The following is a 288,358-nucleotide window of genomic DNA, read 5'->3' as shown; positions in this document are numbered from 1 at the left end:
TTGCGATTGACTGAATCAACGTAATAGGTGGAGATAACCACAGGTGTCAACAAGGGAGGATGTCTAAGTGGGGACTAATTCTATCAATATTCATATAATTTCTGAATATATGCATTTGCTGACAACTTTTGATTCTCAATACAACCTCATAACTACAGAGACTGGCATCACGAATATTCAGAAGGCAGGGACCACTGTACCTTCATTTCTTTTTTTTTAAATTCAAGTTTGTTTTTTTTTTTGAGGAAGATTAGCCCTGAGCTAACTACTGCCAGTCCTCCTCTTTTTGCTGAGGAAGACTGGCCCTGAGCTAACATCCGTGCCCATCTTCCTCCACTTTATATGTGGGACGCCTACCACAGCATGGCATGCCAAGCAGTGCCACGTCCGCACCCAGGATCCAAACTGGCAAACCCCAGGCCACGCAAGTAGAACATGAGCACTTAACCGCTGCACCACCGGGCTGGCCCCTGTACCTTCATTTCTTAATTCATCCACTTTGGGCAATATCTATTGACATTCCCGCTATGAAAGGTGGGAAATTACTGCATCTAAATTGCATGCTCCACCCCCACTTCCTGCACCCCTTGATCGTTGTATAATCTGAGTTCTTCGAGGTTTGCCTTTATACTTAAACTTCTATTTCCTGATCCAGAAACATTAACCTGCATCTGTCGACTCTGCCCCTGAGAACCACTGTCTTAATCCACCGGCAGAGCTTGCCCAGCAGATCAACGAGCACAGACATGGTGAGAAGTCCTGCCCACGTGCTGTGCGGGGCGGCCCTGCCGCGCCTGGGGAAGGGCAGCCTGAGCGCCAAGGCAGTTGGAGTTGGACTTGATTCAGTCTTGGTCTCTGGATCTGATCTAGTCTCAGTTCCATGGGGAAACTCTGCCAAAAACATACATGCGTGTGCAGCAGACAAAAACATCTTTGATGTAACAATCTATTAAAAAATAGGAGATAATGTTGATAATTTTCAAACCGATGTATCTATCCTATAACGTGAATTAAACCTAAAATCTGAAAGGACAGTAACCTCCAGGGTAGCAGCTCCCGAGGCTGGTAACACACCCCATCGCCTGAGAGCCTCATTTCCCGGCCCCACTTCAGGCCTCTGGGAGGGGCTAGGGAGTGGGTCTTCTGTCAGGACCCCCATGTTTCTGATCTTTCTGGAGCCACTGCAGCCCAAGGCCTCGGAAGGGCAGTTGGGGACACCTTCTCTAGAGGTGGTCAGCATCCTGGCTAAGCCGCTGGTGTGGGAGGTGGGAGGAGAGAGGAGGAGAAAGGAGGGAACCCATGTTCAGTGTGCGCCTCTCCCGCACCTAGTGCTGGGCGAGGGTCTCTGCCACGTTGTCCCCTTTACACCAACACCACCACCACGAAGGTTAGCATTCCCTTTTCACAGATAATAAAACTGAAGCTCAAAGAGGTCAGCCAAGTTATCTAGGTCACTTAGCTTATAAGTGGTAAAACCAAGATTTGAACGCATGTAAGTTGATAAGGCAAGACCATTTCTGGGGACAGAAGTGGAGAAGAGTGTGTTATGGGCTGAATTGTGTCCGCTCAAATTTCATGTATTGAAGCCCTAACCCCCAGTTCCTCAGAATGTGACTGTACTTGGAGATGGGACATTTACAAGGGTAATTAAGGTTAAATAAGGTCATAACGGTGGGCTCTAATCCAATAGGACTGGTGTCCTTACAAGAAGAGGGAGAGACGCCGGGTATGCACGGTACGGAGGAAAGACCGTGTGAGGACACAAGAGAAGACAGCCACCTACAAGCCAAGAGCGGCCTCAGGAGAAACCAACCCTGCCCACACTCTGATCTTGGACTTCCAGCTTCCAGAGCTGGGAGACAATAAATTTCTGTTGTTTAAACCTGTGGCAGCCCAAGTAGACTAATACAGAGGGAAAACGGAAAAGGAAAGGGGGAAGAAGAGAAGGGAAGGGACAAAAAAAGAACGAGGAGAAGAAAGAGGAAGGAGAAAGCGTTCACTCTTGATTTCAGCCGGGTTTTGGGGGAGGAGCTTGCGTATCACGATTCAGTGGGAGGAGCAGAGCGGTGACCAGGACTTTAGGGAGACCCCCTCGTAACCGCTGACAGGGAGCCTCCAGAATGAGCCCTGCAGACACAAGCTCTACACACATTCTCGTCCCTCCAGAGCTTCCGCTGACCCCCAGCAAGGGACGGCCTTGCTTTACAGCCTCCTGCACTCTTGTCGCGGCACGATGCCCCCAAAGGGAGGCATCAAAAGGAAAGTATACTAAATCCCCACTAAACAGTCAGATTCCATTTTTGAAATGGGTTTCCAAATTCATCATGGAGGACTGGCTCAGATCTGCGTGTTTCTCCTAACCTTGGAGTCCTGCTCTTTTCCTGTCCTCATTGCTTCTAGCTCTGACTTCAAAGCCCGGGGAGATTTAAAGACGCGAATTGACGACAAGCTCCTTTCTCTCCGTCAAACGCGGATTGCACCCAGCAGCAGCAGCAGCCCTCCCACAGCGTGTGTTGATTGCTTGCTGTTCACCGTTATCGGCACATCAGCTGGGGAGGGGTCTGCGCTGGGGGCCGCGGCACCTGCCAAGGGGTGTTCACAGCAGATGCTTAGATCTCTCTTTAATGTCGTCTAATCATTAGAGGGAGCAGAGCCTGAAAGGGATTCTGTCCAAGGATGCGAAGAGCTGAGCACCTCACCCCCGTGGCTGGGAAAGCAATGTCTTCAAAGATGGGATAAATTCGCAACCACAGAGAAGGGCTGTCAGTGCTGGGGAAGGGAAGACTTTTTTGTTTTAATTTGCATTAGAGATTCTGAGATAAGAGATGGGACAGATTTAATTTAATTTTTTACTTATAAACAACAGAAATTTATTTCTCACCGTTCTAAGCCTGGAAGTCCAAGATCAGGGTGCCGGCATGGTCAGGGTCTGGGGAGAACTCTCTTCTGGGTTGCAGACTGCCAACTTCTCGCTGTGTCCTCACATGGTGGAAGGGGTCTCTTTTTTATCTTTTACCTTTTATCTTTTATAAGGGCACTATACCAATCACGAGGGCTCCACCCTCATGACCTTATCGCCTCCCAAAGGCCCACCTCCTTATACCATCACACTGGGAGGTTAGGATTCCAACATATGAATTTTGGAGGGACACGAATATTTAGACTGCAGCACAAGGTGACCAGGGAAGGCTCCTCTGAGGTGTCTCAGCTGAGATCTTCAGTGAAGCAGGACTTTTGTGGTGGCAGGTCTCAGAAACCAATTCAGACTAACGAGGTCACACACACACACACACACACACACACAATGTATTGGCTCGTCTAAGGAGGAAGTCTAGGAGTGGCTGACTTCAGGCCTGGCTGAACTGGGGGCACGGTCATTTATTGTGTTCTTAGTTTGTGTTTGGCTTTCACTGTGTTTTTCCCCTCTGAGAACTGACAAATAAAAATGGCAAGCAATAGGATATATTGGAGAATATGAGGAAGCCATTTGGTGTAAACCTAATTCGTCCTGACCTTGTCTTTCCAAAAGGGCCTGACTGAGGCCGTTGAGCACACATCGTATATCTGCTTTAGATAGTCCCTATGGCAAGAACAAAGGCCCTTGAGATAAAGGTGCAACTTCCCTCCCACTCCCAACGTTGGCATTTCTTTAAGGATTAGGCATCTTTCCTTAGGCTAGGAACTGATTGCTGCGCTCACCCGTGACCACCCAGCCCGAGACAATAGACTTGCCTCCTGCTACGCCCACCGAGATAGCAGACCCACCAAGTGCTGTGCCGACAGGGCAATCTTGTGACTATTGTGGGAGGGACATTTCAATCATATGTGAAACATCTGTTGGGGGTATATAACCACTCTATATACCTCACTTCTTTGGTGCCCTTTCTTCCTTTGGGAAGAAAGGCCCTGGGCCGTGGTCCTCAGATTTTAGCTCAGAATAAACTCTCCCAAATTTTCATTTATAGATTGGTTATGGATTATTTTCGTCAACAGAACCAAGAAGGCAGCCACACCTTTCTTGCTCCCTGGCTTCGGAGAAGGGGCATGGTGTTGGGAAAGCAGCAGGAGTTGCCTGAACACCATTCACCTTTTGCTTCCCTGAAACGTGGCGTTCTTGAGAGGGTGTCTGGGTGTGAGAGGCTCCCAAGCAAACCCTGAGACGAGGGCATCAGTGCACATAGTTATTTGGGAGGCGACTTCAGGAGGCACTGTGGGACTGTGGGGATGAGAAGGGAGGAAATTGGCAGGTTATCAGTGTGGGCAAACAGGGCTCATGCCTGTTGGGAAACTCCCAGAGACGGTATAGACAACACCTCTGAGATATCCCAAACATGAGGCAAAACGTCTGGGCCATTCATCCACCAAATCCCGTCCATCATCGGTTGAGGGCTGCTCTGGAGGAGCATTAACAGCCCAGTACCTCAGGCTGCCCTGTGCTCAGGCCAAGGGGCTGCAGTGACAGAGGAAGGCGGAGTCCACGTGCACTTGCAGTTGGAAGTGGGTTTCCGCTGGGCTTGGGAATGATGAAGACTAGGGGCACTTGGATGGGACACCACAATCTCTGCCACAGGAGTTATGCTAAGGGAAGAGACAGAGATGAGTACCTCCGAGGACCACGAGAGAGAAGGAGAGAGTTCCGAGGAGTGAAAGGGTCATAGAGATCTAGCAGGTTTCACACATGGGAAGGTCAGGACCTAAGGCTATGGGCTCCAGAGAGGTGACAGGACTGAACTGGCCTTCCTGCATTTTTCTTCCACACTTGGGGCCCAGGAACCATGCCTGGTCTAGCCTCCTTAGGTGCACTTCACAACTGCCAATCAGAACAGATGCCCAACCAGTCGTAACGGACATTCAACCAATCAGAATAGATGCCTGACAAGTTAGAACTCACACTCAATGGGTTGTACCAGTAGAATAGCTCTAGCTGTAAGCAAACCCAGACCTAAACACAGGCTTGAGATCAGTGAGCCCTGACTGCCGGCTCCCAGCCTCCACTCTCTGCATCCTTTTTGCTCCTTCCCATCCTATCTCTGTCAGCAACCTGATACCTTCACGTAGCCCAGGGCTCTTTGCTTCAGAATTCTCGCTCAGGAAAGGCTCATTTATAGTCATTTATACATAGTATGAATTTAAGACACTAAAGCATCTAACAGTGAACTTCACCTTGATTGTGGAAGAAAAGACAGAATCTCCATGAAAGACTCGTCCACAACAGGGGGACTTTGCTCTGATATAACCCCGTAGCGGCAGCCCACACGGGTAGGCTGTAAAGCAGGCCAATCTTCCTTTAGTGTTCTTAGGGAGATTGCTGCTTGCCTGTCATCCCATAAGCCGTTGGTCCTTATGTCCCTCACCCGTCAAAGTCTGATGAGCAACTTGGTTATCGACTCATCTCTTCCTTGGTTCCCCCTCAACCCACACACACATAACAGTCTCACCAGAAACCAGCTCTATGTTTTATCACTCCACTGGTAGGTGAGGAACCTGAGGCCTATTCTAAGGAGAAAGTTCCACTTTTACAAGACTGTGTCAGCCGGGTTCCAATAACGCCATGCGTGTGCTCTCCACTGTCTCAGATTGGGGCTGGGAGCTAGGGAGGAAGAGGAAGAACTCCTGTCTAGTCTTCCACAGGAGCATCTCTTGCGTTGACCCCTCCTTTCACTTCCCACAGCCACAGCTTGCCTGAGATTGCTTCTGGTCTAAATCAGTCCAAGAAACCCGTTGGCAAGTTTCTTCACCCAACTTTCCAGCCACCACCCATCACTCTGTCCCGGATTTGGCTGCAGAGTTTTCTTCTGAAAGCATGGCCTGAAGTAAGTCATTCTTTCTGGCAGACCCTCCAGTGGGTTCCTGCTGTCATTCATAAGTTCCGAGTGATTGAACCTGGCCTCAAGGTCAGCGAGGATTTGTGCCAAGTAGCTTTCCTACACTCTTCTCCCGGTTTCCCAGAGTCCATGGAACAAGTCGCCCTAACCTCAGTGGATAAAACAACCCTTTAACTTGCCCATGGATTCTGTGGGTCAGGAACCAGAAAGAGCACACATGGACAGCTTACCTCTGCTCCACCATGTCTGGAGCCTCACCTGGGAAGACTCAGAGGCTGGGATGACCCAGCATCAGGAGGCTGGAGTCATCTGGATGCCCAGGCCTGGCCTCGGAGGAGGACAGGACTGCCGGCCAGAGCGCCTATGTGCGGCTGCTCCATGCGGGGCGGCTTCTTCAGGCTACGGCAGGCTCAGAGCGGGTGGGACTTCTTATGTGGGGGCTCAAGGCTCTATGCGTGTGTTCCCACTCACCGGCCGGGATCGGCTACTCCTTCTATGGCCTAGCCTCAAAGTCTGGCATTGTCACTTACAGTGCATTCTAGTGGTGACATACAGGGCACTGGCCACAGGATTCAAAGGGAGGGGAGAAGGGCAGGGGCATGGAGATGTTGTCAGGGTCATCTTTGGAAAATACAATCTGCCCTATACCTCAAAGCAAATGAAACCACTGGCCATTAGCCAACCACGACCTCACTCTCCTGTCCCTTGTCCGTTGTCTCCACCTGTCTCAATCTGGCCCGTCTTTCAAGGCCCACCACAGATGCTGCCTCCTTCATGAAGCCAGCGCCCCAGACAAAAGTAAGCTCTTCCCCCTTGGCCATTCCCCACACTGTAGCTGTTTTTCTTGGGTGCCTACCCTCTCCCATCTTGTGTCTTAGGTGTCCGGGCCTCCTGTGCCATCTTGGTCATTGGGGCTCATGGCCCACACCTCCCCACGGCCTCGTATCTGGGAATTGGCCTGGCCCACAGTAGATTCAAACCCCATAAGTTTTCCATGAGCACACCATGAAAGGCCAGTGTAATGGGAGCAATGTGTTCTGAGGATGTGTCTGCTGGCAGAATGTGTCTCTGGAAAGTTTATCAGCCTTTGAATGCAGCCCCAGCCCTGGCTCAGCACCAGCTGGCAAGCTCTGGAGAACAAGCTGGACAAGCTGGACATTGTCACTTAAACTATCCAGGCCCATATTCCCGCCCATGGCTCCTGAAATATGCTGCTCCGAAACAGGGTTCCCCAACAGTCTAGGCCAGACCAATATTGCCTCTGGGGCTGCACCGGGCAGGCTGGCACACAGAGCTCCTGGCTGCACAAATTCTGGGGTCCTGTGGTATCTCAGATCAATCTGAGACAACTTTTCCATCTGGGCAGTGGCACTCATGTGCCCACTTGTGGCTGCTCCTTCTTCTTTTTTTTCTAGCCTTATTGAGGTATAATTGACAAATAAAAGTGTAAGGTATTTAAAGCATACATCCCAATGATTTGATGTATGTCTACACTGTGAAAGAATTCCTTCCATCTGGTTAATTTGCTCCACCTTCTTGACTGAGGTCCGCAAACTACAGCCAGGAGCCCATAGCCCGTTTTGGTGAGTAAAGTGGTTCTGGAGCATAGGCACGCCCATTCGAGGCATTTTGTCTATGGCTGCTTCCACAATCTAGTGGCAGAGTTGAGGATTGCAATAGAGATATATGTATGGCCTGCAAAGCCTAAATTATTTACTCCCTGGTCCTTTACATAAAAGGTTTGCCAACGCCCGTTCTAGACACTTATAGATGACCTCATGTCCCCCAGTCTAGAGCCGGCAGCAGGCAGGAAAAGTCCCAGTTGACATGTCCCACCTCCCATTCCATTCAACTTAAGACACAGCCCGGGAGTTCAAGCATGTGGGGAAAAGGCTCAAGAAAGCCCAGAGGAGAGAGTCCTACAAAACGGATCTAAGGCATACCAAGAAGGGGCCACCCCGCCTCTGCTTCTCCTGTCAACACCACAGAGTCGGGCAAGTCCCTCTCTCCAGCGTCAGTGAAGAGCTGGGATTGGAATTGTATTAAAGGGAGACCCAGAGAAACAGAAAAATGGGAACTGCCCCCAGACTCAGAGCCCACAACGCCCCTCAGCCAGGTGAGGCGCAGCAGTGGACTGGCTGCGAAAGCTGGGTCCCCGGCATAAGATTCAGGTCTGCCATACAAGGTCCTGGTTCTCTGGGGTCCTTTCTCATCTCACATCACAGCTGGCACCTTTGTCGCAGGGCCCTTCAGGTGAGACAAGTAGGTGGGAACCCTTCTTGTTCACCATGGTGACCCCCCGCCATGACTCTTTACAAAGGGCCCCTCTGTTCTCACCTGTCTGCAGGACAGAGATGAAGATGCTACTCTGAGCCCAGAGAACCTGCAAGCGCTGTCCTTCTCAGGTGACCGACGTGGAACCTTTTTCCTAGGAAGGAAGCTTGCAGGATTCCAGTCTACAAGGCTTTCAAGATGATGAGTTCCAAGAGTGACTGTCACTTGCCAGCTTTGTAACCTCAAGCAAAAATCTCCTGATCTTTGTTTTTCTTTCCTGGAAATAGGATAATAATACCAACTTCATAGGGTTAAACGATATACACGAGGCCCTCACTAGAGTGACTGGCACAGAGGAAGAACGAGGGCTTTGAACCAACGGGAACAGTGACACACACGTGGCCAGGAAGCTTCCTTCTCTCACAGGACCCCTTGGGGATAGGGTTGTTTGCTCCCTTTTATCTGATTTCACCCAATTTGCGCTTATTTATCCCCATAAAAATTTCTTTCCCTTTTTATTCCATTCTCAAGGCAATAAAGAACAAGAGATACACTTGTAAATTAAATTTATACTTAGTTAATTATATTAAAGTGAAATGTGAAATTTGGAGGCCAATCCTGCATTCCTGCTTCCTTTCTTTCTAACCTCAGACCAAAATTAGCTCCCATATAAGGAACCAAATTTAGTTATACCCAATAATCATATGTATGTGCACCTGATTTGCATAAGGAAGTAACTAAACAAAATTTTAAAAATACTGGGACTGAGCGCCCAAAGACCAGGGCTCAAGTCTCTGCTTTGCCACAAATACTTGACCTCTATGGGCCTCAGTTGCCTCATCTGCAACATAAGGATTTTGGACTAGACTCTATTACGTCTGGCTATATTACGGGATATACAATTTGAGAAAAGGACCTAAAGGTGAGTCAAAGCTGGCAGGCTCCTGGAAATTAGGAAGCACTTTGCAATTTGCTTTCTTCTTATGTCAGTCCTCCTCATTGCTGCTCTCTCCCCTCATCGTGTAAGCTCCCCTACAAATTCACCCCGAGTCATCCTTCCAAAGACAAGAAAGGTTTTACGCAGTTGAGAAATCCCTGCTTATCTGAACTCTCCATTCTGTTGGTGTTGGGTATCTTCAGCACACACGCTCAGGACTGGGACTTTCAGAAGTGATCAATCATCTGCCATGGAGCCCAATTTTCACATGTCTGATAAGTACACGTATGTGCCCTTGGTTTGCATAAGAAAGCAGCAAAATAAAAAGGAGTTATTCTAACAGCATTCCAAAAGTCATCTATAGCCACTTCCAGACACCACTGGACTAGGTGGAGTCAGTCCTCAGTCCGCAGCCTCAAGTCCTTGGTCTGGGGGTCCGAGAACGCTGGTCCTTCTGTGGAGCAACATCGTCTCTCGGGGAGCAGGTCAGGGTGGCATGAGAGAGCTCGGCGTGGTAGGGGGCGGCCTCAGGAGCTGGGCCAGGGCCTCTGCTGCTTTCCCCGCTGCGGCGGGCAGCTCCTCTCTCCAGCCGCCAGCGACAACCCAACAGGGAATCTGAATCCAGACCCAGGACCCAAGGCACCCACCCACTCTAGTTACTGTCCCCGACTTTGCAGAAGTCTTCCAGCCAAGGAGGCCAAGCCTAACCTGCAGCAAGCCCCTCCTCTCAGGCCTCTCTGGAGCCCTGCTCCCCCTCTGGTCTGCCTTCCACACTGCTCATCAGTGATCTCTGGTTTTCATAAATGATCTGGTCACCCCGTTTAAAAATATTTGTTGGTAGCTTGAAATTCGCTCTATGGCACTATGACATTCAAAGACTCAGCCTGCCCTTCCCAGCATCATTTCCACGCCATCGATGCCTTGTCCTCCAGAAACACACACACGCACCACACAAAGTCACAAACACACCCTCTTACACACACACATACTCCAGAGTCACCCTTTGCTGAATAAACCCTCTGTGTGTTTGCACAACAGTGTTCTGTGACTTTGGAATTTGGGATATCGTCAGGCAATGGTGGCCCCTCTTCTTGTCCCATCTCCCCTATGATATGTTTGTCTTGCTGGGTTGTAAATTATCTATTTCTGTATCTTTTTCCATCCAGACAGAAAGCTCCTAAAGCATAAGGGCTGAGTCTGGAGCATAACAATTCTCCCATTTTTTTGGTTTGTTTTTTGTTTTGTTTTGTTTTGTTTGAGGAAGATTAGCTCTGAGCTAACTGCTGCCAATCCTCCTCTTTTCGCCAAGGAAGACCGGCCCTGAGCCAACACCCATGCCCATCCTCCTCCACTTTACATGTGGGACGCCCACCACAGCATGGCTTTGCCAAGTGGTGCCATGTCCGCACCCAGGATCCAAACCGGCGAACCCCGGGCCGCCGAAGCAGAACGTGCGCACCCAACCGCTGCACCACCAGGTGGGCCCCGGTTCTCCCATTTTTGCTGGGCTCTTACCTCAGATTGCGATCTGAAGCACAGATACCTGTTCAAGTATTACGACCACTACTGACATCACTCATCCTGCTCCTCTTTTGAGCACCCACCATGACATCTGCGCTGTCTGATGTAGATCTGATCCTGCTGATGTGTTCCAGACTCTCCACAGCCTTACTTCGCACATCTGTGTTAGTGAGCAGCTTCTCCCCATTCATTTTCACCCACGTGGTGGACAGAGGAGACAAGAATCTCCCCGTACACTCCAGGAACAGATGTATTCCCAGCCTGCATGGACCACATAGCCCAGGCCTACAAATGTATCCTCTGAATTGTTTCTTCTCTCTTCTGACCCCAGAAGTTATTGTCAGCCATCCAGAACACACTCATTAGACAAATTCCTCCAATGGGATCTTTTTTACCTTGTGTTCTCTCTCTCTTTCTCTCTTTTATTTTATAGATTTTACTTTTGGAACAGTTTTAGTTTCACAGCAAAATTGAGATGAAGGCACAGAGATTTCCATAGACCTCCTGCCCCCCAATACACACAGCCCAGCCCCCCGTTATCAACATCCCGCACCAGAGTGGTGCATTGACACATCATTACCACCCACAGTCCACAGTTTACATTAGGGTTCACTCTTGGTGTTGTACATTCTACGGGTTGGACAAACACGCGATGATGAGTATCCACCGTTACAGTGTCATACAGAGTAATTTCACTACCCTATGTTCCGCCTGTTCAGCTCTCCCTCCCTCTAACCCCTGGCAACCACTGATTTTTTACTGTCTCCATATTCTGCCTTTTCTAGAATTTCAGATTGGCTTCTTTCACTGATTAATATGCATTTAAGTTTCCTCCATGACTTTTCAGGGCTTGACAGCTCATTTATTTTTAGTGCTGAATAATATTCCCTTGTCTGGATGTACCACAGTTTATTACTGCATTCACCTCCTAAAGGACATCCTGGTTGCTTCCCAGTTTTGGCAATTATGAATAAAGCTGCTGTAAGTATCTGTGTGCAGGTTTTTGTGTGGACATAAGGCTTCAACTTCTTTGAGTAAATACCAAGAAGTGCGATTGCTGGATCTTACAGTAAGAGTATGTCTAGTTTTGTAAGAAACTGTCTTCCAAAGTGGCTGTACCATTTTGCATTGCCACCAACAATGAATGAGAACTCCTGTTGCTCAACGTCCTCGCCAGCGTTTGTCGCTGTTAGTGTTCCGGGTTTGGGCCATTCTAATAGGTGTGTGGTGGAATCTCACTACTGTGTTCATTTGCATTTCCCTGATGGCTAATAATGTTGAACATCCTTTCATATGCTTCTTTGCCATCTCTGTATCTTCTTTAGTGGGGTGTCTGTTAAGATCCTTGATCCACTTTTTAAATGGATTGTTTGTTTTCTTATTATTGGGTTTTAAGAGTTCTCTTTATATTTTAGATAATAGCCCTTTATCAGACATGTCTTTTGCAAATATTTTCTCCCCGTCTACTGTTTCTCCTTTTATTCCCTTGGCTGTGTGCTTTGCAGAGCAGAAGTGTTTAATTTTAATGAAGTCCACTTTATCACTTCTTTCTTCATGGATCATGCCTTTGCTGTTGTATTTAAACAGTCATTGCCAAATCCAAAGTCATCTAGTTTTCCTCCTCTGCTATCTTCTAAGAGCTGTAGTCTTACATTTTACATTTAGGTCTGTGATCCATTTTAAGTTAATTTTTGTGAAGGTTGTAATGTCTATGTCTAGACTCATTTTTCTGTATGTGGACGTCCACTTTTTCCAGCACCATTTGTTAAAAAGACCCTTTTCTCCATTGTATTGCCTTTACTCCTATGTCAATACATTTTGCTCCTTTAACTATATTTATGTAGGTCTATTTCTGAGCTCTTCATTCTGTTCCTTTGATCTCTTTGTCTAGTCTTTTGCCAATGCTACACTGTCTTAATTACTATCGCTTAATAGTAATTCTTGAAGTTGGGTAGCATCAATCCAACAATTTTGTTCTTCTTCAATATTGTGTTGGCTATTCTGGGTCTTTTGTTTCTCTATATAAACTTCAGAATCAGTTTGCTGATATCCATGAAATAACTTGCTAGGATTTTGATTGGAATTGCATTGAATCTGTAGATCGAGTTGGGAAGAACCGACATCTTACCAATGTTGAATCTTCCTATCCATGAACGTGAAATTTCTCTCCATTTATTTAGTTCTTTTATTTCTCTCACCAGAGTTTTGTAGTCTTCCTCACATACAGAGACATATTTGTTAGATTTATATCTAAATGTTTCATTTTTTCTGAGTGCTACTGTAAATGATATTGTGTTTTAATTTCAAATTCCATTTGTTCCTTGCTGGCCTACAGGAAATCAATTGACTTTTTTATATTAGCCTTGTATCCTGCAACCTTGCTGTAATCACTTATTAGTTCCAGGATTTTTTTGTTGATTCTTTCAGATTTTCTACATAGATGGTCACGTTATCCGCAAAGTTTTATTTCTTCCTTCCCAATTTGTATACTTTTTATTTCCTTTATCTCATCTTATAAGCTAGGACTTCCAGAATGATGTTGAAAAGCAGTGGTGGGAGGGAACATCTTCATGTTTCTCACCATTAAGTATGATGTTAGCTGTAGGGTTTTTATGGATATTCTTTTTTTTTAATTTATTTTTTTATTGAGTTAATGATAGGTTACAATCCTGTGAAATTTCAGCTGTACATTAATGTTTGCCAGTCATGTTGTAGGTGCACCTCTTCACCCTCTGTGCCCACCCCCCACCCCACCTTTCCCCTGGTGTCCACTAAACTGTTCTTAGTCCACATTTTTAAATTCCTCATATGAGTGGAGTCATACACAGATTATCATTCTCTAGCTGGCTTATTTCACTTAACATAATTCCCTCAAGGTCCATCCATGTTATTACAAATGGAATGATTTTGTTCTGTTTTGCAGCTGAGTAGTATTCCATTGTATATATGTACCACATCTTCTTTATCCACTCGTCTGTTGATGAGCACTTAGGTTGCTTCCATGTCTTGGCTATTGTAAATAATGCTGCAATGAACATTGGGGTACATAGGACTTTTGGGATTGCTGACTTCAAGCTCTTTGGATAGATACCCAGTAGTGGGATGGCTGGATCATATGATAGTTCTATTTTTAATTTTTTGAGGAATCTCCATACTGTTTTCCATAGTGGCTGCACCAGTTTGCATTCCCACCAGCAGTGTATGAGGGTTCCTTTTTCTCCACAACCTCTCCAACATTTGTTACTATTAGTTTTAGATATTTTTGTCATTCTAATGGGTGTAAGGTCATATCTTAGTGTAGTTTTGATTTGCATTTCCCTGATGATCAGCAATGATGAGCATCTTTTCATGTGCCTATTGGCCATCCATATATCTTCTGTGGGGAAATGTCTGTTCATGTCTCCAGCCCATTTTTTATTGGGTTCTTTGATTCTTTTGTTGTTGAGTTGTGAGAGTTCTTTATATATTATGGATATTAAGCCTTTGTCAGATATATGAGTTGCAAATATTTTTTCCCAGTTAGTGGGTTGTTTTTTTGTTTCAATCCTATTTTCATTTGCCTTGAAGAAGCTCTTTAGTCTGATGAAGTCCCATTTGTTTATTCTTTCTATTGTTTCCCTTCTCTGAGAAGGCATAGTGTCCAAAAAGATCCTTTTAATACTGATGTCAAGAATGTACTGCCTACGTTTTCTTCTAGAAGCCTTATGGTTTCAGGTCTCACCTTTAGATCTTTGATCCATTTTGAGTTTATTTTGGTGAATGGTGAAAAAGAATGGTCAATTTTCATTCTTTAACATGTGGCTTTCCAGTTTTCCCAGCACCATTTGTTGAAAAGACTTTCTTTTCTCCATTGTATGCCCTCAGCTCCTTTGTTGAAGATAAGCTGTCCATAGATGTGTGGTTTTATTTCTGGGCTTTCAATTCTGTTCCATTGATCTGTGCACCTGTTTTTGTACCAGTACCATGCTGTTTGATTACTGTAGCTTTGTAGTATGTTTTGAAGTCAAGGATTGTGATGCCTCCCGTTTTGTTCTTTTTTCTCAGGATTGCTTTAGAAATTCGGGGTCTTTTGTTGCCCCATGTGAATTTTAGGATTCTTTGTTCTAATTCTGTAAAGAATGTCATTGGGATTCTGGTTGGGATGGTGTTGAATCTGTAGATTGCTTTAGGTAGAACTGACATTTTAACTATGTTTATTCTTCCAATCCATGTACATGGAATGTCTTTCCATCTCCTTATGTCGTCATCCAATTCTCTCAGAAAGGCCTTGTAATTTTCATTATATAGGTCCTTCACTTCCTTAGTTAAATTTACCCCAAGGTATTTTATTCTTTTTGTTGTGATTGTGAATGGTATTGTGTTCTTGAGTTCTTTTTCTGTTAGTTCGTTATTAGAGTATAGAAATGCTACTGATTTATGCAAATTGATTTTGTACCCTGCAACTTTGCTGTAGTTGTTGATTACTTCTAAGAGTTTTCCAATGGATTCTTTGGGGTTTTCTATATATAAGATCATGTCGTCTGCAAACAGCGAGAGTTTCACTTCTTCCATCCCTATTTGGATTCCTTTTATTCCTTTTTCTTGCCTGATTGCTCTGGCCAGGACCTCCAGTACTATGTTAATAAGAGTGGTGATAGAGGGCATCCTTGTCTCGTTCCTGTTTTCAAGGGGATGGCATTCAGTTTTTGCCCACTGAGTATGATGTTGGCTATGGGTTTGTCACATATGGCCTTTATTATGTTGAGGTAGTTTCCTTCTATGCCCATTTTGTTCAGAGTTTTTATCATAAATGGCTGTTGGATCTTCTCAAATGCCTTCTCTGCATCTATTGAGATGATCACGTGGTTTTTATTCCTCAGTTTGTTGATGTGGTGTATCACGTTGATTGATTTGAGGATGTTGAACCATCCCTGTGTCCCTGGTATGAATCCCACCTGATCATGATGTATTATCCTTTTGATGAATTGCTGAATTCTGGTTGCCAAAATTTTGTTTAGAATTTTTGCGTCTATGTTCATCAGTGATATTGGCCTGTAGTTCTCTTTTCTCGTGGTGTCCTTGTCAGGTTTTGGTATCAGTGTGATGTTGGCCTCATAGAATGTGTTAGGAAGTGTTCCATCTTCCCTAATTTTTTGGAATAGCTTGAAAAGGATAGGTATTAAATCCTCTCTGAAAGTTTGGTAGAATTCCCCAGGAAAGCCATCTGGTCCTGGGGTTTTATTCTTTGGGATGTTTTTGATTGCTGTTTCAATCTCTTTCCTTGTGATTGGTCTGTTCAAATTGTCTGCCTCTTCTTGAGTGAGCTTTGGGAGATTGTAGGAGTCCAAGAATTTATCCATTTCCTCTAGGTTATCCATTCTGTTGGCATATGGTTTTTCGTAGTATTATAATCCGTTGTATTTCTGCAGAGTCTGTTGTTATTTCTCCTCTTTCATTTCTGATTTTGTTTATTTGAGCTTTCTCCCTTTTTTTCTTTGTAAATCTGGCTAGGGGTTTGTCCATTTTATTTATCTTCTCAAAGAACCAGCTCTTTGTTTCATTGGTCTTTTCTACTGCCTTTTTCGTTTCAATAGTATTTATTTCTGCTCTGATTTTTATTATTTCTCTCCTTCTGCTGACTTTGGGCTTTATTTGTTCTTTTTTCTCTAGTTCAGTTAGGTGTGGTTTAAGATTGCTTATTTGGGATTTTTCTTGTTTGTTAAGATGTGCCTGTATTGCGATGAATTTTCCTCTTAATACAGCTTTTGCTGTATCTCATATGAGTTGGTATGGCATGCTATCATTTTCATTTGTTTCCAGGTATTTTTTTATTTCTTCTTTAATTTCTTCAATGATCCATTGCTTGTTCAGTAGTGTGTTGTTTAGTCTCCACATCTTTGTGCCTTTCTCAGCTTTTTTCTTGTAATTAATTTCTAGCCTTATAGCATTATGATCGGAGAAGATGCTTGTTATTATTTCAATTTTTTTAAATTTGTAGAGGCTTGCCTTGTTTCCCAACATATGGTCTATCCTTGAGAATGTTCCATGTGCACTTGAGAAGAATGTGTATTCAGCTCTTTTAGGGTGAAGTGATCTATATATGTCTATTAAGTGCAATTGTTTTAGTTTTTCATTTAGCTCCACTATTTCCTTGTTGATTTTCTGTCTGGATGATCTGTCCATTGATGTGAGTGGGGTGTTGAGGTCCCCTACTATTATTGTGTTGTTTTTAACATCTTCCTTTAGGTCTGCTAATAGTTGCTTTATGAATCTTGGTGCTCCTGTGTTGGGTGCATAGATATTTATAAGTGTTATTTCTTCTTTATGAAGTGTCCCTTTGATCATTATATGTTGTCCCTCTGTGTCTCTCTTTACCTGTCTTATTTTGAAACCCACTTTGTCTGGTATAAGAATTGCAACACTTGCCTTTTTTTCTTGCTATTAGCTTGAAGTATTGTCCTCCACCCCTTCACCCTGATCCTGTGTTTGTCCTTGGGGCTGAGGTGTGTTTCTTGGAGGCAACAAATTGTTGGATCTTGTTCTTTAATCCATTTTGCCACTCTGTGTCTTTTTATTGGAGAGTTCAATCCATTTACATTGAGAGTGATGATTGATGCATGTGGACTTAATGCTGTCAATCTGTCACTCATTATCTTGTTTTCCTGCGGTTCTTTTCCTGTGTGCTTTAGCCTACCCATTTAATACTGCAACTTCTTATGCTGGGTTTCTTAGATTTTTCCTTATTTATGATTTGTGACTCTGTTCTGTATTTTATTTTAGTGTCTACCCTGAAGTTTGTATTTAGAATCTCGTGTATAACATAGTCTTTATAGATATTCTTTATCAAATTGAAGAAGTTCCTCCCCATTCCTAGTTTACTGAGAGTTTTTATCATGACTAGGTGTTGGATTTTGTCAAATGCTTTTATACCTCTATTGATATGATCATGTAATTTTTCTTCTGTAGTCAATTGTCATGATGGATTAATTGACTTTCAAATGTTGAACCAGCCTTGCATACCTGCAATAAATCTCACTTGGTCATGATGTACAATTCTTTTTATATATTGTTAAATTCAATTTGCTAATATTTTTTGAGGATTTTTGCATCTCTCTTAATGAGAAATATTGGTCCATAGTTTTCTTTTCTAGCAATGTCTCTGTCTGGTTTTAGTATTAGAGTAATGCTTGCCTCATAGAATGAGTTGGGGAGTATGCCTTCTAATTCTATCTTTTGAAAGAGATTGTAGAGAACTGGTATAATTTCTTCCTTATATATCCAGTAGAATTCAAAGTAAACTCATCTGGGCCTGGGGCTTTCTGTTTTGTAAGGATATTAATATATTTAGACCTATTCATGTTGTCTATTTCTTTTTGTGTGAATTTTGGCAAATCATGTCTTTGAAGGAATTGGTCCGTTTCATCTAGTTATCAAATTTGTGGCCATAGAGTTCATAATGTTCCTTTGTTAGCCTTTTAATGTCCATGGGATCTGTAGTGATGTCCTCTCTTTCATTTCTGATACTAGTAATTTGTGTTCTCTCTCTTTTGTTCATACTTAGCCTGGCTGGAGGCTTATTGATTATATTGAGCTTTTCAAAGAACCAGCTTTTGGTTTCATTGATTTTATCTTTTGATTTCCTGTTTTCAATTTCATTGATTACTTCTCTAATTTTCATTATTTCTTTTCTTCTGCTTACTTTGGATTTAATTTGCTTTTCTTTTTCTAGTTTCCTAAGGTAAAAACTTAGATTATCGATTTTTTATCTTTATTCCTGTCTAATATACGCATTCAATGCTATAAATTTCCATCTATGCACTGTTTTTACTATATCCCACAAATATTGATGTTATTTTTTCGTTTTCATTTAGTTTAAAATATTTTAAAATTTCTCTTGAGATTTCTTCTTTGTCTCAGAGGTTATTTAGAAACATATTGTTAAATCTCCAAGTATTTTTGGGATTTTCTGGCTATCTTGCTCTTATTGATTTCTAGTTTCATTCCATCAGGTCTCAGAGCAGATACTGTATGATTTCTATTCTTCTAAATCTGTTAAAGTATGTTTTATGGCCCAATGGGCTATTTTGCCAAATGTTCCATAGGAGCTTGAGAAGAATGTGTATTCTGCTATTGTTAAATGAAGTAATCCATAGATGTCAATTACATCCAGTTGACTGACTGTGTTGTTGAGTTCAACTATGTTTTTTTCTGATTTTCTGCGTGCTGGACCTCTCCTTTTCTGAGAAAGGTGTGTTGAAGTCTCCAACTATAAAAGTGAGTTCATCTATTTCTCCTTTCGTTTCTATCAGTTTTTGCCTCACATAGTTTCACTCTCTGTTATTAGGCATATACACATTAAGGATTCTTATGTCTTATTGGAGAATTGAGTCTTTTATCATTATTATCATTTACTATTATTCTTATTATTATTATATTACTATTATATATATATATAATAATTACTATTATTATTATTATTATTTATCATTACTAACCCTCTTTATCCCCAATAACTTTCCTTGCTCTGAAGTCTGCTGTGTCTGAATTTAATATTGCTACTTCTGCTTTCTTTCGATTGGTGTTAGCATGGTATATCTTTCTCCATCCCTTTATTTCTAATCTATATGTGTCTTTATATTTCAAGTGAGTTTATTGGGGCTGGCCCCAGTGGCGCAGCTGTTAAGTTCGCATGTTCCGCTTCTCAGTGGCCCGGGGTTCACCGGTTCAAATCCCTGGTGTGGACATGGCACCGCTTGGCACACCATGCTGTGGTAGGCATCCTACATGTAAAGTAGAAGAAGATGGGCACAGATGTTAGCTCAGGGCCAGGCTTCCTCAGCAAAAAAGAGGAGGACTGGCAATAGTTAGCTCAGGGCTAATCTTCCTCCAAAAAATAAATAAATAAATAAATAAATAAAGTGAGTTTATTATAGACAACATAGAGTTGAGTCTTGTTTTTTGATCCATCTGACAATCTCTATCCTTTAATTGATGCATTTAGACCACTGACATTCAAAGTGATTATTGATATAGTTGGATTAACATCTACCATATTTGTTACTGTTTTCTATTTGTTGCCCTTGTTCTTTGTTCCTATTGTTGTCTTCCACTTGTTTTCTGCCTTTTGTGGCTTTAATTGAGGCTTTTATATGATCCCATTTTCTCTTCTTTCTTAACATATCAGCTGTACTTTTTTTTTTTTTTTTTTTACTTTTTTTAGTGGTTGATTCAGATACCCATGAATCAAGTTCCTGACATTCAGAAGTGCCTGTCAACTCAACCTCATCTTGACAGCTATACTCTGCCTCCAGGACTCAGCTGAATTTCTCTAGAGAAAAGGCTCAGTCTTCTTTCTTTTGTACTCACCTGTTGGAACCATAAAACCCTGGCCTGCAGACAAAACCTTTTCTTGAGCAGATGTAGCATTCTGGATAACTGAGAATTGGGACAGAACTTTTTATTACAAATTTTGAGTCTTTCTCCCATACAAAGACTTGCACAGGGATTGTCATAGCAGCATTTTTCATAAAAAACCAAAATTGGAAACAATTAAAATGTGCAACAACTGGTAAATGGGTGAAAAAATATGGTATGACAATACAATGGAATATTATTCAGCAATGAAAGGAAATAGACTACTAATACATGATGAGACGTGGATGGACCTCAAGAACATTTTGCTAGGTGAAAAAAGCCACACACAAGACACTGCATATTGTATGACTCCATTTATTTGAAATGTCCAGAAAAAGGCAAATCTACAAAGTAGATTAATGGTTGCCTGGGGTACAGGGAGAGAAGAATGGGGATTAACAATAAATGTGCATGAGAGTTCTTACTAGGGTGATGGAAATGTTATAAAAGTGATTTATGGTGATGGTTATACAACTTGGTAAATTTACTTAAAGAAATCATTGAATTGTACACCTGAAATGGATGAGTTATATGATATGTAAAATATGCCTCAATGAAGTATTTTTTAATACCAAAACTCACAAGCCTGCATTTGAAAGTCTTTTTTGCCTGACTGCCTCCCAGCCTCAGTAAGTTGGTGGAGTGAACCATCCCGCAGTTTCATGTGATTGTTGCTGAAAGTTTTACACAAAAGATGCAGAAGCTTCAAATACGAAGCTGACATCCGGAATCCCAGAAGACCCACCCGGAAAGCTGTTTTTATTAACAAATCTCCAGCTTTTATCCACCTGCAAGGTGTTCATATTTCCATAGATTGGGTTCTAATTGATCAGGATTTTTATATTTTCTCCTCTCTTCTTCCAGAATCTCTTCCCTGGGCAAGAGAGACAGTCAGCAGCATTTGAGGCAACCTCAGACAGGCATCCTGTTTCTTCCTGCTCTCCTCATCACCTAGTGCGCAGTGGGAGCTCCGTATTTGTGAAGCTGAGTAGAGAGGCAGGGCACTTGTATTTCATTTGGGAAACATTTGTGGCCCACTGCCTGAGCACCTCCATGAGGAGCAGCTGGCAAAACACAGCACCAGTGAGTCAAATTTGTGTTTGCAGAGGGAAACAAATAATTAAAACAGATCAAAGACTTGATGTGATAATTAGAAACATGCTCATCGCTGTTCAGTCGCTGCTATGGCTCTCCACTCTCAAAGATGTAGAAAAAGCCACACTTTTCAAACCATCCTCACTCCCCACCCCCACCCCCTGGGTTTACTTTGATTTTTCTCTGAGGGATTTGATATTTCTGCTTGCCATATTTGCAAGCAAAGTTTGGGTCCCCTTCTTTCTCAGCCTGTTGGCCTCTTATACATCCTTTAAAACAACCTTAAATGCCACAACCCCTGGAAAGCTGGTCCTGGTCCCTCAGGACTCAGGCTGCCAGCTGTTAGAGCACTACCTTCTGCTTTGTTCTGTAGCCATAGGTGAGGCTGCCAGCTCCATCAACAGAGCAAACGCTCCCTGAGGGCAAAGCCTGTGTCACTCACCTCCGTGGCCTGTACCACCCACGGTGTCCCTGTGCCCAATGTGCGCACAGGAAGGCTCGTTCAGACACACACCGCTGACTCGACACTACCCCTTCCACTCTTCAAAGGGCCATCAACACACACACACTGCCTTGCACTTCCAGCCACCCCTCGCCTCTAGATTCACAGAGAAAAGAAACGTTCAGAGCTAATGTTCCCTCCACCTCTAAATTGTTCATCCAACGCCAGTTCTCACCTGCTCCTTTCCTGTCTAGAAAAGGAGACACCCTTCCTCCGCTTCGAAGCTAAGCCTTCTTTTCCACCCTTTTCCGTGTCCTTATTTGATCAAATATTTGACATCTCTCCTGATGTTTCACCCTCTCCCTCCTTTACTTCTTACCTCAACCTCCCAGCAAACTGCAGACAACGCCACCCTCAATCTGTCTCTCACATGCATACACACATGCACACACGGCATGCAGAGCTCGTAATAAGGGAAAGGAGCCAGGGAGGGAGGCTGAGACGGGAAATCAAAGAGGCTGGGGTCGATCCAGGAGAGAGGATGGTCATGAGTACCGTTACATATTGGCTTCCTCAGGTTTCTGTCCTTGGCTTTCTCTCCAGGCTATCTCACTTCTCCTCTAAGGTTCGGTTAGGAACTACGCTACCCCCACAGGCAGCTCCTCTCTTTGTCTTCCCCTGAATGTTCCACAGGAGTGTAAAAGCTTGCCCTTCCCTTCCCCCACCTTTTCCGTTGGATCCACCCTTCTGTGTGCACCTCACTTAACAGCATCGCATTGTGGCCCACATCCAGGTGCTCAGGAGTCCTCACATCCATTCGGTCACCAAGGCTTAGTTTCCAAGTCTCCAATTGATTCTTGAATCCTTCCCACAGCCACTGCTTAATCCGCTCTTCAAGTCCCTGCAGTGCATTATTAGCCCAATCCTGATCTCTCCAACTCCAGTCTCACCTTCAGGTGACATTTGATCATGGCACCTGCTTATAAGCCATCTCTGGCTCCTCGTTACTCAGAGATTAGTGTCCAAAATCCTTGGCATGGCATCCGAGACTTTCTAAGATCACCACCTGAGCCTTCCTTCATTTAGCCACACAAAATTATTTGCCCTTGTTGCCTCCACCATGCCCACTCCAGCTCTGTGCCTCTGAACATGCTTTTTCCCCTTCTCACCTTTCAAGATCCAGCCCAAAACCATCCTCACCAGCTCCCTTCCCTTTGTGCTCACAACACAGTCATGAATCCAGCACTTCCCACACTGCCTGTGTTGTCAGTCTGTGTTTGCTTGTCTGGGTCTCCATCCAAACTATAAGCAGGGACTCTTCTTGCTCATCTTCACATTGCAGTGCCTAGCACAATGCCTGGCACATAGTAGGCATTTTAATAGGTTTTAGTATTATTCAGGTATGGTAAAGCCAACTGATCAGGAGATGACTGACATTGGAAAGATAGTTTATTACTCACTGTTGCCAAGAGGAGAGGGCACACCACGTCATGGGGGCCACATGGAGAAGCACCAGGGTCAGTCAGGAGGCAGAGGGAGTGAGGGGAACTGTGGACAAGAGCGTTTATTGTGCTTTCCACGGAAAGGGAAGGGTGGGCAGGGCAGCAGTTTTGGGATTGTCTCATTTGAGCAATTCCAGAGGGCTCTGGGATATGGGGGCTGCTCCTAGTTGTCCAGCACCTGGCCTGAGGTGATAGGGCAGGTGAGTAGTGGCCCCAAGCGTGAGAATCCAATAAGGAAGGTAGTTGGGGGTGTAGACTCTGGATTATTTGGTTTGTATTTGAAAAGTGCACCCCCAGGAAAAGGACTCCTCCTGAGCGAGAGGTAACGAGGGAGGCAGGAGGCCAAGGCAAAGTGACTCAGGCCTATTATGAGGCTTTCCAGAACAAGGTGTGTCCAACATATGCACATGGGGCACATGTTAAAGCATCAAGTTTACAGAAACTGGCAACATGTTTAATACCACAGATGCTTAAAAGAAGTAGAAAGAATGACCAAATGGATAGATGGGTGGATGGTTGGGCAGGTGAATGGATGGGTGGGTCAATGGATGGGTGGCTGGCTGGCTGGCTGGGTGGGTAACTGGGTGGATGGGTGGCTGGCTCACATGCTAGTAGTGTCAGGTAGTCTAGAGAGATCACTGAAGCTTTTCAGTTTTCCATCTTTCAGTTTTTAGCATATTTCAAATATGGGAGAATTAGGATTTGTCCATAAAACAACTCTCAGAAAAACTTGAGAAATAATAACAGTTTTATTTCATAGCCTGGCTATGGTACATATATTTTACAGACACAATTTATTCACCATTTTTTCCTTCTATTTATGGTTAAATGTAAAACTCATATTATAGATCTAAGAGGGAGGGGAGTGTGGAACCTATGTTCACCATCTCAGTAAATGCAATGAAAACGGCAATATTCCAGTTTTGAAGAGCTCATTGTACTGAGTGAGCCCCAGACTGGGAGAGGGATGTTCAAGATCAGTGGTGAAGAAGATTTGAGGAAGCTGAGCCTCAGAGTGGTTCACGGGCTTCAGAAACAGCTAAACTGAGACTGACACGCTGGGACCCAGGGCCTGATGCCTAACTCTCTCTCTCTCTCTCTTTTTCTCTCTCTCTATTCCTCTTTCTTCAGCTGCAAATACCAAATTTTTGCTCCCAATTAGCAAATTACTGATGATTTCAAACCTAATGCAAAGATGTTTCAAAAGGAAGCCACACTCTGGAACCAGCAGAAATCCAACCCTCAGATGCATTCCAGAAATATCTCTGCCGTGCATCCCCACTTTAATCTGTTTATGTGATTGTAAGGGGACTTGAGCTGTTTAGATTGGCATCACCAGTCTCATTAAAAACACCCTGCCAGCTTAGACAATCCAACTTAATAAAAATCCAAATAAATACAAAAGGAAAAAAGATTGCATTTATAAGAGGGGAGATGGCAAACCATGGCCATTACTGAAACCTCACTTTCATTTCAAAACCTCACTTTTTGGTCTGCCATCGGAGGGCATTTGAGATGCTCAGAAGGCGAATGTGAAGCTGAGATTTCCACTGCTCTAAAAAGAAGGCCACAGGGGCTCATGTAGTGTGGCCTTTAGTTGAGAGCTAATCAAAAGTGGGGAAATAAAACACATTATTGCAGTCAGTACAAGAGAGACGATATTCGGTTAAGCAGGCCAGAAGCTTATTGCCTATTTCCCAGGCCCCAGTTCATTAAGCTTCGCTGCTGAAAACCGTGGCGGTTCCAAGTTCTGAACGAAGTGGACTCTCCTAACAAGACATTCGGGTAACTTCAGACTAAAGGTTTGTTTAGTTTTTTCCCACAGGCAGCAGAAACAGGGAGCACAGGGAGCAGATACCGGGCAGTCAGCTCGCCCAGCCCCTCATTGCAGGACACACACAACCCTGCACAAATGACAAGGCCTTGTCAGGGGCCTGAGATGACTCGTGCTGCCACCATCACCACTGCCTCCCGCCCCGAACGTCAAAGTCACATCTTGCACAACTTAATGAGTTCATGGCTCGTCCCCCCTGTGCTGGGTTAGTCGTGGCAATAACGCTGTGCTGGCTCTGGAAGTTGCCGCCCTACCTTGGTGGCCATGCTGCTCCTCTGTGTCCTGCCACTGCCCCTGTACCAGGGCCCCTGGGTATCTCATCACTGAATAAATTTGCTAACTTGCAGGAAAACTTTCAATTTTTAAAAAATCCTATCCCCTGCCCCTACCCCTCTGCTTTCTGTAGAATCTTGCAAACAAAAACAAAGGTTTCCTTTGAAATTCTTCAAGAGATGAAGCAAATTTGGCTCACCAAGGATGACACCCACCCTTACCCCTCAGCCAGCAGAGCAGACCGGGTGGCTCCCTCTCTGGGCCTGGGATCCAGGGAGGGCCCGAGTCCTCACTCCCCCTCCCCTTCTGGGATGCATGACTCCCTGGGGTCTTGGAGTAAGAGTCTCTCTTTCCTCATCTGGCCTTCCATACGCGGCTGGTCACTGAGGCAACGCGGCCACTGCTATGGCCTGACTTTGCTGTGAACTCCTCTCCCAACCCCCAAACCCCCACCTCCGATAAGGCCTGTAACCTGTGACCTCCCAGAACTTTTTCTTTCTTGATTTCCTTTAAGAATTTTGAATTCAAGCCCCAGCACCTGTTAAAAACATAGTCGCAGCTGATTGTGATGCAGAAGCCCAGATATTATCACTACGTCTTATACAGCAGTTGCTATACCGAAATAATACTTTGCAGATACGGGGTTACTTTGACTATGCACTAGACATTAGCTGATATTATGAAATCGTTAATTTTCTCTTGTGTGATAATAGTACTGTGGTTGTTAGGAAAATTTAAAGACGAATTCATATATATAGAGAGAAATCATGTATAGAAAACTGTAAATAACTGAATCTAGATGGAGGGTATGTGGGTATTCATTGTACTATTATTTCAACTTTATCAAAGTTTGAACATTTTCATAACAAAAAGCTGAAATAAGGAAACAACCAAATGCTATTATTATAATAATAAAATATTTATTATAACTACAATTTATAAGAAGAAGAAAAAAATAAAATCTTTATTACATAGAGATTTCCCATGTCAAGATATGCCGGTCATTCAGAAATTGAAGAGAAGAGGACCCCCAAGAGTGACAAAGTGTCCTCCGGAGTGACAGTCGGAGACAGGCCCCTGCTCTGTGGGGTTGGTATCCTTTGCACGGACTTCAGGGGGGATGGTTCAGGAATGTTCCTCAAAAGCACTTCCCCAGGTATCCCACTGCTTAGAGCTGACCCTCAGCAACTGAGCCCACCAGGGGCCAAGGCGAATGTTTCAGAGTGTTCCAGGCGGCACAGCTTCGAAAAGAGAAAGCGGCTGACAGCCAACCCTGCCTCACCCGGGCTGATGGAGCCACAAGGTGGAACACTGCTCAGCCCTCACAGTCGGGGAACTAGATCGATAAATGCTAACCAGAGAGCTGTCCTCAGTTGAAAAAGACAAGTTAGATACAAACAGGCAGATAAGCACAGACAGGGAGAAATTTTAGGTGGGTTTTTTTTTTTTTTTTTTTTTTGGTGTTCAGACTTTGTTTTCCTAAAAACTTTTAATAATCATTTATTACTTTTGTAATTAGAAAAGAGGGCCATTTCCATTTGAGAACCAAAAGCACACACGCCTTGTCACCCAGAGTCAATCAGGGGGGCACACCCTGTGCACCACGGCCCTGCCTGTCCCCGTGCAAGGATGGACCACTCTGGACAGTTCCCTGGGCCCCGGCCGCTGGGGGAATACGTCCACCAGGACCCTCCCAGGGAGTAAGGAGTTAACGGTGTGCACGGCTCTCGGGCTTCTCGGAAAGAGGAGCACACGGCTTTATTATTTCCCGTTCTCTGCAGGCATGCCAGGCTGCATTTCATAGTTTGATTGAAATTGTGCCATCCAGTCTGTCTCTCCACAAACAAATGGAATATTCTGAGCTCCCAGCATTTGGAGGCGCACAGCTTGCATCTTTTTATGAAGAAAAATAAACACTGTGTATGGTAACAACTGAATCATGATGGATAAAACATGCCTGCAATCCAGAACCATTGCGCAGCCCCGGCCATAGACTCCAGACAGGTGAGGACCAGCTCGACAGTGATGGGGAACAGGCTACCAGGCGAGAGACAGGCGGGGGCTGTGTGCGGACATGCCATTGGGAAGGACACCCTTATCTGGTCACGTACTCACTGTTCCTGAAGAACAAAAGGCCCATGTTGTTTATTCCAATGGCGACAGTGGGCTCCAATTCCCTCTACGCTTCCAGTCACGACTCTGATCATTGAGGCTCACCCTTCCTCTGGACACTCTCCAGCTGCTCTGGGGCCTAGAAAGACTCACACATGATATCCCTCCCATCTCCCAGGACAACTGAGCAGTGGTTCTCAAAGTGCAGTCCCTGACTGGCAGCCTCTGCATCCGGGGGCTCCTGAGAAATGCAAGGGCTTAGCACCCCCGCCCCGGACCCATGGAGGAGGAGAGACCAAGGGCAAAGAGCGCAGGCCAAGGGAGTCTGCACCCGCTTACACACTGTCCAGATGATTCACCCAGTGAGTTCTCTTTACACCTCTGGCCAGAACTGTGTCATATGGACACTACTCACTGCACGGGAGACTGGAAAATGCAGCATCTTCACTAGGCCCATTGAGTTGGGACACACACACATCAAGTACACCAGGGATCTGCCGGTGCAAAGGAAGGCTGCAGGGTGGTGGACTGGGAGCGGCTGCTGCAGTCATTTTGCGTCTCTTCTTCATCCTTCCTCTCTCAATCCTCTATGGCAAAAGAACTGAGGAGCATCACGCACCTTCTGCACAGCGGCAGACTGGGGGGTTCTGGAGGTGTCGGCTTTCCTGCAGGTTGACTCCAGTTCGCGCTGATCACGGCAACGTAAGAGCAGGAGAAGGAACCCCTGTCTGTACTCTCTCTTCTCTTGTCCCAGGATAACACTCCCTTCCTCGGCAGCTCAGTATCGATGTTAGAAAGATGTCTCTCCCCTTATACTGTCACCCTTTCCCTCACAAGAGCACTCTCTGCATTTGGGGAATACCCAGGTCTCCAGCATTCTCTCTGTGCCAAGAGCGTGGCCGTGGGGCACCTCACTTCACCCTCTCTAATCCCACTGTGGCTGGTCTTTTGTCCACTCAAGGCTCTTAACCCGCATTTGAAAAGCCTCGTAAAGAATGTCTGGACAAATCCCTGTGTTCCAGTCAACTGTTGCTGCATAACGAACACAACCTCGGAACTTAGCATAAAACTGTAACTTCTTAGCTCCCGCAGTCTGCTGGGTTTGCTGGATGCAGCCAGAGGTTCTCACGGAGCCTCGCTCACCGCTGCAGTCAGCTGTTGCGGGGGCTGCACCATATGAAGGCTCGACGAACCTTGACGTGCAAGGTGCTCCCTCCCAGAGCAGATGTGTGGTGCTGGCTGCCAGCTGAAAGCTCGACTGGGGCTGGAGACAGGGTGTCCAGACAGGGCTTCTCTGTGTGGCTTAGGCTTTTCCCAGCACAGCAGCTGGGTTACCGGGAGGACCGTCCCAAGAGCAAGCATTCCAAGAGGCCACCCAGAAGCTCTAAGGCTCTTTAGGACCCGCTCAAAACTCCCAGCCACACTGCATTGGTCAAGTGAGTTCCTAAGGCCAGCCCAGATTCAGGAGGAATGGAATCAAATGCCACCTCTCAATGGGAAGAGTAGCAAAGAATTTGTAGTCACCTTTAATCTACCACGCTCTGTTTTATCAATGAGGGAACTGAGGCCCAGGGGGGCCCCTCACACTGTTAAGGGCAGACTCTAAACTGACACCCAACCCCACCCACCCCCAGCCCAGCCATCTCTACCATTTCTGATAAAGGGGACACAGTAGCTTTTTGCTGGGAAACATAAACATTATCCTAGTTATAGAAAAAAACCTCTTTTAGATAGAAATTTTAGCCTTTGTTCTAGGGAATATTCATCGAATGTAGACTTCTTCATGAAGCTTCACAAAATCCTTCCCTATTTCAAATATGGTAGAAAGATGTGGTTGTCCTTTTTCAGGAAGAACATTCCCTTGTAATAAATAAATGCAGCATCTTCAATCCAGCAAGCACAGCCACGTCGGAGAGAAGGCCCCATGTGGCCCGGCCCCTGCTGACTCTCCAGCTTTCTCATTTATTCTTTCCACATTCCGCACGGACTATAACGAGTAGCTGTAGCTTCTCCACTACCCTGTGCCTGTCTCTCCCCAGCCTTTTGCATGTTCTGTTCCTGCTGCTCAGAATTCTCTGCTCTGGCTTCAGAGTCTAAAGTATATCCTGTAGGTCCCAGCTTAGACATAACTTCTTCCAGAAAGACCAGCCTAACCACACAAGTTCAGGTGAGATGCCCATCCTCTGAGCATCCTTTGCCCACGTCTCCCAGCGTCCACCCCAGGCTGCTTGGTTCATCAGTGTTCATCCTCAGGTCTCCACACCAATGACCCAAGACTAAGGCTTGACCAGCAGGTGAAGCAAGCAGGTTCAACGAACAGCCGCAGTGAGCAGGAGCCTCATGTTTACATGAAGAGGGCACCCTTGGTCCGGTGGTGTAGGGGTTAAGTTTGTGCTCTGCTTCAGCAACCTGGGTTTCGCAGGTGTGGACCTACATTACTGCTCATCAGCCATGCTGTGGCAGCGACCCACACACAAAATAGAGAAAGACTGGCACAGATGATAGCTCAAGGACAATCTTCGTCACCAAAAAAAATAAAAGAAGTGGGCACCCTTCTCGTGAGGATAACTCAACCAAACTGTCCCCAGCACCATGATCCCCAGATGGGCCTTTCTGTTAGTTTGTTTGTTTTGCTGAGGAAGACTGGCCCTGAGCTAACATCTGTGCCCATCTTCCTCTATTTTGGATGTGGGAGGCCTCCACAGCACGGCTGACAATTGGTGTAGGTCTACACCCGGGATCCAAATCCGTGAACCCAGGCCGCTGAAGCAGAGTGCATGGAACTTTAACCACTCAGCCACTGGGCCAGCCCACCTGATGGGCCATTTTTGAGACTCTTTCTTCATAAAAAGAAGTCATTGGGCTGTAGTTGCTCAACGAGCAGTGAGCAGAAGTGGGAGGAGGCTGGGTCAATTCTAGATTTTTCATGATAGTAGAGAAATTATCCTCCCAAAGTTGGTCCAACCACCTCCCCCCCCCCCAAGAGGAACGGGAAGGCTGCTTCCCGTGCTCTGACAGCAGGGCCCTGTCTCCTACCTGGTGCCTGCCCCCCTCGCTTCTGCCTGGGGGTTTCCTAGGAAAACATTGTGTCCCCCAAGCAAGAATCAACTGTCTCCAGTCTCCCTGTTATGAGCAAACAAGAAACCCAGGCAACGAGGCAAAAGTGAAATAAGATGCAAAAGAGCACAGTTCTCACCAAGAGGCCGAGGGACTGCAGAGCAGCCCACACACCTGAGCACCGGAGCAGGCCTACCAGCCCGGAGTCCTGGCCGGGAGAGGCCAACCCACCGCTCTCAGACCATCCACGACCCCAGAGAAGACCCAACCCCCGAGTCCCCAAGCCCCGCACGGACTACATCAGGGTCTCGCCCATCTACAGATGAGACCACCGTTCCCTGCGGAGAGGGGACCTCTCCCACAGGCACAGAACGAGTGGCGGCTCTGTTCCTGCTCCTCCTGCTCCACACCTTCCTATGACAGCATCTCTTCTGGGCGCTCTTCCCCATGAGAAGGTGGGAGGCCGGGGTAGGTAGGGGAGATCTTTGCAACACCTGTTCCCCAGTAAACAGTAGAAGAAAATAAAACACGGGGAAGGAAAAGCAAAGTCAAAGGAAAGGAGAGACAGACGACTTGTTTAACCCCATACATGCCATTCACCGCAACAGCTGTTTCCATTCATTATCTTATCAATACACACAACCATCTTCTGAGGTGGGTATGACCCTATATTACAAATGAGATGATTTAAAGTCAGAGAGGGTCAGTAGTTTGTCCAAATCACACAGCAGAGACAGGAAATCCTAATAGGGTCACCATTTTTTTGTTTTCTCCTCTCCATTCTCAGAAGACCCCTCTTCCCCTGCCACCAGCTCACCCACGCCCACTCAGGCTCCTGGCTTGCAGGAGTGTTCATGTCGGTTTGACAAAACACAGGAGACAAACTCACTCCAGGCACAGATCAAGCTGCAAAGCTTTTTGGAATGAGGAGCTAAAACTCACCTTTTTCAAATGATTCAATTCTGAGAGAAACAAATAAAAAACAGAATTCTTTGGCTGTGGTCTGTTGAAATATCTGGACCCCTTTCCCAGCATGTGACATCATTTTCCTTCCAGACTTCAATGTTAAAAATAGCCTGGCAAACCCTTTGAACCATTGTCTCCTTAAACACAATATGGATTGTGTGTGTGTTTACCACTCTGAACAAACGCTTGTGACACGAGGCCTGCTGCCAGGCTGTTCCAGTGGCCTGACGGATGCCAAGGGGGGTCCACAGACTACCCGAACGCACATTAAACAGATACGCCGCACACACACACGTACCCAGGCTGCTCCTATGTGGTGTGCTCATTCAAAACCAGCTGCTAACACTCTTCTAAGCAACTGTGAGGTGACGGAATTGACCCAAACTCCGCACGAGGCCCCATTTTCTCTGCATTCAGAGCCCTGATCAGGCCGAATTTTAAGAATCTGCCATCTTAAAATGTCTAACTGCTTTTCTGTCTAGAACATTTGTTCAAGGAAGATCCACTTGGACGACCTTCCTGGCTCTTGAAGCCGAGGCCGTGGGCCCCCTCTGCCTGGGGCCTCGACAAGGCCCTCGCCTGCAGACCCACTTTCCCTGCGGAGCAGGTGTGAGAACCTTTGTTACGGAGCCAGAACACCTCCTGGGAGCACAGGGATGGGGAAGTGACCTGAGTCTTTCAGGGTCACCATGTCAGAGCCACCCAGTGGGACTGGAACATTCTGGCCGCGGTCAGCCGGCCGGACAGGAATAAGAGCCCCAGAGGAAAACAGGCGTTTGGCTGGTAAGCTCAGCTGAACACTAGGACCAGCTGGCCAGGTGGCCCTTCCCAGCCAGGGGCCCTGACACAAAGCTGGCAGAACCTTCTGCCGAGTGTGTAAGCGGCTTCCCTAGGAGCACTGCGGAGGGCTGCCGGGGACCTGAGCGAAGGGCTCATCACAGCGCTGGGCAAAGGGACAGCAAACCTTGAAGGACAGTTTTTACGGCAAGATGATGCAGCGCAATAACAGGCAAAAGACCAGATTCCCCAGATCTCTTTGTTTCCGCGGGGTGGGGACGAAAGGACTGACGTTTGGAAACGGGACTGAACAAACCCCAGGTGGCAGAGATGCTCCGAGAAAGGTCCTGGACATTCTGTAGGGTGGGCGAGTGGGTCACTGCGGCTCACTGTGCATGTTAGGGAACAGGAGCGTGTCTGGTCTGTGCCCAAGCTGATGAAGCAGGTCGTTCAGAGTGCTCCCCGCGCCTCACACTCACGCCAACGTGGAGACAGCAAGCCAGGGGTGGCCCTGTGCCTGGACTTATGCCCACTCCCAAGTCAGAGCGCTGTGCCTGCTTCTGGGGAAAGGGATGTGAAGCACAGAAATGAGCCCACTGAGGGTTGCCGGGTGAAATACGGGATGTCCAGTTACATTCGAGTTTCAGATTAACAACAAATCAGTTCTTAGTGCAAGAATATCCCAAATATATCTGAAATTCACGTTTAACTGGGCGCCCTACCTTTCTGTTTGCTAACTCTGGGACCCCAGCCTCACGGCGAACCCTGCCAAGGGCCTCCTGTAGCAGAGGAATAGAGCTCTCCTCCTTCTCTGAGCTGGAGGGAGGGCTTGCGCCAGCAAGGACCAGGGTGGGAATGGGAGTGATTTTTTTATTTAGTCAAGAAGAGAGGAGGATATCAAAGAATTGAGGCCTTAGGGAAATAAGTTTGAAGACCAAAGAGGCCCACAGAAGCTGTGGACTTGAACTCCCACCATTCTTTGTGCCCTGCTAAGCCCAGGGCTGCTTAATGATCTCACCCGTTACACTTTTTATCCCTTTTCTCCCCAAACTCAAATCAACAGTAGCCAGGGTAAGTCCCATGTCTGGGCTCTACGGTCCCCTGCTGGCTGCCCCTGGCAAGGGTCCACACCCAGCCCTTCCCACCTGCAAACATCCCCGTCCACCCCATCTCCACAGCAGAGATGACCAAACAGGTGGAGTGGCCGGCCCTCCGCCAGAGCAGAAGCAGAGTGAGTGACCTGTAGGTCCCCAAGGCTTCAGCACATGCACCCTGTGGGTAGCTGTCACTGCTGCACCTCCCCTTGGAGTCCGTGGGCCTGACCCAATGCACCAGCTAGTTCAACTGGTTTTGAGCATCACCATGCCCACAACCAGCAGGAAGTAGTGACCACAGCAGAGCCTGCCTGAGTCGCTGCTAAGGCAACAGGAGAGCCCAGCCTGGGAGTCCAGCCCCACAGCGACCTACTCCAGGCCCCAATGGCCCCAGGGCCATTCACAGCTGCAGACCACCACCAGCCTGCTCTCTCCTCCTGAGCCACCCACACCTACCCCCTCTCCCAAGGGCCCCAGGAGGGGAAGAGAAGCCCAAAGTTTAAGTGACTTTAAGGAACATCTATCTGCTCCCACTTCCCATCTCTACCTGCATCCCTGCAGGGATGGGGACCTCACTCCTCTTGGTCAGCATATTCCACCTCCAGTCATTTTCTTACATTGAGTCCAAAGCCATCAGTGCTCACACCTCCACCCAGAACCCACAGGGGCCGTCTGGAGCCAGTGTAACCCTTCTGCTCCATGACACTGCACTAATTTATTGAGCGGTTCTCAACTCTCTGGAGGCATAAGCATGAAGTTTTATTTTTCTCCAATGATTATTTTCAGTCATACTGTGTCAAATCTCCCATTTCCTTCCCTTGATGTTGAGTTCAGACCATGGATTTAACCTCAAATTTGATTTAAGCCGCATTTTCTCCCCTCCTCAAGTGCTAGCCTGAGGAAGACCCCGAATGCGGGGAGGGGTTTGAGCTCCTGGCCTGCTCTTGGGCAGCACTGCTCCAGTGTGCTGGGGGAGGAGCAGCGAGAGGGAATACGTGAGTGCTTCTGTAGGTCACTGGGTCCCAACCCCTTCCTGCCTCCGTTTCTCAAGCTAAGAGTTAGGGACAAGGTCTGGTCCAGCAGTAAACCTCTCTCTTGGTTGTCCCAGCTTCTCCAGCCCTCACTGGAGGCTGTTGGCGCCCTCTGGGAGGATGTTTCAGGAGGCGTGTGTCTGAGTCCTTCAGAGGGCCCTGCGGGTCCTCATGGCACAGTCGCCTGCAGTCTCTCTAGCGCCCTCGGGTGGTGCCACCACTTTACATCCCATGGCCCTGGGGTAGGTGGGCCGTCCGCTGGGCAGTGCCCTCCAGTGGGGCGCTGGAGAACCATCTGGAGCCCAGCTGTTTCCACAGCTCCCCTCCCTGGGCCCAGCGACACTGATGCATCACTTGGCCTTTCCATTGACTCGGGAAATTTCGTTCACGGGTATTCGCACACGCACTGGAGGCACCGGCATGGCCACACCTGGCAAAAACAGCTGGAAAATTCCACTTTTTGATATTAAAAAGTTAAGATGGCCAAAGTCACTCCAACAAAATGGATCACTGTAGAAGATTCAAAAATCAAGGAAAATAAGAATGCGTGGCGGAGAGCTACTGCATTGTGCAGTTTTCTACAAAGAGCGTCTGCACACTGTAAATAGCGCCACACAAATACCGACACAAAACTGGCTGAGCTAGTGGGGCCCACCCGCATCAGGCACCTTCCAGACCACCCGGCCGTCACAAAGCACAGCATCGGGCGGCTCCGCCATCTCGTCAGAATGTTTCTCTCTCTTTTCCTCCAAAACTTAAACCAAACTAGTATTCCACGCTTAGTGTTAATCACACGGAAAGCCTTAAAACCCAACCCACTCTGCACAGTTGGACTTCTTTAAACGAGGAAAGTGTGTTTTCCCCATTCTCATACTTTCATAACTCAAAAGGAGATGGAAAGAAACGTTCAGTACACTGGCAAAAAATACAAAGCATCCCTTTGAAGCTGCAGCCAAACACGTGAACGTTTAGCTCCAGCGACGGGAGAGGAGGTCGGGGCCCGTGGAGGGACCGAGCCACACGGGGAGCCGGGCGCCCGGCATTTGTTCATTTTCCCTCCTCCTCTTCTTTTTCTCCATTTTCCTCCTCTGGATTAGTTTCCTGTAGCTAGAGATTTAACAGATTAAGACTCCTCCAAAGTTAGCAGATTAAAACAACAGGAATGTGTCATCCGCTCCTCTCCGTCGGAGGTCGGGGCGCAGCGGCCCTCCGGGGGGTCTGCAACCGCACCGGGCAGCAGACGCGGTGCCCGCGGGGCTGCGGCGCCCGGGGACGAGCTCGGCCGAGCTGCGCGCCGACTCCCGTCCGGGGGGCCCAGGCCCCTCCGCTGCTCGGCGCCGGGGTCGTGCCGCGTGGCCCCCGCCGCGCCCCTCCGGCTCCCCTCCCGCCTCGGCTCCGGCGGAGTCCGCCCTCCTCGGCTGCCCGCGCGGCTCCCTGAGACACACGGCGCCCCCTGCAGAAGCCAGGACAGGGTCCCTGCTTGAGGGTCAGCGGGCCGGCGACCCTGGTTCCATCGGCAAAGCCCCTTCACAGCAGGACCTCGATTAGCGTTTGAACGACAGGGAACGGGGATCCTGGGGGCAGCGACACTTCCGCCTGCACCCTCTCCTCCCGCTGCCCTCTACGAACTCGAACTCGCTTTCAGCTTAGTTTTCTTCTTTGCATGATGGAGATCCGAACATTGTAACACAAACCTCCCCTCCCTCCCCCTCCCGCTTTGAGGGGCGGCGGGAGGAGCGCGGGAGCGGCGGGAGGGAGGCCGGGGCCGGGCGAGGCGGCCGCTCCCGGAGCCGCGGCCACAGCTCAGCGACGGGAGAGCCCGGAGAGGCTCTAACTCGGGACAGGTGGCTTCTGGGGGACGCACGAACTCGCCGTCAGCTCGGACGACGCCCGTCCTGAAGTCCCACCCCCCCGGCTCCGCGCGCAGAGCCCCAGGCAGGAGCACGCTGCGTCTCCGTCTGATGGGACCGGATGCGCGCGGGGACAGCTCCCGGCACCCGCTCCGTCCTCGTCTAACCGGCCGGGGTGTGCGCAGGGCTGGGCCCGCAGGGCGGCCAGGGGACGAGGACCGTCCTGAAAACAGGCGCAGTCTCCCAGACTCCCCACGCCGAAGACGCTCGGCCACACGCGCATGCACACACACCGCACACACAACATACGCACATAGACACTGCGAACACTCAACATACCCCCCATACGGACACACCACACACCACATACACACATACCACGTACACACCCCTCACACACACACACACACACACACACCACACACCACATACACACGCATATCACATGCACACACGCATACCACGCCACTCACTCACACACACCTCTTAACAGAAGATCAGCTAGAAACTTTCAGATCAGGAAAACAACGTGCAAAAATGGTACCATTTTCTCACAGGACTGGGTTCATAAGGAATTCCTTCTAAAGACAGGCGCTTCTCTCCCGGGAAGCGCCCGTGCCCTGAGAGGAGGACCCCGCAGCCCCGCACGCCCCGCGGCCTGTCCAGTGAGAAGCAGCTGGTCCTCGTGGGCCCGCCGTGTTTGTCGTCAGCTCTTCAGACTCGGGTGTAGACAGCCCCGCCCGGAGCTGAGGGCCCTGCCTGCTCCCCAGCCCAGCCCCTGGTCACAGAGCCAGAACTTTCTGCTGCTCAAGTCTGGATTCGGCCGACATCCACGAAGGAAGCAGAGGATGCTGCGGATCCTAGAGAAGCTGGGGAGCGCACCCCCGCCCTGGGCGAGGGCCGGCGCGGCTCCAGGACCGGCTTCCAGACGGAAGGGGTGCGGCGCGGTCGGCCTACTACGCGGTCGGGCCTCCGGAGGGCACAGGCAGCCGCGCCGGTGTAGCCCTGCGAGGACGGGGAGACTCCCCAGGGCTCCCCTCCGATGCTCTCACCGTCTTTCTCATCTGCATCCACGGGGCCTTGACAACCTTGCTGAGCGTTCGTCTCAGAAAAGCAACTGTGAGCCCTCAGCCAAATCCAGGGTGTGCTCCCCTTGGGACTCAGAGAGCCAGCAGTGGCGCAGCAGGTGCTGACCCAACTGGAGGGGACGGGGGTCAAGGCCCCCACTGTCCTTCTGGGGGACAGAAAGGAGGCCGCCTGCCTCGCAGATTCCCCAAAGGTGAGCGGGACGCGGACTCTGGCCTGGAAAAGAAGGCAAGGGGTAAGATGGGGACAACCAACGGGAGCCGGAGCCGGAGAACCTGGCTTTGTTCTTCCTCCCTTCCCCCACCGCCTCCCTTTTCTTTCTTTCCCTCATCAAAAACTGAGTGCGAGGCCTGTCAGTCCTGCTTAATCAGTGCACAGACGCTAATCCATCATCCTTTCCCAGTGCCGCTAAGAGGGCTTCTGGAGTTTTGGTTCTGAGGGGGAGTGAGCTATGTTCAGTGTGAGATTAATAGTAACAATAATAGTAATAAAAACAAGCTGAGGCCCTGCTTCGAGCACTTGACACAACATTCCTCCAGCCACCCAGCAGCCCACATGATGGGGAGGCGCTCCAGTCCCCTGCCGGGGTGCCATTAGCCCGCTGCTCCCCCGGCCATGCTGCGTGACACACCCCGCGGGAACTCGGTGGCCTTCAACAACCAGCCCCTGTTCGCAGCTCACGGGTCTGCAGGTTGACCCTGGCCGGCTGCTGTAGCCTGGGCTCAGCTGCGCGTCTCCGTCTCGCTTCGCTTCGGGCTGCTCCTGAGCTGGGCCGGGCTCCACGCGCATGTGCGTCTGCTTGGGGCCGAGGCCGCAGGGGCAGCAGTTGCCCAGGGCACTCTTCCTCTGCAGGATCACCACAGGGTAAAAGACAGGCCACAGTACCCAAGCACGTTAAGTCCTCTGCTCACCTCCAACCGCAGGTCAGAGTCCAAAGCACGTCCCATGGAACAGGCCACCTTCTGTGCGGAGGGGGAGCAGACTGGCCCACAGCTGGAGTAGAGGGATGGGGCGTTTGCCAGCGATGACCCCAATTGTTCCTGAGGGGCAGCCACCCTCTCTCTGTCAGAACCACCAGGAGAAAGTGTCTGTGTGGACCGTGAACTTGCCAAAGTTGTGTGCTAGGTCACATGGACCTAAGGTGATGTGACTGCCTGAGGTACCTTCTGGTTATACACGTAACAAAAACCAGAGACACCTATCTTCTACATGTTTTAACAGATAAACTCGGGCCAAATCACTGAATCCAGAACTCAGGGACCTTAGGATCTTTCTATTCAAAACTTTTATTTTATAGGCTGAGATGCTGAATTCCAAGGAAATGATACCGAACCTGAAGTGAGTTCGCTCACCCGTTGCGCAGCAAGCCAATCTCTGACACCAGGTGTAGTGGAAGAAAGTAGGAATTTTATTTTTGCACAGTGCTGAGCAAGGAGAAAGGGCAGCTAACGCTGAAATGCCAAACTCCCCGAAAAGCTAAAAGGAAGGGTTTTTATTTGGGGCTTTAGGTAGGGGAGGGGGAGCATATGGCCTTGCTGGTCGGAGCTTTCCTACCAGCCTGTCTTTGGCCTTGAGACACTTGGAGAGAGGAGGGAGCCCGTGACCTTGCTGGTTAGCAGCTTTCCCACCAGCCTGTATCTCTTTGTGGGAGGAGATGATCCAGGTGCTTGTCCTTGGTGGAGTCTGTCTCCGTGGAGGATAGTGGATTCTGGAGCGAGGAAGCCAGAGAGTAAGCAGGGAATGAGTGCTGTGGTTTTAACCCCATATATGCTGGGTTTAATGTGGGGAAACTGATATCAGGGTCGATATCAGAAATGCGCCATTTGCGGAGGTTTGACTGAGGGCCATTGAGTAGACACGCTGGCTCCCGTGCAGGTCCCTCCACTTCCCCAGGCTGCCTCTCCTCAGGGGGTAATCAGCACGTTCATTAATCAGGAATTTGTTTGCAGATGTGGTGAGAAGGAAAATTGTCACTTTCTGTGAGCCCTGCTAGCCTTGGAGAAGTTTGCTCTGTGGCAATATTGATCTAGCCTAGCCTCCTTAGTTGAAAGTTCAAGATCCGCAAGTTGCATGTGCTGGTCAGATTCAAGCACATGATGTCTTAGACTGAAGCAGGAGTAACTCTGGCGTGCTTCTGGTTGTCCGTTTTCCCTTCTGGGCTCCTGGAGCAGGCTGTAGCTGGCCCTGGCTTGGAGGGAGGGTGGGTCCCGTTTCTGAGGGCTCCTGGGGGACTTGTTACCCAGTGGCAGCTCGTGGCCAGAGGGAGCTGAGGGTCAGCTACAAGCTCACCCCCTAAGAAGAGAGTTGAGAGGCAAATCTGAGAAACCCAATTGGTTGTTGGATCTGAAAGTGAATCCGGGGTTTATGCCCCTCCAGTCCTCGTTATCTAACACGTAAAGTTAATCCCGTTACCTACTAGTTTAAGACCCATCTGTAGCTCCCCACTGACCTGTGGAAACAAACACCACAGCATAACTCCCCAGGGCCTGTACAACCAGACCCCCACTTACCTCTGGCCCCCGCCAGCCTCCACCCTCTGCCCCTCGTGTTCCCCTGCCTGAACTCCTGTCCTCTTCACCCTCTCTCTCTGCCTTCCTCCCCTGTTGCCAACCGCCTTCCCCTCCCCAGCACTCTGTCAGATCCAGCTCGGTCTCACATCATCACAGCTTTCCAGAGGCCCATTTCAGGGTCAGTCCCTCCCTTGTGCTCCCTCGGCATTTGGCCCCTTCTCCCCGATCATGGTCTGCCTTGCGTCAGTGTTGTTGATTGAAACTCTGCCTATCTCTTCCATGGGAGGGCTCCTCAAGGATCAGGACCACGTCTTACTCACTTTTGCATTCCTTTCTCCTACTCTGCTGCCGTGCACATCAGTACTTAATGAAAGGCTACAAATGAATGAGTGAACGGATGCTCTCAATCAAGAGCTGCCGAGCTCATAGGCACGTGTCTATGTGTGCACATAGATCTTCTCTGTGTCTCAAATCCAAGGGCAGCTGGAATTTCCGCTCCAAGAACAGAACAATTAAATCACTGAGGCAGTAGGAAAGAAACACTTTTTTGATAGATCTAGGAAAAATAGAAAATACCACTTCTAAACAAAGGACGGGAACATCACACATAAAGCTTTGAAAAAGAAAAAAAAAATCAGTCCTGAGGCTTTGTGTTACAATTCTGCAAAATAATCAAAATGTTAACCAGTATTTGGGCAATGACTTAACATTTTGTGCCTTTCAAAATACAAAATGTACCATCATAACCATGGACCAATGATCAGACAACTAGCGTCACCGAAAAGTCCATTACGAATCCCATTTGCCCAGATTTCTTACTTCACATGATCTACATCTTGCTGTTCTCCTATGCTACCACTTAACAGCTTCATTATTAGGCACGGGGAGCGCACATTTGGATGGGTAAAGTGTTTGCAATTATATTTTAAGGTGTTTCCCAAAGCTGTAATGTCAAAGTTGTAAATGGTAAGATGAGTGATGTAATCGTCAACAGAATATGAATCTGAAATTAGAGTCTGAATATGAGTCTGAAATTAGAGTCAATTCTGCTCAGCCTAAAAGGATGTGCCAGGAGAGCATACAGGTCATGAAGGATCTAATGAGGGGCAAGGAGCAGAATCAGACAGCTGGGTGGCCTCAGGCAAATCATTTAACCTCTCTTGGACTGAATTTCTTTGTCTAAAAAAGAGTGGGCCTAGATGACTTCTGAGGCCCAGTTCAGCCCTGACGATTCCACGGAAGCACAGAAAAATTCTGAGGTATTAAGTAAAATGACTGAAATGAAGTCAAATGAGCCAGCACCCACAGAGTCATACTCTTTATGGAGCTGTTATTTTGTGCCAGGCTTTGTACCTGACACCCTACAAATTTGGGTCTGTATAACCTCACAGGTTGTGACAATAATATTTGATGAGTTACTTAAATGGACATTAAATCCTCCACCCATTGCATACTAATTCCAAATTCCAGATTAGAAAAAATAGACCTATGAAAGGACATCCTCTGTCCCTTTGAACAAAGTCAGATAATTTGAAGGAATCTAGACTTAGTAAGATTCCGGGGCTCTCAAGCTGCGACAAACCTCCCGTGGACCGCTGGAGCACAGAGGGGTGGTGCTGAGAGGCAGAGGGTTAAAGACTAAAGCAGCCATCCAAAGACCGGGGCGAACTTGACCTCTGGGCGTTACCTCTGCCCCGTCAGTTCCTCAGCGGGGAGCTTTGACGGCGGTGGGGCCTGTTTCAACACTAACGTAGCTGTATCTAGCTTTTACCTGTGTGTCTTCCTGTGTGCACCGGAAAAATGCCAGTTTTTGACAGAACTTTCCACTTCTCTAAGTCTGTAGAAATACGTTTCATTGTTCCTGGACTAGTTGGCATTTGTACCTGATGGAAACCTCAGTTCCCGGGCGCGGGGCGCTCCTGCTGACGCTCGGCCCTGTGCCTGCTGCTGCTCACCGTCTCTTTCCACCACTGATGCTCTCCTCACAGCCCTTCCAGCCCTCCCTTGCGTGGGAGACTCCTGTTAAAAAGCGATTAAAGAAGACAGTTTAGGTGATACAAACAAACTTTATTGACCACATCCTGAGGCAGACAGTCTCTATTCGGAGAAGTGCAAAGTGGGGCAGAAGCAGGAAGCTTTCATAGAATAAAGAATAAAGAACAAGGAAGAGACAGATAGAAAACTTCTGATTGGTTTGGGCCACAGAGTCAACCTTGTTTGGGGTGAGAAGAAACGAGGAAATAAGTAGAGAGCCCAGAGTTGGCTTGGCGTTTGGGGATTGGCTGACCAGATAGACTGCGCTTCTGGTCAAGAGGAGCATTACAGAGACGCTAAAGTTATCTAAGTCTCAGTTTGCTGATGAGGCACCACAGGCAGGAGCAGCTCCATCTTGGGCCTAGAAATTTATTTCAGCATTCCCTCCCCGCCAGGCTCCACTCACAGATGCCAGCCGCGGGGTGATCAGGCACGATGACTCAGTACCGCCCGTGCCTGGGCTCCATATACAGCCCCCACTTGCCCTACGCGTTCAGGGCGCTGCAGGCAGGTGCCTAAGGGATAACAGGACAGGCTGGAAAGTGTGGCACTGCCCCCAAGAGAGAACACTCACAGTCTGACTGTATCAGTCAGGGCGTCTCATCATATTGACCCTCTGGATGTGTAAACTGGCAGCATAGGAGATATTTTAGAACCATATATTTATTTTTTTCTCAGTCCGTGAACCTTTTCCCAATTAACCATTTTCTCTTTATTCCAACCAAGACAACAGGATAGTTTCTGCTTTGTTTTCTCTCCTTTTGTTTTAACAACAACAAAAGGTTTATCATGGGCATAACTGTGGGACTGGACCATGGAGTGGCTGAACTGCTGTCTGAATTCCTTTGTTCTTACCCACAAGGAGGCGTGTGATGGGGGATAACACTGTAAACGGAGCTATGCCTGAGAAGCTACACGTGATGGAGCAGAAGGCCATCCTGCTACAGTTTCTGAGTTAGTGAGGGTCCTGAGCTTAGACTTAAGTGTTCACTGTATTTGTTCCTTGAGGATAATAAGCAAAATGGCAGGCCCATGTCTGTAAGCCATTCTTGAACCATATTGGCCATGAAATGTACTCCTTGGTGAGATACCGTGGAATCTGGGGTGATAACTTTGTAAAACCCCCAATGGCAGTTCTCAATAGCCACTTTCCTGCTTCACTTGAATAAGAATCAACTGATTTTCCAACAATTTATTAGCTGTGTGATCTTTAGCAAGTTAGTTTCCACATCTATAAAATGGGGGTAATATATATATCACAGGGTTGTTGTGAGGATTAAACAGGCATATATACAAAGCACACAAATCAGTGCCTGTGGTCTGGTAGGCACTCTGTCAATGCTAGCCTCATCATCAAAGCAAGAAGTCTATTCACTCTAAGTATCACACTGGCGTGCTTTGGAGTGGGCTCACTAAAAGCCTTTGTAAGTTTGATGGGCTTATCCCAAAGAGACAGTGAAACTTCCCATATCACTTTAACCAGCAGTAAAGCCATGTAGGATCCTAGAGCTGTCTTCCCTGTTTAGGATGCTTTATGCTTTTGAGTTTGGTATACAAACTCTAAGAATTATCCATAACGGATGTGTTCGACAAGGCAGGCAAGAGTGCACCTTGTTCACATGGCTACAGAGGCAGCTCCCCAGCTTTCCAGTTCACAACTACTGCACTCACCCCCAGAATTACACACCTCTGGGGATGACATGAGCTACGCTTAATCAACCAACGAATAAAAACGTCTCTATAAAAATTTAGCCAACCACTCAATTATAAACTAATACAAATACAAAGTTGAAGTGTTTAGGCCATCTTATTTTTGTTTTGTATTTTAAAATATTATATTCCTCTAATAAAATTGAATCCAGAGAAACAGATAATTGTGGGCTTATTTCTAAAATGTATTTCTTGGTCCTTCGGGTTAAAGTGATAATGAAGCTACAGAATAAACTATCTTCCCAGCAAAAACATAAATTCTTTAAAGAAATTGAAGCAAAAATCTGCTTTAGGTTAAGTCTGTGAGAGAAAATCTACTTTAGGTAAGTATCTTAGACAAAATTCTTTGCCCTCAGCATCATAGACAGAATAGCAGCCCTTCTAAGCCTTGAGAAAAACCAGAAAGGACAGAGAAGGGCTTGGACTAAACCATTACCTGTTTTGTTAAACATAAAATAAAAAAGACTTGAGGGTCTCTTTCCTATTTAAAAAAATATGAAATGGTTAGGAACAAAAACTGGAGGTACTGCCTTCCTCTAACCACTCATCTAAATACTGCCTTGGAAAAACATGAAGACTCATTCCATAGGCCAAAGAGAAGATGCTTCTGTCAAGAATGTTTTCATCAAGCCCCCGGAGAGTGCTTCCCACACCCTAGCTACTGTCAGGCCCAGCTCCCCTCGCCCTCTGTGGGGACCCTATGGCTTGTAGGGATAAAACAGGTGCATATTTTTCCAATATCATCAAACTCCTTCTACAGGCTTGCTGGGCTGGCTCACTTGCAGAGAGGGCAAAGGCCATGGGTTGGCTGTCTGTGAGGAAGCCCGGGGTCGTCAGTGGGGCCCCAGGCTTGGGTCTGCCATGTACTAACAGGAAGTCACATGGCTCTAGAAGCCTCACACTCCTCACATATTAAATGGAAATGCTAATGATATCTGTTTATTAATAGTGTTTTTGTGATGCTCAAATGAGATAACTTTGGAGAAAGTATTTCCTACACTTTAAAGGGCCGTTTCAATGCTATCTATGAATCTTGTGCGAATGAAAGGCAGGGATTTGCAGTTCCAATCAGTGGGCGGGATGGAAATAGCTTTGACTTGGTAACTGAATAAAACAAACTTCATCCCGTTCTATTTGCTCATTGGTTTAATTGCTGTATCTCAACAAAGGGATCTCTGATCCCTTCAGCATGCTCCCTGTGTTCATCTTACTACGATGCACTATTAAATATTTCAATATTAACATTTCACAACATCTGTGTCATTACTGCTAGAACTTTCAAGATGCTGAAAAGTCAGCTCTTGGGACAATATTGTCTCTGAACAAACCAATGACAAGCCTCATCACTGGAGGAAATAATCCACAAGTTTCGAGTAGGCAATGACAAAAATATGGCTCAATTCTGGCCCAGTAAACTTTTCTGGTAGACACAAAATAAAAATTAGTCTGACATGATGAGTGGACCTCTGCAGATGTCCTTCTTTTGCTTTCCCAGAGAGTCCCTTTGGGTAAAAGGGCTCATCTCTTCCTTTTAACTTCTCTTAGGACGTGTGCTTTGGGTGGAGCCACCCCCTCAGGAATGTTTTTCAGATGGAAAACATTCTATCTGAAATGTCTTCATTTCATTTCGGCACTAGAGCGCTCTCCTCTCAGGGTTGCATGGAGACTACCAGCAGCTATATCCTTCTTTACCGAGGATCTTTGTTCTAGCATTACCATCCAAAGTCCTGACCTTCATTCTGCTTGACTAGCTTGGATCACACGCTAGCCCCAGACCAATCTTTGTGGTCAGCAGACAAAACGAGCTGACTGGCTCAGCTCAGGTCATGGGCTCCATTCCTGAAGCTGGTGACCTCGGAACATGTAGATCTTGAACATGGGTTAGGGCTTAGGGGAGAATGGATATTTGAGAGGCAACCACATGTGTCCACTCCATCCTGATCTGGATTTTAGCCTATGTGATAGCAGTGGTTTAGTTTTTGATATTTTTTCATCTTGTGTAGCTCACCAGGAGAGGGAAATAAAGGTTGGCAAAAGTAGTTATGCATTGAACACTCCTCTCTTTACACTGAATACAAATTATAATCCTTTAAAAGGGATGTTTTTAGGGGCCAGCCCAATGGCATAGCGGTTAGGTTTGCACTTCGCTTTGGCAATCTGGGGGGTTCCCAGGTTCAGATCCTGGTGTGGACCCACACATCACTCGTCAAGCCATGCTGTGGTGGCGTCCCATATACAAAATAGAGGAAGACTGGCACAGATGTTAGCTCAGTGACAATCTTCCTCAAGCCAAAAGGGGAAGATTGGCAACAGAAATTAGCTCAGGGACAATCTTCCTCACCCCCAAAAAAGGATATTTTTAGATTTTGAAATTTATCTTTTTATGTGAAATTATCCAATTCAGTCACTCTTTTGTTGCAAGTGCCACATTCTGAAAGAAAAAACAGGTGAAATGTCAAACATTTCTAAGAATTAATATGAATAAAACAGGAGAAAAAACAATCACATAGATGATATGATGAATGGGAAACTGTAAGTAGTAAAAAAAGGCAATGACGTAAATAGAGCATGTAACTTGACTTTGGTAAATATCTAGCACTGAACAGGAAAACAAACTTTCAGTCTTAAAGTTCCCTACTTAATTGCAACTTCAGCTAGAGAAAAAGCTTACAGAGAAACCAACCTATTTTCAAACGTGCAGACTTTATGAAACTCTAGCCTTTTCTTTCTTGTCAATAATGAGCATCTTTGCCTTTTATAATTTCTTTACATTTGCCATTTACCACAGATCTTTATGTGGTTTAAAAGTGCATTAGAGGGGCTGGCCCCGTGGCCGAGTGGTTAAGTTCGCGCGCTCCGCTGCAGGCGGCCCAGTGTTTCGTTGGTTCGAATCCTGGGCGCGGACATGGCACTGCTCGTCGGACCACGCTGAGGCAGCGTCCCACATGCCACAACTGGAAGAACCCACAACGAAGAATACACAACTATGTACCGGGGGGCTTTGGGGAGAAAAAGGAAAAAATAAAATCTTTAAAAAAAAAAAAAAAAAAAAAAAAGTGCATTAGAAACGTTTGGAAGATCAGCATCATAATTATTCTGCCCAGACTTCCACTACTGCTCACCTCATATTCACTGGACACTCTATCAATGAGGTCTTTGAGATGGACAGTCCCACAAAGTTTCTAAATATTTGGAGCTCTCTCTGCAGCCCTTTAAAGTTGTCGGGGTTTACAAACAGAAGGGTACCACAAACCCACCTCCACCTCACAGGGGTCTGTGAGTGGGTTGTGTTAATGCACACACCTGGAGATCACTTCAGTCCTCGACAGTGTCAACCACCTCCCAGACTCCAAAATGCCACTCTCACTGCATGATGCCTCAGAGACCCCCATAAAAGGGCCATTCATTTGCATCTAAGCACTGCATATTTATCCATGTCAAACTGAAAAAACATTTAATGGACCAACGCCCCCAACAACCAGCCAAGCTCTGAAGGCCTAGTAAGATTTGATAGAGGATGCCAGGAGGTCAAAAAAGCCTGAGGTTCAAAGAAGGCTAATGAGGTGGAGTGGGAAGAACGAGTGGCAACAGGCCTGTTACTACACAGGGTCTAGAGAGAGGAGGGCACCACGGCTAGACTTCTCTTCCGCCAGTGTCAGCCGGGGATAGATAAGGAAAAGTGCTTCGTAAATATCACCAATAGTGAAAAACAATTGAAATGTGACATTTCAAGGACTAAACCTTCCAAACACTAATTCACATAAAGAAAATAAAACTTTCTTTTGAGTTTTCTTTTTCCTATGCAGGAAATTAAATATGCTCTATATGGGATATTTAGAGAAATATTTACTTAATAATAACATTCTATTGTATAAAGTAGAAAGTCTTTCAATTAAAATATTGCTTCAACAGGTTTTCCCTAATGGAGAGAACTAGGGCTTACACATGGCTACTAAACGCTCACCAAAATAAGAGAAAAATTCACTGATTTTCAATTAATATTTTATAATGATTAGAGTACATATAGGAAAACGAAAGGATTTATAAAGATACATTTCTAGTTTCATTACTGTCATTTATTTCTGGATCATGCACAAAAACAACTCAATTAGTACATTTATTGTTTTATCCATTTCAGTGCTTATAATAATATGGTCATCTTTATTTGGATATTTGAAATTTATTAGTATCAAATTCATTACTGTTAGTGAGCTATCTGAAATGAAAATCCAGGTTACTTATTTGTAATTAGAATTTAGACAAATGTCCATGTTTCTAAATACTACACAAAAACTGGCAAAAGTGGAGAGTGATTAAGAAAGATACTTGATTCAAGAGAAAATCCTGTAGTATTCCAACGACACTGTGACTCCAACACAGGAAAAGCCAATGTGAACCATGTGCTTCTGCATTCTGCATGCCTGAATAAACGTCACTAACTCAAGAGAGACCCTCAAGCTGTCAACATCGCTCACTCTTTGGAGAATGGCAAAGGACAGCATCTCCTTTTGTGGGAAGAACACGAAGCTGGTCGTCAGGAGACCTGAACTATCGCCCTGGCTCTGCCCCTCAGTAACCCTGTCGCCTCACTTGATCTCTGCGTGTCTGTTTTCTTGACTCTACAAATTAGTTTGATCTAAATCATCCCTGATGCTAATTTCCAACTTATAGATCCTACAAGTCTTAGGAAACGGTGATGCTGAAAGAGCACACCAGACCCTGCCAGTGGCCCTCACAGTGTGTTTCCTCCAGCAACACCACCTGAAAATTTTTTTAAATGAAAATTTGGGGCTTCATCCCAGATCTACATAAGCAGTAATCTGTGTTTTGAGAATCAAGTTCTCCTGGTGACTCTGATGCACACTACACAGTTTGAGAACCACTGGATTAGAGCAAAACTAAAGAAATTCACAGTTCCAAACACAAAGTAGATTAAGTAAATCTAAACTCCATCATTAGACTCAGTTTATCAACTACACATGACTTTAAGGATTATGGCACTGAAGGCATCTCAATCATTCTTTGAAAATCCTGAAAAGACACAGCCACAGAAGTAAAATTTAGGGCAATTTTAGCTACTAATAGACAATGAAACTTAGTTTTGCCCCTAATTAGGTAAGTTAGGATTTTAAATGACTTCTTATTTTTCCAAAGCTATTTATCATTTAAGGAAAAAAATCATTTCCTAACTATAAAGATTTTCTCTTCAATCTTGTGAAGAATTATTTAATAAAAGGCATATTCAAGTGTGTAACATATGCTAAAAGACGTACTTCATCAATATAAAATATTATAACAGAGTAAGGAGCTTTTACACTGCTAACTTAATAAATTGAAGTTTTGAGTGATTCTGCACATTATAGTAACTGCAGTTGCTTCCATACATGACTACTTTGGTTTTTAATTTCCAGTTTTATAAGAACCAAGAAAAACTCATATACAGACATAGTGGCTCCATAATCCACTCTCTGGAAAAAAATTACAATTAAATATGTAATTATTTTACATATAAGATATATAAATAACTTTATAAATATGAATTATTAAATTATTAAATAATACTTTACCTTGCTAAAGTATCCTGATCTTCCCTAAATTAGGTCACCATACACTAAGAGGACTGGTTCAACTTCACAATCTATGGTCTTTATTTTCTGAGATTAATAAGAATTAGGCTATTTAGAGAAAAAGACCTCTTTATCAATTGTCTCATGCTATGGTGTGTGGTGTTTTTTTTTTTTTTTTGGCTGGGAAAGATTTGCCCTGAGCTAACATCTGTGGTCAATCTTCCTCTCTTTTTTTTTTTCACTCCCCACAGCCCCAGTACATAGCTGTATATTCTACCTGTAAGTCCTTCTAGTTCTTCTACGTGAGCTGCCGCCACAGCATGGCCACTGAGAGATGAGTGGTGTGGTTCCATGCCTGGGAACCAAACCCAGGCCACCAAAGTGGAGCGCACTGCACTTTAACCACTAGGCCATCAGGGCCGGCTCTCATCCCGTGCTATGTTTTTAAACATCATTCCTATGATACTGGAAAGGAGCTACACTGTGCATGAAATGCCTCAAATAATACAATGAAAATCAACGATTTGGAAAATGCAAAAATGTGAAATAACTTTTATCACTTCTTTTCCATTATTATAGGCTTAAAAGATTTTTAAAAATTCTAATCAGGAATAATCAAAGATAACATGCCAAAACCTAAGCACCTAAGTCCTGGCAAGAATCTGTTAATAAGGAATCTCTGTGGACTTGTTTTGCTACAACAGAAACTTAGTACTTAAAGCACTTATCCAAAGTCACTGGATTTATTTATTTTGAGGACAAAGTCATTCCTGCACCAGGACAGCTTAAACTCGGGAGGATGTCGCTACAAGAAATGGCTTAAACTCAGTGCAGTCACCTAGGAGTCAGACACCAGCGTCAGCACGCCCTAAAGAAACTCACTTCCGTTAGTCTAACAACAGAGCACAGCTCAGGAGATGCTAAACAAGTGTAATATACAAACACACGTTTAACACTGGATTGTGTCCTCACTGCATTTTTAAAGCTTACGAAAGAACCGATTACAGTGATAAACTTCAGGTGCGCCCATAATTTTAGAGAAAGGAGGTGTTCAAATATATCTTTTATGATAGGTAGATGTGTACCTAGACTACAAAAACCCTAAACATTAGTAAATTAAGCATTTTTTAACAGATTTTATCAAATGAGTTTAGATGTTGAATTTTTATAATATTCTAACAAAGATTCTATAAACCAAATAACCTGGGCTGGTTAAAAAGGATGACGAAATGAATGCAACATTTAATATAGTTTTTATTTGTTTAATCTGGTAAATGTAGACTGTAACGATTCAAGGCAAACTCTGGATTATTGCAGTCACAACTCAACAGTTAACATGATTCTGAAGAACAGTCTTTATCTTCAATATCTACCCACCCCCACACAGACACATCTATAGAAATCCATGTACATATATATTAGTTTTCAACAACTCAGGATTCTCAACAACTCTAGAATTTAGATTTCACATTCTCACACACTTCAAAATTATCCATTTGATGCAGGATATAACCATAAGGAGATAAAAATTCATGCAATGATACTCAGGATTTGTTTTTAAAAAAAAGTAAATCCAATATTTGATAATTCAATGCTATATAAAGTGCATTGAATATCTAAAATAAAACAAGTGCCAATTTTATCATGAATTAATAACATATTTATTGTCTTGAAACCAAACAGGCCCACGTTACTTTTTGTCTTTCTGAGTCAGCTCTCTATAAACTCATTTCTCTCAAACTTCCTATGTAATAAAAACCAAGATAATTCATTTCTTCTTTGCAGTTAACAAGAGATGGCAGAGGGTTCACGGTAGGTATGTTCTTGATAATTCAGTGTCAGAAAGGACTTCTTCTTGAGCAGAGGGTTCATAGTCTCCTGCGTTTTCAGCCAATTCAATATCTAACTCATCATTGCTCTCTGCACTGTAATCCACCTCTTCAAGGAATCGAGGTTCGTCTTCATCCAACACGTAAGTGGTGGGGCTGCAGCCAAAGCACAGAGGACACACAAGACTTCATTAGGTTTTAAGGTTCCAATGTAAGACTATTTGACCATACTGCATTAGCCTTTATTTCACTAGAATACGAGTAGTTTCAGTTCACTTTAAAAATGTTATCCAAATGAACAAGAGATTTGTAACGGTTGAAACCTCTTTGCATTGATAATAAAGGGTAAAATGCTAATTTTTAGTTATAATACAACAATGTCAATATACATCCTACAATTCTATAGCTACAAAAAACAACCGACTCATTAGGTTACTTCTTTGAAGAATTCATCACTTTGCAGGCTTAAAAGTTCTATTTTAATCACTGTAAATCCAGCAACAATAATTTCAATAGGCTTTATAAGAAACTGTGGGTATTTAACTGGCTCCTCCAGTAATGCACTGAACCCACTTATTCCAAGTCTATAAAGCGATTACTTGCCATGAAAACAGCACACAACCCCTCCTCACAGTTTCCATCAGTCAAGAACAAAAATGAAAAAGAAGTGAACACTCCACACCCAGATTAATTACTTTCCCTTGGGACGCAGAAGAAGATATTCGCTTAAAAGCACTAAGTGCTTCTAAATATTTCATTAGGTAGGTTGTTTGGGATTAAGACAATCTTTCCACTGGGGGAACACATTCTTTCCTCTTCAAAAAATCACAGTATTCTGTTTTCGCCCCATTTTGGAGATTTTACACACGTGCACACACACACACACACACACACACACACACAGAAACATTACAGAAACATTTCAATGCTCCCATTTTGTGACCAAAACTATCTCAATCTCATAGAGATGTATGTTTGTTTATATCCCACCTGCTTCCAAAAAGGATTTCCCATGGCCGATGCAATTAAAAGCTATAAAATCAGACAATAAAAAGGGAACAGTAATCTGTTAAAATGAGCAGAGAAGCAGATGTCATTAGACTTAAAATGAAAGAATTCCTACCATTGAATATTAAATTCAACTCAGTTATCTGGAAGTTTAGAAAAGACAAGTTAATGGATTATATGGTTCTAATTTTCTGAGAAGAGAAAGCAAAACTCATTTGGTGAGAGTATCTTTTTTCCTAGAATTGTTTTAATTTTGCTCATTAAAGAAAAGAATATATTGCAAAACCACCATGACCTTACATAGCAAACTTCCTCTTAAAAGTGCAGAGCACACACCACGATGGAGCAGCCCTGATGAAGCCGGCTGAGCGCGCTGGAGGAAGGTGTGAGGCTTACAACACACCTAACATTCACAAAAACAACTTCACAGCTTCAATTATGCAAACAAAATATTTACCACAAATCTGTTAGGTCTTTAGAAAAAAAAATTAGATTAAAGGAAAAAATTATTTGCCTTTTAAAATGACAATTATTCTCTTTCTTTCTTTTAAAAAGCAAATCATTCCTCTTTCTTGACCTTGGGGTTTCAAATCCTCAGGGTGTCCCAGGTGATTCCCAGAATAGATGGAAGACTGGCTGAGGCAAAGGAGGGGGAAGAGAGAAGTGGGGAGAGAAAGCCAGAAAAGACAAATTTCCTGCCACATCCTTGCTTATTTTCTTCCTGGAGTCTGTCATAACAAGAAGAAATGATCATGGAAATGCAAGGAAGGAAACAGATCTGCTCAAAAGCCATGCACTACACTGGTACAGCGGCTGGGGACAGCAACCAGACTGTACAGGATGACCCCACAGTGATGAGGCACAGTGGCCAGTGTACTGCAGGCACCCGGCAACAGCACGGAGCCTCCCAACAGGCAGGAAGAGCACAAAATCCACGTGGTGGGAGGGTGAGCAGGCCAGCATTGTTTAGGGGATCTACGGACAGCAGAATTCCAATCCCATCACCACCACCAAGGAAAATGGACTGGCAAAAATTCAACTGGTTGCAGGAAGCCCAGCCACTAAACTGGGGTCAGAGCAAGGACTGAGCTCTACATGGAAGCTGAATACTAGAAAATTAATCAGTTTGAACTAAGGGAAAGGGTTTAAAGAAAAAGCCTCGTCTTATAAGCTGTAAGTCAACCAGGAAAGAGGAGAGAAGTATGATTTAGGGGCAACAGAGATGCGCAGGATCAAGCCAAAAAAGCTCCTAGACAGCAAGGAAACTTGGAGCAAGGCTGGTGTCAGATGCTGATAAGCACTATTAAGACAGAGAAGCACAACCTGGAAGGCAAGCTCCTGGAAATTTAAAAGAAATCCCATAATAAGGAAGGTGCAGGGCACTGGATCCAGAAAATAATCTGAGCCTGTCAGTTCCTGATCTTGGCTCGTTCATATGCTGACTGTGACACGAACTCCATGCATGTTCTGGCATCACCCATCCTGATACCAGGAGTGGAATCCCATTCCTGTAACCCACACTGGGCCTGGTACTCGACTCCTGTTTCTGCAGATCCAAATAAAATCGTGTGTCTAGCCTCAGCTTCCTTAAGGTCAGAGAACATCCAGCAATGGTGATGGGACCATCAGTGCTAACTTAGGCCGGTATATGTGTGTGGGGCGGGCGGGGGACAGAGGAGAGGAAGATCGCAGATCTAGGTGGAAGGAGCCAGGGGCACGTTGAGATAGAGGAAAGGGAAGGAGGAAGATTACAAGCCGCATCACTCGACAGAACAGTCTTCCCACTGCTATGCCAGCTGCCACTTTCCAATCCATTTTTTCTAGATCTTTCTGCTGCACTTTGTCTGTGGAGGAAATTCCGATACCCCTCTCTTCTGGTTTCCTTCTTTTCCCTCTGTCCCTTCTCAATATTGATCAAGTGCTCATCATCCTCTATGTATGCATCAAAAATAGGTGCTTACAAAAAGGCTCTTTTGGCCAACTGTTCTTCCTGTACAATGCACTCTGCGTGAGCTCATATATTTTAATTTGTATTCTGATAATTTCCAAATCCAATTTCCAGCTCCGACTCCTCCCCTTGAACTTCTCCTGTCCATGCATGGACTTGCTAATATATTCACACAGCTGTCTCACACGCACCCCAAGGGCAGCATACTCACACCTCAACTCGCTGCTCTCCCCCATCCTGCTCCTCTTGTAGTATTCTCAGTCTCATTCACTCAGTGAGTCAGAAAACCAACGTTCTCAGCAAGCGAGTCCTGCCGGTCACTCTCCAGACCTCTCCTTGCCTCACACTTCGCACAACAAGCCTTCGCTGACATTGTGTCTGTGCTTAGGACACACTTCCCACATTTCTTCTCCTAACTACTTGTATTTCTTTCAAACTGCAGCTCGGACAACTTTAGATGTTCTTCTTTTATTAAAGCCCGTCGTGGGATGTGTGCCCTTTCTCTCTATTCCCTTCAAACTCTGCACAAACTTTGAACACTTCTCGTATGCAGTTGAAACCATCTATTTGTGGGCCCATCTTCTCAGTATAAATCGTAAATGCTGTATGGTCAGGAATTTACCCATCTTAGTCCCTCCTGTCAGCTCCCAGAAGGGCCAGACCATGTGGGCCCTAAACAAATGTTTGCTGAACTCTTTATGAGAAGCCACAAGGTCGACAAGATCATTGATGTCTAGTTTACCCCTCCCCACTGATTTTACTTTAGTAAAAAAACTTAAGGCACGAGACCAATCACAACAATTCAACTTTACTTTTATTAGTAATTGCAACATATGCGTGAGCACTTTACAACCTAGGAAATGCCTCCGTATGCTCACAAGGCCCTTCACCTAAGAGAGACTCTCAGGTAACTTGCCCTACGGTTATAAAATCATGAATCCCTTTACATCAGCAGATAGGAATTCAAATATTATTTCAACCATAAAGAAGGAAGTCTAATCAGCATTTAATTCTTTCCCATCACTATTACTTTATCTTCCCACCACTGCTTCCTCATTCCCCTGGTTTTCTTCATTTAAGTTTACTCCTTTTGCCTTGTTTTTACTTCACTGTCCAGTAGCTATATACACCTGTTTTAACATCCTTTTATTCTGGATTTTAATTCTACAGATAAAGATGACTAAGACAAAAACAATTCAATAAGAAACATTTCATTCTGAAAGAGAATAGCATTTTAGTCCCTCCTGCCCCAAATCCTCTTCATGCTGCTTTAAGAAAAATATCAAAACCTTCACCCAAATTGCCTTCTTACAGGATAAACGCATTGAAATTCTTTGCTGTATGATGTCATTATGATACAGAAAACGTTTATAATTACAAATGATTTCTAAAGATAACAAAAAATTCTGCTTCATTCAGAGTCAGAAAGTTTTCTGGCTTTCCTTATGTTAAACTATTAAGCACTGCACACAATTAAATCTAAAAATTCACCATGCCCCTCAAAGGTACACCGCCCACCTCCATTAGAGCTGAGCTGACATCCAAGATACCAGAATGTGGATGATCAGCTCTGTCACCTACACAAGCACGAAAGAAACCAAACACTGTGTGGAGTCAGAAATTCTGGGTTTGTGCCTCTCCTCTTCCACGTGACCTCGAGCAAGTCACTTACTCTCTCCAAGCCTGGGGTTTTCCCAAGTGTAAAGGAGAGACGACAATATCAGCGGCAAGACCTCACCAAGTTGTTTGGCTCAAATTAGGTAGTAAATGTGAATGCATTTGTAAACTCCTAAGCTGTACAAATATAAAATGCTATTATAACATTAATAAAACTGACCTTGTTAAAGAAAAATGTAAATCAATCTTTCTCAATTCCTAACGAGCCCAGGCAATGGGCCGCCCCAAGCCAACAGGACTGAAAACACTGCCTGGCCCTTGGGACTCAGACTCCTCCCTCAACCTGGAACTCCTCCTCAACGTGGAGACTAACATATCTGTTTAAGACAGCGAAATAAAGATATTCTGGGGGAGAATTTCTGAAATGGATAAGCAAACAGAAAAATATTCCATTGCCCAAATTATCAGCAATGTGTGACCTGCTGATTGTGTCTTTCTTATGGTGAAGGGTCAGGTCTAAGGTAAAAGAAAATCTCTACCTGCACAAATATTAGAGAATATTTTATTTATACAATTTGATTCCTATAAGAGATACAGCATCTACTAAATATCACAAAGTAAACAAAATCATCCATATAAAATACAAGTAACAAGTGTCAGTCTTAAGTGACCACAGCATACACACAAGCACTTGCACACATGCACATGTGCACACACACACGCTGAGTTAATGTATAGACCATCTAACAAGAGAACATCTATTTGGGAAAAAAAGGAAAGAAAGTGGTTAATTTACTGACACTTTGTTGGAAAAAGAACTATAACTGAGCTGCCTTTGGGAAACTAATGAATTAAGCTATGAAACTCCAATTTACTTTGCTACTGATTTAAAAAGACGCCTTAGGGGCCAGCTTGGTGGCGCAGCGGTTAAGTTCGCATGTTCTGCTTTGGTGGCCTGGGGTTCACTGGTTCAGATCCCAGGTGCAGACCTACACACCGCTTGTCAAGCCGTGCTGTGGTAGGCGTCCCACACAAAATAGAGGAAGATGGACAAGGTGTTAGCTCAGGGCCAGTGTCCCTCGCAAAAAAGAGGAGGATTGGTGGCAGCTATTAGCTCAGGGCTAATCTTCTTCTTCAAAAAAGGGAAAAAAATAAAACAAAAAAACCCACGCCTTATACATATTGAGAGGGTTGAATTCCCAAATAATGCAGGAGAGCTTCAAAAACTGAAACCGTTCCTTTTTCATAATTTTGCTTAGTCACTTGGAAGATAAATGCAAGTACAGGGGAATTTTGGAGTTAGACCTGGACTTACTGCTGCTTCTGGCGGGAATTACTAGATGGAGGACCTTGGGTAAATTCACCTCTGAGCCTCAGTTTATGCACATATGTGAAGGTGTTACAAGACCATCTGTCTCTGATCGTTCTCAGTACAACACTCGAATCTCTGACATAATAATCAAACTTCACAGAAATTCAGACTGGGCATGCGTGTTGGGGGTTCCAAGACCGCCCCAGGTTTAGTGATTTGCTAGAAGACTTATGAGGATTCAGCACACAGTTGCATTCACAGCTATCACTTATTACAGTGAAAGGATACAAAGCAAAATCAACCAAGAGGAAAGGCGCATGGGGCAAAGTCCAGAGGAAAGCAAGGCCGGGCAAGGGCAGCTGCTAAGAGGCAGCGAAGTCGTCAGAGTTTCAGCAATTTTTCAAAGGACCGGAGGCAAAAACTGGAGTTCAGAGCTGCCAAGTTTCCTGAAAGAAGGGAGTTGCAGAGATGTGACCCCAACAGTTTTCCCCTAGAGGCATCTGACAAATTCTTAAAAATACACAGTGCAAGAGGCTAAAACACAGAGCAGAAAGCAGCAAAACAAACAAAACAGAAAATAACAGAATTTTTGACAGTCTTGTGGTGCTGAGGAAAGGAGAGGCTCTAGGCCTTTGAGTGTGACCTCTGGGAGCCTACAACTTAGAAGGGGGTAGGGGGTCAGCCACGAGTTAAACAAGTGTCACAAGCTTTGCAAACCCACCTCAAGTCGGCTCGGTCCCTCAGTGACTCGGGGCAATCTGCACTGCTCTACGGCCTGCCAGAGCATGGAATGAATCCTCTCCGAAGGAATATGTATTCTTTCTTATCCTGATATATTATATTCTTATTTTGAAGTCTCAGACGCTTATGTGAGAGGAATAACTTCATTCCTCCAAGAAGCTACCAAGAATACAATACGTCTCTATAAATACATACAGTCATCAAATTCCTTGTGCAGGTAAGTCTTAGAGACTGACAATTACCAACTTGATACCTATCTGGATCTCAATGGTAAGGATCATTTCCTTCTCTTATGATAAGCCTCAAAGCTTTCATTATAATCAAAGCTGGCCTAAAGTGCTCACATAAGTCCCAAACTTCTTTTTCTGGATGATTTCAATCTCCTTTATATTTGTGGGTCTAACAGCATTTCATTGACTTAGCACAAAAACACAATTGGTTCGCTTTCGGTTATAAGCAGCTGTGCTCTCAGGGGACTAGAAGTTGTGATATGATCTTCAATTACACGGCATGATTTATCTGCCCAGAAAATATTCCAAGAGCAATCAGAGCTGGAAGGATTTTCTACATGGTAGCAATAAATGACCCTCAGAAATGCAAACCAGACTCAAGTATGTGCATCACAACTATTAAAAAGGAAGATCCTTTTTTTTAAGATTAGCTTGACTAAATGGTCAACTGTAAACTGAAAATAAAGCACACTGCTACCAGTAAGCTTTACTACATAGCTAGGTACTACTGTCAACATTGGACACAAATGACCTATCTTGAGAGACTCTCTCCTTGACCAAACTTGAGTCAGGCTCCTCTGGGTCCTCCTTCTTTCCAGGCCCTGATCTTGGGCTCTGCCCCTGGTCTATGGCTCTGCCTGCTTAGTCCAGTTTTAGCAAGAATCCTGCTGAGTGAGTTTATTGAAAATGGCCCCCTTCTCAGTATCTCATCACCCAGGCCTGCGTTTCAGCAAAAATTCTGTCAAGTTGGTTTAGCCAGGATCTCCCTCACCCCTGATGCTGCCTCTTAGTAGTCTTCCATCCACCAATCCCCTACTCTGCTTCTTGGCTATGAACCCCACTTTTCCTCACCGTAGTCAGAGTTGGGCCCCATCTCTCCCCACTCCTGCAAAAGCCCACTGGAGCAGCCCTCCTGTATGAAGTCTGCCTCCCCGTTCTTCCACACGCGTCACAAATAACTTCTTCCTTAACAATTTTAATTTAATTTTCTCAGAAGAAAAAGTTCCTACACATTTGTAAATAAACACGAGCTTCACATAAAGAAAATACAAGTAGTATAGAGGTTAACATTTCAGTCTAGTGTTAGCAGGGTGTAGTAATCAATATCGTTGTACTACTTTACCAAGAACCTCCCGCCAGTCGCTCTTACGGTGATGGGGACAGGGATAGAGCTTTTAACCAAGGAACACGACGACGTTAACTGTCCACAGGCCTGTACACATTCCCTATATCTTATTGAAAGTATACTCCACCTTTACCAAAATACATCAAATTAGACTTTTAAAAAAGCATTAACACAAAATAGAACTAATGCTAAGCATATTTTAAAGACTTCCTCCAGCTTAAGTCTTATTTATTTTATTAGTTGCAATAGGAACAATTTCTCATCAAATTTTCTAATGTCTATGCTGTACGCACAGAAAAGAATTAAGTATGGATACTTGCTACAACATGGATGAACCTAGAAAACAAGCTAAGTGAAAGAAGCCACACACAAAACATCACATACCGTATAATTCCATTTACAGAACAGGTAATATCTAGAATAGGTAAATATCCAGAATATCCAGAATACGTAAATGCACGAGGCAGAGAGCAGATCAGTGGTTGCCAGGGGCTGGAAATGACTGCTCTATGGGTACCAGAGTCTCCTCTGGGGATGCTAAAAAGTTTTGGAACTAGATAGAGGTGCCTAATGGTTGCACAATATTGTGAATGTACTAAATGCCATTAAACTGTTTACTTTAGAATGGTTAATTTTATGCTGTGTGAATTTCATCTCAATTAAAAGAAAACCCAGGTCCAAATACTGTTGATTATAAGACAGTAAGGCTTCATTTAAACATGGGCATATTCTTTACTACGATAAAACACTGCATGGAGTTTGGTATTTTTCAACTTCACTTTCCTATAATGTTTTAAAAATACTCAAACTTCAAATGCTTCTTCCATATGCCTAATATCCTGAAATTCAGTCACCACCACAATATCCTAATGAGAAGTATTGTTACATGTTTTATCAGTTCTCAAATCCTTTAAATGAGGGCCACTGAGAAGACTGTTTAATATCTGGGTGACAGGTAAAATAAAAACACTTTTGCTAAGTACAAAAGTACTATACAGCTGTAAGCTTTTACATGAGTTCTACCAATATTCTCAGCTTTGGCCTAGTGTTGTATCAGAAAGAATTTTTATTATACAACAAACACAACTGGGTAAAATTAAAATGATTTATGTGCGGTAATTTCCAATGAATGCCCTGGGAATATACAACATAATTAATTTTCAACCAGAGACTTCACTGAAAAGGAAGTTCTATAACTTCTGGTAAGCAGAGTGGACCTCAAAAGCCACTAATATGACAGTAAAAGAATAACTTTTTTTAAAGGATAAATCCATAGGAAAAAGAAAACTGGAGAGGAGATAATAGCAACAAAGAGATATCAACAATATGTTGGAAGATGAAGTCAGATGGATGAAATTAGTGGGCTTGAGTTCCAACCTCCTTCACTTTGCTAAATACCTACAGTAGAGAAAGCCAAGGGGAAAAGTGGTGATTTGCATTACAAAACACTAGAAAAGTTCAAGAATTGGAGATGCTGGTTATCAGGGTGGAAACAAAAACAGAATTGGTTAAAAGGTTTTATAAAGGCAGTTAGGTTTTCAGATCCTCTTCCCCAGGCCATCCCCTAGTTCAGAGAGATGGAAAGTTGACTTTCTAAAGACTTCTATCAGAAAGGCTATTCACTTAGGACCAAAAGGCAGGAATAGGGGTGGAGCTGGGGAGACTAAGTGAAAGTCAGCCCAAAAGTAAGCCTTCCTGGGCTCCTAGAACGCTAGCCACTGGACTTATGCCCCTGGACAATCTTACTCAATTTTTTTTTAAATCATCCCCCGCAATGATCTTTTTTAGAAAGTTTTTTTTCCCTAATGCCCTCTCTTAATTAACTACAATTAAGAAGGAAAAAGGGGCCCTCCCCGTGGCCAAGTGGTTAAGTTCACCCACTTGCTTTGGTGGCCCAGGGTTTCACCAGTTCAGATCCTGTGTGCAGACATGGCATCACTCATCAGGCCATGCTGAGGCGGCATCCCACATGCCACAACTAGAAGGACCCACAACAAAAATATACAACTATGTACTGGGGGGATTTGGGGAGAAAAAGCAGGGGAAAAAAAGAAGATTGGCAACAGTTGTTAGCCCAAGTGCAAATATTTTTTTAAAAAAAGAATGAAAACGAAAAATTTCACATCAGATTAGACTCAGCTAAAGAGAGCAGGGGTGAATTAAGGGTTGGATAGAAAAAACATCCAGAACAAAGCTCAGAGAGACCAAAGAACAGAAACTTACTCATGAGAGTAAAAGACACAGAGGATATAGTGAAAAGGTCAAATTTTAATGTAAAGAGAGTCCCAGAAAGAGGGAGATAATGGGACTGAATCAATGTTTGAAGAGAAAACTAAGAATGTCCCCAAATTACAGAAGACATCAAGCCACAAATTTAAAAAACCTTGTGAATTCCAAGTAAAATAAATAAAATCACATCTAGTTAAAACCCCTCAATACCAAAGACTAAGAGAAATTCATAAAAGCAACTTAGCCTTAAAAGCCAGGCCACCTTCAGTGGTGCAATGATCAGACTGAGGGCCGACTCGACAACTTAGCAGTGGAAGACCGAGGACAGCAGAATGGTCTCTTCCACACGCTCCAAGAGAGCACGTGTCCCTCAATTCTCTACCCAGCAAAAATATTCCTCAGAATGAAGGACGACTTAACATTATTCTTTGAGCAGAAGAAAGAAGCCTTCAGATAAAAACTGAAATATTGGAAGGAATGAAGAGGAAAAGAGGGGTAGGGGAGGAAGGCAGTAAATGCATGGTGAGATCGAATGACTGCATAAAACAGTAATAACGTCTGTAAAATTTAAAATACTCACAAGTATCCTCATAAAATATGTGACAACAGCAGTACATATATTGAGAGAACGTTAAATGGAATTAACATGTTCTAAGGATCCTATGTTATCCCAAAAGAGATAAAAGTACAAATTTATATTGAGTTTGATAAACTGACAATGCATGAAGTTATGCCAAGTGTCCATTGAAAGAAATTAATAAGAGGACAAAATCAATACAAATCCAACAACAATACAAAAGAAGGGAGAAAAAAAAAAAACACCCACAGGGCAAGTAGAACAAATAGAAAGCAAATAATAAGCTGGCAGATTTAAATCTAAATATGTCAATAGCTACAATAAATGTAAATGAACTAAATGTTCCAATTAAAAGTAACAGACTAAATTTTTATAAAAACAACCATATTCTGCTTATAGTGCATATTTAAATATAAAGAGACAGAAAATTTAAAAAAACACTAAATAAAAAGGTTAGTTAGTTATAGCTTATACAAATAGTAATACCGACATGGTTAAAGAATCTGTCAGCTTTCTAATATAAAGTCTTACATTCAGAAGTTTCAAGCTTTCCAAGTGAAATAATTTACAGATCAGTTGTTTTTAAACTTTGTTCAACTTATACTTGATTTTTAGATTCTCAATATTATTTATACAACTAAACTTATCTTTTATTGAATGAAGCAATGGTATATATACTAACTGGAATGACTGGGAACTTATTTTTCATAATTATCATGGATTCACTCTGAATAAGTCTCTTAGCTTTTTCTTAGTTTATTTAAATAAACTCAAATGTTATGTGCCAAATATCTGCTGTTTTATGATGTTGCAAAGACTAATTATTTGACATCTATAAATGAGTTACTGATTCTGTTCACAAAGGCATTTAATATCTATTATTCTTGTTGCGGCAATTATTCCAAGCTTACTTGATATAACTTGCCTATAAGTGAAAACAAATTAGTTCACAACAAATAGACACCCTACCTTGGGAAATAATTAAAACTGAGAGGATAAAATTTAATTGCAGTCTAGCATGTGAAATAAAATCATCTACACTGAACATAGGAGGGAAAAAAAGCAAAAATTTGGCAGGGGAAGATGAGTTTGAAAGATCTTTAAAGGATCAACTCATTAAAAAAAAAACAGGGGGAGAACTTATATTCATTAAATTGATGCCTCAGTTTCACATCAGGACCAGGAAACAAAAAATTATCAAGGACAAAGGGATCCAGAAGAGCACAAACAACAAAGAAGAGAAAAGAAGAAAGTAATCTTAGTAAAAGTAAGTGGTTTTCTAGTTCCATTGCTAATACTGTCATTTTTCCTTTCACTCAAACATGGAAACTGGCTTCACCTGCTTCTGATTCCATACTCAGTTGTCAAGACTTCTCCACTGCTACCTAATACTATCTCCTCAGACAACCACTGCCCCTCTACCTTCTTATTTGAGCTCTTCCTCTCAAACATGAATGACTCCCAACAGTTTCCCTAAGTGTTTTCTTGCCTCTACCTCCCCAGCTTCAATCAAATCTGTACACTATTTTCAGATAAAAACCACCATTTAGCATACTAGATGCAGTGGCTTCAAAACTCCCAACTGCCTAAAGGATAAACAGCCTTACACTGGTATTTAGGGCACTGTAACACCTCTCCCACCCAAGCAATCTAATACAATTGAATTTTAAAATCTGATACAGCACCCTACCACTTCTTCTCAATATGAGAGTGGCACTATGCAAGGAACCACGACTGGCACATTAGACAGTGCTGAAGGGCACAGTTATGGCCCTTGAGGTTACCTAGGAGTTAGATAAGCAAGTGTGAGTGAAAAACTTCTTAGAAGTTGAAAAGTACATGCTTTGAGGTCCCTGTTATCCCTCCTCTAAACACAGAGAAATAATAGGTAAAATATAAAAAAGGAAAACAAAAAAGACACAGCTACATATAGAAACAAGATAAACATCTCCTTGGACCAGAAAAGGAACAGAAGCACAAAAACAGGTCATGACTCTCTTGAACTCCAGGTCCAAGAGCAGGCAGCAATAGCTCCTTCAAGGCAACAGGGAGGCTTAAAAGTGTCCTACAGGCAAGCAACTAACCCCAGACTCATGGGAATCCAGCAACTGGAGTGAGGCTCCTCACTTTAGAAAGGAGGCTAAAAGAAAAAAAAGAAGAAAGCAAGCTGAAAAAATAAGGTTGAGACTTCTGCCTAAGGTTAAGATTTTATAAAGTTGCAATGTCTAAGTCAGAAAGAAGGAGATAGACACCAGAACCCTCACAAACTCAGCGACTTGTCCAGCAAAATCTCCAATATCATTGAAGAATGGGAGGTCGGAAATGCTAACATAAGACTAATATAATGTTACTATAAGCTAATATAAGGTTAGACTGGAGCCTTGAGAGGGCCAGAGAGAAGGAATCGCAAAATCGTTAACAGAAGGGACCTGAAAGGGCTAGTGGCGGGGAGTCGGGGGAGGAGACATCTGGATATAGTAAGCCCAGAGAGTATCAAAAATGACGAATCCAAAAAGACGTACACCAAGGTACATTATAATTAAATTGTGGAAAGTTAAAGACAAGGCAAATCTTTAAAGTAGCAAGAGAAAAGTGACTTGTTATGTACATGGGAACCTACATAAGACTCTCAGAAGATTTTTCACCAGACCAGAAGGGAGTGAGATGATATATTCAAAGTGGTGAAAGAAAAACACGGCCAACCAAGAATACTCTACCCGGCAAAGTCATCCTTCAGAATTGAAGGACAGATAAAGAGTTTCCATATAAACAAATGCTGAAGGAGTTAATCACCACTAGACCAGCCTTAAAAGAAATGTTACAGAGAGTTTTTCAAGCTGAAACAAAAGGATGCTAATTAGTAACAGGAAAACATATGAAAGTATAAAAATCACTGGTAAAGGTAAATATATAGTTAAATTCAGAATACTCTAATGTTGCAATGGTGGTGAGTAAATCACTTATCAATCTAGTACAAAGGTTAAAAGACAAAAGTATTAAAAAATAACTATAACTACAATAATTTGTTAACGGACATACAATGTAAAAAGATGCAAATTGTGACATCAAAACCAAAATGTGGGAGAGGGGGAAGCTTTGGTATGCATTTGAAGTTAAGTAATTATCAGCTTAAAACACACTATTTTGAAAATAAAATGTATTATGTAAGCCTCATGGTAATCACAACGCAAAATCTATAGCAGACACACAAAAGATAAGAAATCAAAGCATACCACTACAGAAAATCATCAAATCACAAAAGAGAGCAAGAGAGGAAGGAAGGAACAAAGGAATCACAAAACAACCAGAAAACAATTAACCAAATGGAAATATAAGGCCCATAGCTAGCAATAATTACCTTAAACAGAAATGAACTAAATTCTCCAATCAAAAACACAGAGTGGTTGAGCTGATTAAAAAAAACAAGACCCAACTATATGTTGCCTACAAGAAACACCTCAGTTTTAAGAACACACATAGACTGAAAGTGAAGTAAACGAAAAAGATATTTGATGTAAATGGAAACCAAAAGAAAGCAGGGGTAGCTATACTTGTATCAGAAAGAAACAGACTTTAAGCCAAAGACTGTAACAAAAGAAAAAGGTCATTATATAATGATAAAAAGGTCAGTTCATCAAGAGGGTATAACAATTGCAAAATTTATGCACCCAATATAGGAATACCTAAATACATAAAGCAAATATTAACATATCTGGAGGAGGAAATAGACAGCAATACAATAATAGCAGGGGCCTTCTAACACTCACTTTCAAAAATGGATAGATCATCCAGACAGAAAATCAGTAAACACTGGAATTAACTACACTTTAGATCAGATGGACCTAACAGACATATATAGAACATTCCAGCAAACAGCAGCAGATTACATATTCTTCCCAAGCACACATGAAACATTATCCAAGGTAAATCATATGTTATGCCATAGACAAGTCTTAATAAATTTTAGAAGACCAAAATCACATCAAGCATCTTTTCCAACCACAACAGTATCAAACCAGAAATCAAGTACAAGAAGAAAATGGAAAAATTCACAGATATGTGGAGATTACACAACATGCTCCAGAACAACCAATGAGTCGGAGAAATAAAAAAATATCTTGAGACAAGTAAAAATTAAAACACAACATACCAAAACTTATGGGATGCAAAAGCAGTTCTAAGAGGGAAATTTACAGCAATAAATGCCTACATTAATAAAAAAAGAAAGATCTCAAATAAACAACCTAACTTTATACCTCAAAGAACTGAAAAAAGAAGAATAAACTAAGCCCAGAGTTGGCAAAAGGTAGGAAATAACAAAGATCAGAGCATATATAAATGAAATGACTAAAAAGACAATAAAAAAGATCAATGAAAGCAGGAGTTAATTTTTTGAAAAGATAAAACAGATAAACTGTTAGGCTAGACTTTCTGAGGAAAAAAGACAACTCAAGTAAATAAAATTACAAATGAAAAAGGAGACATTATAACTGATACACAAAAATACAAAGGCTCATGAGACTACTATGAACAATTATATGCCAACAAATTGGACAACCTAGAAGAAATGGATAAATTCCTAGAAACATACAACCTACCAAGACTGAATCATGAAGAAATAAATAGAAAATGTAAACAGAGAAATTACTAGTAAGGAGATTGAATAAGTAACCAAATACCTCCCAAGAAAGAAAAGTCCAGGACAGCATCACTGATAATTTCTACTGAACATTTCAAGAAGAACTAATATCAATCTTTTTCAAACTCTTCCCAAAATAGAATATGAATGAACACTTCCAAACTCATTTTACAAGGCCAGACAAGGAAACTCAAAAAGAGAAAACCACAGGCTAATATCCCTGAGGAACTTAGATGCTAAAATCCTCAATAAAGTATTAGGAAACCCAATTCAACAATACATTAAAAGGATCAGACATACACCATGATCAAGTGGGATTCATTCCTGGGATGCAAGGATGGTTCAACATATGCAAAGCAATGTGATACACCACATCAACAAAATGAAAGATAAAAATCACATGATCACCTAAATAGATGCAGAAAAAGCATCTGACAAAATTCAACATCCATTCATGATAAAACTCTCAACAAACTGGGTAAAGAAGGAATGTACCTCTACATAATAAAGGTAGTATATTAAAAGCCCACAACTGACATCATACTCAATAATGAAATGCTGAAAGCTTTTCCTCTAAGATCAGGGAACAAGACAAGGATGCTCACTCTCACCACTTTTATTCAAATAGTACTGGTAACCCTAGCCAGAGCAATTAGGCAAGAAAAAGAAGTAAAAGGTATCCCAATCAGAAACGAAGAAGTAAAATTTTCTCTATTTGCAGATGACATCATATTATACATAGAAAAACCCTAAAAACTCCACCAAAAATGTTAGAAATAATAAACAACTTTAGTAAAGCTGCAGGATACAAAATAAATACACAAAACCCACTGCATTTCTATACACTGACAATGAACTATCAGAAAGAGAACTTAAGAAAACAATCCCACTTACTACAGCAGCAAAAATAATTAAAAATTTAGGAATAAATTAACCAAGAATGTGGAAGTTCTGTACGCTGAAAACTCTAAGACAGTGATGAAATAAATTGAAGATGACACATATAAATGGGAAGATATTCCATGCTCATGGATTAGAAGAATTAATATTTTTATAATGTCCATACTACTCAAAGCAATCTACAGAGTCAATGCAATCCCTATCAAAATTACAATGGCATTTCATAAAAGAGAAAAAACAGTCCTAAAATTTGTAGGGAACCACAAGACCCTGAATAGCCAAAGCAATCTTGAGAAGGAAGAACAAAGTTGGAGGCATTATACTTCCTGATTTCAACCTATATTACAAAGCTACAATATTCAAAACAGTATGATGTTGGCATAAAAACAGACACATAGATCAATGGACAGAAGAGAGAGCCCAGAAATAAACCCACACACATATGGTGAACTAATTTTCAACAAAGGAACCAAGAATATACACTGGGAAAGGACAGTCTCTTCAATAAATGGTGTTGGGAAAACTGGATAGTCACATGCAAAAGAAGGAGATTAGAGCCCTATCTTATACCATACACAAACATCAACTCAAAATAGATTAAAGACTAGAATGTAAGAAGCCAAAAAACTCAACAAAGAAAACACAGGAGGTTAAGTTCTTTGGCATTCGTCTTAGCAATGATTTTTTTTGGATTTGACACCAAAAGCAAAGGCAACAAAAGCAAAAATAGACTAGTAGGACTACATCAAACTAAAAAGCTTTTGCATAGCAAAGGAAACCATAAACAAAATGAAAAAGGAACCTAGAGAATGGGAGAAAATATTTGCAAACCACATATCTAATAAGAAGTCAACATCCAAAACATACAAGGAACTCACACAACTGAAAAGCAAACACAAACAAACAATCCAATTTAAAAATGGGACAAGACCTAAAGAGACATTTTTCTAAAGAAGACATACAAATGGCCAACAGGTACATGAAAAGCTGCTCAACATCACTAATCATCAGGGAAATGCAAATCAAAACGAGAATGAGATATTACTTCACGTGTGTTAGAATGGCTATTCCCCCAAAGACAAGAGATAACAAATGATACTAAGTACGTATCAAGTATATACATTCAAAGGGAACAAAATCATTATCTCGAAGAGCTATCTGTACTCCTACATTCAAAGTAGTATTATTCACAATAGCCAAAGTACGGAAACAATCTAAGTGTTTGTCAACAGATGAATGCATAAAGAAAATGCAGTATACAGATACACAATGGAATACTATTCAGCCTTAAAAAAGAAGGAAATCCTTTCATTTGCTATCCTCTGGCTGCATCACTAAAAACAGCATTCAAAATATAAGGATGTTTCATTAAAATCTCATCCAAATATCAATGTTAAAAGAATCAAGCACATTATCACAATTTGAAACAAATACTAGTTGTGTCTATTATATTAATTCTGAAAATGCTCTTGGCTGTCAAAATCTCTGCCTTTCCTCTGCTTAACTAATTTAATGAAGTCTAACAGTGTATTACAATGCAATAAGAGAATAAACAAGTGTGTTTTACCTAGTTACTTTGCAGCTCGATTCAATCAAGTCATTTTCAAAGTCAAGTAGGCTGGAAGGCAGATTATATTCCAATGGGGATGTCAGTCTTTTCAAACGCAATAGACCAACACAAAATTTTGCTCCCATCTCTTCCAATTCTCGAGTACCAATCTGTAAACCCTAGAAAGAAAACAATATTATACAAGTAACTAGGAGATTTGTTATTCTCTGGCTGCATCTCATGAAAATTACATAAAAGAAATTTATAACTATATTAATAAAATTAAAAGGTTGGTTTTGTATGGACCTAAGACTCAACAAGCACAATGTCTTACCAAGGTAAGACTGTTCTAGGTCACAAAGGAAACTGTCTTAAAAAACCCTTGCTAAAATGCCTATTCTTGTTCACTATAAGCAAATTATTTTCATCAACACACTGGGGAGAAAAAAAATAGGTAAACATTTTGTGGTTGTTATTCTTGGAGTACATGTGTGAAATTATATTTTTACAAGCTCTTACCAGTATTTCTTGTAATCTACTTTGGTGCCAATGTTGAAATATTATAGTGTTAAAATCAAGGCTCAAATTTGTATGCTTGAACATTATCTTATAGCTACTTCTACTGTATGATTAAAAAAACTGGTAAGTAAAAAAAAAAAACAAAGAAAGGCAACTATGTCAAAAAAAGAATCCAACAATCTAAGCCGAGGAGGTAGCTGTAAGGAAAGTTCTTGTTCCCAGTCAACTGAGAAGGCCCATTGCAAATTCTGTCTACTAAAGCACAAAGAAAAGTCTCCCACGATCCCCACAGCCTTCAACCAACAGTTTCTCAACAAACAATATAAGGTTTAACAAAAGTTAAATGGTCCCACATAAAAGAATAAAAATGCACTGTAAATCAAGACACTGCTTATCAGTTGATTTTCAGATAAAAATGAATCTCTAAAATAAGTGAAATCCTTACACCAACAAAAGTTGCACACGTAGATGAGAGCCAAGATCATTGAGAGAGAACGCACTATAAAACAGCTTCTCAATGACCAGACTAAAAGCTGAAGAAAATAAACTGTAAAAACCATTACCTACTCTACATGTAGCACAATGCCTTTATAACAATGATTCATTGATTGATTACTTAACTAGTTTGGCCATCTCCAAATATTTTAGGAGATGAGACCAGATTTTATTAGAACATTCCTTTGCCTTCTTAATTTAAAAGCTTTAGACAGGCTATGCTTGTTTCTGAATTACTTCATAGAAAATAAAAACAAAGAACATTCATAGCCTAAAATTCAGTAATATAAGAACATTTTTGAGGCTTAAGAGAGCTGTATCTTAAAATATTATTAGATGTGCGCAACTTACAAGTTTGAAAACCATATAGAAGACGCTTGCGCAGGGACGGGGGTATGTGGGAATTCTGTACTTTGCACTTGATTTTGCTATGAATCTAAAACTGCCCTAAAAAACAAGTTTATTGATAAAAAAATTTTTCTGTTATAATCAAAGTGCTGAATTTTAGACGTAAAAAAAAAAACTTGGCTTAGTAAGACATACTTCTCTCCATAAGAGTTTTAAATCAATGTAACTCTATAAACTAAATCATATAAAAGGGGAATGAGTATTTACTAGGTATCCATTTTCTTTTTAAAAGTTTATAGATTAAAAGAATAACCTTTTAGGAAACTGGTCAAACACTTTGTTTCAAAATATATTCTAGCTATTTTTTGAAATGTGGTTTTCTCAGTGACCAAACAAATTTATCAAAACACAGACACAACATTTTTTAAATTCACATGAAAGTCTATCAGTAAGAAAGCACTACTGTTTCCGCAAGGGTCCACTTCAAGGGGCACGCATGTCTCAGCCTCCCTGACTGCGTTTCTCCCTGCTGCCAGAGGCTGGTTTCACAGACACGGCTGCTGAAGTTGCCTTTTCCAGCCCAACTGCAGAAGCATCTCCTGAAGAGATGTAACTTACAGTCTGTTACCAGAAGTCACACAGCCCAAGGTTTTTCCTGGGAGTCACCTACGGTCTTAAACAAAAGTGATTCTCAAGCTTTTTTCCTATCCACACACTTAGGAATATGAGGCCGCTGGCAAAGTTTCCCCCACACAATGGTTAGGAGACAGTGTCTGGGGCTGGAGCAGTGGCATGCTACATTTCATCTCTCACTACCAACACCAGAAGTCAGCGTTTTACAATATCTGGAGAGAATGCAAAAGATATTACATTTTAGAAGAACAGTATGTACTATGGTCAAGTTAAAATTTAGGGAAGTCACTCATCAGAAAGTATTGGAATTTCATTAAGTTCTAATCTACTAGGCACCAAAAGTTTGAATGTCAGCTGTAAAACCTATACAATTTTCTTCCAGTTTGTTACAGACTGAAAAAGTCTTCATTTAGGCTCTCCACTTAAACATTTTGACATCAACTATAACGTTTTTAATACTGACCAACTGGAAGATTCTTAACTCTTTCCAGACCTAAAGCTAAAACCATCTTTATGTGAGGTATGTGAAAATCACTATTAGATTCAGCTTCCTCTTGCCCCATGCCAAAATAAAACAAACCAACCAACCCAGAATGAGTGGAACAATTAGTATCGCACTTTCAAATCTTTCTGTGGCAAGGCAAGAAAAACAAATATGCAGTTTGCTACTGCTTATGTAAGGTCCAACTCATTGCCGATTAAGTTCTTCACCTTAAATTAAATTTAATTAATTAATTAAATTAAAAACTCAAAGTCACCTAACATTTTGTTAGGCTTTAATTTCAAAAGTCAAGTTTAAATTCTAATTGTTTCCAACAAGTCTATGACACCAAATAGCAGTTTTAGTAAAGAAAAAAATTTAGTGAAGGAATATGCATTTAAGTCACACACACACAAAACTCTAAGTATAAAAAACTTTATAGATAAGTGTAACGTCATTTCTAAATGCATAAAAATATACTTATATTCAATAAATTAAACTGATAGAAAATGTTTATTAATAACGTACTACTTGCATATCTCATTATATATTACTTATCAGTATTTAAATGGGTACCACAATGTGCTTTCTTAAAAATTATGAACGTAAATAAACTCAAACAAGATTTCAGAAGGACCCAAAGCAAGCTATTTAGTGCAGAGAAGTAAAAAAAATAACTGTTCTTAAGACTCATATGATTCAATTCCATTACTGCAAATGATACATAACTCAGTATAACAAACGTATCACTTAATATGTACATGAAAACGAGTGGAGTATCCAGGAAAGGAAAGTCCTCCAATATTCCCTCTTCCCGAAGTCCTGAGACGCTTTACCTTGTATTTTCCCTGATCGCAGCCACACAAAGTGCTCTCCATGGTGTAGCTTCTTTGTACTCCTATCTCCCTCCAAACCACAACCCGTGCTGTGGATTCTTTAGATTTTTCCACTACGAAGCTACAGCTGCTCATGCAGAACGCTGGGGCGATGTGACTTAGTATCTTAGGCAAAGTCTGCGAAGAAGAATTACAAAATAAAGTCTTTCAAGAGGTGTTCTCTTTTAATTTAATTTTTTTTTAATTTTTATAGTTTTAAAAATTTTCGTGAAAGCACAGTAATTAGAACAGAATCATGTGGATCTTCTTGCTATATTCCCTGCTATTTGAAACATCAAAACAATTCTTACTAATTTAGAATTTTCTGCTTCTTAGACAAATAGTAATCAGTTAAAAAATAGAATGGAAGAGAGGATCACATTCATAGCAGCAATAAAGCGGAATAAAACCATGCAAGAAAACTACGTTTAAAATATGAAGAAAAACATTTAAAAAATGAAATTTTAGTCATGAAAGATGCCATGGCTAATTAAAAGATTTAACACTGCAAATGTCAATCACTCCTAAATTAATCAATAAAGCTAAGACAATGACAATCAAAATGCTCACAACATTTTTTGCAACTTAAAATTATTCTCAAGTTCACCTGAAAGTATAAATCTCAGGGTACCTCCTGGGGAATTCTGAAAGAAAAGGCTATGACTGGAGAAACAGGCCATCAGAGATTAACCCAAATTATATATCTAAGGTAAATTAAATTGCAATACTGGTGCAGAATAGATATATCCCTAGAAAGTAAGTTCAGAATTAGAACCAAAAGAATTTGTTAAACCTAGTATTTATTACTGGTGGAGAAAAGACTGACATTCACTACCGGATAGCCATTGAGAAAAAAGAGCTGAAGTCCCTCTTCATTAAATTAAATTCTAACTAGATTTACAATTTAAACTTAAAATTAATAAGTAAAATTTTAAAATGAAACTAAAAACAGTAAACGTGGAACTATACTTTTAAAATCTTGGAATGAGGAAAGTCTTTCTAAGCCTCAAAACCTATAAGCCACTTAAAAAAAATCAAATATGATAAAAGTTTTCAACTACTACACATCATAAACAAAAAAAGTTTAAATATATTTATAATATACATAAAGTTATTTTAAAAACAATAATAATTAGATGATCAGTACAAAAGTAAGCAGAGAATATGAGAAAAGACTATTTTTAAAAGGAGAGATCATAACTGGCCAAACATATGAAAAGATACTCAACCTCATTTACAATTACAGACACGCAAATTAAAACCATCAGATATTTTTTTCACCTAGCAAAGATGATAGTATGATGCAGGAAGGGTGTGGAGAAACCGCACCATCATTCCTTGTATTGGCGACTATCAATTTGGGGAAGGACAATTTGCTAATACTAATCAAATGACCACTAACCAGGGGCTACTGAATAAATAAATTTTGGTACATCTGTACGATAATACGAAAAATGCATAAGGGACATCTTTTTAACAATTAGTTAAAAAGACTGACAGATCTAGACATGAGGACCTGGAAAGATGACCAACAAACATCATATGAAAAAACAAGCTGCTGTGGAGCATTAAAAAAATTTTTAAAAATGAAACTTCATATACTATATGCATATCCCTCTATGAATGAAAGTGCTTACCGGCACATCTCACAACACGCATGGTAAAACTGATTAGTGATTAAGAGAGAAGATCACTTTCACTGATTACTTTATACTTCTGGAGTGTTTCCACTTTTTAAATAGCTTGAATCATTTTATTTATTTGGGAAAAGGGAAGAAGAGAGAGGACACCAAAAAGAAAATGTGTGCTGGAGTTCTGCTAAGGGCAGTGGTATGTTACTGACACCCTTTTTGGAAAATAACCTGGGTGCTGGTCTAGGCGTATTTACAGGAGGAGAGACACTGTGGGAGAATGGAAAGCACACAGGACTTGAAGCAGTAAGACCTCATTTCAGTCCTGGGCATGTCTCAAAACACAAAGACCCATGTGGAAACATGGCGTGTAACAGATGGCTTAATGAAATCAGCAGAGGAAGGATGAACTGTTTAATAAATGGTGCTGAGGCAACTGGCTATACACAGGGAAACTAAAATTAGATCTCATATCTCATACAAAAATAAAGTCCAAATAGATTAAATCCAAATGGGAAAAGCAAAAAATTTTAGAACATTGAAAAATCTGAAACAAAAATGGCAAAATGGCAACATTTACTGAATCTGAGTAATTCATATATCTTATTTTCTATAGTTTTATGTGTGTGTGAAATTCAAAAACTCCTGACTTGTCTGTAATAATTACCCTGTATCCCACATCTTCCACAACATCACATGAAGTTGCATTATCACTGGTATGCCACACTGTCTCTTTGATGCTGCAGCCATACATAAATACATTCTTCTTTCGGGAGTGGCCATGATAATCACAATAAACCTTGAAAAGATGATATATTTTAAAAATATAAAAACCTTCAAATTCATATATTGCCAAGTAAAGCTAGTTAATATCAAGCCAATAAACAAGTTTGTGCTCCTTGGTCATTTTACTGTTAACTGAGCCACCATTTAACAAGTAGAACCCAAGAAAGCAATAATATCTAGTTTTGGGAAAGATCTATGATTAATTCTAGAGTGGCTAAGTCCTCTGCAGATCCTGCATCAAGCAATGAGTTCCACTCTTTCTTTCGCATCTACTGCTACTTTAAAAAATAACAAACTCAACCGTAGGTCAAATCTACAGCTGCAGTCATCACTGCCCCAAGGGTTGTTAAAACATTTACCTAATTTAAAAGAACATGAAAATGCTCTCATGAAAAAGGGTATGGTTTCAATTTAATTTTTAAGAGTATCATTTTTAAAATGAAAAATGAAGGACAGATTTGCATGTCAATTTTGCCCCTCTGCAAAATTTTTCTATCTTTCCCAAAGGAAGATTAACTCTTTTAAACACTAATCTAATGGGCACATTCTAAACAAAACCTGCTGAAAACGAAAGAGGCAAATATACACAGCTCAGTAGTGTGCCCCTCCATGCCTGTTCCACCTTTCAGGGGCATGCTCAAGACTCACCTGCTGCAGATCTGACTAAGGGCCCAGAAATAAGCTTCTACCAGTTTGAGAATTTGGAAGATACATACCGTTACCTTAGTGTTATTCAAACAGTGAAGTTAAATACCTAAAACTTACAACCAGGAGTTACCAATATTCATAAACAAAAAAGAAAAAGAAAATGCTCATGAAATTATAAAAATTAAACCTGATGTAATAACATGGCTACATTGTATTAACTGGACATCATAATTAATACACAAGTGATTGATAACAGAAAAAGATATTTTTTCTCTAAAAATATTTAATTTCTTTTGAAATTAACACTAGGCTATTATAACTAGAAAATAATGTACAAAATACTAAGTCACTTATCAACAAAATCACTTATTTGACTGTACAAGCAAACAAATACTGCTTCTTACCAGTGGTAAGCGCTTCACTGCAGCCAGGTACTGGAGCAGCCCCTTAGCATGGTAAATCGTAGGATGTAAATCTGGATTCGGACTTTGCCACTGTCTATTCAAATCTTCTCCACTTAATGAACAGCGGTGACTACACATATGTAAACACAATGACAGACAAACACTGGTACCAATAAACTCTTATACATACACTTGATTTATGATTCTATTCCACTAAATATTTCAAATAGGTATAGATGTTGGGCTCAACAGAATGCATATTATAGTCTTTAAATAAATATTTATTAAACATTGGCTGTATGCAAGATCTTGTGTTACACGTGTTTAACCATGGTAAGCTTTCAGATTTATAGGTCAAAATTTTCAAGCTACAGAAAAAATTAATTCTCAGTTCTGAGGTTTTGTTCAATACTGTACAGAATTTATTAATAGTCATATTTTCCATTCTAACTATATAATAATCAATGTTAGACTAACATTCCATATTTTGGTTGTAACAGTTATTATGTAAAAGTGCTATCTGAGACCTCCTTCTAAGAAAGATAAGTATATGAAAAGTATACATTCTTGTAAAAATTCAAATACATTTTCATTTAATTGTAGGTATTAAGAATTAAAGCCATTGAGCAAAAATTCAAGCAAAGAATAAGAAGGTGATAACAGAAACATGAACAGAATCCCAACTGGTCAATATATTTCTGAATTAAAACTAGACATAAAAATCTCATTTTAGTTCCATAACCATAACATACTACCTAAAAAGAAATTATTCTATTTTTTAATTCGAAAATTTCCTAAGGGTCCGACCCAGTGGCATAGCAGTTAAGTTTGTGTGCTTTGCTTCGGCAGCCCAGGGCTCGCCAGTTCAGATCCTGGGTGCAGACCTACACATCGCTTATCAAGCCATGCTGTGGCAGGTGTCTCACATATAAAGTAGAGGAAGATGGGCAAGGTGTTAGCTCAGGGCCAATCTTCCTCAGCAAAAAGAGGAGGATTGGCGGCAGATGTTAGCTCAGGGCTAATCTTCCTCAAAAAAAAAAAATTTCCTAAAATATGAGAAATATTCCTGCTACCTTCACTGAATAAATAAAACACAGTATTCTCAACTTTGGAGATGATCATGAGAGCTAGACAAAGTCCCACCTTCCAGGAGCACTACAGAGATCTTGTCTAATCGCCACAATAAAGGAACTGTACTAACTACAAGCCATCTCCACTTAAAGAGTAGTTATCTTCCAGTATTTCCAGGCTAAAGAACTCCTTCTGTCAGAAACTACACCTCCTCATATGAGGAAGAGGAGAGCAGATGGAGACAATGTTCTGTATCAGTGGAAAGAGATCCCAGAAGATTTTAAATCTTAGAACAGCCTGAGATCATACCACTGACAAATAAAAAAAGGAAAGAATATAATAGGACATGCTAAAAATCTTTTTCATATCCTGACATTGTGATTTTTCTAAAACAACTCAAGCAAGCATGCATTTTATGAAATCATATTCTCATGAATAGAGAATGTCTCAAAATATACAAAATATATTTTCATTTTAAAACTTTATCTTAGATGAATTCCCCACCAAAAATTTCTTTGCTCTAGAAAAATCACTAGATTTGTTTTCCAAATTAACCTAGATGCTATTTTAACAAGTTCATACAGGACAGCCACAATAATCTGTAATATTTCTATAACTATTGCTTAACTTACTTTCCATTGATGACACCATCTGGATTTAGCATAGGGACAATTTTAAAAATATAGGATTCTCGCAAGCTCTGAGCAGTAGGGTTATTACTCATGAGATACTCCAATGTTCCTTTCATTACCCAACTGGCATTAGTTTCTCCAGGATGTACCCGAGCAGATAAGAAGACGTAAGGGCGATTTCCTAAAGTACACACAAAATCTCAAATTAACATGAACAGTGACTGAAAGTTGGCATGATGTTTGACTTTGGGGCTTTAGAAATATTTCTACTCAATTCTAGACAACTAGAACTGTGAATTCTCATATAAATTCACAGCAGAGCTCACTGTGCACCTGCTCCATCCCAGCCCTGCACTGGGCCCCTACAGAGGAAACAGACAGAAACCCACAAAAGCCATGTCCCAAAGGAGTCCAGAATATCAACATAACACAATAGTCAGTATTGAGTCACTTATGTATTTCCCTATAATTAAGTAACATATACAATTAGTTCTTTAACATAATCTTGGTTTTATAAAGAATAAGTAGTTGGGAAAGTTTTAAATATAAATTTATTTTTCATAAAGTCATGGGAAAAAGAAGGAAAATATAGTCTTATCCCTGTTTTATACTCACTTGCTAGGCACAGAAAAAAAGGTATACCTGCTCAGATATTCACAAAGAAAAATTTTTTTTTCTATACATTTAGATTTACCAGTCTACAAAATAAACACTCAGTTCACCTGCCCATACTATTTTCATGCACAGCAAGCTCTTTCCCTTTCCTGAAAATACTTTATCTTCTTATAAAAATTAGAGCAGTTTTCTTATCTTTTCTACCACAGCTGTACATTTGAGGCAACTTTTAAAATACAAATGGTATGCGAGACCAGCACAGTAGCATAGTGGTTAAGTTCAGCACGCTCCACTTTGTTGGCCCAAGTTCACGGGTTTGGATCCCTAGCATGGACCTATACCACTCGTCAGCCATGCTGTGGCGGTGACCCACATACAAATTAGAGGAAGACTGGCAATAGATGTTAGCTCAGGGCAAATTTTGCTCAGCAAAAAAAAAAAAAAAAAAAAAAAAATATATATATATATATATATATATATATACACACATAAATGGTAAAGAAAACAAGAAGCTATTCAGTGTTAGCATCAAAACACTTGATAGGTTTCTGAAGGCTTAATTTATAAATAAAATTAGTTGTCAATTTTTAAGTTGACTGTATTATTACATGAACTCCTAAAATAACGTGTTCTACTATACTTTGGGTATGACTTCTAAGGATAAAAACCACAGAATATTAGTATCAAAAGATACGTCAGAGGTCATCTCACACAGCTCCTTCATTTTGAAGACAAGGAAACTGAGGCCCAGAAATAGACCCAGGGCCAAGCGGTAACAGGACCAAGACTAGAACCCAAGACTTCCGATGCCTATTCCTAGTATTACTGCCCTCAGAAAACATATATGAAGCAAAGAAAAATAAGTAAGAATGACCGGTATTTTGAGTGAGGAAGACAGACTTACTGAATTGACAGATATGTTCATAATAATTAGACTCTGGCATTGCTGTTATAGTCACCAAGGGACAGCTGTTTCCAGATAGGGTTTCACATAACACATCTTTCCGAAAATAGATTTGCTGAGGATTGTACGCTGATTCCAACTTCTGAAGATGCATCTTGATAAAAATTTAAAAGCAAAGTATACAATCATTTATAAATTCCCTATGATAAACAGAAATAAATGCATCCAGATCTCCACATAACTAAAAGTGAATCAGATTTCTAATCCCTTCCCTGAAAACTTTAGGGGGCCAAATGTAGTTCAAATGTCAGTATTTGGGGAACTTGAGAAAAGAGGACAGACACAGAGCATACAACATTAACTATGCAACACCACTCGCGGGCTCGGCAGCGGCAGCCTGGAACGAGCACATTATTATTTCTGCAGCAAAACACATGAAGAGTCATTCTAAGTGGAATCAATATGCTAAATAAGCTCACATCACTTCAGGCCAGGCTTTGCTGCCAAATGGGTTATGAAAAAGCTTTCGGTTTTCAAAGCCTTCTGAATTTTGAAATTGTGAGTGACTGTAGACCTGCAACAGCAATCTAAAATAGGCAGAATGAGAATTGTGTAGCACAAGATTTTTTAACAACTTATCCTGATTTCAAGATTAATACAGGTTCATTGTAAAATGTCTGGAAGACACAAAAAGTAGAAAGAAAAAATTTAAAACACCCATAATTGCATCACCTACATTACTACTAACACATGCCAATGTTTATAAACAAAACTGTAATTACATGAGTTTTTATAACCTGCTTTTATCAGTTAATAATGTATACACACATACATATATTCATAAGTATGATTACATATCATTAAACATCTTAAATGCGTCTTTTGAAAACACAGTTTTAACGGTTTTAGCATATAGATACACAAAAACGAAACTGTTCAATCCCGTATTTTAAGAGACTTAGTTGGTCTCCCAACTTTTGCCTTTGTTCACTGACATCGTCACTATTCACTGTGTGGCACCATGTCCACTGGGGACGGAACAGTGAACACATGAGCCCACCCCAGGGAAATCTAGAGTGCTGTGAGAGCTGCCACACAAGAGAGGGCAGCCGGGCTGTGTCTGGGCAGTAAGGAAAAGCCTTCCAGAGAAAACGACATTTAGACTCAGATCCAAGGATGAGTGAGAGGACAGAGAAGAGGGCCGCAGGCAGAAGGAGGGGTAAACAGGAGGATCACAAAACAAGAAAGAAGAAGGGCATTTTAAAGAACTGAAAAAGATTCACTATAGCTAGGCCAGAAAGGGTGAGATAGAGAGAATTTAACCCAGAATGAAGGGCCTTGTAGACCAGTCCTTCCCAAAGTATAGTATATGTACTACTGGCAACTGAGATGATTAAGAGATATGTGGACAATCTAAGAAAAAAATTAATAGGTATGTATTTTACTGTGAATTAATTCCATAGCTATTAACTTAGGATGAGGATAAACTTTAAAGAGTGAATTATTTTAAGGTCTATTTAAAGATAAACATTAAATAAATAATAGTTCAAATAGTATGTGACTATGACAAATATCATGTAAAATAACATGGAAATGACTGAATGAACCATGGTAAGAATCTCAGACTTCATACAAATGGCAGGAAAAATCACTAAGGAGCTTTAAGCAGGGGATTTATATGATTAGATTTGCCATCAAAGAGTCCTCTTGCTACAGCATAGAAAAAAGACTAATGAAGAGGAAAGCGGTAAAAGTGAATTGTGAATTCTAGGACACCAGTCAGAGAGGTTGGCAGAAGTCCAGGTGGGAAACAATGGTGATGCCTGGAAATGGTCGTGGTAGTGGAATAGGAAGAAAGGAAAGGAATTCAAAATATATCAAAAAGGTAACGTCAGCAAAGAACAACAACACGTAACCCTGTAAATAACAACACTATGTATTCTGGTGCCGTGTTATTCAGCACAGAAAGATACCTAATTACTCCTTTCTTGCAGGTTGTAATCTTTATTAAAATGATGTGAGCCTCCTTGAGTGTTCTCAGCCCTGAGATCTCTCCTGCTCTATCGACTTTCTCTCATTTTCCCCTCTCTAATAATTTGGAAGCTTGTTTGTAATCATAGTGCTCCAATTTCTTTCTGGGTAACTTGATCCTTGATCATTAGGACAGACATTCTGTTCTGAGAATAAATCTAGCACAGTAATTACTTGAATTAATTCATTTATGTTTGTTTTACAATGCAAATATTCAAAAATCTCAAGAGAATCCACAAAACAACTCTTATACCTCATATTCTAAGGAATCTGTTTCTAGAACTCCATATAAAACCACTAAAAAAGAATGAAGTCCCTACAGGAAAGCTTAAATTACATCTTCATTTTTCTACTGTTATATTTTCTATGAGATTCAATGCTTCTCGTTAAACAAGTGGAAATATCACCTAGTTAAAATCTGTAAAGCACAGAATCTTAAAGAACAGTAGATTTCTACACAAAGATGGAGAGTAAAATCACATCAAATTTCCTTACTATTTCTATTAAATAAAGACTACATTCTCATTTTACTCCCTTTAATGTTTTCAACAAATATAATATTGTTTTCTAAAATCTTCAGCACTGGATCATTTTCTTATTTTATTGAGAGATTTAATTAAAGCAATTTTTCAATGATTGGACACATGCATATAACACAATAATGGTCATAATACAACTTGATGAGTCCTCACCTGTAAAGTTGAATACGTGTATGGATAGTGATAAGCAAAGTAGCACACATCATCTTTATGTGGAAAACTGACAGTGAAGGTAATTGTGTAGTAGGATTTCCCCTTTTGCCCACCTGCAGCAACTGAACTTCTTGAGAAGTGATTTCTGTAATAGAAAAGCACAAAACATATTGATTTCATCTACATGAAAATTCTAACTTTTCTTGCTATTTTTATTAAACAGAACTTCATGGAAAAAAGAGAAAAACCATGGTAGGTAAAAGTTTAACTTAAATACTCTGTAAAACATAGCCTTGGTAGTAACAAAGCAGTTAACTGCTATCAGCCAAAATCATTACTTTTCAATTCTAAATTTACTAATTAAAGCTAATATTCTACACATCAATAAAAATTTTAGAATCTCATTCTTCATTAGCCATACACATTACTGGATCTACACAATTATCATGAATGGCTGCTACAACCGTTAAATGAAAGCTGATGGACACCTTCATAGTGGATGCATCAGGGAAAAAACCTAAATTCACTATCAATCTTCAGATTACAAAAAAAGAAATAACCAGATGAGATGTGTTTCCTGATGTGATACAAGAGAAATTCACTGCACCTTCTATGAAGTATTCTTGCCAAAAATCAAAGTTGATCAGGCTTCTAGATCTAACTACTAGTTTATAAGAACTGAGAAAGAAGAATTTGTTACAAACAGGGATGCAATCAGCAAAATCCAAAATGTGGAAAATCTTGCAAGACAAATGATCCAGTTTCTTCAACAAATAAATGATGTGTAGGAAAAAAGGAAACTTACAAATTGAAAGAGTCTTACGGGACATCAAAAATCAAACGCAATGTGTGATCCCTGGTTGGTCTGACTGAAACAAACCAACTATAAAATAAGATTTATGAGATAACTGGGGAAGTTTGAACATTGACTATATATTTTATCATATTAAGGAATTTCTTTAGGCGTGAAAACGGCTTTGTGGTTAGACTGCCTTAAATGTATCTCTAAAGAAAAAGATCTTTGAAGTCTTTATGAATAAATATGACATCCGGAAATGCCTTTAAAAATTCAGTGAGGAGGTGGGGGTGAAAGTATAGCTAAAACACAACTAACTATGTGCTGATAGTTGTTGAAACCAGGTAATGAATACATGGGGCCTCATTATCTTATTATCTGTGTTTGTAAATGTTTGAAGATTTCCATAATAAAAAGTTTTTAAAACTACATGTTACTTTCCAGACTTCAAATACCACTGACATATGATGACCTAAAAATGCTGTGTCTGTTAATTTAATTTGTAAAATTTCAAATCACTTTGTATTATTTAAGCCACAAACTAAAGAAAAGCAACAACCTATAGATTATTTATTTATGTACACACACATTCACATACATACACATTCAAGTTTGCACATAAGCAAACTGATATAGTCTGCATCAACTTAGCCACTGTATCTTGAATGATAGTTGCTTAAGGGTTGTGGAAAATGCAAAGTATGTTCCAGAACTAGTCCCTGCCAATTCTTTTCACCCAAAAGTTTAACATCTAACTGAAAAGGTATTTATACCACCACATTATAGCTATATTGAAGTTTACAGGTTATACTCTTTCACATACTGGTGGAAGGCAGTCTCATTCTCATTTTACAGATGAGATAAACAGGCATGAGTGGACTTTGTTAACGTGAAAGATTAAGACACAATGCAAAAAACAGTAGATTTTAATCCTCACTATCTGGATTTCAGGCTTCAGAAAAGCAACTAGAACAGTGCTTGTTACATAGAAAATAGTTAATAAATGTCTGTTGAATTGACCTGAATTCCAGTTCCAGATCTAGAAGCAGCCAAAAGAAAAAACAAAAACTCAACTAAATGAATGAAGATCCTTGCCATCACCCTTACACAGAATACCCTGTCATGCTATGAGCATTCACTTGACAACGTGAAAAAGAAAGGTATTCATGGATTGATGGTTTCTCCTGTGCAAAGGGAGAGAAGCATGAAAGAAATAATACTTTGTGAAAAACACTGCTTCATCCTCTGACAGTCTAAACCACTCTGCCAAAACCTGAGCAAGCACTGTGCAGATCCGCACTGCGGAAACCTCTACTGAGATAAACTCCACTGGACGTTTTCTTTCCCAGAAAGTAACAGCACTGAAGACTTAAGTTTCTCCAAAGCCTCATCATAAACTGTTAAGAACAGTTTAATCTTAGAAGCATTTTTCTAATGATAAAACCAAAAAAGAAGAAACATTAGTGTAATTAAGCACAATATAAAAGGTAAAAATCCACTAAACAAAAATGTCAGCATTAAGATTAATAGCACAGAAGAAACGGGGAGGCCAAGTACAGTCAACAGTGGAAGTTATCTGGAAACATATTACACACAGAGACAGTAAAAATGGGAAGCAAGGCATGTGGTGGTCCTAGATCACTTCAACATGAAGCTGAAGAAAAACTTAATTATTCCACTGAAGCAATAAATGATTCCTAGCACTTATTTCCAACTCAATAAGGAGATCACCCCTTGAAGTCAGACTTGAACTGTATAAAAATGAGATAAACATTTGTGTGTAGAAAAGATAAGAAGTACACATAATATTATCACAACAACAAAAGCCACTCCAAATTATTTCCTAGAATTTCTATTTTCAGTTACATTTAATAAAGTTTCCAGAGTTTTAAAGCTAAAATAGTTGAGGACACATAGCTGTCTAAGTGGTGGAGCTGTCTAAGATTTAGACCTAAGTACGTCTGTCTACAGAACGCATTTTATTTCTACTAAATATACCCCCCTAAATGGATCTCAGATTTTAAAGGACTTTCTGTTAGATGTCATACTAAAGCAAATCACCACAACTCAAAGAATGCAATGACAACTCTACATTTTATCTTTAAATAGAAGGAATTTAATATTCCCTTCTGTAAGCTGCTGTCCTATTATTCTCAGAATACTTACTTATAGTAACAAATGTCAGTCCCCACACGAATCCACCATGGTCTGGCATTTAACGCCTCCTGAACTGAATACATGAGTGGCTGCATACCTTTGACAGAAAGAGAAAAAAGAGAAAATGCTTTTCAGAATTTTTGAGTTGAAAATTAATCTTGCCATTGTAGAAAACACCAAATGTTCACGAAAGCTAAAAGAAAATACCTTTTTTTATTATGTATAAAAAAGCAATCAGAGAAATTTCTTTAAAATTTCCTAAGTCAGTCAATGATACACTTTTATTTCCAGTTTAACTAAAATGGGATTACAATTTTAATAAGTGAAAACTCACTACACTTTTTTCTATTATCTTTCCTATATCAGATCAACTAAAATAACAAGGAATATATATTCCTTGTAACAAGTGAGAGAGTCAAAAAATACATAAAGACATAGTATATGATCACCCCTCTGCACCCCATGGAGTCCCATCCACACTGAGGTTAAGAGAAAAATAGCATCAAAATGGCACGACTGTTTTCTTCCTCACCCTTCTCCTCACAAATACATGTTTACAGCGGGGAGTGGGGAGATTGTTAACAAAAATAGAATTAAATATATGGTATATTTTCCTGGGTAGTTTTAGAAATATACTTTCCACATGAACTTTAAAATCATCTTATCCAATTTCATAAAATAATGTACTGGGTTTCTAACTGGAATTAGTGAACTTCATATGTTCATTTTAGAAAGGTTGATAATTTTTATTGAGATCTGGTTTGACTTTCCTTAAATTCTAATTTAAAGATATTTTCTTGCTACAGAACCATTTTTTTAAACTTATCTCTGAGTATTTTTATTAGTCTTTGGTAGTCTCTTGTATTTTCTAGGTATGTAAATATCTGTAATTTAAAATATTTTATCTCCTCTTCTTGTATTTATATCAGTTATTTCATTTCCTACTCTTATGAAACAACTTCAAAAACAATTCTGAATACAGTAGTAAGAACAAACCACTCTATCTTGTTCATAATTTCAATCAAAATGTTTTGCCATTCAATGCAATATTTGCCAATTTTTTTCTGCAAATTCACTTTATCATGTTTAAGCAATATAAAGAACTAAACACTGCATAATTTCCATGTGCCAGACACTGCTGTTAAGTACTTCTACATGTCACGTGATTAAACCCTCGCCACAGCCCTCGGTGGCAGGTGCTATGCTTATCCCATAACTGGAGCAGTTTCTTCCATAATTCGTATTACACCTAAGTGTTTTAAATATTTTATCAAATGCCTTTTCAGCATCCACTGATAGAATCACATGGCTTTTCTTAATCTATTGATGCAATAAATTATATTGATAGGTTTCCTATTGTGAACTATTTCTGCAGTCCAAGAAAATGCTATTCTTTTAATAGTATATGATTAAAGCAGCTAAAATCTCATTTAGAATTTTTGCATCTAAAAATTGTCCTTTTTTTAAAAACTTACTTTTACCAAGTATTGGTATAAGATTACACTAGTTTTAGAAAAATACATTAAAAAGATGTCCACCATTTATTGGAATAAATAAAAGTACAATCTCTCTCTTTCTTTTTTTTTGGTGAGGATGATTGTCCCTGAGCTAACACCGGTACCAATCTTCCTCTATTTCGTATGTGGGATGCTGCCACAGCACAGCTTGATGAGTGGTGAGTAGGTCCACACCCAGGATCTGAACCAGCAAACCCCAGGCCATCAAAGCAGAGCACACGAACTTAACCACTACACCACCAGGCCAGCCCCAAAATACAAGTACAAGCTATTTTTTAAATGGTAAATATAATTCAGCTGGAATACCATCTCCATACAGTGACTAATAAATTCGTGTATTTTTAACTTCCTTTTCAACGGTTGTAGTCTGATCAGAACCTCTACTTTTTATTAATCAGTTTTGGTTATTTCTATGTTTTACTTTATTTCTATCTCGTTGTTTTCAGCATTTTTTAAAATTAATTCTCTTCTCCTACTTCCTTTTATTTTCTTGTATTTCTAATTTCTTGAGTACTTAGTTAACTTATTTTCAGTCTTTGTTATTTTAAATAATGCAAGTTATTAAAGGCTTTCAAGTTCCTTCCAAATCCCAGTACCTCTATGTCCCCTAAGCCTATAAAGAGTGCTCCCTTGCAGCACATTCCAGATCAGAGCTGTCCAAGTGAACTCCTGCCAGAAGGGAAAGGAGCTCTGGATCTGCACGGTCCGATGCGGAGCCGCGGGCCACACACGGCTATCAAGCTCAGAAAACGAGCCTAGTGCCACTAAAGAAGTAAATTTCAAATTTTTAATTAATTTAAATTTAAACAGCCACAGGTGGTTAGTCACTATTATATTGGACAGCATAGTTCTAGATAATTTGTTATATCAGTTTTAAATTTTCTCCTCAGGAACAATACTACATATTTCCAAGTATTGATTTTCTTTCTTTTTTTTTAAAGATTGGTACCTGAGCTAACATCTGTTGCCAATCTTTTTCTTCTTCTTCTTCTTCTTCTTCTCCCCAAAGCCCCCCATAGCTGTATATCCTAGTTGTGGGTCCTTCCAGTTGTGGCACGTGGGACAACGCCTCAGCATGGCCTGATGAGCAGTGCCACGTCCACACCCAGGATCCCAACCGGCGAAACCCTGGGCCACCGAAGTAGAGCCCGAGAACTTAACCACTTGGCCACAGGGCCGGCCCCAAGTATTGATTTTCTGTTGACTATCTGTTGATTTCTACTAGTATTCTGGGTCACAATGAAATCTACAAAATCTCTTGGTTTTTTTAAATAACCAATAAATTTTCTCTGTAACAAAATATGAAAACAGTTTTAAATGCTTCATGAACCTAAGGAAGATAGCTTCCTGTGCTGCTTCTATAAAGCAGACAGTAAAAGGTGAAAAACAACAGTACTTACACTAAGATTCCAGAAATACAGCTCAATGCAAAGCCAAGGTGCACGCCCCCAAAATAAAGTATTTCCAGGGTCTAGTTCAAACATATTCTTTCATACACATCATCAAATACTCCATCTCATGTGACATTTGGTTTGTTTCATATTTGTAGCATGACTTTGCATAGTTTTCCTGTTGTTTTATCCTTCTATGAGAGAAGATACATGGGCCTTTTTACCCCATATCCTTACCATTTCTGTTTCTTTCTTTCTTTTTTTTTTGAGGAAGATTAGCCCTGAGCTAACTGCTGCCAATCCTCCTCTTTTCGCTGAAGAAGACTGGCCTTGAACTAACATCCATGCCCATCTTCCTCTAATTTATACATGGGATGCCTACCACAGCATGGCATGTCAAGTGGTGCCATGACCTCACCCGCAATCCGAACCAGTGAACCCCAGGCCGCCGAGAAGTGGAACGTGCACACTTAACGGCTGCGCCACCGGGCTGGCCCTCTGTGTCTTAATCATATCATTTCTTAGAATCCATTTCATTTTTTTTAAGGTATAACTACAGGATCCCACTAACTTCCAATTCTAATTTGAGGAATGCTCCTCAGCTTTCATCCTGTTATTTCTTTTCACTGGAGTCCCAGATCAGTTTCAACATTTCTTCTATCTCACATCTTAAATTTCTTAAAATTTACTCTCAGCTGACTGAAGCACATCTTCAAATATGTTCTCAACATGGGATCCTAACGAATCCAAAAATCAAGCTTGTTGACTATTCTTCAAATTCTCCATACTGTTGCTCATGTTTTGTCTTCTTGACACGTCAAAGTTTGAAAGGGGTATTTTAAATTCTTACAGTAATTGTCTTCTAATCAAGCTGTATTTCCTGGAACTTTTGCTCTCCCTATGTGGGTGCCGTATAGTTATGGCTATTGTTGTATTGTATAAAGGTCTGTGTTCTGCACAGCAAAGGGACCAACAAAGTGAAAAGGCTACCTACCAAATGGGAGAAAATATTTGCAAATCAAATATCTGATAAGGGGTTAATATTCAAAATATATAAAGAACTCATATAACTCAATAGCAAAAAACCAACCTGATTAAAACATGGCCAGAGTATCTGAATAGACATTTTTCCAAAGACGACACACAGATGGCCAACAGCTACATGAAAAGGTGCTCAACATCACTAATCATCAGGGAAATGCAAATCAAAACCACAATGAGATATCACCTCATACATGCTAGACCAGCTATTATCAAAAAGACAAGAAATAATAAGTGTTGGTGACAATGTGGAGAAAAGGGAACCCTGAGCACTGTGGATGGAAATGTAAATTGGTGCAACCACTATGGAAAACAGTATGGAGATTCCTCAAAATTAAAAATGAAACTATCATATGATCCAGCAATTCCACTTCTGTGTATTTATCTGAAGGAAATGAAAACGCTAACTCGAAATGATATAAGCACCCCATGTTCACTGCAGCATTATTTACAATAGCCAAGACAAGGAAGCAACTTAAGTGTCCATCGATGGATGAATGGATAAACAAGATGTGGTGTATATATACAATGGAATAATATTCAGCCATAAAAAAGAAAGAAATCTTGCCATCTGTGACAACATAGACGGACCTTGAAGGCATTATGCTAAGTGAAATAAGCCAGATGGAGAAAGAGAAATACAGTCACATGCTGCATAATGGTGTTTCAATGACAAACTACATATACGATGACAGTCCCCTAAGATTAGCCTTGGTGTGCAGTAGGCTATACCATCTAGGTCTGTGTAAGGACACTCTATGATGTTTGCATGATGACAAAATTGCCTAATGATGCATTTCACAGAATGCACCCTCACCATTAGGCAACCCACAACTGTACCATATGATCTCACTTATACGTGACATCCAAAAAAAAACAAACGAAACCCAAACTCATAGATACAGAGAACAGATCAGTGGTGGCCAGAGGCAGGGGGATAAGGGGTGGGCGAAATGGGTGAAAGCTTTCAAAAGGTACAAACTTCCAATTATAAAATAAATTAAGTCATGGCAATGTAATGTATAGCATGGTGATTATAGTTAGTAACACTATATTGTATATTTCAAAGTGGCTAAGAGAGCAGATCTTAAAACTTCTCATCACAAGAAAAAAACTTATAACTATATGTAGTGATGGATGTTAACTAGACTTATTGTGGAGATTATTTCATAACATACAAATATCAAATCATTACATTGTACACCTGACACTAACATAATGTTACATGTCAATTATATCTCAATAAAAGAAAAAGGTTTGTGACTCTTATAGGTTCTTTAAGGGTTGCAACTTGTAAATACAAACCATCCATTCAGTGCTTTTAACCTTGAATTTTTCTTTGACGTTAATGTTACCACTTTTGCTTTTATTTGTATTTGTCTAATTTATCCCTGCCCTATTACTCATTTTCAATTTTTGTGATTTATTTAATTCTCTCTCTCCCCTAAATTGGGTGACTTTCAATAACTGACTTTTGAGCACATTTCAGCTCATTCACAGTCAGTGACGACAGACACACATTTCATTTCATCTCATTCCTTCCATCTTATTTTCTTTCTACCTCTAAATGTTTTTTTCTCCTTCTAACCTTATTTTACTGTCTTGTTTGCATTTCCCCACATTTCCTTTCTTCTCCCACCATTTGGAAGCTTTCTATTGTAGTTTTCTATCCCACTTCCCATCTAATAGTAAGGGTTAACGGACATTTCTCTGATACGATCAAATCAAATAACTAAGCAATCGCACAAGGACAACTCAACTCTCGCTTCTCCCAGATCACTCCCTTTAGAACGTTTTCACTTAAAATATTTAATAAATTCCAAGTCTTCTATCTTGAGATCTTTTTCTTCATTTATTTTCCTCAGAGAGGGTTCAGGGGGAGCACATTTTCTGAATTCTACATACATAAAGATGTAGTTTGTTGGCAGTGACAAATGACAGATTTTGCAAAAGACATTTGGCTGTTCTCTAGCTTCCAGTGCCACAGATGAGAAGTCCAATACTAACCTAATTTTTTCACACATAGAACAATATTGTGACGAAGAGCATGTGATCTGCAACCAGACTACTACCTGGGCGTGAACTCCAATGGCACCACATACCAGACGCACGATCCAGGGCAACTATAAAACCACTTATGCCCCCCTTTTCTCTTCTGTAAAATGAGGGAACAACCTCACTGGGTTGTTTGTCGTGTGGATTAAGAGTATCATACATGTTAGCAATTACAGAAGGCCTGGCACACAGTAAATATTCAACAAATGTTAGCTGCTGTTATTATTATCACTATTTAAGTAAGCAGTTCTTTTAAAGTGGAAGTATGCTAAGATTATCTCTTTATACTCGAAACCCAAGTATTTCACTGGTACATATAAAAGATTCCTGCCTTCCTTATTTCTTCCTAGATTAAGCGAGCCATTTCAATCTGAAACTTCAACCTCCTCCAGACACACAAAACTCATAACACTGGTTAACTATAGTGGAACTATACTGGAACTATAGTGAAACAAGGTTCAGGCTTAGGTCAAAGGGCCCATGAGATTTATCTGAAGTGTTCCAATTTTATAAAAGACAATGTATTCTTATATTACTTTTAAAATGCTAGTTAATTCTGGTCACACTGAAGGGAGGTATATTTGAAAATTCTGACTATAATAAAAACCATTTGAACAAAGGTTGTCCCAGTAAAAATCAATCAAATGAAGTAACTCAAACTGGATAGACCACAGCCTACTTAAGCTGATACAGAAAGGGTATATTTGAGTAACTGATTTAGTCATTAGCCAAAGGATAAACCTTTACGTGCATAACAAATATACTAAGAACGGTCAATCTTGTCACTTGAATACAGACAATCAAATTATTAAATTGCCACAGTGACACCAACAGCCAATGGCACTGGTCTCTAATAATATTCAAGTAAAGGCCGAAGTTGTATTGAGAATATACTCAATAACAAGTGCAGTCACAGAGAAAGACAAAGTATTTTAGGCCCCAATCATCAAATGTACTATGAATCACAGATTCATAAAATTTTCCAGTTGAAGCTAATATCCTCATTTAACAGATGAGGAGGACAAGAAAAGTTTAAACTGGAGCTTGAATAACCTGAAGAAGGCCCCTATCACAAGCTGGATATCTGGACTCAGTGACTCCACAGAGAGAAAAAGACCTGCTTCTAATACGGCTAGTATCACAGCAGAGATTTAACTAAAGATAGGAAGGTCAGATTCTTGGTCTGGAGTATAATGGTAGCCACTTGAATCCGAATCTGTCCACACATCCTCACAAACTTCAACAAGTGGCACAAACAAAACCACACAAGACCCAGGCCTTCAGCATTACTAGAAGACAAAATATAACAAAGATTAAATTACGTATTAGTGGAAAAATCAGCAAAGATATACTAGGGAAATGGAAACAACAAAGTACAGGTTGAGAGCTGGCCTGGTGGAGTGGTGGTGAAGTTTGCACGCTCCACTTCGGCGGCCTGGGGTTTGCGGGTTTGGATCCCAGGCACAGACCTACACACTGCTCAACAAGCCATGCTATGGCAGTGTCCCACACCCAAAAAATAGAGGAAGATTGGCAAAGATGTTAGCTCAGGGACAATCTTACTCACTACAAAAATAAACAAACAGAGGTTGAAATCCTGAGGTCAAAGTAGATTCTAGGCCAAAAAATATTAAATGAGGCAAAGAAGGAACTTTATCAAGTCACAATTCACAGTGAAAATAGAACAATATCCAATATATATGCACTAGATAAGACAACCTCTTATATAAAGCAGAAACTACAGGAGAGGAAAGATGGAAACATACTATTGATGGTAGACTCTAACACACCACTTTCTGTATAAGACCGACAAATTGAACAAAAATTAAGAACATGTATATAGAAGATCTAAATAACATAATCAATAAGGTAAATCTTATGTATATATTTTGAGCACTATATCCTGATAATAGAGATTGTACCTTTTTCTAAGAGCATGTGGAATATTCACAAAAATTGACCATTTATTAAATCAAAAGGAAACATAAGTAAGTTCCATAAAAGAAATATTATCAACAAAACTCTGATCACCATGTAATAAAACTAGAAATTAAAAACAAGATGAAAAAACAAAAAGGGACGACATGTATGCTGGAGGTGGGAAGACAGGCTGATCTGGGTGTCAGACCCTGAATAGAGTGGGGAGGGCATGCAGCCGAGACACGGTAACTGATCAACTAAGTAAATATACTATAAGGATAATGGAAGCCCAAATTCTCCATGCTGGAGAAGGAAGTTGTAAATACGGAAAGAAAACCAGAATAAAGCCTGAGGAATTGAAGGTATCAGTGTGACCTCATGCAGATACTGTACGTGTGTGTATACATACACACACACAAACACATACACATATATATAGAAACTACCACAAATGAAAATTTCTGTATATTTGTATACACAACCATATAATCGCTAATTTTGTCCATTAAGAGGTCCAATAACAATGTGCACCACTATGCACACAGATCTTGGTTTTTAAATATCATTCGCCACTAAAACAAATCAAGGCTCTTTGAAGAAATGATCAATTCCAGGCTAGGGCAGGGAAAGGAAAGATAAGCCTTGAGCATCTTGTTGTGCCAAAAAGCAAGACATTCATAAAAAATGATGGAGACATGTTAAAAGGACACACAAACCGGCATGAAAGGGATCCCACCGGCCATATCTTGCGCAAGTTGAGTGTCAAAATAAATAATGATAGCAACAAATTACAACGCACTGAGTAAACTAGGAAACCAATTCTATGCTGATATTAACATATTGAAAGCTTGATGAGGAATAAGATATTTACATAGTTTCAAAGCACCTCCACATAAAATACTAATTACAAAGAGAAAAAGGGCAAGTCTATAATGGAAAAGCCTGATAGACACCAATTTAATCAAGGGATAAAATTATTATTATCAGTAATGGGACAAACAAAATCCTGTGTCAACAGAGCACAGCACCACTTCTGTGATATTCCTGTCAAAGATGCCTAGCCTAAATCAAATCATGAGGAATATGAGACAACTCCAAACTGAGAACCATTCTACAAACAAGAGTCCTTTAATTTTCAAAAGTGTCAAGGTCATGAATGCTAAAGATTGCGTAATTGTTCCTATGATAGTCTAAAGAGAACTGACAACTAAATACAACATGTGGTTTAAGCAGAATCCTTTTGCTATAATGGACATTATTGAGAAAACAAGTGAAACTTAAATGGAGGTATAAGGATTAGATAGAATTCATGTATCAATAACAATGTCATGATGGTGACAGTTACACTACAGTAATATAGAAAATGCCATTGTTTGTAGAAAATATACTAAAGTATTCTAGGGTGATGGGGTATCATTGCAGATATTCAACATCTGGATAAAGAGTACAACTTTTCTCTAAGTTCGAAATTATGTCAAAATAAAATATTCAGAAAAAGTTGATCATCATAAATTGAACTAGAGTCTTCTTAACACATGCAGCAGTCACCCCATCTGTGGTTTTGCTTTGTGAAATTTCAGTTGCCCCCAGTCAACCACAGTCTGAAAGCAGAAGATCCACCTTCTGATGTATCGTCAGAAGGTCAACAGCAGCTAATGCTACATCACAATGCCTGCGTCATTCACCCGACTTCATCCCACCACACAGGCACTTTATCATCTTACATCATCACAAGAAGGGTGAGTAGAGCACAACAAAATATTTTGAGAGAGACGACCTTCACAAAACTTTTATTACCGTATATTGTCATAATTGTTCTATTTTATTATTAGTTACTGTTAATCTCTTACTGTGCCTAATTTATAAATTTAATTTTATCATAAGTACGTAAGTATAGGAAAAAGCACAATACATATAGGGTTCAGTACTATCTGTGGTTTCAGGCATCTACTGGGGGTCTTGGAACATGTCCCCTGTGGATAAACGGGGACTACTGTATTTTGTGCACGTTCACCTTATGTTTCCAATGAGATCTTCTTCACAGTTCATCCATCCGTTGCCTCATTCATTTAACAGATATTTACTGAATATCTACTAAATGCCATGCTTTAAATACAGTGGTGAGCAACAGAGACGCTGCCCCTGATCTCCTGGAATTTACAAACAAGTGATGGTCATGGGACAAGTAAACTACATAAAACTGTAAAGAGCACCCTAAAAGGGAAAAACGACAAGGAACATTTATCAAAAGGACTACTCCAGTCTGGGGAGTCAGGAAAGACTTCCTTAGTCAAGAGATAGCTCAGCTCAACTTTGAAGTTTGGAATTAACTAATGTGGGCAAGGTGGGAATGCTACAGACTAGTCTCCAAAATTCTGTTTTGTTGCCTAGTTCCACATATGTTCAATTTATGTAAGAAGGTGGTTAAAAATCCTCATATATCTGCAAGACATGGGAAGGAGGGGCAGAAGGAGAGAGAGAGAGAACGCTTGGACTAAAGCTCCAAGTTGCTAAAATGCAAGACTGCCATCTGGTGGTAATTTGAGCAAACCCCTTTCAAGTAAGGGGGTGGGTGAGATGCGGTGATGGGTTACAGCTGACAGACCACTATTATATAGTGACATAAATGCTCAAATATAAATTCACAAATAAGTTCATCCATTTGTGAGAAAACTAAATAGTTAATAGAAATAACCTACAAACTCCCTAAGAAAAGAGCAATTTGGGAAACAAAAGCAACAGTAATTCTGCCCCTTTTGGGGGGTATTGCCAAAGAACAAGATCTTTATTGGGCACATTTGCTAGAACCCAACACATAAATAATCCCCCAACCAGCATGTCCCAATCACAAAAAAAATTACAGACAATAAGCTACTTTCTAATCAATGTTATTTCTTGATTTCAATCATGTATGCCAATTAAATAAATCCTTCCAGCTGAAGAAGTTTCCACTGCAAATATTTTCTTTAGTCATCAGTACCATCCATGAAGTGAATTCAAACTCAATCTGATGACAATAACACTAACTACACAGTTAGTCACGATTTCTTAAAATGTTGAATTCTAGTTAACTAAAATATCGGTCCCTTCCTTCTTCTAACTCTAGTGATGTTAAAACAAACCAAGATTTCCTTTATGTTGTATTAACAAATCTAATGACAGGGTTTCATAAAAACTTACATCTACCTAGCGGCTCCTTCTACAGCATCTACCAGCTTCCTGGTTAAATACTCACAAGTATATGTAAATAAAAAGAAAAGTCACAACAGACAACTTCTAGACAGAATCCGGGAGGAATCTCTGCTAAACTTAAAGCAGATGGAGAAGGACTGAAGACAATCCCGTGCAGATACGCCTCCTGATCTAGTTTTTATATATGTCTGTTTCAGATTCCCACAGCTAAAAGCAGTGCTGCGCTAACCCCCTTGAAGGCCCTGAAAGAATAACAGATAAAGACAAACGACGAGGAGGCACAAAAACAGAAAGCATAAAAAAACCAAACACATCAATTATGAAAGGAATTGTAAACAGGTTAAAATCACGTATTAAAAGACAAGGGTCGATCAGCAAAAGGCTATTCTTCTTCAAAAGTTCCTCAAAATGAACTGTTTACAAGAAACAATATAGGAAGCAAATTCAAACCAAAATACATAAAAACAGAATTCAGGGCAAAAGATACTGCGTGGGATAAATATGACTATTTTATACTGTTAAAGGGTATACACAAAAGAAATATGGAAAAGTTATAAACTATGTGCCAAATAATACTGCATTAAATAGAAAAAAATCTATACATTTTTTTTAATAAGGGCATGACAGAAACAATAGAGCTGAAAGACCGTTAATATTTTTTAAGTTTTAGACAGAAAGAGAACGTAAAAAATAAACCAGGATATGGAAAAGCAAATAAATGGAGTTATAACACTAAACTAACAATGTATATTAAATTATGTTGCTAACGGAGAATACATATTATTTTACAAGTACCAATGAAAACAAAAACTGACCAGATATTAAGCCATAAAAAATTATTTCAAATCATAAATTTCACATCTATGAACAAAACTGATTAAAATTTGAAAGTAATGAGAAAAATTATAACCAAAATGATTTAACCAACTAAAATATAACAAACCCTTTCCTAAATAACTCTTGGGTCAAAAAGGATACCAAAACTACATACAATTAGAGGCAATCTAGAAAATAACAGGAGGTCTGAATATTAAAATCTGGACGGGAGGGGATATAGAATTAAGTTGTAATCAAGAGCAAATTAAAAACCTAAATCTTTGCTCATCAAAGAAAAATAAATTTAAGTAAATAAACTGGAAGTTAGAAAGAGAAAAAAAATCAACCTGCAGGGAGGAAAAGGGAGAAACGAATAAATAAAAAAAACTTTTAAAGCAAATAATGATACAACCAAGAGCCAGGTTATTAAAATACTAAAATAAAACAAATCATGTTTTAAGCACACACACACAAAAAAAATAAAAGAAGCAGGAGAACGAGCAAGTACACATATTGCAGACATCATCCAGAAAACTCTGCCAGTGAGTTTTGAAAATCCAAATGTCACTTATATAAGAAAAATTACCTCAGTAAGAAATAGAAAATTAGACTATACTGAGTCACAGGAAACTAAAAAAGTTATCCAGACGCTCCCTCTCCCACCCACAAAGGGGCACAGAATCAGACAGTTTTAGAGACGTGTTCTTTCCAAATTTCATGAAAACATACAAATGCTATTTAAACTGCTCCAGAACAAAGAGTGGGGAGATAAAAGCCTTTTCATTTAAGTGTTCAAAGTTAGCATCACCTGCTTCCAAAACTGGACATCCCTCCAAAAAGGAAATTTACTTGTCTAACTTACGACCAATGATGCAAAACCTTTACACAAAATACTAACAGGGGCCCCGGCCCCATGGCTAAGTGGTTGAGTTCGCATGCTCAGCTTCAGTAGTCCAGGGTTCAGGATGCTTGGATCCTGGGTGCAGACCTAGCACCGCTCATCAAGCCATGCTGAGGCAGCGTCCCACGTGTCACAACTAGAAGGACCCAAAACTAAAAATATATATACAACTATGTACCAGGGGGGCTTTGGGGAAAAGGAAAAACAAAATCTTAAAAAAAATACTAACAGATCACAATAGTTGTACAGTAAAAGATTAATTCACATGGCAAAGTGGACTTATTTGTGAAACCCAAGGACAGTTTAGTATTAGGAACATTACAAACATAATACAGCATATTAACAGTTCATAGCATTAGATGGTCATATTACATTGATAAATGCAAAAAACAAAATAATTCTGATTTTTAAAACTTACTAAAAATGGAAACTCTTTACTATAAGAAAGAATTTGTGTCTTAAAACAAGAGCTAACGCCCTTAATGTAAATACTAGCAGAATTCACATTAACATAAAAATAAAACAAGGATGCCCATTGTCTCCTTTTTATTTTAAACATTCTCAAAGTTCTATTCAAAAGCAATGAAAGATATGGGGCCAGCCAGGTGGGTAGTGGTTGAGTTAGCACGTTCTGCTTTGGCACCCAGGGTTTGTGGTTCAGATCCCGGGCACAGATCTAGCACAGCTAGTCAAGCCATGCTGTGGCAGCATCCCACACAAAATAGAGGAAGATGGGCACAGATGTTAGCTTAGGGCTAACTTCCTCACACACACACAAAAGGCAATGAAAGATACACAATACAACTATGGATAAGGAGAAATTCTAGGAATCTACCAAGAAAAGTGAAAGTATCAACTGAGAAACTATGATAACCAATGAGAAAGTTCAGTTAAGGAAGTTGATTTTCAAGTAAAGAAATAAAAATAAATAGCTTTCTAGAATATAAATAATAACAAGTTTGAAAATAGGGAGGAGTACTCTCACAACAGAAAGCCAAAAAATACATAAAATACTTAGAACGATGGCAAATAGAATGTATAGAACTTATAAAAAAACTTAGGTGACAGTATAAACAACTTGAATAAACAAAATTATACACCTAAGCAGCAAGACAATACAAAAAATTCAATTTCTCCCAAATTATTCTACAAGTTTAATGCAATGGAAATTTTTTGGTGCTTAATAACATTATTCTGAATAATATTTAGAATAAACTATTCGGGAAAAATAGGCAGAAAAAGTTTTTAAACTGTTTATGAAAAAGATGACAGGATGTTAAACCACATCATAAAGTCAAAATAATTAAAAACCAAAGTGTTACTAGAGCAACAAGGATGTTACGCTAGACTAGAAGGTCAGAATAATCAAAATCAAGTGGGACTAGAGCAACAAACGGTCCCCAAATAACAACTAGTATATCGTTAGGACCATGGCTTCTGAGAATAGTGGCGTTTTAAACCAAACGGAACATAAAATACGACTAAGAGGTCAGAATAATTCAACCCAAACTCAAAAAAGTCAGGAACTATGAGGAAGTGATAGTGATACTTAGCAACCAGTTTCTCATCTGTTTTAACTAACCTGACCATTTTCTGTAACAGCTTTAACAAAACAACCATGTACAATGTCTTCTGAGCAACAATTCCCACCGACTCCTACTAACAGGATTAAATTAGATCCCAGTTCACAGAATACACCAGAATAAGTAATGGATGGATGAGGTTAAAAATAAACGCGGAAAGCACACTATCAAATGCACTTCCACAGGGCTGAACTAATTCAACACTCCTACCAACACCGTAAGTGCCCATTTTCCCTAGTCATCAGCAACATGTGTTCATTTTCTTTGAGAAATTCTACTTGGAGGAATTTATGGCAAAGCAATAATCAGGCACATACACAAAAACAAATAATTAAGGATATCTACTGAAGTACAGTATATAATTTTGAGATGTTGAAAAAGACAAATTCCCATCAATCTCTTATCATTTAAATAATTATTGTATATACTCAATAGAATACTATACAGATATCGGTAAATATGTTGTTGAAAATACTTAATGGCATGGGAAAATGTTTTACAATATATTGTGTAGTAAAAAAATATAGTTTACAAATGAGTTTTCATACTGTAATCCCAAATCTATAAAAGGGGAAAATTTACTTTTAAAAATACGTGAATGTAAGTTTAAAAATAGACAACAAAATGCTAAACAGTGAATTTTCTTTTCTCTTTCCTTGCCAGAAATTCTTCTCTAAACTGTCTTTAATTTATCAAATTTCCCATGTTAAAGATCCACTCTTTCATAATCAAAAAAAGACATTTACAGCTGGCAGACAAAGAAATTCCACTTCTGTGAATTTGTAACTAAATAATTACACACAAATATTTAGTACAATAATACTTAACTGAGCATTATTTAAAATAGAAAATAATTAGAAACAACTTAAACATCCAACAAAGAAAGGTTTGGATAAATAAGTTACAGTACCTCCACCACAGAATGTCTATTAAACTGTGTTTCAGAGGGATATTTAGTGACCAGAAAAAATGCTGACGATATACTATTTGGTTAAAATACAGACCATGGAATTGTTTGGGTTATCTCTGGATAATGCATTGTTGATGGTTTTAATTTTCTTCTTAACACCATTCTGTTTTCCAAATTCTCTACAAAGTGAGTTTGGAAAGTGTGCTATATATACAAGAATACCCAGAGAGCAAGCAAGGGGTAAGCAGGAGAGGAGACTGAAAAATAAATCAGCCATCTGTCTCATTGCTTTGATTCAGTTTTAGTTGCAGAATTTTATTCATTTTAAATTTAAAATGAGACTAAAGGAAGAGATTATTTTATTTACCATATGTAGGCATAGGTTTTTTAAAAACAGAGAAGCACTGCTCCAATGTATGATTTTAATTTTAAAATTAAAGTATTTAATGAAGTTTAAAGTAGTAAAAGTACTACTTTATAAAAGTGACTAAATAAACATAGATAGTAAAATTGCCATCTACCTGTAGCACTACAACTTGAAAATTATAGTGACTATCATTTCAGGAATAAAAATGTCTTTAAATTTTACTCCTAAGGAGCACCCAAAATACGAATACAGTTACATTTAATTACTTGTCCTCCCCCCACAACATATTATGTTAGCATTATACTTACAAGTTAAATAGGGAAAACAGGAGATTCTGGTTTTGGTAACCTTTTGAATGAGTTTCAATTAAGATAATTTTTAAAGTTATATGAAGGTTTAAGGTCAACAAACAAATGTTTCAAGAAATGACATTCAATGATCAGTAGTTATACCCCAAAAATCACAAAAATAAAGAATACGAAATAGATTTATATCGCCATTCATACAAATCAATATAGCCACTGAATCCTTAGTCAAAATATACTATTTGAAAGAACAGATCATTTAAAATTAGATTACTAAAACATTTTAAAAACTTTAAAAAATGTTTATAACTAAATGAAGTATCACGTTACCTAATCTTCCTATAATTATATTAAATTAGTGAATCTGACCAAAACGTTTATCCCACAGACGTGAAGTAATATCCAGAGTACTGTACACAATTTCCTATTTTTCACATAAGTAACAACAATTGGGAACAATCTCTTCGACTCCTGAATGCTTCAATTTTCAGAAATGCCCCTCTTAAAGAGCAAGATCATACTCGTGCTTTTAACAACTTATAACATTTATTTGAAACAGAGTGTATGACAGCTCATGCCTCAGTTGTTAAAACCATTTCAATCTTCACAACAAATGATGGAGGCCGCTAAGATTTCATAACTTGACATACATATTATATTTGTTTCTCCTCAACCCCCAATGTAAGTGGGTTTTTTGGTATGCCAGAAAAAATTCTTCTTCTACAAAAAAATTACTATTATCAGATTAAATACTTGAAAATTGATGTTTCATTTTTAAATTACTGATATTCAGTTTATACAACTATATTATCTTCCACTGATATATTTGACTATAAATACCTGATGCATGACAAACAAGCCTTAGTTTTATATTTATTAAAGTACTAAACACAAAGCCTTAAATGAGGCTATAAATTTAAGAGTTTTGCTAGTACAACACTGGAGTTTTTAAAAACTGTCTCGTGAGAAAAACAATGAAACAAAAATCTGGTTCTTTGAAAGGGTCAATAAAATTGACAAATCTCTAGTAGGCCTGACAAAAGAAAGCAAAGAGAAGACACAAGATTACTCTTACTAAGAATGAAATGGGATATCACTACAGACCCTGAAAACATCTAAAGGATAGTAAGAGAACATTATGAACAACTCTACACACACATTTACAATTTAGAAGAAATGGATCAATTCCTAAAAAACACAAACTACCACAGCTCACTCAAGATGAAATAGATAATTTGAACAGCCCTAAAACTATTAAGGAAACTGAATTTCTAATTTAAAAGACTACCAAAAAAGATATCTCCAGGCCCACATGGTTTCATTGGAGAATTCCACCAAATGTTTAAGAATTAACATCAAATCTACTCAAGTTTGTCCAGAAAATAAAAGGAGGCAGCATTTCCCAACTCCTTTTATGAGGTCAGTGTGACCATGATACCAAAATCAGACAAATTACCCAAAAAAGAGAAAACTATAGCTCAATATCCCTCCTGAATATAAATACAAAAATTCCTAACAAAATATTAGCAATTATACACAATGAACAAGGGAGGTATATTTCAAGAACAAAAAAGGCTCATTCAATACTCAAAAGCCAATCAACATAATATACCATATTAACAGGGTAAAGAAGAGAAATTACATGATCAGATCAACTGATTAAGAAAAAGCACATGACACAACTGAACACCCATTCATGACAAAAACTCTCAGCAAACTAGTAATAGAAGGAAACTTCCTCAACTACATTTAAAAACATACAGAAAACTGCAGCCAACGTCACAGTGAATGGTCTGCTACAAAGGAGTAGCACAAGGCTTTGTGGTGATGGAAGTATTCTGTATCTTTGACTGTGGTGACAGCTACGAGAACCTACGAATGAAATAAAGCAATGCAGAACTATGCAGCACATTATACTAATGTCAAACCCTGGCTTCGGCAACGTACTACGACTATGTAAGATGTAATCCCTGGAGGAAACTTGGTGAAGAGAACAAGGAACCTTTCTGCAACTTCTATATTTTAGATATGAATCTATTCAAAATTAAAAATCAATAAAGATTGTTTTACGTAATTCTCTCCTAGAGGAACTGACATTAAAAACTTGATTTTAAGCAGCATACACAATAATCTTTAATTGTGTTCAATTTTGATGAAATCAACCATACTTATTGCATTTTAAAGCGTTTGCCTATCCAAGGGTAACTCTTCTCACCAACAAAGCAAAGCTTAGTTTATTGCAAATTTTGCATGCTAAATATCTAAATTTTGAGAACTAGAGAAAACAAAAGAATTCTGAAACTTTAAAAAAGAAATGTCAGTAATTTAAAAAAATCTTCTGTCCTAAAATTACGATGCCAGCATGCCCTCTAAACTGGGAAAGAAAATTGTCTTACCATAATTAAACTGACTGTTGGACTTTTCACAGTTAATGATGTTAAATCTATAAGCAACACCTGGTCGCATTCCACTGACTTCAAAGTAAAACCACTGATGATAATGATTGCTATTTATATCTGAATTCAGAATAAGATCATATTCATTTCTGAAAATAGAAAATAAAGAAATCTGATGAAAATTAGGAAAATATCTGTGCACATACAAAATGAGAAAATTTTAAATGACTTACTTTCTAATTTGAATTACTTTGCGCAGATTCCCAGATTCAAATTTGGAGTTAAACTTCAAAATATCTCCTTCTTCTGGAATAGCGTAACTAAAAATTTTTAAAGTATAATGAAATACATTGCATTTAAACAGGTGAGCAGAAAACAAACAAATAAAACTACACTCCAGATTAAAAATACACCATTATGCCACCTCACTCTCCTCATTATTCTTAAACCAAAGAACATAACCAACACAAGCAAAATACAATTTGGCTAATATTTATAAACAAAATATTATAATTACAAGTAGAGATTTGTTCCTACATTTATAGTGAATGTTAATCACAAATAAAAATTTTTGCCTTGAGAGTGACGTCAGCAACATGGCAGAGTGACCAGTTCTCTTTGTCTCTCCCCCTTCAAACTACAACTAAATGAACATCCATTGATCTATGGAGGATACTAGTGCAGCATCTCAGGACGCCTGAGAGACCCACGCTGCTATACATCTGAAGGTGGATGGACTACCCCCAGAGAGGAGGTGGAGATAGGTGAGAACTCTCCAGCCCCCAGACAGCTCAGTACCTGCAAGCGATGCTCTCCCAGCTGACACACTCATAGCACCACCCAAGGCTGGGCGTGTGCATTGGCACAACTGTGGAAACAGGTGACTGTAGCCCTGAATCTCCCATGATTGCTATTTGGCCCAGTGGGAAAATCCACAACCCCGCTGCAGCCCCAGAGAGTCACTCAGGCTCAGACTCAGTAGGGAGGCCCTGCCCACCAAGCACAAAGGCTGCTGCGACCTAGGAGCACAGCACAGCACAGCCCCGAGTCTACGCGAACAAACCCCCAGCTGCCTTAAACACCTATAGCTCTGCCGCAGCCCTGAAAGGGCAAGTGAGATCCAGTGGGACCGTGGGAGTGGGCAGTGACAACCCTGAGTCCCAGAGTGATCGCTCCTAGGTCCAGTGGGAAAATGCACAGCCCCATCGCAGCCCCAGGGAGAGACTGGGCTCAGCACTAGAGGAGAGGCCCCGCCCACTAAGCACAAAGGCTGGTCCGACCTAGAACAGACGGTAGCAGATCTGCGGCCTGGGAGAAAGTGCCCCCACCTACCACAAACGTCCACAGTACTACAGCACCCCTGAAGGGGCAGTACGACTGGCGGAACTGTAGGAGCAGGTGGCAGAAGCCCTGAGCCCCAGTGTGATCACTCTCTCTACCAGTGGGAGAGTCCACAATCCCACCACAGTCTCAGGGAGCAGCAGAGGCTCAGACCCAGTGGGGAGGCCCCACTCACCAAGCACCACAGCTGGTACAACCTAGCACCAGGCAGCAGTGGAGCTGCAAGTCTGGGTGAACAAGCTCCTGGCTGCCTCGAAAGCCCATAAAACTGCTGCAGCCCTAACAAGGGAGTGCATCTAGGCAGGTCTGTGGGAGCAGGCGGCAGCAACTCAGAGTTCCCTTGTGATTGTGTGGGAACCCACACAAAATGACCGGAGACCCCACAGGGCCAGTGGGATCACAAGGAGTGGCCCAGGCTTGGACAGGAATAGCTGATGGGGATCCTGGTGGGTGGAGAATACACAGCTCCTGACCCCTCCCCCCAGTGGCAGCAAGTGGAAGCTGTGACCAAATTCTATCTCTGTGTGGAGGCACAAACCCAAGCCATCAAGCAGTATAAAAGAATATATTAAATCCCCAGAAGATACACAAATCTGTAACTTAAATGAGAAAGAATTCAAAATAGCTATCCTTAAAAAACTCAACGAGTTAAAAGAGAATACAGACAGACAACTCAACAAGTTCAGGAAGTACATCACAAAAGAGCTTGAAATCATAAAGAAGAATCCATCAGAAATGTTGGAGATGAAAAACACAATAGAGCAGATTAAGAAAAGTCTGGACTCCCTGAACAGTAGAGCTGATATTATGGTGGACAGAATTAGCAGTCTGGAGGATAGGAATATAGAAATGCTTTAGATAGAGGAGGAGAGAGAACTAAGACTAAAAAGAAATGAAGAAAGTCTCCAAGAAATATCCGACTCAATTAGGAAATGCAACATAATGATTATAGGTATCCAAGATGGAGAAGAGAAGGAGAACGAAGCAGAAAGCTTGGTCAAAGAAATAATAGCTGAGGTGCCTGCCCTGTGGCCGAGTGGTTAAGTTTACGCACTCCGCTTCGACGACCGAGGGTTTTGCCAGTTCAGATCCCGGGTGTGGACACAGCACTGCTCATCAGGCCACACTGAGGCGGTGTCCCACACAGCACAACCAGAGGCACTCACAACTGGAACATACAACTATGTACTGGGGGGCTTTGGGGAGAAGAAGAAGGAGGAAAAAAAGAAGACTGGCAACAGTTGTTAGTTCAGGTGCCAATCTTTAAAAAAAAAAAAAAAGAAATAGTAGCTGAGAACTTCCCAAACCTAGGAAGGCAGCTGGAAATCCATGTGACAGAAGCCAATAAATCTCCAAACTTTATCAATGTAAAAATACCAACTCCAAGGCATATAGTAGTAAAGCTGGCAAAAGTCAACGAGAAGGAAAAATATTAAGGGCAGCAAGGTAGAAGAAAATAACCTACAAAAGAACTCTATCAGGCTGTCAGCAGATTTCTCAGCAGAAACCTTACAGGCTAGGAGAGAGTGGAATGATATACTCAAAATTCTGAATGACAAAACCTTTCAGCCAATAATACTCTATCCAGTGAAAATATCCTTCAAATATGATGGAGAAATAAAAACTTTCCCAGATAAACAAAAGTTAAGGGAGTTCATCACCACAAGATGCCCCCTACCCCCACAAGAAATCCTCAGGAAGGCCCTCATGGTTGGGAAAAAAAAAAAAAAAAGGAAAGTGATTACAAAAGCCTGAGCCAGGAGATAGATAGATAAATAGAAAATTGCAGCTCTCCATCAGAACAGGTTAGCAAATGCTAATTATAACATTAAAGATAAAGGGAAGGAAAACACCAAGAATAAATATAATCTTGTGATTTTAACCACAAACTCACAACACAAGATGAAATAAGATATGCCAACAACAACTTAGAAGGGGAAGAGGAAATGGATGGAACTGGCTTGGTCTAAGGAAATAAGAGGCTATCAGAAAATGGACTACTTCATCTACAAGATGTTTTATACAAACCTAATGGTGACCACTAAACAAATACTTATAACAGAGACACGAAAGATAAATAAGGAGAAAACTAAGAAAACCAGCACAGAAAACTACCTAACTGAATTGGTAGTCTGAAATACATGGGACGAGAAAAAAAGGAAATGCAGAAGAACCGAAAAACAAGCAATAAAATGGCTGCATTAGCCCTCGTATATCAATAATCACTCTAAATGTAAATGTATTGAACCCGCCAATCAAAAGACACAAAGCAGTGAGATGGATTAAAGAACAAGTTCCAACAATATGCTGCCTCCAGAAAACAAATCTCAGCCCCAAAGACAAACACAGACTCAGATTGAAGGGATGGTAGATGACACTCCAAGCTAATGGCGTACAAAAGAAAGCAGGTGTTGCCATACATCTATCAAAATATCAGACAAAGTAGACTTCAAGATAAAACAGGTAATGAGAGACAAAGAAGGGCACTATATAATGATTAAAGGGACACTTCACCAAGAAGACATAACACTTATAAACATATATGCACCCAACACAGGAGCACCAAAGTACACAAAGCAACTATTAACAAACCTAAAAAGTGATATTAACAACAAAACAATAACAGTGGGGGACCTCAACACCCCACTTACACCAATGGATAGATAATCCAGAGGGAAAGTCAACAAGGAAATTGTAGAATTAAATGAAAAACTATACCAGATGGTCTTAATACATATATATAGAACACTCCATCCAAAAACAGGAGGTTACACATTCTTCTCAAGTGCGCGTGGAACAGTCTCAAGGACAGACCACATGTCGGGAAACTAAAGCAAGCCTCAATAAATTTAAGAAGATTGAAATAATATCAAGCGTCTTTTCTGACAAAATGCTATGAAACTAGAAATCAATTACAAGAAAAAAAGCTGGGAAAGGGGCAAAGTTGTGGAGATTAAACAACATAATACTGAACAACCAATGGATCATTGAAGAAATCAAATATTACCTGGAGACAAATGAAAATGAAAACACACCATACCAACTCATTTGGGATGCAGCAGAAGCAGTCCTAAGAGGCAAATTCATTGCAATACAGGCTCACCTCAACAAACAAGAAAATTCTCAAACTACACCTAACCAAATTAGAAAAAGAAGAACAAGTAAAGCCCAAAGTCAGCAGAAGGAGGGAAATAATAAAAATTAGAGCAGAAATAAATGAAATTGAAACAAAAAAGACAGTAGAAAGGATCAATGAAACAAAGAGCTGGTTCTTTGAGAAGGTAAACAAAATCAACAAACCCTTAGCAAGGCTCACTAAGAAAAAAAGAGAGAAGACTCAAAAAAAATTAGAAATGAAAGAAGAGAAATTACAATGGATACCATAGAAATACAAAAGATTATATGAGAATACTATGAAAAACTATATGCCAACAAACTGGACAACCTAGAAGAAATGAACAAATTCTTAGACTCTTACAATATCCCAAAACAGAATCAAGAAGAAATAGAGAATCTGAATAGACCAATCACTAGAGATTGAAACAATAATCAAAAACTTACCCAAAAACAAAAGTCCGGGACCAGACAGCATCTCTGGAGAATTCCACTAGCAAACATTCAAAGAAGATTTAATACCTATCCTTCTCAAACTATTCCAGAAAATTGAGGAAGATGGAACACTTTCTATCACATTCTACGAGGCCAACATCACCCTGATACCAAAGCTAGACAAGGAGAACACAAAGAAGGAAAATTATAGGCTGACATCGCTAATGAACATAGATGCAAAAATCCTCAACAAAATATTGGCAAACCAAATACAGCGATACATTAAAAAGATCATACACCATGATCAAGTGGGATTTATACCAGGGACACACGGATGGAGTGGTTCAACATCCGCAAATCAATCAATGTGATACACCACATTAACAAAATGAGGAACAAAAACCACAAGATGATCTCAATAGACACAGAGAAAGCATTCGACAAGATACCCATTTATGATAAAAACTTTCAATAAAATGGGTATGGAAGGAAAGTACCTCAACATAATAAAGGCCATATATGACAAACCCACAGCCAACATCATACTCAGTGGGGAAAAACTGAATGCCATCCCTCTGAGAACAGGCACAAGATAAGCGTGCCCACTCTCACCACTCTTATTCAACATAACACCGCAGGTTTTGGCCAGAGCAATTAGGCAAGAAAAAGAAATAGAAGGAATCCAAATAGGCAATGAAGAAGTGAAACTCTCGCTGTTTGCAAATGACATGATTTTATATATAGAAAACCCCAAAAAAATCCATCGGAAAGCTATCAGAAGTAATCAACAATTACAGCAAAGTTGCAGGGTACAAAATCAACTTACAAAAATCAGTTGCATTTTTATACTCTAATAACCAACTAACAGAAAGAGAACTCAAGAACACAATCCCATTCACAACCACAACAAAAAAATAAAATATCTTGTAATAAATTTAACCAAGGAAGTGAAAGACTCATACAATGAAAACTACAAGAATTTACTGAAAGAAATTGATGATGACATAAAGAAATGGAAAGACATTCCATGCACATGGATTGGAAGAGTAAATGTAGTTAAAGTGTCCATACTAACCAAAGCAATCTACAGATTCAGTGCAATCCCAACCAGAATCCCAATGACATTCTTCACGGAAATAGAACAAAGAATCCTAAAATTCATATGGGGCAACCAAAGACCCCCAATAACTAAAGCAATCCTGAGAAAAAAGAACAAAGCTGGAGGCATCACAATCCCTGACTTCAAGATATACTACAAAGCTATAGTAATCAAAACAGTATGGTACTGGTACAAAAAGAGGCACGCAGATCAATGGAACAGAACTGAAAGCCCAGAAATGAAACCGCACATCTACAGACAGCTAATCTTCAACAAAGGAGCTAAGAACATACAATGGAGAAAGGAAAGTCTCTTCAATAAATTGTGTTGGGAAAACTGGACAGCCACGTGCAAAAGAATGAAAGTAGACCATTTGCTTACACCATTCACAAAAATAAACTCAAAATGGACCAAAGACTTGAAGGTAAGACCTGACACCATAAAACTTCTACAAGAAAATATAGGCAGTACACTCTTTTACATTGGTCTTAAAAGGATCATTTCAGACACCATATCTTCTCAGACAAGGGAAACCAAAGAAAAAATAAGTAGCACTTCATAGACTAAAGAGCTTCTACAAGGAAAGGAAAAACAAGATTGAAACAAAAAGACAACCCAACAACTGGGAAAGAATATTTGCAAATCATATATCTGACAAAGAGTTAATCTCCATAATACATAAAGAACTCACACAACTCAACAACAAAAACTCAAACAACCCAATCAAAAAATGGGCAGAGGATATGAACCTACATTCTCCAAAGAAGATGTACAGGTGGCCAATAGGTGCAAGAAAAGATGCTCATCATCACTGATCATCAGGGAAATGCAAATCAAAACTACAGTAAGATATTACCTTACACCTGTCAGAATGGCTATAATAACCAAGACAAAAAAACAACAAATGTTGGAGAGGTTGTGGAGAAAAGGGAACCCTCATACACCGCTCGTGGGAATGCAAACTGGTGCAGCCACTACAGAAAACAGTATGGAGATGTCTCAAAAAACTAAAAATAGAAATACAATGTGACCCAGCTACCCCACTACTGAGTATCTACCCAAAGAACTTGAAATCAGCAATTCAAAGAAGCTTATGCACTCCTACATTCACTACTGCATTATTGACAATAGCCAAGACGTGGAAGCAACCTAAGCGCCCACAGACTGATGATTGGATAAAGAAGATATGGGGTGTGTGTGTGTGTGTGTATATACACACAATGGGATACTATTCAGCCATAAAACATGACAAAATCATCCCATTCGAAAAAATAGGGATGGACCTTGAAGGTATAATGTTAAGTGAAATAAGCCAGACAGAAAGACAAACACTGTATGATTTCACTCATATGCGGAAGACAAACACACACACAGACAAAGAGAACAGCTCAGTGGTTACCAGGGGGAAGCGGGGTGGGGGCTGAGCACAAAGGGTGAAGGGGCGCGCCTATAAGGTGACTGACAAAAATACTGCACAACTGAAATTTCACAATATTGCAAACGATCATAACCTCAATTTAAAAAAAAGGCTTACTGAATAAATGCCATTTCTACATACTAATAATCATATAGAAAGACCAGACTTGTTTTTAAAAATGCATATGACTTGTATTGAGTAGCAATAATTCTAATAAACATGTAGTTCTCAGGAGAAAATATTAAATTTAGAGAGCTACATTATCTACTATCTTATTTAATTAGCACCAAAAAGGAGAAAGTACTATCCTCATCTTAGATATTTCGTTACTCTAGTAAATATTTACTGAGCGCCTCCAAGGTGCAAGACCCTGTTAGCTGTGTGCCGGTCTGTCTGCCTGACTGAATACATAGTCTCGCTTTTCTGGAGCTGACATTCTACTGAGAGCACTGAGGCTTCACGAAGCCCAATGAGATTGTCCAGTCACTTCAGGCAGACGCAGCACTGGGGCATCACACCCAGGGTCCTGAGCTTCTGCTTTACTGCCTCTGCCTGCTCCATCTGACACAGAGCTACAAATGCTGAAATAACTAAGAGATTATGAATAAGCGAGATTTGTTTTCCATTTTTAACAATATAATTCAAATTCAGACATGAGTTTTAATACAGCTTTTACCCTTATCTCTCTCACAAAAATCTTTAGAAAGTGTTTTATTTCCTCCAAATAAGACCAGTAAAATGTGAAATTTCCCACAAATATTAGAATGTTGAGGGAGGGGGAAAGCCCCTGAGGGCTGATTAAATTTCTCATTTGAAGAAGCAAATATGACTAAATAATAGTCACACATCATTTGTAATTTTCATTTATTTACTTATATTTAAACCCTAAAATGTGATAATATCAGTGATAATCTTAAATTAATGCATCAAGAACCACACACAAATGGCTTCAAAGGTCAGGGAGGCAGTTTCAAGGACTGAAGCAGATGGGAAGCAGTGAGAGAGGGAGAGTAGCGGGCACTGTGGGATTTAGCAAGCACGTGTTCCTCCTAAAGGAGTGCATTGTTGTCCTAAGGAAACGAAGGCTCAATGTTACAAACTAAATTGCAGCAATTCATGTGAAATCTACACTCTGTTAAATGGAGGTAATTTCAGTTTTTGAAAAAGACAGCATCAGTTTGTGACCTTTACCTTCTTAAAGCCATTAAGTCCACCCAAGAACAAACAAAAGCTTGTGACACCTTCACTTGAAGTAAGTAAATACGATTTACTATTACTTTACCATCACATCCCTGGCTAAAAGATGGAAACATAGTGAGGCTAAACTAGGTGAAAGTTAACTATACTTTTTCATCTTTTCAAAATAACACTAAAATTTTACAGTAAAAATAAAACTAATAAAAGTAAAACAAAAACAAAACAGACTTACCTTGGGTTATCTAAGTCATATACTATTCGATCTATGATATCACTCTGATGTATTAGCCTCTCAATATCTTGGGCAATTTTTGTCCTGAAATCATAAAAGAGAAGTTTGACCAAAATTCATTATTATACACCAAGGTACAACTTTCTCCAGGATAAGTTTTGGATGAAAAAAATGTAAAATGATAAAAATGATCATTCCTCCATAAATTTTATGTACAAAAAAATTATCAATACATAACAAGACAAAAATCAATATTTTTCAAGTCTGAGTTCTAGAAAATAACCATGTAGAATACAGTTACAAGTCCAATAGTTTAAAAAAAAACTCTTGAATGTCTATTATACCTTTCTACATAGAAACAGTATGGATCCACTCTCTAGCCTTTGGGCAAAAAATTTGTATACATAATAGCAGCATTATTAGAAGCAATAAAAATTTGAAAAGCCAGAGTCATATAAGAAGATTGTTAAAACTAATCCTCGCTGGAATTTAGCTAAAATGAAGCTGGCAATCGGCTTGGATATTCTGCAGAATCGACTCTCTGTCCTGTGACTGGAGGGGAAAAGAGGAGGAGAGGCATGCACTGTGTCAGGGGGCAGAGGGTGGGCCCTGCATCTCCAGGATTCTCTAGGCCTGAGTTTTCCCTGAATCAGTCCAACAAAATGAACACCAACTACCCGGAAAATTCCTAAAATCCCTGCCATTACCATATAAAACTGAGCCACACACACACCCCACAATCTTTCCCATCAATATTTAAGCCAAGGAAGACAAGGATCACTAAAAGTGGCATCAAACTTTAGTTGAAACAGAATAAATTTGTATCATAAGCCAGGTGCCCAGAACTCCAGGCAGAAAGGCCACAAAGGCCTGTGAGAAGGCGCCTGCTAGTGTTAATACATAGCTGCTTCTCAGGGTGTCATTTACACTTAAAGAGGAAGCTGATTATGTGAACTGATTCAAATTTCAAGATTGCTTGTTTCAGCTAAAGATTGGTAATGCAGATTAGAATCGTGATTTACTGATTTACTGACAGAACAGAGTGAGAAAGTTTGCCAACACGGTTATAAAATTTCAAGAATACACTAAATACTGAAAAGTCTCAACTTCAGGAAGATGTGAAACTAGTCTCCTGCACAAAGACAGTTCTCCACGACTACAGAGTATGAACTCTCACATAGTCTAGAAACGTATCTAACAATACCACAATATAACCTTAAATTCAAAATAAGCCAAGAACCTAGTCTAACAAAGAATTAAAAATCATCAGGAAAATATTAAAAGATGTGATAGTTAAACACAAAAAAAGATACCAAAAAATTAACAAAGCGCAACTCTAAAATTCTTAATCTAGTAGTTATATAGTTACGCATAATTTATTTTTAATTTTTATTCTACTACAAATAACTCATCACTGACAAAGTAGTCTATCAAGAATAAACCTACTATCACAGGATTATGATATAAATCTTTGATGTAGGTTCAAATGCCAAATTCTTTCTAAAGAAAAACCTTTTAAAGAGCAATTAATTATAATAATAAACAAATCCAAAATTTGTATCACCCAGACCTTCAACAATGAAAGAGCCGGCACTTATATATACTCAGATATACCACACACACACACGCACAAAGTAGGTGTTCAAGTATGGGTGAACGACTACATACAACCATTTGTCAGAACAACTTATTAAATAAGGTTGACATATAGCACAAATGTGCAAAAATTAACACTTACAAAAGTCCAGGATTTTTTTTTTAAACAAAAATGATACTGCAAGGCTATGTAACAGCTCTGTTCTTCAGCAGTGTTCCAAAATGTAAGACAGGGTAAGAAAGCACAGACACGCACAGGGTGGGCGGTGACGCAGCTGAGTGAGGCTGACTGGGTGACATTGTGGAAAACTGGGGAACAGGGGCTCCATATAAAAATAAACTGATTGTTGCCAAGTAGGAAACAGAAGTTAAGGTTGTCATACCAATTTTTCAACAAACGCTAGAAACTTGGATTTCTATGTGGAACCTCCCAAATTTTAAATGTTGGCAATCAATTAAAACAAAAAAATAAACAAAAAACCCACTCTGCAAGTGAAGCCAAAATCATGAGCAAGTTGAATATGACCTAGAGGCCACTGATTTTCAACCTCTGATACTGCATTTTAGGGGACACAATTGCCCATTTTTATTAGACTAGACCTAAAATTAACACTTGAGGAAAATATTTGCCCTGCTCGGTCCTCGTTGATAAAGGAAAAAAACCAGTCTTTTATTCAGACATGTATCTGTGTTAAACAGCACAATTTTCGTAAAAGGATGTCAATCCTTCCTTTACCTCAGCTGCCTATTAAAATATATAGCTCTCCACTCAAAACAAAACAATAAATATTTTCCAGGTATCCTCATAGACTACAACCTCAACCTTACTGATATTCAATATTTACCAAAGCTTTGCTCAGAAGAAAACAACTTGTGCAGGGCAATCTGGAAAATGTGCAACCCATTCAATCTACTCAGGAGTTCACAAGATATTTGGCCACCAGTAAAAGTGGACTTTGTTAGGTTTCAATCAATACAGAGCAACATTGTAAGAAACAACTTAGTACACCTCACTGCTATATTTACTACAAGGGTATTATGGGAAATACACATTAGACAAGTATTCTCTGAGGATCCACAGAAGGACATTCTTCTTCACAGAGAGTATGGTATAACCACATACATATGATCACTATAGATAAATGATTAACAGGACAGGCTCATGACCTAGACCAGGGTTTGACTCTTGGCTCTGCCATTTACTAGCAGTGTAGCCTTGGATAAGCTACTCAAGAATCCCACGCTTCAGCATACTCTTCTGTAAAACCAGAGAAATAATAGCAATTTCCTCATAGCGCTGTTATACCATTACATGACATACTTTACATGTATGTATACACTGCAGATAAAGTGCTTATTACTTAGCTCTGTGCCTGGCCCATAAAAAACACTCAATAAAGGTTATCTGCTGCTGTCGCTCCTACTAATACTTCTACTATTGTCTCCATTCCAGAAGTACTTACATTTCCCATGAGCCATTCTAAACTGAATATAAAGAAATCCAGGGTTTCGCTTTCCTCATTTTGCTTTTGCCACAATTCCTTCACCTACTTTTTAATTTTAAATTTCTGATCAGGTGATATACTGACATAGTACAAAAATCAAATACTACATAAAAATATAAAAAGAAGAATCCCATTTTCAACACAACCCATATCCTCGATTCTTCCCACTTACTTTTTTACTTTCCCTCCACAAGCACCTTGATTATTTTATTAATAATCATCTGACAGCTCTTTCCATCCATGCATAGATCTTTCTGTTTTTTAATCACTGCACCATATTCATAGACTAGATATACCATCATTTATTTCATTGATGGGCATTTGAGTTGGTGGGCGTTTGAATTGCTTCCAATCTCAAAACAATGCTGCAATGAAAAACTTTGAATATCATTTCACAGACGTGCAAATTACGTGTGTGTGTGTGTGTGTGTACATAATATCATGTATATATCTCTCACAAATTCCCAGATGTGGGATTAATGTGCCAGGAAATACGTCCTGTTAATTTTGACAGACCCTATCAGCTCGCCCTCCACAAGCGGTGCTATCAACTGCCAATCCCACCATGAATGTATGAGAGACTGTTTCTCCATAGCCTCATCCAGAGAATGTGCCGTCAAACTTCTAGATTTCAGCCAATTCGATATGTGGGAAACGATACCTCACTAGATTTTAATTTGCATTTCTCTTATTTTGAGCGAAGTTGAACATGTTTTTGTGGTTAAGAGGCACTGTATTTCTTTGCCATACTTTCCATTTTATTTTGATGAAAGTATTTCTGTACTTTAAATACTTTGTAAACAAGGCAATAAAAATTTCTTTCTATAATAAAATACATATTCTAAAACACAGCTAGACAGTTTTTCTAAAACATACAAAAAAATAATGGAAAGAAAAATCAAAATGCTCTCTGGAGAATGGAGCAGAGCGAGCTTTCTTCTTTCTACTTTTTCTCATGTTCTAATTTTATGGAATACGGAAACAGGAAAAATGCACCAAAAAGTGCTAAGCATACTTGAAACTAAGAAATGAGTTTTGCTTTAATTTTTAATCCAATTTAAACCAAAAATATGGATTCAAGTAATCATCAGTATGTTTACAATAAATTTTTTTAAAAATATTATTGCAGTATCTACATTGAGATATGTATCTTACAAAGACTTTTCCCCTTCCAAATGAGGTGGAGAGATTTTTTTTTTTAATTTTGTGTGTGTGTGTGTGTGTGAGGAAGAACGGGCCCTGAGCTAATATCTGTTGCCAATCTTCCTCTCTTTGGTTGAGGAAAATAGTCCCTGAGCCAACATCTGTGCCAATCTTTCTCTATTTTCTATGTGGGATGTTGCCACAAGGCTGATGAGCAGTGTCTATGTCTGCGCCCGGGATCCAAATCCAAGAACCCCAGGCCACTGAAGCAGAGCACGCAAACCCAACCACTATGCCACCGAGCAAGCCCCTAGTTGGATAGATTTTTAATGAAGTTTTATTTACTTACTGTACTTTCTTTAAAAAAGGTCAGCGATTACATTGATTACAGTGATTACAGTGATTACAAGAAAGATAATCATAAAAGAGAAATTCAAAATAAAAAGATATTTTCACTGAATAATTTTAAGAAATCTAATGGTTCTTTCTTATGAATGATAAAATAGTAAATCTTCATTAATTTTGACATCGTTCATTTACAATGTTACTTCATTCAGATAGCAACTTGATTAAAAGCTGGCAAATAATTTACAGAATGTTTATCATTTGCTTAAAAAATAAGTCGCAGAAGACTAGGCAAATAAGGTAAGCAAACTAGAATCAATATGCTCAATGTATTTTTAAAAAGAAGTATTTCTGAGTACTATAGAAATATCTATTACCGGGCCCATATTTGATATCTTACCACAAATACAGAACCATAAAGGCTTCAGACTCCCTAGCTACAGGGGTCAGCAAACTTTTCCTTATAAAGGGCCAGATAGTAAATATTTTAGGCTTTGAGTGCCACATGGTCTCTGTCACACCATTTGCGCCACTGTGGAATGAAACAGCCATAGATAACACAACAAACAGGCATGGCTAGGTTCCAATAAAACCTTTTTTACAGACACAAATATGAATTTTATATAAATTTCATGTGTCACAAAATATTGGTTTTCTTTGGATTTTTTTTGAACCATTTAAACATGTAAAAACCATTCTGAGCTTGTGGACTGAACATAAGAAGGCGTGAGCTGGATTTGACACGTGGGCACAGTTTGCTACCTCTGATCTAGGTGAATGACTATCAAACTGCTTTGATCATGACCTACGAGAAATACATTTTAAAAATCATAGCCCCACACGTGCACACATGCAACTGAAACACAGGTTTATAAAATAATATTTTGCTGTACTACATGTGACACACTGTAATTTTCCCTTTTAATACCGGTTACTAATGGGCATCAATCCACAGTTTGAAAAACTCTTTTAGCTGAAAAAATTGGTATCTAGAGAAATAAAGTATTTGCTCAAATACACAGACTCAGGTCAGGGGGAAAGCCCAGGGTAGAATCCAAGAGCTTTGACCTGCTTTTCAGAGCGTCCTGTCCTGCCAGGACACCTCACCACACTACTGCCTCGTCACTCCCAAGTCAAAGCCAAACGCCCAGGCGGGGCTGCTACATGCGTTTGTTTCCAGTCTCAGATTAATGTCTCTTGAAGGAAGAAATAATGCTGAAGAGTTTTCTACCCATTATTCATAAATGATGGGTAAAAAGGGAAAAAGGGAGCTTTGGAGCATGCACCTCTGCTCACCGGGAGTGCACTGCTCACCACAACTTCCACATAAATATCTGACAAATATCTGCCAACGGGGCACAGTTGTGTCACTTGATGACAGGGATACGTTCTGAAATACGCATCATTAGACGACTTAGTGGTTGTGCGAACATCAGAGTGTGCTTACACAAACCTAGATGATATAGCCTACACCACCTAGGCTATGTGGTACTAATCTTATGGGACCACCGTGGTACGTGCAGTCCGTCGTCGACCACAATGTCGTCATGTGGTGTACGACTGTATATAAAATAAGGAGGAAAGAGTAACAACCTTCAAATAGCAAAGTACTGTTATCTAATATATAATTTGTAAACATTTTAAGTACATTTTTTTCAGTAGTTATATCTAAAGCAATTAACATTACTGGGGAAAGTCCTATACATCTAAATAACAGAATCACATTGTTTCATTGAAATACGGTTATATTCCTACCTCATATCAAGTATCTGATAGCCACAGAAATTTTGACAAATGTGATATTAAAATGGAAATTATGACAAATATGATAAAAGGGGTTCTTTGCAACAGTCACCATCACACAAAATATAAAATAATACAGCAAGAGAGACTAGCAGACAAAGATTTTAAACTTCACAATTTATAACTTACTTCTGCTGCAACAAATCAGAAGGCAAAAGAACATTTTTATCGAGGTCATGAAAATCAGCGGGGAAAGAAATCTTTGAAACTTCCAGGCAGACACGGATCACTCAACCTTCAAAAGTATTTTAGAGCCTAGCCCTATTTTTCTCATTGCAAATTTTCCAGGAGCACACACAGGTAACCGGGTTGTAAATCACTGGGTTTTCTGCGCTTTCATTTCCCTGAGTTCCATCTTCTTTGCAGTTTAACTTGTATACCAACACACCTACCTTTAAACACACATACCAACTCTTATTGACCTTCTGATCTTTCATCATGCTGGTTAGTATCAAAAATATATCTGAGGGCTGGCCCCATGGCCGAATGGTTGAGTTCACATGCTCTGTTTTGGTGGCCCAGGGTTTCACCAGTTTCAGATCCTGGGCACAGACATGGTCCACTCATCAGGTCATGCTGGAGCAGCATCCCACATGCCACAACCAGAAGGACCCACAACTAAAAATACACAACTATGTACCAGGGGCTTTGGGGAGAAAAAGGGAAAATAAAATCTTAAAAAATATATATTTTTATCTGAGGCCGGCCCAGTGGCATAGTAGTTGGGTTTGCGTACTCTGCTTTAGCAACCCAGGGTTCACAGATTTGGATCCCAGGCAGGGACCTACACACCGCTCATTAAGCCATGCTGTGGCAGCATCCCACATAGAAAGTGGAGGAGGATTGGCACAGATGTTAGCTCAGGGCCAATCTTCCTCACACAAACACACATACACACACACACACAAAATATATACATATATATATACACCTTAAAAGCTTTGGTTTGAATAACAAACTCAGTGGTAGATTACACTGTGTACAGAGGCAATAAAAAAGCCAACTACTTCAGGAAAAAGTCCTACAGGGGGTCCAATACAGTAGTCCCCCTTACCTGTGTGGGATATGTTCCAAGACTCCCAGTGGATGCCTGAAACGGCAGATAGTACAGAACTCAATATATACAATGTTTTATTCTTATACATAGCTATGATAGAGTTTAACTTATAAATTAGGCACAGTAAGAGATTAACAACAATAACATCTCTTTGGCACATCCAAATCGCCAGCATCACTACTCTTGCACTTTGGGGTCATTATTAAGTGAAGTAAGAGTTACTTGAACACAAGTACTGCAGTATCGTGACAGTCGATCTGATAACCAAGACAGCTACTAAGTAACTAATGGAGGGTAGTGTATATAGCATGCACACACTAGACAAAGGGATGATTCACATCTTGGGCGGGACAGAGCAGGATGGTGCAAGACTTCATCAGGCTACTCTGAACAGCGTGCAATTTAAAACTTATAAACTGCTTATTTCTGTAATTTCCCATTTAATAAAATTTTTGGACCATGGTTGACCTCAGGTAACTGAAACTGTGGAAAGCGAAACCATGGATAAGGGGGCACTACTGTATACTCAAGAGGTCAGACTCTACTCTGTAGATTAGATCTGCAGAGCAATTGTAGGGTCCGTGTTTCAAGGATGAGGTGAAAGAACTTATCACAAACACTGAGAGAGATGAGAGGGTTGGAGAAGAGCCACACCAATTCCCTGCCCGCATGAACTCCTCCACTATCAGGATAGGCCCAGTGCAGGTGGGAGAGCAAGTAGGGCGTGGGACCACAGGTGGAATAACATTCTCTGAAAGACCCAGCCAGGCACAGACAAAGCCCAACCTCAGAAACAGCTGCTCAAAGAGGACAGAAGTCATCAGAGCTGAGGGTGGCAGCACCTCACCTGCAGCACAGACATTGTGAAGATGCACAGAGTAGGTATTACAGTTATTCATGGCCATCAAACACTTATTTGCACTAAGGCTAAATTTAATTAGAACACTGTTTCTTTACTTATTGATGTCAATAAAGATATCAACTGAAAAGGTTATCAAATGTCAATCAGAGGCTCTGCTCGGCAGGAATATGTATGCCTTTTATTAACACAAATGGGTAAAAAACTTAAATAAGAGTCTCAACTGACGTTCATAACACAAAATCCATGAGGAGAGGGAAGGAGCCTCGGTAGGTAAATTGAAGGCTGAGAGTCAGAGACTCAGACAATAGGCATACCTCCATCCCACAATCCTCCTTCCTTCTAATCTTACCTCAGATATTACAGGCTAGTAAGGAGAAAAAACTTTCAGACTGAGGCAATTTAATAAGAAAATTTGCTCTCAGAGTTTAAAGAACACTAAGTCCAGGAAGCGTCTTCTGGAGTCAAGAGGACATCTTTGACTTCGGAGAGGAGACGCCTAAGAGGTGATGCTAAAAAGCAAACCACCAAGCTGCTGACTGATTCTGATCACTCCAGGCGTGTCAGTTCAGGGCCTTCAAAAAGCAAATGCCACGACAATCAGACATGCAAGGGATCAACTGGGGAAAGGCACAGGAAGGACAGAGGGAGAGAGAGCAGTAGTGGGGGAGGAGGGCCTTCGGGCCTGAGGCCTGCGAGAGGAGAGAGCTGAGGAGGAGGAGCCGCAGACTGCGCTGCAGATACGCAGCAGTCGCACCAACTGTGCCCTCAGGGAGCCCAGAGCACACTGCCCATGAGCAGAACCCTGCACTGGTCAGGAACAGGTCAGCTCTAGTAAGCCCACCACAGTCAGCCAACGGCTGGCAGCAGCGCAGAGAGGGCACAGCCTCAGCATCAACGCTGCGATAGATCCCCAAAGTATGGCGGCAGAAGGCCGTTGGCAACTACAAGCCTCAGAGCAAGTTCTCTCATGAAGGGAGAGATGAGCAGCTCACTGCCACGGCTGCCACAGGCCACTCCCTGTGCTGCACGGATCTCCACCCACATCGGGAGAGCGGCACCCCCAAAGTTCCTGTGGGCCTCTCCTAAGGAAAAACTCAGAAGAACACATGAGCAGGACAAACCTTGCCCCCATCACTGCAATCATCCTCAGGACTGCAACTCCTCATCTCCATCCTCCAATATCTATCTAATCCTACTCACCCTCAGCAATCACTCTGCAGGTCTTGGTAGCTGATCTAATGAACTAATCCAAACTCTCATTCCTGAGGGGTCTGAGCCCTTGGCAGTCATATCATTCTCATTCCAGGATGGTGGGATGAAAATTAGTGGATCACCTGGGTTCCACACGTATTCAACCTGTTGCAATCCTACCTGCTTCAGCTGATCTGGGTCAAGATGGTAGAGCCCACTCCTGCCTGTGGGCCCCACGCTAAAGTAACTCTCTGGCAACCACAGCTTGTAATTTAATTGTACCCTTGCTATGTCCCCTGCGGAAAGACTGCACCCACACTGGGAACCAGGACTACTAACCCTGCAGAGCTCAGAGGTGCAGGGACAGAAGCAAAAGTCCCCCAGCGGGGCACTGCGAGCTAAAGTAAGGACGCCTACTTCTGTTCCCACCTCCTGGTTCCCAGACCCATGTGTTCTTTCTACTGGGGATACAGAACCATGTGGTAGTTCCCAATTTAGTGCACATACCGCATCCTGAAAGATGGCAACCCATCCTTGGAGAGTATTTCCTGAGTTAGAGCTTCGCCTGTGCCTTCTAAAGGCCATTCTAGCACTCCATGAGGCCAGCTGCCTCTGGACAGAGCAGTCTGCGATACAACCAGTGAATGCCAAGGCACAGACCCACTCCCATACACCTTTCCCAGCAGAGTAAGTTCCCTGTTCTGATGCTACGTTAGATGTGATGCCATACCTGTGGATCAAGAAGTCAACTGGTACCATTAAACACACACTAAGTTGCCAAGTAAAAATGATTAATTATACTACATGCTGAAGTTAAAAAAATAAAGATATAGTTGTTGCCTAAAGGAGCTTATAGCCTAAGGTGAATCAAATATCCTCAGCAATGGCTTCCTTTATCACTACACACTATATTCATAACAAGACCATATAACATTCTGAGGTACTGGTAAGCTTTCATCACAAAACCTTAACCATAATCACTGAAAATAGTCAAGTTGCACCAAAAATGTATTCCTATGCCAAATATTCATTAGTTGGCAACAGTTAATACTATTTGTAACTTCTAAAATTAATTGGCAAGATTCAATAACTTAAAGGTTACTGCTTTTATGAATCCCATATTTCCAATTTCAAATTTTACAACAAAATAAAACTGTCCATACTGCTATTTTTAAATCGTGTACCTAAATCAAGTACAAATAATAATCAAATTACTAAATTAATATATATTACTAATGTAATATTTATTCAAAGATTATTGAATAATCTATTTTCATATTTTCAGATTCGATCTAAATGAAAAATTTCTAAATTGTCCAATGGTCAGGTTTATTATGCTGGCTTCATTTGAATAAGTAATGAGCTAAGAAAATAAACAAAGTCCATAAGGATTTGTCCACAAATTGTCCATAAGGACAACTGCAAAACAATGCAAAATTTCCAAAGCAGGATAAAAAATTACAATAACTTTAATTTAGAGTAATTTTCTTCTTAAATACTCAAAGTAGTTTTTTTCTTTTAAGAATGCTTCATATTTTAACAATGGTCTTATTTAGAAGGAAGAAGAAATCTGCAACTCACCTTTGTACACCATAAGGCCTTTCTAAAATAGGCTCTTTGAATGGAGGCGGAACGTGACCAAAATAATCAGGATAAGCCACTTCAGAATATTCTGGGACAGACTTTGTATTTTTCACAATCTCGATGTAGAGATCTGAGTCGTGGAGAGTTGGTCCATCAGAGATTTCAACTGATGCTTGCTCCACCGACGAAGCAGACTCACTGTCTTCATCATCCTCAGTTTCGACTCCAGTACAGCAAAGCTTCCCCAGCTGAACTGCTCTGCCCTCAAACAGAACATTCCCACAAGCAGCCATGTGTGGACACGCTTTCGTGCACGTAAGGACAGTAAGAGGGAGGCTGTAGTCCTTCTTCATTCCTGCAGTGAAACCTGGGGCTGTTTGAGAGGGAATATTCTGCAATGTAATTCGGTCCAAGGCCTTCACAATGTCATTGTTAAAGCCATGGACTGATGAAGTAGTTCTATTTTGATCACCTAGCTGCTGTTGTAATGTTCTGTCATTATCTTTAACATCTTCTTTCCCCAGATCCATAAAGGTAGGTTTCTTATCACCTTCCTCTCCTTTAGAGGACACATTCGCCTTCATTACAACTCCTTTTCTTAAATTGCCTGAATTTCCAGAAGCTTCCTCTCCCGCAGTAGGAACAACAATAGGACCTCGTACTTTTCCCTCAAATACAAAAGGCTTTGGTTCTTTGGAGATTAAATCATAGTCCTTTGAAAAGAAAAAAAAATTTAATCTTTTATCTGTAAATATTAAAACGCAATAACAAAACTAAGATCATATTCATTTTATATGCTGCCTCAGAAACCTAACATTTGAAAATTTTAAAGACCAATAAAACCAAGTACGTTTTAATTTCACTGATAAAACAGAAAATATTTAACCACAACAATATTCATTACATTTATTTTACTTTTTCTATTATAAAAATAATGCTTATATACAACAGAAATATGGGTAATTTTATAAAAATAGAAAAACATTAAAATCATCCAATATCCTATTAAAGGAAACACAACTAAATTGTTACTCATTTACTCAACAAATATTTATGAGCGTCTGTTTTGTGCCAAGCACTGTTTCAGTCACCTAAGACTCATCCGTTAAAACAACAGCCCTTCCCTTTTGCAGCTCACATTTTTCTACAGGAAGGGAGAGGACTGTTAATACAACAAGTGAAAAACATGTTATAAATGTATTTTACCTAATGTTAGAAAGGTAAAGTGTTAGAGCAAAAAGAGGGGGAAGGGTACTATGGATTGCAAGTGCCGGGGGAGGAGAGGCAGGCTGCGAGTTTAAACGTCACTGATTAGGGAGGCCTCACTGAGAAGACGAGATAGGAGCAAAGACAGAGAAGATGGCCAGCGCACAGGCCCAGAGTGGGAGACACAGAGTGATCAGAGAACAGCAAGGCTAGGATGGCTGGGATGGAATGAGCAAGACAAACATCAAGTGGTAAAAGAGGGCCAGACGACCCCCAGCTGCCGTTGCCCGCCCCATGGGGCAAGGGATTGCCGGAGATCTCGGAGAGGACTGGGGCTGGGTGGAGCTCCAGAGGCCGGCTCCGCGGCCTGGGGGGAAAGCTCCAGAGTTCCGCCCAGGCAGCAGACAAAACTCTCTGTCTGCCATTAGTGGAGGGGCCACGTCCAGCACTCACAACTCTGGGAAAGTCCCGGAGAGAATCCCAGAGGACGCGGCGACCCCCAGCTGCCATTGCCCACCCCGTGGGGCAAGGGATTGCCGGAGATCTCAGAGAGGACTGGGGCTGGGTGGAGCTCCAGAGGCCGGCTCCGCGGCCTGGGGGGAAAGCTCCAGAGTTCCACCCGGGCAGCTGACAAAACTCTCTGTCTGCCATTAGCGGAGGGGCCACGCCCAGCATCCACAACACCAGGAGGGTCCCGGAGAGAATATCAGGCAGGGCAGCAGCTGACCAGCTACCACTGAAATCAGGATCTCCGGCTATCCCCCAGTCAGGGCAAAGGGCTCCCCGAGTTCCTGGGGAACAGGACTGGGGCTGGGTGGAGTTCCAGCGACCGGGCTCCGTAGCCTAGGGGGAAACCCTACAGGCTCACAGCAGCCTCAGCGAAAGCCTCTGCACAGCACAGCAATATTTGTTATCTTTATGATCATAAATAGTTGATGATATCATTTAAATTTTTTTTTAAAAATCTGGTGATGTAAGAACTTCTTTAGCGAGTTCTGTGCTTTCTAGGTGACTTGCCCAAAGCCGTGTAGCCAGACGGTTGCAGGACAGCAGGAGACCAGAGTCTGCTAATCCCTAGTACATACGTCAAATGACTGCCAGCAGCTAAAATGACCGAAGGGAAGAGGAGCACCCATCCGGCAGCCACAAGGCTGGAAGACCCCGGGACAAAAGTAGCATAGCTAGGTGAGCTAACCACAGACTGTAGAAGACGCCAATAGCTCTGCTGCGACCCACAGTGGACAAGTGAGATTTTGTGGGTGCCAACAGTGACGGAGCAGCAAATATAAGTGATCCTACCCCTGGCCGCTGGAAAAGCCCATAACACTGTTGCAGACCCCAAGGAGGGAGCACGTCTAGGTGGGCTGCAACAGTAGGCACCAGCAGCCTGAAGCCCCCCCGTGATGGCCCCCATGGCAGAAAAGGGAATCCAAAGGACCACTGTGACTACGAGGAGGGGCCCACGCCCAGTTAGCAACTGCAGATAGGGTTCCTGGTTGGTGCAGTATAAACAGCTGCTCCCCCACCACACCAGCAGAAATAAGTGGAAGGAGCAACTAATCTCTGTCTCTATGCGGATGCACAAATCTACAACATCAAGCAATATGAAAAAATACATTAAATCTCCAGAACAGAAGGAAAACAACAAATACACAGACAACAATCCCAAAGAAAATGAAATATATAACCTAAATGACGATGACTTCAAAACAGCCATCATTAAAATACTCAATGAGTTAAGAGAGAATTCAGATAGACAACTCAACGAGTTCAGGAGCTATGTCACAAAAGAGTTTGATACGATAAAGAAGAACCAAACAGAAATACTGGAAATGAAGAACACAATAGAAGAGATTAAGAAAAATCTAGATGCACTGAACAGTAGGGCCGATAATATGGAGAAAAGAATTAACAATTTGGAAGATGGAAATATAGAAATGCTGCAGGCAGAGGAGGAGAGAGAAGTAAGACTAAAAAGAAATGAAGAAACTCTCCGAGAATTATCAGACACAATTAGGAGATGCAATGTAAGGATTATAGGTATACCAGAGGGAGAAGAGAAGGAGAAAGGGGCAGAAAGCCTATTCAAAGAAATAATGGCTGAGAACTTCCCAAATCTGGTGAGAGAGATGGATCTTCAGGTGACAGAAGCCAACAGATCTCCAAACTTTATCAGTGCAAGAAGACCAACCCCACGGCATATAGTAGTGAAGCTAGCAAAAGTTAACGACAAGGAGAAAATACTAAGGACAGCCAGGCAAAAGAAACTAACCTACAAAGGAACCCCCATCAGGCTATCAGCAGATTTCTCAGCAGAAACTTTACAGGCTAGAAGAGAGTGGAATGATACATTCAAAAATCTGAAGGACAAAAACCTACAGCCGAGAATTCTCTACCCAGCGAAAATATTCTTCAAATACATTGGAGAAATAAAAACTTTCCCAGATAAACAAAAATTAAGGGAGTTCATTGCCACAAAACCTCCTCTTCAGGAAATCCTCAGGAAAACCCTCATTCCTGAAAAATCCAAAAAAGGAAAGGGGCTACAAAACCAAGAGCAGAGGAGATAAGTAGAAGGACAACAACGGAGAGTAGCAGCTCTTCATCAGAACAGACTAAACCATGGGACGAGAAACAAAGGAAATTGAAGAAAACCGGAAAACAAAACATAAAATGGTAGTGGTAGGCCCCCACATCTCAATAATCACTCTGAATGTAAATGGATTGAACTCCCCAATCAAAAGACACAGAGTGGCAGGATGGATCAAAGAACAAGACCCAACAATATGCTGCCTCCAGGAAACACACCTCAGCCCCAAAGACAAACACAGACTCCGAGTGAAGGGATGGAGAACAATACTCCAAGCTAATAATGAACAAAAGAAAGCAGGTGTCGCTATACTAATATCAGACAAGGTAGACTTCAAAGCAAAACAGATAAAGAAAGACAAAGAGGGACAATACATAATGATAAAAGGGACTCTCCACCAAGAAGACATAACACTTATAAATATATACGCACCCAACACAGGAGCATCAAAATTTGTAAAGCAACTCTTAACAGAACTAAAAGAAGACATCAACAACAATACAATAATAGTAGGGGACCTCAACACACCATTAACACCAATGGACAGAACATCCAGACAGAAAATCAACAAGGAAATAACAGAATTAAATGAAAAATTAGACCAGATGGACTTAATAGATATATATAGAACACTTCATCCAAAAACAGCAGGTTACACATTCTTCTCAAGTGCACATGGAACATTCTCAAGGATTGACCATATTTTGGGAAACAAAGCAAACATCAATAAATACAAGAGAGTTGAAATAATATCAAGCATCTTTTCTGATCATAATGCTATGAAACTAGAAATCAACTACAAGAAAAAAGCAGAGAAAGGTGCAAAAATGTGGAGACTAAACAACACGCTTCTGAACAAACAATGGATTATTGAAGAAATTAAAGAAGAAATCAAATATTATCTGGAGACAAATGAAAATGAGAACACGACATACCAAATCATTTGGGATGCAGCAAAAGCAGTCCTAAGAGGGAAGTTCATCGCAATACAGGCTCACCTCACTAAACAAGAAAAAGCTCACATAAGCAACCTCAAATGACACCTAACAGAACTAGAAAAAGAAGAACAAACAAAGCCCAGAGTCAGTAGAAGGAGGGAAATAATAAAAATAAGAGCAGAAATAAACGATATTGAAACAAAAAAGACAGTAGAAAGGATCAATGAAACAAAGAGTTGGTTCTTCGAAAAAATTAACAAAATCGACAAACCTTTAGCCAGACTCACCAAGAAAAGAAGAGCGAAATCTCAAATAAATAAAATTAGGAATGAGAGAGGAGAAATCACAACAGATACCAATGAAATACAAGAGATCATAAGAGAATACTATGAAAAACTATATGCCAACAAATTGAACAACCTGGAAGAAATGGACAACTTCCTAGACTCCTACAATCTCCCCAAACTGAATCAGGAAGAAATGGAGAATCTCAATAGGCCAATCACAAGTAAGGAAATAGAAACAGTAATCAAAAACCTCCCCAAAAAGAAGAGTCCAGGACCAGACGGCTTCTCTGGAGAATTCTACCAAACATTCAAAGAAGACTTAATACCTATTATTCTCAAACTATTCCAGAAAATTGAGGAAGATGGAGTACTCCCTAACACATTCTATGAAGCCAACATCACTCTGATCCCCAAACCTGACAAGGACAACACAAAGAAGGAGAACTACAGGCCGATATCACTGATGAACATAGATGCAAAAATCCTCAACAAAATTCTGGCAAACCGAATGCAGCAATACATCAAAAAGATTATACACCATGATCAAGTGGGATTTATACCAGGGACACAGGGATGGTTCAACATCCACAAGTCAATCAACGTGATACACTACATCAACAAAATGAAAAACAAAAACCACATGATCATCTCAATAGAAGCAGAGAAAGCATTCGACAAGATCCAACACCCATTTACGATAAAAACCCTCAATAAAATGGGTATAGAAGGAAAGTACCTCAACATAATAAAGGCCAGATATGACAAACCCACAGCCAACATCATACTCAATGGACAAAAACTGAAAGCCATCCCTTTGAGGACAGGAACAACACAAGGGTGCCCACTTTCACCACTCCTATTCAACATAGTACTGGAGGTGTTGGCCAGAGCAATTAGGCAGGAAAAAGAAATAAAAGTAATCCAAATAAGTAATGAAGAAGTAAAACTCTCGCTGCTTGCAGACGACATGATCTTATATATAGAAAACCCCAAAGAATCCATAGAAAAACTATTAGAAATAATCAACAACTACAGCAAAGTAGCAGGGTATAAAATCAACGCACATAAATCAGTAGCATTTCTATACACTAACAATGAACTAACAGAAAAAGAACTCAAGAACTCAATCCCATTCACAATCGCAACAAAAAGAATAAAATACCTTGGGATAAACTTAACCAAGGAAGTGAAGGAACTATACAATGAAAACTACAAGACTTCTTGAAAGAAATTGACGATGACATAAAGAGATGGAAAGACATTCCATGCACATGGATTGGAAGAATAAACATAGTTAAAATGTCCATACTACCTAAAGCAATCTACAGATTCAATGCTATCCCAATCAGAATCCCAAGAACATTCTTCACAGAAATTGAACAAAGAATCCTACAATTCATTTGGGGCAACAAAAGACCCCGAATTGCTAAAGCAATCCTGAGCAAGAAAAACAAAGCCGGCAGAATCACAATCCCCAATTTCAAATCATACTACAAAGCTACAGTGATCAAAACAGCATGGTACTGGTACAAAAACAGGTCCACAGATCAATGGAACAGAATTGAAAGCCCAGAGATAAAACCACACATCTATGGACAGCTAATCTTCGACAAAGGAGCAGAGGGCCTACAATGGAGAAAAGAAAGTCTCTTCAACAACTGGTGCTGGGAAAACTGGACAGCCACATGCAAAAGATTGAAAATTGACCGTTCTTTTTCACCACACACCAAAATAAACTCAAAATGGATCAAAGACCTAAAGATTAGGCCTGAAACAATAAGTCTTCTAGAAGAGAATATAGGCAGTACACTCTTTGACATCAGTTTCAAAAGAATCTTTTCGGACACCATAACTCCTCAGTTGAGGGAAACAATAGAAAGAATAAACAAATGGGACTTCATCAGACTAAAGAGCTTCTTTAAGGCAAGGGAAAACAGGATTGAAACAAAAAAACAGCTCACTAATTGGGAAAAAATATTTACAAGCCACTTATCCGACAAAGGGTTAATCTCCATAATATACAAAGAACTCACACGGCTTAACAAAAAAAAACAAACAACCCGATCAAAAAATGGGCAGAGGACATGAACAGACATTTCTCAAAAGAAGATATAAATATGGCCAATAGACACATGAAAAGATGTTCATCATCACTAATCATCAGGGAAATGCAAATCAAAACTACACTAAGATATCACCTTACACCCGTTAGATTGGCAGAAACATCCAAAACCAAGAGCGACAAATGTTGGAGAGGTTGTGGAGAAAAAGGAACCCTCATACACTGTTGCTGGGAATGCAAACTGGTACAGCCACTATGGAAAACAGTATGGAGATTTCTCAAAAAGTTAAAAATAGAAATACCCTATGACCCAGCCATCCCATTACTGGGTATCTATCCTAAGAACCTGAAATCAGAAATCCCAAGAGTCCCTTGCACCCCTATGTTCATCGCAGCATTATTTACAATAGCCAAGATGTGGAACCAATCTACATGCCCAGAAACTGATGATTGGATAAAGAAGATATGGTATATATACACAATGGAATACTACTCAGCCATAAAAAAAGACAAAATTGGCCCATGCGCAGCAACGTGGATAGACCTCGAGGGTATTATGTTAAGCGAAATAAGCCAGTCAGAGAAAGACGAACTCTATATGACTCCACTCATAGGTGGAAGTTAACATATTGACAAGGAGATCTGATCGGTGGTTACCAGGGAAAAGGGGGGGTGGGGGGAGGGCACAAAGGGGGAAGAGGTGTACCCACAACATGACTAACAATAATGTACAACTGAAATCTCACAAGGTTGTAATCTATCATAACATTAATAAAAAAAAAAAAAAGAGGGCCAGATACTGTGGGGCCTTGCAGGCAATTTAAGAATTTTGGTTTTCAGTGAGACTGGGAGTCGATGGAGGGTTTTGAGTAGTACCATGACATGACATAATTAGGAATAAAGAAAACAAAAACCTACAGCGCAAGGCTTCTTAACTGCCACAGCAGACACTCTAGGCTAGATCATTCTTTTTTGCTTGGTTCTGGTTCTGTATTTCCAGCGGTGGGGGCGGGAGCAGGAGGGCAGCACTGGCTTGTGCACTGGTGGATGTTGAGCAGCATCCCTGGCCTCTCTCACCCTAGGTACCTGGCCCCACCCCCTCACATCTGTCTTGACCAAAAATGTCTCCTGACATTTGTCAAATGTCCCCTGGAGGCAATCTCGGCCCTGGTGAGAACTGCTACTTTAGCACTCTTCTGGGAATAGGCTGAGGAGGGGACAGTAGAAGTGGGGAGACTAATTGAGAGTCTTCTGCAGTAATCTAGGGAAGTTGGTAAGAAGCAGCTGGATTCTAAATGTACTGTGAGGCAGAATCAACATGCTATCCTGATAGACCAGCTATAGGGTAGACGGTACAGAGAGAGGTCACAGACGGTGCCAAAGTGTTTACCTGAACTCAAGGGAAAACATCACTCTAGAACGTCAAGTGTGAGCTAGTCACATGTGGACAAGGATGTGTGAAACAGAATAGAAGAAACCTCATTTATAATGAGGTTGGGGGGCCGGCCTGGTGGTGCTGCAGTTAAGTTCGCACGTTCCACTTTGGCGGCCTGGGGTTCGCCAGTTTGGATCCAGGGTGCGGACACGGCACCACTTGGCAAGCCATGCTGTGGTAAGCGTCCCACATATAAAGTAGAGGAAGATGGGCATGGATGTTAGCTCAGGGCCAGTCTTCCTCAGCGAAAAGAGGAGGATTGGCAGCAGTTAGCTCAGGGCTAATCTTCCTCAAAAAGCTAAAATTAAATTAAAAAATTAAAGAAATAAATGAGGTGGGGAGGCCACAAGAGGGAGCCCTCACACACTACAGCTAGACGCAATGATAAACCCCTCCCAACTTCCTCCTTTTTTTCTATAAAATAACATTCCTCTCCTTTGTTTGTTGGACTTGTCTATGGCTTTTGATATAGCTTACTTGTCCCAAACTGCAATTCTTCTGCTATTCCCAGATAAACTCATTTTCTGGTAAAACAACTGACTTTTATTTATTTAGGTCAACAGATGTAAAATAGGCAGCTGGATATATGAGTCTAGAAATCAGAGGAGAAGTCTATGCAGAAGACATAAATTTGGGAGTCATTAGCATACTGACATCATTCCAAACCATGAGACTTGAAATCATCAACGGAAAGAAATAAACAGAAGAGAAGAGGACAAAAGACTGAACCTTGGGGTACTACAATCTTAAGACGTTGAGGAGATGAAGACAAAACAGAAAAGGAAATGGAGAAGGAAAAGTCAGTCTGGAAAGATGAAAACCAGGAAGAAGAAGTATCCTGAAAGCCAAGCAAAAAAAAGGATGCTTCTGACAGGTCAAGTAGCCTTTATATTTTTGTACTTTTAGAAATAGTTTTTTGTCTACATAAGACTCTATCAGGGGCTGGCCCCATGGCCTACTGGTTAAGTTCAGTGGGCTCCACTTCAGCAGCCTGGGTTCAATTCCCATGCGTGGACCTACACACATCGGCGGCCATGCTGTGGAGGTGACTCACATACAAAATAGAGGAATATGGGCACAGATGTCAGCTCAGGGACAATATTCCTCAGGAAAAAGGAGTAAGAGTGGCAACAGATGTTAGCTCAGGGTGAATCTTCCTCACAAAAAGAAAGAAAGAAATAAACAGTAAAAGACTCTTTCAAGGAAATACAACACAATTGATTTAATCTTTATTCTATTGTTGGGCATTAAATCCTTTATAGAACAGGGAAGGATTTAAACAAATTAGGTGTATATTTAAGCTATTTTCAAAATTTTGCTATTACAAAGAACTCTGTGATGAACATCTTTTTGCAGAATTTTTTTTGTTTAGGATGATTTCCTAAGCACTGAAATGGAATTACAGGGTCAGATACTATAATCAATTTTAATCTTTAATAGGAATCGTCCAAGTACTCTCCAAAAATGTTTATATAAATGTATATTTCCAGTAATGTATATGAGAGTATCTACTTCAGGTGCTCTCCTCCTTGCCAACATTAGGTACTAGTTTTAAAAATTTTTTCTAAAGTGGTAGATAAGACATATTGTCTTACTGTTACGTTAATTTTCATTTCTTTGTCTACTAGAAAAGCAAACAGTTTTCCATACATCTGTTAACTTGTTTAATTCTTCATAGGTAATCCTGGAAAGCAGGATTTTTCTTGTTTTGACGTATAAATTCTCACAGAAAAATACACACACACACATATATACTAGTCCTCTAGCTAACTCATTTTTGCAAATATTTTTCTGGATTTGCAATTCATCTTTTAATTTCGTTTAACTTCTTTATACACATTATATATTTATAATTAACTCGTTAACCACCTACTATATAAAACCCAGGGAGTAAAGATGACCCACTCTCTACTCCTGTGCTATGTCTAACCCTAGGAGACAGTGGAGGCACAAGGGAGGTAATGGGTAGGTGGCTCTGCATCAAAAGGGTTGAAGGGAAGTAACTTTGCATTAAAAAAAATCTGTTGTAGGAAACATGGTGAGCTAGGTATCCACCCCACAGAAACATTTACAGTTGTTGGATAAAATATTAAAATATTTTAAGTATGACAACAAGTGGATAAGAAAGCAAGGATAAAGACAAATAGTAAATGAAGATGGGACCCCAAAGTGGTAAGACTGAAGTTGGCTTTCACTTGGAAAACATCTGCTAAACCAGGTGACCTGGGCCTTAGGTTTTCCAATCTCAAAGAATATAAAGAACAGACAAGCCAAGAACCTGCATAAGGTGGGAAGTCTAATGGAAGATCCTCCTCCCATAAAGATGGAGCCCCAGAGAACTAAACCTTCAACATAGAGGACCCAGAAATTACCCCCACACACATACAACAAATAACAGCAAGGAAAGCCAACTGTCCCAAACCTTAGCACTAAGAGGATGAAAAATACCACTACTCACAAATTGGTACCACAGCTTGCCATCACACGGATATGCAGCCTGAATTCACATTGTCTGGGTGGTCCAAAAACCCTCAAGGAGGAGTTTAATCTTTAACAGTGCTCATCAAAAGTAACAACAACAAAAACTTCTGGAGTTTCCACATCGTTTCCACAACAAAAGTATACAGAAAATGAGCAGCTAACAGTAAAAAAAAAAACAACTAAATACACAATCTAAAAAGTAGGAGAGAAAGAATTAAAAGAAACAACAGATATAGAAAAAGACGTGCAAGAACTTCAGACACTAAAATAATAAGACTAAGAAATAACTACATTTAATATGTTCAAAGAAATAAAAGACAAGAAACAAGAAGTTAAAGACTGATGAAACAGATTTTTTAAATCTTCTAAAAACCAAAAAGATAATAATAATCTAAATGCCTAACTGATGTTTCTAATGACAGACTAGCTACAGCCAAAAATAGAATTAGGGAACTGGCAGACAGTTCTGATGAAATTATCTGATTGCAGCTTAGAGAAACAAAGAGAAGGAAAACATGAAAAAGCGGTAAAAGATATGCAAGAAAGTAAAAAAGTCTACATTCAATTAGAAATGCCAACAGACAAGAGAGCAGGAAGGGGAAAGAGGCAGCATCTGAAGAAGGAAACGGAGAGTCTTCCCAAATCCTATGAGCAAACAACTCACAGATTCCAAAACACAATGGATCCCAAACAAGATTTAAAAAAGAATATCCACACTTAGTCAACACTACTGGGAAACTGCACAGCATTGAAGCCAGAGAAATTATCTTAAAAGTCACCAGAAACAATTTCCCATAAAGCAAAAAATAAACCTAACAATTACTATCCAGTAATTTCACTCGTAGGAACTTACCCAAGAGAAACAAAGGCATATTTCCACAAAAAGCTCTGTACACAGATATTAGTATCAATTTTATTCATAATAGCCCCAAATTCCAAACATTCCAATAGTCATCAATAAGAATGGATAAAGAAACTGTGGTATATTCATACAAAAAATACTACTCAGCGGGGCTGGCCCCGTGGCCGAGTGGTTAAGTTTGCGCGCTCCGCTACAGGTGGCCCAGTGCTTTGTTGGTTCGAATCCTGGGCGCGGACATGGCACTGCTCATCAGACCACGCTGAGGCAGCGTCCCACATGCGACAACTAGAAGGACCCACAACAAAGAATATACAACTATGTACCGGGGGGCTTTGGGGAGAAAAAGGAAAAAAATAAAATCTTTAAAAAAAAAAAAATACTACTCAGCAACAAGGAAAGCACCAATGCAATAAAAGGGGTGAATCTCAAAAACATATGCTGAGCAAAAGAAGCCTCACACACAAGAGTACATACGCTATGATTCCAGTTATGAGAAGTTCTAGAACAGGCAAAACCAACCGAGAATGAAAGATAGCACATCAGTAGTTACTTGGGCAGGACATGAGGAAAAGGGGCTCAGGGAGACCTTCTGGGGTGACAGAAATAATTCCCTACCTTGACTGGGCTGGTAGTTACACAGTCACATAAACTCTCAAAACTCGTTTAACTGCAATATGTGTAATTTACTGCTTGTAAATTATACTTCAATAAAGCTGATTTTAAAAAAGCACAGAGAAAAGAGGCTAACTTCCAAGAATGATTACAAAATAAAGACACTTTCAGACTAAAAGAGAGAGAGAGACAGTCACACACCAAAAGACATACTTCAAGAAGAAGGAAAATAATTCAGACAGAAGGTCTGAGAAACACTGAAGGTAAAAACACAAAGCAGTACCATCATCTGGGTTTTTTAAAAGCTAGAGTTAAAACATAAACGCATATGAGTTGGTTTGGGAGGTGACTATGGTTAAAGTATTCTAAGTTTCCTTTCATAATTAAGAGAAAGAGGAAAGACAGGATCCTAATTAACTCCAGAATTTAGTAAACATGTATGTTACAATATCAAAAGTAACTAGAATTTTTTCATATATGTCAATATTCAAACTTACACTTTAAATGAATGCAGTTTATTGTACATAAATTACACCTCAACAAAGTTGATTAAAATAAAAATAACAAGACTATACAGTTTTCAAACTAATAAGGGTGGAAAAGTGAAACAAGAAAAAAATACTCCAAATGAAGGCAAGGTAAAGAGACAAAGATATAGATAAGAAACAAACAAAAAGAAATAAGATCTCATAAATATAAATCCAAATATAGGAATAATTATATGTAAATAAACTAAATGCTCCAGTTAAACAGCAGTGACTCAGACTTGATTTTTTAAAATCCAACCATATGCTGTTTAAAAGATACACATCTAAGGATATCAAAAGCTTGAAAGTAAAAAGATTTCAAAAGACATCAGGCCAGTAGCCAAATTTAAGGTAACTACATTAATATTTTTTTAAAAAACCTTTTTGCCTTAAAGTCCTAGAGACAAAGACAATAACTTCATAACAATAAAAAGCTCAATCCAAAAGGAAGAGAAATCAATTTACATTTATACACAATAAATAATAAGCTTCAGGGGCTGGCCCCGTGGCCGAGCGGTTAAGTTCGCGCGCTCCGCTGCAGGCGGCCCAGTGTTTCGTTGGTTGGAATCCTGGGCGCGGAGATGACACTGCTCATCAAACCACGCTGAGGCAGCGTCCCACATGCCACAACTAGAAGGACCCACAACAAAGAATATACAACTATGTACTGGGGGGCTTTGGGGAGAAAAAGGAAAAAATTAAAAAAAAAAAAAAAAATCTTTAAAAAAAAAAAAAACAACAATAAGCTTCAAAAAAGATATAACAAAAACCAACAGCTCTGCAAAAAGAGACACATTAGCGATCATAGTGAGAAATTTTTAACACACTTTTCACGGTAATTGGTAGCACAGGAATAATAATCCACAAAGATAGAAAAGAACTCAACACGATTAACCATCTCGTCCTAATAGGCAAACTTACAAAATATACCGCTGTGCCTGACAAGTGCAGAAGAGTTCTTTTCAAGAACACAAGTAGTAACAAAAGCTGACCACATTCAAAGCCATCTCATAAAGAATAAGTCATGTTATCCTACTACCATATGCTAGAAATCAATAAAAAGATAAAAAATTGGAAATTAAAAAGCCAACTGGACATCACCAATGAAACAAACAAAAGAATCATATGGAAATAAAGGTTCAAAACAAAGATAATGAAAATACTAAATATTAAAACTTGTATGACACAGCTAAAACAATAATTAAGCGTGAAATTTACAGACAAAACATGTAAATACTGGGGGGAAAAGTAGAAAATTACTAGATGCCCATCTTAACACGATAACACAAAGAAAGAAAAAAATGAACTAAAGTAAGAAAAATCAAAACATGGCACTGTACGCATATCATTTAGAAACATGGGGATTAACTTCAAAAACATGCTAAAAGTAATCACAGGAAACAGTAGGCAGGCAAGGTACTACAGCTTTTCCTGATTAAAGTATGTAAAACTATTTGACACTTTAAAATCTGTCCATGCATAACTTTAACAAAAATTTAAAAGCAAATTAAAGAGAGGGAAAGAAAAATAATAGAAGTCTGTATGGTAAATGTCACCACGCCACCAGAGATGTGTGAAAACATGGAATTTTGACACTTCCATTATGCTGCCATCAAGAAACAAAAGCAAATAAAGCTATGACTGTCACTTTACCGAAAACAATCAAAGCACAGTAAGTTCCCCTCAAAAACTCTGTTGATAATTCCTTCAATAATTCCATATGCTGCCTTCAAAGGCATTCACTCTGCCCGCACCTGACCACTGAACGGCAGCCGTAACACACGTAGAAACAAAGCAGGTGGTGGTCAGGATTCAAACAAACACATCAAGTAATTTTAAGCTTCAACAGTTGATAGAAAATGACAGGGAAATCCAATTTGAAAAATTCACAATCAAAATTAATTTCATTTATGTTTAGTATCTCATGATCTGCCAGTATTTGATACGATGATGGCTGAAAAATTCTTTCAAACACTTCCTATGTGGAACCAACCAATATTTTTAATTCTCGAAAGTACATCACTTAAACACGGTCTGTATGTAGTTACAACACATACTTCAAAAAATAGAGACTAAAGTATTTGAACAGTGCATTCCTCTGAAAGTTAAAAATGAGAAAGACAGTCAAGTACCAACACAACTATTTTAGAAATGATTTTCTAATTATGCAAATAAAACACAATGTGTTATTTCCCATAACACATGCTATGGAAATAGAGCTAACTACTCTACATAAAACTTCATGGCAAAACAGAGAATACATTAATAAATATGTACTATCTGAAATATTTGAAGTAGCTTCTTTTGCTTAAACAAAATGAAAAGGCGTAACTCAGGTGGGAAGAAAACTTTTCAGAGCTCTTAAACTCAGACAAGACAGTCTGCCCCCAGCCACACCAAGTCAGACCAAAGGAAGGAACCTGCTCTAGGAGAAGCCAAACTAAAGGTCAAGCGGGCCAGGTGTTCCGAGGGCCACGCAGGACGCCATCAAGGGGAGCCCCCTCTGCGTGAAGAACACAAGCAGACGCGCAAGAACTCATCCTCACAGTCTACCAGAGGGAAGGCCTGGCTTGTGAAAGGAGGAGAAGCAAAATCTTGGCCTTGACACCCATTACAAAATTACTCTTCTCTGTTCCCACATCAAACTCCTACAATTTTTAATCACATTATATATATATCTCATATGCACATAAATAAGAAAGAAAATAGGTGATTTCTTAATAATCAATTGCTTCCCCAAATTCCTTCCGCAGTATTTTTCTGCTTTGAGTTAGCAACATTTGCTCTCTCTGGGGTTTTATTTTTCAGTGGTTCTTAGCTGGACACAAAGGTGTTAAAAGAGCAGCAGATACCTGCTGTAAGTTGAATCAAAGGAAATCACCCTGTATCCTTTCCCAAATGTCTCTCTTTCTGCCTTCTTCTTTTCCTTCCTTTCTTTTTTTTATGTTTTTGTGAGGAAGACTGGCCCTGAGCTAACATCTGTTACCAATCTTCCTCCTTTTGCTTGAGGAAGATTGTCAGTGAGCCAGCATCTGTGCCAATTTTCCTCTATTTTAGGTAGGATGCTGCCACAGCATGGCTTGACGAGCAGCACTAGGTCTGTGCCCGAGGTTGGAACCTGTGAACCCTGGGCCGCCAAAGCAGAGCACACACACTGACCCACTATGCCGCCAGCCAGCTCCTCTTTTTCTCTTTTTGACAAATACCCTCTACTTCATTTTTGCTCTCTTTCTAGTACTCCTGATTTCAAAGTACCTTCCAACATACCCCAAATCTATGGGGAGTACCGAGACAGCAGGAAGGCGTGGACGGGGGCTGCTGCTGCTTCCACTGCATGCAAAGCTCCTTAGTTCCCAAAGGGAAGCTAAATAATCGGAACCGCGAAATGCAAACACTAGCGGGCAAGCTCTTCTCTAGTTTTATTTCTCACCTAGAACTTCATATTCAAGTCTTTTCTTTAAGCAACTAAGAATTAAGTGTATGGAATTTGGGGAGCATGGGGTTTGCAGCAAAAGCTAAATAAATCTGAGATGATCTGGTTCAAACTCTTTATTTCACAGTTTAAGATTCTGGGCATTTTCAGGGACTTATTCAAGGACCCACCACAAGTGAGCAGCAGAGTGAGAATAAGAAACTAGATCTGCCAGTCACTATTGATTCAATCAGCTTTACTAGCTGTGTAATCCAGGCTGAATGATTATATTCCAGTAAATAAATGAGGGTAAGAAATGTTACTGAGAAGTCACTCTAGGGCCAGCCTGGTGGCACAGCAGTAAAGTTCACACATTCTGCTTTGGCGCCCCAGGGTTCAATGGTTCAGATCCTGGGCAAGGACCTACCCACGGCTTATCAAGCCATGCTGTGGCAGGCGTCCCACATAGAGAGGAAGGTGGACACAGTTGTAGGCTCAGGGCCAATCTTCTTCAGCAAAAAGAGGAGGATTGGCCGGTAGATATTACTTCAGGGCTAATCTTCCTCCAAAAAAAAAAGGAAGTCACTCTCCCTATGAACCAACTAAGATTTAAAGACTTCAAGTTGTCTTCCTGTCTTCCCCACATTCCACCATTATACAGTGAACATCAGGGAAAAAAATTCAACATGTAAAGACTGTATTTTTAATTCAGTACTTTCATAGCTCTTATCTCCCCTTAGTTGAATTCAACTGATACAAAGACAACTTTAATATAAGATCTTAAAATACCATTTTAAAGATTATTTTTTACAAAGAGTAAAAATCTACGTCAATTAAAGCGATGAACCAAAGTGATGAAAAACTTAAAACGCTACTCCAAAAATTAAATGAGCTAGTCCTCTCGTTTTACAGATAAGCAATTTGCAGCTCAAAGTGTAGAAGTAATTGTCTAATGTCACTCAGAAAAGCAATACTACTTTCATTTTTTTAGAAATGAAAACAGTGATTATAGGTCTATTGGAGAAAAAAAGAACTTTTTCTTAAAATCAGTTAAGATGCTGAATTTTCTATATTTATACCTGAAAATCATCAACAAGCTCAGGGAAAAGGTGTTCATACATTTTAAGTTCTTCTATTGTTCGTCCTGGTTCTTGCTGGGGTTTTAGTTTGTTAATATCCGTTTCAATATCATCATTCTGAAATAACAAAAATAGCAAGTCACCAGTTAAGAAAAAGGTAAAATTACAGAATACATTTTAGCTTTAAAGTTTCACAAATTATTAATTACATGTATTAGAGAATCACTGAATAAAGATTGTATTTTACCATAAATTAAAATTTGCTTGTATTTTTGGGTGGTGGTTGTGTTGTTATTGTTTTGGCTGTTTTGCTGTGTTTCACTTTGGTCAAAGTTACTCTAATATAACACAGTACTTGGGCTCCTCAAGATAGAAAAACTAGCGTCAAGATCAAGACCAAGTTATGTTGCTCCCAATCTCCCTAATTATCATTTTGCTCATATTAAAGTGCAGTAAAACTTAAGAAAACTAAATTGAAAACCATAAGTATACGATGGTGGTGGTGATAATCAAAACAACTAACATTTATTGAGCACTGAAAATACATGAAGCACCATGCTAAGGATTTTACATATAGTAACTAAGCTAATCTGCATAACAACACTAAGAAGTATACAGGATCATCACCTCCATTTAACTTGAAGAGGAAACTGAGGTACAGAGAGGTTAAGCGGCTTGCTCAAAATGACACAGCTTGCAAAGAGAGGAGCCAGAATGTAAAACAAGTCAATGATTCCATAAAGCACTGCCTCAACAGACTAATGATTACCACGCACTCTCATAGTCCGTAGTCAGTAACGCTCTCCTAGAAAAGCCCAGGGCACCACTCATTCAGTTTTTCAGGGAAAAAGTAAAGTAAGGAGTGGAACAACAGCCAGAAAGGATTTCCACGCCCCTTTGGGAAAAAAGAGGGTAAATTTAAACAAGTATGATCTCAGTGAAACAGGATGTGTATCCGGGATCAAATTGGTTCCTACCTGTTCAAAGAGCTAATGCTACCCCATGATAGAAAGAAAAGTGTCAGTTTACCTCCTTTCCACGATATTTTCCAGGACCCTCAACTCTGGCCTCACATTACCTTCACTGATGGCTAAAGAGTGATAAGAAGACCACTCACTCATTTTCAATTTGTATTCATTTTTATTTTTGCATTTATCTTACTATCAGAGTAACTACTTATTTTTCATCCTTAAATGTATTCTACTATGCTTCAATCTTTAAAATGCTCTATATACATGTATCTGACTATATTTATACATTTTCATATTAATAAGTAATTTAAAAGGAAAAACATACTAAGTATTTCTCATTATTTCATATTCAGAAATTTAGCTACTATTTGTATAATCAATAAAAAGATTTTCCCCATTGCCATGAATAATAAAGACTGGTTTTATCTAAAGAGTATCATGCTAATCATTGCATCGTTATTGTGTAATTATTATTACATGAATACATACGTAATTTCACATATCTTCAAATTATGCATTGATGAACCAAAAATAATGTAATTTTCTTGATTAGAATCTAATAAAGTAGACAATGCTTTCAAAATAACAAAAAAAATTTACAAAGATATTCTTTTCTCTAAACATACTAGTTCAATATTCAATACTATTTTGTGAAAATATAGCCTTACATAGTGACTCTCTACTTAAAAAAAAAAAATTTACCTGTAAAACAGCCATAGTGAGGCAAGAAAACTGTACTTTGAGAGGCCAATTTTGTGTTTTGGTTTGGGGAAAAACAAAGATAAAGAACTACTGATAGACTTGGAAGAAAGAAACAAAATCACCTTCTACCGCTCCATACAGTCCTACTAAAGTCAAAGAGGGAAAAGGGAAAAAAGAATGCATTGACGCTTATAGACTAACAAGACCTGACGACCTGGAGATGAGTCTTCTAGAACCTCCAGGTTTCTGTAAACACTCCAAACTCTGAAAAATCTGGGGCAAGAGAATGGAATCACTGTGGTGAGGAAAAGACAGTGTCTAAGACCACAATCACAATAGAACACAAACAAATATTATCCCCACTACAATGCAGCAAGTTCAACTGAGGCATGAAAGAAGTGACGGTATTTAGATACAAAGAAAAAATTAAAGTCCAAATTTAACAGCCAATGACAGTAAGACGACAACAGTGGTAAAGAAGAAAAATGATAATACACTTCAGCAGTCTCAAAGAGCCAACAATTCTATAGTTCTTTAAGAAAAATCATATTTTAGTATAGCACAGCAGTGAAGAGAGGGGACATTCACACCAGCCTGCTTTATTCTGAATTCTGGCCCCACCTCTTATAAGCTACACTGATAACCTTCCTGTGCCTCCATCTGCTAATTATTAGCCCTATACCTCTCAAAGAATCCAAAAAGTTGATTTGAATATAGCCTCTGTTATCTAAGGAACACTTCTTGGATCCTACCAGTTCTTTTACTTATATCAAGTCGAGAACCACAAACACACAGTTACCCCAGATCTTTTGCCTTCACCATCAGAGCCTGCTCTGTTTTTCTTCTTTGTAGCTTCTTGAGGACAGGATGTAGACCACCATGTCACCCAGACTGGCTAACTTGACAATTTTGCCAAAGATTGCCTTGGTGACCATATTTGGTAACAATGAAACTGGTTCTATATCTGCTATTTCCCCTTCCAGTATCTTAGATGCTACATCCAAAGAGAGTCAAATACTCAGTGTGCCCCAATTTTGATAACAGCATTTCAAGACAAAAAGGCTCAAGGAGACAGAAGTCAAATGAATCCCTCCAAAAAAGGACTAAGCTAAACAGTTGAAAAATGCGTTAAGCAAATATTTTTCTACAGACATTAGAATGGTTCCCTCTACCACTAAATAAATCAAGTATAGACTACCTAGACTTCCAGAGGTGCCATAAAATTTTCAAAACTCACGTGCCTCTTTACTTAATATCTCATGTAACATGACAATAATTTTTTATCTTTTCTCGATTCAATAAATGCACGTCCATTTCCCTTTCCAATCAACTGAAACCTAAGAATCATTATGTAAACACTAATTTTTACCAAAAACCCATCAGTAATTATTTTCCTACTATTTTTGTATCCCCTAAAGATTGCTGAAAGAGGAGCATGTTGCCACTTAAAAGAGTGTTAAACCACTTTCCTTCAAACTTAAATTTCCTTAGACTTTAAAATCTAAGTCAGAAAAGTTAGATAAAATCTTCCTGGTCAGAGAAGAGTGAAAATAAGCTATTTTAAGGCCCTTTCCAGACCAATGCATTCACAGCAACGTTATTTTCCCTTTCAATAGCTTAGTGTCCACAGTCACCCACAATAAAAAGATGTGGACAAATTAATCCACCATTAGCTATCTCTATTTACCCAATCTTTGTTTCACAACTGTGTATACAATTTATCAAGTTGACTAAAGACAGAAATTTAAACTCACCTTAAAATTTTGATCTAGGTCATCTTCATTTTCTGTTTCATTTTCAGCTTCTAAATCAATATCATCGTTGTCATCACTTTCATCTACTACGTCATCCACTATGATACAAAATGTGCTATAAGTAGGTCAGAGGTAAGCATTCTAAAACATGCACATCCAAAGGTAGAATGATATATATAAAGTATTTCAACCACCAAAGGAAAAGGAAATGAAATTTCTTATTAAAAATATCCCAAGTGTTGAAAAATCTATGAGACAAAGTAACAGTGCTTTAAAATTTGGAGAAAAACTGTAAAAAATGTATGGGTTTTTTACTATTGTTCTCAGTTTTAAAAAATTAATGTCTTACATTGCAACAACCTGAATCAAACATTTTGTTTCTTATTTATGATAAATTTCAATATCTCAATTCATCCCTTTACAATTCACTTCCCATTTATGTGTTTCAAGAACTACCATGTGCCATGTGCTGTGTTGTGTGCTGGGGATTTTTTTAAAAGATGTGTAAATACAGTCCCTGCCCTCAGGGAGCTCATGAGGTTAAAGAGCAGAAAAGAGTAAACAAGTAATTATAATACAAAAGATACACGTTAATGAAGGCATATACTTGAAAATGCTATGGGAAAACAAGGGATGGAATAACTAATTACAAACTGCTCATGGCCAAGGGGTTATCAGTGATCACTTCACAAAACAGGTAATAAGTAGTATCTTGAAGAAAATACGGCAGCTTTCCAGGTGAACATAAGGGTGGGTGAGTGTGGCTTTTAAGAAGAGGAAATAACGCTAAATAAAGAATTTAGATGATATCTTTAGAAAATAATAAGTTAACCACGACTTAACTTACATGCTTGGGAAAGTCCTAAGAAAGGCAAATAAGAATAGGAAAATGAAGGGTATAGTAGGCCAAGTAGGTTAGATTCTCCCCCCTCAGGGGTGTTTTCTTTGTTTGTTTTGGTGAGGGAGATTGGCCCTGAGCTAACACCTGCCGCCAATCTTCCTCTTTTGTTTTTTCTCCCCAAACTCCCAGTACATGGTCGTATCTCTTAGTTGTAGATCCTTCTGGTTCTTCTACGTGGGATGTCCCCACAGCATGGATTGATGAGCAGTGTGTAGGTCCATGCCCAAGATACAAACCAGCAACCCCCGGGTCACTGAAGCAGAGCGCGCAAACTTAACCACTACGCCACCAAGCCGGCCCCCTAGATCTTTACCCTATGGAAGATAAGCACTGAGGATTTTCAAGAGGAGAATTACTTAATTCAACTTACATTTTTCAAAAGAAGGCAGGTGTGAGAGAGAGAACATATATGTGGAGCGAGACCAATCAGTAGAGGAAAAAGACACCAACTATCTGGACCGATACAGCAGTAATAGGGATGAAGAATGAATATACACTAGAGAGAAACTCAGGAGACAGAATGTAAAAGGACATGAGGACCATGAAAGTGGAGGAGACAGGGAAAGAAGAGTAGAAGAGTACTCTGAAAGTACTCAGGTAAGTAACTGAGGGCTGTAAAACAAAGCAGAGAATTTTTTTTTTCCAAAGATTAGCACCTGAGCTAACATCTGTTGCCAGTCTTTTCTTCTTCTTCTTCTTCTGCCCAAAGCCCCCTGGTACACAGTTGTATATTCTAGTTGTAGGTCCTTTTGGCTCTGCTATGTGGGATGCCGCCTCAGCATGGCCTGATGAGCGTGCCATGTCCACACCCAGGATCCAAACCAGTGAAACCCCAGGCCACTGAGGCAGAGCACGCGAACTCAACCATTGGCCACGGGGCCAGCATCTAGAGAATATTTTTAAAGGACATTTTTCTAAACTTTTAAAAAATTTTTTTAACTGAGGAATAATTGACAAACATAATTGTACATATTTAAATTGTACAACGTGATGATTTGATATACGTATACACTGTAAAATGATTACCAAGATGAAGGTACTCAACAGAGGCATCACCTCACACAGTTAACACTTAATACTTTGAGCATGTGTGTCTGTGTATGTGTGTGTGACTGCTTAAGATCTACTCTCAGGAACTTTAAAGTATACACTAGAGTCACCATGCTGTACACTATTATCTCCAGAACTTAAACTTCTTATAACTGAAAATCTGTACCCTTTGACCTCACGACCCCAGTCCCCACATCCATCATTCTATTCTGTTTCTATGAAACTGGGTTTTTAAAAAAAACATTCCACATATAAGTGATGCCATATAGTTGTATTTCTCTGTCTGGCATAGTTGACTTAGCATAATGTCCTCCAGATTCACCCATGTTGCTGCAAAAGGTGGGATTTCCTTCTTTTTATTGGCTGAATAATATTCCTATACTCCCTTTATCCATTCATACCTCGAAGGACATTTAGGTTGTTTCCAAACCCTGGCTACTGTGAACAACGCTGCAATGAACATGAGTGTGCAGATAACTCTTCCAAGATAATAATTTCGGTTCTTTCAGATAAACACCCAGGAGTGGGATTGCTGATATTTCTATTTTTATTTTTTTGAGGAACCTCCAAGTTGTGTTCCATAATAGTTCTACCATCTTAGATTCCCACCAACAAGATATAAGTGTTCTGTTTCCTCCACACCCTTGCCAACATTTGCTATTTTGTCTTTTTTGTAATAGCCATTCTAACAGGTGTGAGGTGATATCTTACTGTGCTTTTGATTTGCATTTCCCTGATGTTTAGTGATGTTAAGCCCCTTTTCATATACCTGATGGCCATTTGTATGCCTTCTTTGTGAAAATGTTTATTCAGGTACTTTGCCCATTTTTTACTTGGATCATTTGCTTTTGTGCTATTCAGCTGTATGAGTTCTTTATACATTTTGGATATCCACCTCTTATCAGATATATGGTTTGGAAATATTTTCTCCCATTCTGTAGGCTGCCTTTTCAATTTATTGTTTCCCTTGTTGTGCAGAATCTCTTTAGTTTGATGTAGTCCCTGTGTGTGTTTAGCTTTTGTTGCTATTGCTTTTGGTGTCTTATCCAAGAAACCATTGCCAAGACCAATCAGAAGGATCTTGTTCCCTACATTTTCTTCTAGGAGTTTTACAGTTTTAGGTCTTATATTTAAGTCTTTGACCCATTTTAAGTTAATTTTTGTGAGTGCTGTAAGATAGGGTTCCAGTGTCATTCTTCTGCACGTCGATACATAGTTTTCCCATTACAATTTATTGAAGATATTGTCCTTTCCCCAATGTGCATTCTTGGCACCCTTATCAAAAACTGGTTCACCAAATATGCATGGGTTTATGCCTGGGCTCTCTATTCTGTTCCACCTGGCTATGTGCCTGGTATATTTGAGTACCATACTTTTTGAATACTATAGGTTTTTAACAGTTTCAAATCAGGAAGTGTGATGCCTCTAGCTTTGTTCTTCTCTCTCAGGACTGCTTTGGTTATTTGGGGTCTTTTGTGGTTCCATACAAATTTTTGGATAGTTTTTCACATTTCTGTGAATCTGTAGATCGCTTTAGGTAGTATGGACATTTTAACAATATTAATTCTTCCAATCTAAGAACATAGAATATCTTTCCATTTGTGTTCTCTTCAAACTCATCAATGTCTTATAGTTTTCAGTGTACAGGTATTACAAATAAATTTTACTAAGGATTTGAAAGTATTTTATTGTTTTTGATGCTATTATAAACGGGAATGTTTTCTGAATTTCTCTTTCAGAGAGTTCGTTGATAGTGTGTATAGAAACACAACAGACTTTTGTATACTGATTTTGTATCCTGCAATTTACTGTATTCATTTATTAGTTCTAACAGTTTTTTGGTGGAGACTTTAGTGTTTCCTATATATAAGATCATGTCATCTACAAACATAATTTTACTTCTTCCTTTCTGATTTGGATGCCTTTTCTTTTTTCTAGTCTAATTGCTACAGCTAAGATATTTAGTACTATGTTGAATAGACAGGGCAAGAGTGGGCATCCTTGTCTTGTTCCTGATTCCAGAGGAAGGCTTTTTAACTTTTCACCATTGAGCATGATGTAAGCTATGGGCTTGTCATATACAGGCTTTATTACAATGAGGAACATTCCCCCTATACGTAATTTGTTGAGAACTTTTATCATGAAAGTATTTTGAATTTTGTGAAAAGCTTTTTCTGCATCTATTGAAATGATCAGACGATTTTTATCCTTCATTTTGTTAATGTGGTGTATCACATTTTGATTTGTGGATGTTGAAATATCCTTGCATCCCACAGATGAATCCCACTTAATCATGGTGTATGATCCTTTCAATTTGTTGTTGAATTCAGTTTGCTGGTATTTTGTTGAAGACATTTCCATCTACGTTCCTCAGGGATACTGGCCTGTAACTTTCTTCTCTTGTAGCATCTTTGTCTGGCTTTGGTATCAGGGTGATGCTGGTTCCATAAAATGAGTTTAGAAGTGCTCCTTCCTCTTCAATTTTTTGGAAGAGTTTAAGAAGGATTCTCTTTAAATGTTTGGTAGAATTCAGTTGTGAAGACATCTGGTCCTGGGCTTTTGTTGGGAGATTTTTTATTATTGATTCAATTTCATTACTAGTAATTGGCCTGACGAGATTTTCTATTTCTGATTCAGTCTTGGTGGGTTTTGTGTCTCTAGGAATTTATCCACTTCTTCTGAAATGTCCAATTTGTTGGAGTATAATTGTTCACAGTATCCTCTTACAATCCTTTGTATTTCTGTGCTATCAGCTGTAATGTCTCCTCTTTCATTTACATTTTATTGAGTCATCTCTCTTTTTTACCTAGTATAGCTAAAGGTTTGCCAAGTCTATCTTTTCAAAACACCAACTATTAGTGTTGTTAATCTTATCTAATATCTTTCTAGTCTCTATTTCATTTATTTCTGCTCTAGTCTTCATTATTTCCTTCCTTCTGCTAACTTTGGCCTTAGTTTATTCTTCCTTTTCTGGTTCCTTGAAGTATAATGCTAGGCTGTTTATTTGGCTCTTTCTTTTTTCTTAAGGTAGGTGTTTACTGCTATAAACTTCCCTCTTTGAGGTACTTTTGCTGCATCCCAAAAGTTTTGATATGCTGTGTTTCCACTTTTGTTTACATCCAAGATATTTTCCGATTTCCTCTGTGACTCACTGGTTATTCAAAAATGTGTTATTTAACTTCCAAATATCCGTGAATGTTTCAGCTTTCATCCTATTACTGATTTCTAGTTTCACACCATCGTGGTCAGAAAAGATACTTGATGTGATTTCAATCTTTTTAAACTCATTATAACTTATTTTGTGACCTAACATATGACACATCCTGGAAAATGTTCCATGTGCACTTGAGGAGCGCGTATTCTGCTGCTGTTGGATGGAATTTTCTGCATACGTCTGTTAGGTCCATTTTGTCTAAAGTGCCATTCAAATCCATTATTTCCTTATCGATTTTCTGTCTGATCTAGCCATTGTTGAAAGTGGGGCATTTAAGTTTCCTAATATTAGGAAACATTGCCATTTCTCCCTTCAGACCTTTTACTAATTTTTTAATACAGTTAGGTGCTCCAATATTGGGTGCACATGTTCATAATTATTCTATCTTCTTGATTAATTGACCCTATTATCATTACATAATGATCTTCGTTGTCTCTTGTTACAGGTTTTCACCTAAAGTCCATTTTGTCTGATGTAAGTATGCTACCCCTCCTCCTTTTTGGTTTCCATTTGCAAGGATATCTCTTTCTATCTCTTCATTTTCAGCCTATGAGGATCCTTAAAGCTTAAGTAAGTCTCCGGTAGGCAGCATATAGTTGGGCCTTATTTTTTTTATCCATTCAACAATGCTATGTCTTTTAATTGGAGAATTTAAACCATTTATACTTAGAGTAATTACAGGTAAGTAAAGACCTACTAGTGCCATTTTGTTTATTGCTTTGTGATTGTTTTGTGGGCCCTTTGTTCCTTTCTTCCTCTCTTACACCTTCTTTCTGAGTTGACGGTTTTTTGTAGCATCATGTTTTGATTCTTCTCTATCATTTGTGTATCAATTATGGGTTTTTGCTTTGTAGTTACCATTAGGCTTTCATAATACTTTTTATATTTATAACCATCTATTTTAAGCTGATAACAACTTCAATTGTATAAAAAAGTTCTACCCATCTACTTGCCTCCCCACAATTTATGTGGTTAATGTTTCAATTTCCATCGTTTTATATTGTGTATCCAGTAACAAAATATTGTAGCTATATTTATTTTTAACACTTGTCTCTTAACCTATATACTAGAGTTCAAAGTGATGTACACACTACCATTTCAATATTAGTGTATTTTGAATTTGACTATATATTTACCCTTAAAGTAAATTTTATACTTTTATATGTTTTCATGTTACTAATTAGCACCCTATTTTTTCAGCTTGAAGAATTCCCTTCAACATTTCTTGTAAGGCAGGTGTAGTAGTCATAAATTCCCTCAGCGTTTGTTATTCTGGGAAAGTCATTATCTCTCTTTCATTTCTAAAGGACAATTTTCCTGGGTAAAGTATTCTTGGTTGACAGTTTTTCCTTTGAGCACTTTGAATATGCCATCTCACTCTCTCCCAGCCTAAGGTTTCTGCTGAGAAATCTGCTACTAGCCTTATCAGAATTACCTTGTATGTGATAAGTCTTTTTTCTCTTGCTGCTTTCAAACTTCTCTCTTTGTTTTTGATTTTATGGAGCTTGATTATAATGTCTCAGTGAAGATCTTTTGGGATGAATCTGTTTGGAGATCTCTGAGCTTCACAGACCAAGATGGCCAAATCTCTCCCCAGATTTGGTAAGTTTTCAGCCATTATTTCTTTAAGTTTTCTGTCCTTTTCTGTCTCTTCTACTTCTGGGACTCCTATAATACAGGCATTGTTTCACTTCATGGTGTTCCATAATTCACATAGGCTTCCTTCACTCTTTTTCATTCCAATTTCTTTTTTCTCCTCTGACTGGATAATATCAACAGATCTGTCTTCAAGTTCACAGATTCCTTCTTCTGCTTGATTGATCCTGATGCTGAAGTCCTCTACTGCATTTTTCATTTCATTCACTGTATTCTTCAGGTCCAAAATTTCTGCTTAGTTCTTTTTATGACTTCTTTATCTTTATTCATGTATTGTTTTCCTAAGTTCAGTGAGTTGTCTATCTGTCGTCTCTTAAATTATTTGAGCTTCCTTAAAATAACTATTTTGAATTCTTTTTTAGGTAACTCACAGATCTCCATTTCTTTGGGGTTAGTTACTGGAAAATTACTGTGTTCCTTTCGGTAGTGTCATGTTTTCTTGCTTTTTTATGTTTCTGATGGCTCTGTGTTGATGTCTACACATTTGAGAGCACAGTCACCTCTTCTAGCCTTTTCAGACAGGCTTAGGTGGGGAAAGACTTTCACCTGAAGGCAATGGCTGGGTAGGATATAGGATCTTTGCTTTCTGGGAAGGCACAGTAACAGTCTCCATGCAGCTCCATCAGCTGAGGTCAACATTAGCACAAACTGCAAGGGTCTTCTGTGGCCAATACTATGGAGGTCCTGCAGGTGGCAGTGGTGGCTAGGGCTATTGGGCTGCTCGGAGGCAAAGGCTGCTGTGGTCTCCTTGTTCTCCTTTTTTGCCCATGGGAGGAAGTTCTACCTAAGGAGATCTCTCTTTGCTCCTGGTCTGCTATGCTGGCACTCAGAACAGCAGCAGAACTGGAGTCCTGGGACTAGGTGCATGCAGAACCAGCACAGTGCCTGGGTCCTGGGACACAGGTGCATTTGCAGCAGCAGTGGAGTCTGGCATAGCATTAGTGTCTTAGATGCAAGAGCGTGCAGATCTCTCATGGAAAAGGGGTCTGGGTCTCTGGGTCTTGCCAGATTCCAGCCAGGGGGAGATGCAGCAACAGCGGGCCCAGAGTGACAGCGCCAGCCCCAAAGAGCAGGTACATTGGGCAGCACTAGAGGCAGCTCCATCAGCTGGGATCAGCGTTGACGAAGACGTGGGAGACCTCAGTAGCAAAGGCTACAAATGTCCATAGAAATGAGGCTTGCTGGGATTCTTCTGCTTTCCTTTTCCCTGTCGGGTGAAATTCCTCTGAGGGGAACCCTCCTGGTGCCAAGCTGCTCTGGACTGGGGGACAAGGTGACGTAGATAATATGTTTCCTGTACTTTTCTACTCGACCATCCTCAGTTTTTGAGCTCTGCAAGGTTTTTGATGCTTCTTCATGGTAGCCCAGAACTATCCCTGAGATATTTTCATCAGTTTTTAGTTGGTTGTTTGTTTTTGTGGTATTTGTATGGGAGACAAGCGTTGGTACCTCCTACCCCAACATCTTGCTGACATCACCTTCTTTAGACTCTTCTTGACTTCCATTTCCAATGTGACTCATTACAGTGAAGATTATAAACTCCTCCCTACCCGCCTGTTCTCCTCTCCATTTTAGTACCAACACCTCTGAGTTCTAGCTAGAGGTTATAGATCCCAGCCTTCCTCACAGTAGTTACAGCCATATGACCAAGTTTTGACCAATGGCATGTGACATAAAGTGGTAAATGCAAATTCTAGGTGAAATTCTTTCTTTTTTTTTAAAGTATGCTTTTTTTCGGTGAGGAAGATTGGCCCTGAGCTGACATGTGTTGCCAATCTTCCTCTTTTCCTTTTTTTGGTTTTCTCCCCAAAGCCCCAGGACATAGTTGTATATCCTAGTTGTAAGTCCCTCTAGTTCTTCTATGTGAGACGCCACCACAACATGGCTTGATGAGTGGTGCATAGGTCCACACCCAGGATCTGAACCAGTGAACCCCAAGCCACTGAAGTGGAGCACGCAAACTTAATCACTATTTAAGAAGAAAACTGCCCTCTCCACTTTTTTTCATTACCATTTTCCACATACACATGAGGAAACCACCATAGGAGATGATGAAAACAAAAAGAACCAGTTTCCTTTGATGACCTGGTAGAACAGAGACCTACTGCCCAGGCTCTCCTGCCCATCTTTCGGATGGATATGTGAGAAAAAAACTTCTATCTTGTGGGGACCAGCCTGGTGACGTAGTGGTTAAGTTCATGTACTCCACTTCAGCAAGCCAGCACTTGCAGGTTCAGATCCCGGGCGCAGACTTACACACTGCTCATCCAAGCCATGCTGTGGCAGCGTCCCACATACAAAACGGAAAACTGGCACAGACGTTAGCTCAGGAACAACCTTCCTCAAGCAAAAAGAGGAAGATTCACAACAGATGTTAGCTCAGGGCCAATCTTCCTCTCCCAAAAAATAAATAAATAATATAAAAAACCTTCTATCTTGTGGCAGTGTAGCAAAGGGGCTCTGGAGACAGAATACTTAATTCAAATCCTAGCTTCTCCACTTACTAGCTATTTGACCTTGAGCAAGTTACATAAGTTATTTGTGTCTCAGTTTCCTCATCTATAAAACAGAGATGCCACACTCATAGTGTTCTTGTGAGCAGTAAAGGCGTTACGATATGTAATGTCCCAGGCAAAGAGAATGTGCTACCAAAATACCTGTTATTACAATTGTTACTTGAATGACTAGGGCACTGTATGGGGTCACTTTGAAATAGCAGCTCATTCTATCCTAACTAACACAGTTAACAAATTGCTTTTTAAACTATTTTGGAAATAGCAAAAAAATAAGTATTCATATTGCATATGGTAACCTGGGTCTATTTATGCGACTGTACTAACAGCAGTTAGTCATGGATAAACAAGGGAAGAACTGACATTTGGAGAAAGAACTGTTAGGGAAAAAGAAAAAGACTGAATTCAGAAAAGCCTATTGCCAACAAGAAAGATAACTGCTTGGACAGGGAGAAGGGAAAATGCAGTTCAGCATCAGAGAGAATATATGGGCTTAACTTTTAATCAAACCTTTCAAATATTTTCCTTTATATGGTATTTTCCCTTGGTTTTATACTCCAGATGTGAAATGCCATATAGCTTAGGGTGTCTGAGACCTTCTTTTCTATTCCAACGATCTATTCTTGTGCCACTGCCACTAAATAATATCAATTATTATAGCTTAATTATACATACTACATACGACTACATACTACAATGAACTTACTTTCATAAAAATAATCCTCACTTTGTCAAGGTCTCCTATACGTGAAAAATACTGCTCAATTCAATTTGCTAATATATTAGGATTTTAATATTTATTTTCACAAGTGACAATGATCTGTAGGTTTTTCAGGTCATTCTTACCAGGTTTTGCTAGCTTCTAAACTTTCCTTGTTTTCCCTAAGCTTTAGAAAATAAAGCATAGGAAAATTTCTTGAAAGTTGAGAGAACTAATCTACAGAGTCATCAGCACTTGGTGTCTTCACTGAAGACAACCCGACTGCATCCTCAGTTGCAGGTTTTCTACTACTAAAGTCAAATTTAGTTATTCATATTTTCCTATTGTCCATTTCAATCATATTTTCAAACGTATTAACAAGAGTTATCTTTAGCATCACTTAGATTGGTTTAACCTCTACTTAATTCACCAAGAACTTAGAAGTGTATTAAAATCACCCACTCATACTATGTTTCTATCAATTTCTCCTTATTATTCAAATGATTATAGCTTTATCTATCTTTGCTCTAGAATTTGGCACACTTGTTATTATCTAGATTGTACAAAACAATCCTTGCTGTCTTCAGTATATACCAGCTACTTAGATTTTGTTTTTTAACCCTATCTGAGAGTCTCTCTTTTAATAGGAGTATTTTATCCATTTAAATATCTCATTACTGAAACTGAGTTGCTTTTTCTTGCTTGGTGTTTAGCACTCTCAGGATTTTGTGCATCTTTGAAATTTCCTTGCTTTTCTATAGTAGTGATGAATGCACCCTTTCAAGAATTTTTTCCAAGAAAAAAAAACATACATAATTTTATATAGAATTCAAAGTGTTCATAGTCTCTGAAGTCCATCCATGGATTCCTATGGTTCAGTGGATCCAAGCCTAAGGTTCTAGATGTTACTTTTACATTTTAAAACACATATTTGGACCACTATTTCTATAATTATAATTTTAGAAATGCAAGAATAGTGTAATATTAGGAAAGCTATCAATATAAATTTTAGTTTATTTATGTAAAAGATGCAATTTTTTATAACTGTATAGTATGTATCCTTCACCAAGAATTAGTTAGTATATTTCAAATTAAAAGCAGAGCAACTACTTAGTATTACATATTTAACAGTTTGTAATGGTTAATACAATTACTCTGCTCCTATGTCTTCTGTATTCTTGACATCATAATTCATCGCTGGCCTGAATGGAGTAATACCTCATGCAATTACTTTAGGAAGGGTACCTGGATAACATACTTCTATACCCTTACATGCCTAGGAATATGTACTTTCACATATGGATGGCAACTAATAAGGGTTCAAAAATCTTGAGTCAGAACTCTTTCCCTTCAAATCTCTGTAGATGCTGTTTCACTATCTTTTGGCATTTAATGTTCAAGGGAGTAAGTCTTGAGGTCAGCTCAATTCATTCATCAACAAATGTTAAATGCACATATTACGTTTCATGCAATCTAATGAATGCTGAGGACAAAATGAAGAAAAAAACAACAGTCCTATCTTCATGGAACTTATACTCTAGCTGAGGAAGGAAAAAATAATGAAAATTGTGATAAATGTAACGAAGCCTGATATGTGAGAAAATAACAGAAAGAAGAAAGAGGGTATTTTCCTTGTGTCTATGCAGTTGCTATTAGAACACTCCACTCACATCTTCATCACGAAGGCCTGTTAGTCAATGTAAATCTCCATTTCTAGTTCAGAGATCCATCAGTCTCAGATGGGGCCGAAAAGGAATCCTCAGAAAAATATCATCTCTGCCATTTTTTTCCCATGTTTGGTGAATTCACTACATGAAGTCAGTTTCTCTACCTTGTGATTCTTCTGGACACTGAATAAAGAACACTATGGGGTATATCCTTTCTCCCTCCCAGTGATACTATCTGCCGTATCATAGAGAAGTTTCACCAGCTTTCTACCAGTTCGAACCACCATTTAAATCCCCACAATCCTACTCCCGCACCCTTGAGATACAGGAAAGAAAGGGTTCCAACTGCCCCTTGATTGTCCCTCCAAATCAGGTGCTGGTGGAACCTCAACTTGGAGCCAGAGATACTGCATTTCAAGAAGACTGAGTAGAGAGCTGACACTCTTCTGTATTCATATTTCCATCACGTTTGTTGCATGGGTTCTATGTTTGTTAGGTAAAAACAAAAAATGTTCCTTTACCTAGTCTTCAGATCCAATACAGATTTTCCCCTATTTTTAAAATTTGTTGGTAATTTTAAATGGAATTCAAAGAAGGAATTAGACCACTGTTTTCACTTAGCTATCTCATTCAAGTCCCAGACTTAGTCTTAGACTTTTAAACCTTTTAAAGAAAGTTTCTGAATAATCCATTTTGATATTTTGTGTAGACTAAACTTATACTTTAATAATTAAACATCTTAAAAATAAAATCTTAGGGGCTGGTCCCATGGCCGAGTGGTTAAGTTCGCGCACTCCGCTGCAGGCGGCCCAGTGTTTCGTTGGTTCGAATCCTGGGCGCGGACATGGCACTGCTCATCAAGCCACACTGAGGCAGTGTCCCACATGCCACAACTAGAAGGACTCACAACAAAGAATATACAACTATGTACTGGGGGGCTTTGGGGAGAAAAAGGAAAAAAATAAAATCTTTAAAAGAAAATAAAATAAAATCTTAGTGTACTCTGTGATATATACCATTATAAATCTATATCAAAGATACTAAAATTAATCATAACTACTTGAAAATTCTTTTAAACCACTTTATTTAAAATATTGCTTTTAAATATAAGAACCTTCAATTTTTTTTCAAAAAGTGGTCAACTGACAAGAAAATACTTTAGAAATTCTATTAATAGCCTAGACTATTTTCTCTTTTCCATTTTGCTAGATCTTATCAAAAAAATTCCACTTTTTCCCCACATTAATAAGTTTAAACTCTTACTTCCCTGGCTAGGTACCTACAGTACTGTACAGAAAATGGCAAACAGCCTTCTTCTGATAATTTCATATTTTCATTTGGGGAAGTTATGTGCAAGTTTTGTTAAGCATAACCCAAAACATTTTGGTGATCAGATATTTTTAACTTAAAAAAAATGAAGTTCATTAAAAAGCTACAAATGTAAGCTCAAATATAATTACCTACATATTTAATGTTTATTTACATTCCTACATTTTGAAAATTTATATAAAACTATCAAATAATGTTGCTATGTGATGCTTAAATTTTTTCGCAGTTCACATTTACATATATGTAACACATCCCACACTATTTCCCTTAATTACTAGACCTCAATTTCTTATATTTAAAGAAACATTTATTAAGTAAAATATAATGTGAAAGTTTATTGTGTCCATTAAGGCCTTCTATTGCTGGGGAGTTGGACACAAGTACAACAAAAAGTCAACAGAGTCACACAATTCCAAGAACCACTGAGAGCCAGCAGTAAGCATGTGGTCCTACCTTCAGGGGGTAAACTGTAGAGCTGGGCCACAGGTCCAGTCACAGGAATAACTGGCAACTGGAAATGGAAAGAACTTTTAATTGTTGGGAGTGGCAGGCGATTTTTAGGGAAACACTTCCTCATTATCAGACTGGAGGTGTTGACAAGAGGATCGAGGGTCCTGACTGCTAAACATTCCTGGTTTTTAAGAAAAGAAAAAAAAGATAATTTGCCTTTTGTCAATAACTGAACCAATTTTACATGATTTCAGAAATTAATACATTAATAATTTTCTAGTAACAAATATCACAAAAACCATTATTTTAACATAATGTAATTATAAAATAGCTTTGACTATTCAGAAGTATCTCTTTGTGAAACAACCTTACGTGGCAAATTTAGTAGTGCTTTTCTATAAAAATTTTAACTAAGTAGAAGTCAGTACCATCTGTGGTACCAAAAGTCACCTAAGTATTAAGTATATCTATGAGTGATTTAGGGAGCATTTAGCAAGACTAGGGCATAAAATAAAAAAGAAAATTTAAAGGAAGAAGCAAAAAAAGGATTAAGTAAGAAAGATAGTAAGAAATGTGTAAGAAATAAAAACAAACATGCATTTGGCTGAGCCTTTCTCAGAAACACATCATTATCATGCAATAGCACCTCTAATAATTGGCTGTTCAACTTAGAAAAGAATAGCTTGAATATCAGGATTGTGTGATTAAGAGTTTAATTTGCTGTCCTGGTATATAATCTTGAGAAGAGCTAATGGATAGGATTTGAAACCATTTCATATAACACCATTATTATTGACAATTGACATTTAGATGACACTTTAATATCCCATAAAATTTTCAATACACATCTTCACATCTGACCTATCAGAACAGATTAAGGCTCAGAAATGACAAATGTTATAAACAAAGTCACCCAACTTTTTCTTATATATCAAATACCTATCATTGCCTATATTAGGAATAGTAAAACCAAGGGCACATGATTGATCTAGAAAAGAAAAAGCTAAAGGTAAACATAAAATGTGTGTTCAGATATCTTAATTACTGTCACATAGGAAAAGATTGTTTGTTGTGTGTAAGACCAAGAGTGCACAACCAAGATAACTGGCTGGAATTTTCAAGAGGTATCTTTCTAACAATTATAGCCTTCTAAAAACAAAAGGGTCACAGTGCAACATCCTCACTCCCCGGAAGTGAAAGTCCTCTAGAGATGCTACAAAAAATATTGCTAAAGATATTGTCAACAAGGGTTATGCTTAAGGTGGCTGGCAGAACCAGGATCCTCAGCCCCAGGCTTCACTTTTGTGCCCTCTCTAAAAACGCTCTATCCAGAAGGAAGACACGGAGAACACTCACAGACAATAGAGTGGACTTAATAGCTGCAAAGGATCCCTAAATACCTTATGAGGGGAACATGCAAAACTGAGTACAGCCGACTGCACAACTTAGACACCATGGCTACATGGAACCCCCTCCTGTCCAGCAGATGGATCTACACATCTTCCTTTTTACCTGTAGGAAACAATCTCACGTTGCAGATATATGCAACTCAGTCTGAGGTCACATGTGAAAAATGATCTTTTAGTTTTCAGATTTTTTTTAATACACTTATCATACTTTCCTGAATATTTTTAAGAAATACTAAGTTTTCTCAAGAATTAAATAATATCATTAATACATAATCACAATAACAGGAAGCAAATTAAAAACTCACTTGTGAAGTGTTATAGAGAATTTTCATCCCATTGGCATCAATAAATGCTTTTCTTCCCAACTTGATGTTTGTAACACTTTTTAAACTCTGTAAAATTCCTTTCCGAATGAGCATGTTTCTATGCCGATTATCATGGCGGTGCCAATCTACATAAATTGTTAAAAGGACTTGAACATATCCTCTGTCTACAGCTCTCCTGGCATTTGTTTCTTTAACAAAAGAAAATTGAGAAAGAATATTTTTTAAATGACAAGAGAAAGTGGTAGAAAAAATCAAATTAAAAACATAACCACAACGTTGTAATGAATTCCTATAATTCTTTTTTCAAAAAAACCATATGCCAGCCACATATTTAAATATTTTTTAATATAAAAAAATAAATATGACAAGTTCCAGATGGCAAATTACATTTTCCAGAAACCTGACCATATATTGTTTTGTGGTTAATAAGTATTAAAATGCCTTTAATACAATTAGGACTACATATTTTTAAATGTTAATACTTAACAAAAGTTTCATGTATTTTATAACTTATGAATATACTGACTTTGATTACATCAAATGGAACATATAAGCCTTTAACTTACTAGCTGTGAATACGATTTTGATAAAAGTCATTATCATTATTGTAACTTCCATCGCAAACTTTGTGTGTTTTCACTAAAATTAACTCCATTGGACTGTAACTCCTATTACAAATTTTATATGTTTCCAGTGAAATTAATTGTTTTAATTATCCCAATGATATAAATATACGTCATAACAATACTAAGTTAAAAATATTTGTACAACTTTTTAGTAAATAAAATGTTAAGGAGCACTGTATGATTAGACAATGGTGCCTTCTGGTCACTAATTTTTTAATGTAATAGAAACTACATTAAAAATTATTTTGTAAATATTCAATTTTATTGGGATAGAATTAACAGAAATAAGTCCACAAATTTCACCTATTTTATTATTTTTGAAGTGTTAATATTTAAGATTATTAACCAAAAGGGTGTATATCACTAAGATGGCAGCAAGGGAATCATATCATAGCAACATCCTGAGCCAGCTAGCACCACATGGGGGCGCCAATCATCAGAGTGCAAGGTAATGTGGAATACCAACCCATTTGAGGTTGTTTAGTTACAAAGAAATACCAGTCTCTTCCTAATCTTCATTTCCCTATAAAATAACCCCCAGGCTCACGGCATGGACACCAAGATAACACAACAGTAAGGCCCTCCTGCTTTTAGTTGCCTGAAAGATCACTACAGTTTCCAAAGGTGCTAATACACACCTAAAACATAAAAACAAGATGCTGAGATCAAAAAACTGATTGACGTCCTCTCAGAAATTATGTTCTGACATTAGAAAGCAGGAAGAAACTCACGGAGGAAGGGGGCTCCTATGTAACAGCTCTAAATCTCTGTTATGTCTAGAAGAGACAGCTAAGGCTGTGGCTATTTACAAAATTAGTTCAATAGTTTTGACTAAGAATAGTTTCATATGTTTTAAATGAATATACAGACTCTGTTTACACCAATTGGAATATAAAAGCCTTTAGCTTACTAGCTGTGAATATGATTTTCTTAAAAGACATGATGATCGTTTAAGTCCTATTACAGACTGTATTTCCACTGGAATTCCCAATAGTCTAAATGGTATTTGTGAGGAATACTTAAATCTTTATTAAAAATTAAATAAGAAACTTGCCCACAACTCAAACACAGGTGCTGAGTGACCCTTAAGAGAAAGGAACACAGCTATCTGCAAATGAGCACAACTAAAACAGCTTAGCAAAGGGGTCTTATTCATGTGTTCAGGACACCTAACTCACAACCAGCCTACGTCCCTTCTTCCCTCTCTAGTTAAAAGACAACTTAGGTCTCCCTTTAGACAAAGCATCTAACCTATACTCCAATGACAGCAACGAAGCCACCTGTCTTTCTGCACTGTGTGTACAGTCATGTGTCACTGAACGACAGGGATACATTCTAAGAAATGCGTCATTAGGTGATTTCGTCCTTGTGGGAACATCATAGAGTGGACTTACACAAACCTAGATGGTAACTAGGCTATATGGTACTAATCCTATGAGACCACCATCATATACATGGTCTGTCATTAACCAAAACATCGTCATGCAGCGCATGACTGTATACATATTCTTTGCTTTATACTCTCTCAGGTTTACTATAGTAGTCTAATCTATGCTTTTAAAGTAAATTACTGTCCTTCCACCAAAAAGCAATTTTTTAAAAAATCAATTAATGAGAATATTCCAAAATGCCACAGTGCATTTAAAAATACTCAGTGTGCTACTAAATATCATTTTGCATTATTAAATTTTTATTCTATTTAGTGCTGTGTGCCATAAGAAAACATAATAAATATAAACTAGAGTCATTCTACTTTTCAGTTACTTTTTCACCTGATGGAGTAAACAGATAGGTTTGCCCACCACCCTCCTTTGAAGGAGAAGAAGGCAGGGTGTAGAAGGAAGATCACTATTTAAAACTGAAGATATCAAATTTCATTCACCTTAGGTTGATTAATTTCTACAAAATATTTGAAACTTATGAGAGTTTTAGTTTCTACTGACTTAGAATTAGTAACTTTGTTATTAGTGATTGTGAGAATCTTTAATAAGAGCTTAGTTTTAATAGCTACTTTAATCTACTCTACATCAAAAATATATGCCTATATTAATTTAAAAATTAATCTTTAAAAAATTTTAACCACAAAGTCAGGACACATCAAAGCAAGGTTACAAATATCTTTTAAAGTTAATCCAAGTGTTCTGATCTTGGTCTAAAGTTTATCACATCATATATGAAAATAAAGCTACATGGCTAATCTAACTAAGTACCACACATTTCATTTCAAAGATAAAACTGTTAACTGAATTTTATATATTCTGGTATATAAGATTCATACCTAAGGTGATATTTTAAATTTAATAAATCATTACCTTACCAAATACCAGGTTTTCAATCAATTAATCATTTGCTACTATTCAAATATACAATTCTGGTCATTCAAACTTAAGGGCAGTTGGTCTCACTCTTGATGACAGTTTTGGGGAAAAATAACTCTGAAAGCCATTAACACAGATCTTTAGGATGAAATGTTATTGTGGTTAAATAAGATGTTAATTTAATCAACCAACAGGAGAGTGCTAACAATAATTAATATTTAAAATAAAGACTGAGTGTTTTAGAGAGGAAAAACATAACATAGATGATTACTCTCCAAAGGCATCATATCACAACAAGACACATTTATTCCAATGCTTCGATTTTGAAGATAAAAAAAACAGTGCTTTAGTTTGTAAACGAATTTAGTAAACTGTAAACTTACTTTAATATTCATTTTTAATGTTATAAATTTGAGTTCATGGTAAAAATAAAATCTTTAATAAGAAGGTTCTAAATGAAAATAATGTGTTATATATAGAGACAGTAATTGTTTAAGATATTCTTCATAGTAAACATTCTCAATACCAGGTTAGCTTCACTTTTAAAAAATGATACTTATATAATATTAACATATTACTTTCTTCCACTAACAGAGCTTTATGTTTACATAAATAACTTAGAAAAGGAAGTTAATGTACTTGAAAATTATATAAATGTATTGAATAAATTATGGCTCGGTAAACATAAAGGACATTAGCTATGACGTATACCAATCAACTGTACTAAAAGATAAAATCAACTTTGACATTAAATTATTACAAACCAGCTTTATAACTGTAGACTAAATCTACATTTCCAGTTTCTTTAACAAAGCAGATAGAATGCTCGGAAAAATAGTATCTAGTATTTCTAGTATTTAAAAACTTACTTGATTTTAGCAATGCAGCAAGAGTGTCTAAAGCAACCCTGTCAACATGAGAAAACACAAACAACAACAAAACTAGTAAAATTAATCTACAATAGTAAATTCATACAATCTTTTCAGATAAGTAATTATTATCTATTCCAAAAGTCATTCCTGTTATAGTCAATTACATACAGTGTTTCTCTGTATGCGTCTCTCTCCTCAGGTTAAAAACAGATGAGGAAGATTGAAATATCAACAGAAAAGCACACAAAAAACTTTTTTAAGGAAGAAAAAGAAAATTAACAATGTCTAAGTCTTTATATCAGAGGTCAGATGAATGGAATCAATTATTGTACCCGTATCTGACCTTGACAGAGTTCACAAAGGAACACTACTAAGAATCATAGGCCCTGAGTCACAAAGAAATTAAGACAAAAACAAGCTTTAACACAAATAAAGTTCATAACTACAAAATTCCATAGATATTTGTAGCTATCTGACTTTAAAGTATTTTAACTCTATCAAGCAGTAATCCTAATCCTAAAGTGATAACAAATGTAAAATAGTTTGGAACTAGGAGGTTTGAGGAGAGCAAGTACGAGCCTTTAAAATTTTTCAGCCATAAGGCACCAAAGAGAATAATGAACCTAATTAACATCTCAAAAACTCTTACTGCCCATTAGAGGACACATGAATAGCCCCAAAATTGAAGGTACTTATATTTTCTTTGAACATAAATACTCAGTTCCACATAGTGAAATAAACTGCCATTAATCAGCTTGAAATATACATACAACATCACTGTGAAAAACCTGTAATTCAAAAATAGTTTTTTAAAAACTGTGTTACTGAAGAAACGGCACTTCAGTAACTGTAAAAACCAAAGGCTACATACTACCTCTAAGTAAGATTTCAATGACTATAATTAATTTTCATTAAAATATGTACACTGTCAAATTTAAGCATTTCACTCATCATTAAGCATTTGTTGAATGCCTACTAGATACCCACAGTAGAAGGTTCTTCCATGGGTATAAAATTAGAAAACAAATTTCTCTCTTCCACAGATAATTATACTAGAATCTAGACAACGTAATAAAAATGTACATATCTATGAAAAAACCACTCAAGAAAATAAAACCAAAAACAAGGCAATGATGTAAAAACTGTATACATCAGTGATAACGGAGACATAGCATGACCATATGTAGGTAAAGGTAAAGAGCGTCAACGATTAGAAGATTTAAGATGGATATTGGTTCACAGTAAAACCTGAAACAATAATTCAAGACAAGGCAGAGAATAACTGCTCATTTATAATAAATGCTCATTACTGCTACCCTTTAGAGCAAGTTGTTAGCATTTACACTCTTGTTTGTTGACACAAATAAAGCAATCATATAAACCTTTATTTATGATAACACTTGTAGAATGAAAACAAAAGTATAGGCTTTAAAAAATATTACAAATTCCTATCTAACTTTCTCAAAACAATGCGAAGTTTTGGTATTGTTGAGTTAAAAGTAAATGAAATTATAAAATTACATACTGAATTTTCATAGCACTGAATCATCAGTAAGAAACTTTCCATAATCTTATAATTATGCAATAAAATGTACATAAAATTATAAAACTATCAGAATAAGGATGGCTTTTAACTTGGTCAAAATTAACATAGAACTAAATAGAACTTCCAAGTGAAACGGCAATTTATGAAAAATAAAATGGAAAAGAAGACTATGTTCAGCAAGACTTGATAAATGCCAGAAATTGTTATAGGTGCCTTGTATATGTTTTCTACTTTAATTCCTAAAACAGTCCTGGTCCATAGAATTGGAACATTTTACAGATAAGGAAACTAAAGATTTTAGAATATAACATGCCTTGAGTCACATAAAAACTAAGTGATATGGGAAACAAATAATACAAGCCTCTTGTTGAGAAAGGAAATTATAACATCAGAAATGCCAGTCTCCTCCAAAAAGATATATTCAAGTCCTACACCCCAGTACCTCAGAATGTGACCTCACTGGAAAGAGGGTCATTGCAGATGCAATTATTCAACATGCCTTAATCCCTCATGACTGGCGCCCTTATAAGAAGAGGAAGACTACTGGAAGACACAGCAGGAAAGAGCACCACGTGATGATTGAGCAGCCACAAGTCAAGGAACACCAAAGATTGAGAGCAAACCACCAAAAGCAAGGAAGAGGCAAGGAAGGAGTCCCCCACACAGGTTCAGAGGGAGCGCTGCCCTGCTGACAAGCTGATTTTGGACTTCTAGCCTCCAGAACTGTGAGACAACAAATTCCTGTTATTTTAAGCCACCCAGTTTGTACTAGGTACCTTGTCACAACAGCCCTAGGAAACAAACACAAGCACTGAGATGCAATCAGTTGCAAAGAACTCATAGGATTTTCCCATCTACAGCTAAGTCTTTATTCAGAATTATGAAAATCGTAAGTCACTTTCAGAAATGGTCTTTCTCTCTGCTGGTAGATGTCTGTAACACATTTGAACCCAATAATAGTGCTTCTGACAGTTTCTGATCGTTAAACTACAGGGTTTTTTGTTGATGTTGATTCTTCAACCCTGGAAAAACTGGCATATGAACCTAGCTCTTTCTGCCCATCATGCTTGTTCCAGAGCTCCATTAGATTAAAAGAAATTAGGAAGTTTGGCACAAAGTTGTACTGATATTTTTACCAAATGTTATTTAAAAGGTATTTTAAAAAAACAGTATGAACAAATTTTTGAAATTCTATGACACACTTAAGCCAGTTTGAATTTATAAAATATGTTACAAAAAATTTTAGAATAATATATTTATTGAAATGCATAGTTTGTACTCTGTTAATTGATTAGACTCTCTCACTATCAATATTTTATACTTCCTCATATATGTTTCCAATCTCCACACGTCCCACAAAGAATACTACGACCAACACTGGCTTAAAAAGAAGCCTGTGGCTTACTGATTTAGGGAGGAAAATCTGAAGCCCTAGGTACTCATGAAGTTACTTTAAACTGGGGGGCTATCCTCACAATAACTTCTAAACCTGTTGGGAAAATCAAGAAGACAGAGTTACAATAACTTCCTAAGGTGCTTCCTTCTGGATTAACAAGAATTTAAATCCAAAACTTAAAATTGGAAAGGAGGGGCCAGCCCAGTGGCACAGCGGTTAAGTGCACACGTTCCGCTTTGGCAGCCCGGGGTTCACCAGTTCAGATTCCAGGTGCGGACATGGCACTACGTGGCACGCCATGCTGTGGCAGGCGTCCCACATAGAAAGTAGAGGAAGATGGGCATGGATGTTAGCTCAGGGCCAGTCTTCCTCAGCATAAAGAGGAGGACTGGCAGATGTTAGCTCAGGGCTAATCTTCCTCAAAAAAAAAAAAAAAAAATTGGAAAGGAGAGGAAATCCTAAAGGGAAGCATCACTCTTCAAACATAAATAATATCCCTCATTCTTCTGCTACAAAACACAGGGCACTGCTGAAGGGGAGGAAGAACTGCCCTACAAATGCTCTAGATGCCGAGATTTTTTAAAGAAGGGAAGACCCTAAGATTATTAAAAATGATAAAGAGATCAAGATTTGGTTAATGAATGGTTTGTTCTTTTTAAAGTAAAAATAAAGTAAAAAACATTTGTTTCTCTTTTTAAAATATAAATTGAGAAAAGAACAAAAGGATACTTTAGATAACTATATTCCTTCCTCAGAAGTTTAGACCCACTGATTTCTACATTGATTTCGATGTTTTCCATGTTGTATATTATAAAGATACTTGTGAAATTTCCATTTCTCCTAGGAACGTTTTACATTAGATTTGGTAACTTGATTACAATAAAGTAATATAGATCTTAAGTAGGAGCTCATAACCATTAAATAAAAGATAAATTATAAAGTACTTTAAAATTAAGGGGAGAAGTGGTTATAAATTTAAAATAAAGAATATACTTTTAGTACTAACCAGGATTATTCACATCCACATTACTACATTATTGACCTAATTACACTGCAGTAAGATAGGCGCTGTGCTAACTACAGGAACGACCTCATTAACTCCTAACAACCTTAAGAAGCATTACTATTTTACAGACAGGAAAGCAGAACATAATAACTTAGGTAACTTACTTCCTATCATGAAGCCAGCCAGTAGGTGACAGAGCTGACACACAACCCAGTTCTGCCTGCCACCAGAGCCCACTCACTAGACTACACCAATTCTGTAAGTTGGTTTTACTAACTGTGACACAATCATTTTCTTCATCTTATCACATTTCATCAGATGCTCTAGGATTGTGGAGGATCTCCACATAAGTAAGTTAAGTCATCCCATCAAATAATATTTAATAAATAATTACACGTGCAAGTAAGCTGCCATTTTCAAGACAGGGGCAAGCTAAAATATTTGACCCATATTAAGAAAGGGTGAAAAAGGGCCCACCCCAGTGGCCTAGTGGGTAAGTTTGGTGTGCTCCGTTTCAGCAACCCAGATTCAGTTCCCAGGAGCAGACCTACACCACTTGCCAGTGGCCATGCTCTGGTGGCAGCTCACATACAAAAGGAGGAAGATTGGCAACAGATGCTAGCTCAGGACAAATCTTCCTCAGCAAAAAAAAGAAGCAAGGGTGAAAACACTAGAAATGTTCTGAACCTTACATGTTTGTAAAATTTAACCAAATAGTTGATGTGAACAAGTTCTTCCTTATAAAAGAATCACACAGCTAACAAAAATAGAAAGAATGAGAAAATGAGAAAAGTCACTATTTTGCAATCCCTAAAGAAATAATGGATCTAAGCAACGTCATGAAATATTGCTAAATTATTAGGTGAAAAGTGGATGGATCACATCAACTCAATGATCTCAAGCGGTGCAAAACAGAGTACCCAGCACCACCTAGGAAATATTTTTGACCAGAAAAAAAAAAAAAAGAGAGAGAACCTAAATTTAATCAAGCCTCTAGCTCCATGAGTCTACAGAAAATTTGAGGGATATACCTACACGCTAAATGACCGAGGATACAGTCATCTTAATCCAGAATGTTGGGACATTCTACAAGACATCACCCAGTCCTTCAACAAATAAACCAAAAAAACAGAAGGACTGTTATTGATTTTAAAAGATCATACGACATATCAATCAAAAAGAATGTGTAGATCTTATTTGGATCCTAATTTGAACGAGCCAACATTTCTCAGTCAGAAAATATTAGATGATATTAAGGAATTATTAATACTGTTGGGCAAAGAAATAATACTGTCATAATACTAAAAGAAAAAAGCTCTGTCTCTGATAGTGATCATACTAAAGAATTCACAAAACAAATGTAATAGCTATTTGCTTTAAAATACTTCAGGAGGAGCCAGCCCAGTGGCATAGTGATTAAGTTTGCACACTCCACTTCAGCAGACCAGGGTCCATGGGTCTGGATCCCAGGCACAGACCTACACACCATTCATCAAGCCATGCTGTGGCAGCACCCCACATACAAAATAGAGGAAGACTCGCACAGATGTTAGCTCAGGGCTAATCTCCCTCACCAAAAATAAATAAATAAATAAATACTCCAGGGAAACAAAAAGAAAAGGAAAGGGAAGAAAAGATGAAATAAAAATGGCAAAATATTGATCATTGTTGAAATCAAGTGATGGATACATCAGGGTTCCTTATTCTATTCTCTATTTTTGCGTAGGTTTGGAAATTTCCCTTGTTTGGATTCTGATTCAAAAACACCAGTTGTAAAAGGGCATTTTGAGACAAGTGGAGAAAACTGAACACAGACTGGATTTTAGATCGTGTTAAGGAATTAATAATTTGTTCAGTATGATCATAGTATTGTGGTTCTTTTTTAAGTTCCTATTTCATAGAGTTATACACTGAAGTATTTAGGAGAAAAATGAGAAAATATCTGGGATTTGCTTAAAAATAGCCCAGTAAAAATAAAAGTGTGGAGAGCTGGCCCAGTGGCATAGTAGTTAAGTTCACACACACTGCTTCAGCGGCCTAGGGTTTTCAGGTTCAGATTCAGGGCATGGACCTACACACCCTCATGAAGCCATGCTGTGGTGGCATCCCACATACAAAGTGGAAGAAGACTGGTACAGATGTTAGCTCAGTGACAGTCTTCCTCAAGCAAAGAGAAGAAGATTGGCAACAGATGTTGGCTCAGGACCAATCTTCCTCACCAAAAATAAATAAATAAATAAAGTGTGGAGGGGAACAAATGAAATAAAAATGGCAGAATGTTGATAACTGCTGAATATAGGTAATTAACTTAACTAATACAAGATAATTAATTAAATAAAATATAGACTCTACTTTTATATATGTTGAAAAATTCCATAATAAAATTGTTTCTAAAGAATGACCTCCGATATGGCTTAAGAAAATACTAAACATAACCAAATAACTGGAAATTGCTTTCATTTTCTGAGGTTGAGGACGAAAAACCTACAAATGATAATATATATATATATATACTTATATATACATATATATATACTTATATATACTTATGTGTATATATACAGACATACAAACACATACACGTAACATATCTTGAGATATATACACCTCAAAATAAGAAAAAAGTGACATTATTTTGACACAAAAAGGAAATGTGTAAATTTAAAATATGTTCAGATAATTGTGGGAACAAAGGAAGTAGTCAATAAAAGATTGCAAAATTGGGTAGGGAATATAGTAGGCACTCAGTAAATGTTTTTGAATGAATGATACTTTATAAATGATCTTTTTTCCTCTTATAGTATCTAGAAATATTCAAAAAAAATACCTAAGTTCTCTAACACTATATTAAATGAAATTAAAGTTTTCTAATCTCAATATATTTTTGAAGATTAAACTTTATACTAAAGAAAATCTTTATTACAACAAAGTCACTATTAAAGAACTAAGAAAGGATCCTAGATACAACTTAACTCAACCTGCTCCTTGTCCAAATCAAGATGAGGAGGCCCAGAACAACAAAGGATATACCTCTATTTACACTCAAAACATTTACTCACTTCATAAGACCCGAATTCTTCTTACTAAATGGTCCGATGATTTTAAACATCAGTTCCACAACTCCATTTTTCCCTAAGGATACTGAATTCACAGCTAGGAGGGGGAGAAAGAGACGTAAAATGATTTAAAGACTGCAATAAGTAGAAATGTGTATACTTGGTGATACATAGCCAAAAACATCCACAAACTATTTAATAAATGTGAACTCAAGTCCCTCATAACGTCCACCTTAGCCAATCATTTGAAGGGAAGATTTTTTTTTTTAATTTTTTATAGGAAGTTAAGGAAATTCTGAAAGAAGTTACATAAAACAACAAAATGTTACTACAAAAAAAATCCTTTTAAGTTGCTACATTTGTTTCTTCAACAAATTTAGTGAACTTTACTGAATACCAGGTCATGGGGAATCAGAAATAAAAACAGCCACTGCTATTTACTGTTTCAGTCATTCAGAATGAAACAATAAACAAATAACTACTAAATTACTTTCTAAATAGATTAAGAGTGGGAGGCTGTTCAGGTCCCACCAGTGAGGAGGTCCTAAGCATGGTGAAAGGCATTTCTGGAGAACTGGTGCCTGGGTTCAGTCTTTACAAATGAGGCGCTCCCTAGGACAGGAGAGCTGGATGCGGCTCTGGACTATCTGTGTAGACAGGAGCAACAGAGATAATAGAACAGAGTCAGTAAACACCACGGCTATGAGCAGTTGCATGGTGTTACAACATATAGCATCAAACGCCTACCAATGGGAAGATGAGGTGGGAAAGAAGGTAAACAGATTATGAAGGGCCCTAGAAGTGGTTAATTCCTTCATTAACAAGGAACGGTCCAAAAGGAACAAAATGCAGATCTGCATTTTAAGTACAGGTCAGATCTCACAGCACTCGGGGGAAAATGCATTTGAGAGACACATTAGGAGGCTGTGGTCGAGGTGAGAGGTAATGAGGACTTTAATTAAAGCAACTGCAGTAGGAAGAAGAGGTAACAGAGTTTCACATAAAATATGCAAAGCACCAAACCAGAAAACTATACCTAACATTTTCAACTCTAAACAAATATTATTACAAAATTATAGATAAACCATTTACTAGCCTTCTAGTGGTTAATTCAATAAAATGTCACCAAAATGTAGCTCCTAAAATTTTGTATGATGATTTTAATTCCCTCTGTATCTGTTTATCACTCCACTATCCTCTCTAATTTTACATCTGTGCTGTCTTCCTTTTTCCTTAATTGAGCTATTCAGTGGTTTATTTGTTTTGTTGTTAATCCAACTGTTCTATTTTTTAAATCAACTATTTTTTTGTTTTCTAATGTATTTTTTTTCTTTACTATCTCATTCCTCTGCTTTCCTTGTGTTCATCGCTTGGTTCCTAACTTCTTTGGCTAGATATCCAATTCATTCATTTCCTTATGTTCTTTTCAATTATATGTGTTAATTATTTAAGTGTTCAAAGCTATTTTGCTCTGAGCACATCTTTATCCGTATCGTCAAAGTACAGATATAGATAAACAGATAAGTGCACGCACACATACTAATTTATATGTATACACACATATATACACACGCACATATCTACCACTTTGATTACCATTATTTTGCAATGATATTCCACAATACCACGTACTCTACAATTCAATTTCGGGTGTTTTGTTAACCACTCCAATTCAGTCAGAGAATAGGAAGAAAATCCATTCCCTGTGGGTCTGGGACCTACTATCAGTGAGAGAGAGAGAGTGTGTGTGTTGGGAGACACTTCATCTGAGGCTCTCTCTGCAACCTCCTTCTCTCCAGCTTCCTCAGAGGCTCCAGCAGTATTCATTTTCTGTTCTGCCACCTCCCTGTTGACGGCTGAAGATAAGGAGCTCCAGGTGACTGTGCCACCACAAGCCCCGCCTCAGCTTTCCCCTCAGCTGTGAAAATGCAAGCAGGCACAGCAGTTCTCCAGCTGCCAATACCCTCATATTCTTCCACAGCTTCTCCACAGGCCTGCTCCTCCCCTCACCACAGGCCTCTACACACTGAGGCAATTAAGGAGAATTCTCACGATTCTGTCAGCTGACCTGCTTACCCCACAGCACTTCTGTGGTGGTGGGGTTAGACGCTACAAAGAGTCATATTAAATATTCTCTTTTCTGATCCACAAATTTTAGAGAATCATGGAGTTAAGGTACTTTTAAATTTTCATTTTGTATAACTTGTCAACGCTGAGTTAACTGAAACCTGTTCTGAAACACTTACAGTTAGCAGAATATACTCGTAAAAGCTGAAGACAAGGCAAAACCAAGCGATGATTCTGCAAATTCTGTTTGACCAAATTTAGGGTTATATTCAGAGCTCCATTAATTCTAGCTTTCACTCCAAATTTTTTGTCTGTGTAAAAAAAAATAAACACAAATTATTCATATGTAACTTCTGAATAAAATGAAGACATGATAAAGTAATGAAATTTTTAAAACATTATGAATTCATATTATCAAATATAAAATTGACCTGAAATAATTTAAATTGTAGTCATTTTCTTGTATGATTTTAAAAATACTCCTTATATGTTTGCAACATGGCTTGAAAGAAAGTACTGAGGGACAGGAGGGGGACGGCACCGGGCTACAGGGGGGAGTGGCCCGACGCCTAGGCCGTCATCAAAGGAGTAACTTAACTGATCCACTGCACGTCTAAGTCTGCTCGGTTCAACACTTCCAAGGATTATCATCACACGGCTCAGGAGAAAGGAAAAGAATCCAAACGTCCATTACCAAAATTATTTACTTAATATTAATGTGTTCTTTTCAGACGCATAAAAGAATATAAATTAATGAAAAAATTAACAGCTTATATAGAAAGTAATCTAGCAAATATTATTAAATAAATTTCTAAAAGGATCTAATTCTTAACAGAGAAAGAGAATAAAAGAAGTTCTTGATTTTTATTCTCACAAAGAGATTAAAACAGTAAAAAACAATCTGGACAACAAGAACTTAAGAATATTAAGATTTTAAACAGAGAAAACAAGCGGCACCAGTAAACAGTTATTTTATCAATAACAGGAATTTTAAGTCAAAAAGAACTAAAGATTCCTGAGGGAAAATTACTCTCATCTCACAAGAGAAAAAAAAAGATAGAAAATCAATCAAAAAATTACTGCATAATGTCCTTCAATGACATAAAAATGGAAAACCAGGACAAATAATGAAATAGCACAAACTTAAAAGTACAGGAGAAAATAAACTAAATGAGCTACAACTTAAAAGGGACATTAAAGAAATACAAATAAGAAATACATCAATGTCTTAATTCTATGCAACAAAAAGCAGAAGATAATCTGGTTCTAAAGAGAGGAGGAAACAGGAGATAATATTCATCAATAAATAAGGTTTTCTCACTTTATTTTCCATTCTCAGCAAACAGCTCAGAAGGGAGCCCTTAAATCTCAAGTACAAGAATTAAAGAAAAATAAGAGACAGCTAACATATTTCTTAAATTAACTGAACATATGTTTAAAGTCTCAAGGCCCCTAAAATACCTGTAAAATTAAAGTCATCTCAGGGATGCTTTCTTTAAGACAAAACTCGTTAAAGTATTCTTTAAATATTTATACAATACATAAAGATACGCAGGAAATACACAAAAATACATAAACGTATACACACACACACACAGTTTTTAGAATAAGGATTTTAACCACATACTTCAAAGTTTAAAACCACATGCACGTCACAAGGCTATGGCAGAACTCTTAAAAAGCACTATCCTAGGGGCTGGCCCAGTGGCACAGCGGTTAAGTTTGCACGTGCTGCTTCAGCGGCCCAGGGTTCACCAGTTCAGATCTCAGGTGTGGACCTATGCACCTCTTATCAAGCCATGCTGTGGCAGGCATCCCACATAAAAGAGAGGAAGATGGGCACGGATGTTAGCTCAGGGCCAATGTTCCTCAGCAAAAAGAGGAGGATTGGCAGCAGATGTTAGCTCAGGGCTAATTTTCCTCAAAATAAAAAAGAAAAGAAAAAGAAAAATCACTATCCTAAGAGTTCAGGGAATCATTTTAATCTGCATGCAGACAGACAACTATAAACTGAATTCAGGTTCTAGTCAAAGGATGCCTTTCTCTCTTAACCTAAATCAGCTTCCTCCTTTGTTTTATATCCCGTGCTTTGTCAATTAGTATTTTTCAATATTTTGCATGTCTTACTGTTGTAATAATCGGTCTTACAACTTTTTATATCTCTTCTGCTCTTTTTAACTGGATTGTAAGTTTTTTGGGCACTGAGACTGTGCAGTACAAATATGACAAATATGAGGGGCAGTACCTCCATGCCCCTCAAAGCATTCTCATCCATACTCCCTCCTTCTAGCCTCAACAACATCCATGTTACGTGTATCCGATACACACAGGAACACACACACCGAGACACACTTGTGATTTTGACACATTTTTGTTCCTTTTTCCACCATATGCAATGGAATTCCTCACGAATCCAGGATCCTCAATTCTTGCAGTTGACTGTAAAAAGCATTCCACGACTAAGAGCAAGAAAAAGCAGCAGCATTTTTTGACTTTAAAAATTTACCAGCTTCAAGGCACAGAGAATCAATGTCACAAAGACTGTTGCAGAACCGATAATCATACAAGTGAAACCCTCACCTTTTGGTCCAATCTTTGCGAGAATGGAATGAATCTGCACCATTAACTCCTCATTCAGGGGAGACTCCTTGCTGGCATTCATGAGTAACTGCAATAATATTTGTGAACCACCTTTGGTGACTAAGAAACTTGCTCTTCGACCTCCACCTAAAAATTTTTTTAAAAAATATGTTTAAACAGCAAATCCTCCCATAACATATTAGATATCACAACTTGTTAGCGTTCAAGAAATATTTAAAGTATGACTTCTGAAATCAAACACCATCAAAATCAAATTTTATTTCATTTATTTTAGTTAGAAAATAGCACAGAGAGTAAATACAATTGATGCTAAAACTCTATGTTCAAGGCTCTGAAACACATGGGCTTCAGAGGTAGTTTGAGAGAGACTGAAAGATACCAAAAAGAAAGCAACAACTAAAGAGTATGACATTTCAGTTTCCAAATTCCAATACTCAGAATAGCCTTTATATGAGTATCAAAAAATTCCAAATAAAGTACACATGATACATTGTTGACCACTGTTTACAAACAGAAATGAGACCAAAAGAAACAAAAACTTACCAGCTGACACCAGCTCAACAAGAATGCTTAAGATATTAAGTGTAGTTTGAAGATCTTTCGTGTTCTGAAATAAATAGTTTATTTGCTGTATTAAACCACTGTAAATCTGTGATTCCCAAACCTTTTCTACCTGTTGGGAACTACCTACATTTTACAGATGACCTTTCCAGTTTCTCTAAGAACAAATGTATGCAGGTTTCCACTATTCTCACTTATCCCTTCAGTCTCTTCTTCTTGCCCTTAAGAACTTTTGCAAATCATCTGAGCTATTATTTTCTTAGTATCAACAATATTACAAAAGGAATTAATTTGTCATTTGAATTCATTTTCTAACAAATAGATAATACAAATAAATGAATCAAAATGTAAAAGGCACTACAACATATGACTACTAGTGACTGCCCAACCACTTAGCTCGCCTCAGAAGACAACTGCATTACCAATTTCTTATGTAACCAGCCAAATATAATGCACACACATAAAGAAATCCATGTAAATAAACGTGCATATACAGATTTATTTCTCCAAATGTATTGCCCTATAAATACTACTTTGTACACTATTTTTACATATCCATAAATAGTTTCTTCATTCTTTTTAAGGGCTACAGGTCATATTTCATTACATGGTTACGCCATTGTTTACGTAACCAGTCAACTACCAATGAGATAATTGTTTTTTAAATCTTTTGCTATTAAAAAATTGCAACATGGGGCTAGTCCGGTGGTGTAGTGGTTAAGTTCACACGCTCTGCCTCAGTGGCCCAGGGTTCACAGGTTCGGATCCCAGGCATGGACTTACACACTGCTCACTGAGCCATGCTGTGGTAGTGTCCCACATATGAAATAGAGGAAGACTGGCACAGATGTTAGCTCAGCGACAATCTTCCTTAAGCAAAAAGATGAACAATGGCAACAGATGTTAGCTCAGGGCCAATCCTCCTCACAAAAAAAAAAAAAAAAAAAAAAATTGGGACAAAAAACCAAGTACATATATTTACACGGGATCAAATACATCTGTATGTGAGATAAATTCCTGGAATTTCTGAATCAAAGAATATGGGCATTTATTTTGATTGCTCTTCATGGAGCAATTTAAACTCTCATCAGCAATGTGGAAGAGTAACTATTTTCCAAAGTCTGGACGACCAATCTAATAAGAGAAAATGTTTAAACACTGTACTGTGCTTACACTTCTCTTATTAAAAGCACTGCTTGGATGAAGAAAACCACACAAAGAGCAGAATCATGGCCTCTTCAAGGAACTGCCTCACCCTCACTCAGAGTAGAAGGATTCTTATAATGTTTATCCAGAGGAATTCCAGAACTGCTGTGTATCAGTGACTGGCATGGCACTCTTCTCTTCCTTTCCGAAAGGGAATGATTGTTGCTCTGCTTCGCCATTTTTGCTCACAGACTAATGGAACCAAAAAGCCACATCCAGACCAGATAGAGGACTATGCATTAAACAGAGACCCACGTCTTAGTGTTGGAGGTATTAACTGGACCACTGATCACTGGGGAGGGATTCGGAAGAAAGAGAGGGACAGACATTTGTTAAAGAGAAGAACGGATTGTGGCAGCAAGACTGCTATGTGTTCAGCAAACTGATTTCACTTTCTTCCTGGGTACACAGCCAGACCACATTTCCAGCTCTTCTGCAGTTAGGTTTGGGCCATGACTGAGCTCAGGCCACTGGAACCTGAATGGCAGTCACACTGTTATTTCTTGGCCTTACCCAGACAAGTCTCCCTCATGTATTTCACCACCTCCCACTTCTGTTGACCTCAATAAATTGTGACATCAACAAACAGAAAAAAAACGATGCTCAATCTCAAGTGCCATTTGTGTTTCTTCTCCTGGGAACTGTCTGTTCATAACTTTTACACATTTTTCCACTGGACTGTTGATTTTTTTTCCTTACTAATTTATAGAAGTTCTTTATATGTTAAAGAAATTATACAAGCGAAAATACTTTTTCCTCAGTTTGCCAAGTGTCTATGGTGTTGTCTCCAACGTACTTTTGTTAATATAGCTGAATTTATCAATCTTTTCTTTTATAGCTCCTGGTTTTTTTCCATACTTAGAAAAGCGTTCTCTGTTGTAAGATTATTTAAAAAATTTTCCCATTACTTTCTCTACTATTTTAATTTTATTTTCCATGCTTAAATCTTTGCTTGATATGGCATTTATTTTGGTGTAGAAAGGATCCAACATTACACTTTTCTGGATGGCTACCAATTTGTCCCAGCTCCACTTATTTTAATTTATTTTTGGACTTTCTATTCTATTACACTGATGTCTATCTACTACTCATGCACAATTTCTAAGCTATCTGAATTCCTGAAGTTTTATAATGTTCTTTGCTATTTGGCGTGGCTAGTCCTTTATTATTTCTCTTCTTTTTCAGAAATGTCCTTTCTATTCCCACTTATTATTTTCCCAGTAGACTTTAGAAACAAAACTGATGGTATTTTTATTGAGATTGCATTAAATTGACAGATCAATTCAGGGAAAAATGACAGTTTTATGTCATTTTAATAAAAAGTAATTCCTATCAAAAAACATGAACTCACTCCCTGTTCTTTTATTTTTTTCCAACTCTACTGAGATGTAGTTTGACACGAAACAAAAGTTCAAGATGTACAACGTACTGCACTCACTCCCTGATCGTAACATTGCATTGAATAAAACACATAAGCCTGATTCTGAACGTGTTCTGCTGATCCACCAAAAAACTTTCACACTGGCAAAGAGACTTAATTATCATCAACATAATATAGTTATCCAACCAATATACGTAGTAAACTAAACCACGAATATATATCAGCTAACAATACAATGAGAATTTCCAATATCGATAATTTAAATTAAGCTAAAAATTTTCAGCTAATGCTTTATTTTCTATAACCAAGTAGGATGGCATGTTAAGATTTAAAATATGGCTATCATTATAATCATAAGGAAAGAGAGGGTTTATCCATATTTATACTACTGTTCCAAATGATAATTTAAAACATAAAACAAACTTCCATTCATTGGTTTTACCTCCAGGATAAAAACTTGATACTTCAAATTTTTTTTTCTTGAGTTCTGGCTGGTATTAACAGTTACATAACCAAAGCCTGTCAGTGATTTACCTCTAATGTTGACAGGAGAACTTCCATTCCTGTAGAACCTTTGGCTGTCATTTCTCTCCTGGTTTTTTCTGAAAAGTAGAAAAAATTTTCTTCTCAAAGATGAAAGAAAAAAATTACATACAGTTTCATTATATAGCTAACGTAGAATCAACAAGTCTCCATTGGTCCAGTAAACATTCTAAATTGGTTTTTAGATGTTCCTCTCTCTGATGTCACTAATTCTACTCTGTGAGGACTTCCTGATTTCAGTTAACAAGACTTTCCCTGCATTTCACCACAGCTCTTATCATGGATTAGGTGAAGCTCTGTCAGTCCATCTAAAATCTTAAGAGTCAATCACATAGTACAGGTACCACAAGTGGAGGCCAGGCAGGAGTGGCGATGGCAGAACTCTTTATTACCTTTATGACTAGAACTAGAAAATATTTAATCAAAATTGGTGAAAACAGAAACCTAGTGCTATCTTCAAATATTCTGATTGAATTAATGCCATTTTAAAATTCTGAATTACACAAAAATAAACAAAACTAAGGAAGAGCTACTTCTGCAAGAGTCTGGAGACCAGCTCACCCAAATGATCCTTTTCATGTCACTGAAATGGAAAAGCAGCAGCGTAAATCATTTCTACTATTTAAAGGTTTCTAGAGCTTCTCCACAATTATTCTCCTTTGATTAACAAGAGAAGAAAGGCAGATCGCAGGCCAACACTTACAAAAGGAACTAATATTTACTGTTCCATGTACTCCTCCTACATTACCTCATTTATGACTCACTCTAATCCTCTGGGGAAAAAATTACTCTTTTCACAGACCAAAAATTTAAGTTCAGAAAGGAGAAGAAACCTACACAAAGTCATCAAGCAAGTAAGTGAAAGAGACCAGGTGAGCCAGGTGTTCCTGAGCCCCAAGCGTACTGTCTCCACTGGCTCCATGCCCTTCCAGGAGGAGGACAGGAGTCACCCTTGCAGCAGGACTGTGCACAAGAGTCTCCAACGTCTCACACGTGGACATTAGCGCCAGAAATTCTTCTCATACAAGACGACAACGGTATCCATTCCACACTTTGAGAGTTTAAAACAGAATGCAAACAATCCATTCTCCATACAGCACATATTACACAATAAAATTCAAGAGACTGGGAGTACAAATTTGCTCCATATGGGGATAGTCAGGGGAGTTTAAGAGCAGAACAATGAGCACTGAGGCCCTGAAACGAGGAAGGCGAAGTCAGGCTAAGCCTTTAGAACATTCTGCCCAGAGCAAATCTTATGCAGCCTCCACTGTGAATGAACAAGAAGTTACATGTGGTATAGTTCTGACACATAAAAATCACACATGTACAATTTCACAAGAATATGAAGTATGCGATGTACAAGTCACAAAATCTCAGAGTTGCCTGAAACTTTAAGAAGTCATTAGTCTGATATCCGTCTACAATTAAGTTATTCTAAATTAGGAGTTATTAAAGAGAAGGACAAGTGTCCTACAGAGAAGTTATAGTATAATATTATTTACAACAACTATCAATAACTACCTACAAAATAAATATGCTGGAGATTAGATACTCATATTTTCCTTTAAAACAACAATCTCATGCTATCGTACATCATCTCAGGTCCAGATAATGAACTCTGTAAAACTTACAAACACCTTGTAATCCTTCAAAATAGAAACTCGCACAAGTGATACGAAGATCTAAAACACTGTTCATGTCTGCTCCCTGTTGCCAGATTACCAATGCTTAAAGAATGACAAGTTTCTTTACCTACATAAAAAAGGAAAAACTCACTAATGTTTGTAAAACCAAATTTCTCCCTTTTAAAAAGCAGATGATTCCTCTGCCACCACGCCACCCCAACTTATCCTTCACTGCTTCCCCGGCCCAGCTGCCTCCACCAAAAAGCATTAAGTTGTAAAATAAATGAAATATTGCTTAAGAATCCACGACGCATCCTTGATTTAATATTTTAAATAACACTATTGATTTAATATTAAAGTTAAATCATTTTTCAACATTAACATCGCTTAGAATATTCAGAAATCCCCACTATTAACAAACCATTACATTTTCACCTTCACAGGTGAAAAAAACCTCCACTCCTTTGAAGACAGTGCAACGCAGCATCTAACTCCCCTTGTCGTAACATCCACCATCATCTAGTTTACTCCTCACACTCAACGAAAACTAGGTGCTACACGTTTTTCTCCTCTACTCCAGGTTCTGCCGTGACCTTGGGAGACTTCAGTGTCAATGCGGATGACTCATTCAAATACCCAGCTTCACAGTTTCCTGACCCTGTAACAAGATCCTTCCCTCTGTGCCCGTTTATCAACCCGCTCAGTCCTCAGATCTCAAACTGCTCTACCTCTTCCACCTAACCCCCAATTTCTCTCTTTCAGACCACAGCCTCCTGACACTCCTGCTCTTCTCTCCTTCCTCAAGATTATGTAAACCTCACTGGCATTTTCACTGAAACTTGTAATGTGTCACGGGTAGTGTTGTCTGCCCATAAAATTAGACCCCTCCACACCTACCCTGGATTCCAAGCCCTGCCCCTTAGCCTTCCCACCGTGAACTCCTATACAGAAGTGAATGCTAAAACGTGCAGTCGCTATGCCTACATTACAGTAAAAATAATGCCACAAGAATTTCTTCTCCTAGCATGAGACTGTTAGTACCAAAAAATTCACCATTTCCAACCTCAGGTGGCAACACAAAACTCCTCTTTTCATTTAACTCACAGCCATCACTATCTGCCCTGCCACAGCCCATAACTATTTCAAAATTTGTACCAGTCCGCAATCCTTCCTCTCAATCTCTGGACCTCTATTGCCAACACTCAGCAACTACATTCTTCCTCAGTGAACTGAGGCAAAGCGATCAGTTACAACAAATGAAACCCTACAAATAATGACCAAACTCCACATGCTCATGTATCAAATCCCTGACAATCTTGTGTTCCTTTCTGCAGTTTGAAGGAGGGGGGAGGAAGTGTCCTCTCTGCTACCTTCTGAATCTCATCCTTTCTACCTACTCATGAACCTATACCTTCAAATTCTACCAACATGCGATTTATAATTTTTCCACATACCTAACAAATCTTGTTTTATCTTGCCTCTCCCTCTATTTCTGTCTCTTCCTCAGTGAAGCCCCCTCAACAGTCTACACTCCCTGCCATTATTTCATCTGGCACTCACATTACAACATATAGCAACCTTCCTTCTAATCCTACCACTTGAAAGTGCTCTTACTGTGGTCAATAATTTGTTAATTATCAAATCAAAAAGACCTTTATTTTTAACTAGCCTCTCTATGTCAACACTGCTGACCACTGCTTCCTCTCTTCGCGTTTTTTCCTCGCTTACAGTCCTTCCCAATTTACACTACCACATGCTTTCTGCAACACCTTCAATAACCCAAATGTTATACTTAACAGACAAGAATTTTAAAGCATCTATTATAATTATGATCAATGATATTAAGGAAAATAAGTTCACAATGAATGAAAAGATAGGAAACCACAGCAGAGAAACAGAAATATAAAAAAAGAATCAAATGCACATTTTAGAATAGAAAAATGTAGTATCTGACATCATTATCAGAAAGATAATTAAAGAAGCAGTAAACTTGAAGATAGAAAAAAACAAAATTATCCAGTCTGAATATGAGAGAATTATGATTGAAAAATATGAGCCTCAAGGACCTCTGAAATAATCTCCAAAAGTCTAATATATGTAGACTTATAGTCTCAGAGGAGAAGACAGAATGGGGAAGAAAAAAAATTTTCCAAATTTGGTGAAAGACATAAATTTACAGATTCAAGAAGCTCAGCAAATTCCAAGCAGGATAAATAAAAGAAAACTACACCCAGGCAAACTTCTGAAAACCAAAACTAAAGGAAAATCCTGAAATCAACCAGAGAAAAATGACACATAAATTCAAAAATGGCAGCATTTGAAATTATGGAGGCCATAAAACAGTGGAAGTGCTATTTTAAGTGCTCTTTGTAATGTTAAAAGACAAAAACTATCAACCTAGAATTCTATATCCATAAAAATATCCTTCAAGAATTAGATGGAACAAATCCATTGTCAGATAAAACAAAAAAAATTCTTCCACAGCAGACCTGCACTACCAGAAATGCCAAAGGAAATTCTGTAGGCTAAAGGGAAACGATACTAGCTCAAACTCACATCTTTAGGAAAGAATAAAGAGCTTCAGAAATGGTAAATATCTGAGTAAATACAAAAACTAATTTTTCTTCTTAACGTCTTTAAAATACACAGGACCGTCTCAAGCAAAAATTATCGTGTAGGGTTTATAATGTATAGCCATGTGACACATTTGACAACTATCGCTACAGAATGGTAAATATAAATGGATCTGTAAGTTTCCAAGGCTTCTAAATTTTACATAAGGTTATAATATTAATTCTAAGCAAAGTGTGAAAAGTTAATGACGTTTATTGCACTCTCCAGAGGAATGACTTTTTCAAAATGCACAGAAGTATAACTAAAAAGCCAATGGGTAAATTAAAATGGAATTCTAAAAAAATTTTCAAATAATCCAAAAGAAGGCAGGACAAGAATAAACAAGGAATAAAATTAGAAAGGACAAACAGAAAACAAATGATAAAATTGCAGACCTTAAGTTCAATCAACATTAGATTAAATGTGAACACACAAAATGCTTAAATAAAAAGACAGAGGACACCAAAGTGCTCTCTATAAAAGACACACTTTAGATTCAAAGATGCAAATAGGCTGAAAGGAAAAGAATGGATAAAGCTGTACCATACGAACAACAACCAAAAGAAAGCTGGAGAGGCTATACTAACAGCAGATAAAATAAACATCAAGGCAAAGAAGATAAAGCAGGACATTCTATAATGATAAAAGGGGAAACTCACCAGAATATAAAAATGATAAATGTGAATGCATTTTATCATTTTCACAGGACCCTCTTATAGCCAAATATAAAATGTAATTAGTTCCCAGGACACAAATCTGTTTTTTCCCTCTACATCTCCTTCCAAGAAAATTTCACTTCACTTCCATTACCTTAACTACCAAGCTTTTGACTCTTAATCTTGCTCTTCATTCACAACTCTGTACCAAATTTTTCACTTCTTCTAACTTATTTACAAGGCATAAAACTGTTATCAATAATTATAACATTGTACCAGTAGGCTTCTTACATGTATAAATATATCATATATGACAATAACAGAACAAAGGAGTGATAAAGAAACAGAGTTACACTGGAAGAAAATTTCAATATCTTACCAGAATTAAGTTAGTATTAATCTAAAACTCACTGTAATAAGATGCATATTGTAATCCCTACAGGAACCACTAAGAAAATAACTAAAATTTTAAAAAGTTAAAAAATCAGGGGTTGGCCCCATGGCCGAGTGGTTAAGTTCGTGTGCTCTGCTTCAGTGGCCCAGGGATTCACCGGTTCGGATCCTGGGTGCAGACATAGCACCTCTCATCAGGCCACACTGAGCTGGTGTCCCACATGGCACAACCAGAAGGACCTACAACTAGAATATACTGCTATGTACTAGGGGGCTATGGGGAAAAGAAGAAGAAGGCGAAAAAAAAGAAGACTGGCAATAGATGTTAGCACAGGTGCCAATCTTAAAAAACAAATCAACAGATAACATAAAAGAAGACAATAAAAGATGAGAAGAGGAATGTAAAAGACATGAAATATATAGAAAACAAATAGCAAAATGGCAGATGCAAATCCAATCATATGAATAAGTACAATAACTTAGAAGCAATAAACACTCAGATTAGATAAAAAAGCAAGATCAAGGGGTTAGCCCAGTGCTGCAGTGGTTAGGTTCACACATTCCGCTTCAGTGGCCCAGGGTTTGCTGGTTCGGATCCAGGGTGTGGACCTGCCCACCACTTGTCAAACCATGCTGTGGCAGGCGTCCCACGTATAAAGTAGAGGAAGACGGGCACAGATGTTAGCTCAAGGCCAGTCTTCCTCAGCAAAAAGAGGAGGATTGGTGCCAGATGTTAGCTCAGGGCTAATCTTCCTCAAAAAATAAATAAATAGATAGTTAAATAAACAAATAGAAGCAAGATCCAACTATATGCCATCTTCAAGAAACACACTCTAAAACAAAAAACAGAAACAAGTTGAAACTGAAAGGAGGGAAAAGGGTATAATATGCAAAGAGGAACCATAAGAGAGCTGGAGGGCTTGTATTATTATTAGATAAAACAGATTTTAAATCTAGAAATATTACTGGAGACAAAGAAAGACATTTCATGATGATGAAAGAGTCAAACCATCAACAAGATTTCACTACTCTAAATGTACACACAGCTAACAGAGCCTCAAAATATTTGAACCAAACACTGCCAAAATCGAAAAGAGAAACATACAGTTCAAACAACAGGTGGAGATGTCAATCCTCAACTCTTAATAATTGATAGAGCACCTGGCTAGAAAGTCAACAGAGTATAGAAGACTTGAACAACACTACCAACCGAGCTGACTTCATCAACATCAATAGAACACTCTCCCCAGCAACAGCAGATGGAACACTCAAGTGTACACGGAGTATTTTCCAGGAAAGGCCATATACCAAGTGACAAAACAAGTCTCAATAAATTCAAAAGGATTAAAATCATACAAAGTATATTCTCCAACCAAAATGGAATTAAATTAGCAATCAACAACAGAAAGAAATTGGGAAATTCTGAAATAATGGGAAATTCAACAACACACTTCTAAACAATCCATAGGCTGAAGAAGAAATCACAAAGAAAATTAGAACATATGAGAACTGAATGAAAAAAAAAATACAACATATCAAAATTTACAGAATGCAATGAAAGCAGTCTTTACAGGGAAAAGAACAGCTCTAAATCCCTACATTAGAAAAGACAGGTCTCAAAATCAATAATCTAAGTTCCACTTTTAAAAAAAATGGGAAAGCAAGCACAAATGAAACTCAAAGCAACAAGAGGAGGAAGGCAATAAAGATTAGAGATCGATGAAATAGAAAAACAGATGAAATCGATGAAACCAGAAGTTGGTTGTTTCAAAAGATCAACAAAATTGACAGATGTTTAGCTGGACCAGCGTTTCCCAATCTCAGCACTGTTGACATTTGGGGCCAGATGATTCTTCCTTGTAGGGAGCTGTCCTACACGTTAACAGTCTGATCAGCAGCCTCCTGGCCTCTATCCGCTGGATGCCAGTAACAATCCCCCTCCTCAAATTTCACAGCCAAAAATGTCTCCAAACATTGCCAGTGTCCCTGGTGGGAGTGGGTGGAAAAAAATCACCCCCAGTTGAGAATCACTGAGCTAGAGAGACTAAGAAATAAGAGAGGACACAAATGACAAAAATCAAGAATGACAGAAGGAATATCACTTCTTATCCTACAGAAACTAAAAGGATTATAAGGAAGTATTATGTACAGCTGTATGCCAATAAACTAGACTACTTACATAAAATGGATAATTAATATAAATGTTTCTAGGAAAAAAATAAGCATAAACTACAAAAAGCACCATGCACACTGCAAATAAGCAGTACATTATTAAAGACAGAAAGTGTAATGTATCCAAGGAAAACCAGGGGCAAACTATGGAAATTTGTGTTTTAACTGTGTTAATGACGTGTGTTATAGGGGATTTTTTTTAATTATTTAAATACACAAGAAGTATATGCTTGTTGCAATGATTCTAACAGCACAAAAGTACTAAAATAAAATTAGGAACTCATTTCCCTCCATTTCTATCCCATTGATATAACTACTGCTAATAATTTGGTATGTATTTTTCCTTTTTCTTTGCCTTGCTCATACAAACATATACATATCTACTGGTTTACTTAGCACAAAAGTAAGATACACGTAGTTCGATTAACCAAAAAAACTTGCTTTTTTACTTAACATATTAAATGCAGGACTCCAGGACAATTCATATGGTTCCACAAATGAACTACAAGTTCCATATATCACAAGTAATTTGCTATTGATAATACTGGCATAATATAAAGTTCCACAGTTTGGCTACCATTCTCTCACTGATGGATATTTAGGTTGTTTCTTGATCTTCGATATTATAAACAATGCTGCAATAAACATGCCCAAGTATTCTTTTATAAACTCACATTTTTATTTCGGTCAAATACATTTCTGAGACTGGAAATGCCAAGCCAAATAGCAGGTGCACTTTTAATAAACATTGCCAGATTCCTTTCTCCAAAGCTTGTAATAATTATTGCAGCACCAACAGTGTATGAGATTACCCTATTTTCCACGCCTTCAACAGCAGTGGATGTTGTCATTCTCTAACTTCTGCCAATCTAGGCAGTAAAAAATATCTTTGTTGTTTTCATTAGCAATTCCTGACTTTTAAGGAGGTAAAGAACCTTTCCATATGTTTACTGGTTATTTGCATTTCTTCTTCCTTGAACGATAAGTTCCTAATCTTTCTCTCCCACACGGATAGCCAATCGTATTATCCTATAAATGATGAAGGGACAATCTGTCAGTACTAACTTATACCGTGTTGACTGGCTGATCCAAGGTGTTAAGAGAGTTACTGTATCACACAACCCCAAGGGGCGGTATTCAGGGGCTGGTCCCGCAGTGGTGGGTGTAGCCTGGGGAGAGGGGCAGTCTCTGGTGGTGGCATGGCTGGGGGTATTTTCAGCGGTGATGCTGGAGCAAGGGCTTCCAGGCCATGATGGGAAGAGTCTACAGTGGAGGGAGCAGTGTACACAGTGTTATTTACAGGTCTGGGGAATTTGTTTTCTTTTGTCTTTGAAGGTTTGTTTTTTTGTTTTTGTTTTGAGGAGGCATTTCATGTGACACCACAGTGAATATACTTGGTACATCTAACTTCGCACTAATACAATCAACATCCTTGTACATCTGCCTTAGTTGATAAGCATAATATTTCCAAAGGCTAAAATCCAATTTAGTAACTTTCTGAATTAAAAGGTATAGGTATTTTAGATTTTGCTAGAAACAAATGCAATCTATTAGGGACCTCTCCCAGGTTTTGGGGTGCTGTCAATTCCTCTCTAAACACACAGGCTGCACAGAAGAAAATTATCAAAATAAATTAAGAGTCTGTGACCACAAAGAAGGGTTAACAGATACTGAGCTCTTGAAAAGAGTAAACGCCAGCAATGACCTGAACCTCCAGAATAATGAGTAATAAAAACATTAAATAAATTACAGCCATGCACTGCATAACAACCTTTCAGCCAATGACAGATGGTATACATGAGGGTGGGCCCATAAGATTAGTACCATAGAGACTAGGTGTGTAGTAGTCTGTACCATCTAGGTTTGTGTAAGTACACTCTAATATGGTCACACAAGAACAAAATTACCTAACAACGCATTTCTAAGAAGGTGTTCCCATCATTAAGCAATGCTTGACTGTAAAATATTAATTGTGAATTGTCTGGACCTTAATTTTAACAGAATGCCTTCAATGTGTCACTGTTAAATATTAAGGTAGCTGCTGGTTTACCCTTATTTAAAAAAAGAAAAATAAGGTTTTTTGTCTTTTAAATCAAGTACAAGTTTTGGAATCTTAAATTCTCTTTTTAGCATCTATTGAGATAATCACATGAATTTTATTTGACCTGTTCAAATAATGCTATACTGATATATCTCCCGATATTAAACCACTTTACATTCCTGAAACACATGTTCTTTAGCAATGATATTCATCTTCTAATGTATAATAAGACTTAATTCACTAATGTTTTATTTGGGCTTTTTCACATATATATCCCTAAATGCAAAGTTGATACTTTTCTTCTCTCGTACTCTGCCAAGGTTTTGAGACCAATTCAGTAGTACTAGATAGCTTCCTAAAATAGAGAAATGTCTAATTATAGATATCATTTATCCAACATTTTTAACGTTCTTTTCCATCCTTCTCGTGTAAATCTCATGACAATCCCATGGTATCTCTTATCTCTATTTCAGAGATGGTGCAGCTAAGTCCTAGAGATTCAAAACTTCCCTAAGGTCACTCAGCCATTGAATGACAGAGCTTGCAACTTCAAATTGAGAACCACACTAACCACCAATGTTGTATGCTACTTCACATCTTTCTGTCACCATTCTAGAAAAATTAGCATTTGAATTAGGTGTTGTTTGAAAATGGAGGGAGCAATCATACAGGAGTAAAGTCATAATCATTTTTAGAAACAATGCTTTTAAGATCAATTTCTTCCATGGTCATTCAGTTTTATATTTCTTGAGTCCATTAGAGAAAGTTTGATTTTTACAGAAAATCATCTATTTGTCGAAAGTTTGAAGGTTCTCAGCATCTACTTTTAAAGAATTAAAACAACACTCCAAAAAGAAGAGATTAAAGCTTACCTTGACTTTGAGCCAGATGAAGAATTTTTGACGTAACATATCTGGCAGTGTCTGATTCTGCAGACTCAGTATTGATCTTCTCCAGCTGAGCCAGGAGTCCCAAAATCCGAGAATTATTGGTAAGGCTAAAAAGAATGTTATTTTATATCAGGCCATGTTCCACATCAACTGTAAATTCAATACTATAAAGATCACTCTTAAAAAAAACACAAAACTCTACCATTCTAAAAACATTAAGCCTTTATACATGTCACATTTCGTTACTGTTTTACAGCCGAACATTGCTAAAATTCTATTGATTTAAATGAGAAACACATTCTATTTCAGAAAACCACAAATCAAAAATGTGCATTCAACCCTGACCATCAATCTTACTTGAACATTGTCACCTGAATCACAACCTGAACATTCACCTTTCCACTCTCCAAGAAACCTTTTCTACACGTTCTACACTTTCCTCAAAACTTCAACCATCCCTTCCACTCTACTCCATTCTCAATTAGTGCCCTGCTTCATAACTGTTAGAAAATCAAACAAGAAAACACTCGTCTTCCCATCACCAGATCTTTAAACCTGATTCTCTACCGGCATCCTTTCTTCCTTGTTCCCATTCATTATACATTTGAACATTTGATACTGTTCTAGGTGTTGCCAACAGCAAACAAAACAAACAAAACTTCCTGCCCCTCACAGTGTGAACATTCTAATGGTGACAGACAAATTAAATATGTAAATAATTACATGGTATTAATGTGGTGGGAAGCGATATGGAGAAAAGCAGGTTGGGGGAAATAAAAGGTGTGGGAGGGTGCAATTTTAGACACAGTGGTCAGGGAAAACCTCATTGAGAGGGGACCATTTAGAGAAAGGCCTGAAAGAAGAGAGTGGGCCATGCAGACACCTGCAGAAAGAGCCATCCAGAAACAGAGTCACAACCACCAGGACCCCCGGACAGGAAAAGGCCTGCTGTATTCAACTAAAAGTGAGGTGGCCAGTGTGGCTGGAGTAGACTTTTATAAAGGAGGAAAACAGTAAAAGATGACGTCAGAGTCGGGGTGGGGTGGGAGAGAATGCCATCACTCAGAGCCTAGCAGGCCACTGTAAAAACTTTAGCTGTTACACTGAGTGGGGTGGGAAGCTTTTGAGCAGAGACTAATGTGCTCTGACTTGCTTTTAAAAGGCTCTCTTTGGCTGGTATGGTACAATTCAAAGAACACTCCCTCCACCTACACACTTGAGCCCAGCCCTTCTTGCAGGTTCAAAGTATTTGCTCCTTTAGTTATCCTTTCTCTGCTCCATCATCTCTCTCCCCCTTTCAACGGGATCACAGCCATCAGCACACAGTTATGATCTAGGAGTTCCCACTAGCTACCACCCCATTTCTCCGCTGCTCCTTGAATGAAATATCTGGACTTGCTCTCCCCATTTCCTCACACATTGTTCACTTTTTCAAGCTACTAGTTTATCTTCTGCACTCTGAGATTTCCCAAAAACCTCCCGGGTCACTTCTTTCCTTGTCATCCTCAGTATCTCAGCACTATCCAAATCAGATAGCTCCCTCTTTTTTCAAACACTTTCTTTCCAGGTTTCCCTGACCCCATACTCTCCTAATTTTCTTCCCATCACCTCCTCTTTTAGATCTCCTCTACTGGCTCCTCCTCTGACACACCTCTAGATGCTGAAGTCTCCCCCCACCACTCTATCCCCAGCCCTCTTCTCTTCACTCTGTCCACTCTCCTGACCTGAATGAGCTCATCTAATCCCACAGCTGTAATTATTATCTATATGCTACCTGGCTCCTACATTCATCTCCAACCTCAATCTCTGAGAGCTTACCCAACCTAACAAGCCCAATATAAAACTACTTCTGTTTCCTCTTCTCCACCTATTCCTCCAAACTCACATGAAACCATCAGTTGCTTAAGACAAAAATCAAGACTCTCTTTCCCACACCCCAACCCACTATCAGCCCCAACTCTCAAACATCTCAGATCCACCACTTTTCTTCTTATCTACTGTTACTACCCAAGTCAAAGCAATCATCATCTCTCACTTAGAAATTATAGCCTCCTGACTAGTCTGCTTTCATTCTAGCTGCCCAATAATCCACTTTCTCAGTGATTTTTTTTAACTTTTTATTTTGAATTATAAAGACTCACAAAAAGGAGCATATAAAGGAAGTTGCAAAAACAGTCAAGCGGTCCCTTGTACCTCTCACCTACTTTCCGCAGTGGTTACATTTTATATAACTATAGCACAAAAGGAAAACCAGGAAACTGACACTGGCAGGTATATAGTTCTATGCCATTTGATCACACATGTAGATTTGTATAACTACGAATCTAATCAAGTTGTTATCCAGCGAAAAACCCTTCAATGGCTTCTCATCAGACTTGACGTAAAATCCTACTTTCTTATCACAGCCTAACAGGCCACATGTCACTCGGCCTCCATCTACCTCTCAGACTTTATTTCTCACAATGTTACCCTCACGTGCTGGGATCCAGTCCCACTGGCCTTCTATCAGTTCCTTGAATACAGGAAATTTTTCCCAACCTCAAGGTCTTGGAAGACAGTTTCTTCCAGCTCTTCATACAGGGGCTCCTTCTCACTTGAGGTTACAACCTAAAGATGTCCCCACTTCTCCACCAGCCCCTCCACTTCCAATATTAAAATGTACCCAGAGAATTTATCACTACTTGAAATGAAGTCAGCTCCATGGAGGTAGAAAGCTTGCATGTCTTATTCTATACACTTCTATTTCAAACAGTGTCTAGCACAGAATAGGGAATACAGCTATATTCCAGAATGAACCAAAAATCTGGAAACATTTGGAAAACAGTCTATTATACTTTTTTCAGATTAACAAATGGATCCAATGCTCTAAATTTAGAGGTTCTTCATCTGAAACAGTATCTGAAGGTTGACAACAACATATTGAGCACACTATTTGAAAATGTAATGTACCATTTAAAATAAAATAATGCAATATTTCTCAGTTTTTCAGATAGCCAGTATAGTGTAGAATTGAAAATTTATATCAATACATATAAATCTCCAAAAGAGAAAAAAACAGAAAAACTTAAGAATAGGTACAGTATGATATTATTAATATAAACTTTGAAAACATACAAATCCAATACAAGATATACTTTGGTATGTACATATATATAAAATACATAAGAAAATGTATTATATATATAATGACATGCATGGAAATGATGAACACCAAATTCAGAATAGTAATTACCTCTGGGGATAGGGGAGAAAAATGCTATTAGGCAACAGTACACATTGTATTTGTAATCTTTTTATGTCTTGGGTGATCAGTACACAGGTGTTCACAATACTGTTCTCTATCCTTTCTGGTTTTCAGAAGTATTGGATAATTGTTTTTAGTAAAAAAATTCTACAGAGACAAAAATAAGTTACATGTTTAAGTTTTTACGTACTTTCTTTCTCTTCCACTGTTGCAGGAGGAAGCAATGATTCCTTAAAATTTTTATTGTAAATGTGAATGAGCAAAAACATTAACATTATGGAAAATTCCAAACATGAACAAAAGAAGAAAAAACAGTATAATAAACCATCATATCCCCATTACCCAGCTCCGACAATTATCAATTCACGGACAATCTTACTTCACCCGTGCCTACCTACAAGCACACACACTCCATTGGCAAAATTTGAAGCAAATTTTAATGAGATCATTTCCTCTTTAAATACTTTGGCATTACCTATTTTCTAAACTATAACAACTCTTTAAAATATATATAACTATAACATCACTACTATATCAAAAACACTAACAAAAATCCTTTAATATCAAAACCTAGTTTGAATTCAAATTTCCCAAATTCATTCATTTATTCATTCATTCATTCATTCTCTCTCTGTCTGTCTCTCTCATTCTTTTAACCTACAGGTTTCCTATGCCTCTCTTTCTCTTATTTCCCTCATAATTTATTTGTTGAAGAAGTTTGGTTTGTTTCCTGCATTCCGTATATCATTAATATGTTTGTCTATCCTTTATACTGTGTGTAAACTGGTTGTCAAATTCAAAGGCCTAATCTGATTAAGGTTTATCTGGTGCCATGAATTCTTTGTAAGTGGTACTGTAATCTTCCATAAGGAGGCAGCTAGTGTCTGGTTATCTTAGTTTTTGTAATACAAGCAGTGACTGGTCACCAGTGTCTAGATCATTCACTTCATTAACAGGTGAAAAACAGTGATACTCTATCATTCCATTCCTTCTTCATTTAATGAAGACAACTCCATAAACAGAAATATCCTTTATTTGATTATCCAGAGGTACAGTTCATCAAATAAAAGCAAAAGAAATGATGGATTTTTAATTTACGTATATTTACCAGTTTTCAGAAGAATGAGTTCATTTTCAAAAACCCTCCCCAGGTAACCAACAAAGTATTTGGTTTCACGTATGAATATGAACTGATAGATTTAAAGACATTTCATACATTTTATCCACTGCAGTTATTAACTGCCCACATTTGATCAACGGGAGCCTCTTCAGGTGGGCTCCTAAGTCCTTTTGATATGATCCTAGTTTTTCATAGCTTCCTGGCTTTCTGGTATGACCAGACTCTTATTGGCCAGCATTTCTCAATGTGCTCTACAAAACTCTGAGAGTATCTGAGACCCCTTCAGAAAATCCGGAAGGTCAAAAACTATTTTCATAAAAATACTAAGACACTATTTATCCTTGACACTGTTGACATTTGCACCGATGGTCTGAAGGCAACAGTGGGTAAAGTGCTGGCACTGTGGCACAATCAAGGCAGTGACACCAAACTAGTCCCTGTGTAGTCAGCAGCAGTCACTGTGTTCTTCACCAACATGCACTCAGTTAAAAACAAAACCACCAGTTTCACCTATGAGTACACATCTTTTTAATATTCTGTGTACACATAAAATATTTCAGCTGCACACTGGAATATGATGGCTACACTGCAATATGATGGCTACCTTGAGAGGAAACACTTGTGTGATTGTTTAACCTGCAAGCTGAACTAGTCACGTTTTTCACATAAGATCACTTTTACTTTAAAAAACAACTGACAGGGCTGGCCCCGTGGCCGAGTGGTTAAGTTCGCGCACTCCGCTGCAGGCGGCCCAGTGTTTCGTTGGTTCGAATCCTGGGCGCGGACATGGCACTGCTCATCAGACCACGCTGAGGCAGCGTCCCACATGCCACAACTAGAAGAACCCACAACGAAGAATACACAACTATGTACCGGGGGGCTTTGGGGAGAAAAAGGAAAAAATAAAATCTTTAAAAAAAAAAAAAAAAAAAAAAAAAAAACAACTGACAAACAATGACTATTCAGACTGGGGTATTTTGGCACACATTTCCTTGGAAATAAACAAAGTGAGTCTATCCTTGAGTCTATCATTTCAAGGAAACAAGTGACAGTCGGATCTGCTGCCAATGACACAATTTAAGCTTTCAAGCAAAAATTAGAATTTTGGAAAACATAGATCTACCATCATGACCTTGACAGCTTCCCTCTACTAAAAGAATTTTTTGATAAAATCAATGGCGCTATTAATAAATGTAATTTTTTGAAACTGTGTAATAAAGTGTGTCAATATTTAGAAGATCTGTATAACTCACTGAATCAATATTTTCCAAATGACCAACATATGACATTACAAATTTAGACATGGGTAAAAGAGCCATTCAGTGTGCAAGAGAAACCAGTGGATTTTAATATAGCAGAGAACAAAAAGTTCACCAATATGGTTTCGGGTTCCACATTGCAACTAATCTTTTAGAAACTACCACTTATCAAGTTTTACTGTAATTTCAAAGAACATGCATTTCAATTTGAATTGCAAACAATATGGCTTTATTTCCAAAGTGCAGTATTATCATTCAGAAATGTTTGTTCTTCATTATAACTATTACTCTTGCTACAATCACATTTTTATGTATCTCTCCAAATACTGAACACACAACTTTATTTTCCTCCATCATAAACCGAAGGACAACCATCTATAATTATCTGAAAAGGCCTTTTATCCAAATACTCCTTCCGTTTCCAATTACATATCTATGTGAGCCTAGACTGTCTTCATATCCTTCAACAAGACACACAAACAAAATATCCATGTGTGATATACATATGTATAATATATATAGATATATCATAATAGATTGAACTCAGAAGCAGATAAAAGAATCCAGCTATCTTCCATTAAGCCAGACATTAGATTTTCAAAAATGTAATAAAGCAATGCCACTTTCTATTTTTCGAAAGCATAGCTATTTTAGTGCAAAATGTTATTATGTCATTATACAATGGGTTTATTATTTTTAAATGAATAAATATTATTATTTATAAATGAATTAATTTCTCAGTTGTTTTTGTTTTTGTTTTGAGGAAGATTAGCCCTGAGCTAACATCTGCCACCAATCCTCCTCTTTTTGCTGAGGAAGATTGGCCCTAACCTCTGTGCCTCTCTTCCTCCATTTTATATGTGGGACACCTGCCACAAGATGGGTTGATGAGTGGTGTGTAGGTCCACACCCAAGATCTGAACCAGCAAACCTTGGGCCACTGAAGTGGAACATGTAAATTTAACCACTGCACCACTGGGCTGGCCCCTAATTTCTCAGTTTTAATTTATAATATGGTAAATATCAATAGGTAAAATAATCCACATCAACAAAAGCTTTTTGGAGTTTGTGTTCATTTAAAAGCACAAAGGGGTTCTTAGCCAAAAAGTTTGAAAACTGCTGTTCTAGGCTTATCTTGCATATTTTGCACTCCTGATCTGGAATCCACCCTTTCTCCAAAGAGCCATGGTTCTTTTGGGGATGAGAAATGGTATTAAGACAGCACAGTGCATACTAGGGAGCAAACACATCTTTAAAAACAATTCTGTAACCCAGACATAAGAGAAATTTGCATTATGGACACCAAAATTCGAAATTCAATAACTGAGTGTTTTATTATTTATCTTCTCCAATTATTTTTCTCTTAAAGGTCATCTGTTAGCATTTTTCTAATAAAACGTCTACTATTCAAGAAATTCACAAACATACAGAACACACTGAGCATAACATATGTTCCATTCCAAGGTAAGAGTTTATTTTGTCAGTAACTCTTAAAATTTAAAACATAATTACACCAATAGCAAAAAAAACAACTTACAACTGATTACTTTATTTAGAATCACGCTCTTACAGATGACAGACGGATGAATTTTTTTTTTGAAGGAAGACAAATAAATGGACATTGAGGATGCAGGGCAGTCAATTTCCCTCTCTATTTCTACTTTTCTCATCGACAGAATGAAAATTGAGCAAAATATTGTAAGCTACCCACAACTCAACTCTTAACAATTAAAGGCTGTGGACACTGACGCTGAGAGAATCAAAGGGTGAGCGCCAGGGGGCAGCTGCACCTCCTCAATGATCTTTACACTTTGGAAAAGCTGAGGGTGACGGCAAAAAAAACAGCTACATAGCTATATTCAACGAACAATCTGAGTTACACTGCAAAGCAGAAAAATTTTAAAGAGACTCAGAAGAGGATGCATCTTCCCTGCCTTACACTATTTTTAGATGAATCAAAATGAGGCTAAGACCAACCTCCAGAGGTTCCATTTATAACTGTTAATGTTAATTACTTTATAGTGAAAAGTCATGGACCTGGAAAGACGATCAATGTGAAACACATCAAGTTAACTTCCAAATGCATATTTTAAAGACATCATCACTCAAATATTTGTTTCACTGTAATAGTCTTCTGCTCCTTTTGATTCTTTGAGTTTACACTGAGTCTCAGAGCTATTTTCCTAAAAACACAAATTTCCTTGGATATTACAAAAGCTGCAATGGTGTACAGATATTACCTTGCAAAAATAATTTCCCAAGCAAGTGCAAGGGCTATAGAATTTGTCTCACATTATAAATAAATTTCAGCTTTTTCACCTTAAAATGTAAAGTGAATGCAGGTAATAAACATGTCCTCATAAATAACGTAAAATCATCTAATAGCAAAAAAATCCATAAAAACATACTAAAATTTTATTCTTTAGTCAAATTAGTCTTTCAGAAATGTTTGTTCCTCATTCATAATTTTCTTAACGTTCTTCTTTCTTTATTACTTTTGCTTTAATCACATTTTACTGTTTCTCTACAAATACTGAACACATGACTTTCCTTCCATCGTAAATCAAAGGACAGTGAAAAATAGAAATTTCATTATTCTTTTGCAAAATTAAATATTTAAATATGTAAGTTTAGAAAACAATATTTTTCTAACTGTAAGAAAACAATAACTACTTCTCTGATTACTTCTTATATAACAATTAAATGCACTAAAACCTTCTTTAACCATAAATTCTAGCTCAATACTACCAAGTGACTTGTTAAAGACAACAGTAAAAGCTTGTTAAAATTTTCAATTACCTGAATTTATACTAGCATCAGCAATAATTAATCAAGTTGTCCTTTAAAGTCCTTCACTAAAGTTAATTAAATGCTAATTATTTTAAATTCATTATTTTTTATAACTTCTCTGGTCCTTTTCTGGCAAGATATTAGCTAAGTGTATGTGGCTAACTGCTCACTTTCCCCCAATATCTGTCTCTGTTTCACAGTAATGAGAGTTAGCCAGGCATACGGCCACCCTGTTAAAACCACATTTCTCAGCCTTATTTTTAGCTTAAGGTAGAAGTTAGTATGGGCTAGGTCAGAGGTTCTTAGGTCTGGTTTTTCTTGGCCTCATGATACCTTCATACTCTTAAAAGCTACTAGAGACCCCCAAAGAGGGGGTCTTTTTCCTATTTCCTATTTATATAGGAAACAGGAATAAATCTGACAACCAACCTGAAAGACCAGTACATGAAAACTACAAAATCCTGCTGAGAGACATTGAAGAAGATCATAAATAAAAACAAGATAACACATGCTCAAGGGCAAAGAAACTCAATATTGTCAACATGTCAATTCTCCCCAAACTGACCTACAGAATCAAGGCAATCCCAATCAAAATCCCAGCAGGCTATTGTGTATAAATTGTCAAACTGATACTAAATTCATACGGAAATACAAAGAACCTAAAATAGGCCAAACTTTGAAAAAAGGAACAAAGTTGGTGAACCAAGACTATCTAATTTCGAGAAACACTACGAAGCTACAGTTACCAAGGCAATGAGGTATCCACACTAAGACATCTAGATCAATGGGACAAAAAGAGTACAAAATAGACCCACACACACATGGACAACTGATTTTTGACAAAGGTACAAAGGCAATTCAGTGGAAAAGAGACAGTCTTTCCAAAAGGTGCTGGAACAATTGGATATCCATATGCAAAAAAAAAGAACTTCTATCCATACCTTGAACCATACATAAAATTAACTCAGAATAGAGCACAGACCTAAATGTAAAGTCTAAAACTATAAAAACGTCTACAAGAAATCATAAGTAAAAACATTGGTAAACATGGCTTACACATATGATACAACTCTAAAAGCAAAATCCATAAAAGAACAAATAAACAAAATGGACAGTTTCTAAAATAAAAACTTCCAATATTTAAAAGATACTGTTCAGAATATGAAAAGACAAGACTGGCAGAAAATGTTTGCAATTCAACTATCTGATAAAGAACTTGTATCTATAATATATAAAGAACTTCTAAAACTCAATAACAAAAAAATAATAATAATCCAAATTAAAAAATGGAGGAAGATTTGGAAAGATACTTCACCAAATAAGACACGCTGAAGGCAAGTAAGTACACGAAAAGACTCTCAACATCATGAGTAACTAGGGAAATGCAAATTAAAATCACAATGTCAGTACACACCTATTAGAATGACTAAAATTTTGAAAGAATGACCATAAAAATTTAAGAACTTAAAAAGAATGACCACACAAGTAATGGTGAGACTGTAGAAGAACCAGAACTCTCACATACTGCTGGAGGGAGTATAAGATGGTATGATATCTTTGTAAAATAGGTTGTTGGCAGTTTTCTAAAAAGAAACACAGACGAACCATGTGATTTGGCCATTCCACTCCTGGTATTAAGCCAAGAGAAAAGAAAGCATAAGTCCATACAAATACTAATACACGAAAGTTCATACAGCTTTACTTGTAATAGCCAAAAACTGGGAACAACCCAAATATCCAAAAGTTGAGTGGATAAACAAATTGTGGTATATCTATACAATGGAACACTACTTAGTAATAAAAAAAAAAAAAGGTATGATTTCAAGAGATGATTCTTAAAATAACTGTGCTGAATAAAAGAAGGCAGACCCACATCCCTACCTTCCACTCCCACCACCAAAAAAAGACACAGCGTATGGTTCCATTTATATAAAGTCATAGAAAAGCAAACAAATCTGTAGTGACAGAAAGCAGATCAGTGGTTGCCTGGAGTGAGGGATGGGGTGGGAGGAAAGGAATACAAAAGGGCACCAGGAAACATCTGGGCATGATGAGTATGTTCATTATTTCCATTGAGAGGATGATTTCACAGGTGTACACAGGCCAAACTTACCAAACTGTACTCTCTATGAACAATTTGTTGTATGATGATTACATCTCAATAAAGCTGTTTAAAAATTTATAGGTGGCCTTAATAAGTAATGCTGGTGTAGTGGATAAGGCAGAAACTAAACAGAAGTGATTGGAGAGTTTGCAATGAGACGTAGATTACATTTATAGATCATTTCAAAATTTTTGGCTTTTAAGGGAATCAGATAATCTGAGCAGTAACAGAAAAGCAGAGTCTAAATATTAGAAAATCCAGTTCATGTTCAAATGGTAAAGAAGGTAAGAGTTAAGGACACTTGCTGAGGGTATGTATACGATACACTGAGGATTTCAAAGGTATGAAGAGTATAGAGAAAGTATAAACGAGTCACTACAAAAACTGGGAAAATGAACTTCCCAGAGAACCACAGTGTAAGATTGTTGGGCTCAGTTCAGTTGATGATCGATAATTTTTAGTGACATGTACCAAGTTTCTTCTTCCTCCAACATCATTCAGCTGCTCAACAAAAGTTTATCCAGGCTTGGTGTGATGAAAAGACACAAAATGAGGTCAATACATTTCCGCTATTTGCAAGAGTGTAATGACAGACAACGGGCTCTACACTGGGTAAGAAAGAAGGAGATGAATGAGGCAAAATAAAAGTCAACAACAGATTAGAGCTCTGGGTAAGGCAGAACTCTTGCGGTACAGACATTTGAGCAAAAGAACTAGTAAGATAAAATATCATTGCTGGAGAATGAAAAGTCTGAATTGATACTTTGAAATGAGAGTCTGGCTAGTGATAACATTTAGGGCATGACCATGATGATGGAGAGCGAGGGATAGAGAAAAATTCTGTTCCTTGTATCTTATAAAACTTGTTTACTTGATTTAAATCACTTCCCACTCACATGGTCTTTAAATCCGCCAATCTAATCCATCCAATTACAATCCTTGTCTAAACTCAGCAAGTATCAGTATTCCATCCACCCCTCCATATTTGCTAGGAAGTAAGAGACTTGCCTCTTTCAGCCGGTATCACACAATAAACACCTCTTTACGAGGATCTTATTTTCTAACTCCATGGACCTCACAATTTAACACTTCACTACACACTGGTTAAATCACCATAGTGTATTTGTTCAGTATTCTCAATCAGGTTACAAGCTTCGTGTAAAAAGAGAGTAGGACTCATTTTTAGAACACGCTCAATACCCATTTTCTGCAAAGCACTGTAGTTAAGTGTTATAGTATGTTTCTTTTCTACTCTCACAGATTTAGTGCCAAGATAGGTAGATAAAAGTATTTAACAGATAACCTCATGGTTGAGAAATAAATCTAAAAGGGGCAAAAAATAAATAGGGAGCATCTGTAGAAGCCTCTGGAGATACAGAAAGTACATAAATAACAAATTTTCTGTGGAAATTGGTATGCTTTGATCAAGTCTGATGGAAGGAAAAAAATTCAGGACAATACCTGGAAGTATGATTTCCCCCCCCTTCTTAGATCCCTGGAAGACATTTTTTCTGAGTTCTCAGAAACAATGAGTGTCAATAGGGCAAACTATAGGAGGCTGAAGAAAGATTCTGACCCTTTTCTATCTCAATTCACCTTATTGCATTCAGCTTTCTTCACAGAGCAATAGGAAAAGTACTACTAGAAATTATAATTTCCTTTAGATGAAGATCATTTGCAGTGATTCCAATTTAGTTGGCCTAAAACAACAACAAAAATAACAGTAAATATCCAGTAAAATCTATTTAAGGAGAAAAAAATTGAGAGCCAGAGGTTTTCAAACTATAACTTCAAATCTTATGGAAAACAACCTATTAATTTTAAATAGTTTACCTAATCAGTAGAAACAGCATTGCTTATTCGACTTAATACAAAAAGTAAGGCTAGTGCTCCTTTTGTTTGCTTTGTTTGTTTTTCTTTTTGTTTTTGTTTTTTGTGAGGAAGATTAGCCCTGAGCAAACACCTGTTGCCAATCTGCCTCTTTTTGCTTGAGGTAGATTGTCATTGAGCTAACATCTGTGCCAGTCTTCCTCTGTTTTACGTGGGATGCTGCCACAGCATGGCTCGACAAGGGTACTAGCTCTGCACCTGGGACCCGAACCTGAGAACCCGAGGCCACTGAAGCAGAGTGTGCAAACTTAACCGCTATGCCACTGAGCCACCCCTAGAGCTCCTTTTTAAGACACAAGCAGTGTCTAATTCCTTTCCTATAAGAAATGACACAAATACTTGAACAACGAAATCTGTTATAATGTATTACATAGTTAATAACTGGAAAACCTAACAATTTAAGGAATAAATCTTATCTAAATAGACTGCATGTATTCTCATTATAAAACATATTCAAAGCATACCTATAAATGCAAAGTGATAAACACGTAAACAAGTTGTAAACATGTTGGGGGCCAGCACAGGATAGCAGTTAAGTTCAGCACGCTCTGCTTCAGCAGCCCAGGGTTTGTGAGTTTGGATCCCTGGTGCAGACCTATACCACTCGTCAGCCATGCTGTGGCGGTGACCCACATATAAAATGGAGGAAGACTGGCATGGATGTTAGCTCAGGGCTAATCTTCCTCAAGCGAAAAAAGAGGAGGATTGGTGACCAATGTTAGCTCAATGCAAATCTTCCTCAGCAAAAAATAAAATAAAATACAACACTGTTAAAAAGGAGACATTTTTATATTTATCAATATTAATAAGCTGTCACTTACTGAGCTGGCCAGGTATTATTTAGTCTTCACAAGTTTATTGTAACAGCATTATTATTAAACCCATTTTATAGATGAGAAAACTGAGGTTTAACAGGGTTAAGCAATCTAGCTAAGAAAATTCCCGAACAGAATCAATCAGATTTTTCTTTTAACTGAAAGAGTCCACAGTAAAACCAATGAGAAAACAATTCTTGGTACATAAAAGCTCTAACAGAGACAGTGCTTTAACTCAGGGGTCAGTTAAACACTTTCTGTAAAGGGCCACATAGTATGTGTATTAGGCACCATGGGCCATACGGTCTCTGGCACAACTGCTCAGCTTGGTGACAGCAGCACAAAAGTGCCAAACAACACATAAATGCATGCGCACAGCTATGTCCCAACAAAACTTCATTTATGTACACTGAAATCTGAATTTCATATAATCTTTATGTGTCATAAAATACTATTCTTCTTTTTATTTTTTCCCCCAACCGATTAGAAATGTAAAAACCATTCTTAGCCCACAGACTATAGAAAAACAAGAGTTGAGCCAGTTCTGGCCTGCAGGTCATAGGTGGCCAACTCCTACTTTAACTGAAAAGTTAAATATTAATAAATATTGATAAAATAATATGAATATAACACTATTATTTAAACACAAATAATTTTTAAAGTAATGAGTTTCAAACAATCGCTTCATGTATTATTTCTGTAATTTATACGTACTGGTATTCAGAATTACAGTACCTTTTCTCTGATATCACTTTTAACTTGCTCATCTTGAGTTACTTCATTTCACCAGTGCAGATAATCTAAAAGAAAAACGTTGATATTAAACACACAATTCTGTTTTCTACATATTAGCTGTCATAAAAACCATACAACTGAAAGTTTTTACTATGGGCAGCACAAGATAACACTGGAAACCAAAGGAGAAAGTTTGAGTTTTACGTGCTTCTGGCAAATCACTTCAATGTGCAGTGTGTGACTACTAAATTACCTAAAATCAGCCAGTAAAATGTTATCAAAATCCTGGAGCCACAAAAATGCAAAAACCTAACATAACACACTTTATGATCTAGTGTCAAAATTTCTTTTGAAACAGTTCAAATTATCCTCCTGTTCTAATTTTCCTCCTCAAAAATACTCAAACCAACCACAGCATCCTGTGATTAGAGTACGTATTGTCCACCATTCACAGAGTAGTCAAATATAGTCACATGTCACTTAACGACAGGGATATGTTCTGAGAATGTATCGTTAGGCGATTTCGTCATTGTGCAAACACCAAAGAGTGTGCTTATACAAACCTAGATGGTCTAGCCTACTACACATCTAGGCTATATGGTACTAATCTTATAGGACCACTATCATATATGCGGTCCATCAATGACCGAAACGTCATTATGCAGCACATGACTGTACTGGTAAGTATGTATGATTATTTCTGTATGAGAACACTTTTTTAACTAAGAACAAATTGTTTAGACGGAGTAAAAACTTTCTATAACATCATCTCATTTAACATAATGCATATTTTCCTTCAATCAGTATACGCTTCATCTTTAGAAAGTACATATTATACATTTTAAAACCTTAAATCTTGATTCACACAACTTCTATAATTTTTCCAATTTATTTTGCAACTATGCACCCCCCAAAAAACTCTAGATATCTATGACTTTTATATATCAATGTTAAGTGAAGCAGAATTTTGTGGTGTCACTAAAAATTAAAATAATCTCTGCCAATTCAACAAGTTAATCACATACTTTTGCAATATTTAGTAATGCTATATTTAAAGGAAAACAAATGCAAAGAACAGAAGAGAATGTTAAACTTCAAACTGTCTAACGTAATAGATTTAGAAAATATAGGCATTCGGGATGTCCTTCAATAACAGAACTTTTACTTCAACAAAACACTATTTTTTTTCATTTTTCTTATTAACTCAATTATAAAAGAGGAAACATATTTAGGATATATGTACAAAAATTACATGGCCTGTTTTTAAAGTTGATAAGAAATTTAAAAATTGCTAACTATTCTTTCTTTTGACTATTTTAAATGATTACAAAGTCAAAGTAACTTTTTCCAACTTCCAAATTAATTAGAATCCTATACATCCAGGATAGGGGAAAAAAAAATCCTGTGTGTTTTCAAAAGTGCCGTTGTTGCCATAAACAGAAGTTACTGAAGTTAATTCTGTTGAGTGATATAACTTTCTCTAAAACTACACTAACAGCACATCTCATGAAAAGTCCACTATGAATTGTGAGTTGAAAAGGTTAATGTTGGGCACTTATAGCCAATTCTATTTCAACAGTTAAGAAATGACTCAAACTTTCAGTTCACAATAAAATAATAGTTTAACCACACGCACTTCTCTCCTCTCCTTCCGGGACAGATTAAAGTTGACAGTAAAGAAATAAAGTTATGTTTAAGCCCACAGTGACAAAAAGGAAAACTAAGAAGGCGAGGGGTACTCTGTCCAGAAGAACTCAGGAATCTCGGAAATACCAAGGACAACAGAAGGGGACCTCAAAACAGCTAACTAAAACTCTACAACTGCAAATAACCTTTTCCCTCCTCAACACCCCCACGCCTCACCAGTGTGGAAAATGTTCACCAGCCAGTCACAGAAGTAGCAAAAAATCTTCACTAGAGAAAATGACAGCCTCTGTCATTTGCCATTTGTCAAAATGAAAGAACTCTGCTGTCTGGGATTTGAGTCCCCCAGGAAAAAGGCCAGCTCTCAACCCCATCATCCCAGGGCTAAGCCAGGGTCCCTTGGTCCCTTTTTGTTGCTGAAGCCTGAGGCCAGAGTGCCTCAGAGTAAACAAAAACCCTTCTTTTTTGCTGTGAAAATCTGGGTTCATTACAGTATGGTGTCAAAGAAAGCGCAGGCACCTAGAAACAGAAGCATTACATTGTACCAAGTTTGTGGCTTTGCCAACCAAGTGTGACAAAGCAAGAAAGAGGCAAAGAAGCTGAGAGGGTATCACAGGAGTAACTATAAGAACTGACCACAGAATTTAGGTATACTCTACTCATTCTTCTTTATTGGGTCATTTTCACCACCATAAAATCGTGTTATTTCTATGTGTTAGGGGGAAAAAAACCTTCTTGGTCCCACTTCCCCAATCCAGCTACTGTCCCATTTCCCCCCTCCTGAAAGCAAGGAGTTGTTTATACACATTATCAACAAGTCTTCTCTTCCCATTCTCTCTTAAACACATCCCAGTCCGGTTTTCCCCACACCACTCCGTCAACACAGCTCCTGTCAGTCACCAAGGACCTCCGAGTTACGAAACCCAACTGGGGATCCTCAGCCTTCATCTACCGGTGCTCTCAGCAGGGTCTGATACAGCTGATCACTCCCTCTTCTTAGAAATACTTTCATTTGGCCATACCGTTTTCTGCCTACCTTCTCTTACTCTTTATAAGCCTCCTTTCCTGGAACGCCCCACGGCTAGGTTCTTTCGTGTCCTTTTCTAACTCCAGTCTCTTCCTTGGTGATCTCATCCAGCCTCATGACTACGTAACCTCTCCACTGGGGTCTCTAATAACATCACAAACTCAACATATCCAGAGCTGATCTCCTGACCTTCCTTCCCCTCCCCTGTGTGCTCTACCCTCAGCTTTTCCAACTGTAGTTAACGACAATCCTCTCTCTCCAACTGCTCAGTTCAAAAGTTTAACTTCCTGGGGCGGCCCTGTGGCCGAGTGGTTGCGTTCGCCGGCTCCACTTCTCGGCCCAGGGTTTCACCGGTTTGGATCCTGGGCACGGACACGGCACTGCTCATCAAGCCATGCTGCGGCAACATCCCACTCAGCAAAACCAGAAGGATCCACAACTAGAACATGCAACTGTGTACCAGGGGGCTTTGGGGAGAAGAAGAAGAAGAAAAGAAGATTGGCAACAGACGTTAGCTCAGGAGCCAATCTTTAAAAAAAAAAAAAAAACTGGGGCTGGCCCCGTGGCCGAGTGGTTAAGTTCGCGCGCTCCGCTGCAGGCGGCCCAGTGCTTCGTTAGTTCGAATCCTGGGCGCGGACATGGCACTGCTCATCAGACCACGCTGAGGCAGCGTCCCACATGCCACAACTAGAAGAACCCACAACGAAGAATACACAACTATGTACCGGGGGGGCTTTGGGGAGAAAAAGGAAAAAATAAAATCTTTAAAAAAAAAAAAAAAAAAAAACTTTAACCTCCTCCGTAACTCCTGTCTCACACCCCACATCCATTCCATCAGGAAATCCTGACAATTTCAGTTTCAAAATATATCCAGAATCTGACCACTTTCACCACATCTACTTCCACGGTTAAGCCACTGTCCTTACTAGCCTCCCTTTTACCTTTGGCCCCCTACAGTCTATTCTCAACACATCTTGACTGATCCTTTTAAAACCTCGAGGAAAAGAAAGAGTACAAAAAACCTTAGCAAGATCTTGTCCCCACGCTGCTCAAAGCCCTGCAACGCTGCCTATTTCAACGGCATTAAGGGCGTGAGGGGACCACCCCAGTCCTTCCTTCCCTGACCTTCCCACCTACCCACAACTCTTCTCCCTCACTCTGCCCCAGACGCACTGGCCGGGCCTCAGTGCTGTCCTCCAGCGTGCCAGGCTCCCCTCACCTTAGTGCTCTATCAGTGCTGCTTCCTTTACCTGGAATGTTCTTCTGCCACATAACCCAATGACCAATCGACTGCCAAACTTCCTTTGCTCAAGTATCACCTTTAAGCCTATCCCAGCCATCCTATTTAACACTGTAAGCCACCTCCAGACCCCAGTATACCCACTGCCCCTTGCGTGAACCTACCCTGTCTTCTTCCAGACCATTTACCACCTTCTAATACGGGATGATTCAACGATAACTGAACACTTTGAAAACTGTACTACTCAACAACTAACTCTATGAACATGTGTCAAACCCAATTTTTAAGGGAACAATCAGGTTAGTTCTATAAACTTACAAATGCTCACTATATGCCACATCACACCACATACATCAATCCTGTACACAAATTCATCCCAGACCCTTACCAACTTATCACAATGGGTCCCTTCATTTCCTCAAAGTTTTGAGGAAAAAGCGGTGGTAACCCAAGGTTCTTGATATGTCCTCATAAGAAGTCACATGGTTTAACATCTAATATCTCAATGGTCACTGTCTGACTCTTTTTAGTCGTCTTGTAAACTAGAAAATTTAACTTTGTGTATTGTTTATTCTCTCTCTCTCCCCGCTGGAATTAAAGCTCCATGAGGCAGAAATCTTTATTTTGCTCACTAAATGCCTCCCACATATCTAGAATAGTGCCAGTACATTGCAGGTGCTAAACAAATTCTTGAATGAACAAACAAATGCTTTAAAGACTTTTGAGAAAACTGTACTACACAAATGAGCGAGAAAGTGTTCATTATTAAAAAATCTGACAATATGGTAGAAATGGTATACTGGCACACAATATCTCCCCATTTCCCTCTAGTATGTCTTTCTGTAGTACATGAGCCTGAAAGCTTTTAAAAAAAAAAAAAAAAGCAGTATTTCCCAGACTCCCCTGTGGCTAGGGTTCCAGATGTGACTTAAATCCACCAATCTCATCATCTGTGAGAGATTTACAATACTAAAATTCAGGTAGAGGCCTCCTGATTCCACAGGCAAGCAGACTCTACAGCAGCGCATGCAGAGGTCCCAGAGTCTAGGCCAGGGTTTCTCAACATGGGGGTCCACAAACTGTTGCCAGAGCTCTTTGAGAGCTCACGATTGAGGGCAGGGGGAATTTTTTTCCTTTTTTTTTTTTTTTTACTTTTATGCACCAAGCAATGGTGGCATTCACAGTAACAAAGGATTTTGTTAGAAATCAGCCATATATGATGGTGCACAGTAGGGTCATGTTCATATGGTTAGAATTGGCCTTGATAACTGGAGGCTGCATGGCACAAGGGGAGGATGGGAGGCCGAGGAGCACCAGCCTCTCCCTCTCAAATTACCTCCCCTAACCTCCTCTTATGCACTGGTAACCGCCTTACAGGAGCAAACAAATTCTGCAAGTGTAATAAAAAAATTGCAGGGAAAGTTTAATTTTAATGAAAAAATTTTTATACGCAGTTGTCCCATTCTCAATGCTTTCCTCTTGGGTGAACTTTCCAAAATGTTGACTGAATAAATTACAAGGGACCTATATTATGAAATTTTTGGACTTTTTGTGATTTTTTCTCATTTAGTTATTTGTTATGCCCTTATGTCTTATATATTAACATTTGTATTTTACATGTATGCCTGATAATCCAATGTGGCAATTTTTGAGGACGAAGTACAAGAGGAGGGCCAGTGGACAACTCCGGTAAGATAAGTAGTAACAAAGAATTGTATCTTGCAAGTCATTTCACTAAACTAGCGCAACAAGAGACACACACAAAATTCCCGTCTTTACGATGAAAACTACTTGTCAATGGATTTACACATGGGCTGGTATTCCATTTTGTGTTGTCTGTGGAAAACATCTTCACAAGTACAGCAATGGCTCCAGAAATATTCAAAAGACACTTAAATACAACTTGTAGTCATGTGACAAGGTACTACTGGAATCTCAAAACAAAATAATAAAGCTTTTATTTTTAAAAAATTACACACAATGAAAAGGCTGAGGTAGCAAGTTATATAGTAGCAGAACTTGCTGACCACAAAAAGGAAAGTCACCCAATTACTGAAAAGCTAGTAAGGCCAGAATGTAAAATTACTCTGAGTAAAATGGTCATATGAGATGCAGTGAGAGAAATTTTTAAAGTTCTACAATACAATAACAGTAGGGTAAGTCAACATATCAACATGTCATGTGATATTAAAAGCCTATATAATAAACAGAAAAACAAGTTTCTCTATGCAGACTAAATGAGTCAACAGACTTCAGCTGTAATATTTATAAGATTATATTCTACATGTATTATGAATTTATAAATATTATAAGATTCGAAAATGGGTAAAATCAAGAAAACTTTTTGGCTATCGAGTGCTGACCAAGGCCAACAAGGACAGGATATCTAATGTTTTGTCCTCCTATCTGGAAACAGAAGGTCTGTGTTGGAGGAACTATGTTGGCATCTGTACTGATAACGTCCCATCAATAGTGACTCCACGTGAAGACTGCCACTCTTGCTGGGGAAAAAAAACTGACTTCACAATACAGTGTTTTCTTCACAGAGAAGTGCTAGGGTCAAAAGTTCTGAGAGATGAAAAAAGTTCTATTTGAAACTATAAAAAATGATTAACTTTATTAGACAAAAACCTGTTCACCCAAAAATGTTTAAAGAACTGTGTGAGAAGCTAGACAAGGGCAGACACTGTCCTGCCGGCGCAGGGGTCCCGTGGCTGCGCAGAGGCGGCCTCAGTGGCCGGGGCCCAGTGGCGACCCCGGAGCACCCCCCAACGCAGCCGCTGCCCCGCTGAGCGCCGAGGAGGAATGGCAGCCGAATGGCCAACATGGGGACATGTTACCGCCTGGAACGACTGAACAACTCTGCAAGACCTGAGAGAAAACGTTTTGATTTCAAGTAACAGGACTTTTGGGAAAACATCATGTGACAAGAGGAAATCATAAAATGTTTCTCCTGCTGCTGGGGCTTGAAAGTGAAGGGTGATCTCTGCAAATCTCAAGTCTTGCTAACGAGAGCAGCAAAACTAAACAGCACTCTCCCTTTCCCTTCAAACAAACAGAAGCCTGCATCTTCTTCCTCCGCATCTTCTGCTCAGGCTGAGGACTGGAGGAGGAGGAGGAATCTCACGCGTTGCGGGCTGTTTATACACTCACAGTGAGATTCACTAACCCGCCCTAAAGGAGTTCTGTAGTGTCCTACCAATCACACGACAGTAATGAACATTGGGCGGCAGGTGTTCAAACTTCTTAAGAAAGGAAATTTTTTTGTTGCTAACAAGCATTAAGAGCAAGAAGGAAATCATTTCATGTCAGTTGAAAATGAAATCTGTGAATGGTTATTTCAAGTTCCACAAAAGAAAGCAAAACAAGTTTCCCATGAAGGCGATAAATTTCATTTTTTAGTTTTAAAAAATAACTATTATAGAAAGCCTTTTCATAAAAGATCGAGTAAACACATATATATACACACACATATATACAATCGTTTATAACTTCTGGAGCTATATTTGAGCCTCACTGTATGAGCTGACAAAAAAAAGTTTGTTTTTTCAAATTCTGGTATAGATTATGTCTTAGGTTATATCTTTATTAATATTATTTTGGCTCACAGTTTTTAGTAGCTTTACTATTTGACCTTGTCAATAATTTTCATGTTGTAAACAACAATTAATATCAGCTTACAGTGGTACTGGCAAACGACAGACCAATGGAATAGAACTAAAAGTCTAGAAAGAAACATATAGCTACGGCCAATTAATTTTTGACAAAGGTGCCAAGTCCATTCAATGACAAAAGAATAGTCTCTTCTATTGCTGGGACTACTAGATTTCCACACATACAAGAACGAAGTTGTACACCTATGCACAACATATATAAAAATTAACTCAAAATGGACCAACAACCTAAATATAAGTGCTAAAACTCTTAGGAGGTAACATGGGGTAAATGTGCATGATACTAGATTTGACAACAGATTCTTAGCTATGGCAGCAAAAGTCTAAGCAACAACAAAAAAAGACAAATTGGACTTCAAAACTAAAAACTTTTGTGCATCAAAAGACGTTATGAAGAAAGTGAAAAGATAACATATGGAATGGGAGAAATATCTGCAGATCATGTATCTGATAAGCATTTAATACACAAAATATACACAGAACTCCTACAACTCAACAACCAAAAGACAATCCAATCTAAAAATGAGCAAAGGACTTGAACAGACATTTCTCCAAAGAAGATACACAAACGGCCAATAAGCACATGAAGAGATGCACATCATCATTAGTCATTAGGGAAATGCAGATCGAAATCTCAATATTACTTCACATGTACTAGGATGGCTATATTCAAAAAAACGGTAAATAACAAGTGTTGTCAAGAATGTAAATAAATTGAAACCCTTATATGTTGCTGTGTGGGAACGTAAAATGGTGCAACCACTGTGGAAAACAGTCTGGCAGTTCCTCAAAATAAATACCATATGACTCAGCAATTCTATTCCTAGGTATATACCCCAAAAAACAGAAAACAGGAAAGTAAACAGATAACTGTACATCAATGTTCATAGCAGCAGTATTCACGATAGCCAAAAGGCAGAAACAACCTAAGTGTCCACAAACAGATAAAAGGACAAACAAAATGTGGTATATTGAGACAATGGAATATTATTCAGCCATAAAAAGGAATGAAGTTCTGATAAATGCTACAATATGAATGAACCTTGAAAACATTATGCTAAGTGAAATAAGCCAGAAACAAAACAAGTACTGTATGCTTCCATTTATATGAAATATCTAGAACAGGTACATCGATAGAGATAAAAAGCAGATTAGACGTCACCAGGGACAGGAGGCAAGGGAGAATGGAGAGTCACTGATTAATGGTAATTAGAGAGTGTCTGTTTGGGGTGATGAAAAATTTTGGAAATAGTGGTAACAGTTGTACAACATCAAGAATGTAATTAATGCCACTGAATAGAAATGGTTAAAATGGCAAATTTTATGTTAGATATATTTTACCACAATAAAAAAGAATTACAAAAACATTAGGTTAGAATATTTATTTCAACTAAGTCTTTCAACCCTACCTTTAAAAAAACTGAATCTCAATTAGCTTAAGCCAGGTTTTTAACAGAAATTTATTATCTTCACCATATAACTTTTTAAAAATCAAGAAAAGAAAAGAGATTACTTTCCAGAATAGTAAGCTAAGTTTTACCACTTGTTTGTTTTCCAAGTAAGGTTGGTTAAAGTCTTTTTTTGTGTGCTTTAAATAAAAATAAAAGTACTCTTGCACATAGCATATACAAATGCCATACTTTATTAATACCTTGTATAGTAAAAATTTGTAGTAAGACTCCTAGACCTACCTGTAAAAGTAAAAAAATTAAAGTGGGAAATTAAAGAAAAGGAAAACTTGTTTTTTCTATCTGCATTACCAACTCACATTAGAGTTTATATCCCTTGTGGGGTTGGGTATCCTCACAAAAGAGTAGACAACTTAGATGGCCAAAATAAACAGATGCACAGAAAAACATCATTCTCTATCAAAAGAGCATTAGCCATCATCACTGACGTACTGTATTATAAGACCTAAAATGTCAAGTGCTGCCCGGACAGCTTGGAGCCTCCCAGAGCCCCAGAGGACTAATGGGAGTTCTCCCACTCCTGCCACACGCGCCCCCACCCAGCGGGAAAGGCTCCCGCTCCTCACCCAGCTGGGGCCACTATCAGCCAAACCAGCTGCACTCCACTCAATCCTCAACCTAACTAATTTCAGTCCCCCTGCCAGCCCTCAGAATCATTGACACAAACTAATCACACCCTCCCAGGAAGAGATGGGTTACTTCATCCTTTGTTACTATGAATCCTGCCTCCCACAGACCCCACGGCTGGTTCACTCTATTCCCAAGTGCAACACCCATGCGGCAGGCAGTAGCCTCTCTCCCAGACTGTGAGTATGTATGACTAACACGTGGCTGTCAATCTCATCTGATCAGTGTCAGGTAGCAGCCATCTCACACTATTTAGGACAAGAGATCCCTCCTTCACCAATGGATTAAACAGGAGGTGATCGGAACAATTATTTTACCTAAACTCTCTGTTCAGAATAATATCACAGCCGTAGATGCTATAATTTTTATGGAAGAGCTCCCTGAGACCTGAAAATTATTTCATGGATCCTCCAGGGCATAAAGATTGAGAAACGCTAACCTAGCCTCTCATATGCAGGGCTGGTGCAGACCAGAACAGGTGCTGGTCCAGTGTGGTTCTACAGCTGGTAAGTACAGCAAGAGACTCCTGACTACCACAGCCTCCTGACCACAACAGTTCCCCGATTTTAAAACAGCAGTGTGGTTCTAGAAGTGAAGATCCAGAAGCAACTGCACAATTAGACAGGAGGCCTCTCAATCATAAAAGAGAGAACACCTTCCTTGGTTTCTGAGTTCTGTGCAGAGATTTCGGGAGGTGTTCCTTAAAGCTCAACCTGGGGTCTCTTTCTTTAGATCAAACGATTCCGTAAACCACTTAATACCTGTCCCAGATACTGATTTATTGTCCCTCATCTTCAAATTCACTCTTGCAGGCTGCTCTCTGAAAATGGGTTTGCACCCTTTAAATAGTAATTTCTTGGCCAGTGGCATAACAATAACCTTTGTCAATAGAGGGCACAGGAAAGACACTGCAGTGGAAAAGGATTTTGCTTCCTGGTTCCAGGGTGCTCACTTGGCTGCAGCGGGCAAGACTTCTCCAGGACCCAGTCCTATAACAAGGATGGCTTCTCCAGGACCCAGTCCTATAACGAGGATGGCTTCTCCAACACCAGGCTCGTGATGCAGCATGTGCAGCTTCTCCAACAGGAGGCCATGCAGTTTTGTAGCAGAGTGCCTCTGGCGAGACATCTCCCCATGAATAGCCTTCCCTGGCACCCTAGAAGGCGGATATCCAGCAAATTCCACCAGTGCCACAGCACAGGTACTTGCCTTGACCTTGCCCTTTCCAATAAGGTCTAGACCTCAGCAGGAGAGGGGGCCCACTCTATCTCATTCCTGGGGGTAGTCACTGCTCTTTATATCAGCTATTCCTATATTCTTTAGTGTTATCTTTACTTCTTACTGGTAAATCCCTCATTGCTCTGATCCTCTGTTATAGTCAACGATTCTTTATATTAATCTTTCCCTATTATACTACTATACTGGTTTCTATCTCCTGATTGGACCCAGACCAATACATCCCAACAATTCCTTAAGCTATTTAGTATCCTAAAATAAAAAAACTCTCTCAGCTTAAGGTATCTAGAGCGATTCTATTCTTTAACTGAATCTTCACTGTTTTCTTCTTCAACAAAGGATTGGCGGGGGTAGGAGGCAGGGGGTGAATCATATAATATCCTCGGAGATGAGATAAATCCGTGACATCATTTTTCTAAATTGGGAAATGATACTAATTACATACAGCCAGGGTTCATAACAGCTACTGATGATTATACTCCTAGGTCAGCCTATTAAATACTCTAATTGTAATACTAATTCCATATAAGAGTGTTATCACTCCTGTTATGCCTAACCACTATTTAAAAACTTAGTCTACAACGAGTAACCACTTCACACCCGTCAGAATGACTATAGTAAAAAATACAGATAACAAGGATTAGCAAAACTGTGGAGAAGTCGGAGCCCTTGCACACTGCTGATGGGAGGTAAAACGGCGCGGCTGCTTTAGAGACGGCCTAGCCGTTCCTCAAAAGCCTCAACAGAAAGTGACCATACGACTCGGCTGTTCCATTCCTAGGAGTGCACCCAAAGAAACAACACCTCACAGCCACACAAAGACTTGGAAACAAATGTTTATGGTATTGTATTTCCTAGTAATGGAAAAGTGGAAACAACCCAAATGCACATCAACCAATGAATGGATAAATAAAATGTGGTATATCCATATAATGAAATATTATTCAGTGATATAAAATTAAAAAGTACTGATATGTGCTACCAAATGAACTTTGAAAATATTATGTTAAGTGGAAGAACCCAGTCACTAAAGGCCACATCATTATGATCCCATTTATATGAAATATCCAAAATAGGTATATAATCTACACAGACAGAAAGTAGATTCGTGGTTACCAAGGACTAGGGGAGAAGGGGAGGGGGGAGGATGGATGCGGGTTTCTTCTTGAGGTATTGAAAATGTTCTAAAATTGATCGTGGTGATGGTTGCACAACTCTGTGACTATACTAAAAGCCACAGAACCACATACTTCATATTGTATGAAATTGTATGGTATGTGACTTATATCTCAATAAAGCTGTTTTAAAAAAAACTCAGTCTCTGCAGGAACTTTCATAGTTCAACCATTCCTAAATTAGGATTAGGGACGTATGACCTCTGTACCTCAGTGCCTGCTTCCCATGATAGAATACAACATCCTTTTACAAAAGATCTAAACTATTGACCCTCTTTGGGTCTTTCAAAGGTGTACTCTGACTTATTTAGCCAGCAGAAGTTTAAAAAAAAGAAAAAAGCTGCAGTAAAAATCTATGCTATTCCATACAAATTCACAGTATATATTTCCCAAGTAGGGGTAGGGATCTGTATGAGTCGACTTTTATACATTTAAAGGTGGGCTTATACTAGAATTAAATGTGGGAATTTGCCCCTATCAGCAGAAAAATCCTACAAGCAGTATCAACTTGCCCTAACTACCCTATATGTAAGGAAAAGCAAGCAATTTTGTATACTCTACCTCAAGAAAAATGACACATTTTGCATCTTCTAAATTTTTTAGATTTTTCCTGCTCTTTTGCTCTTAAATAGAGCTAGTTCCAGGGGCCGGCCCAACGGCATAGCAGTTGGGTTCCTGTGCTCTGCTTCAGCAGCCCGGAGTTCACCAGTTCAGATGCCGGGTGTGAACCCACACATTGTTTATCAAGTCAGTCTGTGGTGGGCGTCCCACATATAAAATAGAGGAAGATGGGCACAGATGTTAGCTCAGAGCTGATCCTCCTCAGCAAAAAGACAAGGGGTGGCGATGGATGTTAGCTCAGGGCTAATCTTCCTCAAAAAAAAAAAAAGAAGAAAGAAGAAGAAGAAAATAGAGCTAGTTCCAGAGACCAGGGAATCTAAAAACTGAAACCCTCAGTTCTCACTGGCGTAAGCCTGAAATCAAACTCATCAGTCAAGTCGAGAAGGGTGTACACATACACAAGGCATCAGAATTTCATCATCCTAATTTTCATTCCACAAACAAGCCATAAAAGAAAGTCTGACACACACCCCAAAGTTAAAGCTCTATGATCTAAATGTATAAATACCTCAAACACACATGGTTTTAAATTCATTTCAAGTCAAATTGCTAAGAGAAGAAGAAAAAATGCAAAGAAACATACACTGTTCACACTCCAGTGTCCAGTATAAATCTTCCACATAGAATCTGAGGAAATATGATCCCCTGTTGACTTACCTTGCTTAAACTTGGCCCTATTCTCATTCAACCAGAACAACTTCAATATTTTACTCTCATCTCTTCACAAATGGGTCTCTACAAGACATCATCAGAGAAAAAGCTTCCACTATTTAAAAACGTTTGAGAAACACTGCTCTGATCAACAATGACAACCTTTGTTGTTAAATACTAGCTATTGTTCTTGGAGTGGATGTGGGCAACTAGGGGAAGACTGTAGTTTAAAAAGATCTAGGTAGTTCTACCATAGGGGACGGGGAACAAGTACATTGAAAAGGCATCAGCATCATCTTTTATCAGCTTTCTCTAACTGTTTCAAGATGTGAAAAGAAGAAATCACTTTTTGATAACATAAGGAAGCTACTATTCCCCACACCAGCAATGTCAATGTGACAAATGCTGATTATTTAATAAAAATATCCCAGAGAATATGCCCAAACCCCTGGCAAGATCATAAAGGAAAAAGTGAGAAACTTTGAGGGAAGGTGGTAAATAGTATCTGTTGTCTAAAGGAAAGAGGAGTAACATTCCCAGCAATAATAGGCAGATAGAGATTATTACCTCAGCCAAGCATTTAAATTGAGAAAAATATATACATTGGACATGGTCTGTGTACATTAACCTAAATTACTGTACTAAGGTATACATTTTCATCCAGTTACCTTACTCACATGATATGCAATGATTATTTTATGAATATTTTAGCTCAATCTGCAAACAGGCAAATTTATTTCACTTACATTGTTGTCATTAATTTTATCAAAAAGTACAGGTAAATCTATAAAAAGTTTATACCTTTTACCTTTCCTCATCATGCATCTTCTTTAAAAAAACAAGTTTGAATGGTTCACATATCAGACCACAAAAGATGTTCAGGCACTTAAAAAGAGTCTAATTTGTTTTGCTATGTGATATTTTAATTATGCACCAAATAACAGAGTTTATTGCTTTGGGAGCAGAACCCCGCTACATTTCAATTTAATTAAATAATTTATTTAAAATAACTGTTCCCCAACTCGGATTCCTACTATTTTTAGACTTAAACAGATGCCAAAATTTCTAAATCTTTATAGGTGATAGATGAGATTAAAAGTTTTACCTTGAAACACCCATTTTCCTTGCCTGACTCATAAACAAAGTTTGTTTTGTTTGTTTGTTTTTAAGGAAAGTACCACAGCCCAAAGTCAGCTCCCACTAATATCCCAAGAAAAATCAAAATATATAGGAATTACGGGACAAAAAAAGCCATGAGGCATATAAAAAACAAATAGCAAAATGACAGATGTTCCTCCTTATCAGTAATTACTTTAAATGTAAGTGGGTTAAACTCTCTAATCAAAAGGCAGAGATTGGCAAAATGGATTAAAAAAACATGACCCAACTATGTGCTGTCTACAAGAGACTCACTTTAAATCCAAAAGCACAAATAGGCTGAACATGAAAAGACAGAAAAAGTCATTCTATGCAAATAGTAACCAAGAGAGAGCAGGAATGGATACTAATGTCAGACAAAACAGACTTCAAATCAAAAAAGATTACAAGAGACAAAGAAGGACATTATACATTAAAAAAAGGTTCAAGAGAGCAAGAAAATAAGAACTGTAAACATTCATGCACCTAGTAATAGACCATGAAAATATACGAAGCAAAAGCTGACAGAATTACATGGAGAAACAGACACTCCCACAATAATAGTTGGAGACTTCAATACCCTACTCTCAATAATGGACAGAACGACCAAACAGAAGATAAGTAAGGACATAAGAGGACTTGAACAACACAATAAACCAACTAGAAATAACAGATCTATACAGAACACTCTACTTAACTAGAGCACACGGGACATTCTCCAGGACAGACCATATGATAGGCCACAAATAGTCTCAACAGACTTTAAAAGACAGATATACAAAGTATTTTCTATAACCAGAAGAGCTTGAAGTTCAAAATAAATAAGGAAATAAAGGAAAACTGGAAAATACACAAATTTCTGGAAATTAAACAACACATTCTTAAACAATGAGTTAAAGAAGAAATCACAAGGGAAATCAGAAAATGCTTAAAGACAAATGAAAACAAAAACTCTGCATACCAAAATATATGGGACGCAGCAAAAGTGGTGCTAAGGGGGGAACGTATAGCTATAAACACACTTTAAAAAAGATGTCAAATCAACAACCCTAACTTTACAACTTAAGGAACTAGAAAAAGGAGAACTAAACTCAAAGCTAGCAGAAGGGAGAAAATAATAAAGATTAGAGCAGAGATAAATGAAGTATAGAATAGAAAAATAGAGAGAAAATCAACAAAATTAAAAGTTGGTTCTTTGAAAAGATTAATAAAATTGACAGGTCTTTTACAAGATTAACTAAGAAAAAATAGATAGGACTCAAATTACTAAAATTAGAAACTAAAGTGGAGACCTTCCTACTCATTCTACAGAAACAAAAAGGATTTCAAGGGAGTATGAACAATTGTGCACCAACAAACTGGATAATCTAGATGAAACTGACAAGCTTCTAGAAACACAAAACTTACTAAGACTAAATAATGAAAAAACACAAAATCTGAAGAGCCCTCTAAGTATTAATGAGACTGAATCAGTAACCAAAAACCTAATTAGCAAACACCCCACACTTGATGGCTTCACTGGTGAATTGTACCAAACATTAAAGAACATCAATCCTTCTGAAATTCTTCCAAAAAACTGAAGAGGAGGAAAGACTTTCTAACTCACTCTATGAGCCCAGCATTGCCCTGATAACAAAGCCAGACAAAAAGACATTACAAGAAAACTAGAGACCAATACCCTTCATGAATACTGATGCAAAAATCCTCAACAAAATACCAACATACCAAATTCAGCAACATAAATGGAAATCTAAACCACAACAAGGTATCACCTCACACAATTAGGATAGTTACTATCCAAAAAAATAAAATAACAAGCATTGGAAAGGATGTGGAAAAACTGGAACCCTTGTACACTGCTGGTGTGAATGTAAAATGGTGCAGCCACTCTAAAAAGAGAATGGCAGTTCCTTAAAAGTTTTAAAATAGGGAGGGAGGAGGGAGAAAGAGGTGATGAGGCACTGTGTGTGGTGATGGATGGTAATTAGTCTTTAGGTGGTGAACATGATGTAATCTACACAGAAAACAAAATATACAACAATGTACACCTGAAATTTATATAATGTTATAAACCAATGTTACCGCGATAAAATAAAAATTTAAAATAGAATTATCATATGACCCAGCAATTCCACTTCTGAGTATGTCCCCAAAATAACTGAAAGCAGAGTCTCAAAGGAATATTTGTACACCCATGTACACAGCAGCATTATTCACAACAGCCAAACGGTAAAAACAACCCAATGGTTTACTGATGGATGAACAAATAAACAAAACATGATACGTACATACAATGAAATAATATTCAGCCTTAAAAAGGAAGGAAATTCTGATACATGCTACAACATGGATGGACATAATGCTAAATGAAATAAGCCAGGCACAAAAGGGCAAATACTGTATGATTCCTCTCATACAATGTAGTACTTAGCCAAATTCATAGAGAGAGAAAGCAGAATGGTGGTCGCCAGCGGCTAGAGGAAGGAGGGAATGGGGAATTATCGTTTAATGAGTACAATTTTAGTTTTGCAAGATAAAAAAGGTCTGGACATGGATGGCGGTGATGGTTGCAAAACAATGTGAGTGTACTTAATGCCTCTGAACTGTATATTTAAAAATGGTGGGACTGGCCCCATGCGCGCTCAGCTTCGGCAGCCCAGGGTTTCGTCAGTTCAGATCCTGGGCACGGACCTAGCACCACTCATCAAGCCATGCTGAGGCGGTGTCCCACATAGAAGAACTAGAAGGACCTACCACTAGAATATACAACTATGTACTGGGGGGCTTTGGAGAAAAGAAGGAAAAAGAAACATAGGCAACAGATGTTAGCAGGTGCCAATCTTTAAAAAAAAAAAGGTTAAAATCATAAATTTCATGATCTATATATTTTACCATAATTTTTAGAAATACATTTTTTAATCAAAATATGAACTGAAAATAGGAATATGAATCAATGCTAAAAATTGGAAAAAATAAGTTTCACATGTAAACACAAGTTAAAATTGATGAGATGAAATTAACAGATGAAGGAGATGTTTTCAACAGGCAAAGAAAAAAATCCCAGAACTCTAGAATTGAAGGCAGCGCCAGATCACCTGGTGGTCAGATGCTCTCACTTTGCAATTAGGAAAGAAGCTCATCAGGGAAGTCAGCTGTCTTGCACTCCCCATCATCAGTTCTACCTACATGCAACCAGAAACCGTGCCTATGATAAATTAATCTCGAGAGTTCTTGTCAAAAATACTGTTCTTTTCAATTCATTAAACTCTATTATATGTAGGCAGTGTTCAAGTATTTACCACCATTATTCTATCATAAATCCTTCATTGACCTTATTATCATTTTCATTCTCAATGTAACCTATACCCTTATAATCTTCATCATCTTAAATCGTTTTCCCCATAAGACATGAGGCAAAGACAGCAAGTACTGGGCACCTCTCTTTAGGATAGTTCACCCTCAGCCTGAATTAAGTGAGAAACAAACAGAGATTAAGAAGGGAAGCTGAGTAGTTTGTTTTGGCTTTTCTTCTTTTTAGCTTATGATCTTGATATCAGCTGAGCTTTTCACACTGTGCCTTCACTTTGTCTAGTATGTAAAATACAAAAACATTAGACTGAATATTTACATGGCAATGTACTACCAAATCTTTTTGTTTTTAGATAGTGTAATTTCAGATTACTAATACTACAGTCCCTTGTATCAGCACCAGACTAAAATCCTTAAGAAACCTCTCAATTTTCTGTAAAAAACTTTTACTATGCTTAAATTTTTTTGAAGAAGGCCTTTACCAGGGCCCAAAAGTCTAAAGCAAAAACAGACTAGAGATTGACACTACCACCTCCCTTCCTAATCAAAGTTTGCTGGGAATGCTCTATGATTTATAGCAGAGGTCCTTAAAGTGTGGTCCATGGACCCCTGGGGTCCAGACATCTTTTAAGGAGGTCCACAAGGTCAAAACTATTTTCATAATACTACTAAAATATTATTAGCCTTCTTAATTGTATTAACACTTACACTTACGGTACAAAAGCAATGGTGTGTAAAATTTCTGGCATCTTGGAACAAATTATGGTAGTGGTACCAAACCACACTATTAGTTATTGTATTTTTCACCATCAAGTGTAGTTATAAAAGAAAGAGGCTTTTTCACTTAAGAATGTCCTTAAAATGTAAAAATTAGGGGCCGGCCCCGTGGCCGAGTGGTTAAGTTCCCGCGCTCAGCTTCAGCGGCCCAGGGTTTCACCAGTTCAGATCCTGGGCGGGGACCTAGCTGGGCTCATCAAGCCATGCTGAGGCGGCACCCCACAAAGGACAACTAGAAGGACCTGCAGCTAGAATATACAACTATGTACTGGGGGGCTTTGGGAAGAAGAAGGCGAAAAAAACAGTACAAATTATTTATTTTATTAAATCTCGGCCCTTGAATATACATCCTTTTAATATTCTGTGACACAGAATGGTAAGTATGCATGAAGGCTACATTTGCTGCTGTTAGTACCATGGAGTCCATTCTGACTCCTAGCGACCCTGTGTCCAGCAGAGCGGAACCTGCCTGATCTTTTTGCGCCATCCGCTCCCCTTCCAGCACTGTATCAGAGAATGCTCCACTGCTATTCACAGGGTTTTCAAAGGCCAATTTTTTCAGAAGCGGGTGGCCAGGTCCTTCTTCCTAGTCTGCCTTAGTCTGGAAGCTCTGCTGAAACTTGTCCACCATGAGTGACCCTGCTGGTATTTGAAATATCAGTGGCACAGCCTTCAGCATCACAGCATCACAACAACACGCAGCTGTCACAGTGTAACAAGTGAGAGATGGTGGTGTTGTTCCCTAAGCAAAAAGGAACTGTGACGCAGCAGTGAGAGCCTCTCAAACCATAACCACTAGGCCACCAGGGTTGGCTACATCCTGAATTACAATAGCTGATGGCTGTCTCAAGGAAAAATGCTGTGTCACTGAACTGAGAGCTTGAACTAGCCCCTTTTATTATGAAAACACTATCTTTACTTGAAAGAATGACTAAGGTTATTCAGACTAAGGTATTATGGCAGAGGTTCTCTCAGAGATGAACAAAGTCTGCCTGCACTTCTAGGAAACAACTGGCAGTCATATTTGTTGCCAATGATAAAATATAAGCTTTTAAACAAAAACCAGATTTCTGGAAAACTCATATCTACTATCATGTCATGACCTGGACAGCTTCCCAATAATTTGTTTCTGATAGAATGAGTGGTGATATTAACAAATGTGACTTTTTGATATTATATAATGAAATGTATCAACATTTGGAAGATCTGCATAACTGACTGAACTAATATTTACCAGTGATCACGGCATGATGTTATAAAACTCAAACTTGATTCTGTAAGATCCATTCAAAGTTCAGACCAATGGATTTTAATACAACATTATGAAAAAGTCCACAGATAGGATTTCAGATTCTATATTGCAAATAACTAAAAAACTACCACATGTTGAGTTTTCACGTAGTACCAAACAAGAATATCCACAATTATCTGAAAAGGCTATTGAAATATCCCTCCCTTTTCCAGCCATTAACTGTGTAAGGCTGGATTTTCTCCCTCTGTATACTTCAACCCACACAACATATTGCAACAGACCGAATGCAGAAGCAGATATGAGAAACGAGCTGTTTCTATTAAACCAGATATTACAGATTTACAAAAATATAAAACAATGCCACTCTCCTACCTTGTTTTGAAAAAGTCATTTTTTATTAAAAAGTCATTTTTAAGTGAATTAATAGAAAATTTTATATTTCTGTTTCAATCTGTAATATAAAAAGTATAGAGAGATATAATCCACAAAAGCTCTTTGGCGTGCTCAATAATTTTTTCAGAGTATAAAAGCATCCTTAGATCAAAAGTTTGAAAACACCTGATTTAAAGAACAGAGTATTCATAGCAGATCCCTGTAAACCAGGAAGAGCAACAGTACATAAAATCATTAATTTAAAAACAAACTTCCCTAGGACAATTACATGAAAGCTGAAAAGGAACACAATGTCAAAGCAAAACTAACCTCACTCTGTGCAAGATCAATAAAGAAGAAAACAAAACCAAAAAGGAAAGCGTACACGAAACTGACTTTATATATCCTGGAAACATCATGCAATATCTTATCAGATAAAAACATATATACGTCTCAAGAGTTTGATAGATAATATTTTTGATAGCAGCACATGACAGTCAAAGAAATGCACAATCACAAATTCAAAAACAGGTGACTAAAATAGCAGCCAACAGCACCAGGAGGGAGACAATCCAAGGTCCTGTCAGAGGGTTCAAACAGGGCACTTGAGCAGCTCTCCAGCAGCATCTCAGGGCACCCAGCTCAGGCTCCCAGCTGTTCTATTTAAAACTAAATTGCATGCTTCCAAGGCAGGACAGTGAAACTAAGCTCTCATTTAGTCTCAAAGGAGCAAATGGGTCATAGAGGAATAATCTGCACTAATAACGCTCCATCAGCCCAAAGTCCTTCTTCGGCTTACTAGATCCCATGGAAGACTGAGGAAAAGCAGCAGCATTTCCCGAGCGCTAACTATGTACGAGGCACTGTGGGCTAAGCACTTCATGTGTATTAACTCATTTAATACTCAAGACCATCTTAAGGGTATAACTATTATTCCCACTTTTGGAGTTGAGAAAATTGAAGCACAAAGAGGATAAATAACTTGCCTAAAGCAAAGCCCGGATTCAAAGCCAGCCAGTCTGGCTCTGAGGCCCGATTAGCCACTACACTATAGTACACAGGCACAGTAACCAGCAACAATGTACAAAGTTTGAAATTCAGCGCCCACTCTAAACAATTCCTAGTGTTTACATGGAGACCCACCGCCTAAGGGAAGCTCCCAACCTGCAGAGAGCCCTCTGACAGGGTGATGCATTGTTCAACTTCCAGGTACTGGGGGACTTCAAGCAAGAAGAGCAGAATTTGAAAGATGAATTTTTTTAAAACTCCAAAATGCAGACTATAATACAAATTAGGGAATTTCACAAGTCTTGACCTCTCTTCTCTTTGCTATCAGAGATAAAACCATTATCATACAGAAGTTTAGCTAGACTGTTCTAAAGAGAATAGCGCCTCAATTCAAAGCTTTGTAAAAATTGCTTTTACAAAAGTTAAATTACATTAATACATTTAAATGTTTTTGCAGTGTTGGCCAATTACAAGGGTAACTGTAAGTCTGCTCCCTTCATTTCAGAGTTCAGAGTGAGACTGCAGTTCTAAATATGTGTTGAAGCCATTCAAGGCAGAATTTTGAAGTCATTAACCTCTAATTTCCTTCAAGAACTTAACTCAAGTGGAAAGGGACACTGAACAAGTCACATTACAACTCTGCTTAAGGATGAGAAATAAGGAGTGGATAAGGAACCGCCAACTCTCTCATAGTAATTACATAGGAAATGCTTATAGATCTTCCAGGGTTTTCTTTTTTTTGGTTGGTTGGTTTTGATTAACATTTGGCACATGTTTAAAAATATGTACCATTTAAAGTGCCTTAAATACACTACTACTTATTTGGCCTCCCGCCACAATACAATGACAAAAATAACTTTCTGGTTTTCTCAGGAAAGAAGACAATTTATAAGAATTATTCAGAAGTTAACAAATAAAGTGATAACTCCATTTACACAGAGATAACACGGACATAAAAGGGAAGTGAAAATGAGTGATCGAGATAACTGTTAAAGTCCTTTCTAATGACAAATTGTCATGCATTATAATTAAACACTGTTACAATTTTGAACACGTGAAGGAAAAAAAAAAAACCCACACAGAGTTAATATCGCCAATGAAAATTCCCGCTAAGTGTTAGAACGTCTTAGGCCATCAGCAGTGCCAGACCTTCAGACACTTGAGCAAGCTACACTAAAACGAGAAATGGGCTGTATTCACATCGATTACACTAAGATGTACCAAAACTCCCTTCGATCACGAGAAAATGCCCAGGAAAGGAAACCAACCGACTCAGAACCGCACAGGTACTCCCAGGCGTAAGCGGCACCAGGCGGCAGCGGCCGTGGAGCCCGGCAAGCCCCGGCGCTGGGCTGGCAGGAGTCCTTGAACACCTGCGATTCAGAAGCCGCAACTCAGGCAGGAAGGCCGTAGGGACACTGCACTGTCATCGAGGGCGATCGGATACAGGTTCAAATCAAAGCACAAGGCGACAAGATGTAAACAGAGAACACACTTCAGGCCAAGCCCCGCACTGAGAGGAAGCAAACCTCGCCTCGCCGCTGTCACACTCACCAGCCCACCTGGCAGCCGGCGCACCGAGGGGCGGGGGCCCGGCGGGTGGGGACGCGGGGCGCGCGCTCGGCCCCAGCCCGCCGCCCTCGGCTCTGCTCCCGCCGCACCGCGGCGACCGGCGCTCGGGGCCCAAGAGGAAAGGCAGGGCACGGGGGCCGCCTCTGCGCGGGGACCCTCCGCGGGGACTGGGGCGGGGGCGACCGACCGTCCGGAGGTGGGGGCTGGGTGGGGCGTTTTCCAAAAAGCGGCCACAGCCCCAACCCATCGGGGGTTTCCCTCACGACTCGGCCCACCCCCCGAAAGACACGCGTTCCCCGACCTGTCAGGAGAGGGGCGGAGGGGTCCAGGGCGCAGACGGCGGCGAGCCCGGGGCCGCTGCTGCCCGCTTCCCCCGCCCCCGGACGCCGCAGCCGCGGAGAGCAGAGGGACGGCCGGCCGGGACGCGCGGACGGCGGCGGGGCGCTCACCGGCTCCAGGATGGGGCGCTGGCAGGGCCTGGGCACAGCCGCAGCACCCGGCTCGGCGCCGGCAGCGCCAGCGGCTGCTCCCCGGGCGCACGGCGAACCCCTCGCCGCCCGCCGCCCGGTGTGTTCATACAAACCCCGGTGGCAGGCGAGGCGGCGGCGGCGGCGGCGGCGGAACCTGCCCGCATCCCGGGCAACGTCAGCGCGGCGCCCCGCCCCCCGCGCGCCTCGCCAGCCGGCTCGCGCGCGCCGGGGGGCGGGTGGGCGCAGAGCTGGCGCGCGCGGGACGGAGGGCGGGGCGCGCGCGGGCAGGAGCCGAGGCGGGAAGGGACGGGGGCGCGCGCCGGCAGGGCGGGAACGCGCGCAGGGGGGTGGGCGGGGCGCGCGCGCCGCCGGGGGACCGGGGGGCCGCGCGGCCCGAGTCGGGAGCGGGCGTTGCGCGCGCAGCCGGCGCTCGTTCTCGGCTGCCGCCGCCCAACGAACCGAACCGAACCGGTCTGCGGGCGGCTCCACAGGTTCCTCGTATCATCTTCTCCGCGCTCCCAATTAGAGCCCCCGCCCACCTGCTACCGTCAATCAGCCGCACTCTTAGGAAGGAGGCTTTGAGCGGCGGCCGACGAGCGGTTCTTGCCGCTCCTCCCCGGGTGGTACCGCGGTCGCTTCAGACCCTGCGGACCGTGGTGAGGCCTAGCCTTTGCCTAACCCCGGGAGTGTCCCTAAGAAGCAGCTGGGGGACGTGGGCAGTTACCCCAGCTGGGCTGCCAGAACGCAACGAAATTGCACTTTGTGGCCAAACCTCAATCAATTAGATGCCTAGTGCTGCAGCGAAAGGAATAGCATCGTGATTTATTTTTTGCTTTTTGTAATGTGCCTACATATAGCCATGAAAATGGTTATGCTAAATTGGCCACTGAAGGCGAAGAGGTAATGTTTTATCTGAGCCAAAGGAATGTGTCAGAGACATTAAATCCTGATACACCCCCTTCTGTTTTGACTGCACACAAACGCATTGTGACATATTTTTAATAAATACAATTACTTTTTTCAAGAGCATGGATCATCTTTGCTGCTGTTTATAGTAGCTCCTAAAGAATGTAAGATTATTACAACCAGATAGGGAAATAAATTGACGGCTGTGAGGGTTTTGTTTTGTTTTCTTACCGTCATGTTTAAACAAAATTAAGCAGATGTGAAGGCGTTCAAAAAGTAATCCCAGGTGCGCCACACACGCTTCTTGCAGTTTGCCCTCCGCGGATGTCTTTACTCCGATGAACAAGAGCTACCATTTCATAAATGTCGTAGTTTCCCCCATTGTGAGCTCCACAAAGTAGTTTATGGTATTTTAAATGATTATTAAATCACCACTCCAAACACCCCGTCTGAAAAGCATTATCTAAGAACACCTAATTATCTATGAATACTAAACGTCTTACAGAAGTTAAACATGTTATATACATGAAACTTTATTCAAAGAGTATCTTCCTAAATGAATCAACCCGAAATATAGAAAGATATAGATATAAACATGAATGTGTGTGTTTGTAGAATTCGAATTCCATCTTAGCAAGGCATTGTTAGTGTGGTTTGATGACCAGGACACAGACCCGGTAGATTAACCCAGACAACTAGGTAAAAAGCAGACCACTCTCTGTTGGTCGTTCTTTTCCACTATTTTAGACAGCTTCCTCAATACACCTTATAATGATATATAAAACTAAACATAAATAATTGTGTGATGTAGGTCGGAATCTGACTATGTAATGATATTCTTTTAACTGAGACTCCTTAAACCAGTGTGGCCGATGCCTTGCAGGTATTCAGTAAACGTCTGCTTATTTTAGCTTTGAACTAGTCAGGGGGAGAGAAAAGTGAGCATTGCAGCCAGCTACCTGTCCCCTCGTTTGCTGATTCCCTTACCTCCATACCTTTAATAAAGTAGTGTACAAAATGCAACAAACTTTGTCACAAAACTGTATAGCCATAAGGTTTGGAATAGCCATGGACCTCTCAAAAGTCTACAGCCATTTCCATCTGGGACCATAAATGTTAGGAGCACAAGCTAGATGGTGACATTTTGGAAACACAGCCCGTCTCTGGAGTTGTAGGACTGTTGAAACTATTCAACTCCTTTCAACAATCAACAGTTTACTGAGCATCTCTTATGTGCCAGACACAATCCTCCTGAAATCCAAGGAGTTAAGCAAATAGCAATGCCCAAGAAATACCTAACGGCTGTCCTGTGTCAAATTAAAAGGTTTACCACAACTAAATCGTGGAGAACAACCTGAGCTGAAGCTAAATGCATGTGGCAAGGCTGGGAAATGGAGCATCTCTCACAATGGAGTCATTCTGGAGGCAAAACCTTTACAGTGGCAGATGGTTTACAGGAGTCGTGTGGTAGACTGTGAATGACATATGATTCGGGTCAGAGAAGTTGCGTTTAAAGATCCATATCTGTGAACCACTACGCCCTCACTTTTTTTATATGTGAAATGGAACTTAAGTATTCTTGCCAAATCTAAAGTTTTAAAATTTGCCGTACCCTTTGATCCACTTCCAGGAATTTATCCTAAGGAAATAACCAAGGAAGTGTGCAGAGATCTAGCTATAAGGATGTTTATCCCAGAGTTGTTTATAACACCATCTTAAATGTTCAACAGAAGGCACCTGGTTAAGCACACTTTTGTACCTCCATGCAGTAGCCCACTGGGAAGCCGTTAAAGATGCTACGGTGGAGCAGGGGTTCTTCACCTGGGGCCCAATAGGTCTAATTCACGAACAGACGTGAATTTACCTTGAAGTTAATGAAATGAGGGGCTAGGAAGGCTCTCTCACCCCTTATTTATGCAGGCCTCTGTGAGTACTGAATTGCTGAGAGTTAAAGAAGTTTCCACATGTGAAGGGGAAGCCAGGTTGCAATCAGGAAGGATTTTTGTATAAGCATTTCTGGTAAATTTCCTGAACAGATCTCATTTAAAAAGGAACTGAATCTCTAAGTCTCTAGCAAGATGTTGTGATTTCTTATTCTAAATAAATATTCACACTTATATGTAATTTTGGTTTTTTCCTTTTACAGAGCATCCCTATGGTGTGAGAAAATGGAAATTTTCCATCATTTTCAGGTCAGTTTCTCAATCCTGCAGTCTAGACAAGTGTTTCATTTTGTTTCTTAACCAAAATAAAATAAACTTTTTTAACAGAAATCACAAGTACTAAAAGCACTCTTTTTTCCTATTTAATAAAACTGTGCAGCATTTCCAAAAGGCTACCTAATTAATAATTAACTGATATGAAAACATTAAAGAAATCATTTTCATATCAGCTAACAATTAGATTGAAACTTAGAGATGGAGAGTCAAAATTAAATTCACTTTCTCACATTTAATAAATACTCTTCAATGTCTAAGATACTATTAAGTGAGAAGAGCAAGTTGTTGAACTGTATGATCCTATTTGCATTTTTTAAAAACTAATACTGTAGAAAATATTATTCATTTATAGTTTCATAAATAGGGAAAATACCATTCTCTTTACCAGAATGACTTGGGGCCAGGTTGGGGTAGCTGCTGCCACTTTATATATTTTGCATTGTTTAAATGTTTTAAAAGTAAGTGTGCAACCTATGAAAAAGAAAATAAAGTTTAAAACAAGAAAATAAGAGAGAGTCTCCAAAATTATGTAAGCTTCAACTCCCAGAAATCCTAGGTCCTCCTGTGTTCATTCGCTGATAAATTTCAATTGTGTATTTGCATAATTGCTTCTTCTGGGGTTTAGGCATATAGCCGTCATTAGATTCTTAAGGAGGTCTTAATTCCAAAGGATTAAGATCATGGTTAAGGGAGAACACACTTAATGACATAAAAACATATTCATGCTATATTGTTATATAAATTAGCAGATTACGTGCAGCATGAGTCCATTTTTAGAAAAACATGTCTTTATATGGATAAAAACAAGACTGGATGAATATACATTAAAGTTCTAACAACAGTTATCACTTGATAGTGAGATTATAGGTCATTTAAAATGTATTCTTTTTTTTTTTTTTTGAGGAAGATTAGCCCTGAGCTAACATCTGCTGCCAATCCTCCTCTTTTTGCTGAGGAAGACTGGCCCTAAGCTAACATCTGTGCCCATCTTCCTCTACTTTATATGTGGGACGCCTGCCACAGCGTGGCTTGCCAAGCAGTGCATAGGCCCGAACCTGGGATCCTAAACCTCGACCCTGGGCTGCCGAAGTAGAATGTGCAAACAACCGCTGTTTGTTAAATTTTCTACAATAAAAATATAATATTTTAACAAGAAAAAAGTTACATTATTTAAATTATCATAACTAACTTTGAAGGTTGTTGATTAAAAGTTATAGTATATGTAAAAGTAGGTTGTAAGTCATAAGGCACCTCCAAGGTTAATTGTTGTTTTTCAGGCTTTAAATAGCCACAGGACACAAGCACCAAAAGACTGCATTAGCCTAAAACCAAAGGTGGACATTGGAAAGGCTCATTCATACATTAATCTCTTCCGTCACAATCAATTTTGTAGACAACCCTTTTTAAAACAAAAGTTTATGCAAACATGAAGGATTTGGATTTTTTTTAATTATAAACAAAAGTCATGCAGAATTATTCTTGTATATTCAGCTTCAGTTTAAAAATAAGAAATAAATTTTCATGAATTCTTGAAGAAATATTGTTTCCTATTTTAGGACATGTGAGATTTGGGGATGCCTTCGCCCTCTTAGGACTGGATCAGGCTTTGATTCCTCTTATCACAGTGAGACGGAAATTTCAGGACAATAATCAATCAAATTAATGAAAGTGTTTATTTATTCTCTATCTGTTTCAGTCCCCTGGTTCAAGGTCCAAATCTTGGAGAGAGCTCAAGAGTGACTCGTTGGATGACAGAGAAGTCTTCATGGTGCTGTGCTGGCAGAACTTGCTGGAAATCCATCCTCTAGGGTGCTAAGGAAAGTTATTCACAGGGAGATGTCTCACCGGAGACACTGCACTATGAAACAGCCTGGAGAGGTGCCACCTACTGGCCACTGGGTGCTGGTGGTCAGTGGGTGCTACAGAAGCCATGCGTCAGAGAAGCCACCCAAGGGGATTTAATGTTGGTATTTGTGTTGGCAGATTCGGCACTCAGCAGAAGCATTAGCCAAGTCAGCCTTAGTAAGCATGTGTGTGTTGTTAAGCCCATGCATAGTCTCCATCCCAGCCACCACAGCCACTTTGTTCAGAGGTTCATTGAGTAAACACTGGGGTGGCTAGGCAAAGTGACTGACATCTCAAAAAGCATCATTTTGTCCACCTGATAATTAAGAGCCTCCTCTGCCGTAGATGTCCTTCAGTGGGCTTTCATGTGGAACACAAATATCTTCAGAGTTTGTGCCCGTTCAGAGAGGTCCATCCACATACTTCTTCCCAAAACTTCCTTGTGATCAATTGTTGAATCCTGTTTCTTCCAAGTCCCTAGCCCACCAGCCCAACAAATAGCAACTGCCCATGAAGCAGTGTAGATCCATACTTCTGGCCATCTCTCACTCTAGATATGAACAACCAAATCTATTGTCCAAAGTTCTGCCCACTGGAAGGAGATTCCTTCACTCTGGTCCTTCAGGGTCATCCCTGAGTGGGGCTGTAATGCTGCAGCTATCTACTTTTGGATGGTGCCAGCTTATTGTACAGACCCCTCTGTAAACCAAGTTTGATTTTTTTCTTCCTCAGACCAATTGTCAATATATGCAACGTCCCAAAAATATCTGGGTATTTTCTATAACGCTTTCAGTCTTCCTCCTGTAGGTGGGAATCTTCAGTTTGCCAAAGGACTCTGGATCTATAATTCCTCCCTGAGAAACTGAGGCTTTCCCCTGGCCTTAGTGTTAAGTCTCTGCAGATTCAACAAGCTTTAATTCTGGGCCACTGGTAAAAATACTTTTATAACTTCCTTTTGCATTGTTTGAGATTCAAAGTGACAAGCTTATACCTTGACTGTTTATAAAGAAATGCATCTTAAAAAGTTAAGGAAACGGGATTCTTAAATAAGAGGGATTTCAACCAAAGGAGTAGTATATGTTACTCAGTGAGACATTAAAATATCTTACAGGAAAAGACTCAGTGACTCCAGCCTGCCTTGCTTATGAACAATGGTCACAATGTGCTAGTATATTATTCCCATAAGAAGTAGAAAATTGCTACTTGGCTAGGGCCAGACATTTCAGGCCCTATTTGGGGATTTTCACAAGAATCCTTCATCACATAGGACAGCATAGAAGGAATACTTCTTTCCTTTGGGAATTCATTTCTCCTGCCCCCTGTGGTAGGCAGGCCCCCCCAAGGATATCCACATTCTAACCCCTAAAGCCTGTGAATATATTACCATACTTGACAAAGAGACTGTAGATTTGATTAAATTAAGGGCCTTGAGATAAGAAAGTTATTCTAGATTATCTGGGTTATTCTGAATTATCTGGGCCCAATCTAATCACGCAAGACCTTAAAAGCAGAGAGCCCTTCCTGGCTGTGGTCAGGGGAAGACGTGCCTACCGAAGACAGAGCAGAGATGCAACATTGCTAGCTTTGAAGGTGGAAAAGGGTAGCTGTGAGCCAACGAATGTGGTGGCCTCTAGAAACTGAAAAAGGCAGGAAAAGGGGTTCTAGAGCCTCTGGAAAGGAATGCAGCACTGTCAAAATCTTAATTTTAGCCCAGTAAGACCTGTGTCAGACTTCTAATCTATAGAACTATGAGCTAATAAATTTGTGTTGTTTTAAGCCACTGTGGTTGTGGTGATTTGTCACAGCAGCAATAGGAAACTAATACCATCTCCACATTGGCTATACACAGGTAACAAAAACTGCCACATCTACACTGACTTCCTAAACACACAGTACCTGCTCACTTCTAAATGTGATTATGCTGGGATTTTTTTCTTTTTAACTTTCCAGACAAAAAATGAAGATATGTTCTTTACTTCTGATTTGGCAAGTCTTATTGTTATGCAGTTATCATCTTACCAAGCCCCAACTCCCACTCCCAAAGTCAAAACACTTCATTCTCTAAGTGAAGATACTCTTACGGTAACCTGCATACAACAGGGGCTTAATTTATGTTTGCTGATGACTATGACAACAATAATCACTATAGATGAGTTTTCTCTAGCCATAAAGGAAAATAAAGTACAAAAACAAAACAAGAACAAAACACTTTTTTTTTTTTTAAGATTTTTTTTTTTTCCCTTTTTCTCCCCAAAGCCCCCCAGTACATAGTTGTACATTCTTCGTTGTGGGTCCTTCTAGTTGTGCCATGTGGGACGCTGCCTCAGCGTGGCTCGATGAGCAGTGCCATGTCGGCGCCCAGGATTCGAACCAACGAAACACTGGGCCGCCTGCAGCAGAGCGCGCAGACTCAACCACTTGGCCACAGGGCCAGCCCCAAGAACAAAACACTTTTTAAAAAGATTCTAATAGATTGAAAACATTTGAGCTCTACTTCCATATATAAACCACAAATCGTTCCTTTAAATTAGTTGTTACACTTTACAGATATGCTTGTATACGCTCAGAATATCTCTGGAAAATGAACAAGGAACCACTAACAATGATTGCCTCTGGAGTGAACTGGAGGCTGTAGGAGGGAGCCGTCTGTTTGTTGAATACTATACTGCGCTTTTGATTATACCGTATGCATAGAGTACCTAGTAAAATAACTACTTGATTTTTTTTAATTTGAAGGTTTTATATTAGCTTTTATTTAGAATTTCATATAGAGAAGAGGCGTTTCATGAATAGATCAGCCCACACTCACGTATTACAGATGAGGAAGCTATGATGAGAACCAGTCAAGTGGCATTACATTGCGAACTGAATGTTTCAAAACTCCTCTTAAAAAAGAATGACGTATATGTGAGTGAACATGTATGTTTGTATCAACAGCTGGAATATCCTCTGAAAGTAATGGTGACTGTCTTTGGATAGTGCAAATGGTTTTTGTTTTCTTCTTTTTGCTTTTCTAATTTTCTAAAACTTGATAAGGGACGTCAGGTCACTTTTGTAACTAGAAGAGGAGCCATTTTAAAAACTTTCCAGGACTTGAGCCCAGCTCACCTGATTGACTCATTTTCCAGTTTCCTTGTAGCAAAGAGGAAGTCTCCCAGTTGCTACATATAAGAGAGAGCGATCAGAGAGGATGGCCTGCTGACGCTCTGGTCAAAATCTCGGAAAGGCAGCTCCTCACGCGTGGGTCTGGTCTTCAACATGGTGTGTCAAGAAATTTGAATTTTCAATCGGTGTATCCCAACCTTACCAGTTAATAGGAAACTAAGTGAGGTTAACTAAACTCACAAGTGGCTGAATTATACCCAGAATAATAATTTATTCACAATAAGGGCTGTGCTTTTCTGGTGAACAAAGAGTTCTGGCATTCTATTTCCAGAAGTTTGTTCAGCAGTGGTCCGCTTTCTTCAAACAAGTGTTTTGTTGGTTTGGTTTTGTTTTTTGTGGACAACCAATATGTAAAATGGAGAAAATAAAAATGCTCTGGTTGAAGATAGATGAAAGTCCTGCTCAGCCTCACGTGACCCTTCTCCTCCCTTCCCCAGATGTCCCCTAAGAGGGTTCCTTAGACTCCCCAGGGCTTTAAGCAGTACCATTTAACACCAGTTGATCTACTGTACCAGATAAATAAGCAGCAGTTTGTTTGGGGAGCACAGACCTGAAGCAAAGACAACTGAAGGAATACTAATCGTAGTTTCTGGAAAATGTCTAGCGAGTTTTTCCAGTTCCACAATAACACATCCCTCTCTGAGAGATGGGAATATAAATTTTCCTGACAGATAGAATCTCTCTGCCTTCAACAGCAGTAGACATCGGTGGACTGGTAAACCAGCTCTCTGAAAACAAAACAAAGCAAACAAATAAAAAGCTCCGGTCTATAGCAGTTGCCAATTTCTGTGGTTAAACACTCCCACCACAGCTTATTTCAAGCCACCAACAGAATTTAACAACTTGCAAAATTCCTGAACATTTAACAATCAGTTCTTATAAACTTGTACTGCCGACTGCAGCAGAACACTGCTAAATGAGTGCTCCGTGAAGAACACAACCTGCTGTTTCTTCTTGATTTGTTCATGCATTTAGGCTATAATATAGTTTACTAGGCTATAGCTTTCTTTGGTGATGTTCCTGTCTAAACGGTATATCTAGATCAATTTTATAAAACTTAGAGGTTTCCTGAATCTCTAACAATTACATATCTACAAACCATCTCTGCGTGGTTTCTGTAAAAGGTAAATTACTTGTCATGTGTTAATCCTTACTGGCTTTATTCAGAAGGCAACCAAGTTCTGAAAGTCCCACTATTTATTGACAGTGGTGATTCTGATAAATTGTAGCCATCCCTCTGGCCTGGAGATGATTGCATACCTTAAGGGCCTTTTCCTCTCTTATGAATCATGCTACTGTTTATTCCTGGAAGCAAGATGGACAATTTTTAATAAACACTGTGGTCACATGGCCACAGAAGAATTGGACCTGAACAAATAATTGGAACAAACAGTCCCAATTAGTTTATTAGCCATAGGTCCTACTATCATACTGAGGAACTGGATGACCAGTTCTGCTTCCATGACAAGGTAGCTCCTGGTTCAGTTTTCCACACAATCATGTAAAATTACCATCTTATGCAGAATCACAAGCACTGTAAAATATTTCTATTCATCTCATAGGCCATGTTAGCGAGCATTAGTAGCTGATATGAAGTAAACTTAAAATAACCACCTGCCTTGGGGCTGGCCCCGTGGCCGAGTGGTTAAGTTCGCGCGCGCCGCTGCAGGCGGCCCAGTGTTTCGTTGGTTTGAATCCTGGGCGCCGACATGGCACTGTTCATCAAACCACGCTGAGGCAGCGTCCCACATGCCACAACTAGAAGGACCCACAACGAAGAATACACAACTATGTACCAGGGTGCTTTGGGGAGAAAAAGGAAAAAAAATAAAATCTTTAAAAAAAATAAAATAACCACCTGCCTCAAAATATCTCCAATTGCAGGTACATCAAGTTACCTGAAATGCTCAGCCTGCGAATCACTCATTTGAGGTAAATTCTAATTCTCCAAAGGAACTTATAGCTATGAAGTATTTGACCTATGAGAGAGATGCCTTAGCAGTTTGAAACACAATTTTTAGATACTTATGAATTTAACGAAAAGGAAATATGCCACAAAAGAGAGGTTATCACGAAGGAATGGGAGGAAGGCTCAGAGCTTGGGAGAATGCCATGCGAAGGCTCCAGGCAGAGCTGTTATCAGCCACAAACACACATTCTTTTACCCACCACATAAGAGAGAGCCAAAATAAAAACTGGAACACCAGGCTTATGGCAAGGAAAGGGGTTTATTTTGGGTGATGTCAGCCGGGAGATGAGAGTAAACCCTCAAATTTGTCTCTTCAAAAGATGGGAGGCAAGGGTTTTCAAAGGTTGTGAGGAATGTGGCTGCTTGTAGGGAGGAGGAACATGTAGCCTTGCTGGTTGGCACCTTCCCACCAGCCTGTGTTTGGCCTTGTGAGGCTCCTTGCAGAGAGGTGGATGGTGAGATAAAAGAATCCACAGATCCATGTCCCTGGTTGTCTGCCTCTGTGATGGATGGTGAATTCTGGTTTAGGGGAGGAAGACAATTCCTCTACCATCTAGGTCCTTCTTGCTGGTCTAAGGATTGAATTGACATGAGACAGAATAACAGAAGAAAATCAAACAAAGCTTTATAACATATATACATGGGAGAAACCCAGAAAAACTGAGTATCGGGCCAGAATGGGTGAAGATGTCACCTTAAATACCATCTTCAGCTAAAGACAAAGGAAGATGTTGGGGGTAGAGGTTTGGGACTTTGAAGGGGAGGAAGACAATTCACATGGAGATGGAAAAGCAGAGATTTGGTAAACAGAACTTTGATAAGAATGGGCTTAGCAAGGACCCTCACAGTCTACTGATACCCAGAGTTATCTATGGTGACAGCCTGTCCTGGGGACAGGACGTCTATCTTGAATTCTTTTAGGCAGTTAGGGGGAAGGTCAAAGTTTCTTTTAGAGTCTCTTGTCCTTAACCAAAGAGACACCTTTTAGGGTGATCAATTCCGACCCCCTACGCTGGTGTCAGGAAGCTGAGGAGTTGGGGTCTGGGAAGTTTCAGCTTCTTGCTATTCTCTGGCTATCAGTTTCCCCACAATAAATTTCAAGAACCAGTTACTGGAACTGGAGAAGCAGGGGAAGGGGCTGGGTGCTCTTGGTTTTAACCCCATATATGCTGGGTTTAATGTAGGGGAACCAATGTCAGGGCCAGCATCAGAGCAAGGCACAGTGAGCTCTGACAGTGAGTTGAAGCCCACAGTAGGAGGAGGTGAAGGGCTGGAAGACAGACTTTAATTCTGTGGCTTTCCTTTTGTTCTACTGCTGGCTTGGGTTCTAGCACATACGTGATTCTGGAAAACAAAACACAGCATTCCCTTTTCTGAGTGAAGTACCTTAAATTCCATTGGCATTGCAGCTGAAGCTGAAAAGGGCGTGAGGACACTGTGAAGACTCCCCAGCCGGGTACAGAGCCCTGTCCTCTACGAATTAGCAGCAATTGTATTAGCCAACAGATGATACCCAGAAGGGCACCGGTGTGTAATGCGATCAGGTGTCACTAACAGTCACAGGAAGATGAGAGGAGGCAGTAGCTAAAAGAGGCGTTTGAGCTGAGACACGCAGCCTGAAGCAACTGGCAAAATCAATCCTTCCCGTCAGTCTTTGGGAGACTCCCTTGTTGCCAAGAAGGGTTTAATTCAATTAGCAAAGAGCTACGGGAAAAAGGCTTGTGCAACTTTGAGCCTGGCTGGATATCCTTAGCACTAAAGCCAAGTTATTTGGGGAGGATCATCATAATTCACTTGCTTTAGCACACATGTAAGCCCATCCTGGACATGCTCCCTGAAGCTCAAAGAAATGCTCTGTCCCACATCCTGTGTGTCTGTGTGTAACTTTCCATGAAGCTTATTACTGCTCCCTATGCCCATCTCTCCCCAGCTTCCCACTGTAAACTCTCCTCCCACTGAATTGGCTGAGCATGTCACTCCCAACAAGTCTTTTGTTTGTCTGTTTTTTTGAGGAAGATTAGCCCTGAGCTAACATCTGCCTCCAACCCTCCTCTTTTTTGCTGAGGACGACTGACCCTGAGCTAACATCCATGCCCATCTTTCTCTACTTTATATGTGGGACGCCTGCCACAGCATGGCTCAACAAGTGGTGCATAGGTCTGCACCGTGGATGTGATCTGGTGAACCCCAGAACACCGAAATGGAACGTGGAAACTTTACCCCTATGCCACCGGGCCGGCCCTCCAACAAGTCTTAAGTCATACCATCCATTATTTAATCGGCCACTGGGAGAGCATCCCCTACCAACGCCCTACATGATTGCTGGATACCCCTCACAGTGTGTTTCAGCATTGCGGGCAAGACCCTGGAAATTTCTCATTTCACATGAGGAGAAGCTGAGACTCAGAGAGGTTAAGTAACTTATTCATGGTCACACAGGTAAAAAGAACAGCAGCCATAATAGCTATTATTGATTAAGCATTTACCATATGCTGAAACTGTGCTGAGCAATTTACATACATCATTAACTTAGAACCAGAAATCTAGGGCTCGGCTCTGGTGGTAGTGCTCTTTCCACTATATATAAACTATAATTAGAATTAACATGAAAAGTGCTATAGTACAAGTCAATGTAAAACGCTGTGGGGGTGCACAGCAGCTTTATTCATAATAGCGAAAAAAACTGGAAACAATCCAGATGTCCATCAACAGGTGAATGATGAAACAAACTGTGGTCTCTCCACATAATAGAATATTACTCCCACAAAAGGAACAAACTACTGATACAGACAACAACATAGAAAAGTTTCAAAAATATTATCCTGAGCAAAAGAAACCAAGGGCAAGGCAGTACATATTGTTTGTTTCCATTTATATGATATTCTGGAGAACACAAATCTAATCTACAGGGACAGAAAGCAGATCAGTGATTGCCTAGGGCTGGGAGAGGAGGGCAATTAACTGAAAAGAGCATGAGGGAACTTTTGGGGCAATGGAAATGTTCTACATATTGATGTGGTGGTAGACACACAGGTGGATACGTTTGTCAAAATGCATTGAGCTGTACGCTGAAACTGGGCACATTTCAGTGTATGTAAGTTGTATCTTATTAAAGCTGTTTTTTAAAAAAAGAAATCACTGGTAAAGGAAGAGGGAGTGACTAATTGCCCAGGGCAGATAGGGAAGGCTAGACAAAGGAGGTAAATAATCTAATTGGGCTTTGAAGGATGAATAGGAAGTCACCAAGTGGAGAGGAAGAAATGAGTGGGAAATGGAATGACGCGCTTTCCAGACATAAACAAAGGGGCAGGAAGTTGGGGACCCTGGACTTAGAGCATTGTGAAAGTACCTTATAGTGGTGAAGAGGAGCCATCTCTACATGGAGCTAGTGGGAGAAACTCCGACTCAGTATGCGCTCTAGGGTAAGCCACGCCACCTCTCTGCGCCTTGGTTCTCTCCTTTCTAAAACTGAAGCACCAGAAAATAAACAAACACACTGAAGGGCTGGGCTAAACAATCTCTAAGGTAGTATTTCCAAGCAAGTGTGCTAAGTAACATCAGTGTGACAGGAACGGCTTTTGGGCAGGCTGACAGTCATTTGCTTGCCCCCGTCTAGTCACACTGGCATGCAGAGGTATTGAACCCTCAGCCCTCAGGGCAGCCGGAGCCCCTGGATCTGCCACTTCCAGCCACAAACCTTCCTATTCCTTTTTCTTAGTATACAGTATATATATGGATTTCTATGAAAAACATGAAGATCCCTTTCAGAACTAACATTCTGTGAATCTGTAAGAGTAGCATTTGTGTTTTCCAGAGGAAGAAGTTCCAAAACCCTCAGGAAGTAGGCGTGGGAGGCAATGAAAAAGACCAAATGGGGGGTTTTCTTTGGAGAGTCTCAGAAAGGCAGGAAAGATGCTCACAGCAAAGGTAGAGAAGTTGCAGGTAGTTGTAAGAAGAGTTGGCCTTTGGAAACACATTGATATTTTTTGCACCTGAATAATACAGCTCCTCATACAGATCTGGCATAAGGTATATGTTCAGTAAAAGATGAATGAATATATGATGTTTACTAAGGGATCACGGGGTACTACGATTATACCTGTAACCCGAGTTCCCTTGGTAAGTCTTGAGCTAATTACGTATATCTGTTGCCTTCACTAGACTCTGAGGACCTCTTGAGAGAGGACAATTTGTTTTACAGCACTTAGCAAAGTGCTTTGGATACAGAATACACTCAATGCAAATTTATTGAGTTAAATTTAATTTAGAGATATCAGTTTGGAGCACTTCCTGCTTTCAAAAAAATTGCAGTGCATAGAGGGGAACAAGGTTAATCAACTTTAATAATTATACACATTACATTTATTATCCTGACGAATTATGTTAATATGCAAGTAATTGTAAGAATCCTTACAATTATTATTAAACTGTAGAAGCAATTCAGTCTTGCTTTCATTAAATACAGTTTCATTTTTACCTTTCTTAGCTCTCCTCTGTCTAAAATTGATATATTTTTCCTATTTGATGGGAGAGTTCTCTCCTTTTCAAAACCACGGTCTTCTTGCTGTGACTGGCGAGCTCCTCTCCCGCTGGGTTTCAGCTTGATATCTCCTGAGCAGAGACTGATAGGATAAGGACTTAGGGCGGGATTAGTGAGGGAGCGATGGAGAGTGAGATGGGGGAGCAGGAAAATCCAGTAAAAGACCCACTTATTGGTTGGTTACGCTTATGAGCAACCGGGGCTCTCTCCGCCTGGGAACCGTCTGATGAACCCCGTAGAATGTGCTTCAGGATTGTCCTCTAAAAGGATTGGAGGCTGGGGCCTTTTCCCACCAGCTTCTCTCCTCTTTTGGTTAAGGGCTGCCCTGGTGCACACTCCAGTTCTCCCTGAATGCGGTCAGAGCGAGCTCCCAAACCTACCAAGGAAGCCGCGAGGCAGAAGGAGAGGCGGAGGCCGTCCAGGCGCTTGGGAACTGAGCGCTAGAGGTGCGGTTAAAATCAGACGGGGCTCACCCGGAGAGGCTTTGCCCTTACGTCACCTTGCACAACAATATTGATCAGCTTCAATTTACTTATCAGGACACATCATTGTGTATCTTTCTTCGCGAACGTCTAACGTTTTTGGAGCTGCTGCGGCTGGATTCTATACTGCAGCGCTCCTCTGGAGAAGACCCCGCCCCTATTCTGCATCCGGGCGTTTCACGCGCAGACTCCGCTCCCAGGGCTGACGACGGCGTGGAGGCTCCGGCCGGCCAATCAGAGCGCCGCGTTCCCGACCGGCCACTGAGCAGGGCTGAGATATTTTCTGGCGCTCGCGCGGTCCTCCCAACTGCGGCGTCACATCTGCTGCCCCATGGAAGAGCTAGTTTGAACACTGAGTCCTCATTTGGCAAACAGAGCCCGAACCGTGAGAGAAATTGGGTTTGGCGACATTGCTTGAAGTCCTAGATAAAACTTCCTGGGAAGCAAGCCGTTTCTGAACTTTTTTTTAAAAAAATCCCATAAATTCCTCTTTTTGCATAGGCCAGTTTGGGTTCAGCATTTCAATTCAACTAGAAGGATTTTGTTATACCGTCTTACTCTCCTCGTGGACTCTATGTCTCATGAGGCCAGAGACCTCTGGTTCATTCACGCTTGTATAAGCAAATATCTATCTGCACAGTGCCTGGCACACAGCGGGTACTCAGTAAGTATTTGTTGGCAATTAATTCAGCTCCAGCTTTGAGTAGTGTAAAATACAGTTATCCTGAAAATAGTGTGTCATTAAGGTGAACTGTATCTGTTCAGGACCTGGCAATTAGGTTCACACATTTTAACTGAGGATGAAGGGACTATTTCAAGAGTGCCTTCATGAAAGGACCAAGCAAGAGCTGTTGAAGCATCTGGAGCTTGCAAGGGTGGGAATCTATTAGCGTGCCTGGGCCTGAAGGGAGGAGGGGAGCAAATCGTGTTATCAGAGCTCAGGGAGAGCACAGCCAGGCAGGAGAAGCCGTCCTGCAAGAGCTGGAGCTGCAAGAAGGAAATTGCCGTGGTTAACACCGCGGTGCCCAGCGGGGAGGAAGGGGAGGAGCTTGCAGCCTGACTTCTGTCTGCTCCGTGATTCTCAGACAAAACGCAACCAGAAGTCAATCTATATTGGAGACTGGGTGACACAGCTCCTAGAGGTAGCCTCCAGGAATCCGGAAAAAGGCAAAGAAGGGCAAGAGAATGGATCTTGGCTGGTCAAATGGAGACTAGCATAAGTATCAAAGAAAATCCTGTTGAGAGAATAAAGAAAATAGACCACAGAGAAGAGGAAGTCAAATATGATAGAAATCTTTCAACCAAGTCAATGCTGTTGCACTTCGCTGTCATATTTTTTCTCCTTGCTAGGTATGCTTGTCGTCATTTTTTCCAGTCGAGCCTTATTATGCCCTGATCTTCCTAATGTTGTCTTTGTGTGTGTGTTTTATTGATATAGAAAATTTCAAGCATATATAAAAGTAGAGGGAATGGTATAATAAACCATTATGCCACTCAGCATCAACAGTTAAAAGCTGACAAATAGAAATGGCAAGCAATAGGATATATTGGAGTATATGAGGAAGCCATTTAGTATAAACCTTTCGGTCTGGCTTTGTTTTTCCAAAAGGGCCTGACATGGCTGTTGAGCATGCATCGTATATCTGCTTTAAACATTTCCTATGGCAAGAACAAATGGCCTTAGGATAAAGGTGCAACTTCCCCCACATTGGCATTTCCTTAAGGATGAGCATCTTTCCTTAGGCTAGGAACTGATTGCTGTACTCACCTTTGACCACCCACCTCACCTGTGACCACCCGGCTTGAGACAACAGACTGCCACCCAGCAGTGTCCACGGAGACAGCGACCTACCTGCTGTGTCCATCAATCGCCGTGCCGACAGAGCAGTCTTGCAATGATTGTAAAAGGGACATTTCAATCATGTGAAACATCCTTTTTGGGGGTATATAACCACTCTGTGCACCCCACTTCTTCGGGAAGAAAGGCCCCACGCCATGGCCCTCACATTTTAGGTCAGAATAAACTCACCCAAATTTTTATTTATAGATTGGTTATGGCTTATTTTCATCGACAAAGCTCATAGGCAATCTTTCCTTTTCTAGAATCCCATCTGTTCTCCCCACCCAGATTATTTTAAAGCAAATTCCAGAAATCATACATACATATTTCAGTAGATATCATGAAAAAGGAAGATTCTTTAAAACATAAGTACAATATCATCACACCTAAAAAAATGAAACTGCTAGCACCAAAATAGCAACAAATACACAATCAGGTTTCACAGTTTCCTGTGAAACAATTTTTGTAAACATTTTTTGCACTTTGTTTTTTTATCAGAAGCCCAGTAAAGTCTGCCTTAGTCCCTTTGGGCTGCTATAACAAAAATACCATAGACTGTGTGGCTTCAACAACAAACACTGATTTCTCACAGTTCTGGAGGCTGGCAGTCCAAGATCAAGGCGCCAGCAGATTCAGCGTCTGGCGAGGGCCTGCTTCCTTTTTCATAGACAGTCGTCTCCTCTCTTGGTTCCCACATGGTGGAAGGGGAAAGGGAACTCTCTGGGATCTCTCTTATAAGGCACTGATCCCACTCAAGAGGCTCCCCGCCTTGTGACCTAATCACCTCCTGAAGGCCACCACCAACATGTGAATTTTGAAGGGAGACAAACATCAGTCCATTTATTGCAGTTGGTTGATATGTCTTAACTCTCTTAATCTTTAGGTTTCCCCCCTTTTTTTTAATGCCTTGCAATTTTTTGTTAAAGAGACAAGATTGTTTGTTTCTGCAGGGCTAGATTTTCTGATTTCATCCCTATGGTGTCATTTAACACCCATTCCTCTGACCTCTATGCCGATGCTTCAATTTAGAGTCTTGATCAGATTCAGATATGATGTTTGTTTTTTTGGGGGCAAGACGATTTCACAAGTAGTGCTGTATATTCCAGCAGGAGGCCCATGATGTCTAGCTGTCTTTGTGTGCATGTATGTGTTTACAATTGATGATGACCGTTACCTAGATTGATTAATTCACTAGAGATAGAAAAATGGCATCATTCTTCTTCGTTTATTAGCTGGAAACATCTATAAAGAGAAACTTGCCCATCATCAACTATCAGGTTACCTTGTGGTACAACTAATATAAAAAAGACAAAATAAATGCTTGATTCTTTGCTTAATTACCAGTTTTTAAAATAATGACTTAGTTTGTGAGCATCCTCCAAAGATGACCAATGGTATTTTTTTCTTTAGTGTCATTATGAACTCAGGGATTTTAAACATTTTTGATGTATTTTAATACCTTGCAGTTATTATTCTAATTAATGCTCAAATTTCTCCATCTTTGGCTGTTGTAAGTCTATTCAAGTTGGTTCCAAGTTCCTTTTTCTTTTTTTTACTTTACTAAGTGCAGTGTTTTATAATAACAGTATATACCTGTATTATGAAATAATTTTTCTTGAGGTATAGTTGATATGCAATATTATATTAGTTTCCGGTGTATAATGATTTGATATTTGTATGTATTGTGAAATGATCCCCACAATAAGTCTAGTTAACATCCATCACCTCACATAGTTACAGAGTTTTTTTTTCTTGTGATGAAAAGTTTTGAGATTTACTCTCTTAGCAACTTGCAAATGTGCAATGCGATATTATTAACTATAGTTGCCGTACTGTTCATTACATTCCCAGGACTTATTTATTTTATAACTGGAAGTTTGTACCTTTTGACAACCTTCACCCATTTCACCCACCCCAACCCTCCACGTCTGACAACCACCAATCTATTCTCTGTATCTATGAGCTTGGGTTTTTGGGGGTTTTTTTCTTTTAGACTCCACATATAAGAGAAATGATGTGGTATTTGTCTTTCTCTGACTTATTTCACTTAGCATAATGCGCTTAAGCTCCATCCATGATGTTGCAAATGGCAAGATTTCATTCTTTTTGTGGCTGGATGATGTTCCATAGTGTGTGCGTTTATATATTTATATAATATTTTTATTTATATTTCACATTTTCTTTATCCATTCATCTGTCAACAGACATTTAGGTCGTTTCCATATTCCAGGTCCCTTGATACAACCCTATTAGTCTTTAATAGTTTTCTTGTGGTCTGGTGTTATAAGATATTCCAGCCTCATCTTTTACTTTTCTTGCCCCAGACCTGGAAGCAGCCATCTCTCCAGGGAGTCCTAGTGCTGATTCCTACTCATTTGAAAATACCTAGGAACAATGACCACCTGGATAGCAGTGAGGACCTGTAGTGGCCAGATCATGGTCTCAAAATAGCAGTTTTTAGTAGATAATTGTTTCCAGGTCTTTTAAATAGCGCTAGGAAATTATGGTAAGTTGCAAAGATGGGCACAAATCCCTCTGCGTCCTGTATGCAACATGCGTCTTTGCAACGCAAGCTTGACTGCCCTCCTGTCTTGACGTGGAATCTATTTCTCTAGCCCTCGAATCTGGGCTTGGCCTTGTATCTTGTCTTGGCTAATGGACAACAGCAAAGGTGACAAAAGCAGAGATCTGACACGCACATGTGCAATGAGGGCTTGCTCACTGTAATGTTGGGGAGAAGGCTGAGTTAGCGTCCTTGAGGAAAAAAGCCCAGCTGGAAAGAGGCACTGCCATCCTGGCTGTCGCAGCTGAGGCCCCAGACGTGTGAATTATGCTATCCTTCACAGTCCATCTCCAAACTAGCCAGCCCAAACCAGAAGAACCACCCAGCTAACCCACAGAGTCATGAGAAATAAAAATGTTTGTTGCTTTAAGCCCTTAAACTTTGAGGTGGTTTGTTAAGCAGCTAAAGCTGACTGATACAAAAATATGCATTTTAAAGATAAAGTATATCACGTTTTTCACCTTAATACTTTGAATTATAATCCAAATCTACAGGGTTTTTACTTAAGCCTTGTCTTCTGTTGAAACTTCTTTCTCCTACTCCCAAAATTCTGATTTTAAACAAAACGAACGTGATTACTGATTTGTTTTATCTCAAACTACACATATAAAGGTCTCAGAATAATAGCACTGCTCCTTCCTCTTGGCAGGTTGGGTTCTCTGGAAGCAGACACTGAGATGGAGCTGGGATACAACGTGAGAAAGGAAGGGGCAGGAGGCAGGACGGGCAGACTCTGCCCCTGTCTACCACAGCCCCCGCGATATGATTACTGAAAACAGTTTAGGATTATTTTTATAGTTCTTTTTGTCCTTAGGATATATACCTTTAAGTATATGCAGCCAAATTACTCTATTTTAAAGACATTTAGGATAATGCCTCTCTCTGTAATTATGCCATCAACTGGATCTGTTTTCAAGTTTATTTGTTTATATTTTTAATTTTAAATTTAATCTTATATTATGATTATGTAAAACATTTATATGGTTCCAAAACCAAATCTATGAACAAAATGTATTTGAAGAAATCTAACTTCTTTCTCTGTCCCCTCCATTCTCTCCCCCCTTATAGGTAACCTATTTTTAAATGTAATGGTTCATCCTTCTATTTTATTGTTAATTTTAAATCAATTCACTAGGTAATTTTAAGTAAAATAAATGATTTTATTTGGTAATTAGAGTAACTTTGTTAAGCTTTACGTTTGCCTAGACCTCCATAGTTGACAGAAGTCTTCTCTGATACGTGATGCATTGTACAAGGGGCTTCCAGAGGAAAAAGTGCTGTTAGGTCTTTTCATGGGACTGTTCTCAAGGGAGATGTGATTTTAAAAGACACACATGCCCTTCTCCTGAAAAGTATAAAGACAGGCAATCCGTACTTCTTGCATCCAAGTCATCACACTGAGCTGTGCATGCCAGTGTAGGGGGTGAGCCTTCCGAAGAATGCAGGAGTGGCTGCAGGTTAACTAACACTTCTTCCCAACTGTGATTTGGCTCAGGCCCCTCTGTTCTTTCTTGGTTCCACTCCAATAGCTAAATTAAACGAATAAGAATTTGTAATTCACTTCCACAACGCAGCACATACAATTTGGAAACTGGTTGCTACGTGCTGTGGGGGATAGAACAGAAGGCAGGACCCAATGCTTGTCTCCAGAAGCCAGGAATCAAGTGGATTTTTTAAAAACATTGCAACAACCTCCCAGCATTTTTGTTCATTGAAAACAGTCTCACTTTGTGTAGAATTTATATTTTCTAGGAAGCTTCATCATATGTAAGACTTTGAACCAGAGTTTGGGAATAAATTAAAATGCTTCTGCTTCTTTATTTCTCTTCGGGTTGATTGCAGAACAGTCACCTTCTGACTTGAGGGTCATAACCGTGGTTCTGGAAAGCCGCCTCCGTGGTTCTTCAGCATTTCTGTGCAGGGTGATAGCAATGAGGTAATGCACGCAGCTCCCTCCAACACAGAATGTTCCACTGTGAACGGAGCCTAGGGGAAAACAAGCTAGGCATGCTGTCAGAAAGACTTACGGAATAGTTCCACAGAGCTGCCGCTGTTTGCCCTCTGAGGGTTTTAAACTGGAATCTCCAGAACCTCTTCTAAATCAGAGCTGGGTCAAACGATTTCACGAAGGATCTACAGGAAAAAAAATGAACTCACTAAATAATTTTTTATTCCATATCTCGTTTCTAAAACCTCATAATTAAGAAAGAAACTGAAGAAAAGGTAAAATTATTTTATTTTTTTCAATGTTGTTAACTCTTTAGAAAGTTAAGGGTGAAAAGGTCTGTCACTGTAAAATATAGGGTCTGTGGAAAGGAAGGTATTGTTTTGGTTTTTTAAAGGAAGTAATTGCAAATACACAGTTGAAATTATAAATCCAAATCGCATGATCTTATAAACATTCACTTTCTAGCTGCTACAGACGTAAAAGAAATAGATGAGAATACTAATGCTATTGCTCACTATATTACTAAATGTCTTCTGAATTTAGCAAATACTTACCTTGTACTAGACCAGGGGTCAGCAAACTATGGCCTGTAGGCTAAATCTGGCCCACTGTCTTCCTTTAGGATCTTAAAAAATACTATCCTCGTTACTATTTCAGTTTTTTCATAATCTGCTAAATTTTTTTTTTTTTTGGCAATCAAAGAGCTTAACTTTCTGGCTAGCTCACTTTGATGTGTAGGGCTTTATGTGCATGGGGTCTGTAGTGAGCTGCAGATCCTGCCTAAGAATGGTTTTATATTTGAAATGGTTGGGGTGGGCCTGGCCTGGCTGCCAAGTGGTTAAATTCAAGCTCTGCCTCAGCGGGCCAGGGATTAGCTGGTTTGGATACTGGGCATGGACCTAGCACCACTCATCAAGCCATGCTGAGGCAGCATCCCACATAGCAGAGCCAGAAGGACCTACAACTAGAATATACAGCCATGTACTGGGGGTGCTTTGGGGAGAAGGAAAAAAAAAAGGAAGATTGGCAATAGATGTTAACTCAGTGGCAATCATTAAAAAAGAAAAAAAGGAAATGGTTGGGGAAAAAAATCACAGGAAGAGTAATCGTTCATGGCACATGAAAATTATATATGCAATTTAAATTTCAGCATCCGTAAATAAAGTTTAATAGGAACCTTACCACGCCCATTCATTTACATATTGTCTGAGTCTGCTTTTGTGCTACAGCAGCAGTGTTGAATTGTTAAACAGAGACCGGATAGCTCACAAAGCTTAAGACGTTTTTTTGTCTAGCTCTTTACAGAAAAAGTTTACCGACCCCTGTACCAGGCAGAACAGGGGTGAAGGATACACTGATGGGTCATAAAAGACAAGATCTCTTGCTTCATGGAATTTACCACCAAGATACTATATGTTTTAAATCTCACAACAATTCTAGGGGAGGAAGTATAATATTATCTCATTGAAGTAACTGAGCCATGTTATTATCATGGCCACAAGGCAACTGAAGAGCAGAGAGGTTAAGAATCTTGTCACAGTCCACAGAGGTGGCTGAGGGAGACGGGATCTGCAGCCCACTCCAGACCCCACGCTCATGTACTGCTGCCCACCAGGGGAGATGGCTAGGAAGCTAAGCTCTGTGAAGACAGTGAAGTAGTAATGGAGATATTATTCTATCAGTAGACTTTAGTTTTTGGAAAGTTTTAGATATACAGAAAAATTGAGCATATAGTACAGAGAGTATCAATACACTGCCCCACCTCTGCACACAGTCACCCCTATTAGGAGCATTTTACATTCGTGTGGTACATTTGTTATAATTGGTGAGCCAATACTGATGCACTATTATTAACTAAGGTCCACACTTTATTCAGATTTCCTTAGTTTTTCTCTAATGTCCATTTTTTGTCCCAGGATCCCATCCAGGGTATCACGTTACATCTAGTTGTCGTGCCTCTGTAGGGTCCTCTTGGCCATGACAGTTTCTCCAACTTTCCTTGTTTTTGATGACGTTGATAGTTTTGAGGAGTACTGGTGAAGCATTTTGTAGAATGTCCCTCAATTTGAATTTGCCTGATGTTTCTATCACAATAAACAGACTTACGGGTTTGGGGAAGAAAGACCACAAAGATTAAGTGTTATTTTCATCACATCATATCAATAGTGTAGACAGTCAACATGATTTGTAACTGTTGATGTTGACCTTGATCACCTGGCTGAAGTATTTGTCAGATTTCTCCACTGTAAAGTTGTTCTCTTTTCCCCCTTTTCCATAATGTATTATTTGGAGGGAAGTCACTATGCACAGCCCACACTTAAGGAGTGAAGAGTCATGCTCGCCTCGTTTAGGGTGGAGTATCTACATAAGTTACTTGGAATTTTCCACAGGAGATTTGTCTCTTCTCCATTTATTAACCTACTCAAACATTTATTTATATTAGTATGGACTCATGGATATTTATGTTAAACTTTGGGTCATAACTCAATAGTATTTTATTTATTTTGTTCCTCAAATTTTTCCAACTTTGGCCATTGAGAGCTCTTTCAGTTGACTCTTGTGTCCCTTTGAAATATTCCTATAAATGTGTTTTTCTTGTTGTGATTTTTGAGAGCTTCCTTACTTTCTGGCACTGCAAGAGGTTCCCGCCTCCTTTTGTATATTTCCTGCCCGGGTCCTGGAATCAGCCATTGCTCCAAGGATCCTGCTTCCTTCTACTACATAATGGTATTAGAAACCAAGGTCTTTTTGCTACCAGAGTGTTGTTTCTCTTAGGCCCTCCCAGCTGTCAGAGCAAAGAAATATGTGTTTATATACTAATCTGTGTGTGGTAGGCCGAAAAATGCATGCCCTGCCCAAAAAAGATATCAATTTCAAATCCCTGGAACTTGTGAATGTACATTATCTGGGGAAATGGTATTTGCAATTGTGATTAAGTGAAGGATCTTGAGATAAGGAGATAATCCTGGAGTATCTGGATGGGCCCTAAATGCCATTGCATGTATCCTTATAAAAGAGACACCAAGAAGCGAGACACACAAAAAGGAGGAGGCAATGTGACCATGGAGGCAGAAATTAGAGTGATGCAGCCACAAGCCAAAGAAAGCCTGAAGCCACCAGAAGCTGGAAGAGGCAAGGGACAGGCTCTCCCCTGGAGCCTCCAAAAAGAGTGCAGCCCACCGATACGTTGATTTTAGACTCCTATCCTCCAGAATTTTACTTGTTTTAAGCAACCAAGTTGTTATGCAACCACAGCAAACTAAAGCACCTGCGTGTACACGTGCACATGTAAATATTTCTATGTGTGGTCATTTGTATCCACAGGAGTTCTTCCTGATGTCTCCAACTCTAATTCATTACCACATAGATCATTCTAGCCTCCTGCCCTTGCTTTAAATTCCCACTTCAGCAATGAAAAACCTGGCTCCCACATCTGTCATCAATTTACTTACTTGTTCAAGTCCAGTATAGGAGTATAGCAGTATCAGAATTCCCATTCCCTTGGAGGAGGCAATTGTATCGACTAGAGTACAGTACTGTGTGAAGTTCCCTTTGCCGTTTGCCTTACAGACTCCATTTCCAAAGTTATTTAGGTCAGCAGCGGGCCCCACCCCTGCTCCCCTCAGCGAGCTTGTTTCATGCATTTGCGATGCAGTTAGGTTCTCTAGAGTCTGCATTTTTCCCTGGTATCCCTTGACCTACCAAATGGATTTTTAAATTTGCATACATTACAATTCACTCTTTGTGTTGTAGGTCCTATAGGTTGTGACAAATGCGTGATGTCCTGTACGCGCCACTATGGTATCATAAGAATAGTTTCGCTGCTCTAAAAATGCGCTGTGCTCCACCCATTCATCCTACCCCCTCTCCAAACCCCTGGAAATCACGGATCTTTTTATTGCTGTCTCTACAGTTTTGCCTTTTCCACAATGTCATGTAGTTGGAATCATACAGTATGTAGCTTCTTCAGACTGGCTTCTTTCACTTAGCAATATGCATGTAAGTTTCCTCCATGTCTCGTTGTGGCTTAGTAGCTCATTTCTTTTTATTGCTGAGGAACACTTTGTTGTATGGATGCACCACAGTTGTTTTGGTGTGCTTGCAGGTTTTTCAGCTCAAATGGGTAAATACCTAGCAGTGCAATTGCTGGATGGTATGTAAGACTATATTTAGTTTGAGGATATTATTTTTATAGCTACTCTTATTCTAGAAAACAAAAGTATTTCATTGATAGCCTTACTCTTTTTTTTTTTTTTTTTTTGCTGAGGAAGTTTCACCCTGAGCTATGATCTGAGCCAATCTTCCTCTATTTTTTTTTTTATTAAGGTTATAAAAGTTAACATCCCTGTGAACAATCTTCCTCTATTTTGTATGTGGGTCGCCACCAGATCGTGGCTGACAAGTAGTGTAGGTCCGTGCCCAAGATCCAAACCCATGAACCTGGGCCACTGAAGCGGAGTGCATGAACTTAATCACTGTGCCGCAGGGCCAGCCCAGCCTTACTCTTTCAGGTAAGAGACCAGGCACTATGTTTTACCATCTGATTGTCTTCTCTACGTCTTTTTATTCTCTATGTCATTTTAGTACATTAGCAATAAAATCTTAGCCATTTGAAGACCAATTTGAAATAAGAAAAAACAATTAGATAATTTTTAAAAATAGTTTTGTTACTTTCTTATATGTGGAGTTAGGAAATTAACAGCCAAGTTTACAGTGACTAATAAAGTTCCTATTGACTAATAAAGGAAGTGCTTTTCACTAACAGATAAGAATTATCAAATGTAGTACAATATATGTAACTGGATTTGAAAACTGTATGAAAGCAATTTGTTTATTAATATATGTATAACATCCTTTTTAGTTTTATAAGGATTACAAGCTTGCCCCTTCTCTCCCCTACCACCAAAGCATAACCTGTGTCCTACAGTCTGCTCCCATTATTTCCCATATGTATAATTAATATTATGTATTTCTTCCTTATCTCCTTGAAGCAGGGACTAGAATCTTTTTAATCGTAATTCCTAGCCCAATGTCTCACATATATTGGCCACTCAATAAGTGTTTGTTAGGAGGATGGATGGATGATCTTGAAGCTAGAAGGAACTTTAGTTATGAGTTAGGACCTCTTTCAGATAAATAACCATCATCCCAGACCTTGTCTTGACTATCACATATTCTAAATCAGTGGAGTTTGAATTAATAAGAAAACTGTTGAAGAGTTTGTGACTGTACCCCAGCACCTTTTACATTTGACTTCCACTCAGTATTTATCGTTTATAATGAATTCAGTAATGCAGTCAAACACAGCCTGTACCACACATTCCTCGACTGCAGGAAGGTCAGCACAGCACCTGTAGTGACTGAATACCTGAACCAGATGCCTGGGCTGACAGGATTCCACAAAGACCAAGCAAGCCAGAAAGTTTCTGCGAAAATGGAGGAATTTTCAAAAGCCAGAGAAATGTGAGATTAATGAAAAGAGAGAGATGTGGAAGATCCTTAAAGGCCTTGCAGCGAGGATAAGGGAAAACCACAGCAGAGGAGGGAAGGTGAGGCTGGAGAGCAGATGCAGACAGGCTCGCATCTCAGCTGAGGCTAGCAGCAGCGGAGGGTTCACCTGCAGCAGATTCAGTAGCTGACCTTGACTGCGCACGTAAGGGGTGGAGAGACAAATACTTCATTTCAGGGTTTCTCAAATTTTAATGTGCACGCAAATCACCTGGAAATCTTGTTAAACTGCTACTTCAGATCCAGGGAATATTGATAAGATCTTGATACTGACTCAGAAGATCTGGGATGCGGGCCAAGAGTCTGATGTTTAATAAGCAATCAGACGACACTGCGCTGCTGTCCACGGACTGCAGCTTGACTAGCAAGGCTATGTTTGACTGAATTTCAACTGAAATTCATAAGAACCCTCTACATTTGGCTGTCTAATTAAATGCATAGATTAAATTTTCTGATATTAAGCAGAAATAGGGACTTAAGATAGAAATTGTCTGCTTTTAAGAGAATAAAAAAGTTACATTTTTATACACCTGATTTTATGACTTGAGAAATCTAGGCTCACTACCACCATTATCCTTCAGTGTCCAGTTCAAATACACGCCCCTCCCTGAAGTCTTTCCAGATATTTCCCTTGTCGGAATTAACTATTCCTTTTCTTGTCTTTTTTTTTTGCTGAGGAAGATTCACCCTGAGGTAACATCTGTTCTAATCTTCCTCTTTTTGCTTGAGGAAGATTCATCCTGAGCTAACATCTGTGCCAATCTTCTATTTTGTATATGGGTCCCCACTACATCATGGCCGCCAGCAAGTGACGTAGGTCCACAGCTGGGATCCAAACCTGGGCCACCAAAGCAGAGTGTGCCAAACTTAACCACTAGGCCACAGCGCCTGCCACCAGAATTAACTTTTGAGAACTCATTTGTCATGTGTTGTGGACTGAATGTGTCCTCCCAAAATCCATGTTGAAATCTAATCCCCATTGTGATGATATTTGGAGGTAGGGCCTTTGGGAAGTAATTAGGTTATGAGGGTGGGGCCATCATGAATGGGATTAGTATCCTCATAAGAAGAGGCCAGAAAGCCAACTTGCCCCTTTTACAGCCACGTGAGGATGCAGTGAGAAGTCAGCCACCTGAGCCCAGAAGAGGATTCTCACCAGCACGCGACCATACTGGCACCTAATGTGGGGCTGCCAACGTCCAGAATGATGAGAAATAAATGTCTGTTGTTGAAAAGCCACCCGGTTTATGGTATTTTGTTATAGCAGCCCAGGCCGACTAAGACATCATGGTACTTTTAAAGCTCATTTTAGTATATATTCCATATATTTCATGCATCACAGTTGTTTACTATAAAGGCAGAGATGTGGTTATCTCTTTTCTTTGTCCCCAAGCACAGTGATTCACAGAAAAGTACTTGGTGATTGCTCCTTGAATTGAAAATGTTGTTTTAAAATAGACTAGTGATAGAATGAGAATAGTATCTCAAAAGCTAAGTGCATCATAAAACCAAGCATAATCCAAAAACATTTGAAAAGACAAGAATGAAAACAGTGACTGTTGGCTGGGAACTTTAAGCAACAGAAGAAATTGTTCTCACAGTTTGGGGGATAAAGATGATTAAGCTGAAACAAGTCCAGAGCTTTTTAGGTAATTAAGTATCTAACCTTTAGGACAACTAAAAGATTTCATCTTCAGTAAATCAAAAATTACTTTGTAAAAGTGTTGGCAAGGATGTGGACAAAAGGGAATCCTTGTACACTGTTGCTGGGGATGTGAATTGGTGCAGCCACTATGGAAAACAGTATGGAGATTGCTCAAAAAGTTAAAAATAGAACTACCATATGATCCAGGAACTCCACTTCTGGGTATTTATCCAAAGAAATCAAAAACACTAATTTAAAAAGATATATAAAGGGCTGGCCCCGTGGCCGAGTGGTTAAGTTCGCGCGCTCCACTGCAAGCAGCCCAGTGTTTTGTTGGTTTGAATCCTGGGTGCGGACATGGCACTGCTCATCAAATCACGCTGAGGCAGCGTCCCACATGCCACAACTAGAAGGACCCACAACGAAGAATATATAACTATGTACCAGGGGGCTTTGGGGAGAAAAAATAAAATCTTAAAAAAAAAAGATATATACAACCCCATGTTCATTGCAGCATTATTTACAATACCAAGACATGGAAACAACCTAAGTGTCCATCAATGGATGAATGGATAAAGAAAATGTGATATATATATATATATGCAATGCAATATTATTCAGCTGCAGAAAGGAATGAAATCTTGCCATTTGCAACAACATGGATGGGCCTTGAGGGCATTACGCTAAGTGAAATAAATCAGACAGAGAAAGGCAAATACATTTCCTATATGTGGAATTTGGAAAAAAAAAAAAAAAGCATGCTCATAGATGTAGAGAACAGATTGGTGGTTGCCTTAGATGGGAGTTGGGGGTGGGCAAAATGGGTGAAAGGAGTCACAAGGTATAAACTTCTAATTATAAATAAGTCATGAGGATGTAATGTAAAGCTTAGCAACTATAGTTAATAATACTGTATTGGATATTTGCAAGTTGCTAAGAGAGTAAATCTCAAAAGTTCTCGGGGCTGGCCCAGGAGCGCAGCGGTTCAGTTCGCACAAGTTCTGCTTCAGCGACCCAGGGTTCGTCAGTTCGGATCCTGGATGCGGACATGGCACCATTTGGCAAGCCATGCTCCGGTAGGCGTCCCACGTATAAAGTGGAGGAAGATGGGCATGGATGTTAGCTCAGGGCCAGTCTTCCTCAAAAAAAGAGTGAGGTTGGCAACAGATGTTAGTTAGCTCAGGGCTAATCTTCCTTAAAAAAAAAAAGTTCTCATCACAAGAAAAAAATTCTGTAACTGTGTTGATGGGTGTTAACTAGGCTTCCGTGGTGGTGATTTTGCAATATATACAAATATCAAATCATCATGTACAACTGAAACTAACGTCATGTTGTATGTCAATTATACTTCAATAAAAAATATAATTATGTTGTAAAGACCGTAAAACCAGTAATAGTTATCACAGGCAAACTTTTGAAAATATTATCAAAGTTAGCTTATACCTTACAGAAAGCTGCCAAGCTTCTGTTTTCTTTCGGTAATGGTATTTTTAAAAATTTGGTACAGTAGAATTGTTTCATACGTGGAATTTAGGTTCTAATATAAAAGACCAAAATTGAGTTTAGTAAAAATTTCTCTTTAAAATGCCTTAAGAAACCAATAAAACACAGTACAGATATGCGTGCACTCACATGAAATGGTAATTGAAAATCTGGAACCTATTTTGTTGACCATGAAATGCTGCCATAATTATCACATTCCTTATAAAAAGATGAAACATGCATTTCACTGTTTAATAGCTCTATGAAGGTCAAGAGTGAAATTTTATTCTGCCTTTAGGATTTTTGTGCTGTCCACCAGTGAGGTTTTCTGCGATTGTTACTGAACAGCTGCACCGATTAGACCATAATCTAGAAGCTGGAGAGAGCAGTCTGATTTTAAGTGGTTAGTGAAACGAGTTTTAATTCATTAAAAGTCCATACAGGAATGTGACTGTCACAGTGTAGTCAGGGGCACGCCTGTGAGAACCTGAGATGGCTGAAACGAGGAATGGTTGTTCCTTGGCGGCAACAATGCTAGCTCCAACTTTTTGTAATACTCTCTGAGTCTTTCTAAAATATCCCTGAATACATTCAAGACTGGTGGTTTTTGTCTTGTCCCCCCCACTCCGCCGCAGGGCTTAAACTAGCTGTTCATTTTAGTAGTACTTGAGGTCTCTGAGCACTGAAAACATCTGGACATTATTTTTTTTTAATTTATTGCTGTCTTTTCATTCCCAATCCTAAAAGTAGACATGATTTCATCTTTGCTCTGTAGTAAATGCTTTATTACAGTTATTAGCTCTTGCATTTCTGAGATGGTTATGAGTCACCCAGAAACATACATAGGTACTTTCTTGGCATGGAACGTTTTCAAAGTCAAAAATTTGGAAGCCAATTTTTGGAACCTATCACCAATTACTGCGCTAAAGTTATTTATGCATGTGTCTTAGTTCTTCAATGTTACAATATAAGCAGAGAGGTAGGGTCCTGCACTGTGCCTTACAATAAATGAATAAACGTTCTTTTCTTATTAAAAAATATACATTCTAGAATACTCTTTGGCAATATTTGGGAACCACCTTTGTAAAAATTGAGAGCACCCCATGTAAAAATACAAATTTCACAATTCTTTTGAAACAAATATTATGCATTACTTGGAAACAAGTATTATTATTTAACAGAGATTTAAGTCAATGTCTTAATTCACTCAAGGTTTTATTCAATGGATGTCCATATTGATTTCATTTATGTATGCATAAGAAAAATTCAGAAATGTCAATTTTAACGATATCTCCAGAGTAGTATTTTCTCAAGTGTAGCGTTAGGGTACGCTAAACTGCTACAACAAAGACACCCCAAGATACGCAACGGCACCACACCACAGAACTCAGCTTCTTACTCACATAACGATCTTGGCAATGGGACTCTACTGTGTGTTCTCCAGGAGGTGACCCAGAGTCCTTCCAGCTTGTGGCTCTAGTTTAGGGTCTCCTTGTCTGAACCAGATGGCAGAAGTGGAAAAGGAGGACAGAAGGCATACGCTTGTGTCTGTAAAGTCACCTCCACTCATAAGCCATCAGCTACATTCAGTCACGTAGTCACATCTAACCGCAAGGAAGGCTGGGAAATGTGGTCTGTGCCATTAAGGAGGAAAATGCGTTATCTCTCAATGGCCGGCAGTTCCTGCACATTGGGTCAGACAGCCATGCGTAATCCTAGCTATTTGGGAAGCTATTTTCTAGGGCTGAGTTGTTCAGGTTAGAATTTAGAGTTTAGGTCGGTCTTGCTTTTTGTAAGAGCTGGGTCTGAAAGAGTGAGCTTGCTTCCGCCGTTGGTGAACTGGGATGCGTATCATGAAGAGACACCAACACATAAGACCAGAGCTGACAAGATGGCGTTTCTTTAGTAGCAGGGACTGCTGCCACCTGGAGGATGAACCTCCAGGGGAAAATCTGGTTTGTGGGAAGCTCAGAACATCCGTGTGAATGTATTCTCTCTTAGGTTTTAAAATCTGAGCAGCAGGTGAAATGGCTCATAGGCACAAAGCCTTTTCCTTCTTAAACTCTACCCAAGCAACCTGAAGCTGGTACAGGATTAATTTCTGTTTCTGCCCCTCAGAAGAAATAGATACATTTCACAAATATACAAAACTGAGCCAAGTCAAGCTGCGATGAAAAGTGTTAAGCGCAAGTAACAAGGCTTTGCCATAGGGCTTTGCAATCTTTGCATTAAGACCCGGCTCTCCCACAGTCGAATTGCTCAAATACCTTCTCTTTTTTTAAGTGCTTGTTGAAATAGAGAGAAATAGCTTCCACTATAAACTGCTCAATTAAGAATTCCCTGAGTCAGAGACCTGTGTCTGGGCAAGGATCCAGCTCTCGTGTGCAGCTGGTATACGTGGGTCTGGCATCTATCTGATTGTTCAGGCGTCTGCCACATCCACGGTCAGGCATCTGCAATATCCTCCGTGCTAAAATCCCCACTCAGGGATCACTCGCTCAGCCTTGGGGATAGGGATTCCTTAAAATCAGGCTTTGATAGGACGCCTTGCTTCGTGAACAAGTGTTTCCCCCTGGGTAAGGGGTCTGTCTGTCTGGGATTGGTGTGGCTGTGCCACACTGCTGGCAAAGGAAATGCGTTTCCCTGGAAGCTCCTTTTAAATAAGATAGGAAGATCCACCTCCACAAGGAATTAGCAAATAAAGTTGAAAAGTCCAAAATTCAATGCAAGTCTTATTTTGATTGGTTTCTAGACATTACCAAGTACTTATACAAACCTAAAATAAGAGGTGTAAAAGAACCAGAAAAAAAAAGAAATGAAATGAAGTGAAGCTTAAACCGTTAATGCTTTATATGAGCAAAGCACTTTGAGGAAAACTTTTCAGGACAGTAGAAAAAAAAGCGTAGACTTCGTGAAACAGTCAAGCAGTAAATGATATGCTATAACTTGCACAAATATTTTAAAATAGATTAAAGAGCTCAGTCTTTAGAACACTAAGTTTTATAATGGCTTTGTACTTGGAAAAGATCCTTTCTCTATTCCAAGTGAAATCAGTTACTCAATTGAGTTATGAGAACTTTGCTTAAGGTAAATGTTATCTTCACCAAATAAAAATGTAACTTTGGTTTATTAAAGTGCTCCTCAGTATCCCTGCTACTGAGTTATAAGATTAGGACCAAAGAGAGACAAATTGGCACTCTTGGCATTGGGCCAACAATCGGTAGTTATAAAAAATCTGTAAGGAACTTTTCCTTGTACTAAGATCTTTTACTAAGATTTAGAGGGCTTTACTACCAGACTATAAAATTAATTTGAAGAATTCTATTTTAAACATTAATTAAATTTACTTAATAATTCTAATACTGAATTCCTTAGACAAATTAAATTTATTTTATAACTTGGGGTTGAAGGATGGCTAAATGTCTTCTCTGTGATTTTTATCAGCGCAAAAATTAAAAGCAAGCGACATTTTAGTATATGCAAAGACTGAATTTTGTTCTTGGCAAAAAAGCTAATTAACTGTAACTTCCTGAATACGTTATATTTATTCCTTACACAAGTATTTAAAAGTATATAAAAGGAGGGGCCGACCCCGTGGCGGAGTGGTTAAGTTCGCACGCGCCGCTTCAGCAGCCCAGGTTTTCGCCGGTTGGGATCCCGGGCGCGGACATGGCACCACTCGTCAGGCCATGCTGAGGCGGCGTCCCACATGCCACAACTAGAAGGACCCACAACTAAAATATACAACTATATACTGGGGGGATTCGGGGAGAAAAAAGCAGAAAAAAGAGAAAAAAGTATATAAAAGGAAACATGGATTCAATCAAAATAAAATTTTAAAGTTATTGTTATACAATTGGCTCTTGTAAATTTCAAGCACTATTGGAGATTATGTGGACCTATAGGGAACAATTGACACTGTTCTGGTGAGTGATGTTTTAAGGTGTCTTATTTTTCTGATGCATTCTTAATATTAACAGTGGTTAAAAGATTTAATGTCAACTTAGATTATATGTTCTAACTAACTTTAATACCTTGGAATAATGCTAAATTGAAGTAATTAGTGAAGAATCTTACATTGCCAGGAAATTTTCTAAAGAAGTTAACATTGTGAGGAGCAGAGAAGATAACTAATACATGTTGTGTATGTTTTAATGAACTTTAATTTTAGGCAATTGTAGATTCACATGCAGTTGTAAGATAAAACAGAGAGATTTCATGTACCCTTTACATAGTTGCCCCTAATGGAAACATCTTGCAAAACTCTACCACAATATCATAACCAGAATACTGACATTGATACACCAAGTGACAGAACAGTTCCACCACCATGTTGCATTTTTAGTCACATCTGCTTCCCTCCAACCCTCACTCCATCCTTAACCCTGAGTAACCACCACCCTGTTCTGCCTTTCTATAATTTTGTCATATGTAAATGCAACCATACAGTACGTAACCTTTTGGGATAGGCTTTTTTCATTCAGCACAATTTTCTGGAGGTTCATCCAGGTTGTTGCATGTGTCAGTAGTCCGTTCTTTTCTATTGCTGAATAGTATTCCATGGTATAGATGTATTACAGTTTGTTTAACTGTTTACTTGTTGAAGAATATTCGTGCTGTATTTTTAATTTTGGTGTCTGCACGTTTACTGCTAGTATGTAAAAACACAATTGATATATTTATGTTTACCTTGTATCCTGAACTTGAACTTACTTATTAGTTCTAGGAGTATTTTTGTAGATTCTTTGAGATTTTCTGTATAGACGATCGTGTCATCTGCAAATTAGGACAGTTTTATTTTTTTCCTTTCCAAAATGTATGCCTTTTATTTCCTCTTATTGCCTATTGAGCTGGTTAGAGATTCCAGCACTATGTTGAATAAGCGTGATGAGAGTGGACATTCTTGCCTCGCTCCCAGTCTTAGGGGGAAAGTATTCCTTTTGATGTCTGCAAGGTCTGTAGTGATATCTTCTGCTTCATTCCTAATGTTGGTAATTTGTCAATTTTGTTGATATTTTCAAAGAACTAGCACTTTGTTTATTTTATTTTCTTGATTGTTTTTCTGTTTTTAAATGTCATTGACTTCTGCTCTTACATTTATTATTTTCTTCCTTTTGCTTTCTTTGATTTATTTTGCTCTACTTCTCCTGTATTCTTGATGTGAGAGTTTAGATTATTGGTCTGACTTCCTCTTTTCTTATGTATGCATTTAGTGCTATGCATGTCCCTCTCAGCACTGCTTTAGCTATGTCCCACAAATTTGGATATTGTCATTTTCATTCAGTTCACTGCGTTTTAAAATTTCTTTTGAAACTTCCTCTTTGACCCATGGATTATTTAGAAATGTGCTGTTGAGTTTCCAAGTGTTTGGAGATTTTCCTGTTATCTTTCTGTTCATTTCAAGCTTGATTCCATTTTGGTCAGGGGACACACTTTGTATGACCTCTGTATGATTCTGATTCTTTTGAATCTGTTGATTTATGAAATTTGTTTTATGGCCCAGGATATAGTCCACCTTAATATGCGTTCCATGGTCGCTTGAAAAGAATATGTATTCTGCTGTGGTTTGGTGGAGTATTTTATAAATGTTATTTAGATCCTGCTGGTTGATATGTCTTGGCATGGATTTCTTTAGGGGTTCTTGTGTGGGGTTCACTCAAATTCTTGAATGTGTAGGTTTATGTACCTTGCCAAATCTGGGAAGTTTTCAGCCATTATTTCTTTGAATATACTTTCAGCCCCACTCTCTTTCTCCTCTCTTTTCAGGACTCCAGTGACACAAATGTTAGATTTTTGTTATAGTCTCACAAGTCCCTGAGACTCTGCTCACTTTGCTTTCAGTCTGTTTTCTCTCAGTTGTTCAGATTGAATAATTTCTATTTTTCTGCCTTCCAGTTCACTCATTTTCTCTTCGGTCCCCTCCATTCTGATGTTCAGCTCATCTACTGATCTTCTTGTTCAACTACCATATTTTTCAGTTCCAAAATTTTCATTTAGTTCTTTATATCTTCTATATCTTTGCTGAGAGTTTCTATTTCTTTGCTGAAACTTTCAATCTTATTTCAAATACGTGCATAATTACTCATTGAAGCATTTTTATCATGACTGCTTTAATATCTTTGTCAGACATTTCTAACATCTCTGTCACATCGTGTTGACATCTGTTGATTTCTCTTTTCATTCAGTTTGACATTTTGGTTCTTGGTATAATGAGTGATTTTGTCTGAAAACTGGATATTTTCCTATTATGTAATAAAACTATGAATCTAATTTAATCTTTTTTTTAGGGGCCTTTCTCTGGCACTGCTTCAGCAGGAGAAGGGGAAGTTGCTGCCTCACTCCTGCCAGGTAGAAGTGGATGTCCAGATTCCCCAGCTGGCCTCCACTGAACTTGAGGAGGGCCTGCCTCATTACTACTGGGCAAGGTGGGAGTTACCTCTCCTCCCGTGATGTCCACTGACAGTCCCCCCAGTGAGCAGAAGGAAGGGTGCCTTGTTATTGCCAGGCTGGAGCAGAAGCCCAGACTCCCGACGTGGTCCCCACAGGGGTGGGGTAGAGTTTGGTTACTGGAATGAAGTTCCAGATCTCTACTCAGTTTTCTGTTATACCACCCTGCAAGGGTTTTAGGACCCTGGCCTTGGCTTTCTATTCAGCCTTTGCCAGCATGGGTGAGGGTGGGGCCTCAGCTGTTTCTGTGGTGTTTGGCTACAGTAGAGTGGTTAATGTCTGAAAGCTTTCTGTTCTGCTTGCCTGCCCCTTTCACGATCCTTTGGTTAGAAAAAGCAGCCTTTTATTGGGGCTATTTTTGTCTGTGCCCATTGGTGTTTCCAAGTTGCTAACTTCTTTAGCTTCAAGTTTAGGGTATATGAGGTCCAAAGGATACCCAAGGAGCTCACCGCCATGTTGTTGCTTGGACCCTGAGTCCCTTAGCTGATCTGCCTCCTCTTCACCTTTCAGAGTCTTCTTCTGCTTGTTTTATATGTAATATCCAGGGTTGTCAGTTGCACTTAGTGGGAGGAGTCAGGAAAGCACATCTACTCCACCGTCCCAGAAGCACAAGTCTCTAGTCTGTGTTTTATAACTATGTATTCTTGGCCAGCTATAAATTTATTTCTTCTTCATAACGCTCAAATTATGATGATACGATTGATGCTTTTTAATCATTGTCTTGCAATATGCTTGGTGAGATTTATTATATTTTTTGAAAACTAGAGTTTTAAAACTTCCTATTGTCATCTAAAGATTGTTTCACGTGACTATATGTACACGTCATGTATAAGTAATTATCAGGGTGTAAAAACTTACTAAGAGAAACTCAGGAGAAGTGGAGAAGAGAGGACTGAGAGTTCAGAGGGTTGCACGGCTGAGTTTGTGGTCTGTTTCAACATGACACGGTGGAAACATTTCTTTGCCTTCTGTGCATTCTTCCCAGGTAGCAGAACTTACTGTCAGACCCATGTGTATACTCTCACTTTTCAAAAATCTGTTAACCTTCGAACTGACTCTTTGGGTCCTTCGTGCCCATAAACAATTACAAAACAAAAAAGTGAAACGAAACAAAATAACAAAAAGAAAAAAAACCTTCTAAGGATTCCTCACTTTTGGACAAGCTAAAATTCCTAATGTAGTAGAACATGTCACATTCTACTCTGGCTGTTATAAAATATTGCTACTCTCTCATTAATAATCCAGCCATGGCTGTCATTATTCCTTGTTCTTACGCATCTTTGCTCTCATTGCACAAAACCAGAAAACTGGCAGGGTGTCCTTGCACGCTCCCGGATGGCCCCTTGGTAACACTAAATGTGCTCCTCACTTTGCTCATAACCCGAGAGAGGGATGCTGGAGATAATTAAGTATGATTGGTATGCCGCCATCCCCACTTTCTTACTGTAACTGCTCTACAGTACTGCCCTGCTTGTCTGTGAACTGGACCACACACGACAAACGCTTTTGCAGTGGCCTGATTTACTGGTAACTTCCTTTTGTTAGAAACTGATTAGAAAAATCCTTTTCATCAGGAAAAAGTCCTTTCTCAGGATCTTTTACACAAAGCAGGGATCGAGCGAGATTGTTAATCCTCTTTCTTGTGTCAACAGAGATTGGAACAAGCATAATCACTGGAATAAAAGGTGTGTTTCCATAATCCAGAGTAATTCAGGACCCTGAGGCTTGACCACTACCATGGCGTTCTACCTGAACTTTACGGAACAATTGTAATCTGCCAAGAAAAGAGTAAAATTGACCTTCACTGAAAACAATGGGCCCAAACTGGCAACTGTGACTGTTTACGTGACTGGGGAGCCTGAGAATGCAATAACAATGCATTTTTTGATTGTTGTATCAATGTGCAAACAATGTAAATATCTCTGATTTCTGTAGCTGCTCTCACACACCATTCATCACGGTGGAGGAATCCTTATGAATTTTTACCTAAAACCTGGGATGATAGGTGTGATGACTGGGCAGGTGAGGGCAAACATGTGACTGAATTCTGAGTTGGGTATAGCAGAGCTCTAACTTTGCAGAATTGCTACTTCTCTGTTTTCTCCCATTGAGAAAATGCTGGGTACCTGGATGGTTGTGGTATGTCAATAGTGGCACCAGGCCTGAGGCTGTGCTATAAACAGACCCTCGCAAGTAGATTTCACCTTTGTTCCTGGGGTGAAACTTGCAGCTTCCCAACTCGTTTATTTTTGCTTTTGTTGCCTGTGCTCTTGGTGTCAATTCCAAAAAATCATTGCCATGACAAATGTCAGGGAGTTTTTCCCCTATGTTTTCCTCTAGAAGTTCTATGGTTTCAGGTTTTATATTTAAGTCTTTAATCTATTTTGAGTTGATTTTTGTGTATGATATAAGATAAGAGTTCAATTTCACTTTGGTTGCTAAAGCAACAGACTATATAAATGTATAAATGCTATTTGGTGTAGTGGTTGAGTTCATGCACTCTGCTTTGGTGGCCCAGGTTTGCGGGTTCAGATCCTGGGTGTGGACCTACACCACTCGTCAAGCCATGCTGTGAGGGTGACCCACATACAAAATAGAGGAAGACTGACACAGATGTTAGCTCAGCAACAATCTTCCTCAAGCAAAAAGAGGAAGATTGGCAATGGATGTTAGCTCAAAGCCAATCTTACACACACACACACACACACATAAATGAAATAGAGAAAAAGAATGAAACAGAAATGAAGACATTTTCAAGAAAAAACAAATGGAGAGTTCATCACCAGCAAACCCATCCTCTAAGTATGAAAGAGTGTACTTTAGGCAAAAAGAAATTAAGTTGATGCAGAAGGTCAGAAATACAGAAAAGAAGGAGAAACAATGAAAATAATACTGTTAGTAAACCTAAATGTGTATCTACTATATAAAACAAAAATAATAATGTCTTGTGCAGTTTAGAATATTTATAGAATAAAATATAAGACCACAACGGTGTATAATTTGGGAGAGAGGTACTTGAAGTTACAGTGTTCCAGAAGACTCCCATTGTACTGGAAACAGATGGGGCATCAGTTAACATTAAACTTTGGCAAGCCAAAAACTTCACGTTGTAATCTCTGAGACAACCACCAAAAGATGAGTAAAATGTGTCTAACTTCCTAGCAAAACGAGATTAAAAGTAAAACTAGAGGGGCCGGCCCGGTGGAGCAGCGGTTAAGTTCGCACGTTCCACTTCTCGGTGGCCCGGGGTTCGCTGGTTCGGATCCCGGGTGCGGACATGGCACTGCTTGGCAGCCATGCTGTGGTAGGCGTCCCACGTATAAACTAGAGGAAGATGGGCACAGATGTTAGCTCAGAGCCAGGCTTACTCAGCAAAAAGAGGAGGATTGGCAGTAGTTAGCTGAGGGCTAATCTTCCTCCAAAAAAACCCCCAAAAAAACCAAAAAAACAAAAAAGTAGAACTAGAAAAAAGTCAATCAATCCAAAAGAGGCAAGATTGGAGAGAAAAAGGAACGTAGAACAGGCAGAACAAGTATAAAGCAGGTAATAATCACAAATATACGATCACATACATCAATAATTACGGTCAGTGTAAAGCAATTAAATGCGCCAATGAAAACACAAAGAATGACGGGCTGCTTTCAAAAACAAACCCCCAGGAAGAAAGTTTAGAATTCATCTCCTCCAAGTTGCCTATAACGTGAAACTAACTGTACACAGCCACTCACCTTCCGTCTGAATTTATAAACCATTGGAATCTGACCATATCAATATGTCCTAGTCCAGATAATTCTTTTCTAATTCAGACTCCAAATGTTACAATCCTTTCATTATTGAGCCCAAAAGAATTCATCCTAGCTTTTCTTTATGGAGACATAGACAACACAGCTGTCTCTAATTCCATAGGACAGTCCTTCAAGTGTATGAATATGGCTCCTATTTTTTCCATTTACATATCCCAAGTTCTTTTTAACTCTTTTTATATGATCTTCCCATCTTTTTACATTATTTACAAAAACAACCTCCTTTACGGGGCCAGCCTGGTGGCGCAGTGGTTAAGTGTGCACGTTCTGCTTCAGTGGCCCGGGGTTCACCAGCAGCTTGACAAGCACCGCTTGACAAGCCATTACTGAGGCAGGCATCCCACATATAAAGTAGAGGAGGATGGGCACAGATGTTAGCTCAGGGCCAGTCTTCCTCAGCAAAAAGAGGAGGATTGGCGGCAGATGTCAGCTCAGGGCTAATCTTCTTTTTCTTCAAAAAAAAAAAAACCTCCTTTAGATTTGGCTCACTAATCCAGCTTGTTGAATTATTTTTGAATTCTGCTTCAGTTATCCATCATATTGGCATTTTCTTCAGTTTCATATCATTGGGAAATGATATGAAAGTATGCTTTTTGTGTTTTCATTTTCTTCACTGAGAAAAATATTGAATAGAATACATCTGATGACGATACTTCAAAGCAAGTGCTGGAGAACTTTTTCTAGGTTGACCTTGATCCATTAATCAACCTTCTGGAGGTCTGAGCCTTTAAACATTACCAAGTCTGCCGGAGTAGTCAGCTCATGTTTCTCCAAATTGTTCACAAAGTCAGCAGGAGTGGCTTTGTTAGGTTTCTTGCGGAAAGTCTGATAGCCTAGGTCTGTTTACCAGTAATGATGGTAAATCTCATTTCCATCTGTTTATGGGGTCTGAGAGGTGACTTAAAAAGCCAGCCTGCAGATTTAGGTTATTTTAGTATAATAATTCAGCCCCTTTTTCATCTATGGGCCCTGAAACTGCTGGAAATTACTTTTCTAAGAAGGTGCCACATTGAAATATACTGGATCTTTGAACCCCTGGAGAAACTCCACTGGTTTCAAAGCATGAATAATAAATAGGGAAAACTAGTCATAGCCTTCAGAGACCCCAGGGGCCATTGCGGAGAGTGTCAAGCTAGAGTAAGGTCTTCTACCCTCCAAAAAGTTACAAAAAGATTCATCTAAGGCCCAGAAGGCGCTGGTCTCAGAATCTAGGAAAGATGCTCCCTGGGGCATTTGATTATTATAGAGTACCAGAACGCTGAGGTCCTTCTTAGTGAAGTGGAATCAAGGCGATGGACTCCTTGCCTAGGGGACCTGTACGTGTCAGAATGCTTTCTACTGCGTGTAACAGAAACCCTGACTCAAACTGGCTTAAACAATAAAGAAATTCATTACTTCACCAGATCAAACTCCAAGAAGCAGAGCAGGCTTCAGGGGTGGTGGGTTCCACAGCGCTGTCATCACCAACCCAAAAATTTTTTCATCACTCTACTTTGGGAGAGAAATAGAATTACTACAACTGACTTAGACTATTTTTATCTGGGGTTGAATGGATGTGGGTGAATCAACCAGTGTCCACGACAGGATTTTTGAAACTTGAATGTAAAATAGAACTCCTAGTTCTAAGCCAGATTTTCTTTCCTGACTTTCAAGATGGAACAGACCAAAGGGCAATAATGCTGAGGTTGAGGGTGTAAACTCGAGGACCCGAGAACATCTAAGAACATCTAACAGGATGTAACTTTACCCCCACCTACATACCTATTTACAGGCCCACAAAAGTTCGCTAAAAGCAGTGCTAACATAGTTCTTGAATTCTGGCCTGGGGTGAGATGGGACGGGAGAACACTAATTCCACAGATAAGACGTTTGAGAAGAAGCCTTTCTTTTCTTTTAGAAGCTTGTGGTGGAAAGTCTACCAGAGGGGAAGGACGCCCAGATACCTTTCTAGCTGAGAATCAACCTGGCCTAATTCTAACAGATGGTCAAACATATGCCGATGGATGATTGTATATTTCATTGACCATTCAATAATAGATTTGGTGAAGAGAAGCTGGAATGAATGAATAAACTAAGGAATGGGGCATTGATTTCATTAATGTATGCTATCCGTGCACTTGATCATGAATATGAAAGAGCTAGCTGTATAACATGGGCAACAATATTTTTCTTTCTTATTTGTTAGTTCTGAGGTGTTTTTAAAAACAGTCAGGGAAATACTTTTGACAACCCAATTTATCACATATACTAAAATTTACAATGTATGCTAAAAAGAGAAACTATTAGATGACTTCCTGAAAATGAAACACTGATTTTGCCATCGAATGATTTCAGCATGCTCAGAGGTGGACATTTATCTCAGTCACGGGGATTGCTCTTTCAAAGGTAAGAGGATTGAAAAGAAGAGAATTTCATTTCCAGAGTAAGTGTATAACTTCTGCTAAGAATAAAAATTGCCTTGATTTGAAGCAACTCTCATTCAAGCCACATATTTTCTGTGTAGCTTCTGTACCTGTGGGCAGCATATAAATTTCCAAGGAATAGACAGGGAGAATGCCGTATTTGCATACAAACACTGTTACTTTTTCCAAATTTCGCTATCCCGTGCAGGGAAGCTACCCCAGGAGCTGACAAAACGGATTTGAATAGTGGACTCTTGGGATTAAAAAGACCGCGAACCTGATGCTTGCATTACATTCTACACATAATTGCAAGTTAACTTTTTTGCGATTAATATTTTACTGCAAATATTTCCATGAAACTTTTACTCAGCCTCCTATGTATTAATTTAGCTGACTATCCCTTTGACACCTCATAATTCATTAACTTGCTCAAGAAATGTGTTATATGCCAGGCAGGCACTACTCTAGGCATTGGGGATACAGCAGTGAACAAGATGGGGACAGTCCTTGTCCTCGGGGAGATTACATTCTTGTGGGGAGGCAGGAGATAGCTAAGCAAATGAATGAACAAGATAATTTCAAATAGTGGTTAGGCAATGGGACAGGTGAGTGATGGAGGAAAGTAATACGAGCTGGTCAGAGAAGGCCTGTGAGGCGTGATCTTGGAGCTGACACAGAAATGATGTATGAGAGGCAGCCATGTGAACAAAAGTCTTCATTCCCTCCCATAGGAATGATATACACAAAGGAGTACTGCAACACCAGCACAATGCCGTATTCCTTATGGCCGATGGGTGCTCCAAAACCGTCTCATTGAAAAACTGTCACTTTTACTATAAAATACTTATAATTGTAGATGTTAATTTGTCATGCAAAATATGGAGAAGCTTAGCACCTGCCTCAGGATGCTATAATCTGATGTGTGGATGGGCTCACTGAGGACTAAAGGAAGAGGTAGGAATCGCTAACTTCTATTTCCAGTTTTACTAGTTGATTTCAACCACTACAGCCTTGTCAAGTCCTCTTTGCGCAAATGTGAGTATATTCAGCTGCTTTCTTGTGTTTGATTTCCAGTCGAGATACAAGTTATTTAACAACTCAAAAAAGTGGACAGTCACTGATCTTTCACAGGCCTCAGACACACCTTCCTTAAATATTTCCATTTGTTCTCGCTGTAACTATGAACTTGTAGATATAGTCAAAAACGGAGGTACAATGTGCTCTGGTCCAAAATATGCCAATTGGTAAATGTTCACAAAAATGCATGTACCAGGACACATTCCTGCCCTTAAAACTTTCTCTAATATTATTTTAAAACAAAACTTTAAAGCCATTTCAGAAAATGGTATGATTTTGTAAATGTTTATAATGGTTCAAAAAGTATGAAATGGCTCATACTGAACACAATGTTATTTACATTTCCTCAGAAGTTGAGACCAAAAATTATTCTGAAAACTTATTTAACTCCTGCAGTTACGATGTTGTAAAGGGAAGAAAATTCATTCCAATGAGAGGAGGTGCCACATGGTCTGGCATATCTAAGACAGTTAATAAATGAGGGAAAAAGTTAATGAGGATGATTAAGATGTGAGAGGAGCTTCAAAAGAGAATAAGTTAAGCATCAAAGGATTAGGAAAGCCTCTGGAGAAGTCTGGTGGCATCCTGAGGTGTTTTTTCAGAAACACGTGCTGTGAAAGTCACTCATGAAGGATGCATCTCCTATGGTCCTGTAAACCCCAATGCTCGAATTAGTCTTCATTCATTCTGTTATTCTGTTCATTCTATTAGGCTTAGTTGAAATTATAATCTAAATTTTGTTCTATGTAAGATAAAGTTTTTACATTTTTTAGTTTTATATTTTGGAATAAATTTCCAATGAAATCTTTTTTTGCACTATTTCTGCGATTTTTTCCCCAAACTTATCTCACTTTAGAGACCTTTTCTCAGGACTGGTTATCCCTGATTACTGAATTATCTGTGTACCCTGCTTACTTCTGCTTCTTACAAAGAGCCCACTCCATTATCTGATTCTTACTTGCACCTGCAGCCTTGGCTCTCTCTTAACAATTAGAAAATAACTAATGTATCTGTCACATAATTAATCAAGGGGCGGGTGAAAGGAGACACCTTAAGTGTCTGCTAATGAACCACATTTACATGCTTCCACTATCACCTCTTCCCTAACCGCAGCAGGAATGAGAGGAGCTGGTGTGCTAAAGCGGCCCCTCACTGCACAGTATTCCATTCTAAGAAATCTCGGTGCAGCCACTGACTCCATCTCTCCATCCTGTCTCCCAGCGTCTCCCACTGGTGTCAGGGGCTGGCCCCTACATCAGACTGAGAAGAGGAGGTTGTGCATTGACTTAAGGAAATTGTCATATTCCTGTTTCTAATGCAAATGTCTCTCACAAATTTTATGCTTTTTTTTTTTTGGTGAGGAAGATTGGCCCCAAGCTAACATCTGTTGCCAATCTTCCTCTTTTTTCTCCTTTTCTCCCCAAAGACCCAGTACATGGTTGTATATCCTAGATGTAAGTCATTCTAGTTCTTCTGTGTGAGATGCTGCCTCAGTATGGCCAGATGAGCAGTGTGTAGGTCCACGCCCAGGATTCCACCAGCAAACCCTGGGCTGCCACGGTAGAGCATGGGAACTTGACCACTCGGCCAGGGGCTGGCCCCTCTCATAGATTTTATATGAGTGATGAGAAATGTAACTCCTTCAGGTATTGTTAATTTCCTTGCTATCTTTTGTTTTCTTCTAGTTTAACAAACACTTACATAACACTCGCTATGTGCCTCCTTTAACTCGTTTAATCCTCAAAACTGCCCTCCAAAGGGAGGAACCGTTGTTACTCCCCGCACTTTAAACTCTACAGAGCGAGGTAACCACAGAGTCGGATTTGAGCCCAGGGCGTTTCAGACTTCAGAGCCCGCGCTCTTAACCCCTAATCTTTCCTCCTTTCATTCTACTATCCTGCCTCTAATTTACGATACTCTTCTATAAACAGGTGGTGTATTTTATACACACAGAACAACAGGCCTGAGCCAACCCTGATCGGGCCTCTTGCTCTGTGGAGCAGGCATTCTCCAAGCCAGACAGAAATTTCAGGTGCCACTTAATGCATCAGGATGGAGAACATGGCTAAATGGCAGCTTTCCTAACCCCTTGAGGGAACCGTCTGGCTGAACGGCTGCTTCTTTACGCCCTAAAGCTCTGAATCCCTAAAAGTCTACGCCCTTCAATTACCCCACGCACTGAAAGAAAATGGGATGGAAAACCAGTTGAACTGCTGGTTGCCCCAAAGGAACTCAGACCCGTTGATCTCTGGCCCCGTATCCCATGCCCTGGGCACTGTGCTGCTCTCCATTTTTTTCTTTTTTGTACGCACACTTGGCTGGACCCATGTGGTTTAATTATTCTGCGTTCATTTACTTTATAGATTTTCAATATTGCTGCTTTTTACATTGTCTATTTTTTATTGCTCTATCTTACTTTTATTATATAATGTTTATTTTATTCTTCCTTTTCTTTGATTTTAAAATTAAAATTATGCCTGTCTCTTATCGTTTTATTTTTTACATCTTTTCTCTCATTCTATCTTTTGTTATATATCTCTTTTCTTGCCATTTCCTTTCACAGTATATTGTTTAGACAGTTTCGTAGATGTTTTTGCACCTTATTTTTCACCCAGACTCTACAAATGGTGAGCAGGAGCCCAGACACAGGGGCGCAATGTGACGTCCCTCTAGTCCCCAGTGAAGGAGGACTTGTCTCGAGCTAGGCCAGCAGTGACCAGTTCAACCTTCACAACACATTTTTTAAAAATTAAGTTCTGATGTAGTTTCAATGGTTCTAAACTATCTGTAGCTTTAGTGAAAACTTTCCTGTTTTTTTCTATAAAATGGCCAAATTTTTTCTTCTCTTTGAAATCTTCAACCTTAAACTCGATTTGTGACTTCGTTGTGAACTTATTTGCTGGGGGAGGAGGGGAGAATGGTATGTTTATTTTCTTGGTAACTTTTTATTTTGATATAATTTCATAGTTGCAGAGAAGCTCCAAGAGTATTACAAAGAACACCTGTAATCCTTTAACCAGGTTCACCAGTTGCGTACATTTTGACCCATCTGCTTTATAATGTTCTCTCTCCATTACACACATATATGCACATGCTTTTCCTCTACATCACTTGAGAATGAATTGCAGACACCATACTTCCTTATTCCTAAATGTTTCAGTGTTTATTTCTTATGAACAAGGATATTCTCTTATATAATTATAATAAAATAATCAAAATCAATAAAATTAAAATTGATGCAATAATATTATCTAATCCAAAGTCCACATTCAACTCTTGACAGTTGTCCTGATTATGTCTTTTGTAGCAATCTTCACCCCACCCCCACCCCCGGATCCAGTCTAGGATCACACTTAATTGCTATGTCTCCTTTAATCTGGAACAATTCCTCAGTCTTTCCTTGCATTTCATGATTTTGACGTCTTTGAAGAGTACAGGCCAGTATTTTTGGTAGAATGTGCCTCAGGTGGGCTAGTCTGACGTTTTCTTGCTATTAAATTCAAGTTATGCATTTTTGGCAAGAATACCAGAGAAATGATGTTAGATCCTTCTTGGTACATCATATCAGGAAGCACAGGATGTGGGTTTGTCCCATCATTGGTGAAGTTAATTTTGATCAGTTGGTTGAGAGCGTCCTGTAATTTGTACAGAGGGCAAAGATCTTTGGCTTTGGGGAAGGAGCTTCAAAAATTTTACTACTTACTATAAATTATTTTAAATTTGCTTTAACTGACATAGGTCACATCGAGATCGTAGGAAACATGAACCAAAATGATTGGCATGGCTACCACCATGAATTTCTCTCTTGCTATTCCGGGCAAGCCTTTGCATTTTCTTTAATTGCTTTCAAGATATCAGATACAGATTTAAATTCCAAGTCATTAAACAGAGGACTCTTGCGTTTCTACAGGCCAAAGTTCTATTCTCTACCATCCTCCCGTCTCCAGGGAACTCTCGGCATTGGCCATTTTCAGTATTTTGAACATTCCCATTGAGTAACTTTTTATGCAGCTGTTGCACATGGTCTTCAGAATTGCTATGAACTCTCGTCCATCTGTCCACTGCATACCTCCTCATTCACTTGCAACCTGCTGATTCCATCTCGTCTGGCATGTTCCTTGGTGCCATCTTTTGTGCCATGGGATTGGTACTGCCGGAATACAAGCCAAAGCACCTCTTTATTGCCAGCTTGTTTGTGGGGCGGAGCATGGGAGGCAGGGGGCTGGGGAATGAAATGATCATTTCTTCATTCAACAAGCAACTTGCTCAAGGACACACATCTTCTAAGCGTCAGACTCAAAACCAGTGCCCTTAACACTATCTACCCTGAGGCTACCCCCGTCCCCAGCCTTGGCTGAGTAGCTGAGCTATGGGCATCACCACAAGAACTTGGTGCAGTCTTAAGACACAGGCAAGGGGGCCGGCCTCGTGCCCAAGTAGTTAAGTTGGCGTGCTCCACTTTGGCGGCCCAGGATTCGGATCCTGGTGCGGACATGACACCGCTCATTAGGCCATGTTGAGGCGGCATCCCACATGCCACAACTAGAAGGATCCACAACTAAAATATACAACTATGTACTGGGGGCTTTGGGGAGAAAAAAGCAGGGGGGGAAAAAAAAGACACAGGCGAGAACAGAGTGCTTCATGGTTTCTTTCCTATTGCCACCAGCTGCCAGTAGATCCAAGCTGGGTGAGGCATGATGCCATTTTCAGCATTCTCTCCAGCTTCAAAACATGCCCAACCTGGAAATCTACTCCCTCCCCTTGTCCTAAAGGTGTGTTCCCATCAGCCACACCCACCCATCCAACCTTTGGAAAGTAGTGGAAGGATAGGGCTGGGAACAGAGGCAGGGTGATAATTTGTCAGTTTCTTTTTCTCTCCTTTCCGATTGTCTGGCAGCTGAGATATCTTTTCTGAGGCCCTAGGAAGTGGTCAGGGATGAAATGGACCTTTGTCTATATAAGCAGCTAAATGGTATTAAATGTGTGAATACAGTTTCTTTGAAAGAGGCATAGTAGTATGTCCAAAATGAAATGCTGGCATCCCATGATAGCCCTTCTCTAGCATAATTTTCACTGGACTGGTTCACCTCCTATCAAGTCACATTTTTTTTTTAAGATTGGCCCTGAGCTAACATTTGTTTCCAGTCTTCTGTCTCTCTTTTGTTCACTTCCTTTTCTCCCCAAAACCCCTCAGTACATAGTTGTGTATTCTAGTTGTAGGTCCTTCGGGTCGTGCTATGTGGGACACCACCTCCACATGGCTTGATGAGTGGTGCTAGGTCTGTACCTAGGATGTGAACCTGTGAAACCCTGTGCTACCGAAGTGGAGTGCAGGAACTTAACCACTTGGCCACAGGGCCGGTCCCAGTTTTGGGGTTTTTTTTTTTGCTGAGGAAGATTCACACTGAGTTAACATCTGTTGCCAATATTCCTCTTTTTGCTTGAAGAAGATTAGACCTGAGCTAGTATCTGTGCCAGTCTTCCTCTATTTTGTATGTGGGTCACCACCACAGCATGGCTGATGAGTGGTATAGGTCCGCCCCCAGGATTTGAACCCGAGAACCTGGGCCGCCAAAGCAGAATGCACTCAACTTTAACCAGTATGCCACCACACTGGCCCCCAAGTCAGTTTTTGAGAGGTTTCTCTCCATGTGCAGACTTCTGGATTTTCCCCCTGTAGGAGTAGAATTAAGAGGAGCTGAGTTCCAAGTGACCCATCACCCCAGGAGGGTTTTTAGCTCCTTTAGTAGATTTCTCCTACAAATAATGTACAGATCACTCATTAACCAAACAGGGTTCTATTTGGGACCCCAAAAGCTAGTAGGAATCCCCCTCTCCATGGATTTTTTAAAAATACCTTTTATCCAATCCAATAAATCCTTTGATTCCTTCTGGATTTACTGAAGGAAAAAAAATGACAGAGATAAGGCTTGACCAGTCATGCTAATGTCACTTCACGTGATGTTTAATATCTGAGGTTTTGTGATTGCGTAATCATACAATCTTTATCCTGACCTTCATTCATCTCCCCAATTAATGGAAGTGGTATGTCTTAGTATTTATATTTCTTCTGCCAAAGTGCAGACAGATTCTTTAGACATCAGATCATGATTTGAGGCTCTTTTAAACTCTGTATATTTTATAGGAAGAAATCTGGTATATGTAAAAATAACTGTGTGAGAAGTCAGAATGCCTGGTTTAAAATTCTTACTCTCACTTTGGGGCCTGTTACTTAAACTCTATAAAATGGAGATAAAACACCTAATTTATAAACCTGTGAATCCTAAGTAAATGCATGTAAAATGTCTGGCCTGCTATAAACAAACTTTTGTTTATTGAACATTTTTCACTCCTAAACACAAATGTCTACTGTTTTGATGAGGCTATTGCCAAAACTGTACCCACAAAAAATCTAAATTGCGGGAATTTTTTCCCCAGGAGTCATCTTTAGGTGCTAGACAAATGAATCAGTGAAGAAATTACCTGGCCAGTCCCATTCATAACGTTCATGCTGACTCCACATGCCCCTCAACCAACCATTCCATTTCTTTACTTCTTTTTATAGTAAAATTCCTGGAAGGACTGTTTCTACAAGTTACCTTCTATTCTTTCTTGATGCCTTTCATCACTTTGGGAACATTCTTGGCCACGATCTAGTCAAATGTTGCCTCTTCCCGTTCTCTCCCTCCTCCATCCAGACCATGTGTAAAGGCTTCTCTTCTGACAGTCTTTCTCTAGAGTGGGTTTCCCCTAACTCCCAGACTGGGATGGGGAAGGCTCTTAAACTTGTCAGGCTTGTGAAAATGCAGATCGCTGGTTCCCACACCCAGAGTCCCTGATTCAGCAGATCTGGAGTGGAGCCCAAGAACGTGCATCTGTAACAAGTTCCCAGGTGAAGCCAATGACACTGATCCAAGGACGACATTTGAGAACTATCAGAGTAAGGAGTTCAGGACCCTGCCACTATCACATAAGCTAAATTCTCAAACCTAACTTTATCAATAACCCGGGTGTCATTTTGGTGTTTCATCTTCTGACTCTACTGTTTTATTTCTGAAATCATTGAGAAACCATCCAGGATAGGTGCTATTCACTGAACCCTTCAAAAGCCCAACAGCTAACATTTATTACTTATCGTGTGCCATTTGGTGTCCTAAGTGCTTTACATGTTTTATCTCATTAAATCCTCACCAAAGCCTCCTCACCATCTCACTTCTCAGTAAATAAATTAAGACACCAAAACATTACGTAATTTGCCAAGGTCACTCAGTTCTGGAGAAAAGACTCAAACCAGGGAAGTCTGATTTCAGAGCTGTGGTTTTAACTCATAGGTTAGGCTACCTCGTGTGTGGAAATGTGAAGGTCATCTGAGTTTGGATCTATGTTAAGCACTGCCATCCATCTTCCCATGCAACGATTTGTGACCTGTGTTTATCCTCATCAATGTGGCATAAACGGCTCTACCAAGGCCATCACAGTCAACCACAGAAGTAGCTACACACAATGTTAATGCAACAGTCTAATCTCCTCTAAGGATTTTATGCTGTTGAGCAAACAAATTGAGTACAAATATCAGAAAAGCAATTTGTATTTTTTAGATTTCTCTTACTAGGAAGATGTTAAAGTTATTCTACAGGGGCCAGCCCTGTGGCTGAGTGGTTAAGTTCCCAAGCTCAGCTGCGGTGGCCCAGGGTTTCACTGGTTTGGATCCTGGGCGTGGACATGGCACCACTCGTCAGGCCACGTTGAAGCGGTGTCCCACATGCCACAAGTGGAAGGACCTGTAGCTAGGATGTACTATTGTGTACTGGGGGGGTTGGGGGAGATAAGGCAGAAAAAAAAAAAAGATTGGCAATACTTGTTAGCTCAGGTGCCAATCTTTAAAAAAAAAGGAAAAAAGTTATTCTGCAAACATTTATTGGACTCTACTACTTGTCATGTAATTGGAGAATTTTAGGGCACATGGCATGCTTTGCCCCCTCCAGAGTTCTGAATCAATTGAGAAATGATAGGCAGTGCGTTAGTTTGACAGAGCTCGTATAATTATGAGACACATAAAGAAGCAGTGACAATCAATAGAAATAGACTCACAGATGGACACGATGTTGGAATGAGCAGACAAGGACTTTAAAATAACACTAGCATATATGTTGAATGATTTGGTGGACAACGATGACAACACGTAGGCAGGAAATTTCATCTCAGAAATGGAAACTGTAGAAAAGTTGCAAATGGACATGCTAGCACTAAAAACACAATATTAGAAACGAAGATTTCATCAGTTGGACCTAATAGTAGACCTGACAGAGTAGAAGAAAGATTAGTTAATCTGAACACAAGTTATTTGAACTGAAATGTGATGAGAACAAGCTGAGCAAAGCCTCTGAACCTGTGGGTCGTAATCTAATCACCCAACAGACACGGGACTGGAGTCCTGGAAGAAGGGCAGAGGAGAACGGGCACAGGAAATACGCGGAGGGATAATGGCCAGGAACTTCCGCAACTTGATGGGGGAAAAAAAGCAATTCACTGGTCCAGACTCTTAAACAGGGGATGGTGACCAGGATTTTGGCTGACTGCTCATGAGAAGGAATGGAAGCGAGAAGACAAGGGAACGAGTCCTTAAAATCTGAAAGAAAAATAAGTCTGTGAGCCTAGAATTCTATATCAGTGAAATATCCTTCAAAACTTTAGGTCAAATAGATACCTTTAAAAACAAAAACTTAAAGAATTTCTTCCCAGCCAGCACTACAAGAAATATTAAAGGAAGGTCTTTAGGGTGAAGGGAAATGATACCAGATGGAGGCTCAGAGCTGGAGGAAGGAAGGACGAGTATCAGAAAGAGTAAATATGTATACAAACATCTTTAAAATCTTTAAATTATATGTTTAACTATATCACACATTTGTTAATTTCTATAAAAGATTACTAATATTTAAAACAAAATAAATAATGTATCAATATATTGTGGGACTCATACATTATATTGTAGAGTTTGTAAGACACGGCACTGCAAGGATAGAGGGTGGGAGGGAGGGAAGTTGAATTCTACTATTATAAGGTGCCTCTCGCATTGTTTGTGAAGTAGTTTGATGTTATTCGAAGGTAGACATAAGTTAAAAATACATATTATAATCTCTAAAACAACAATTATAGAAATAACTCAAAGAATTATGTAAAGGAAATAAAGGCGATAAAATGGAATACTCAACCACAACAGCAACAAACCAAAGTTGATTAATCCAAAAGAAGGCAGGAAAAAAAATACAGGAACAAAGAATACAAGGAACAAATAGGAAAGAAATAGCAACAGTAGACTTAAACCCAACCACAATAATCACGTGGGAATGTGAAAGCTACATACTCCAATTAAAAGAGAAAGGTGAACACACAAAATTTTCATTTTCGAAAATGCACCAAAACTATTATCAGACTATATTTTTTTAGATACACCATTCTATTCTTAAATATTTACCTAAGAGAAATGAAAATGTATGTCCACAAACAAACACATACAGTAATGTTTGTGACAGCCTTATTCACACTAGCCAAAAACTGGAGACAACCCAAATACTCACCAACAGGAGGAAGGGTAAAGGAACTGCAGTCTAGTCATACAGTGGAATACTGCTCAGCAACAAGAAAGGACTGAACTGCTGCGGCAACGTGGATGAATCTCAGAAACATTGTGCTGAGTGAAAGAAGCCAAACTCAAAAATCGTACGCACTCTATGATTCCTTCTGTGTGAAGTTCTAGCAGAGATAAATGCATTCCAGATTGATGTTGTGTTATGTAAGTACCCCTGGGGGTAAGGAGGAATTGACTTGGAGGGACACAGAGGAACTCCCTGGGGTGATGGAAATGTCCCGTGTCTTGATATGGGGGTGGGTTGCGTGAGAGGTAATATGTGTGCATTCACTTGTCAAAATGCATCGAATCGTCAGCTTAAGATTTGTGTGTTTAACTCAATGCAGATTATTCCTCATTTAAGAAAATTAAAGGGCAAAATATAATCAATGTCAAGTTTTTAAATAAAAATATTTAAATCAAGCTGAATTTTTAATTTGATTTTAAAAATCTGTGCCTGGCACTTTAATGTCAGGGAGTGGTGGATGGCTTTTTTTTTTTTTTTTTGACTATCACTGCCTTTTAAAAACCTGGTATTGATATATTGGTTGTTGGTACGTTCTGATTTTTATTTCTGAAATTTGGTAATTTTCATTTTCTAGTGAAACTTCGTTGCAGGAAGAACAATATTTGCTGCTTTAAAATGACAAAGTATCTGCTATACTCTCTCTCTGTGTTCCTCAGCTGTCCCTAATCCATCATGCTTTCAGAACCAAGTAGGGAACCGAACCGTGGAGAGTCTAACACTGGATTCACGTCAGGTGTCAGTAGGCTCAAGAGTTGTCCCCCACCAGACAGCCTCTGGTTGGCTCTGGATTGGTTAATCACACATAAGCTGACCATCATATCGGTCTGTCTCAGATAGGCCTAATTTTTACCTATTGTTCTACAATAATTATTAATAGAGCCCCTTTTGTTCTCAGACGTGCCCTGCTTTGGATGACGCATCATGTGGTACCACATCCTGAGTGTAAGGAAGAAATCTTACTTAAGAGAGATGTCTTGGTCTTACAGCTTCATAATAATAGACAGAAGAAATAGATAAAAGCTTACTTTTTTAAAAGAATGGATACTATGTCACCAAACTCAGTACTGGAACCCCCAGGGGAAATGGGTATTAAGAAGTTTTGAAAATACTTGATGAGAAAGAAATGCATCTCAAATAAGACCTGGGAGCGGGGGCTGCTCTTGCAGATGTTTAACTTTGCAGAAAGCGAGCAGTCTCAGACGACTTGCAAAGAGGTGGAAGAATCTGTTGGTGGATTATACCCATGGATTGTTTCAAGATTTTCATTGTTGCAAACAATGTTGCAGTCAACATCTCAGTATACTTGTTTCATAGTTTAGTAAGGGAATTTTCCCTCTAATTTACTGAGTTTGGGTTGTTGAAAGAATTTGGACTCTGGGGATCAAATCAAAGAAGAAAGATCCCATCTTTGGAGGCGATGCCTTCAATCATGGGTGGCGCTGGTGGCGGTGAGCAACTGCTGTGGCCATCATAGATAGTCTATGTGGAGGTGCTCTGGACCAAATTTTCATTTTAAAAAAAATACCGAATTGAGGGATACTGGGGAAATGACTGTGATAGCGTAACTTTTTAATTTCCCCAAATCCTCCCCTAAAAATAGGCAGAACGACTAGGATAGCAAAACAAAAATATCTACAACAACAAAACCAGGTGACAGAGTATCCAAAATATGAGTGGGTGGGTATAATCTGCCAACAAGTAACAGAACCATGTGGTACCCCCATCCGTGTAGGAGGAAGCAGAAATAGGGCAACTAGGCTTCTGATGCCTCTGAGAACAGGAAAACCCCAAAATCACCAACAGGTACTCACTGGAAAGTGAAATGGGCTGATCTGAGAAAGGCGTCAGGAACTGGATGGGGTTCTTCAAGGATTCACTTTGTGGATGACGCAAGGGGAGTGTTATGAATCCCCATTGCTGGAGCGGGCTGGGCCCTTTTATTCTTGAAATTGACAAAATGAAGCTCCTTTCAAAGACAATTCCAGCCCTGAAAAGAATCAGCTGAGAATAGAATCCAAGTCGAGCAGGAGATGATAGTGGCCCCCAAAGATATTCAGGTCCTACTGATTGGAAAGGAATCTGTGGATGTTACCTTATACGCCAAAAGGAATTTTTCAGATGTGGGAGATTATCCTGGATTATCCAGTGGTCCCTAAAGGCAATCACAAGTGTCCTTATAAGAGGGAGGCAGAGAGAGATTTGACTGTAAGATAAGAAGCCAAGTGAGGGAGGCAGCATCAGAGAGAAGATGCTACGCCGCTGGCTTTGAAGATGAAGGGATTACAAGCCAGGGAATGCAGCTCTAGATGCTGGAAAAGGCAAGGGAAGGGAACAGATTCTCTTCTGCAGCCTTCAGAGGGCCTGCTAACATCTTGATTTTTAGCCCTGTAAAACCCATTTTGGACTTTTGGTCTCCAAACAGTAAGAGAAGAAATTTCTGTTGTTTTAAGCTACTGAATTTGTGTGAATTTGTGTTAATTTGTTATAGCAGTAATGGGAAACTAATAAGGGGCAAATGTAAGAAGGTCCAAATAAAAGTTGGGGAGGGAAGCAGAGAAGGCAGATCTCAGAAAATTGAGGTCGTATTTGTGATCATTTCATGACAACATGAGAAGAGGGAACTCTAGAGCTGAGATGCTAGAAAATTTGTTCTGGCTCATCCTTTCCTCTTAGAATTACAGGACACCTCATTCCACTTTAAAAAATGAGCAGCAGATCCGTCAAGAGATGAATGGATAAACAGAATGTAGCATGTCCATTCAACAGGATGCTATTCAGGCATGAGAAGGAACGAAGTAGTGCTGCCCACTGCAGTGCGGGGGAAGCCCAACGACATCGTGCTGAGTGAAAGAAGCCAGGAGCAGAGGAGCACAGCCTGTGTGACTCCGTTTGTATGAACCATCCACAGGACTAGGAGGAAGGGAATGGGGAGTGGCTGCTTAGTGCACACAGAGTTTCCTTTTGGGATAGCAAAATTGTTTTGGAACTAGATAGAGGTGGTGGTTGAACAACATTGTGAATATAGTAAACGCCACTGAACAGTTTAAAACGGCTGATTTTATGTCATGTGAATTTCACCTCAGTTAAAAAAAATTAAAGTCACTGACAAATTTTGATGAACATGCGACAGCTTGGAGAATATCATTCCTGTGACACCTTCCTGAGAAACCTAGGAGATAAAGAGTTGCAGACAAACAAAAAGGAGACACCCTGACATAAAACCGATGGTGTGGATTGGTTTTTGGGTTTTTTTGGATTTTTTAAATTGAGTTCATAAGAGTTTACATCATTGTGACATTTCAGTTGTACATTACTTCTTGTCTGTCACCACATATGTGCTCCCCTTCATCCTCTGCCCAACCCCCACTCCCCCTTCCTCTGGTAACCACTGAACTGTTTTCTTTGTCCATGTGTTTGTTTACATTCGACGTATGAGTGAAATCATCTGGTGTTTGTCCTTCTCAGTCTGCCTTATTTTGCTCAGCATAATTCCCTCCAGGTCCATCCATGTTGTTGCAAATGGGATGATTTTGTCTTTTTTATGGCTGAGTAGTATTCCATTGTGTATATATACCACATCTTCTTTATACAATCATCAGTTGATGGGCACTTGGATAGTTTCCATGACTCGGCTATTGTGAATAGTGCTGCAACGAACACAGGGGTACATATGTCACTTTGGATTCTTGATTTCAAGTTGTTTGGGTAGATACCCAGTAGTGGAATAGCTGGATCATATGGTAGTCCTATTTTTAGTTTTTTGAGGAATCTCCATACTGTTTTCCATAGTGGCTGCACTAGGTTGCATTCCCACCAGCAGTGCATGAGGATTCTCTTTTCTCCACACCCTCTCCAACATTCGTTATTTTTAGTCTTAGTGATTATAGCAATTTTAACAGATGTAAGGTGGTATCTTAGTGTAGTTTTGATTTGCATTCTCCTGATGATTAGTGATGTTGAATATCTTTTCATGTGTCTATTGGCCATCTGTGTATCTTCTTTGGAAAAATGTCTGTTCATATTCTCTGCCCATTTTTTAACTGGGCTGTTTGTTTTTTTGTTGTTCAGTTGTGTGAGTTCCTTATATATTATAGAGCTTAACCCCTTGTCATATATGATTTGCAAAAATTTTCTCCCAATTGGTGGGTTGTCTTTTGGTTGTGAGCCTTGTTTCCTCTGCCTTGCAGAAGCTCTTTAGTCTGATGAACTCCCACTTGTTTATTTTTTCTTTTGTTTCCCTTGTCTGAGAAGACATGGTATTTGAAAAGATCCTTTTAAGTTCAATGTCAAAGAGTGTACTACCTGTATTGTCTTGCAGGAGTTTTATGGTTTCAGGACTTGTCTTCAAGTCTTGGATCCATTTTGAGTTTATTTTTGTGTATGGCATGAGATAATGGTCTACTTTCATTCTTTTGCAAGTGGTTGTCCAGATTAAGAGTGGTGATAGTGGGCATCCTTGTCTTGTTCCTGTTCTCAGAGGGATGGCATTCAGTTTTTCCCCATTGAGTATGATGTTGGCTGTGGGTTTGTCATATATGGCCTTTATTATGTTGAGGTAGTTTCCTTCTATCCTCAATTTGTTAAGAGTTTTTATCACAAATGGCTGTTGGATCTTGTCAAATGCTTTCTCTGCGTCTATAGATGATCATGTGGTTTTTATTCCTCATTTTGTAATGTGGTGTATCACATTGATTGATTTATGGATGTTGAACCATCCCTGTGTCCCTGGTATAAATCCCACTTGATCATGATGTATGATCTTTTTGATGTATTGTTGTACTCGGGTTGCCAATATTTTGTTGAGGACTTTGCATCTATGTTCTTCAGTGACATTGGCCTGTAGTTTTCCTTTTTTGTGTTGTCCTTGTCAAGCTTTGGTATCAGAGTGATGCTGGCCTTGTAGAATGTGTTAGGAAGCATTCCATCTTCCTTAATTTTTTGGAGTATCTTGAGAAGGATAGGTATCAAATCCTCTCTGAAAGTTTGGTAGAATTCTCCAGAGAAATCATCTGGTCCTGGGCTTTTATTTTTGGGATACTTTTGTTTACTGTTTCAATCTCTTTACTTGTGATTGGTCTATTCAGATTCTCTATTTCTTCTTGATTCAGCTGTGGGAGGTTGTAAGAGTCTAAGAATTTATCCATTTCTTCTAGATTCTCCATTTTGTTGGCATATAGCTTTTCACAGTATTCCCTTACAATCCTTTGTATTTTTGTGGTACCTGTTGTTATTTCTCTCATTTCTAATTTTATTTATCTGAGCTTTCTCTCTTTTTTCTTTGTAAGTGTGGCTAGAGGTTTGTCAATTTTATTTATCGTCTCAAAGAACCAGCTCTTTGTTTCATTGATCCTTTCTACTGCCTTTTTTGTTTCAATAGCATTAATTTCTGCTCTGATTTTTATTATTTCTCTCCTTCTACCGACTTTGGGCTTTGTTTGTTCTTGTTTTTCTAATTCAGTTAGATGCAGTTTAAGATTGCTTATTTGGGTTTTTTCTTGTTTGTTAAGGTGAGCCAGTATTGCGATGAATTTCCCTCTTAGGACTTCTTTTGCTGCATCCTGTATGAGTTGGTATGGTATGTTTTTATTTTCATTTGTCTCCAGATAGTTTTTGACTTCTCCTTTAATTTCTTCAATGATCCGTTGGTTGTTCAATAGCCTGTTGTGTAGTCTCCACAACTTTGTCCCTTTCTCAGCTTTTTCACTGTAATTATTTCTAGCTTCATAGCATTGTGATTGAAAAAGATGCTTGTTATTATTTCAATCTTCTTAAGTTTATTGAGGCTTGCCTTGTTTCCCAGCATATGGTCTATACTTGAGAATGTTCCATGCACACTTGAGAAGAATGTGTATTTGGCTGTTTTTGGATGGAGTGTTCTACGTATTTCTATTAAGTCCAACTGGTCTAGCTTTTCATTTAATTCCACTGTTTCCTTGTTGATTTTCTGTCTGGATGATCTATCCATTCATGTGAGTGGCTTGTTGAGGTCACCTACTATTATTGTTTTATTATGAATATCTCCTCCTAGCTTTGTTAATAGTTGCTTTATGTACTTTGGTGCTCCTGTATTGGGTGCATAGATAATTATAAGTGTTATGTCTTCTTGGTGGAGTGTCCCTTTGATCATTACGTACTGCCCCTCTTTGTCTCTCTTTACCTGACTTATCTTGAAGTCTATTTTGTCTGATATAAGTCTTGTGACACCTGCTTTCTTCTCTTTGCCGTTAGCATGGAGTATTGTCTTCTACCCCTTCACTCTGAGCCTATATTTGTCGTTGAAGCTGAGATGTGTTTCCTGGAGACAACATATTGTTGGGTCTTGTTCTTTAATCCGTCTCACTACTCTGTGTCTTTTTATTGGAGATTTCACTCCGTTTACCTTTAGGGTGATTATCAGTGTATGAGGGCTTTAATGCTGCCATTTTATCACTTGTTTTCCCATTCTCTTGAATTTCCTTTGTTTCTCATCCTGTGGATTTCAGTCTACCAATCGAGTTATGTAGTTTTTATGTTGTGTCTGTTTTTTCCTTATGTATTATTTGTGTCTCTGTTCTGCTTTTTTGTTTAGTGGTTATCATGAGCTTTGTATTAAAAATCTTGTAGAGATAAGATAGTCCATTTTCTGATGGCCTCTTATTTCCTTAGACTAAACTGATTCAGTCCCTTTCCTCTTCCCCTCCTAAGTTGTTTTTCTCACATCTTATTCCATCTTGTGTTGTGAGTTTGTGGTTAAAATGACAAGATTATCCTTGTTTTTGGTGTTTTCCTTCCCTTTATCTTTAATTTTATACGTATTTGCTAACCAGTTCTGATCTGCTTTGCTAACCAGTTCTGTAGTTATCACTACAATTTCCAGATTTTGTCTACATATTTATCTCCTTACTCCATGCTTTGTAACCCCTTTGTTTGCTTGTTTCTTTCTTTCTTTCTTTCTTTTTTCGGGTGTGAGGACCTTCTTTCTCATAGGGGTGTCTTGTGGCTACGAACTCCCTTAGCTTTTGTTTATCTGGGAAAGTTTTTATTTCTACATCACATCTGAAGGATATTTTTGCTGGATAGGGTATTCTTGGCTGAAAGTCTTTGTCCTTCAAAGATTTGAATATGTTATTCCAGTCTCCCCTAGCCTGTAAGGTTTCTGCAGAGAAATCTGCTGAAAGCCCGATAGGGGTCCCTTTGTAGGTTATTTTCTTCTGCCTTGCTGCCTTTAGTACTTTTTCTTTGTCATTCACTTTTGCCAGTTTCACTACCATATGCCCTGCAGAAGGTCTTTTTACATGGACATATTTAGGAGATCTGATAGCCTCTTCCATGTGGATTTCCATGTCCTTCCCCAGGTTTTGGAAGTTCTCTGCTATTATTTCTTTAAACAAGCTTTCTGCTCCATTCTCCTTCTCTTCTCCTTCTTGAATACCTATAATTCTTATGTTGCATTTCCTAATTGAGTTGGATATTTCTTGGAGACTTTCTTCATTTCTTTTTAGCCTTAGTTCTCTCTCCTACTCTATCTGGAGCATTTCAACATGTCTATCTTTGATTATGCTGATACGCTCCTCTATGGTGTCCACTTGAGCATTCAGGGAATCGTATTTTGTTTTATCTCTTCCATTGTGTCTTTCATCTCCAATATTTCTGATTTATTCTTCTTTATAGTTTCAATCTCTTTTGTTGAATTGTTTCTCTACATTCTCTTTTAACTGGTTGAGTTTTTTGATGATAGCTATTTTAAATTCTCTGTGATTTAGATTACATATTTCTGTGTCTTCAGGACTGATTTCTGGGTACTTGTCATTTTCTCTCTGGTCTGGAGATTTAATGTAATTTTTGATACTGCTAGAAGGCGTGGCTCTGTTCTTTTCCATCCTGGTATTATTTGGTCACATTTACCACCTGTTGCCACTGGCTGAAAGTCAAGAGCCATGTATTCTGAGCCCTCTGCGTTCCACCAGGATCCCAGGCAGTAGAGCTGGTGCTGGGTGGGTAGTGGGGAGGGGCGCTTTCTTCTGCCTGTTCTCGTAGGCTTACTTGCTGTGCCCTTCACTATGTGCTCTCATGGGGTGTTGGCTTGATGAAGTCACCCCCTGCAATAGCTCTCACCCCAGTAGCAGGCTTCCCCCAGGCTGTGAGGGATCTGGGGACCTTTGGTGTTCCCAAGAATGAGAATGAGCATCCTCTCCCCCCTTCCTTCCCTCTTGGATGTCACATGCCGTCCCAGATTGCAATCTTTTGGGGAGGGAGCAAAATTTTCTCTTACCCCATTCCACCTCCTCCAAGGAGGGCTCCAGCCACTCCACCCTCTGACGTATGGCTGCATGGGTTTCTCAGACAGCTTTCGTGTTGTGTGGCTGTGCTCTGTTGGAGTATGAATGTCTTTTTCCTTGTATTGTGTAATGGAGAGATCATGTGGAGAACTCACTCCACCATGATGTTGATGTCACTCTACAATAGAATTTTAATGACTCGGGGTTATTTTTGTGTGTGAGGAAGTTGGGCCCTGAGCTAACATCTGTGCCAATCTTCTTCTATTTTAGGTGGGATGCCACCACAGTGTGGCTTGAAGAATGGTGCTGGATCTGCACCCGGGGTCCAAACCTGCAAACCCCAGACCATGAAAGTGAGTGTGCAAACTTAACCACCACACCACCAGGCCTGCCCCCTAGATATTTTTTAAATTCCTTTTTGATCTCCTCTTTGACACGATGGTTGTCAAGAATATGTCGTTTACTTTACACATATTTCTGAATTTTTCAGTTTCTTACTGTTATTGGTTTCTAGTTTCATTCTACTGTGGTCAGAAAAGATAGTTGGATGATTTTGATTTTCTTAAATATTTTAAGAATTATTTTGTGATCTAATATGTGATCTATCCTGGAGGTCTATATTCTTCTGCTGTTGGGTGGAAAATTTTGTTCATGTCTGCTAGGTCCATTTTGTCTATAGTGTTTTTAAAGCCAGATTTTTTTTCAAGGAAGATTATCCCTGAGCTAACATCTGCCGCCAATCCTCCTCTTTTTGCTGAGGAAGACTGGCCCTGAGCTAACATCCGTGTCCATCTTCCTCTACTTTATATGTGGGAAGCCTACCACAGCATGGTGTGCCAAGCAGTGTCATGTCTGCACCCAGGACCCAAACCAGCGAACCCCAGGCTGCTGAAGCAGAATGTGTGAACTTAGCCACTACGTGAGCAGGCCAGCCCCCAGATTTTTTAAATTGATTTTCTGTGTGGATGTTCTGTCCATTAGTGAAAGTGAGGTATTGATGTCTCCTACGGTTAGCGTATTGCTGTGAAGTTCTCCTTTCGTATCTCTCG

General features: G+C 39.4%; 1 protein-coding gene and 3 long non-coding RNA genes across 16 annotated transcripts; 2 read left to right on the top strand and 2 right to left on the bottom strand.

Moving 5' to 3' along the window:
- Window positions 1-50,124: 50,124 nt before the first annotated feature.
- Window positions 50,125-225,750, bottom strand: AGTPBP1 (ATP/GTP binding carboxypeptidase 1). Of its 13 annotated transcripts, none has more exons than XM_070590590.1 (27): window positions 225,665-225,723; window positions 202,291-202,355; window positions 188,316-188,440; window positions 177,932-177,999; window positions 174,793-174,856; window positions 174,229-174,375; window positions 171,828-171,959; window positions 169,585-169,678; window positions 162,575-162,612; window positions 158,741-158,949; window positions 157,030-157,207; window positions 143,547-143,644; window positions 140,120-140,236; window positions 122,626-123,341; window positions 118,989-119,024; window positions 111,543-111,626; window positions 102,941-103,027; window positions 102,708-102,856; window positions 84,323-84,410; window positions 81,361-81,505; window positions 78,638-78,791; window positions 77,119-77,299; window positions 75,416-75,545; window positions 74,245-74,376; window positions 71,908-72,084; window positions 68,614-68,774; window positions 50,125-50,875 (listed from the first exon to the last, which is right to left on the bottom strand). In XM_070590590.1, the coding sequence occupies exons 2-27, from the start codon at window positions 202,320-202,322 to the stop codon at window positions 50,698-50,700; spliced, it is 3,720 nt and encodes a 1,239-aa protein (XP_070446691.1). In that variant the 5' UTR covers window positions 202,323-202,355; window positions 225,665-225,723; the 3' UTR covers window positions 50,125-50,697. The 13 variants fall into 13 exon arrangements, with proteins under 13 accessions (XP_070446691.1, XP_070446690.1, XP_070446695.1 ...); XM_070590589.1 differs by having other exon boundaries at window positions 225,531-225,671; XM_070590594.1 differs by lacking the exon at window positions 225,665-225,723 and adding an exon at window positions 200,447-200,550 and having other exon boundaries at window positions 202,291-202,350.
- A 179-nt stretch (window positions 225,751-225,929) lies between these two features.
- Window positions 225,930-232,301, top strand: LOC139078726 (uncharacterized). The gene is made up of 3 exons (XR_011531755.1): window positions 225,930-226,207; window positions 228,604-228,649; window positions 230,373-232,301. It is a non-coding gene; the product is annotated as an uncharacterized lncRNA (long non-coding RNA).
- Window positions 232,302-235,895: 3,594 nt separating this feature from the next.
- LOC103566653 (uncharacterized) lies at window positions 235,896-240,856 on the bottom strand. Its single transcript, XR_548547.2, has 4 exons — window positions 240,576-240,856; window positions 240,133-240,277; window positions 239,005-239,123; window positions 235,896-236,227 (listed from the first exon to the last, which is right to left on the bottom strand). It is a non-coding gene; the product is annotated as an uncharacterized lncRNA (long non-coding RNA).
- A 6,309-nt stretch (window positions 240,857-247,165) lies between these two features.
- LOC139078725 (uncharacterized) lies at window positions 247,166-253,775 on the top strand. Its single transcript, XR_011531754.1, has 3 exons — window positions 247,166-247,303; window positions 251,355-251,539; window positions 253,638-253,775. It is a non-coding gene; the product is annotated as an uncharacterized lncRNA (long non-coding RNA).
- Window positions 253,776-288,358: the final 34,583 nt, after the last annotated feature.

This window comes from Equus przewalskii, chromosome 22, assembly GCF_037783145.1.
Source record: "Equus przewalskii isolate Varuska chromosome 22, EquPr2, whole genome shotgun sequence".
In the NCBI taxonomy this organism is placed as follows: domain Eukaryota; kingdom Metazoa; phylum Chordata; class Mammalia; order Perissodactyla; family Equidae; genus Equus; species Equus przewalskii.
This window is presented reverse-complemented; position numbering and strand designations above follow the sequence as displayed.

Coding starts and splice junctions, on each gene's coding strand:
- AGTPBP1 (XM_070590601.1), bottom strand. CDS start 225,715: ATGCGGGCAGGTTCCGCCGCCGCCGCCGCCGCCGCCTCGCCTGCCACC. Junction 140,237..143,546: donor ACCTAGATCAAAATTTTAAG/GTGAGTTTAAAT, acceptor TTGTTATTTCAG/AATGATGATATTGAAACGGA. Junction 68,775..71,907: donor GCGATCAGGGAAAATACAAG/GTAAAGCGTCTC, acceptor TTTTCTTTCTAG/GGTTTACAGATTGGTACTCG.